The sequence below is a fragment of the Mustela erminea genome, chromosome 1 (genome assembly GCF_009829155.1).
Source record: "Mustela erminea isolate mMusErm1 chromosome 1, mMusErm1.Pri, whole genome shotgun sequence".
Lineage (NCBI taxonomy): Eukaryota > Metazoa > Chordata > Mammalia > Carnivora > Mustelidae > Mustela > Mustela erminea.
Window position 1 is genome coordinate 138477828 of NC_045614.1, and position 288358 is coordinate 138766185.

A 288358-nucleotide genomic window follows, 5' to 3' on the forward strand; every position below is an offset into this window, starting at 1 on the left:
AGAAAAAAAGGAATAAATGATAGAGTAACTAAAACAAACAAACAAACAAACAAAAAAACCAAACAGTAGAACAGACCAATAAAACCAGAAATTGGTTCTTTGAAAAAAATCAATAAAATTGATAAACCTCTAGCCAGACTTATAAAAAAAATAGAGAAAGGATTCAAATAAAATCACAAATGAGAGATGAGGAATAAGACAACACCACAGAAACAGATCCATAACAGAATATTATGAAAAACCATATGCCAACAAATTGGACAACCTAGAAGAAATGGATAAACTCCTAGAAACATTTAAACTACCAAAACTGAAATAAGGAAAAATAAATAAATTTGAACAGACTGAAAACCAGCACAAAAATTGAGTCAGTAATCAAAAAACTTCCAACAAAAAAAGTTTAGGACCAGATGGCTTCACAGGCAAATTCCACCAAACATTTAAAGAAGATTTAATACTTATTCTTCTCAAATTATTCAAAAAAAATAGAAAAGGAAGGAAAACTTCCAAATTCATTCCAAGAGGTCAGCACTGTTCTGATACCAAAACCAGATAAAGACACTTCTAAAAAGGAGAACTACAGGCCACTATCCCTGATGGAGACAGATGCAGAAATTCTCAATATTAGAAAACTGAATCAAAAATACATTTAAAAAAATCATTTGCCATGATCAAGTAGGATTTATTCCCAGTATGCAAGGGTAGTTTGGTATTCACAAATCAATCAACATGATACAATACACCAATAAGAGGAAAGTTAAGAACCATATGATCACTTTAATAGATGTAGAAAAAATATTTGCCAAATCACAACATTCATTTGATAAAAACCCCAACAAGTTGGGTTTATAGGAAACATACTTTAACATAATAAAGGCCATATGTGAAAAATACACAGCTAACATCATCCTTAAAAGGGAAAAGCTGAAAGTCCTTCCTCTAAGGTCAGGAACAAGATAAGGACGTCCACTCTCTACACTTTTATTCAACATAGTACTGGAAGTCCTAGCCTCAGAAATCAGACAACAAAAAGGAATAAAAGGCAGCTAAATCAGTAAGGAAGAAGTAAAACTTTCAATATTTGCAGATGACATGATACTCTATATGGAAAATCCAAAAGACTCCATCAAAAAAGTGCTAGAACTGAAAAACGAATTCAGTAAAAGTCACAGGATACAAAATCAATGTGCAGAAATCTGTTACATTTCTATATACTTATAATGTGGCAAAAGAAACAGAAATTAAGAAAACAATCCCATTTACAATTGAACCAAAATAACAAGGTACTAGGAATAAATTTAACTAAAGAGGTGAAAGACTTGTCCTCTGAAAACTATAAAACACCGATGAAAGAAACTGAAGATGACACAAAGAAATGGAAAGATATTTCATATTCACGGATTGGAAGAAGAAATATTGTTTAAAAAGCCATATTACCCAAAGGAATCTATAGATTAAATGCAATTCCTATTAAAATACCAACAGCATTTTTCACAGAACTAGAACAAACAATCCCAAAATTTGCATGGAATCACAAAAGTCCCTGAATAGCTAAAACAATCTGGAGAAAGAAAAGAAAAGCAGGAGGCATCATAATTCCAGACTTTGAGTTATATTATAAAGCTGTAGTAATCAAAACAGTATGGTACTGGCACAGAAACAGACACATAGGGCAATAGAACAGAATGGGAAACCCAGAAATAAATCCACAATGACATGGTCAATTGATCTTTGATGAGGCAGGAAAGAACATCCAATGGGGGAAAAGACAGCCTCTCAAATGGTCTCTCAAAGTGTCTCTCAACTCAAATGGTGTTGGAAAAACCAAACAGCAACATACAAAAGAATGAAACCGGACCACTTTCTTACACCATACACAAAAGTAAATTCACAATGGATCAGACCTAAGTGTGAGACAGGAAACCATAGAACACAGGCATTAACTTCTTAGACATCAGCTGTGGCAACTTCTTTCTAGATACCTATCCTGAGGCAAGGGAAACAAAAGCAAAAATAAACTATTGGGGCTATATCAAAATAAAAGGCTACTGCACAGCAAAGGAAGTAACAAAACTAAAAGGCAACCTACGGAATGGGAGAAGACATTTGTAAATTACATACCTGATAAAGAGTTAGTACCAAAATTATATAAAGAATTTGTTCAACTCAACACCCCCAAAACAAATAATCCAATTAAAAAATAGGCAAAAGACATGAACAGACATTTCTCCAAAGAAGACATCCAGATGGCCAAAAGACACATGAAAAGATGCTCAACATCACTCATCATCAGTGAAATACATATGAAAACTACTATGAGATATCACCTTACAACTGTCAGAATGGCTAAAATCAACAAGAAGAAATAACAGGTGTTATGCAGAGAAAGGGGATGCAGAGAAAGGGGAACCCTCCTGTACCACTGGTGGCAATGTAAACTGGTGCAGCCACTCTAGGAAATGCTATGGAGTTTCCTCAAAAAGTTAAAAGTAAAACTATCTTATGATCCAGTAATAGGACTACTGCGTATTTACCCAAAGAATATAAGAATGTTAATTCAAAGAGATACATACACACCCAAGTTTATAACAGCACTATTTGCAATAGCCAAGATTTGGAAGCAGCCCAAGTGTCCATCGACTGGTGAATAGATAAAACAGATGTGATTTTATATTCATATATATAAAAATATATATATATATATACATATATATACAGTGATTCTCAGAGAAAGACAAATACCTTATGATTTAACTCCTATGCAGAATTTAAGAAATTAGACAAACAAAGGGAAAAATAAGAGAACTGGAGACAAATCAAGAAACAGACTCTTAATTATAGAGAACAAACTGCTGGTTACCAGAAGGGAGGTGGATGGGGGATGGGTGAAATAGGTGATGAGGATTAAGGAGGGCTTTTGTGATGAGCACCAGGTATTGTATGGAAGTGCTGATTCACTATACTGTACACCTGAAACTAATATAACACTGTATGTTAACTAACTGAAATTAAAATAAAAACTAAAAAAATAAAAAGGTAATAAAAAGAGAAATATTAAAAATAAATAATAGTATATTAGTAACTAATAATGTATCAATCCACAAGAACTTTATAAAGTTATGTATATGTTTTGGTAGTAATTTAATAACATACTCCCATGTTATTAAATAAAAGGTTTATAATCACAAAATATCTTAATGTTTTATTTTTAATGTCCTATTTATAATATACTGATTATCTTTACAACATCCTTTGTAACTATTTAAATTTATGATGAAATATTTTAGAGATATTTTAAGAAATATTTTAGATATTTCTAAATATTTCTAAATATTTTAGAGATAAAAATATGCAAGAAGTATGTAGTTTTTTCAAAGCAAATTTTCAGGGTACATACCTAAAAACATTGACTTAAAATTCTGGGGGGAAGGATGCCTGGGTGGTTCAGTTGGTTAAGTGTCTGCCTTTGGCTCAGATCATGAACCCAGGGTCCTGGGATCAAGTCCCACATAGAGCTCCTTGCTCAGCAGGGAACCTTCTTCTCCCTCTGCCTGCCACTCCCCCGCTTGTGTGCTCTCTCTCTCTATCTCTATCTCTCTCTCTTTCTGACAAATAAATGAAATCTTTCAAAAAAACTTTTTGGAGGAATACATGGATTGGGTCCTTACTTCAAGACTGCTACTAAATAAAGTAGTGGATTCTTTTCTCCCTAACTTCACCTTTTCTCACTAATCTCCATTCTATATGGAGTACTGTGTATCCCTTGGAAAAATAAAAATGATTCTGGTTTTGAGAGCCTTGGAGATTCCAGCTAAAATCTCAACCATTTGAAAAGTCTGGTAATAGCAAATGGAAATTTGGCCTACCCTGGGTTTTAGGAAATTCTGCTTTGTATCAGTGAAAAGAAGTAGTCAGTTCAATCTTGGCAGTAACCTTAATTCACTAGAAATTTAAGGTTCCAGATAGAAAATTACAGCTGTAGAACTCATTCACTTTAAGAAGACACAATACAGAAGACATCTATTTAAATTAATGTGTTAGATCATGTCAAGCTTACTTAGGAGAAAGGTGGATATATCTGACAATGGTGCACACTGCAAAGCCAGATGTTCATACTTCTCAGAAAAAAAAACCATATTTCCAGTGTTAAATCTTACAGAAGGCTCTATTTTTAAATGTTTCAATATTTTCAATTATATGTCTGCCTAATTCTTATTTGAATTATTATTAATGTGAATTATTAATAATAACAAACATACAAGCTGAACATCAGCAGTAAGAATGTTAATAAAAGATATTTAAAAACTTTTTAATCGCAAATGAAGGCAATCCTTTCGTTATTCTCTGAACTGAAAGCTTAAAGAATGTACCCGCTCTATAGTATTAATGATATGAGTTCACTTAATACTCACAGGCAAGTGAGTGTAATGCCTTATTGTGTTAAGTACAGATTTTGAAATGTTAAATCCGAATCAAATTCTTATTAATACTGCTATTTCTACCTTTAAAATAAATTGCAGTTTAATACTGCAAGTTACAGTTCTATATTTAAGTGGTTAAGAACCCAACTTTTATAGCAACATGGATGGGACTGGAAGAGATTATGCTGAGTGAAATAAGTCAAACAGAGAGAGTCAATTATCATATGGTTTCACTTATTTGTGGAGCATAACAAATAGCATGGAGGACAAGAGGAGTTAGGAGAAGGGAGTTGGGGGAAATTGGAAGGGGAGGTGAACCATGAGAGACTATGGACTCTGAAAAACAATCTGAGGGGTTTGAATTGGTGGGTGAGTGGGAGGTTGGGGTACCAGGTGGTGGGTATTATAGAGGGCACGGATTGCATGGAGCACTGGGTGTGGTGAAAAAATAAGGAATACTGTTATGTCAAAAAAAAAATTAAAAATTAAAAAAATAAAGGATTAAAAAAAAAAGGAACTACTTTTGGGGGAATAATGGTATTCCAGTACCCCTTTCATGATTCTAATAAGTTATCTAAGTATTCTACATTTCACAATCCTCAAAAGACAACCAAAATTACCAGATTTGCTTTTGAAAATCAGATATCCAAATATGTACCATTATGAGATTAAAATTTAAGAATATTCAGTAAGTTGCCAATGATCAAAATGAAAGCATTTCTATTGGATTTTTTTTTTTTAATAACAAATCTTCAGTTCTTTGCAGGCTCAGAAACTTGGATCAAGACATAAGATTTTATGACTATTGATTGGATACTGACTTCCCTTAATTCACTAGTTTTTCTGGAGAGCTTTCCAGATTTACAATCACCTGGGAAAAAAAGAAAAAAGAATTTTGAGTGTACTTTTACCTGAGGTGTTGGATGGGTCAACAGCGGGATAGGTGGTCTCAGAGCACCATTGGTTTCAGTTAGGCATAAAGGAACTGAGTCTAGCAAGATTATTTCTATTCAATACTATGCATAGCTCTTAGAGGCAGAATATGCCAGGGCCAAGGGCACGACTGTGAACAGAGATTTTCATACTTTAATAAGAATCACCTACAGATCTCATTAAATTTCATTCGGTACCCTTGGGTGTGAGGCCCGATAGTCTGCATTTCTAACAAGCTCCCTGGAAACACTGATCCTGCTGGATCACTTTGAGTGGCAAAAATTCATAGCACTTATACTATTCTTCCAGTCTAGAAATGAGATGTTTGGCCAAGAGCTGGAGGCCATGACTTTCTCATCAAGTCAGCTGTTAAGCAGTTACAAGGATTTAAAAGATTATTTAAAAGATTATTATTTATTATTCTTATAAAGGTACCCATTTTCTCCTTCTGTAAAATTACAGGTCTGGTCCAGAAGATGTGTCAGGTCATTTCAGAATGATAACATTTAAGGATTTTAAGATAACACTTATTTTTATTTTGGCTGCTATGTCCTGTATTTTTCCTCATAAACAGTTAGCAAAAATCAGAAAAGGTTTTATTGCACTATATTACTCCCAAAGGCCACCACTGAGTTGTGCTTTGCATTCTTTGAGGCCAAGATGGTAGCTATTTTTTTAAATGTCAATTTCCACATTCTTCCTCCATAATTCTTTGAACACTATTCAGATTTGAATTTTCTTTTAACTTTAAGGAAGATTCTTATGAATATGGAGTCTGAATTAGTTACTGGTCACTCAAATGAAAATGTAGTAGCTATGATTTCACATTTTTCAGAGAAGTAATTTTTTTTAAAAGATTTTATTTATTTATTTGACAGACAGAGATCACAGGTAGGCAGAGGCAGGCAGAGAGAGAGAGAGAGAGAAAGAGGCAGGCTCCTTGCTGAGCAGAGAGCCCGATGCGGAACTTGATCTCAGGACCCTGAGATCAGGGCCTGAACTGAAGGCAGAGGCTTAAACCCACTGAGCCACCCAGGCACCCCAAGAAGTTGTAATATTCTTAAGCAGAGGATGATATTTTAATTGGAGCCAATCTCATACACTGCACCCCCTGCTAAGAGGCAATCACTAGTAACAGTTTCAAAATATATTTAACAGGGAACAAATTCTTTCTCTTCTCTGAATAGAATTGGAGTCAGCTCCTTCTTGTTTATTTCCATTATCAACATCTTTATTCAGAACTTTAGGTAACTCTTGTCTCAACTACCATACTAATCTAACAACTTGTGTTCCTTCTCCAATCTTTCCACTCCATAATTATTCCTATAAAGCCCTGCCAGATTTCAATGAGATGCACGTCTCTTCTAGACAAAATGCTGCAAAGGCCTTTATTTAACACATTCATGCTATGGGGTCAGGTTCCTACTACTTCCCTTCACCAAGTATTTTCTACACTTCTCATATCTGCACCTCTTTACACATATCCTCTATGTGGTATAACTTTTCCTATAAAATCCTACCAATTCTTTAAGACCTATGATAAATACCAATTCTTGCCAAAAATATTCCTTGATTCTTCCAGCAAGAAGTTGAATTCACGTAATACCTTGCTTTTGACTCTCTTCTCAATACTGCCCAGTGTTACAGTTTTTGTATATGCTTCTTCCCACTCTCCACTGTACAACTCTTAGGAATCTGTAGTCTGTCTTCATTATTGTACCTCTCAGAGTGCTTTTTCAATTCTCTATATCTGTTGAAGAAATGAGTGAATGTATAATATAGCTTCACTATTATTCTACAGATCAAGATGCTCAGAAACTGTACAAGTTTTAAAATTATTCCTTAGTATTTCTTTTGGATAAATTACTTAATCTCTGTGACACAGTATTCTCTTATATATTTTGGGGTGGGGTAAAAGAGGTATAGTAAGTTTTTTTACTCATTCAATGGATATAAAGCACTATGCTATATGAATGCTGGAGAAGAAGGAAATCTTCTGATTTTCTGGATCATGGTAAATATTGTCATTGGATTTGTGTGTTTCAGATTCAAGTACTGTGTTGTCAAGAAAGTTTTATGTGTGGGTGCCTGGGTGGCTCAGTGGGTTAAGCCGCTGCCTTCGGCTCAGGTCATGATCTCAGGGTCCTGGGATTGAGTCCCGCATCGGGCTCTCTGCTCAGCAGGGAGCCTGCTTCCCTCTCTCTCTCTCTGCCTGCCTCTCCATCTACTTGTGATTTCTCTCTGTCAAATAAATAAATAAAATCTTTAAAAAAAAAAAAGAAAGTTTTATGTGTGAATTAAGAATAAACCAAGATGACATAATTTATATTTAAGATTCTAAAGATGCAACCTAATTATATGGGCTTCACAATTTATCGCTATATAGGGTTAATATTTTCAAAGAGAAAAGTAGAATTTCTTCCTGAATATACCATAGACCACCTTAGGAATGGTGCCATTGTTGTCTCTCATGTCTTGGGGAACCATCAAAGGTGTCTTGGGCAAGGTATGGTGGACATACATTATTTTCTTAAAATATAAAAGTGAAAAAATTAAAAAAAAACTATACTTATTGTAGGATTTGTGAACTTGGGTACACATTAAATTCCTTTTTTGTGCTCCATTAAATACAATATGATGGTCAGGAATTTTCAGCTCCAGTGCATTAACCCTTTTGGGTTACTTAGGTTGCTCTATCAATGTAATATTATAATAATCATAAGAACATTAAAAGATGAAGCTTGAGAAAACTTGTTTCATAATCAAAGAAATTAGCTATAATTGATCTGTAATATTACAAAATGTTTTCAGACAGAACATCAAAAAATTTTTAGTTTTACATAATTTTCAACATTAATGCCTCTTCTAGTCAGTTTTATTGCCAGGAAATATAACTTTTAAGTAATTCTGACTAAGTATAAATATGGTAATTTAATTCAATAAAACTTTCATAAATTACTTGAGAAATCTATGTTAACTATAGAAGAATTCTCCCATCTTTGTCTACCAATAGTAGTTTAATAGGATATAATTCTGTAAGGAATGTTTTCTGTGACATTCTTTTCTTTTTGTACCTATCAATCCTTCCATTGAGGTCATGGAAAACATATATAGAGAGAGAAATGAAAACTAATAGACTTAAATTAATATGCATTACATAGATTTGAGAGCTTTAATTCACTATAATGTTCACTACTTCCTTAACATTCCTGATATTGTTTCATGGCAAGAGTTAGCTTATCAGTGAGAAAATCTAGGAGTCTGTGTCCTTAACACCTTCTTTACATACAGTAATGTGATTCTCTTTCCTTTGTCTTTCTTTAAAAGATACCAGCACATAACTTAGATGGCACCATGCAAGTGGTCTAGTTTGAAACAAATGTAAATATTGTCCCTCTGTTTATCCATGAACTTACCTTTCTAATATACTTGTGGACTATAACACAGCTTTATTGCACATCCTGATTCTATCCTCAGAAAGATTATTGACATAATTACTCATTATAATGCAAGAGTGTAACAGCAAACCAAGAAACCAGGTTTTGCACTTTACATCGCTTTAGAAATGCTTACGTGTGACTTTCTTTACAAATTTAAATCTGTTCACATTTTGGGAAAAATATGTCCCCATGGCTCCTGAAGAGAGCTGAAACTGCAAAAATTGGAAAAACGTGTATCATCTGATGACAAAGACTGCTGCCCCAAATATTCTTGTAGGTTTAATAAAGTTTTCATTAGTTTTGCCATCTACCTTATGTCACTGGTACTTGCAATAAACCTGCAAATACCAGACCAGAAACATCGAGGTTCCCAGAGTGTGGCATGAGTACTACCGTCATTATATGAGATTTTAGGGGGTACACGAATTAACATTTAGTATTTTAAAGTATTAGAAGAAATATACCTAGCAAATCAAACTTGTTACTCTATAGTTATTCTTTCTTGGGTCAAGTTTTCTTTTTTCATAACTTTAAGCTTAAGAAGTGAGTGCATTTAAGGAAAATATTAGGTAAATACTATGTAGGGCTTCTGTCTTGATGGAGGCTGGGGAATCTGATGAGTGGAAAAGCGAGGGGGAAAGTTGGGGTCAGTTAATAGCGGTCTGGTTTTAGCTCTGTCACTAATTAGCCATGCTGCTTTAGCCAAGTCAGACCTCTTTGGGCATCTATTCCTTATTTGGAAAGAGATGGTTGGGGGTCACTATTCTATGATGTTTTATTCTCTTTTCAAATGCCATTATAAAGAATTCTGGTCTCTGTAAAGCAACACTCAGCATTCTAAGTCTTAATACAAGATGTACTCACTTAAACTAGTCAGGGAAATCAGCAAACCTGATAGGGAATTTTTTTTTTTTTTTGAGGTTAAAACACTGTACTGGTAGATTAGACTAATCCTTTGAAAGATTAGACATAAATCTGAATTTACTTAGTAGCTTTACTTTTTTTTTCCAGATGGGAAGGATTCCAAGTGCCTTTGGCTTCTCTCATCAATATGATAGCCAAACAGAGGAGAGTTTTACTTGCCATATTTCATGTTACTATATCCTTATCCAGGAGTAAGAAGCCTGGATGTCCCTGATAGAATCAGATGAAGGATTTAAGTAAAGTCAGTCCTGAAAGAAAAATACGTTTCAGTTTCAAGGGGGGAAAAGACAGACAAACATTAGCTTAAGGTAAAGAGTTGTGTTTTAAGGATGTGAGGGCGATCTGGCTGCGACATCTGTCACCCCATTGATCGCCAGGGTTGATTCGGCTGATCTGGCTGGCTAGGCGGGTGTCCCCTTCCTCACCGCTCCATGTGCATCCCTCCCGAAGCTGTGCACTCGGTCGAAGAGGACGACCTTCCCCGACAGAGGAGAGGACTGTTCTTCGGTCAAGGGTATATAAGTAGCTGTGCTCCCCTGCTAGAACCTCCAAACAAGCTCTCAAGAGTTGTGTTTTAAGAAACAGGAGGGGCCTGAAGCTTTTTAACTTAAAATAGCTGATTTGGTTGCTCGTTTCAATTTTTCACTCTGAAAACAGAAAATATGTTAACTAGTCACCCATCTTGGGGAGTAATAAAATGTGAACCCCAAATTAGCACTATGTATCTCTATAGAACAGTCTTGAATTGGTTCTTTTCCCAATGGTTGAAGGATACGAGCATCAAATAAAAATCTGACTGTGATTACTAAAAAGCATTCAATGTAGAAAATCTCTACCAAGTAATATTTAAACCAGGCTTTTTTTTTTTTTTTTTTTTTTTAATTATCTCTATAGTGAAAAGTAAACCACCTTTTTCTTGAATTGGAGTTGCTGTCCCTTTTCCTAGAAGGTCCCAAGTTCACAGGCAAGACTGCCTTCTTGAAGGATACCTTACCTATCATTACTTCTGGCCTAAAAAGAAACTGAATTAACCAATTAGACTGCGAGGTAAAAAAAGTGGTTTCTATGATGATGATGAATTCTGTGAATATTTGAACACTTTGGAAATTATCAAATGTAGGACTAAAGTACTTCTGTTTTCTATTTGGAAATATGAATTACATATATTTCACCCATTTAGCTCAACAAACAAAGGAACAAACACTGACAGAACCAATACAATCTATTTTTTTGTGGAAATATATCTGCTTGTATTGGTGCAAAATATATATATATATATAGCAAAGATGCCATGAGTGAAAATTTTCACCTATGATCTCTAAAAGGGTATATTCATAGACCACGCCTAAAGATGCAATATAGAAATATGGACACTGGCCCTCTGGAATATCAACAACATCATTATCTGTGGCAACTTCAAAGGTCTCTTAGAAAATGTGGCTTCACAATTCCTAGTTTTCCCTAGTTATCTTATTAAAAACATCTATATACACGCATTCTTGATCCGCGATAATAATTTGACCTTTGTCATCCTCAGTCACCGTGCATCTCTGGCCCACTGGGGAAGACCAGGTGTGCGGGGGGGAGCTGCCCCTGACTGGACTGATCCCTGCTGACTCAGTCTCCTCCGCAGAATGGTGGCCAGCCTTTGTCTGGTCTCGTTTACTGAAGATGCTGGACCCCTGCGAGGAGGATGGGGTTGAGGGACAGTGGGCAAACCTGAGCTGCTCAGCCTCTTGGACTGAGGCGAGGTTGGGGAAGCGGCGGGTTTTGACATTCTGTGCAGGCTGGGTATTTTGATTCCTTTTCCAGAGTTCAGTCTTGTAAGGCTGCTTTCTCCCTGATTACTGACCACTGCAGCAGAGGAGGTTAGGCTGCCCTGGCTAAGGGAACACGGTGATAGAGGTGAACTTCCACTGAGTTTCCTGAACTCCAGGAGCTGTTCTCTGGCTTGACTCAACGCCTCTGTCAGTTCAAAGCGTTCTTCGCATTCCCTCCTCACTGTTTCCTGAAGAAAAGTGTTCTGAAACGAGAAAAGAGGGGGGGATGCATCCCTAGCTTTAAACTGTACATATGGAGAGTTATTGGCAATATAACTAGGAATTGAACCAGAAATCAGAAGTCTTGTCTTTGACTGTCTTTGTGGATACTCTGCCACATGGGACAGACAAGTCAAAAATGCAAATGATTTGTGAAGCAGGAAAGAACTTTAAGAGGACATCTGGTTTAACCCTTGCAGTTTGCAGAATAAGAAACAAGAGCCAGGACCACTCAGATGGGTAGTGGGGGGCTGGGGCTGGAACCCAGAACTTCTGATGGCTGCTTTACTGGGGTTTCAGCTTGTTGGCACGTGTGATGTGTAGTAGCTAATATCTGTAGGGGCAAGTAAGTTATTTTACAATGAAGGTAAATTGCAATACATAAGATAAAATTGCTTGAATTATAAGACTGAAAGAATTGAACATATCAGCCATGATATTTAAATAATAAAATCAGTTACTTTATACAAGGCTTTCTCAGTAGAACTTAAATATACTGATCATTTGCTATTTTGTAAAATGTATATCAAAATAGGGGTGCCTGGGTGGCTCAGTGGGTTAAGGCCTCTGCCTTCAGCTCAGATCATGATCCCAGGGTCCTGGGATTGAGCCCCATATGGGGCTCTCTGCTCAGCAGGGAGTCTGCTTCCTCCTCCTTCTCTGCCTGCCTCTCTGCCTACTTGTGATATCTCTCTGTCAAATAAATAAATAAATAAATAAATAAATAAATAAATAAAATCTTCTAAAAAAAAAGATATATATAACAATAAAGAACATCTTTTGCTTTAAATTCCATTCAGCAATCATTTATCAAGTCACTAGAAGCTGTAGTGGATACAATACTTGCTCTCAAGTAGTCTGCAGCCTCATGAGTTTGAGCAGAGCCTTTTTTTATGGCTCTTAACAGAATTTGGAGCCAAGGGCAAAAGCTATGGAGTTGAAGATAAGGAATAACTTTTCAATAACCAGAGCTATCCAGAGGATACTCTGAAAGGCTGACTCTCTCATGACTGGATATACTGGAGCAAATTCAAGTTTCAAATGTGTGACTAGACTAGAGATCACTAAGGCCTCTTCCAATTCTGTGGCTCTATGGTTTTAGTTAAAGAGCTACCCATCTTTCATCTATGGAATTCATCCAAATTACAAGGCCCATGGTAAGAATTAAGTCTTGGACCTTTCTAACCTCCTGACGTTCATGTCTGTCTGATGTCACAAAAGAGGTTGTACAGTAAACAAGGTAGCTTCACCGTAGCTACTTCAAGGTAGCTCACAATTAAAATGATTGTGCTATAGGAGTCTTTGACTAAGTGAATTTCCGTCAGGTTATTATGTTTGTAAAACTATCCAAGGCATTCCCAACTCTGACTCTCAGCAGGAAGTATCCTCCTAAGGCTTTACTGACTAATCTGCTGTCAGTGGAACTAAATAACAAAGTATCCAAGAAAGTAGTATCTTCCTGTATTTGAGTTTCTTGTGATTATGATCAGAATTCTATTCGATTCCAAATTTGGTAATCAGCATTGAAGAATATGGCACAATTCCAGATTAACAGTTGCTCCATAATTTTCTCTAAAATCAGCAACATGTCACGGTCAAACAAAGTCTCATCATTTACATATATTAGCAACACACATATGTGTCCATATAATCACATATTTTTAAAAATCATGAGGGTTAAGTATTTGGTTCCAGTTAGGTTGGGGTTGTTGTTCCAGTTATGTTCTTTTGTTGTTGTTATTGTTGTTGTTGTTTTCTTGTTGTTTTGGGTTTGTGTTTTTGTTTGTTTGTTTTTTGAGGAATTGGAGACCAGGGATGATGTTTGTGGCCTTCTCTTCTGGTTTTCATTAACTCTACTTGAAATTCTTGTTGAAAAGGTAAGGGAGGGAGGGCTAGAGAAGATTAATCAGTTGCTACATTAGGTGTCATCTCATTTCCTGCTCTCAACAACTATATTTGACAAGGAAAGACACAGAAGCCCCACTGCCTATGTGACTTGCTGAGAGTAACCCAGCTCTGAAGTGGCAGGGTCTTGCCTGCTTCCAGAGCCCTGCTCCCAGCTGCCCAGGCCTAAATGAATTGTCTAATTAGTTACATCAAGCAGGTACCATTTTGTTCTATGACATGGAAACAATTAAAAAAAAAAAAGACATTTGGTTTTGCCCAAGTTTTCTAAACATAATCTAAACTTTATTTTAAAAGGCACAACCATCAATGTATTATTTTCTCTTTACTAGTGAGTTAGCTGGCAAAATGTGTTGAAGTGATTAGATATAAGAGGTTTCCAATATCTTTGTATAAAAAATCCCCTGATTAAGAAAGCTGTAAGAAAGACTTAAGTTCATTTGAATATGTAAAAGAGTGAATAGAAGTTAACTAATGAGGTCAACAAATTGGTGACATGAATAATAGGTCCACCAATATGGAAGGATAACGTGATGGGTGATGTGGTGACAGGAGCTCTCATTAGAAGAAAAAGAAAATTCAATCCATTTACTAAAATTAAATTCACTGAAAGGAAGGGAGAAAGGAAGGGAGCAGTGTTCTATGGAAAACATCCATTAAGCAAGTCACTTAAAAGCTATTTTAGGCAAGTGACACTCTACTGAAGGGGGAAATGAAAAGGTGTGAACCCAAAGATGTCCCCATAGCAAGTCTAATGGGAGCAAAGTGCCTGCCAACTCCAGACTGAACTTTGGAAGGGCTGCTGACCATCTTGGTCTGGGGCCCACTGCTCTGGAACTCATCCTTCTTCAAGGCTATTAGCTTCCAGTACAAAGGACTATTTCTCTTTCTTCTATTATTTCCAAGCCAGAAGGACCTCTGAACTGAAAAAAGCCTGCAGTTAGAACTTCTATTTTTGTCTTTGCCACAAACGCTGTGAAATCTCATGTGAATCTCACAATATCTGCATATCCTCTGCTACCTCTTTTTTGGGGGGTGGGGGGTTGCTGAGAGAGAGGGATTCTTCAGAGAGAATCCTAAGCAGGCTCCAAAGCAGAGCCTGAAACAGGACTTGATCTCACAACTCTGGAGATCATGGCCTGAGCTGAAATCAAGAGTCAGACACTTGACCAGCTGAGCCACCCAGACTCCCCTGCTACCATCCTCTTTTAAAATTGAGGTTACAACTCAGTTTTGTACAACAGGCAATTCAGATGTTATAATTTATTCAACTATGTAGTAACAAAATGGAAATAGAACATATCAAGTTGAGAGGATTGCTATTTCAGGGGTGGACTGTGTATGACAGGGCATGACAAGAGCACACGTGGACGGGGCCAATAAGTAAGTCAGTAAGGCACATTACTGGAAAATTCCATCATGTGTGGAAAAGAATCATTCACTTGTGATTAGATTGCTTTCAGTGATTTAGGCAAGATGTCTCTTCGGGGCTGTGTTTTTGAAGGTGTATTGTTACAGGGTTTTAATGTGTGTTTTCATTGAACAACATAAGGAAAATGTGTAAGACGGAAGTGCAGTAAGACTGAAAATCCTGGGCAAACTTGAGAATAATCAATGAAGCCATAACATTATAAATGTTTCAGGTAAAATTATCTTTGGCCATATCTTAGCATGATAAAATGGTTTCAGTGGGTTGTTAACTAAACTGTAAGTCAAAATGAAAAGGGAGACACGAGCCAGGTGAAGAAGGGGCAGTGGGGTTTTCTAAGGCAAAGTAGACAGGGAGTGCAAACGCCTGGCAGTGCGACAGGGAGAGGCACATCTTGGGATGACACGTAGCTTAGTAGGACTTGGGTGCAGAGTGCAGAAGGGGGAAGAGAGACCAGGACTGAGGCAGAGAAAAGTGAGCAGAGTCAGATTGAAGATGACTTTAGGAACATGATAGTATGAGTTTTACCTTAATTCTGAGGGCCGTATGGAGTCATTGAAAGGTTCATTTCAAGCAGGGGGCTGGCATGGTCAAATCTGCATTAAGGAAAGATCCGTTTGCTAACGTGGGAAAATGGCCCCAAGTGGGGCAAGATGGGAGGCAGGGAGGATAGGCGGCCATTATTTTCACAGAGGAGGTTCCTAAAACTTGTATCCCTTGATTAGAGTGGCCTGGGCATGAAAGAACTATTGTTTCTGGGTCCTTAAGCTCTGTTGATGGTGCAGAGCGTTAAGTATAGATGGGTCTATAACATTTTCAGATGAAGGCCCTTTGACGGGGCTTAAAATATGGCTTAATCGCACTCTCACTGGGTAAGTAATTGTCAAAAAGAAAATATAAATTAGCTCGCCATCTGTTTGAAATTTCTAATATTAAAAAATGGCCAATTTTTAAATTTCCCCCCTTTCTTTGCAATGTAAGTGTGGTTTATTTTTATGTTTGTTTTCATTTTTATCCTTAGCGACAGCTGGATTGCTTTCAATTCCAAAAATAGTGGAAGAAGCAAGAGAAGGCTTTGCTGGCTAACTTGATTACTCTGAAGGTGAGAGTCCCATTTGTGATGGCAATCAACTGAATCTGGCGACTGGGGGAACATGCCAGGAAAGCAAGTCCTCAGTGAAGAATGAGCACAGATGGGTGTCTTTCTTTGTGCTTTATACCCAGTGAGGTCTGAACCAGTCACGGAATGATCAGATTATAGTTTTCATCTATCCAGACTAGATATGTCCCAGGGTGAGTGGATGGCTGAACAACTCGGGGCTGGGGAAAGGAGGGAACCCCGGGGGAAGCGGAGACAAAGGGAAACTGTGGGAAAGGTGTGGAAATCAGAACGATGAGTAGGAGCGAGGTTTCCATTTAAGGCTTCTGGTGAACTAATCTGGTCAGTCCAAAACATTTGCAGAAAAACAGTGAAAATGGTCCTTTGGTAAGACAGGAATGAGAATCTGAATATAGTTTCAGGAAAGAAGTAAGGTAGATGGATGTTAGGCCGGCTGTTCTAAAATTGCACTCCTATACTCACAAACATAATGGGCATTGTGAAATCACTACCACTAATACACCAAAACAGAAGTAGAAACAGGGAAATAATCCCTTGGACTAATATGCTTCAAGAGCAGATTTTCTGAAGGGGGAGAAAGAGCCCATGAAGGCACAGAGTTCAGGATTCATTGCTCTAGGTCAATAATTTACTAGGAATTTAATTGCTATTAGTTCAGTACAACAGAAACAATCTTTTTCTCATTCTGTCAATTTTCTGGCATCTATACTTTGCATCAGGACAAATGGTCTCCAGTGTGTAAAAGGCAGTTTTGTTTAGCTCTCCCTCTCAACTGCTGAAGCTTCTCAGTCTGACCACCACACTCCCATCTGTCCCATGCCCCACCAATAAGGTTCTCAGGCTGTCACCCATCCTCCCTGCCAAATAGCCCCTGACTCCTAAAAGCCTCCCCAGTTCTCCTCCTGCTCCCTGGGGAGCCAGAGGTTAGAGAAGAGATTCAGATGTTCTCATCGTATTTGGTCCCAAAGTTGGGAACTACTCATTGGCTGATATATTAACTAGTACTTTGTTTGCTCATAAATGGGATTACCAGAGAAATGTGTACCATTTTATCTATATCAATTGAATATGTAAATATAGAATACACACATCCCAAAACTAAGCAAATACCTCTCACAAAAAAAAAGCTATCTGTGTTTGCAAACAACATGTATTCCTCAAATTTAATCTTGAGTTTACGTAGATCCATTGTTGCCAGATTCATTAGTAAACTTTCCTAAATAAATGAGTCTTCCTTTTTAATAGATATTCTCTCAAAAATATTTTAAAAACCCCCCAAAATTTTAAAGTCATCCATGATCCCCAAATTTTTGAAAAATATAAGAAGTGAAACTCTGCCATCTCTTCCTACCCAGAAAGTAATCACTGTAGATAGTGTGGGGAAAATTCTTCCTTCACTTTTTCCTATTACCTCTCTGTGTCTGTAACCCCACAGAACAACCTCATGCAGTCTCCTTTTTTATTTTCTAAACAAAATCATATCCAAGATGCCAAGTGATGATTAGGTGAATGAACAAAACCAACAAAAATAGCTATTGTCAAGAAATCAAGTACATGCCTACAATCCATTAGCCAAAATTTTGACATCCACCCACCTCTGAGAAGAAAAATTTGTGTAACTCACAATATTAGGTAACAAAATCTAATTGGACTGACAATCCTTGTTTCACTCGGTGGGGCTATTCCTATGCTTCAGCGCAGAAATATTGATGTCGTTGCATGAGAGGGTCTGCCCTAGATCTCTGGGGGCGAAGGTAATTTACCAATTTTCTAAAATATGAAATAATTTGAATTTCAAAACCTATCTGAAACCAACATTTGTGTAAGGGACTGTGGCCCCATAGAAGTTGCGTGCTCCCTTCTTTAAATTCTTTTTCTCCTTAGAGTCCTTGCTGGTATTTTCCAGCTTTCCTCCTCATTAGATATTCCTTCTCTGACGCCACTGTTGGATGCTCCTCCTTGCAGTCTCTAATAGTTGGGAGTGCCTGTTCTCAACCCTCTATTATCTCAACTTCCTGGGATCTCATTCAGTACCAAGACTTAAGTATCAGCTACATGTGGTTGTCTCAAAATCAGTCTCTAGTCAGCCTTCCCATGAACATACTGCCCATTTAATACCTCCATCTGGATACCTAATAGACACATTAAGATTATTTTGTGCCAAATCAAATTCTTGATATTCCTGCCCAGTTGCATTCCTTTCCTAATGTTTCCCATCTCAGTAAATGGCACTTTCACTCACTTGGTTGCTGACATTCCAAACTTTGGCAGCCTCCTTGATTCCTTTTCTGCTTTCACATCATTCAATCAGCAATTTCTGTTGCCTCTACCTTGAAAGTATATCTTGAATCTGGCTACTTCTCACCCTTTTCATCACTATGACCATACATGCATTTCTAGACCTTTTCAAGAGCTTTGTGATTGGTGCTTCTGTTTTCATTTTTGCCTCTCTTTGACCTATTTTCTCCACAGCAGAGTTATCCTCTAGAAATAAATCAGATCATGTCACTGCCTTGTTCATAATCTCCAGGTGGCTTTCCATCACACTAAGAGAACAATCCAAAGTCCTTGCTGCAAGTCCATAGACTCCACATGAATTAGTCCCTCCAACCTTGCTTTCTACCACTGTCCTCCTTGCTCACTAAGCTTAAACAATGCTTGCTGACTTCCCTGTGGTTTCTCCAAATTCCCATGATGTTCTTGGCTGCAGGGCCTTTACACTTCATGTTTCCTTTGCCTGGAATGTTCCTGTCCTCACTTTAGGTCTGCTTGAATATTATCTCCTCAGACAGTCCTCTGACCACAGGACCTCTCTTTCAGAAAGTGTCCTTTTGCTCTATTTTTCTTCTTAGCATCTATTTTTTATTTTTATTTTTTAAAAATTTTATTATTTATTTTGAGAGAGAAAGAGAGACTGAGAGAGAGAGAAGGCATGTACTTGAGTTGGGAGAGGCACAGAGGGGGAAGGACAGTGAAAGGGAAAGAATCCCAAGCAGACTGAAGTGAACTTAGAGTCACAAGAGGGACTTGATTCCATGACCCTGAGATCATGACCTGAGCCGAAACAAGAGTAAGACGCTTAACTGCCCAAGCCCAGGTGCCCCAGCATCTATTTTTTAAAAACCTTGCTACATGTTCTAAAACACTGCCTTTTATCCTATTCTCTGCCACTTTTTCTATTAGGTCCTTTTTATAAGTTACTCTTTTCCATTGTTTTAAATTATTTTTTAAAATTAAAATAATATCTAACACATACTTAAAAATTAAAATAGTACTACAGTATAATGAAAAAAAGCACTCCTTCATATCATATCAGAAATAGCCTTCATATCATATCAGAAATAGCCTTTTTCAGCTTTTTAAGCAGTTTCCTGTGATATTTTATTTCCATATTTCTAAATAATAACATTATGGTTATCTCATGATTTTTCAGTTTTGAAGTCATTATCTACCAGCTTCATAGAATGGAAAATGAAGATTTAGCTTCCTATTCTAATTCCTAGTAGATATTTCATGGTCCCGCCCAAAGTTGTTTCTCTTTTCCTATGAGAAATTTCTATCTCAATTTTATTGGAAAATCTTCCCAACCTCCATCATGATTTTTAGTCAAATCTATATTTTACTTTATATGATTATAGTATATAAATATTATGTATACCTGAGCCATGCAGTGTACTACGTTTACATTTTCCTTCTTGTATGGCTTCCTTCCAAAGTTAATTATTGTACCACTGTTTATCTGCTTAGGGTTCTAGGTGTTGATTACTAATTTTTCATCAAACCCACTTATAGAAATGTAAATATTTTCAACATGTTCAAATTCTCCAGGTAATCCAGCAGCTTCTCTTTGTTTTTGGAAACATACTTCTAAAAGCCCTCTGTTCTTCTGATGAATCCAGCCTGGTTGTTCTCTAAGTCTGGTGCCCTGCTGTAATTCTTAGATTTCTCCCTATTATCGTCCTAGGGATTCTCTCCATTTCTCTCCTATACTGGAACTCTTACTTCCTGATTCCTGTATCTGCTCCTTTCTTATTTTGTTCCCTCATTGTGATGTCATATATCATCTGATAACTTCCCAAGAAAGGCTGCAAAGGGAAGTACCATTTTTGAGAACTCTAATATCTGAGAATATCCTTATTTGACACTTGCTTGATTGATTTGGCAGGCTATAGAATTCTAGGTTGAAAATAGCTTTTCTTCAGAATGTGGAAGCCACTGTCTTCTGGTTTCTACTGCTATTGTTAAGAATGCTGAGGCCATGTTGATTCTTGATCCTTTCTAAGTGACACCCTTCCCCCAACTCTCCGCAACTGCCAACCCCCAGCCCAGAAACTTTCTAAGTACTCATGTTTATCCTTAAGTGTTGCTATATCATGATGAAGTGCTTTATGTGGTTGCTTTACCATCCATTATAGAAATGTATATCCTTCAGTATGTGGAAATGATCTTGATTAGTTTCTGGATAACTTTCTTTTACTTTCTCTGTTCTCTCTTTCCAAATCTCTTCTAATTTTCTTTTCTTTTCTCCATTTCTGCTTCTTTCTTCTACTTTTTTTTTTGTCTTTTAGTTTTATTTTTTATTTTTATTAATAAATAATGTAGTATTTGCCCCAGGGGTACAGGTCTGTGAATCTTCAGGCTTACAAACTTCACAGCATTCACCATAGGACATACTCTCCCCAGTATCCATAACCCAGTCACCCTATCCCTACCTCCCCACTGCCAAGCAACCCTCAGTTTGTGAGTCTCTTATGGTTTGTCTCCCGATCCCATCTTATTTCATTTTTTCCCAATCCCATCTTATTTCATTTTTTCCTTTTCTACCACCCCACAACCTCCCGCCCTGCCTTTCAAATTCCTCATATCAGAGAGATCATATAATTGTCTTTCTCTGATTGACTTATTTCACTCAGCATAATACCCTTTAGTTCCAACCACATTATTGCAAATGGCAAGATTTCATTTCTTTTGATGGCTGCTTTATATATATATATATATAAAACATCCTCTTTATCCATTCTTCTGTTGATGGACACCTAGGTTCTTTCCATAGATTGGCTATTGTGGACATTGCTGCTATAAAAATTAGGATGCACGTGCCCCTTCGGATCACTATATTTGTATCTTTAGGGTAAATACCCAGTAGTGCAATTGCTGGCTTGTAGGGCAGCTCTATTTTCAACTTTATGAGGAACCTCCATGCTGTTTTCCAGAGTGGTTGCACCAGCTTGCATTCCTACCAACAGTGTTGGAGGGTTCCTCTTTCCCTGTATCCTCGCTTTCTTCTACTTTCTGGAAAATTTATTCATCTTTATCATCTAACCCAAGTATTGACTTTTTTACTTCAGCTCTTATATCTTTTTTTTTTTTTTAAAGATTTTATTTATTTATTTGACAGAGAAAGATTACAAGTAGGCAGAGAGGCAGGCAGAGATAGAGAGGAGGTAGCAGGCTCCCCGCTGAGCAGAGAGCCCGATGTGGGGCTCGATCCCAGGACCCTGAGATCATGACCTGAGCTGAAGGCAGCGGCTTAACCCACTGAGCCACCCAGGCGCCCTCAGCTTTTATATCTTAACAGTTACTCTTACTCTTTACTCATGGCCTCCTCCTCACATTCTAAGGATGCAATATTTTTTCTTTTCTCTTTGAGGATATTAATTATGCGCTTTTTTGAAGCTCACATTTGCTCCCTGCATTATTTTGTATCTTTTTCTTCTGAGTTTTTTTTTGCTTATCTGTTTGATCTTTGTTTCTGTCTCAGATTAGAGGTATTTCTAAAACTTTTGGTGGTCTTTTGGCTGTTCATGTTTTTAAAAATGAGTTTCCAAAATGTTATTGGAAGCTACATAAGAGTTTACGTGGGGGCTTATTGATTTGCTATACTTCTTAGTGGGTAGATAAGACATGACTATCGTCATTGCACTGGGAGAGCCCAATTATCAGGATCCATAGGTCTTGTCTTGTCTTTTGAGCCATCTCATTTCTCCAGAGAGGGCACTTTCAATTTCCTAGCTGTTGATATATAAACCCAGTTGTCTGTGTTCTGGGAAGTAAATGGGTAAGGTGGAAGAGGAGGTCTCATTCTTCTAAATAAAGACGTTCATTCCAGCCTTCTCCCACATTCTGCTGTTCTGTAACCTCAGGTCCAAAGCCTCTCACATTCAGTTTTTCTAGAATGTAAATCTTTGGTATCCTGCCAGAATGTTGAGTGAGGGTTGCTTAGGAGTTAGGGAGGACATATGAGGATCTATCTGTTCCTTTTACATTCACACAACCCCATTTTCAGATCTACTGTTCTCTCTTTCAGAAGGTTCTGGTATCTGCAGTTCTTGAGCCTTTCCAGGGCTGTGTCACATAATCCTTTTAGGGGTTCACCCCAATCCCTACAGGCATTAGGTTTCAACATCCTACAGTCTACTAATTACTTCTGAATTATTTTCCAAAATTTGGTCAATATCTCTTTCTTTCTTTCTTTTATTTTTTTTTTTAAAGATTTTGTTTATTTATTTATTTGACAGAAATCACAAGTAGGTAGAGAGGCAGGCAGAGAGAGAGGAGGAAGCAATCTCCCTGTTGAGCAGAGAGCCTGATGCGGGGTTTGATCCCAGGACCCTGGGATCATGACCTGAGCCGAAGGCAGAGGCCTTAACCCACTGAGCCACCCAGGCGCCCCAGTCAATATCTCTTTCATCTGATGTCAATTCCTTCCTCTCCTGTTCTCTTTTCCTTATGGATGTATTCACACTGTCATTTTAGTGCTGTTTTGAGATAAAGCATAGATAAACATATGTACTCAATTCTCCACGTTTAACCAAGAACATTCCTTTTTATCTTTGAATGTCTTTGAGTATCATTAGATGATTAGAGAAATTGATAGATTTAAAAACTTTTGGATTTACCACATTCTTCCTCTGGATTACAACAAGACCCCTGACAGTGGGGTGGGGCGGGGCCACACTGTCTTGACAGGACTCATATAAAGCTAGTAGGAAGGAAAACTGGCAGCAAGAAGCATGTGATCTATTTTAACCTGGTTTTAAATGATGATGTTCTGTTCTTTAACATATTAAATTTCTCTTCTGACTTCTTTCTTCCTTAAAAAAAAATTTCAGGGATGCCTGGGTGGCTCAGTTAGTTAAGCCTCTGCCTCCAGCTCAGGTTATGATTCCAGGGTCCTAGGATGGAGCCTTGGATCTGGCTCCCTGCTCAGAGGGGAGCCTACTTGTTCCTCTCCCTCTGCTGCTCCCCCTGCTTGTGTTCTCTCTGTTAAATAAATAAATAAAATCTTAAAAAAATTATTTCAATTTTTTTGTGTGTGTGTCATCTCCCTATGAAAAATTTTCATGGGCCCTCTTTTCTCATTCACATTTCCCATTCAGTTTTATGTTCCATTTTTTCCTCTTATTCACCTGCACCTCTCCTTGCTTCACCTTCTTGACCCCCGCTGTCTCTGTGGACACTCTCCAATAATTCATGCAGGGATGCCCATTTGCCCTTTAGAGGCTCTGGCTTTCCTCCTATCCTTGAGAACATTCTTCAAACAATTAAAAGCAAAGTCCACCCATTGTCTGACCCCTTGAAAGAGAATAGGGCTTTCCTGTCCTTAATTAGCTTCCTTATTAGACCATTAATTTATCTTCATTCTAATGAGAATTTGCTCTTCACTTAAATGTTTATTTCTCTAGAATCTGAGAAATTTCAAGTGTCTGGAATGTATGCTCAAAATAATAGTGTTTTTCACTTTACATACTACCACCTCTATTCTTTCTGGCTCATAAATCCTATCACTTTTATTGTCTCATTTCCTCTTTTTTATAAGAATATTCTGGACTTTGGCATGCTTAATCAGAGAACCAGCCTTAGTTATTTACTCTTACAGTTCAATGGTAATTATTTAACTTCTAATGGAAAATCTAATCTACCTTCCTTCCTCCCACCCTAGCTAAAGGAAGTCTGTTCCCAGGATTGTCCTTAGGTAACTTTACTTTTAGAATGATCCCTTTCTAGGGGTGCCTGGGTGGTTCAGTGGGTTAAAGCCTCTGCCTTCAGCTCAGGTCATGATCCCAGGGTCCTGGTATCAAGCCCCACATCGGGCTCTCTGCTCAGCAGGAAGCCTGCTTCCTCCTCTCTCTCTGCCTGCCTCTCTGCCTACTTGTGATCTTTCTCTGTCAAATAAATAAATAAAATCTTTAAAAAAAAAAAGAAGAAGAATGATCCCTTTCTATTCCCCAGTAATGATCAATGATTGTTTATGGGCCAAACCAGTGTCTTGTATATTTCCAAACTGTGCATTAAAAACACAAACAAACAAACTCCATCTCTAAGGGGCTTCCTTTTACAATTAATGACCAGGAAGGGCTTCACATCTAGCTCCCTTTGTCTGAAAAAGAAATTCACTCTTCACTTTTAATCTAGCTTCTCTTGCCAAAGTTACCTCTAGTGCCTCTGAGATTGGCAGCCTCTAGAATAGTCCCCAGTTATCCCCGCCCTCTTGCTTATTCACCCTCTTGTGCAATCCCTTTGCCTTGAATGCAGGCTGGACTTAACTGACTCATTTATAATGAACAGAATTTAGCAGAAGCACTGGGATGTCAGTTCTGAGATTAGGTTAAAGACTGTGGCACCCTCTCTTGCACTCTCAGTCTTGCCAGCTTGCTTGCTCTGAGGGAAGTCAGCTCCATGTGTAAGTTGTTCTATGGAGAAGGTTCTTATTGCGAGGAACTGAGGGAGTCCTCTGACCAATAGCCAACAAGGCGCTAAGGCTTTCAGCCCAACAGCCATAATAAAATGAATCCTGCTAACAACCACAAAGTGAGCATGAGAACAAATTCTCCTCTAGTTCAACCTTCAGACAAAATGTTACCCCTGATCCCTACTTTGTGAGAGGTTTTAAGCCAGAGGTACCCAGCTAAGCCACATTCAGATCCTGACCCACAGAAACTATGAGATAGTAAGTGTTTGTTATTTGAAACTACTGAATTTGAGAATAATTTATTGTGCAGCAAGAGATAACAAATACAGGTCCTTAAGGCCAATTTTTAAGACTTAGTCTATGTTTTTTATATGTTAAATCTTTGTTTAGGTCATTCTTTCCTCTGGATGTCAATTTTTTTTTTTTTTTTTTTAGAGGGAGTAGGGGAGAGGCAGAGGGAGAGAGAGGATCTTAAGCAAGCACATACATCACTACAGGGCCTGATGTGGGGCTCGATCTCATGACCCTGAGATCATGACCTGAGTCAAAATCAAGAGTCAGATGCTTAACCAACTGAGCCACCTAGGTGCCCCTGGATGTCAATTTAATTACTCATATAAGATTGTCTTTAAATTTTTTCTTTGAAAGCATGAAATGGCAGTTGTTAGTCTTGTTCATAATTGCAGAGATAGGGCCTAGCACAGTGCCTGGTGCCTACACGAGGCTCAGTATATACTTACTGGAGTCAACCCTTCTATTTCTTCTGCTTGTCCTAGTTTATAGGATACTCCTTACTTTCCATATTGCCAATTCTTTGGTGATTTAAGAGTTACAAAACCTGCTGGTCTAATTGCCTTGACCTTTCTTTCCCTAACCTGCCGTTCCTTCTCTAGAGCTTCACTGCTGCTGTCTCACTTGAAGCAAACCCACATTGCCTCTCTCCTTAGGGTTTCCTCAGTGGAACTGAGTCCATGTGTGCTCTCCCTTCCCCCTCCTGCCTGCCTGTGAAGCAGCTCTTTTTATCAGGGAGGCTGTGCTGCTGCGTGTCAGCAGAAGACTCTCAGCTGACCCCCTAAACATCTGGAGAGGTAAGTAGTATGCTTAGTGTTATTTTAAAAGGAAGGAAGGAAGGAGAAAAGAATGGAAGGAAGGAAGGAAGGAAGGAAGGAAGGAAGGAAATGAAATGAAATGAAATGAAATGAAATGAAACTTGGAGATGCTGAGTGCTAAGCCTGAGGGTCACTTTGAAATTTAGAAGCAGAATCACTAGAATTCAGGTTTCCTGAAATAGGAAACATTGTATCGTGGAAATTCAAATATGAATCTTGGTTCCTTCATGCTGTGTGACCCAAACTGCTTAGCAGTTCAGAAATAAGACTTTTTTAGGAAAAAAACTCAAATCGAAATAAGTCTATTCCAGTTTAAATAAAAACATTGCTGAAATAATCATGCATACATAAGAAAGAAGACCAATACATGTAAATTACCTTATAGTTTAGGTTGACAGAAAGATAAAGCCCAAAAAGAAATTATTTTTAAAATATATTGTCCTAGGGCTCCCAGGTGGCTCAGCCAGTTAAGTGTCTGACTTTGGCTCAGGTCATGATCTCAGGGTCCTGGGATAGAGCCCCGCATCGGGCTCTCTGCTCAGCTGGGAGACTGTGCATCTCTCTGCCCCTCCCTTCCTCCTACCCCTGCTCATGCTCTCTTTCTCTCCCAAATTAACAAATAAATATCTTAAAAAACAAAATAAAATATATTGTCCAAATTATTTTCTGAACTTAAGCAGCAGGTGCTCTAAAAGTTTCTTTAGCAAAGATTTAATGTCCAAACAAATAAGACATACATACACAAAGATTTCTAGTCTCCGAAGTTTTAGATGGTCATTTACAACAGAGTAGAACTGGGTGCCAGGAAACCATAGAGATTATGAAGTCCAGTGAATTCATTTTATAGAAAAGGAAATGAGGCGCAGAGAGGTTAAGTGACTGCCTAGATAAGAACACAACCAGGATGTAATTCCAAGTCCCTGACTCATAGTTCCCCAACTCTTTGAGTGACACCAAGCTGCCTTTCATGTTTCTGTCTGCTTGTCTAGTTTTGGGAAAGAATGTGTGCTCTTTCACTAATGGCAATGCCACTGTCCTCTGCTCCTTACCTGTTCCTGGGACTCGTTAAACTGCTGTATCAGTTGTGTTTGTGCCAGCATTACTCTTTCTAGCTCATCTGACTTCTGCTGCATTTCCTTCCTCAAGTCCTCCGAAACAGAATCATTACTAGCAATTTCCTTCTTCAAGCGGGATTCAAATTCTGCAACCACATTTTTCAGGTTTTTGATTTCTTTCTCCTTTGACTCAGAATCTTCAGTGTAGCGGACACAAGATTCACGGAGTTTTTCTTCAAGGGTGGCCACTTCCAGCCTTAGCTCTCTGGTAGCACCTGTGATTAAGTCTGATATCTGTAAGATAATATCGTCTATTAGGTTGTAGGCAATATCTCTAGGTAACCACAGAGTTCTTAAGGTTCTAAGAGGTTTATTCTAAGTAATCAGTGTACTTGTCTGATCAAATGAAAATAAATCCTATGACATTATGTAGGCCTCCAAGATTTTCTTTTTAAAAGTTAAGACTAAAATGTATTTTTATCACTTTAAATGGAATTGCATATTAATCACTTGGGCATCCTTGGAAATATAAATATCTGTGTCGGGATTGAGCTACCAAGGACAGCTCAAGTCTTGATCCAGGTCTGGATTCAGTATGGGGTGGCTTTGGGACCTAGAAATGCCTGATGTTTGGGGATGCATGTAGTGAGCACCACAGTTAAATTCTACTCATACCATAGCAATAAAGTTTTCATTTGATAGACTTTTTTCTTATAAAATAATGAATGGAGGTACCCCAGACACTACACCTTCTAGAGCAGCACTGCCCAGTAGAACTTTCTGTGATGATAGAGATACTCTGTGATGTCCAATATGGTAGCCACTAGCCACAGGTGCCTAATGACAGTACTGTGTAAATATATGTTTAGCAACTGATTCACATACACACAAAAGCCAGATTTGTATCTAGCCTCCATGGTATAAATATTCTCACCAGAGCCAATTCCAAGGTGACATCACCAGTTGCTGAGTTGGGAAGAGAGGCACTCAATAGGCTTTGGTTTGCCAGTACTAACTGGTGAACATTTAAAATGTGGCTAATGTGACTGAGGAACCAAATTTTAAATTTTGTTTAATTTTAATTAATTGAAATTATAGTTGCCACTCATGGCTAACATATTAGACTGTGCAATTCTAGAGACTACCAAAACAGTTTGAAAATATACTGTCTCTGTAGGTGGTACCTCTAGATAAAGAGATGAGGGAATGAGAGATAAAGAGATGAGAGAAGATGAACAGCTTTTCCTGAGAGTCATGGGAGCTTTAGAAGGGAAAAGGCTGCTTGTTTTCTTTCTCCTTAAAAAACAAAACAAAGAACAGAAAACAAACCAGGAAGAGCAAAGTTGCTTCTGATGAAATATATCATTATTTATGCTATGGATATCATCATATTATAAATATTAGTACAACCAGAAACCAATCCATGAAGAATCTGGAAAACATTCGGAGAACAAAGTTTCAAGGATTTTGTGAACTATTTATTACTTAAGCGTTATGTATCCATAATCTGTTTCAAATGTTAAATTTACATTAAGAGAAACTTCTGTAAGAAATCTATTCACACTTACTAACTTAAAAATTAAATTAATATTCCATTATATTCAATTAATCCAGGAAGGAAAAGGATCATTGCTAGGTCTGAGCAGTAGTTTCCATCATTAAGAGGAGAGTTGACACTGAACTAGATCAGGTTATCCTCAGGAGAGAAGACTCACAGAGCCACAAATGTGTTTTGATCTCTTCAAAAAGGGAGTCAGCTTTTAAAAATCAAGAGAATTTACTTACAAAATCTGGGTTTATGACTTCTTTTGAAAAACCATAACCCTTGGCAACCCCTGCCTTAAGAGGCCCCTTCTTGGAGAAAACTAGTCTAGAAGAGGTAGAAATTTGGGTGAGCTGAGACTTCAAGCTCCCAGCAAATGCACCATTGTCCCAATAGAACATTATTTACAAAACGCAAATTCAAAGATAAAATTATTAAGAATTTCAAGACAACATTTGCAGAGGATTAAACCCAAGTGGCATGAGGCCATTTATTTGAGTGTGGGGCCCTGAGATACTATACTTGTCATATACTCACATAGCTGGCCCTGCTTATCATTCACAGTGCTATTGAAAAGGCTGTACCGGGGTACCTGGGTATCTGCCTTCAGCTCAGGTCATGATCCTAGGGTCCTGGGATCGAGCCCTGTGTTGGGCTCCCTGCTCAGCGGAGAGTCTGCTTCTCCTCTGCTCCCTCTACTGCTCCCCCTGCTTTTGCTCTCTCCTCTCTCTCTGACAAATAAATAAATAAAATCTTTAAAAAAGAGAGAAAAAAAAGAGAGAAGGCAAGGCTGTACTGTTATCTCTTGTACACCTGTAGAGGCCATTAACTCTCATCTGATACTTAATTTACACAGACTGTTAGTGAGTTTACCCACTGGGTCTTGGTTAATACACACACATATACATACACACAAACATATGCATATACACAAAAACATGCATATATATGACACTGAGGTCTTATTATAACATGGCAACCTAAACAAAACCTTAGATTATGGTTAGGGGGCTTCTGGATGGTTCAGTTGGCAGAGCATGGGACTTGATCTTGGGGTTGTGAGCTCGTGCCCCATGTTGGGTGTAGAAATTACTTAAAAATGAAATCTTCAAAAAAATTATGTTTAGGACATACTGTTTCAGAAATTATGAAGGAGGATTATGTTCTTAAAATATTTCCCTTCATTCAAAAATATCTAGAATTGGAAATATTCGTAATTGAAAAAGATAGGCTTTAGTTGTTAGCTTTAGTTGTAAATAAAATGTTAATTATCATTATCATTATCATTATCATTTGATGTTGGATATTTGAGGTATTGGAATATCTAACCATGCTAATTATTAGTTATGTAATTTATGCTCTTTTATTTTTATTTATTTATTTTAAAGATTTTACTTATTTGAAAGGGAGATGGAGCATGAAGTGGGGTGAGACGCAGACAGTGAGGGAGAAGCAGACTCTCCACTGAGAGCTGAGCCAAACCTGGGACTGGATCCCAGGACCCTAAAATCATGACCTGAGCCAAAGTCAGATGCTTAACTGACTAAGCCACCCTAATGTCCCTAATTTATGCTGTTTTAAAAGTAAAGTAAAAGTAAAAGTAAAATACACTTAGGTGTCTCTGTAGGTTAAGCATCAGACTTCTGGCTCAGGTCATGATCCCAGGGTCCTGCGATCCAGCCCGTAGTGCACTGTGCTCCCTGCTCAGCGCGGAGTCTGCTTCTCCTCCTCCCACCCCCATTTGTGATCTTTCTCTCTCTCTCAAATAAATAAAATCTTTTTTAAAAGTTTTGTAGAAAAAATTCCATTAGTAGTTGTATTATATGCTTATAGGATTTATCTCAGCTATTCCTTCTGTAGACTATCCAAACCATTCCACCTATGTAGTTAAAACCAAGGCACAATGAACCTCAGGAATGCTCCTTGAGTTAAAAATACTGTACAATGTTCTTAGAAGGAAATAACCAACATCTATAGTTTCAAACCCATTAAATAACAATGAACATCATGATCACGGACCTTTGTTTGTAGTTCCTCTTGTTCTTTCTTATACTTTTGGATTATTTCTTGATGTTTTTCCTTTTCAATATCAAGTTCCAGTTTAGCTTCTTCCTTAAAAAGCAGAGCTTGCTCCTCAAATTCAACTACGTGTCGGGCTCTTTCCTTGGCCAGCTCAGCTTCAATCTAGAAAACAGCATTTAACCCACATATAAAGGCATTTGACCTTAAGATGAGTAAATCAAGCTTATTTTCAGACTCTAATTTAAAAAAAATTCTAATATTAATTTTTTAATGAATCTAATTTTTAAATTCTAATATTCAAAAATAATCTGACTCAGAACTTAGGCCAGAAAAATTGACTTTAGGTCAAATATTTCAAGATCCTCTAAGACCTTCTAAGACCTGTAAAATGAGTAGAGAAGTTAGGACCATATATTATGACAGTTTTCAGAAATATTAAAAGCTTAGTCTTCTGTATATTTGTATTATAAACTCAGTCCCTCCCAGAAACCCTATAAGAAAAAAAAATAAAAAAGATTTGGAGGACTTAGACTACATTCCACTGAAAGCTCAGTGGGGATACAAAGTACAAATGTTGATTTTTGAATGGTCTTCTCTTGATGGTGATCCCAGAAAGTTTGAGAGTCACAAATTATCATTTTAACATGATAGAGGCCAAAAGGATGATTAAGGAAAACACAGTCAAGTTGGGGATGCCTTGTATTCATGTTGTACTTATACAGAACCGCAGCACTGGAAGGGGTATTAAAAATCCTCTGGTTCCATTTCTCAAGCTTCTGTGAATTGTGGAAAGAAAAGCAGGGGCTTTGGATTCAAACGAAGTTGAGTTTAAATCCTGGCTCTGCCACATTCTAACTATATAATCTTAAATTGTGACTGTAACCTCTCCTGGTAGAGTTACAACTCGTTCCTTTGGGAGTTCTTATGAGGATAAAGGGGACAAAACATCTGTATAAAGCTCTAGCATGAGCAGGGATTCAATAGTCAGTGGAGATGACTTCTGTGCTCTGACTCTTCAGTCTCTCCTACAGATAGACTGACTGCATCAAACGATTGTCTGCCCTGTGCCTCAACACCACTAGAAACCATAACTCACTCCTTCCCAGCAAGCATTTCCATCTTCAGACAGTGCTAAGCATTAGGCAGTTTTTCCTTTAGCTGAGCCAACATCTCTCTCCCTGTGGTTTTTAACCATTGCTTTCGGCTCTGCCTAGCGAGAGAGAACAAATCTCTGAGTACTGGAGTCATTCAGGCCTGGTCGTTCATCTAGTGAGATTAGAGCATCTCAGTGACAGGCTGATTCTAGATTTACATTGCGCCATGATTATAAATTCCTAGAGGGAGTAAATGCCAGATAACTGGCAAGAATAATTGTCAAACTTGACTTACTGTGATTCATACCACTACAAGAGGAAGAAAGAGGTCAACGTGAATTTCTCAGGGAAACACTGAAGCCAGGGTACCAGGAAACAGAAAATTTGCTAAGAAAGTTTACATAAAGTCCTTCAAATTAAATAAAATACAGATAAAAGACTAGCCCCATTGTGGGGTCAGTCACATTTATTGTACCGTTATAGGACTAAGCATTTCCTCCAAGGCAAAACAATTATGTTTGTACTCAATGCAAGGAGTTATTTTGGCTCTTTCAAAATAAGTTTCTGGATTGTTTGAAAAAAAGGATGCTAAGGATCATTTAGAAACATGATAGCATTGCTCAAATGTGTTTTTCTCAGACTCCTAAATGCAAGGAAAGCCTCAGGGACACTCAGGAAAAAAACAAAAAAACAAAAAACAGATGTTCTTCTAAATTCCAGGTACTTACATCTACCCAGCTTCTGCTAGCCATGGAGACAGGTGTCTCAAATAAACGGTCTGAACCAGAAACCTAGATACAATCCCTCCCCACCTGTTCCTTCCCCAGTCAAGACACAGTGACCACATTCCATCTAGTTATTCAGGTCAGCAACTGGGGCATCATTTTTATCCTTTACCCTTAATCCAACACTAAGTTCTATTCACTTTGTCTCCAAAAGATGCCTTGAGTCCATTCATTTCTTTTCATTTCCATTCCTAACACTCTAGTTCTGGCCACCATCATCTCTCCACTGGCCTCCTTACTTCCATTCCTTCTCTCCAATTCATTATCCACCCAGCAGGGTGTTCTTTACAAAATGCAAATTGGATTATATTACTCCCTCTTAGTGGTTTCTCAGGGTGTTAGTATAAAATAAAAATTCCTATACATGATCTGCTCTTGGGTCACCACCTGCCCATGTGACACCTTTGTGTGAACTGACGAAGCGTCCCTTCCTTAGACAAACATAGCCTCATGCTGAGCACGGCACCTGGTGGGCAGAGCACTGGCTGGATTCCAGCTCCCTTTTCTCTCTTGGCCCTATGACTGTGTTGGGCAAGCACACTGTCTATGGCAGCCCTGGACTTCTCCCACCTGACTTGCACTTTCCCCATTTAATTCCAACACAGTGCTCCAACCACACTGGAATAGATAAGAACATATGAAAGTAGGATATCAAATGCAAAACATTTAAAAAACTTGCAAAGTGTAACTTAAGCAGTTAATAGCCTACAAGATACCTTGACACTATTAAAAAACACAACTAATTAAAACATTTTTTGAGAAGCTGAAGAAAAATGTGAGCTGAGGTACTAAAATATCAAGCATTCCAAAAAAAAATTCCTTGTGTGGCTAATTGGTAGAGCCAAATAGTTGTTTTAGGACAAAAAGACATCTTTCAGAATATGGACCAATTGCTTGAATTAAGAGAATAAGAATATATGCAGACTAGACGGGACAGGACGAACTATAAATTAGATGATGGAAAGACTTTAGAAGGACTCTTTAAAATGTTTTTTTTAGTTTATTATGAGGAGGAGGCTGTGTAGGAAATCAGAATCCCTAGAAGAAGATGAAACCTGAACCTTAGAAGAAGATGAAACCTGAAAGTATTCAGGGAAAAAAAGGAAGTAGCTGATAGACCGAACGAGTCAAGTAGCAAATCAGGTAGCAAGTCCTTCTTGCCCCTAAATTATTCCTTGGAACCAACTACTATAGGTAAAGGGCGGGGTGGGGGTGGGGAGAAATAGGAAGATGTGGAAGCCTGGGTGGCTCAGTTGATTAAGTGTCTGCCTTTGACTCAGGTCATGATCCCAGGGTCCTTGGATCTAGTCCAGTGTGGGGCTCCTTGCTCAGCAGGGAGTCTGCTTCTCCTTCTGCCAGCTGTTCCCCTTACTTGGGAGCAAATGTGCTCTTTCTCTCTCTCTGATAAATAGGTAAATAAAATCTTTTAAAAATTAGGAATAAAAGGAATAGAAGGAAGGTGGGAAATAAAAAGCATGTAGATAGAAAAGAGAAGAGTGATTTACTATTACTGAGTTGATTTTTAATTTGGACCACCAGAGAAAGAGAAGCAAAGTAACAAGTTTCAGGTGGGATTTCTAAACATTTAAGGAAGTTGCAATGCATGCAAAGGGCCATCTGAATGTGTTGACACTGTAGCATAGAAAGATGATACTACTGGTTCCTTCATAATGTGAACAGTTTGAACAAAATGATGAGCAAACAAACATAATGATTTTTTTTAATATTTTTTAGAAATCTTTTTATTTATTTATTTATTAGAGATTATTTATTTGACAGAGAGCACAAGTAGGCAGAAAGAGACGGGGAAGCCAGGCTCCCTGCTGAGCAGAGAGCCCGATGCTGGACTTGATCCCGGGATCTGGGACTATGACCTGAGCCGGAGGCAGAGGCTTAACCCACTGAGCCACCCAGGTGCCCCCATAATGATTTTTTTAAGCCAGTGTATTGTCATTGAGATGAATTCATGCCAATTATTGTGTTTATATTTCTTATATGTTGATATAAGCTCTTTAAAATATTCCTACATTCCTGGGTGGCTCAGTTGATAAAGAGTCTCAGGTCATGGTCCTGGGGTCCTGGTATGGAGCTGGGCTCCCTGCTCAGCAGGGGGTCTGCTTCACCCTCTCCCTCTGCCCCTCCCCCTGCTCCTGCTCTCTCTCTCACTGGCTCGCTCTCTCAAAGAAATAAATAAAACCTTGAAAAAAAAATACCTTAGACTAAAAAAAAACTTAGGTGGGAGAACTTATGTCTATGCAAAATAAATGAATGTGGTGATGGTGCTTATATAAAATATAAACCACTTCATATAGTAACTGATAGCAATTTTAATAATCATGGGGAAATTCTGATTTCTAAAACCAAAGCATGAATAGTATATGATCTTAGGAGTTAAACAAAGTAAAATAAATTGTTATCTCTGTACACATTTCATTTTTTGGTTTTTATTTATTTATTGATTGATTGATTTTGCTTTTTATTTACCTATATCGCCCAATACCTCAAACCCCTCCTTGGTGAAGACTTCCTGATGACTCTAGAACACTCTGAGTATGTTGTTTTTAATTCCCTTTGTATTTGTGTTGAAATGCATAATTAGTATTTTATAACACCTGTGTCTAACACTGATGTGCAAAATTCTTTCTTTGAATTATTTTCCAAGTCAGATATTTGTGATTGATTCTGCGATAATTTTCTGTCTATGGAGCCAAACACCATGTTGTAATATAATCACTCATTACTGACAATCCCTATAAGCAAGGGAGTTTCAGGAAGTAGTAATTAGGTCATTTGTTTATATTTGATGTATGTATATAATATTAAAAAATATATCTCCTAAAAAGAAATTAGTTTACTGTTTTCTAAAAGTTAAAAAAATGCTGGTTGAACACTAATTCTTCAGGCTATTTATGAATTAACTGATGAATAAATATATTGCAAAAGTAGATGATTATTCAAATACACAGACTTTGCAGTAAAAAATAAAATGCTAAGGAATCAGAATATATATTGAAGTCCTGCCAAGAACTGTGTAAACTTAGGATGAAAGGAGAGAATATTCACTTGCTACCAATACAGGCTGGGATGGCATGGTACAGAACACATTTTATATGTTAATCCATTTAATTCTTACAACATATAATAATAATAATATAATTATTATTATTCACACTGGATTATGAAATAGGTTCAGAGAGGTTAAGTACCTTCACCAAGATCACAGAGGTATTATGAGATGGAGGGGGTGTGCACACTTAGAGTTTCTGGTAGATCCCATGGCTCAGCATGTTTCATTTTTCCATGTAGCCTGACTCTCCACACATCTACATAGCATAGTCATTAAGGGCATAGACTTGGTATTTATCTAGTTTCAAAATATTTGGGGATCTTTCCAGATAACCTTTTGTTAATAAATAGTTTCAATTTCACTGTGGTCAGAAAAAATATTTTATATGTCTTGAATACTTTTAAATTTGTTGAGAGTTATTTATGCTCTAGAATATGATCTATTTTAGTAAATGTCCCATGTGTACTTGAGAAGAATGTTTATTCTGCTGTTAAATGGAGAATTTTATAAATATCAATTAGGTCATGTTAGTTAATAGTGTTGGTCAATGCATTTCTTAAAAATAAGTTGTTTTAAAAAACTATTATATTATTTTCCATAGAATATGTCTCTACTAATTTTCCAGGTATTTTTCTATCAGTTATTATTGAAAAAGGCCTATTACTGACATCTTTTACTCTAATTATAGATTTGTCTATTTCTTCTTGCTGTTCTATCGATTTTTGCTTTATTTTAAAACCCTGTTATTAGGTGAATAAACATTTAGGGTTATTATGTCTTCTTGGTGGACTAATCCCTTAAACATTATGAAATTATGTTCATTATCCTTGCTAATATTCTAAATATTCTCTTATCTTTGAAATCTACTTTTCTTTTTAAAAAAGTATTTATTCATTTATTTGAGAGAGAGAGAGAGAGAGAGAGAGAGCACATGCTGGGGGGAGGGTCAGAGGGAAAGAGAGACTGAGAATCCTTCAGCAGACTGTGCTGAGCAGAGCCTGACTTGATCCCAGGACCCTGAGATCATGACCTGAGCAGAAATCAAGAGTCAGCTACCCAACCAACTAAGCCACCAAGGCACTCCAAAATTTACTTTTCTAATAGTAACTAGTTCCTCTTTCTTTTGTTTGTGTTAGCATATACTTGGTCTTATACATCCTTTATTTTTAATCTATTTGTTAAAATATTTATTTTAAAGTGTATTTTTTTTTTTTTTTTTTGGTAGGGAACATATAGTAGAATCTTGCATTTTTAACCAACATGACAATCTCTGTCATTTAATGGGGATATTTAGGCCAGGGCCTGACAAACTGTGGCCACAGACAAAATGCAGCCACACCCATTCATTTGCTTATTATTGTCTATGGCTGCCTTTAAACCACAATGGACAGAGTTGAATGCTTGCAACAAAGACTCAATGTCCCCACAAAGCAAAAATATTTACTTTGCGGTCCTCTACAGAAAAAGTATGCTGACCCCTGGTTTAGGATTTACATTTAATTTATTGATATGATTAGCTTTAAATCTATCTTGCTATATGTTTTCTATTTGGCCCATCTCATCTTTTTGCTCTTCCTCTTTTTGTCTTCTTCTGAATTTTGTTTAATTCAATTTTATTTCCTTTGCTGGTTTGATAGCTATGATTCTTTTTCTATTTTTGTGGTTGCTTTAGAATTTATAGACTACATCTTTAACTTAATGCAGTCTGTGTTAGATCACCCAGGTGACAGATTCAACATTCCAAAAGAAAAGTCTGGTGAACTTGAAGACACACAGTTGAAACAATCCAAATGAAACAAAAATAGAAGACTTAAACAAGAACATCAGTGAGCTATGAGATAAATGCAAGCAGACTAATATATGCATAATTGGAATTCCCAAAGGACAGGAGAGAGAAGAAAGGACAGAAAAAATATTTAAAGAAATAATAGCAGAATAAAATTCAGAGTTAATGAAAACTATAAAGCAAACATTCAAGAAGCTCAGCAAAACCTCAAACACAGCAAGGAATATTCTAATCTAATTGCTCAAAAATAGTGATAGAAAGAAAATCTTAAAAGCAACCAAAACATAATAGACATTATATAGAGAGGAACAAAGATAAGGATGACAGCAGATTTTTCATCAAAGACAGGATAAGGTCTAAGGATAAATATTTTTTCTGTCCTTTCTTCTCTTTCCTGTCCTTTGGGAATTCCAATTATGCATATATTAGTCCACTTGCATTTGTCTCATAGCTCACTGATGTTCTTGTTTAAGTCTTCTATTTTTGTTTCATTTGGATTGTTTCAACTGTGTGTCTTCAAGTTCACCAGACTTTTCTTTTGGAATGTTGAATCTGTCATTAATCCTATCCAGTGTACTTTTTATCTTAGATATTGTGCTTTTCATCTCTAGGAGTTTACTTTAGATCTTTTTAATGTCTTTTATATCTCTACTTAACAAGGTCACTTTTTCCTCTAGTTTATGGGCAAATGGAATATGGTTATTGCAAGTGTTTTAATGTCCTTGTCTGCTAATTCTAATATCTGTGCCTTTCTGAATCAGTTTTTATTCAGTGATTTTTCTCTCATTATGAGCCATATTTTCCCTTTCCTTTTGGATGGCAATGTTTTATTGAATGCAAGGCATTGTAAATTTTACCTTGTTAGATGCTGGGTATTTTTGTATTCCTATGAGTATTACTGAACTCTGTTCTGGGATGCATTTGAATCGGCTTGATTTTTATAGATCTCCCTTTTAACATTTATTAGGCAGAATCAGCTCAGCATTTAGTCTAGGGCTAATTTTTTCCTACTACTGATGCAAGGCCCTTCTGACAAGTTTACCCAGTGTACTGTGAATTATAGGTCTTCCAGTCTGGCCTTGTGTAAGCATTTGGTACTCCTCCCTAGTCTTTTCAGAAAGGTCTTTCTCTGCCTTTGGGAGTTTCCCCACACATATGCACTGACCACACATATACTTAATATGTATATTAATACTTAACTCTTTGTAGCTCTTCTGTGTGCAGTTAGCTCTCCCCAGAGTACACCATCTTGTGAATTGTAGCTATCTTGATCTCTCTGGTTTCCTTAACTCAAAGAACCTGAGAGACCTCCTAGATTCACACTTCCTGCACTGTGGCCTTAAATTTATTTCAAGGAACTACGTTTGGGCAATCACGGAGCTCACCTCATTTGTTCCTATCTGTAAGAATAATTGTCCTTTGTGGTCTGATACTGAGTATCTTGAAACCATTGTTTTCGATCTTTTCTCCAGTGGTTTAGTTAGTAAGGAGGGAGAGTAAATCTGGCTCTTATTAGTCCATCTAGGCCAAATGAGTAAGTTTGGGGTTTTGTAGTTAGTTCTTCTTTTTTTTTTTCTAGGTTTGTATCAGTTGTTATTTCCTGGCTAAATAACGTTGGCAACTTACCTAACTCCTCTGAGCCTTATTTTTTCCCATGTGCAAATGGCAATAATAATTTTATAATAATTAAAATTACATTTATGGAAAGCATTAAGCATAAAGCCTGGCATATAATAAACACTCTAATAATGGAGACTATTCTTATTATCTTGATTAAGGGTTTAAATCAGATGATATTTGCAGGCTATTCTAGATCTATAATTCTGTGATTTTATTAGTTCAATTTTGAAAATTACATCATAATTTTATAAATTAAAAGGTGCTCTCATTATTCTTTTTGGCCATTCAATTATACATAAGTGAAAATTGATTATTTTATGACAGGTTCATCCCTGTCAAATTCTGTTATTTTACAAGTTATCCTTTTAAATTCCATTAATAGTATACTTAAACATATTAGGAATTATTCAGCCATTTGGCTCTTCTATTTTGAAGAAGAATTTGAGATTTTGTTTGTTTCTCTTTGGTTCTGGATTTGACTTTTTGAGGTAAACTCCCCCACCCACCCCCCCGCCATTTTCACTATTAATCCAATTCCTCAGGCAGCAAGTAAGGTTCTGTTTGTTTGAACTATTGGTTTTTAAAAGCTCTATGTGCTACTTAAAATGAAGTCGATAATAGTACAATTCTAAAATGTTCCTAAATGGGATGATATCTTAATAATAATCTAACAAAATATTTTGTTAGAATTTGTTTATTATACTACAAAATAATAGTCAACACACGACTACCACTTAATGTTATCAGTCTGGTTATAGGAAATTTTTTTAATTATAAAAATTTTAACTGAAAAGTAACAACACTGTGTATTTGGGACCAATTTTAAATGTTCAGTATGCACATTAATTCATTATTTTCCACATCAAAGGAATACTTGAAATAAATATAAATCTATGACAATTAGTAAATATGCAATTTATTTTAAAATGTGCCATCCTTGTTGCATAGCAACTATTGATTCTATTATGTGCTTTTTACATACTCTAAAATAATTAAGTACAGGCACAAATTGCTATCTACCTTTTTTGAATGTTAAAAGCATTTAAGCTATGAAGTTTATTCTAATATGTGTATTATATATTTGTAAAGGGAACATTTCATTCCTACATAAAGGCAGAGTGACCCAAGAAAGAGATAACAATGTCATATTAGTGATTTTCCTTTCTCATGAGAGGACTTTAAGGGAACTTTTTATTCATAGTCTCAAGAATGAGCACAGCCAAGACATAATTATCATTCCTTGGCTTTACTGGTCTGGATCTTGATTTACTGCTAAGCTAAATGATAAGATTTATTAACAAGAAGTTATATCCTCTCAACAAAATGAAATGCCCATTTATATCATAGAAAATTATACATGCCAAAATACATTTATGATATAATTAATTTATTAGAATGATATCACGGTCTTAGCAAGAACTTAGAAAATTTTACACAGGTTTATTTTCATCATCAGATTAATAGCATGAAGCAAGACTACAATGCTTCTATATGATCAAATGCTACATTAACTTGGTCCACTTGCTATGTTAGCACCTCACAGACAGGATACAGTAAGCAGCAGCAATAGGGAAGATTCTAAATGCAAAGCCTTCTCTAGTAGATTGTATCTCAAAGTCCTTCACGGGGTGTGACCATGAAGATAAGATAATACCAGTCTAAGAGAAGCTCAGATATTTGAAGGAAGGGAAGAATCTGTGAATCTCTATTCACATTAATTCCATCATTGAAATTTTTGCATCAAAAATGAGGTATTTACAGTATCTCTTCATACATACTTCCAAATTGCTCTCCAAAGTGTTGCTGTAACTTCCAGCCCTTTAAAGACTGAGTGTGAAAGATTATCTCCCAAGACCTTACCACAATGCCAAAACTACTCTGTTAACTGGACCGATTTTTTTAAAATTTCATTGTTTTAATTTGCACTTTTTTGGATTGCTGGTTAGGTTAGTCATTTTTTTTGTATTTTCAAACATGGATTGGTAAGGATGGAGGAAGTAAATAAGAATAGGCTAGTCAATTGAATACCCCAACGCTAATAAAAATGAGAAAGAATTAAAGAAATGTAGGCTTTAGAGAAGAAGGAAAAGAAAAAGTCCATACTTCAAAATAAAACAAAATAAGAATGAGCCATTTAGAGCAACTTTAGTCTATACTCTCAACTTTTGATTGTTGCCTCTATGGAATTGTTATTATAGTGTTCATTTCTCTTTTAGCCTGAGTGTGCTATCCCTGAGGGACAAGGAAAGTGGAATTGATTTATAGAAGACCAATAATGTCTGAGTATGGTCAAATGAGTAAAGAATGGAAATGAAAGTGAAAAATTTAGAACTGACCTGAGCCAGCAGCAATATCTAAAGTGTTTCAATTGGGTGGGTGGTAGGGTGGAAGAGTCCAGGTAGAGATATTAGCTTGATGTGGTCACTCATGTTGCTTGAGGTTACAAGTTATGGGGACTAGTCATCATAGAGAAGAATCTGATAATAAGCAAACAGGTTGTCAGGACTTTAGTCAAGCAATCTGATTGCTTTAGTCAAGCAATCTGAATTTCAGTAGCCAGCTCTACCTCTAGATGCAAATTTTCAATGTTATCAGAAAACCAAGGATGAAGACTAGTGCTAGGGCAGGCATTAGCTGGGTAAGAGAAAGAGTTGGAAAGGCTTCAGGGCATTCTTCAGGATAAGATCCTGGGATCATCAAGGAGTACCAGAAGTTTATGACAGGGAGATGATGGTGGTAGCCTTAATGACTAGACCTGTATAAGGCCTGAGAAGGTAGGGACCAATAATTTTTAGAATATTATTTGTATCCCTTAAAATTATACAAGTATTACATATTTATCATTGAAGCTTTGAAAAATTTAGGAAAATCCAAAGACAGAAATTAATGCATTTTTCAGCATGGGGAGAGAAAATATTTTCTTTGTAAATAGTGAGCTAAATACTTATTCATTTTGCTTTGCCAAAAGTTCATAACTGAGTAATTTTGTCATTTTCCATTCTCTTTAGTATCTTCATAAAAGCAGAGAAATTTTGAGAATAAATTAATATTCCCCTGCTTCTAAGGATGGAGTCAAATGCAGATTCTGTCCCTTTACAGGAAAAAATTAAATACTTAAAAATAAAAAGCACACTTTTACATGAGTACTAAGGGCTATCCTGATTTTACAAGGTTTTAAATTCTGTTCTTACCTTTTCATTTCCCATTATGTTGTCTAATATTTTGGAAAAGACATACACTATAAGCATGTTTAGTCTAAGAAATTCCAGAAGGAATCAAAATGTGCATAGAAGCTAAGATATCTGGGATAGCGCTCTAGCAACAGAATTTTTTTTTTTAAAGATTGCATTTATTTATTTGATATAGAGAGAGTAAGCAAAGGGAGAGCAGCAGGCAGAGGGAGAGGGAGAAGGAGACTCCCCACTGAGCAGGGAGCCTGATGTGGGGCTTGATCCCAGGACCCTGAGATCATGACCTGAGCTGAAGGCAGACAATTAACTGAACCACCCAGGTGCTCCAAACAGACGGAATTTTTAAAAAGCAAAATAGACACATGCAGATGAAAGCGACATTATCATTACCTTCTCTCTCCAGTTATCATCATTCAGCAGCTTCTGTCTAAGGGTTTCCTGCAGCTGTTCAATGCTTTTCTGATGTGAAATCAGCATTAGTTCCCTGAAAAACATAAACCCAACAAATGAGTCAAGACCCTGACACTCTTCCTAAATTGCAGTTCCTTGCTCAGAGAATAGTATTTCACAACTTAATCTGTTTCTTCTCTTTAGCAATATATATACTGCCACTAGATACTACTTTACCGTTAACAGCAATTTACAAACACTACATACAAGGTAAGTATTTTCCCAGCCTTAATTTTTGTTTAATAAGTTATGTTAGTACTTTTGCATGAAATAGTAACAACATATGTAGAGTCACAAATATCATAAAACATTGCACATTACGGTTCCAAAGTTTAATGTCTAAATTCTAACACTAGACAATATTTTATTTCCTAAAGAAAAGGAAAATATGTTGGGATATGCCATAAAATCAACACATTTGTGGTTCTCTCTAGATTTATTTTTCTTTTACTTGTCTCCAATACTGATAGGAACAAACCAAATTAAGTAGAAATTCATGTCTGAGGTATGGTATAGTTCAAACATATTGGAAAATTGAAAAGAAAACACAAAGAACATTTTAATATTTTAATCCACATAAATGGATCTTGAAGTTTAGTTTGTAATCCTCTGGGTGGGGTAAGTGCAGAAGATTCATAAGAGCATTTCACAGAGGCACTGAAATTAAGCTTTTGAATATCACAAGTAGTGGCAAAAGCACACTTGTTAATAGGACTCTCCCTCTTCCATAACCACCACATCCCTCCTTAGTTTCGATGTAGGTGATTCTTCTCCACTGCTTATTCCTAATTCTCATCTCTTTGTTTTCTATCACCACCCTATTCCTTGTAGCTCTGACTCCTTTCTCAAAATTGTGACTTTCAGTTGTAACTGTCTGTTGGACATCTCCACCTTAATGAACCATTAATACCAGATCCATTAAAAAACAAGTTTACTATCATCTGCAATCTTGCTTTTCCTTTTGACTTCTAAAAATCTTTAAGAGTCAAATCTTTGGCTTGAAATCCCTGAGTTTTCTCTCTTTCTTCTCCTTGTTCTACCACATCCATTCAATACCAAATTCTGTATTTTGCTTCCTGAGTGGACCCCAATCTATTCCTTCTCTTCCTTTCCCACTACCAACAGCCTTGTTAAGGCTCTTGACTTTTTCTCCCACCTATATTATTATTATGGACTCTCAATCTCTCTCTTAATTTCTCTTCTACTCTCACTCTTTTAATATTATTAAACTTTTTTCTAATAAAATAATAAAAATTAAATAATAAATATTTTATAAATAAAATAATATATTATAAATATAAATAATAAATATAAATAAATTATTATAAATAATAATATATTATAAATAAAATAATAAAAATAATGCTGACATTTCTAGGCTAGAAAATTTTAAGGACACAAGCATAAGAAGACATGTTGGACTTGGTAACCAGGATTATGAATATCTTTTGAGGGAAACTGATTTAAAAAATTTAAAACTCCCCAGACTTCTCTTTCCAGAAGTGTGTTGGACTAGGTACTTTGACAACTTTCGTACTGAAAATTAGTAAACATTTTTTTAACTTATAAAATACTCTTAAAATTCATCAGTGAGCTGGACAAAAAGTGGGAAGGATGCAGAGAACAAAACCCAAATGAAAGAACAGAAGGATATGAGTGGAAAACTATTGAAATTTAAATAAGGTCTATAGTTTAGTTAATTGTATTATACCAATGTTAATTTCTTAGTTTTTACAGATGTATCATTGTTATTAAAAGTGGGCCAAAGAGAAACATACACTCTCTCTATACCGTCTTTGTAACTTTTCTGTAATTATTTCAAACTAAATCTTTAAAAAAGTGAAGTAAAAGGAAGAACCCTAACAATAGGTGGAGCATTGAAACCAATTCTCAACTTGAAGGTACCTTCCAAAATTGATGAACTTGAGCTTTAAATTTTATGAAGGGCTCAGGAGAGAAAAGGTCTAAGTGGAAACTCACCTGCATGAAGCTGCATCTCAAAGAGCTGCACGTGCAGTATATGTGTGAAATTCACACCTAGTATGTGTAAAATTCAAATAACATCTCTCAAGGTACAAAAGAAAATTACTGGTTTTGAATTGTGGTGCTAGATACAGGGAAAAATATAAATTTCTCACAGGAATCTGTAAACACAAACTAACCATAATTCAGATTTTTATCGTGAATTCATACAACAGTTCAAAAGTGGTTCAAAAAGCTTCATGTTGAAAATATATCTTAAAGTAGTAATAGGTTAGCTTTATCTCCAGATGTCTGGTAGAAAAAAATACCAATATTTTAGGGAGCAACCTATCTTCATCCTGGGACTCAAAGCTTTTCTACAGATAAAAAGTCAAGACCTATGAGATCCTGATTTTTTTAAAAAATCACAAAACTAGAAAAGAAAAAAAAAAAGCCAGTAAGAGAGAGAATAAGCAGACACAAATGAAAACTTAATTAAACTCATACTTTCTAAAGTGTTGAATTTTAAGATATAGAATATAAAATCAGGATGTTCAATGAAATAAAAGTTATTTAAATAACTAATGAAATATGAAAAGGAATCAAATCAAACTTGCAAAAATTAAAAATATAATAATCAAAATGAAAAACAGTGGGTGGTCCTGTAGCAAATTATTCACAGCTAAAAAATGAAGCAATAAACTAAAAGGGAGATTTAAAGAAACTATACAGACTGAAGTACAGGAAGTGAAAAATATGGAAAATATAAAAGTGAAGTTGATATATGGAGGACAGAGGGAAAAGATCTAATATATATCTATGCACTATTTCCGAAGGAGAGGAGAGAAAAGAAAGAGGAAACAATATTTGAGGGGACTATTCTGGATTGATGAAAAACACTAACTCACAAATCTAGGAAGCCAAATGGATTCCAAGCAAGATAAATAAAAATAAATCTCCCATCTGGGCATCTGATAGTGAACATGAGGAACATCAAAGTTAAAGAGATCTTGAAAGAAGCTGGAGAGAAAAAATCCAATATCTTCAAAGGAACCCAAACATATTGAAAGCTTATTCTCCAACACAAAGAAGTCAGAAAGCAAAATATTATGTTCAAAATTTTATGTGAAAATAACCACCAACTAAAGTTGGGTACCCAGCAAAACTTTCTTTCAAAATGAGACTGAAATAAAATATGCGCGGATAAACAAAATCAGAGTGTTTACTACCAGCTAAAAGACCTTTACTAAAGAACCTTTTAAAGACTATGATTTATAGGAGGGGTAAGATTTAGAAGGAAGGTCAAGCATGCAAGAAGAAATGTGAGCAAAGAAACTGGCAAACACAAATGCAGGGAAGACTTCTTGAGCATGTGATCAAGAGAGTTGTACAAGGCGCAAGCTCAGAAGGGGATCCTGTACTTCAGAATTAATGCATTATGGTCACCAACAAGAAATTCTTAATAATTTTATCTTTAAATTTGTGTTTTATGTGAGGTCTGATGGGAAAATTGAGCATGTACCAAGGGTTTGGCTTAGAGCCTTGGTTCACATACAGTCCTACCTCCTATCACCTCCCTGCCTTTCTAGGATGGTTCTCTAGCCCCTGTTTCTCAGCCTTGCCCACCATCTGCTTTGGGTGTGGGCTCAGGTGTAGGTACCTGCATGGGGAGGGTGAGGGTTGGGCATGTGTACTCCCCCTGCTCTGAATCATGGGGAAGAATACTGGGTGCTTGTGAAAGCCTGTATCCACTCCACGATTTCCCCATGTCCAAGGGAACACAACATTCAATAGTAATCAAGAAAATACCAGGGGCACAGGGGTGGCTCAGTTGGTTAGGCAACTGCCTTCGTTTCAGGTCATGACCCTGGAGTCCTGGGATTGAGCCCCACATCAGGCTCCCTGCTCAGTAGGGAGTCTGCTTCTACCTATGACCTTCTCCCCTCTCATGCTCTCTCTCACACTCTCTCAAGTAAATAAATAAAAATCTTTAAAAAAAAAAAAAAGAAAAGAAAAGAAAATACCATGTCAGGTTGAAGGAGGTACTGTGAAGGCAGAGAAACAAAGAGGTCCACATTTTCAGTTTGTATTGGGCCCTGAAAATTATGCAATCAGACCTGATTATAAACAGGTAATTATAAACAAATTATAAACAAATATCTGTATAAAATATAGTTTTGAGCTCAAGTATTCTTTGGTCCTGGAATGATTCAAGGAGACTGTGAGATATTAATCTTAGACTTCACTAAGTATGCATAGTAAAAATTTCTAAAGTAACCACTAAAAAAATACAAATAGAATATACCATTAGAGGAAAAAGCACAAAGAAAATAAACAAAACTCCAACAATTCCATTCCACCCCAAACCCAAAAGTTAGAAACAGTGCAGAAAAAAAGGAAAAAATATAATGCTTAAGGTAGCAATCACAATGATGGTAAATAAATTAAACTCATAAGTTAAAATAGAGAAATAGTCTTGGCAAAAGAAAAGACACTAAGCATAAAGAACGTGTATGTTCTTTATAAGATGCATTCCTAAAACATAAGGGCATGGAAAGATTTCCTTTTTGTTTTTTTGGAAAAGATGTAACATTATGTAAAAGATGTAAAGGATGTAAAAGGTGAAATATTAAAGAAAGAGAAGCATGCAACTATATTAATATTAGACAAAGTAAACTTAAAGACAAAAATCATTATTTTGGACTTACAGTGACAACAGGTTAATTCACCATAAGTAGTCTAAATTTGTATGCACCTGTTAAAATTGCCTCCAAATATATAAAGCAAAACTTCATAGAACTGTAAGGAGAAACTGTAAAATCCATACTACAGTTAGATTTCAACACAGTTCCCTCAATTATGTAAGTCAGTCTCTGGGATCACCACATAAGGCCATGGAAATGTATACTGCACAACTCCAGCCTAATGTGAGAGGTCCTCCTGTAATGTGCAATGCAGCAACCCAAGGTCAAACAGACAAATAATTCAGAATATAGGGGATTTTAGCAATGCAGATAAGACTGATTTAAAGTTCCTATATAGAACCCTGTGCCAGATTAGTAGGAAAACACACAATCATTTTCCAGTTCACATGAAATGGACATCCTAGGCCAGAAAGTAAATTTTAAACAACTGTTGTCTGATTAACTTGTATAGTCCAATATGGTAGCCACTAACCGTATGTAGTTTCTAAGCCCTTAAAATGTAACTGGCTCAAATTAGGATGTGCCTAAATTTAAAATGCATACCAGATTTGAAAATTTAGTATCTCCCAAAAATCCAAAATATTTATTATAATTTTTAAAGATGATTACATATTTAAATGATAATTTGTATACATGGAGTTAAGTGAAATATGTTATACATTTTACCTGTTTATTTTTCTCTTTTGATGTGGCAATTGAAAAATTTTAAATTACATAATGGCTCACATTATACTATTGAACAGCACTGTTAGAGTCTATATTCTCAGAAAACAAACATCTGTAACAAAAGACACATAAAATATCTCCATGTATTTGGAAATTTAAAACATGTATTTCTGTAAGTCATGGGTCAAGTAAAAAAAAAAAATCACAATTGATATTTTAAAATACTTAGAATTGAACAATAGTGAAATTGCTACATATCAAACCTTACAGAATATACTTAAAGCAGAATGGATAAACGAATTGTGGTATAGTTTAGAATATAATACAGATAAAGAAATGAATGCTTTTCAGCTACATGCACCATGACGGACAAATCCCAGAACCATAATCTTGAGCACAAAGAAAAAAAAATTGGGTAAACCTTACAGTATGATTTTATTTCTATGAAGATATATGCAAACTCTAACTTTTTTAAGGACTGTAAACAAGTCGGTAAAATTATAAAGTGAAGCAAAGAAACATCAGGTGTTCTCTACAGGTTTTTATAGATGCTCTTTATCCATCTGAAGAAGTTCTCTTCTATTCCTAGTTTGCTGAGAACCACAAAATGCAAGCTGGTGGTTTCCTCCGCAGAATGAGGCACTGTGGTGGAAATATGGAGAAACACCAAAGGGACTTCAAAGCTAACAGTAGGGTTCTATTTTCTAAACTGAGGGGTTGACATAGATGTTCATCGTAGTGTACTTCTTCGTACTTTACACCTATGTGCACTTCCTCTTTATCTATTCAGTATTTATTTTAAAATAGTGATTAAAGCCTGAGCACATGCATGTGGAGGAAAAGGAATCAAAAGGAAAGACTAAGGTGAAGGGCCAGGCAGGTGATCAGTAGAGTAGAGTTGACTGTCAGCTATGCACACTAGGGACAAGGTAGTGTCATTGGGCCCTGGAAGCACAGAGGTGAATTAGGAAGGCAGGATCCCTGTCCAAATGAGAGAGTGCACCAGTTCTCAAAATCCAATGCTCAAAATCCAGTAATGTAAAAGAAAAACTTATCTTGCTGAGTGTGAGGTGCATCCAGCAGGTTCTGATGCTTGCTTAGCAGTCTTCCGGCTAAGGAAAAGGAGGTGAAGCAGAAGAAACAAAGGGGAGCAAGGACAGCACAAGTGGGATTGCACTAGAAACCTCATTTCTGGCTTTTCTCCAAATATTCAGCCATTCCTGTCGGCCTTGCAGACTCGTCTTCCTGTACTTGTCATTTAAATGTTTGGGCTACTCAGCACTTTTTCCTTTCTCCTGTTTCTCTAGATGATCTTATCCACTCCTATGCTTCAAATGCAAACTAGATGCTGACAACTCCCAAACTTTATCTCTGGCTCAGATCTCGTCTCCGTGTTCTCTGAGTATCTGACTCATGAATCCAACTCACCATCTGACTGCTCTACTTTTATATTTCAGAGACATCCCAAACTTAACATATCTGTAATCTCAGAGCTTAAAGTACTAGAGTTTATATTGTTTGCTTATGTTATGTGTCACCTGTTGGTTTGCTCCCCATGTTTTGTTCCAGGGTGTAGCTCAAGGAGCAACTCTTACCCAGGAATGCTACTTTAGTGGCAGATGGAAAAGGGAGAGAGCGCCGAATCCTAACCACTAGATCACCAGGGAGCGTCTGGCAGATGGAAAAGAAAAATCTCCAAAACACTGGGTCTGTTAAAGCTTCTACTCAGAATTGGTGCACTCTCTCACATTTCAGTGGCAAGAACAAGTCCAGTGGCCAAGTCTGATCACAGTCAGGCATGAATAGAACAGTTCTCTCACTGGGAGGTGTGCACCTGGCACCGAGTGGAGCCCATCAAAATTCTGAAATTCCCCTGGAAGCCACTTTGAGGATCTCTATCCTGGAGGCAGGGGATATTCCTTGCTTACATTGAGGTTCATTTTTGTTGCTGGGCAGTATTTCATTGTATGTCTATACCACAATTTGATCAACTCACCTGTTGGCAGACATACAGGTTGTTTCACAGGTTTGGGCTCTTACAAATGAAGCTACTATCAATACCTCTGTACAAGTTTTTATATAGATAATCCCTTTAATTCCTCCTGAGTAAAACACTGGGGTAGCAAGTAAGTATAATGCTTAACTTTTTAAGAAACTTCCAAACTGTTTCCCGAAGAGGTTGTACTATTTTATATTCCAATGAGCTGGGTATGAAAATTCATTTCTCCACATCCTTGTCAACTTTATGCTCAGACTTTTAAATTCTAGACATTGAAGGTGTGTAGTAGTATCTCACCATGGCTTTAATTTGCATTTCCCTAATGACTAATGATGTTAAGTGTCCTTTTGTGTACTTATTGACCACCTGTATGTCTTCATTGGTGAAGTTGGAGAAGTGTCTGTTCAAATATGACAGAGTTTCTGAAGTTCTTTACATATTCTGGAAACAAGTCCTTTATGAGACATATATTTTGCAAATATATTATTCCAGTATACAGTTTGTATTTTCATTCTCTAAACTGTCCTTTAAGAAACAGAAGTCTTAATTTTAATGAAGTTCAATTTATCAACGTTATTTTTTTTCTTTTGTGGAGTGTTCTTTTGGTGTAGAATCCAAGAAATCTTTGCCCAACTCAAGCTCATAAATGTTGTTCTTCCATGTCTTCTTTAAGAAATTTATGATTTTAGGTTTTATATTTAGATCTTTATTTTGAATTTATATAAATATATTTCATAGTATGAATCAAAGTTCATTTTTCACATACGTATATACAATTATTCCAATACCAATGGTTTCAAAATACTATCTTTTCTCCAATGAATTGTTTTAGTACACATGTAGAAAATCAATAAACCATATACATGTGTCTATTTCTGGATTCTCTATTCTGTTCCACTGATCAACTTGTCTTTCTTGAGACCAGTACCCCACTATTAAATATGTAGCTTTACAAGTCTTGAAGTCAGGTAGTGACTATATAGGTTTCTTCCCAAAGTTGCTTTGCTTATTCTAGGCCCTTTGCATTTCCATGTGAATTTTAGAATTAGCTTGTTAATTTCTACAAAAAGTTCTGTTGGAATTTTTGTGATTGCCCTGAATCTTTTCTTTTCTTTTTTTATGATACAGAGAGAGAGAGAGAGAGAGAGAGAGAGAGAGAGGAGGGGCAGAGGAAGAGGGAGGGGCTCATCTCATGACCCGGAGATCATAACGTGAGAGTAAATCAAGAGTCTGATCCTTAACTGACCAAGCCACCTAAGTGTCCCAACCCACTTATCATTATGAAATGAATTTCTTTATTCCTAGTAATATTCTTTGGTCTAAAATCTATTTTACATGATATCTATAGTATTTCAGCTTTCTTTTGATTAGCATCAACTTGGTGGTTTTTTTTCATTGTTTTACTTTTAAATTATTTGTGTCATTACATTTAAAATAAATTTCCTACAGGCAGTTTATAGCTGAATCTTACTTTTTCTTATACAGTCTTATACAAAGATTCTTATATAATCTTCATCTTTTAATTGGAACGTTTAGACAACTTATATTTAATTCAGTTGTTGATATGGCTAGCCTTAAATCTATCCTCTTGCTATGTGTCTCCTATGTGCCTCATCTGTTGTGTGCTTTCCCTCTTTTTTCTGCCTTCTTTTGGATTTTGCATATGTCTTAAGATTCAACTTTATCCGCTTTTTTGGCTGTTTAGCTATAAATTTTTTGTCTAGTTTTATTTTAGTATTTGCTATAGGAGTAATAAGGGCCATCTTTAACTTAACACAGTTGCAGTAGACTGAATAATTTCCTTCAAAGATATCCATGTCCTAATCTACAGAGTCTGTATGTTACTTTATATGCTAAAAGAGACTTTGCAGATGTGATTAAGAGTCTTGACATGAGGAGATTATCTTGGATTATTTGGTTGTGCCCTAAATGTAATTACCAAGGCCTTTATAAGAAAGAGGAGAACGCATTAATGTAGAGGAAGGTGATGATGTGACAAAGGAAGCAAAGACTGGATTCATGTGGCTAGGATGCAAAGACTGCCAGAATGCCAGCAGCCTCTTAAAGCTGGAAGAAGCAAGGAATGGGCTTGCCCCTGGAACTTCCAGAAAGAACGTGCCCTAGGGACACCTTGATTTTAGTCCCTTAATACTCCTATGCACTTCTGACTTGCAAAACTGTAAGATAAAAAATTTGTGATGTTTTAAGCTGTTAGATTGGCGGCAATTTGTTATAGCAGCAATAGAAAACTAATGCCATGGTCTACTTTCAAGTGCTATTATACAACTTTAGGTATGAGATTAGAATCTTATAATAGTAAACTTAATCAAATAAGGAACAGCAGTTGATGGAAACTGAAGTAGCACTTGACCGGGTTTTTAAAATACCAGTATACAGAATGGATGTGGCTGGCTATGCACTTGTTAGAAGTAGCAGACAGCACAGTCTTGGCAATTTGGTCCATTTTATTTCTTAAGCCCGGTTTCTTATTTGAAAAGAGGCCTTACTGATTAGAAAATTCCAACAGGTATTTTCAGATGGGTGCCTGTCAGTACACTAGAAGTTACCTTTTTTTTGTGAAATGAGTGGTAGAGTATTTAGATGCTCAAATTTCAGTCTCTCTGAAGACAAATATAATTTAGATACAACCATAGTGGAATCCACTCCATATACATTCCTCTGATGGACTGTGTACAAAACGCCACTGCTGTTACATGTTTCCTTTTAGAATAAAAACTGAAAGTCTAGATTATAGATGCTAAAATAGAGTAGACCAAGGTTTAAACAATGTTAAGGAAATGATAATTATTTACTGGATTTTCAGAGTTATAAAGTTCCCTATGACATTTCCACAAAGTCTAAGGTGTTTTGAATGAACTCTTTAAAAAATCATGGACTTAAAGTTTGCAGTGGTAAGTCTGCTTGATTTACCTATGGCTCTAGAAAAGAGAAGGGCTTTCAGATCGCTTTGATTCCTTTTGAGCCTCTGACCCAGACTCTGAGACTCTTGTGAGATTCTTTAGTAGGACAAAGCAGAAAGAATAATCATATGTGATTGTACAAATACTTACTGCCCTTAATTAGCATGAAATGGGCACTGAGTAATGTAAACAGAGATGATTATATGTGTGAAAAAGATAATCCCAATTCTAAAAACAAAAATCACACTTTCACACTATACCCATTGTTCAGGAATACAAAACCATTTAAGTTACTGATGATGAAAAACAAGCTTGTGTTCAAAGAAACTAAAAGGGATCAGTTTTGACTCTTGTGAGCCTTTCTGCTAGAAATCTAGAGGAATGATAAGAAATAAAACATTGTTAGATGCATATTCCATATTTTTCCATGTTGTAAAAAGTTGAAAATGTATAGCCATTTTTGAATATTATAGAGACATCTAATTTCCTCTTCTGAACCCATTCTGGAGGTAAAAATGCCTTAGATTTATAGGAAACAATACAGATTTAGGTCCTAAATTTGGATATTACTAAGAATCTGACAAAGGATCCCACCTCTGATTTTTGACAAGTCAGGACTCTCTGGACTTGAGAGAAACACAGGGAAATTTCTAACTTTAAAACATGCAATCAGTGGTTTCATAGGGATTAAATTAATTCTCATCCATACATCTATCTATCCAGCAAATATCCATTACGTGTCAGGCATTGTTTTAGTCTATAGGGATCGCTTCTTTCTCGCCATTTTTTTGGTGATACACCTAAGGCAATTGACTAAATTTTAGAAGAAACAAGATTCCAAAGTAGTAAATGACCATCTAAAGTAAGAGAATTCATCAGCAATTCTGGCTCACGCTCATATCAGCCTTGAGCTCTCTGCAGTGGTATGCTGTCTTTGCTTTTTATATTTGAGAGGGAGGTGTGGCTATCTGCAGCACTCTACCCTGCAGTTTCATGAAATATTGCTTAAAAATAACGTTTCTGGAGTTGGCACAATAGGCAAATTAGGATCTCTCTCAATTAGGAGTATTTATTTTTAAAATTTTAACTTTTAAATTCTTAGACCCGAAAAAAAATGAGAATCTAATTCCTTACATACATGCAAAAATCTAGATTCCCTTAATTGTAGTTAAAAACATAACTGCAAACAAATGTCAAACCATAATGCCAAATGACAGCTTTAAATTCTATTTCACAAGTTGTTCTTTTAGAGATGTCTTCACATTGTCAATCAAAGAGATAATTTTGATTTTGCCACAACTCCTGCCTTAGTTAAAAGCAGTTAACTCTCTGGTATCATAAGAAGTTTGGCAAGCCTCTTTTTCTGAGAGCTGCTGACAGATAGGAAATCAGAGAAAGAGGTGAGTTTTGGGGGGGGAATAATAATGTTCTTTATTTTAGAATGATGTTACTTGGAACATTTTGTTTCATAATACTTTCAACTAATAGGATAGCATCCAAATTGATTCACTCCATGGTCTAATCTTTACAACTTGAAGAGTAAAGCAAAAAATATTGGATTGAATAGACATTTAATAAATAGCTACATCACCAATGTAGGGTGTAAACATTAATGAGATATGATGCTTTAAGGGGTTAGCAACCTAAGAAAAGATGAAAGAGAGGGAATACATTTTTTTAGCACTTACATCCTACCAGGCACAATATTAGATACTTCAGTCTTCTTGAGAAGATAGCTATTATTAGTATACCCATTTTACAGATAAGGAAAATGATCCTTAAAGTGGCTGAGTTGTCCAAATTTGATACTGGTCAAGTTGAGAGTTAAACCTATTTGCCTAACTCTACAGTCCGTTTTTTTATACTTAAGCCACAGTACCAGGAGGTAACAGACTCTTTCTACACTGCTTCTGAATCTTTTCAGATTCAAAGCAACTTTTTAGAAGATTTTATTTATTTATTTGTCATAGAGAGAGAGAAAGAGAGAGAAAGCACAAGCAGCGGAGGCAGCAGGCAGAGGGAGAAGCAGGTTCCCCACCAAGCAGGGAGCTTGATTCAGGACTCTATCTCACAACCCCAGGATCATGACCTGAGCCAAAGGCCGACACCCAGCTGACTGAGCCACCCAGGCAGGCATCTACATTTCTCATTTTTTTAACCTTCATGAAAATATGACAAGCCTCATTAAAGGAACTGAAGAGTAAGCTTCTCTTGGTCTAGAATGTGTTGTGAAATATTATTCTATTTTCATTCTGAAGATATAGCTCCATTTCTGATTTTACCAAGACACCAGAGAGTAGAAGACAAAAGTCACCATCTTATATTTATTGAGTGAATGGAAGAATCCTGAAAGAGTAGAGAGGTGGAGTAAGAAAGCAAGAGGGTGGGGAGAGGAGACAGAAAGAGAACACTCAGGGTTCTGCTGATTTTCTCAGGGATGGGAGTCCCCTGAAGGCTCAGTGTTAACAGCAGGGTTGAGAAAGAAGTCACACAGAGAGGAGCTGACAAAACAGCCTTTCAAGACAGATGCTGAGGGAACTACGTGAACTGTAGTGGAGGGAACATGGGTAATGAGATTAGACACAGCAGAGCTTGATTACAATCTTTGCCAATTATGTGACCCTGAGTGAGAGACTTAGCTTTGCTTACCTCTTTCCTTATGTAGAAAATGTGGGAAAATGACCTGCTTCACAGGTGGAAGTTCCCAGATCTGCTAACCATGCCTTTGGGCAAATTTGGAAATAACTTCCCCTCTGGGTTGGTAAGACAGAAGGCGTGGTAAGGGGAGAAGGGAATGGCATAATTATGCAAGAACGCTAAGCTTCTTCCCCTGTGGCATGTGGCGAGGACAGCAGAGTCTTGACTGGTTTGTAGATCCCTTACCCCTTCCACTGAGTGCCACATAAGGATGCTTCTCACTCAGGACAGGATCCCAGAAGCCTTTAGAGGGCTCCCCACAATTGTGATACCTGTGGAGTGTGTGTGAGAGACTCTGAGAGGGAGAAAGAGGGAGGTGAGGCTGGGGGAAAGGGAGATGGGAGAGAGAGCATGAGGAAGCACACGTTTAATTATGGGGTCATGTCACATATAGATGCTCCTGAGAAAAAACTGCTAGATTTTGTACATATTCCTCTGGGGTGAGGGTTTGTAGCTTTTGACTAAATAGGAACAAACAAACAAAAACCAAAGACCAAGAGTGAGAGGAGAGGATCTGGGAATTGGAAAGAAGTTAAGGTTACATGTGTGGGGCAGGGAGAGTAAAACCCTTCATTACAGTCTAAAAGATACCCTTCTGAAGGGATAGGGAGCACTTAAGTAAACTTCATTTAAAACAGATAAAGAGGGGCTCCCCAGGTGGCTCAGTTGGTTAGCCCTGCATTGGGCTCCTCACTCATGGGGTGGTGGGTTGGGGGGGGGTCTGCTTCTCAAACCTCCCTCTGCCTCTTCCCAACTTGTGCGCCTTCTTGTGCTCTCGCACTCCTGCATGCTCACTCTCTCTCAAAAACGTAAGTAAATAAATCTTAAAAAAAAAAAAAAATAGAGTTAGGCAGATAAAGAGATACAGACGTATATTATTTATTTCACAGAAGAAATCACACCTAAGCAACTTGCACCTAACTTCGGTTACAACTAAGCTTTTCTTCCAACAAATGCTCTTCACTAATCCCATCCTGCTATTGGCAAGTCAGTCAAATAAGTATTTTCCTATCGTTCTTGGAATTTACCAAGATGGTGCTAATACAGCTCTTGGGAATGCAGAGAGTACGAGAGCTGTCACAGACAGCTGTGGGTTTCGGCACTCTGGTTGTAGCCCACATGTTAGTGCATAAATTTCTCTTAAGTGTTATGTGTGGGCAGTTTCCAAGCTTAAACACATATGTCCTTATAAAACGTTATTTGTAAGTTAGTTATAGGGAATTCCAAACACATTTTACCATAGAAATAATTTTCTACAAAATGGAATTAGGCCTGCAGGCCAGCCAACAGAACCCTGTTTAATCCACTGTAGGCCTGAAGCACTGTCACAAATGCACAGTCTGAGCAGAGTTCTAGCCCTTCCTGATGAGACCTCCCAGTCCAGAAGCATGAGAGCAGAAAGCTCTTTGTATAGAATTGAGAAAACTGCTCCCTTTTCTCTGACGCCATCCACTGTGCCTTCTTCCTGTTCCACCCAGGAGATGTCTCTCTCCAGCCTCAGGGTGTCTGTGACCAAGCTGGCCAGACCTCGACCCCCGGCATCCGTGATCTCTAAGGACCTACGTTCCCTCCTTCCAGGGGAGCCTTGTCTCCTTAAAGAGCTTCCTGAGTGTGGGGAAGAAAGCAATGCATAATAGAGTAGATTTGTCCTAATACTTCAACTACTTCCTAGTTACCATTTCCCTTCCTGCCCCCAATTCAGTTCTACCCCTTTTTCCCTTGGGGTCAGTTTTGGCTTTTGACGTCTTCCTTTTCTCCTCTTCTGAATCTACACTGCATCTGAACTGCACCTTTCTCATACTGGTCCCATGGGAGCTTTGGCAGGGGTTCTATACCAGGAGAGCTGAGGGAAGAGCGATGTGCACATGAGTCTGCCCAAGCTTACAGAAGCACATGCCATCACCCAGAGAAACTTGGGTTTTGGCCTTTGGAGAGCACATCTGGCAGCCTGGTGGGTTGCAAGTCTTTCCATTATGGTGTTTTGGGATACTGGTGTGTGGCAGAATTCCAGGCACCACCCTGTGCTACTGAACAAGCATCTCTGTGAATGTTAACAGTATCTCTATCACTTCTTCTTTGGAGGGACTTTTCACATCTCCATCTGCTTTAGGGACATCTCTATTTAGAGGTCCCTTTGGCACTTCAAAGCAAAGCTTTACAGGGAACCTTGCTTAGTTGAGAGACAGTTTACTGTTAAAGGGAAGAAAGTGGAGAAAGGAAAGCCAAGAGCATGCATGAAGCTAAGGAATGTCCGCAGTCAGGAGAGATGGAAAAGAACCAAACAGAGACAGGACGGGGGCAGGTGAACAGATTGCCCCCACAGTGAAAGGAAGACTTGTATTATTTACATGTATAATGCCTAATTCATGTTTATAATATTTTGAAGTTTTCATTGATTTTGCTACTCCCTAGATGGGGAAGTTTTAGTATCACAGAACTATCCATTTTCTTAGTATTTTTAAAAATTTTCTTTAAAGTTAAAATTATAGTCTTTAGTTTCAAATGAGATTTTCATATATCTTTTTTTTTTTAATTTTTTTTTTGTTTTTTTTATTTCCAGCATAACAGTATTCATTATTTTTGCACCACACCCCGTGCTCCATGCAATCCGTGCCCTCTATAATACCCACCACCTGGTACCCCAACCTCCCACCCCCCGTCCCTTCAAAACCCTCAGATTGTTTTTCAGAGTCCATAGTCTCTCATGGTTCACCTCCCCTTCCAATTTCCCCCAACTCCCTTCTCCACTCTAAGTCCCCATGTCCTCCATGCTATTTGTTATGCTCCACAAATAAGTGAAACCATATGATAATTGACTCTCTCTGCTTGACTTATTTCACTCAGCATAATCTCTTCCAGTCCCGTCCATGTTGCTACAAAAGTTGGGTATTCATCCTTTCTGATGGAGGCATAATACTCTATCCCCAGGGGTACAGGTCTGTGAATCACCAGGTTTACACACTTCACAGCACTCACCAAAGCACATACCCTCCCCAATGTCCATTATCCCACCCCCTTCTCCCAAACCCCCTCCCCCCAGCAACCCTCAGTTTGTTTTGTGAGATTAAAAGTCACTTATGGTTTGTCTCCCTCCCAATCCCATCTTGTTTCATTGATTCTTCTCCTACCCACTTAAGCCCCCATGTTGCATCACCACTTCCTCATATCAGGGAGATCATATGATAGTTGTCTTTCTCTGCTTGACTTATTTCGCTAAGCATGATACGCTCTAGTTCCATCCATGTTGTCGCAAATGGCAAGATTTCATTTCTTTTGATGGCTGCATAGTATTCCATTGTGTATATATACCACATCTTCTTGATCCATTCATCTGTTGATGGACATCTAGGTTCTTTCCATAGTTTGGCTATTGTGGACATTGCTGCTATAAACATTCGGGTGCATGTGCCCCTTTGGATCACTACGTTTGTATCCTTAGGGTAACATTCCTAGAAACATATAAACTACCACAACTGAACCAGGAAGAAATAGAAAGCCTGAACAGACCCATAACCAGTAAGGAGATTGAAACAGTCATTAAAAATCTCCAAACAAACAAAAGCCCAGGGCCAGACGGCTTCCCGGGGGAATTCTACCAAACATTTAAAGAAGAACTAATTCCTATTCTCCTGAAACTGTTCCAAAAAATAGAAATGGAAGGAAAACTTCCAAACTCATTTTATGAGGCCAGCATCACCTTGATCCTAAAACCAGACAAGGATCCCACCAAAAAAGAGAGCTATAGACCGATATCCTTGATGAACACAGATGCGAAAATACTCAACAAAATACTAGCCAATAGGATTCAACAGTACATTAAAAAGATTATTCACCATGACCAAGTGGGATTTATTCCAGGGCTGCAAGGTTGGTTCAACATCCGAAAATCAGTCAATGTGATACAACACATCAATAAAAGAAAGAACAAGAACCATATGATACTCTCAATAGATGCTGAAAAAGCATTTGACAAAGTACAGCATCCCTTCCTGATCAAAACTCTTCAAAGTGTAGGGATAGAGGGCACATACCTCAATATCATCAAAGCCATCTATGAAAAACCCACCGCAAATATCATTCTCAATGGAGAAAAACTGAAAGCTTTTCCGCTAAGGTCAGGAACACGGCAGGGATGTCCATTATCACCACTGCTATTCAACATAGTACTAGAGGTCCTAGCCTCAGCAATCAGACAACAAAAGGAAATTAAAGGCATCCAAATCGGCAAAGAAGAAGTCAAATTATCACTCTTCGCAGATGATATGATACTATATGTGGAAAACCCAAAAGACTCCACTCCAAAACTGCTAGAACTTATACAGGAATTCAGTAAAGTGTCAGGATATAAAATCAATGCACAGAAATCAGTTGCATTTCTCTACACCAACAGCAAGACAGAAGAAAGAGAAATTAAGGAGTCAATCCCATTTACAATTGCACCCAAAACCATAAGATACCTAGGAATAAACCTAACCAAAGAGACACAGAATCTATACTCAGAAAACTATAAAGTACTCATGAAAGAAATTGAGGAAGACACAAAGAAATGGAAAAATGTTCCATGCTCCTGGATTGGAAGAATAAATATTGTGAAAATGTCTATGCTACCTAAAGCAATCTACACATTTAATGCAATTCCTATCAAAGTACCATCCATCTTTTTCAAAGAAATGGAACAAATAATGCTAAAATTTATATGGAACCAGAAAAGACCTCGAATAGCCAAAGGGATATTGAAAAAGAAAGCCAACGTTGGTGGCATCATATATCTTTGATAAACATAAAAATATACTGCCTATTGTATATTGATGGTTTAAAAAAATTTTTTTTATCTTGTTCTATTTTAGGCATACCAGATTGCTTAAAAAGAGGATTCTTTGATTGGCTTGTCAACAAAAATTTCAAGGTAGGTTTGGACAGAAGTGTCAAAAACTTCCAAAGGGTCATTATTCTTCAAGATGTCTTTTTTTTTTTTTTAAGATTTTATTTATTTATTTCACAGACAGAGATCACAAGCAGGCAGAGAAAGAAGGGGAAGCAGGCTCCTTGCCAAGCAGAAAGTCCGATGCAGGGCTTGATCCCAGGACCCTGGGATCATGACCTGAGCTGAAGGCAGAGGCTTTAACCCATTGAGCCACCCAGGAGCCCCCAAGATATCTTTTTAACTTGGCTTTCTTTTTTTTCTTTTTTTATTTTTAAGATTTTTAAAGATTTATTTATTTGAGACAGAGAGTATATGGCGAGGGGGCAGAGGAAGAAGGAGAGAAGACTACTCCTTGCGAAGCGCGGAGCCTGATGCAATGTGAGGCTCCATCCCAGGACCCCAAGATCATGACCCTGAGGTAATGACCTGAGTTAAATCAAGAGTTGAATGCTTAACCACCTAAGCCATCCAGGCACCCCTAACTTGGTTTTCATATATCCCTTTTGGTTCAAAATGGAGTGAACTCTGGCTATTTTGCCACTATCCAGTTGGTCCAGACATTTAAATAACCTAGCACAAACTGGCAAGAGGTGGGAGCTGAAGATTTTTATTTTTCTCCTATTAGGCTTAACCACATATGAAGTCCTTTCATTAGTATCAAAACAGTAAATGACCTGAGTTGTTCCCACTATCGCCACACCTTCTCCACTCAGCATCAGAATGATCTTGCCACAGTGTCGCTCCTCTGCTAAAATCCCTTCAATGGTTTCTTTTCATTGCACTGTATGTAATACCCAACTCTCAAAGACCTGGGAGACCCTGCATGCTTTGGTCCTTGCTTCTCTCACTCACACTTGTTAGGCCTATAGTCATGCTGCCATTTCTGAGAACTCACCAAGCTTGCTCTTCAGGTGTAAAGCTCTTCCTGACTTTTGGCCTGGTTACTTTGACTTATCTTCCTTTATATATCATCTTGGAAGTCACTTTTATGACTGCTCTTTCCAAATCAGGTCCCCTTTCTATCAGTCTCTGCTACTATACCCTTCTACTTATTTTATATCCATTATCACAATCTATAATTATTATAATTACTACTCACTTTTTTAAACTGTGTCTCATTAGAATGTAAGCTTCCTGAGGACAGGGATGTTTCAGATTCACTATCATATCCCCAGGGTGCATAGTACCTGGCATATAGTGAATGTTCAACAAATGATTGTTGACTGATTAAATTACCCAAAGCAAGTCATTCATTCCCTCAACAAATATTTGTTGAGTGAATACATGCTAGACTTTGAGGATACAACAGAGGACAAGACAGACAAAATTTGAAGGTGGCCTAGGACAAAGAAAAAGGACAATAGGTTATGTCTAGGAATAATCCTATGATTATTGTATGATACATAAGCACATTTTTATTTGTTATGTGGCAGACTGTAAACTTAGTGTCACCAAATGACTAGGTAATATCATGCCTACTTTTGGATAGACTAAAGTGTAAAGAGCAAAGAAGAAAACAGGGCAAGTATATGAAAGAAAAAAACAGGGAGGAAGAGAAGGTGGTAGCTCAATGATGTCTCTATTTTCTGAAAACTTAAAGAATTATCTTTCTCGTTCAATACTTACAATGAGGGTAAGATGAGAACCATACTAAAATGTGGCAAAACACAATCATCTAGGTGAGTGTGTATTTCAAAGCAATCCTCAAATGAAGTTCTATATTTATTCTAATGATGCCATCAATCCTCAAAACACTCATAAGACTGCCTTTTTTCAAATTGCAGCAAGAGATAATTTACTAACCATAGAGAAAAAATACAATTCATTTTTTAACCCACATGGTATTTCCCAGATTGACTTCCTACCATATTCACTGGACTTGCTTTCTGAGATGGTTTTTAAAATCAAATTCATTCCTAAAGGGCAAAGATTCATCATACAGAGAAAATTCTAAAACATATGCTCTTCAGTCAATCCTCAGAAAAGAGTTCCAGAAATGTTTGAGCAAAGACAGGATTTTTTCAATGACCACTGTAAAGAAGATGGCATTCATTCTGATAAACAAGTAAATATAATTAATCTGACATCATTTGAAATGGGGTATTATAGGTAATATAGGAATATAAGAAAATTACTCAGATAACCAAAGTTATAAGCAGAAGATTTTTAAAAAATTATTTATTTCATGGTGTCCTAGGACATATGATTCTGTACTTTTTATGTAGAGTATAAAACTGATTTTTATTTTTCTCACTCAGGGTCATCATGATGGCCACCAGTTATTAACCCATGTTAATAAATACAGGAACATTCTAAGTTACTGATGTGTGTTGGGTTGTCTCTATTGCATATTGGGTCAAACTGCAATGCTTTTCATGTTTTTGTTTGGATTTGGGGGGTTTTTTTCTTCCTATTCTGGACCAATCTTTCAGTTGCCATTTCTTCTTGTTATTAGTAAGCTTGGACCTTGCAAATATCCTGCTTATGAAATTGCTGTTTCTAATATGTTATGGGCTGAGTGACTATGTAATTGTGAAAGGGCAGAGGTGGTGAAGAGTCCTATAACTATAAGGTGTACCATCTTTGCAAGACACAGGTTGTTGGCATGGCTGAGTCAGGAAGAAATGGTGAGTGGCAATTAGCATTACAGTTGTTCATCTTATCCCAGGATGGACCAGAAATAAGACTTGTTCCCCTATGAAGTGGACAGAACTCCTTCTAGCTTGGAGTTAGAGACAGATGTAACCCAGGGCAAAAAGTGGATAAGAATGTTCTAAGACAACTTAATTCTATGTAGACTTTTCCTTTGGGAGCAAATAGCTGCCTTTGTAAAGAATGAAAAAAAAGTTTATAAATCTTCTAAGTTAGAAAATGGTCTAATACTTATAAAATGAAATTAACAAAATAAAAAATAAACTAAAAAAAATTCTAGAAAAATGAAAAACAAATAGCCAATTTTGGATTCTGTACACAGAGTGTGACAAAACTTGACAAAAAACCTGACCAAAAAAACCATGACAAAAATTCTCGCCCTTATGGGACTTGTGAAGTTCTTCTGGAATATAACAGTTATATCAATAAATATAAATGGGATAATATCTCCCTTAAAGACTCCCAGATTTGACAAAAACTAATAAAATAAAAGCCCGACATGTGTAGTATATATCAGATATGCATTTAAAACTAAAGAACTTGAAAAGAATGAATAAAGACATACCAGGCAATTGAAAAAAAAAAAAAAGAAAGAAAGCAGGGTTGAGATATTAAGTATAAATAAGGTTAATTTAAAGACAAATTAACTGAGCAACAATATCTAGGGAGGTTAAATGAACATGCTTTTTAGTTTCCCGTTACTACCTGAATGTCAGAGGTATCTGTAGAGAGCCCTCAAGAAGAGGTTGTTGATAAGTAACAGAGAAGAAAAGTAGGAGCTAATGAAAGGAAAAAGTGATACAAAAAGATGTTTTTCTGTTGGAAAATGATAGAATCCACCAATTATTGGCCTAGGTGAAATTCAGTAGTATAAGATCACACATGGTCTTTTTGATACTTTTCAATAAAAATCTAACACCAAATGTAATGTGGATTCCATCTCTACTTTCACTATATGACTTTGAGCATCTCATTTAACCCATTTGGATTTCAGTTTAATCATCATCAAATGAAGTGGTGGGATGTGATGACCTTTCCCGTGAAATAAGTCCTAAATGCCGTAATTTCACTGTCATTAATATACATAAGACCTTGATATTTCAAATATATATGGAACACTGAGTTAAATAAGATATTTTTGGAAGAAATTGTTGTGGACTATACCTTTCATTTTTCAGTGTTACAACTTCTTCCTTTGTCTGAGTCAGAAGAGTTTTGGTTATCTGTAGTTCATTTTCTGCAAGGTTAATTCTTTTTTTCATGTCTTCTTCTTGTCTTTCTTTTGCAGTCAGTTCTTCCTGTAAAGTTTTATATGTTTGTTGACAAGCCATTAAAGAATCCTCTTTCTCTTTAAGCAATCTGGTATGCCTAAAATGGAATAGGATTTAAAAAAAAGCTCACCAATACACATTAGACACTACATTTTTATGTTTATCAAAGATATGTGAAAATCTCATTTGAAATCAAAGACTGTAATTTTAACTTAAAAGAAAAATTTTTTAAATACTAAGAAAATAGATAGTTCTGTGATATTAAAACTTTCCCATCTAGGGAGAAGCAAAATAAATGAACAACTTCAAGATATTACAAACATGAGTTAGGTATATGTGTAAATAAGATAGTAAGAAAAGTTAAATATATCTCAAATAAAATGTTATTTAAAGTATGGTTTCAAATTCAATGACTAAAAATATTAATTTAAAAATTTGCAATGTATACCGTGATTCAGAAATAATGGATTCAAACTTCAGTTTTCTAAGTTCTCTTTGACAGTCAGCAGCTTCATTAGATTTATTCCTAAAATAATATAAAAGGTTTAAATATTTTATTTCAAAATAGTTCAAGTATAAATGTTTTCCTTTTTAAAAAACATGTTTTTCCTTTATTACTTTTCTTTTCTTTATATTCTATTTGTGATTATGTATGCGTACTTCCTTGAGATTAGATATATAAAGTCAAGGGGTTTTGCTCTGCCAAAAAAATCACCCAATCTGTTAGTCCAACAATGTGTTTTTCTATATCATTATTTTATTCATCTTTAGGAGAAATTTCTTAGCATCTTTATATTATTATTTCTTTAAAGAAATAAACATTCAGGTCACTTCTATGATGGCTAAGTAGGCCCCTGTCAGACTCATCTGCATACAAATAAAAAGTCTAAACTTTGAAGAACATTAAAAAAAGAAAAACCCCTTCACAGCAAATATATGTTTATAAAAAATAAAAAATTAAAAAAAAAAAAAAGAAAAACCCCTATTCGAAGGCATTGGAAAGTGAACAAAAACAAGAAGATTCTGGAGGGAAGCTGACACTTGGAATGAGGTAATAGCATGGGGTCAGGGTTTGTGTGTGTGTGTGTATGTGTGTGTGTGTGTGTGTTAATGATTTCAAACATGACAGTCCAGTCTGCATCATTTAGGGGAACTAACATTCTAATAGAAAACATAGTCTGGGGCACCTGGGTGGCTCAGTTGGTTGGGCGACTGCCTTTAGCTCAGGTCATGATCCCAGGGTGCTGGGATCAAGTCCCGCATCAAGCTCCCTGCTCAGTGGCGAGCCTGCTTCTCCCTCTCCCCTCTGCCTGCCTTTCTGCCTACTTGCGTCTCTGTCAAATAAATAAAATAAAATAAAATAAAATAAAGAAAAGAAAAGAAAACATAGTCTGGCCTAAAGAATTAGTGCACAGTGTTTGGGTCAACCACAGTGCTGAAAAGTGAAGAGTGACTCAAAATAGGAGAGTCAAACACAGGAAGTCCCAATACTGCATACAGAGGCTACACACACATCTGGCTGGGCTTTGAACTCTTCATGCACAGGGCATATTCCAATTAGGATAAAGATAAAACAATTAAACAGAGATTTGAGCTGTTGCGATAAAGACAGAGTTTACAGTCTGAGGCCAACCAAACTAACAAACTGCTTAAAGCAGCAACACCCTCACCCCCACCAACAACAGTATTTGGAGTATTTAGAGAAATATAATAGAATCCAGAATTTCTATAATATAACATTTACAATGCCCAGAATATAATAAAAATTACTCAACACAAGCAAGAACAGAAAAGCATGACCTATTCTTAACAGAAAAGACAGTTAATAGGGACTGCCTCTGAGATGACCCAGATACTGAAATTTGCAGACAAGGATTTTTCAGAGCAGTTATAAATCTGCTTAAAGACATTAAAAAAAAATCCACTCTAATTAGTGAAAAGATGATAAATCTCAGCAGAAAAATAAACCATTAAAATGAACCAAATGGAAATTCTAAAACTGAAATAAACATATGTCTTGATTTTATGTAATTGGGTTTTGTAACAAAACTCAAAAAGTTAATATATTAAGAAAAAGTGATATTCCAGTTTAAGTTTATATAGGCTATTTATTAATAAGTCATTATCTGAAAGTACCTTAAAATAGCTTATAAACCTTACAATGAACCATATGTTAGATTGCCAATGAATTTGCCCTATTTGTAAAATGACTTTAATTTCTAATAAGTAATCACTTATTTGCATAATGAATATGTATAACATTCATTTATTTTTTAAATGATTTTATTATAAAATATGATAAAATTGTAAGCGATAGGAAAATCGCATAAAACAATTATATAATGAATTATCATAAGGAGAAAACTCTTATAACTACCATCCAGGTAAAAACATAAAACCTGACCAGCTACCCTAGAAGCTTCATGTCCCTGGTCCCAATCACAGCCAACCCCCATCCTCCCTAAAATAACCATTTTCATGAATTTCATAGTAATCACTTTGATTTTCCTTAGCATTTTATTACTCAAGTTTTATCTTTGAACACTACATTTTAGCTTAACTTTTTCTTCTAAAAAAAATGTCTTCTTAAAACATGTTATTTTCATTATCCGCTTTTTGTAAAATCGATGAAGGTATCATGTTGACACACAATGAAGTACATATATACTTTGATATGTCTGACATATATACAAACCCATGAAACCATCAACAGAATCAAGCAGCAGACGAGCCTACTCAAAGCCTAGATCTTGGTCTCTAACACCATTCCTATTCAAAGGAACCAAGAGTACTCAGAAATGGCTGATTCTAAGACTAAGGCAGAGTAAGTACATCTGAGATATCTTGTTATGTCAGAAGGTGAAGAAGTACTTATACAAGATGAGGAAACCACATTCCAGTTCACAAAAGTCAGCTTGAAGGGCCTCCTACTGGCTAAGCCTAGATAATTTATGTATCAAAGCAATTCAATACAGCAATCAATTGTAAACCATTGAAAAAATAAGAGTTCATAGGTTCACACCAACAATAAATAAATAAATAATGGGGAGAAGTGGAGGCTCTTGCTTAAAGTAGGATGCTGAGGACTAATAAATGGGGAGGGAGGGCTGGTGGCAGAAAAATCATCATTTAGCAACCACTGTGTAAAGTTTAGATAAGATAAAAATCATTACTGGATGCTATATCGAGAGATAAATTTTGATGAGGAGGATAGCATTTACAGTGTATTTAAAGTGTCTCTTATAGACTGTTTACTAGTTGAAAAGGAACAACAACAACAAACCCAGGAATAAGAGAGTGAAAAAATTGAGCAATACCTTCACCAGGTGATCAAAATTAACATCACCTAGTAGAGTGGTCCTATACTAGAGGAGAAAATGCTATAAAGGTCAACTAACAAAATTAGAATATGGATGGCAGATTAAAGGGCTTTATATAATTTTATGACATAGATTACTGTGCTTTTGTTATGTTATGTTATGTTAGTCACCATACAGGACATCATTAGTTTTTGATGTATTGTCCTATGATTCATTGTTTGCGTGTAACACCCAGGGCTCCATGCAGTGCTTCCATATTAAAGTATCACCATCCTGAGGAAAGGCAGGCTAAAGTACTTAGAGGTAAAGGGTCATGTTGTATGTAACTTACCCTCAAACGATTCAGGAAAGAAAAGTGTGTGTGTGTGTGTGTGTGTGTATGTACATGTGCGGAGAGAGAGAGAGAGAGAGAGAGAGAGAGAGAGAAAGGATGGGGCCAGAGAAAGGATGAGGAAGAAAGCAATGGGTTAAAATGTTAATCTGGGTAAAGGTTATTTGGGTGTTCTTTGTACTATTATTATGTTTACAACTTTTTTAAAGTTTTAAGTTATTTCTGAATAAAATATTAGAAAAGAAGGAATAAGGAAGAGTTTCACATACCATTAGAAAACTGGGCAAAGATTATGTTCAGGTGAGTCACAAATGAAAGAATTCAGAGTCAAATATGCAGGAGTACAGTGTTTCATCAATCAAACTAGTTTGTTTGTTTGTTTGTTTAGTTATTATACCATTAGCTAGGAAGCGAAGAAATGGGTATTTACAAACAATGCTGAGATTATAAATCAGTATAATCTTATTGGAAGGCAATAAGTCATTATGTATTAAAAGCATTAAAATTATTTAAGTTTGATTCTAGCAAAAACTATCCAAATTCTACAAAAACAAAAGCTTAGTAAGTAGTTATGATTCATCTACACATGAAATATCGTATAGCCATTTAATAGTTATCTAGAAATGTATCATGTAATGACATGAAAAATGTCATTTTTTAGAACATGTCATATATTTATCACTAACTGAAAATGATACATTATCTCTCTAAGTGAAAATATGCTAAAAAATAGACATTACTTAGAAAAAGAAGACTTTAAGAAAAAGTTCTTAGAAGAAGGACTAGAAGGCTTTATCAAAATACAACTATGATATTCTTTTTTACATATTCCTGTATTTTCCAAGTTTTATTTATTTGCTTTGAAATAAAAAAAAAAAAATCTTTTTTAACCTAAAAAATGCTTTCAGAGGCACCTAAATGGCTTAGTTGTTTAAGCGTCCGACTCTTGATTTTGGCTGGGGTCATAATCTCAGGGTTGTGAGATTGAGCCCTGTGTCAGGCTCAGCATTCAGCATGCCTAAGATTCTCTCTCCCTCTCCCTCTGCCCCTCACCCCCACCCCACTTGAATGCTTTTTTTTCTCTCTCTCTCTCTAAAAAAAAAAAGGGCTTTGAGCCCAAGGTGATATATTGAATTGTTGAATCACTGTATCATATATGTGAAACTAATGTAACACTGCAAATTAACAAAAATAAAAAGTTTGAAAAATCCTCTGAGGTACAGCATACCCACCATGACATTCACTCCATATTCAGACTCACATACAACTTTTCTAATCTAGAGGCAGGGACAGTAGAACTTCTTTTAGTGGTTATTTTGCTAACTATATGGACAATTAATCTAGAGAGCCTACTATCCCAAGGATTCCCCTCACCATGGTCTGCTCCCACCCCCATGCCTATTAAGCCACTCTTTCTATGGTTTACTCTTCATGACACAATGGCTATCTTCATCTTCATTAGGATGGGGAGAGGGGGAACTGGAGGGAATAGAAAGAAATCCTGTATCTCTTTCAACACTGCATTCCTTCCTTACTCTCAGCAAATAATGTCAATCTTTTCAAGGGCTTGGAATAAGCCTTCAGGAAGGCCCCTGCTAATCAACATAAAGGAAATAAGGTGAAATAATTCGATGTTTTTCTTGATTTGAAAGGCAAGTTTTGGGGTGCTTCATTCCATTAAGTGTCTGCTTTGGCTCAAGTCATGACCCCAGAGTCCCAGGATTGAGCCCCACATTGGGCTCCCTGCTCAGTAGGGAGTCTGCTTCTCCCTCTGCCCCTTCCCCTGCTTGTGCTCACTCTCTCTCAAATAAGTAAGTAAGTAAGTAAATAAATAAATAAATAAATAGAATCTTTTTTAAAAGGCAAGTTTCTATACCATTCCACTGCTTCATATGAAATAACTATTTTCTTTTCCTTTTTTTTTTTTTTTTGAAATAACTATTTTCTAACTGTCTCCTTGATACTTCCACCTGGCTGTCCAAAAGGCATTCTAAATTGAATACCATCAAAAGCACAGTTTTTTATTTCTCTCCCCCCATATCTATCTCTTCTACAATTTTCGCACTTTAATCAAGGACACTAACCCAATAATGACAAGGTAGCCCTTATTTCCTTCTTAAAATTGAAAAAATGGAGTCTAGAGAGATTAGTGCCGCACGCAAGGTGACATACTAATAAACAGCAGAGCGGGAAGCAGTCTGGATCCAGAATCCAGGCTCATAGTCACTCTACTCTAGCGCCTCTCAACTGTTTACCATGATGCTGAAAAGTCCCCAAATCTCATCCTTTAATCTTTCCTTTCTAGTCCTCTTGCTCCTCAGTCACATCCACTCCACCAATAAATCCTGTCAGATTGAACTGACACATATTTCTCTCCATCTCCCCATACAGCCTTACACTCAACCAGTCACTTCTCACTTGCATGAGCTCATGCCCTCCCACCTGGCCTCCCCATTGCTCTTGTACTCTCACTCCTATTCACTCTCCAGGTAGCTGCCATGCTGACACATTAAAACAAATCAGATGAGTTTGCTTTCATGTCAAACATCCTCTAATAGTTTCCCATTGCCCTCCATTATAAATCCAAAATCCTTACTAGGCTCTGAACTGGTGTGTTAATTTCTTATTGTTGCTATAACAAATTACCACCATCTTAGTGGTTTACGACAACACAAACTTATCTTACAGTTATAAGGTAAGAAGTCCTAAAATCAAGGTATCTCAAGGGCTGTGTTCCTTCTGGTGGGTCCAGGAGAATATCTGTTTCCTTGCCTTTTCTAGCTTCTAGAGACCACAGGCATTCCTTGGCTTGTGCCCCCTTCTTCCAACCTCAGATCACAATATTCCAAACATTGCTTCCACCTTCACAACTACTTTTGTGACTCTGACCCTCTTTCCTCTTATAAGTATCTCTGCAATTATACTTGTAAGTATTTCCTCTTATAATTATCTCTGCAATTACATCAGGCCTGCCCGGATAATCGAGGATAATCTCCCTCTCTCAAAATAGTTAATCGCATGTGCAAAGTTCCTTTTCTCATATAGAATAATATACTCACAGATTCCAGGGATTAAGCCATGAAAATGTTTGGGTACCATTTTTCTGTCTATCACAACTGGCTTTCCTCATGTCCTGTCCTTGGTCAGCAAGTTCAATGGACCTTCCTAATGTCATAACTTTTCAAAGCATCATAAATGATCTACCATGTTAGCAAGCATTATTGGTTGCCTTCTAGACATGCACTATAGCTTTCTTCCTGGCCATCAGAGCTCCATTATCATTATGTTGCTTGGTCTATACTAGTTGTGTTAGTCTTGTTCCCCTTGCCAGTGATTCATTTAGAAGAGTGTATGTAAAAGGTTCCAGCTAACAAGATGTAAAGAAAGGGACTTTGGGACATTTTTTCCTCATTTCTAAGGAGACACCAGAAAAACAGACCCTTCCTGTCTCTGGGCAATCCCATCTGGATGTGGTACCATCTCGTAATCTCAAGGGACTTAGTAGTTCTTTCATAACTCAGTTCTCTAAAAATGGATACTTTGCCTATTTTCTAATTTTTGGAAGTTTTTATATAGGGCAGGAAGCACCAGTTTTATAAACTGAAACAAAAGCATTAGTATTTGTATAGTGCAATTGTATAGTGATATCCTCCAGCTAATTTGTTTGATGGACTTTAGTGATGTATTTCTTACTCCAACTCCAACCTATTCTGATTTTTGTCATTTCTCAAAATTTATATTATAAATTATGTCAAAAACAATTAATAATGGGGCACCTGGGTGGCTCAGTTGGTTAAGTGTCTGCCTTCAGTTTGGGTCATGATCTCAGGGTCCTAGGATTGCACCCCACATCGAGCCCCACATCAGGCTCTGGAGCCTACTCCTCCCTCTCCCTCTGCCTGCTGCTCCCCCTACTTGTGCTCTTTTTCCCTCGCTCTGGCTATCTTTTTCTCTGTGTCAAATAAATAAATAAAATCTTTAAAATATATATATATATATATACATATGAGTAATGAAAAATATCACAAAGTATGTTAATTAATATTAAATGGTAATGTGCCTTCTATATATAGAAAATTCTGTGCCAATTTATCAAGTAAATCAATTCATGTCACAACCACTTAGCTTTATTCCTTTTCCTCAGTATGCTTATTTCTGTAGTTAGCATCTCTCCTAACTGCCAGGACTCCACTCCATATGCTAAAGTCTTGGTGGGTCCACAAATTCCCTTTGAGTTGAGTCAGGTACCAGCCCTACTCCTCTATTCCTGGAATGTGCTTTTGTCACTTATTGAGATCTAAGAAACCAAAGTCACACGGTAGCCATGACTTGATTAGGTTGCCCTCCACAAGAGACATCCATATGGCCAAAACCTCCCTAATGTTACTAGAGGGTGGGGAACAATGGGGTTCTTTGGGGAGGGAGGTAATAGCATTTGCTTCTGTCATGCTTGTTCTCTTCCTGGGTCCAGTGAATCATCCAAGGACCTTCTGTCCACTCATTCCTTCAACCTCCGCCACTATACACTGATGGTTGAATTATTGTATTTATTGTACTATTAACCACAGTGCTATAAAGCTAGAATATTTGATTTCTTTTGTTTTTCAAAGACAAATTATTTTGCTACAAATAACTCAAGAATACATTAATTTAGTAAGGCATTTTTGGAATTTGTTCTTCCTTGTGCTGCTAAGAATTTTATTAAACACATTGTTCTTAGGAGTAGTCCATAGTCAACACAACATCTCGTTGCTAAGCATTCTAAATATTTATGTCTGATGAGGTTCATGCTTCCAAAATACAGGAACTGAAAACCAGAGCTACCAGATAACATACCACAAAGTAAAAAAAATTTTTTTTCAAAGATTACATAAATTCTATTTTAGTATTGTAATTATAGATGTATGATATTTATACCATAAAGTAATTTTTTAAAAGATTTTATCTATTTATTTGACACAGAGAGAGATCACAAGTAGGCAGAGAGGCAGGCAGAGAGAGAGAGAGAAAGGAGGAAGCAGGCTCCCTGCTGAGCAGAGAGCCCGATGCAGAGTTTGATCCCAGGACCCTGAGATCATGACCTGAGTTGAAGGCAGAGGCTTTAACCCACTGAGCCACCCAGTGGGTGGCTCAGTGGGTTAAATGTCTGGCAAATTCTAATTAAAACATTCCAGCTAATTTGTTTGATACCATAAAGTAATTTTTGAAGCTTCTGAAGTAAATCCATTTCTAAAAGCAATAGTGCTCTGGGTATTTTACAAGGGCATTTTCTTGTCATCTGTTTTCCAATTTTTCTTTCTCACTTATATAAAGTGTAAGTACTCCAGAATTTCAAAGATACTCAGATACTTCTTCAAAGATACTCTTTTTTTTTAACTTGAAATTGGTAATTGAATGGATAATAAAGAGACACGTCAAGAGAAAAAAAATACGGGAGCCTGCTTCCTCCTCTCTCTCTGCCTGCCTCAGCCTACCTGTGATCTCTATCTGTCAAATAGATAAATAAAATCTTTAAAAAAATAAGAGAGAGAGAGAGAAAAAGAATCAGAATATTTCACATTGAGTTACATTTGAACAATCAGGGAAAGCTTTAATACATGACTAGGTTAAGTTTCTTATTGAGTGAAATTCTTATTTCACGTATTTAAAAATATTTACCTGTCCTTTAATATACAAGACAAGCCAGAAAAGTGCCTGAGAAAAGCAGACCACACTCACAATGAAATCACTGCCAAAAGAGTCACAGAGAACAGATGGTAAGGGTGGGGGAGGTCTTTCTAAAATCTACAGATTGTTCAATGTTTACCATCTTACATGAGCTTTTCTTTATAGTTGTCAATCTTGGTCACTGCCTTCTGAAGGTTTAGCCCAAGGGCCTCTACTTGACCTTGTAAATCTGAAATGACACAATGTATTCATCTGATTAGTACATTCAAAATGTCCAGATAGTTTCAGAATGTAAACCATATTCTTTGAGAACTGCCACTCAGTTCCTGCAGCATGCTACAGCTGTTTACTCTGGTTTGCCAAGATATGCAGCCCATCTCTCCAGAAGCCCCTCAGAATTAATGGTTTTTGACAGATCTAATTTATTGGCCTCTTTCTGCCCCCAACATCTTGCTAATTTAGCCTATAGTGAATAAGCTAAATTTTATTAATGTTTTTAAAGTAAATTTATGTTGCTGACACACACATGTATTTTGATCATGTGGCTCACCTCTGATATATCTGACTGCCTGAGCTGGCCCTTGTGGCCTGGAACTGAGAAGGATCACTGAGGCCTCCCTGTAGAACTGAAATAGACAAACCATGTGAGAGGCTCCCAGTAAAGAATCTGTTAACTCTGGGTAGCATCTAAGAGGCATTTTAATGACTTTCGAAGCTAAGAAAATACAAGCAGGAAATTGGCTTCCATGGACTGGGGAATTCAAGCAGTGTTTGAAAAAGATTATTCAAGCAGCCGTGTCTAATGCGTGTGGATGCAGAACTAAAACTAAAGCAGAAAGAACAAATAGCTTGAATGAAGTAGGTCCTGCCATTAGCCTGTGTGTGGGAACTATGATCCGAATCCCCACTGCAATGACAGCCCTTGTTGGCACTCTAGTTGAGAGAAAGGTAGAAAACAAATTTAGATGGACTAACTGGTTTCTATGGAGAAAATAATTTAACACACTGGAACTATAAAAATCTATTTACACCTGCTCAGATATGTTTTAATAACATAGTTTTAATAGTAAACTTTAAAATCTTTTTTTTTAAAGATTTTATTTATTTATTCGACAGAGAGAGATCACAAGTAGGCAGAAAGGCAGGCAGAGAGAGAGAGAGAGAGGAGGAAGCAGGCTCCCTGCTGAGCAGAGAGCCCGACGCAGGACTCGATCCCAGGACCCTGAGATCATGACCTGAGCCAAAGGCAGCGGCTTAACCCACTGAGCCACCCAGGTGCCCTTAAACTTTAAAATCTTTATGTATCCATACACATATACAACATTTCTATATATATCGTCAATCTACCTTCTTTGCTTTGTTTTATGAAGAAAAGCCAGTGCCTTTAAATTAGGAACCAAAACAAAAATCAGAAAACAAAATTACTCTAAATGAATGTTTTAATTAGAATTTGCCAGACATTTAGTATAAATCTTCGTGTTTACCCAGGACTTACACATACATTCTTAATTTTATCCCTCAAACCTCTATCTAGGTGCAAATAGCCCATTTTTCAGATAAGGGGAAAAAAAGGAGATACTTTCTGATTCTCTTGCCTGTTATCTTACGATATGCTTTTTATCCCCTCTCTTTCTTTTTGTCTTTAAGATTTTTATTTATTTATTTGACAGACAGAGACCACAAGTAGGCAGAGACGCAGGCAGACAGAGAGGAGGAAGCAGGCTCCCCGCTGAGCAGGGAACCCGACGCAGGGCTTGATCCCAGGACCCTGAGAACATGACCTGAGCCGAAGGCAGAGGCTTTAACCCAGTGAGCCACCCAGGTGCTCCAAGGTATGCTTTTTATTTTTATTTATTTATACGGTTTTTGAAAAAAGGGGAGGGGCAGAAAGAGAGAGAATCTTAAGCAGGCTCCCTGCATAGCACGGAGCCCAAAGCAGGACTCAATCTCATGACCCTGAGATCATGACATTAGCAGAAATGAAGAGCCGGCTGCTTAACCCACTGAGGCACCCACGTACCGCTTGCCTAATATCTCACAATGAATTAATGCATTAGCCAACAGTTAAACTGACAGAATGTTTTTAAGTCAACTGAGGGGATCAATTTGAAAGAATGGCCCCTCAAAGTAAACGCCAATAAGGACTTAACTCATAGATAATATTTTGGGGTACCTTTTCCCCAGTTATCAAGTGATATCATTATATGTGGGAAAAGATCATATACATATAGATAATTTATTTTTGAATGTGTCCTTCTGAAATAAAGCAATCTCTTATGAACACTGCTCGATGGATTGTTTAGTCATTAAGTTCATATGGACTTGCAAAGGGGTTCTCTTCACACAGGCATAGCCAAAAGATTTCAGCCCATCCTCTGAAGAATAAGGAAGGAAGGTGGTTAGTGTTTGTTGATGGTGTACTCTGCGGCACTGTGCAAAATGCTTTTTCCTATATCATTTCATTTATAGTCACAACTACCATAAAAAACAAATACATATTTTTACTAATACAGACTCTAAGAAGCAGAGTAATTAACTAACTTATCAAAGGTGACATAACTAGTAAGAAGTGCTCCCATGATTAAAACTCAGATTAGACTCATCCTGAAGTCCTTATCTTTCTAACTCTCCTACATGGCTCTCAAATTACAAAAGCTACAAGGGGATATGATATTTGTCCGTGAAAGTATGGTTAGTGTAGCTACAGATCTGTTGAACATATCTAAGAATTGTTAAAAAGGCATACTTAAGATGGATGAAAAGTATTTTACATAAAATATGTAGTATATTAGCAAAATGTCTAACTCCAAGAGGGTTTAGATTTAATTTTTAAAAGCTTTAAAAATTAATATAATAAATGAAAGATATTAAGACAAACATGATATCATTGTGACCAATTTTATAAGACTGACTTCAGAGAGAACAGTTATGGCTTTTTATTAATGTCCCTCGGTGCTTTCGTCAAAACATAATGTTAAACTAGATGAAGCATGGGTCTGAGCCCATGTAACAAATTTCATGTTATCACTTCCAAATATAGCTATTGTTAAGAGGAAGATTTGATTATCTTGAAAACAAATTCCAAATAATTGGTACTTGATATGTGAATTTTATACAGTTAATTCTCAATCACCCCAAAATTATAATAGTAGATAATAAAAATGGTAGCTAAATAAATCCCTATTTTTATAGCATTTATAGCATTTTAAATCCCTATTTTATATCATTGAAAAGAGAGAGAGCGCAGGAGAGAGCATAAGAGAGCACAGGGGTGAGGGGCAGAGGGAGAAGGAAAGAGAGAACCTCAAACCGACTCACCATTGAGCAAGGAATCTGAAGTGGAACTTAATGCAGGGCTTGATCTCACCACCCTAAGGTCATGACCTGAGCTGAAATCAAGAGTCGGAGGCTTGACCAACTGAGCCACCCAGGTGCCCTGCTTTGGAAAGTATTCTTAAGCTCACATTTGAATATAAATGTGCATCACAGTTCCAGAATTTACTAGGTTTAAAGGAAAATAAACTACACAATCATGACCCACTCAAGAAAGAAAAAGCTACTGTACTTTCCAGTATTATTCTCTCTGCATACCCACTCAAATCTCCCTTTCTCCCTGGCTCAAGATAAGCATAGATAGCTTAGTCTAATTCACAGTGTCCAGTAAATAAAGAAGTCACTTCCTTCAGAAAATTTACTATGTATTTACAGCAACTCTGAGTCAAAATAGGGAAAGGGAATAAATGTTTTTACTCCACAACACAGAAACCACTGAAGGCTGCCATGTGAAGTAAACAGAAACAGAAAATACAAGTTATATCAACAAAGAAATCACTTTATATAAACAGAAGATACCACAGAGAATTGAGGGAAAAAAAGATTCATTATAAATAATCTATAACGTAAACTGACCAGCAGTGTATAATTTAAGAGTTAATATATTTTCATGTTCTCCAAAAAGAAGCACTAAGAATTATTTTAAAAATACACAGAACTTATTATTACTGTTCTGAATGAGGAGTAAGCATGCTACTGGTTTATTATTGGTTCTAGTAGACTAGCAGGGTCATTTTGTTTTTAGAAGCAGAGTGCCTAGTTTCTGTCCTCAATAAAGGAACACAGTTAGGATAAGCACCAGAGAGATTAAGCCACCTGCACAAGACAGCTCCTTCAGTTCCTGAGGCAAGGAGTTCTTAAATAAGTGTATTGTTCTGTGCAGTCCTTCTGCATAGTTAAATAAATTCAACTTCAATTTTCTGTCATTCAGCATGACATTGGATTATGAGGCAAAAGGCCCTAACTGCCTACAAAAAGAAAGGAAGCATTGGCTTTAAACACCATGCAGATGTAAGGCGGAACCCATGGAAACAATCCAAAATTTACAACAGCAAATTCTACTATGATGTGACTGCGTTCTTTGCAGATATTAAATAAGAAGCAAATGATTTTAAATGAACAAGACAAAAAAGAGCTCTTAGCCTCTCTTCATATGAAGCCAGCTGCTTGCTGGATAGCATTACACAGGCATCAGCTTTGGGGTAATTAGTCTTTTAAGAGAATGCTGTTATTCCAAAAGGTTTCTAGAAACTACAAATACAAAAGGTATTCATAGTTAGCTATTTTATAGAAGGATATAAAACATTACAGACACTTGGAGAATATATTTAGCATAACATTTGAGAAAACAATAAATAGAACCTTTATAGTGGAAAGATATTTCAAGTTTAAAGCTTTCTGGATAAACACCAAAAAAAAAAAAAAAAAAAAAATCTGGTTCAAAGTAGAGGAAACTGATTGCAGGTTCAAGAAGCAGAATGAAAGAATAAGCAAGCAAAATTGGCCCCCAGAGATCCCAATCAGGGGAATTTTTTTAAATGAGAAATTGAAGGCTCTGTGTTTTTTTTAATGGTAGAGATAACTGAGGAAGAGGAAAAACAGAAGTTCGCTATTCCCAATACCTTCCTATGACAGGGTAACATAAGGTACATGTAGTACAGGGATCTCTAAGGCCAGACCACCTTATTTTCAAACATGGGCTCTGCTTCTATGAGCTGTGTGACTTTAGGTACATTAGTTTTTTATCTATAAAGTGGTGCCTACGGCATAGGACTAAGAATTAAGAGATTTAAAATATGTAAAGAGAAGAGTGGCAAGCGCATAGTGAGCACTCCCTGCTAGGTCCCATCGGTGGCAGTAGTGAGGCCAGAACCTGGCTCCCACCCTCACTTCCTCTCTGAATCTCAGCATTTTTCACCTTGAGGACCTTATTCTTGCGTTGGGCCAGATGTCACCAGCCGTTATGCTTGTATGGGGAAAGGTGAAAATGAAGGGTTTAACTGCGTATTTTTCTTTAACAATATACAGAGTAACAACAGCCATGTTAAAACTTGTTAAATATGGGTGATGGGTTCACCCACATTTGTTATATTATTCTCTGTATTTTTCTGTGTTTGGCATATTTTATGAAAATATTGTTTGGGGAGGGGTCTTGCTTGCACAGTCATCGATGACAGTATGCTCTGTACTAAGGAGTCTAATCAACTCAGTTCTCTGTGGTCAAAATACAAAAGAAAACAAGGGTTAGAGAACTTGATGTGAAGTGAGGGACAAGGTTGAAAAGTTAAAGACAACGTATTCACTTCTGTGATTAGCTAGCTAGAGGGCTATATGGTAATCGGGAAGTTTGTTAGCTTAATTTTTAAGACACTGGGACATATTATTTGGATTTGGGAATGATCCATTTTAGAGGGAACCATTCTAGGGCATTCGTGAATTTGCTTATGTGTGGAAAAAGAGTACTTTTTGCAAGTGTTTTTAAAAACTACCCAAGTGTTGTTAGGCTATGCATCTCATTTTAATTCTTACTTGTCTTCTACCCATGTAACCATATATAAAAGTGATTCATTTCTTTCAGACTGTCATATAATATCTAATGTGTGTACATGTCATTTTACTGATCTAGGCCTATAGTGATGGAACCTGGTTGCTTGCAACTTGTGTCACTGTAAATAATCCTGTGATAAAAGTTTTTACCCCTCTTCTTGAGTACTTATGGGGGAGTTTTTCTGCAGCATGTCCCCAGAACAAACTTATGAGGCCATAGGCATACATACACTTAATTAATGCCAAATGGTTCCCAGGATGGAGGCACCAGTGTACATTTCCACCTCACTAAATGAAGGCCCCTGCTTTCCTAATACTTAATAGAAAGAATTATTTACTTTTTTTTTTTTTTTTTTTGGCCAATCCACAGGGTGCAAAATAGTGTCTCATTGTTGGTTTAATCTGCAGTTCTCTGCTCACTATTGAAACTGATCATCTCATTTTACACTTCTTAGTCATTCCTGTCTCTCTTTTCATGATTTGCCTTTTTTCCTCCAGTCTCTTTTCTATCTACTCCAATAGAGCTTTCTTCTTCACTCCTCCACAGAAAACAGCTCTTTTTAAAAAATTTTTTTTAAAGATTTTATTTAAATTCTAGTTAGTTAATATATAGTGTATTATTAGTTTCATGCATAGAATTTAGTGATTCATCAGTTGCATATAATACCTAGTGTTCATTACATCATTAATGTCCATCACTCAGTTACTCCATCCCCCCACCAACCTCTCCTCCAGCAACCCTCAGTTTCTTTCCTATGGTTAAGAATCTTCTAAGCTTTGCCTCCCTCTTTGTTTTTTTTTTTTTAATTTTTTTAATCCCTCTTTGTTTTTAATCTTACTTTATGTTCCTTCCCTTCCCCTATGTTCATCTGAAATAGCTCTTTTTAAAGTTATGAACGACATACTATCCTGGCAATTCCAAAATTCAATTCTCTGTTCTTATATAATTCAACCTTTTAACAGCATTTGACACAACTGTTTACTTCCTCTTTGAAACACTCCTCTTGTCTCCATTAAACTATACTCTCTAGTTTCTTCCCACCTCATTGGCTAATTGTTTCTCAGTTTCTGCTGAGGATCCTTATTCATAGAACACTCCAGGGTTCAGTTTGTTAGCCCTTTTCTCTATGTGCATTTTCTCACTAGTGGATCTCATCTAGTCTCATGGCTTTGAATAACATATATAAAGGTGTCTTTCATCATCATCATTATCACAACTAAGGACTGAGTACTTACACTACCAGGCATGACATTCTATGTGCATTACACTAATTTAATCTTAACAATACAAAGTCATTAGAATGTAAATTCTAATTTACATTAGCAGAAACCTTATCTGTTATATTCATAGTATTTGAGACATGGAAGGTATTCAAAAAATAATTGTTGAATGAATAAATGAAATGTTGTAGATAGAAGAAATAAGAATGCCTACAATTAAATGCTTAAATTTATGTATCTAGGGTTTAAAAGGCATGGAAGAGAAAGAGTTGTGCAGTTTTCATTGATAATATCTAATATGTATCTTGGCATTAAAATGCAAACTTTCTTATAAATAGGTAATTTTACTTCACTAGACACTCATTGAGTATCTACTCTGTTATAGGTAGGGTCCGTGCAAACTGGATTCATCCATAAATACCAATAGGATATATTACCCTGTCATTAGAGAAATTATAATGAAGTACCTCCTTTTGCCTTCAAGATGATGAATAATGTCTTAGATAACAAATCAATAACCCCTTTAATCCTAACTGTTTTATTTCTCCAATATTTTAAATGACTTTATTTAGTTAGGTGGTTAATTATATGGCTGAAATTGCGGGATTTTTGATCAGATATAACTGATGTGAATGAACATACTCAGTATGTTGCTTTTAGAGGGTATTTATATGTATACATTATTACACCATCGTTTAATGAGCTTAGACTTTTACAAAAGTAAGATCTCACTGAAAATTTTTTAAATGAGCATTAACAGGGGAAACCTTGGCAGATGTAAGAATATATACCAATAATAGAAGAAAGTTCTATAATGAGTATTCAACTGTATCAATTGCAAATTAACATATTTTAACTTTAGCAAACATTTTACAAAGCTCAGATGGTGATACAGCCACTTAGAAAATTCATTTCATTTTAGGGTTTATGTTTCAGAGGTTTGATTCACATCTATTTTGCAACAAGTATACTTGATGTACATTAACATTTTCCACATAATGCCAGAAAGGACTGAAATAACATTTGGAGATTTTAATACATCAGATGCTAGAACAGGTGTGGATATACAGCTAAAAAGTTGTAATTCAGTCCAGATGTAGTTATATTAAACCCAGAAAATTATTTCGCTAGGAGTGTATGGGTATGAGAGAATAGGATTATGCATTAAATCATGCTAAGGAGATAATCAGATATTTAAAATTTGGAAGTGAATTACCTTCTAATAATAAGAATTGAAAATTTACTTCAGAATGCAAAAAAATAAAGTGCTTCTAAACCTTCATTGTAGTGTATTCTAAACATTAAACCAATCCAATATAATATTAAAATAACTCTAACTTATGGGGCACTTATGAAATATTACAAATTATGGATGGATAAGATAAGAGGAGCTTAATTATAATGTCTTTACCCTGATTAAAACTACTCTCTCCCTCAACTGGCAAACAAAGATAATACATCAGTTATCTCATAGGAATAATCCTGATGGATTTAGAAACTACTGAATACTTTAGAATAGTACTCTGTTTTCTGAAAAATTTGTACATATAATTCACAATCATACATCCATATTTTAATGAGTTTTTTTTCAAGACTAGAAAATACTAGTAATCAATATGGACAGGGACCTACTATGAACACAACAGTATTAGCTAAAAATATTTATGGGATAAAAAGGAAAATACTTAGGTTTAATAATAAAGTAAATGAATACATGGAAGATAGAGAAGTCTGGATCTAAAAATATTTAAGACATTTTCAAATAGTGTCATATAACCATATAAACATCCGTTTCTTTAATGAATCAGTGTATTTCACAATCAGAATGCTTACAGAGATTTCTATATGCAGGACAGTTTTATGCAAGACTATGAAAGGGATGAAGTACATGGTCAGCCACACAGGGCTCTGATTCTTGCTACCCTCCTTTCCCTTGCTGTGCTGGGATGGCAGGAAAATAGGCAAAGGGCAAGAATTTCTTCAAAAGATTGCTTTCATACTTTGTGCTAATTGCATTAAACAAATTCTACCACCCAATTACATAATTTAAAAGCATCAAACAAAAAAACAAAGACAGTTTATAATTTGAAGACAAAAGAGATGATAGGGCAACACTCAGATACGTGAAAAGATTTACTATAAGGATATGTATCACAATATTTTAATAGAAAAAAGAGTGAAAACAACCATCCAAAACTAGGATACAATTAAATAAGTTATGATTCACCCTAAATCAAAATACCAAGAATACTTTGACATGGAAAATTTTCAGAAGAGAGGAAATGGGAGACTGGAGATTATAAAACTATTATTCTATTCTTATAAAAAATATATTCAAGACAGAGGGTCTAGGAGGATATGCATCAAATGTTTAGAACTCCCTCTGAATGTTGAGATTTCCCAATCATGGTTTATTTGGGTAACCGAAAACAAAAGAATCATATTAAAGTAGCCTAAAACATACCCATACCCATCTCATCACCCATTACATAACCCATCAGGAGTTCCCATAACCTATCATTAGGTGTCTACTGTCCTCTTCTGCCTACCCCATATGGAAGCTTGTGCTTATCACCAGTACTGGAAATGGTCTGGTACAATAGCTCTCCTGAAGTATAAATTAATGATAGCAAGATATATGTTTTAATGCTCCCATGTGGTGGAATTTGAGTTAAGAGCCCAAGTTCTGGCAGCACAGTTCTAGAGTCAGGTTCCAATTGTGCTGTAACTGTGTGGCTTTGGACAAATGACTTTATTCCTCAAAACCTTGGTAATCTCATCAGTAAACTAGAGATAATAAAAGTGATTAATCTAGAAGGGCAGGAGGGTAATGATAAATGAGTACACTGTGACTATATTGTGCATGGCACGTGGTTAGTAATTCATGAATATTAGCTATTTAGACTGTTGTAGGAAAGCTACCTGAATGCATAGGAATGACTTTTGTTTTTTAATGATGTAAGGATAGTATTAGTGATTAGCAAGGAGGAGAGGGATGCTGGTAAGAGCTGAGACACTGGACACAGGGCATGTGGGGTGGTCATTTATTTCTCATTCTGACAGAGTAGCTATTACTCATGCTATTGGCCCAGAAAGTAGATAATCTGTAAATGTCTATGAGCAGTAGTTGTGTGCCTGGGTGAGTCCATGAGTGAAAGAGTGACTAGTATTGTTAAAGCTAACCAAGGCTGACTAGAATATAAATTAGTGGAGGCAAATGGACCTTTGGGCAAACAGGAATTAAAATTCATAGTTTTCCTTTATTATTAAAAGAGTACTTTTTAAATTCTAATACTTTAGCTCAAGTATAATAATTTGGTTGACTATTATACCAGGAAAACCAACTTAAAATGTAGTTAAATATTCTATATTTGTGTAATTCTTTAGGGGTTACTACATTTTATTTTTTTAATTCTCTTAATGCTCTAAGATAGGTTCGAGCTCTAAGATAGGTCATATTTCCATTCCTAAGATAGGTCATATTTCCTTTTTACTGGTGCAGTAATTGAGTCAAAGAAATTAACAGCTTATCCAAAGTCCCGTAAAAGGACTGTTTTTACAGAGCCAGAAAGCAGAAGTATTTGACTGCTGGAACACTATTTTTTTTAACTGAGCCACATTGCTCATTATGACTATTTTTTGCCTTAATAGAGAAGCTGCTAATTAAGGAATAAAACATTTCCACATGTTACAACAGATATGCTAAGTCAAAGAAGTCAGATATGAAAGATTACATATTATATGGTTCTATTTACATGAAATGTCCATACCAGGTAAATCTATGGAAACAGAAAGTAAATTAATAATTGATGGGGGAAGGGAAGCAAGGTATAGGTAGGGATTGTCAAAGACCATGATGTTTGTTTTTGGGAGGATAGAAAGACTCTAGATTTTGATGGTGGTCACATACATCTATAGGTATCCTGAAAACTATTTACCTGTACACCTAAAATGGGTGAATTTTATGGTATTTAAATTATTTCTTGATAAGGCTATTTTTAAAAAATGCAATGAAGATGTTAAAATATATGCAAAATAACTTTATTAAAATATTTGTGTTATTTATTACACCAAAAAGCTTATTGAAAAATAATGTAAGTTTTCTCAGTTGGAATAAATTAGGAATTGGTCAAATAAATTTTAGGAAAGACGATAATGCTGAAATGATTTATCTGAACTCCATCTTCCAATATTTGTGACTACTGACAAAAAGTAAAGGACATTTTATCCTGCCAGGTGAAAGGAAAATCATTTAAGGGACTGATTTGTGGGTCACAATGACCTCTGAGAAGAGTATTATCAATTTAAATAAATTGTGCACTTTGGAGGTTATATTTGTATAAGCTAAACATAAAATTACAAAACTTATGTAAATAAATCTTTAAAAAAGAGCCAAGAATTTAGTCTTCAAAATTTTATATGTTTACTTTCCTGTAAAAAAGATTAAATTTTGACATTAAGAATTAGGCTGCTATAGGGCGCCTGAGTGGCTCAGTCTGTTAAGCATCTGCCTTCAGCCCAGGTCATGATCTCAGGGACCTGAAATCAAGGCCCACATCAGGCTTCCTGATCAGCCAGGAGCCTGCTTCTCCCTCTCCTCCCCACTCACGCTCACTGGTCATGATTGTGCTCTCTGTCACTATCTTTGTCTCTTCTGTCAAATAAGTAAATAAGTAATCTTTTAAAAAAAAGAATTAAGCTGCTATTAATAGCTTATTATTTACTTTTAAACCACTATTAAACTATATGGGCCAGGGTTATCACTTGAATTTCAATTTTTGAATGTCTATATTTTAAAAGATAAAGGGAAATGTGGAAAAAACAAGGCTAAAATTTTTAATGTAGAAAAATGATCATGAAAATTCTAAACCTGAATCAAAGTTGAAATTGTTTAATGGTGATTTAAAAGAAAAAATAAAAATGTAAAAATAAGAACATTTATTTAACTTTGGAAACAAGCAAATGGCATCAGAATTAGAACCAAATTACAGCACAATATTGCCCAGAGGGGCCTCCAAGGCCTTAGTCCAACCCACCCATTGCCTAGATGTGGACACAAACTCATCAGGGAGAAATGGCATGTCAGAGTCACATGACTAATGTCTAGTCATCAACTTCTGATTCTTGGCCCAATGTGCTTTCATTTAATACAAGATTAGTGGGAAATGTTAATAGGGGGTAGGTGGAGAGACATAACAAAGAGATAGTTATATATTTTTAAATGGAGAAAGTAAGTTTATCTAAAGGTGAATTCTAAAAGTAAGAGAACTGGGAATACAAAATATTAGAATGATTTTTAAATTTTTTTTTTAAGGGAACACAATAATGACATAATAGTGAGCATAAATCTACACTTGATCTTAGCCAAAAGGCCGAGAAGCGATAGTGAGCATAAATCTAAAATTGCAAGTATAATATTTCTCCAAACTCCTTTTACTAAGTCCTCATTACCATGATATCAACCAGACAAGGACACTATAAGAAAAGAAACTTACAGGCCAAAATCCCTGATGAACACAGATGCAAAAATCCTAATGAAATACTAGCAAACCAAATTCAACCATACATTAAAAAGGATCATAAACCCTAATCGAGTGGGATTTAGGCCAAGGATGCAAGGATGGTTCAATGTCCACAAATAAATCTATATGATACACCATGTTAACAAAATGAAGGATAAAAATAATATGATCATCTAAACAGATACAGAAACAGCATTTGATAAAATTCAACATCTACTTATAGTAAAAATTCTCAATAAAATAGGTACGAACGAAAAGTACTTCAACATAGTAAAACCATATGTGATAAGCCCACATCTAATACCACACTCGATGATGAAACACTGAAAGCTTTTTCTCTAAGATACAGGAATAAGACAAGGATGCCTACTCTTGCTACTTTACCCAAAACAGTATTAGAAATCCTAACCAGAGAAATTAAGGAAGAAAAAGAAATAGGCATCAAAATTAAAAAGGAAGTAAATGGTCATTATATGCAGATGACATAATATTATATATATGGGAAACCCTAAAAACTAAACCAAAAATTTTAAGAACAAATAGATGTTGCAGGATACAAGGTCAATAAGCAATAATCTGTTGTGTTTCTCCCTAATAGCAAACTATGAGAAAGAGAAATTAGGAAGACAATTTCATTTGCATTTGCATCAAAAAGAATAAAATATCTAGGAATAAATTTAACCAAGGAGGAAAAAGGCCTGAACACTGAAAACTATCAGACATTAATGGAAGAAACTGAAGGAGACACAAACAAATGAAAAGATATTCTGTGTTCATGGATTAGAGGAATTAATATTGTTAAAATGCCCATATTACCCCCCAAAAATTATCAGTGCAATCCCTGTTAAAATTCCATCAACATTTTTCACAGAAATAGAACAAATCAGCCTAAAATTTGTATAGAACCACGAAAGATTCTGAAGAGCTAAAGCAATCTTGAGAAAGAATAGCAAAGCTGAAAGCATCATGCTGTCTAACTTCAAACTTTCTTACAAAGCTATGATAATCAAAACTTTTGTATTGGCATAAAGACAAATATATAGATCAATGGAACAGAACTCAGAGCACAGAAACCCAAACATTTATGGTCAATTAGTTTACAACAAAAGAGCCAAGAATAGACGGTAAGGAAAAGACACTCTTTTCAATAAATGGTGCTGGGTAAACTGGACGGCTACATGCAAAAGAATGAAACTGGACTACTATCATATACCATATACAAAATTTAACTCAAAATGTATTAAACACTTGAATGTAAGACCTGCAGCCATAACATTCCTAGAAAACATGGGTGGTAACCTCCTTGATACTGGTTTTGGCAATGATGCTTTAGATTTTACATCCAAAGCAAAGGCAATAAAAGCAAAAAATCGACAATTAGGACTACATCAAACTAAAAAGCTTCCAAATAGCAAAGGAAACCACCAGCAAAATTTAAAGGCAATGTACCAAATTGGAGAAAACATTTGCAAATCATGTATCTGATAAGAGATTAATATCTAAAACACATAAAGAACTCATACAACTCAACAGTCATAAAGCAAACAATCAGATTAAAAAGTGGGCAGAGGATCTGAATAGCCATTTTTCTAAAGAAGATATACAGATGGTCAACAGGCACATGATGAGGTGCTCAACATCACTAACCACTGTGGAAATACAAATCAAACCACACTGACCTATCACTTCACACCTGTTAAGATGCTTATTATCAAAAAGACAAGAGGTAACAAGTGTTGGTAAGACTGTGGAGAAAAGGGAACCCTTGTGTATTATCAATGAGAATGAAAAGTGGTGGTATAGCTACTATGGAAAACAGCATGGACATCCTGAAACATTTAAGAATAGAACTATGATGTGGTACAGCAATTCCACTTTTGGGTATTTATCCGAAGAAATTAAAACACTAACTTAAAAAAATATATGCACCCCAATGTTCATTGCAGCATTATTTATAATAGCTAAGATATGGAAACAACCTATGTACCCATTCCTGGATGAGTGGATAAAGAAAATGCGGTACATATACAATGTGGTATTAGTCATTAAAAAAAAATGAAATCTTGCCAGGGATGGACCTTGGGGGCATTATGCTAAATGAAGTAAGTCAGATAGAGAAAGACAAATACTGTATGATCTCACTTACGTGTGGAATCTAAAATATATTCAAATATATGAATATGTTTAGTCAGTCAAAAAAGTACATTGACCTTGAACAACATGGGGTCTAGAAGCACTGACCCCCTGTTCAACTGAAAATCTGTGTATAACTTTTGACTTCCCCCAAACTTAACTGCTAATAGTCTGTTGCTGAACAGAAGCCTTACTAAAAACATAAACAGGCAATTAACACATATCTCATATGTTACATGCATTATATACTATTCTTACAGTGAAACAAGAAAAAAAATTGAGAAAATCATAAGGAAGAGAAAATACATTTACAGTACTGCACTTGTATTTACTGATACCATAAGTTTACATTATTTGTTTGCAAAATGGTCATCTGTCAGTACCCACTTCAATATTTTCTTATATGCTATAAGAGACCATAGATGTCGTATGTGTTACTAACACTAGACATCAAAAATGAAAAGATAATATATGGTCTGTGTTTGTATGTGTAACTTTGATAAATTTTATCTTTTATAATGGATTTGTGTACATTTTATGGTAGTAAATGATAAAACAGACTATTGTCTACGTATGTATATCTATATCTATTATGCATCATGGCATACCTAACTTTTGTATTTTTTGCAATATCTCTAGCCTATACAGTTTGTCATGAGTTTTTTCATATTCGCCCAAATATCCAAAAATATTTCCAATTATATTGGCTGAAAAATAATATGCATATAAGTGGACCTGTGCAATTCAAACCTGTTGTTCAAAGGTCAACTGTATAACATGTTAGCTCATTTAATGAGAGAAAGAATCTAAGAGAGAATAAGAAACTATTAAGAGCATGGATAATAACAAGCTGATTGAAGGACAAGGGAGAATATATAGTATAGGGTCTGAATGAATGCTCTGAAGGAAATAATGGAAGGCAGAAGGTGGAGCAGAGAATTAGGCAAGGAATACAGGAGGGAAGTTGTTCAACTAGTACTAGAAAGGAAGCCGTATTGTGACGCTTATCATTTAAAGCTAGTTCTGCAGCAATGGAGGCCCAGTAAAATGATTCATAGAAAGGATCATAAACCATGCAAATGCTTAGAACTGGATTTAGGATTATAAATAATAAGACATTTACAGCAATCACCAAAATTGAATTTAAATGCTATCTGTTGTTTCCTTGAGAAATTATTACATTTCTTAAAAATAAGACACAGAAAGAGTTATGAGATGAATGATATGTTAGTCTGCCTTTATTTTAATTTGACCAAAGAAAATTTAAAATGCTATGCCCATTATGTTAATTCAGTCATTTATCTGGGGAGAAGGTATCTACTGTGATATGCTGGTTTTGCCTCTTTGCAAATGGTTGACATGATTTCTGGAAAGACATTAATAAGTTGGAAAAGCTATAGATGATGATTATGAAGAAAGGAGAAAATCTTAAGGACATTAGTTGGTTAGTAAGAGAAAAATTAAGCATGCATTTAAAAGAAAGCAGAATAAAAAGTAAGAGTGTTAAAGTTCATGAAAATTATGAAAGTAAATGCCATGTGATGGCAGAAAAAGCACAACTAAAAATAATTTGAATGACAACAAAATTGGAGCTAAAGAAATTTGTAGTCTATTCTTAATATAGAAGAGAAAAATATCTGTCAAGAATGGCTAAAGTTAAAGAGTGCCAGCACATGCATCCAGTGTGGAGTTAGGAAGTCAGAAATCCTGTGAAGACCCATGAAGAGCTGAAGAATACCTGTACACCAGAAGTCAAAGCAACGATGAGGCCAGTTGGCCACATATGGTCAATGTCCAGTAAACACTTGTTGAAAAAATAAAGTTAAACTCAGAGGCATGGTCAGCCCAGGGACAAGAGATGAGGTATGGGAAGAGGCTAATGACTAGGTTCATGGACAGTGGACAGAAATAAAATCAGATGATCCCAAATAGAAAATAGTGAGAGGAGGAGAGCAAGAGGGCAGGTTTGGGTCCCTGGAGGTGAGGACACCTGAGAAAAACCCCAAGAAAGTTTACCAGATTTGTGATACAACACTGCTAAGACTTGAGACAGAAACTTGACTGTCTCTCCTGCACTTGTAGTTTTCTTAAACCATTGTAACCATATTGGAAAAATGAATTAGGAAAAAAGGATACATTGGTACAATCAGTTCACTAGAAGGTGTTTGTGGATAAAGCAAGAGGTACATTTATGAACATTTTTATAAATGTTCTGACAATTTCTAACATGGGCATAAGATTGTGTGGCGGGAGGGTGATAAAAACAAACAAATGAATAAACAAAACAAAATCCCCCAAACCCAGTGCCCTTCATAGGTAGTTTCATAGGAAGTTCTATTTGTCATCACTAGTTGAGATCATTAGAGTCATCTTTAGCTTTAATGATCCTGTCCACTCTGACCTGCCAATTTTAAATAGTTTTAACCAAGAGAGATGTAACAGCCTTTTAACATGCTTTCTCTCTCTGTTAACATAGTTCAGGTGTTACCCATGGAGTGAACCTATTCAGCAGCACCAGAAATGGAATCCTAATTTAGTCTTGAAATTATGCGCCACTTTGCTCTGCAATTACACTATCCTTTAGATGAGTTTATATTGCAGCCATAACTAAACAACCTATACATACAGTACTGAACAGATCAGTCTCTAGCTGCACTTTTGATTTGAATATAGCTGTACTTAAATGAAGGTGAGGTCTTAATGAGTACAGAAACCATAACTAATTAGTACTACAATGTTTTGGTGAGGTTTTTTAATGTAGGAAGTGGAATTTGAGCTAAATCTTAAAAGATGTGTACAGTTCTTTTCTCGTCTTTGAAGAAAGGTAATTAAAATAACAGAGTAATGTAAAAGAGGGGAAGAATCATTTATATTTTTATCACTCTAAAACTTATAAAAATAATATTTTCATGATGCTTTCTGGTTTCCATTCATGAATATATGTATTTTGACATAATTGTAAGGTACATATAATTTTGTCAGTTCTTTAACTATGTAATATTACAATTATAGTATTGCTCATGTTGATACCCCATGTTCATATTGTCATTTTATAAGTCTGGATAATGTTTTAGGTGATGGTATATGATAATTTATTACCCATTTCATTAATGTTGCAGATAAAGTATTTCTAATCACTCACTATTAAAAACATGATCTTTACATATAAATGATTTTTTGTCTTCCATTTCCCAAGCATAGATTCTCAATAAGATTATTACTTGATCACAAAAATTTCTGTGGGTTATAAAAATACATAATTTTTGTCATCAAATGAAAGGAAACTTTATCATTGAAGTCTCTGTACTAATTTTTTAAAAAGATAATTTTTTGTTTATTTAATTATTAGTGATCAAGCATTTTGTGCTTATTATATTTCCTCTGTTTGTTTCTGTTTTTTCAGTCATTTGCCTGCTTGAGGTCTTGGGAGTTTTCACACATAGTTAAATAAATTCTTTATATGATACAGATTGTAACTCTTTGCATAACATATATGATACACACATTTTATTGTCTATCTTCTATCTTTAGGTGATTTGACAGGATACAAAGTCAATGTACAGAAATCAGTTGCTTTCTTATACACTAACAATGAAAATACAGAAAGGGAAATTAGAGAATCGATTCCACTTACCACCAAGAACCATAAGATACCTGGGAATAAACCTAACCAAAGAGGTAAAGGATCTGTACACGAGGAACTACATAACACTCATGAAAGAAATCGAAGAAGACACAAAAAGATGGAAGACCATTCCATGCTCTTGGATCAGAAGAATAAACATTGTTAAAATGTCTATACTGCCTAGAGCAATCTATACTTTTAACGCCATTCCAATCAAAATTCCACCGATATTTTTCAAAGAGCTGGAGCAAATAATCCTAAAATTTGTATGGAATCAGAAGAGACCCCGAATTGCTAAGGAAATGTTGAAAAAGTAAAACAAAACTGGGGACATCATGTTACCTGATTTCAAGCTTTACTACAAAGCTGTGATCACCAAGACAGCATGGTACTGTCAGACACATAGACCAGTGGAACAGAGTTGAGAGCCCAGATATGGACCCTCAACTCTATGGTCAAATAATCTTCGACAAAGCAGAAAAAAATATACGGTGGGAAAAAAGACAGTCTCTTCAATAAATGGTGCTGGGAAAATTGGACAGCTATATGTAGAAGAATGAAACTCGACCATTCTCTTACACCGTACATGAAGATAAACTCAAAATGGATAAAAGACCTCAACATGAGACAGGAATCCATCAGAATCCTAGAGGAGAACATAGGCAGTAACCTCTTCGATATCAGCCACAACAACTTCTTTCAAGATATGTCTCCAAAGGCAAAGGAAACAAAAGCGAAAATGATCTTTTGGGACCTCATAAAGATCAAAAGCTTCTGCACAGCAAAGGCAACAGTCAACAAAACAAAGAGGTTTGGCAGTTTTAAAGTTAAAGATTTAATATTTTTAAAAGGCAAAATCTGTCTATCTTACCCTTTGTAATTTTTTAAAATGTTGTTTTATCACTCCATGATTTGGATAAGTTCTGTAACCTTTTTTTGGTACTAGTTTATCCTGTTATTTTTTTCTTACTGAATTTGAGGTTGATTTATGAGTATTTGATTTATTTTGTTTTAGTTATCCCTATGCCACTTATCACATAATTTAGCTTTTCCCCATTTGTTAATAATGATTCTTACCTTAAAATCTGATTCACCTTCTGAATTTGGTATTGTGTTCTAAAAGTATACATTGCTATTTTTTAAAACTGAAACACATTCCTATAATAACATACCTAAATATGCTAGGGCTAGGTGGCCAAACATGGTTCTTACTTTTCAGACTATTTTTAAAATATATTTTTCCCAAGAGCTGACCCAAGAACAATTGACACCAAGCAACAGAAGCTTTAAGAATTCATTCCAAGATCAACCAGTATTCAGAACCAGAGGAGGAAGTAAGGGGATCAGGTAATATATATACATTACAGTTTCCTAAAAGAATATAAGATATCACATTCTCTAATGTTTTACTGTTCTTCTAAGAAATTATAATATTCAAGAAACTGCTTACTTTCTAAGCCAGATTAAAAGGATGAAATAAAAGAGAAGCAAAAATGAAAATCTTTGTTTTGAAGGAAAATTGTGTTTTTTTTGTTTTGTTTTGTTTTTATAAGGGAGAGAAAGGTGGGGCAGTGTGGGGAACAAGGGCTGGGGCAGAGGGAAAGGAAGAGAGTCTCAAGCAGACTCCACACTAAGTGCAGACCCCTGCAGGGCTCAATCTCACAATCCTGAAATCACAACCTGAGCCAAAACCAAGAGTCAGATGCTAAACCAATTGTGCTACCCAGGTGCCCCAAAACCTTGCATTTTGAAGAAAGTTATTGTAAGTGTGAAATGCACATTTTAGCAAATGTATCTTAAATTTGTCCTCTTCAAGTCTAAAATAAGTAGCATGGCATTCAGAGTTTATTTAACTTTTTCTGTTTATTTAACTTTATTTAATTTTATAAATAAGTAATTCACTTAGGTGATTCAAAATATTTTTACAAATATCATACAGTTGAAATAGTTACACTGACATTCATAATATAAATAGGCCTATAATATTCCTTTAATATTTCTTTGTCTGATTTTGGTAGCAGTGTTGCCTTGGCCTTTAGACTTATTTGGGAAAGAGTCCCCAGTTATCAGCTGTTTAGAAAAGCCTGTATAAAATTAAGAACTTTTGTTCCTTGAAAGTTGGTAGAATTTACTTGAAAAAAAAATTTGGGGGGCGCCTGGGTGGCTCAGTGGGTTAAGCCACTGCCTTCGGCTCAGGTCATGATCTCAGGGTCCTGGGATCGAGTCCCGCATCGGGCTCTCTGCTCAGCAGGGAGCCTGCTTCCTTCTCTCTCTCTCTCTCTGCCTGCCTCTCAGTGTACTTGTAATTTCTCTCTGTCAAATAAATAAATAAAATCTTTAAAAAAAAAAAAAATTTGGTCTTTTCTCTGTGAGAAGACATTGATCCAATCTTTAGTAGTTATAGGACCATTTAATTGCTTTGAGTAAGTCTGGGTAAGATATTTTTCTAAAAGTATGTTTATTTAAGATTTCAAAGCTGTTAACAGCATCCACTTTTATTTTATTTTTTTACTCTTTATCTGTAGACATTGCCTCTCTTTCATTGCTTGTATTTTTCATTTGTGTTTTCTTTCATCTTCTGACCAAACTTGTCAAAGGTCTACTTTGTTAGTTTAAAAAAAAAAAAAAAATCAATGCTTTATTTTGCTTATCTTCTTTATCATCTTCTTGTTTTCTATTTCACTGATTGCCACTCTTATTTTTATTATTATTTTTTCTTCTATGTAGTTTGAGTTTGTTCTTTTGTTTTTATATCCCTATTTAAAGCTATACATCTCCCTCAAAACACCTCTTTGGCTGTGCCCCACAAATTTTGATAATATAGTTTTTTAATGTCATTCTTTAGTTATTTTACATTAATTTCAATTTCTACTTAAACTCCAAAGTTATTCTGCAGTATATTTTCATAAAACTGTGAATAAGACAAGGATGTCTGCATTATCCTTCTATTCAAGATTATATATAAAGTCCCAGCCAGTACATATGTGTCATGACCCAAGGATTATGAGTGATCCAACTGAGGCCCAATGGAAAAAAAGAGAAAAAAACAAGAAAAAGAAAAATCTAACAAAAGCTTTCAGGAAAAAGAATGAGTAGTTACCTTTAAATGAAAAAGGATTAGAGCTACAGTAGACTTCTCATTTGCAGCACTGAAAGCTAGAAGTCAGAGCATCTATAGTCTAAAAGAAAAGAACCCAATAATCTTACACTTAACTGAGATAAACTTATATCCATCAAGCTGAGAATTATTTTGTATTTCTAAGGAACATTTATAACACTTGATCATGTACACAACATAAAGGCAAGCTTAACAAATTCAAAAAGTTATTATAAACCTCATTATTTACTCAGAATACCCCCAAGTTAAATAAATAAGAAAGTAACTCCTTCCCCAAATAATTAACTACTCAGAAATTAAGAAATATACTCCTAGATAACCGTTTCAACAAAGAAAAAAATTAGAAATTATACAGTATTTAGACAGCACTGAAAAGGAGAATAATTCATATTAAAAATATGACATAGAGAAAATTTTACTTAAAGGAAAACTTATTCCCTTATATGATTTTATTATTAAATAAAAAAAAAGATGAGAAATAAAAGAACTAGGTACTCCCTTCAGAAGACTGCAAAATAAAAACATACAAACAAAAAGAAACTAGGAATAGGAAATTAACAAATAAAGAAGTAAAAAGTAATGTTATGGAAAATAAAAGTAATGAAAAACATAAAAAAATACAAAGGCTAATTCTTTGAAAAGACTAAAAAATAAAGGTTTTGCAAGATTGATAAATAATAAAAGATAAAACAAAAATAGACAAGATTAAAAATCAGAAACTAGGCCTAACCACAAATAGAGGAAATATTTAAGAGTAAGAGTATTTATGGGGCACTTGGGTGGCTCAGTTGTTGAGTGTCTGCCTTTGGCTCAAGTCATGATCCCGGAGTCCTGGGATCCAGCCCCACATCAGGCTCCCTGCTTGGCAGGAAGCCTGCTTCTCCCTCTCCTACTGTCCTGGTTGTGTTCCCTCTCTTGCTGCACCTCTCTCTGTCAAATAAATAAAATCTTTAAAAAATAAATACAGGGACACCTGGGTGGCTCAGTGGGTTAAGCTGCTGTCTTCAGCTCGGGTCATGATCCCAGGGTCCTGGGATCAAGTCCCACATCAGGCTCCTTGCTCAGCAGGGAGCCTACCTCTCTCTCTCTCTGCCGGCCTCTCTGCCTGCTTGTGTGCTTTCTCTCTCTCTCTTTCTGACAAATAAATAAATAAAATCTTTTTAAAAATAAATAAATAAATAAATAAAATAAAATAAAGTAAAACAAGAGTATTTATGATAGTCACTTAATTTTAGGCAAAACTCTGATAAAATTAGTGTTTCCTAATAAAGAAAAATTTATAAACCAATCTCGCTTATCAATATATACATACCAAATTTATAAATAAAATATAACCATGCAGGAAATGATATATTTAAAAACTAAATGACATACAGCTTATTCCATGAGACCAAAGATGCTTCAATATCAGGAAATTCAATAATACTAATCCATTTTACCAGTTGGTTAAAGGGGAAGACATACTATTAAAATGACAGATGCTGAAAGGTGTTTAACAAAATCCAAAAGCATTTCCTATAAAATATCTAAGTAAAATTGAAACAGAAGTAAAATAGTTAATTAGAAATAAATATTTGCCAAAAACATCAAATATAATCCCAAGTGGCAAAACACCAATAATTTCAATTAAGATCAGGAAGAAGATGTAGATGCTCAATGTCATCATCATTAATACAGTTTCAGTTCTTATGAATTTAAAAAGATATGAGCAAGACAAGAAAATAACAGAGATAAACACTGGAAAAACAGATGAACTCTTTTTCAGGGGTATTGGAGCAGGTAGTATAATTGTAAAACTAGAAAATTGAAGAGATACTAGTAAAAAACTACTAGCATTAATATGAGGACTTTATAAAGTTGGTGGATATAAGACAAATACATAATAATCAATAGTCTTTTTTTTATTCTGACAACAAGTACCAAGACTTCCAATCTTCTTCCATTCTCTTAATTAAAACTGCTCTTGTTCCTAAAGCCCTGAAAACTGATGCTGGACAACTTGAGGATGGTTTCAAAGAAACTGCCACAGAACTCATGTATACACAATCTTTGTGCCTGTTGCACTATGGACCATTCAAAAGGATCACCAGAGTTATTAAATTACAAACCAGAAAAACTCATCTGATTCCCACTGCTTGATCCCAATCTGTCTGAGGATGCTTCAAACCTGACATCTGAAAATCTTCTCACTGGCAGTACTGGAAACTCAGACACGGTTTGTAATTTGCTCCATCCACTAACCTATATTTTTCTTTTGTTCCCATGAAAGTGCTTCTTATTAATTATCTGATTGCTTGCTAAACAGAACAGTCTATATGATGGCTAACACCACCTGCTCCACAATTAAAGCCTTAAGTGACTCTCAAAATAGCATTACATTATTAAACATTGAAATAACTCATTCATAAAGCACTTCTCCAAAATAAAATGGCATTAGATATTATAACTGCTGCACAGGATGAACATGTGCCATCATAAAAACAGAATGCTATGTATATATTCCAGATTATCATAAAAATGTAACAGAATTGCTAAAAGATATAAATATTCAAACTGGCATTTTAAACAATCCCTCCCTCTCCTTTAATAATTGGTTAAATTCCTGGCCTGGAGGAGGATTTTAGTCAACTATCAAAGATCTCTTTATTGGGCTTCTTTTTCTCATAATACTTTTAATCATTTTTTTTTTCCAATGTTTCTCCACACAGTGCCAAGGCTCCTTCAGTGCCATAACTTCAAGCTGACAGATGATCCTTTCTACTCAAGAAGATTCATATAGGCTGTCTACCTTGGATTCAGCTGTCTCTGCCTTTCATAACTCCTATATCCCCAACTGACTAATGCTGACTCCTAGGTAGGGACATCTCTACGCCCGTATTCATCAGGAAAAAGTTACAGATGATAAAATCTTTCACCCTCAGCAACCTGAAAAATTTAAGGGTCAAAATTGTTCACAAGATAAATGATGAGGAGAACAAAGGCAAGAGAAAAGCACTAAAATATTCTCCTTAAACTGGCAGCCCTCTGATAAATCCCTGAGACTGCAGAGTGTGACATTCCTCAAGGAAGTCATGGCTGCCTTACCGTTGATGTTTCACTGAAGACTAAAGCAACCTTATCTTAATAATAGCAAGCCCTCCAACATCCTGGAGACCTTGCTTTTAACATGCACAAATTCCTTACAGACTATCCCTAACTCCTACTAACTAAAGGGTATAGAACCTGTTACTCCTCACAATCCCTATACAGCTCTTTCTACCCATGGTCCTGTCCCTGCGCTATAATAAAAACACCTTCCTATGCCAAAAAACAAACAAACAAACAAACATTAAGAGGCTGAAATAGAAAAAATATCCCATTTATAGTAGATGCAAAACCATGATAGTGATAAATTTAACAAGCATGACAAAGAAACATTCAAATAAAACTATGAAATCATTTGAAAACAAATTTAAAGAAATGAAAGGACATATTATATTCTTGAATGAGAAGATTTGATAATATTAAAAAGGCTATCACTAAAATGTCAATTCTCCAAAATTTACTATATAAATATAATGTAATTCCAGCTAGAATCCCCGATGGGATTAGAATTAAATGAATTGCCTTAATGTTTATGTGGAAGAATAACTGCTTGTGAATCTGTAATAAATGTATAAAGACTGGAGGAGAAAGAGTTTACTAGATAACTATTTAGAGTCTTTAGGTTAGAAGTAAATAAAGGATCTTAAAAAGTTCAAATCAAAGAATAACTCCAAACATATATTTAAAAAGTAAGAATGGTGGAGGGAGAAAAGACTTACCAGCTATGAGAATATGCTATTAAGTCACTACATTCGAATGAATATGTATTACTGGTATTTTAAATAAATTAGTGGAATAGAACAGAGAACACAGTAATCAATGTTATTAGCATATATAAAATTTTAACATACGACAGATGATAGTACTATTCAGTGGAAAGGATGGATTATTTAATATATAATACTGATACAACTGGTTATCCACTTGGAAAGAATAAAATTAGACCCCCACATCTCACACCATATGAAAAACACATCTTACGTGTATTAATGACTTAAATGTAGGAAAACTCAGGAGACTATCTGTACAATTTAAGAACGGGAGGCATATAACTTAAGTCTCATCACTCTAAATAGCAGAATGGGAAGGGAAGATAGTAAACACGGATCACAGACACAATTATTGACATAGTTACTAGTAATTAGGCATATTTGCAACAGAAACTAATTAAGGCAAGATTTTATTATGGCTAGTTGCTAACAACAGCAAAAAACAATTATCTTTTACCTAGTACTTCTTTTTGCAAGTCATGGCATCTGGTTTGCAAGTTTACTTCCTGTTGTTTGGATGTCTGAATCTGCTGAGACCTCAATGTGGCTGCATCTGACAATAATTTCAGATTTTTCATTTCCTCTTCAAGGCATGTCTTTTTTCTCTGGGACACTGTCAAACTTTTCTTTAGTATCTCTATTTCTGTAAGGAAGATTCAAAGTTTACAAATAGACAAAATTGAATCACAAATCATTTCTCCATAGAATGATTATTTCCTTTTAGAAAATTAATAGTTGAAAGTCAAGATGACTTTTCTGTCGGCATAGTGACACCTAACCAAAAAATTTAAATTTAGTAGTTATTCTGAAAAAAGAAATAAAAAGGATTATATTGCTAAATGATGCATGAAAACTTTTAGTAGTTCAGCCTTTAAATTGTAATAAATGGCAATCCATCTTGCTTCTCAAATACATAAATGAATAACACAATATCTGCATCATGTTCCAAGTTTTATTGAAATTGTTTTCTTGGCAACATGATTGAGAAAAGTAAATTTAAAATGTGCTAGCATGAGCTAGTTGGGTGGCATTTCTAGGAGAGGTAACTAGGGTACATTCTATACAAATTATGAAGAAAGGCAGTAGCGATGGAGAGGAATAAAAATATGCAGTGTGTAAAACTAATAAATTTATGGACAGAAAGTATTAGTTAATATATCTTAATGATTTTAATAATACTCTGTGCCTTCAAAATGAGACCAGAATTTCATTATAGCAATCACTTGTCATTATTCTATCTACCTAGATTAAACTTAATAAAAATATGCCTTCATAGCATTATGTAGATTTAAATGTACTAGTTTTATACAATTTTGTGAGAAATGCATGGAGCATACTATCCTTCAGAATAATTATCAAGCTCTCCTTTAATCAGTCTCCTCAGCACTACTGTCTTAAACCAGTATTAAAATATTTAAAGAACCACACAATAATGATAAAATACTATAAAATTTGTACAACCACAATTAATTTGAATTGATGAGGATATGGTCTACATGAAAATCTGAACAGTCTGCTTCTTCAGATAATTCACTTGGCATCCCCTTCCTTGGTTAGCTTATTCTGGGCCATGTGATGGGTTTAGCAAGTGACTGGGTATCAGATGAGTTTGACTTGGTCTTGAAACCACCATGGCAGAAATGGCAGCCACAGGAGCAATTGAAAACCAGAATCAGAGATCCATCAAACAGACATGGCAGCAGAGGCAATATGGCTGACAAGTGGTTATAGGAGAAGTAAAGTGGTAGGCAAGACAGAGTACAGAGAAGAGAACATGCCTTAAAGGATGGTGATGAATAGGATTAGGAATGTGGTCCAAGGAGAGAAAAGCAAAATATCTCTTGTGGGTGAAGAGTATGTCTAAAAGAAAACATGATCTTTAAGACAGATTTAGGGCATGAGCACAAGGGGTCTAGCATCTTCTTCACTTTTAACTATTGCTCAAAATGGAAAAGCTGGTGGAGTGACTGGGTTGCTCAGTTGGTTAAGCATTCATCTTTGGCTCAAGTCATGATCCTCGAGTCCCGGGATCAAGCCCCACGTTGGGCTCCCTGCTCAGTGGGGAGTCTGCTTCTCCCTCTGCCCCTTACTCCACTAATGTTCTCTCTCTCAAATAAATAAAATCTTGAAAAAAATGGAAAACCTGGAGAAATAACCTGACAGAGATCAAATAAGTAAGGTTCTACTATATTCTAATGAATGATTATTTATATGGGAATCTTTTTCCTAAGAAAAACTGTATGCTTCTAAATACTTATGGATATGCACCCATTTGTATAAGGAAAACTGCTAACCCACTAGTGCATAAGATTTTAAAAGAAGAGAGTTTTAAAAATATGGAGGTTGCAGTTTTTCTTCACACCTAAAAAGTCTTGGGTACTTCTGTATCCATAAAGGTGGCTCCTTATGCTGAATAAATTATATAATATCCTAATCATATCTATGTTTAAGTCAGAATGACACGGCAGAGGAGCCTGCACATGCTGTCACCTATTTTTCATTTGCCAGAATGATACTGCTTAGGTTAGCAGGCTGACTCTGTAAGTGTACACTATTCTCTGTCTCTAAAATAACTACTCATGTCAACATGACTTTCTATCTGACATTAAAAGAATAAGAATCTGCGATACAAATTTATTTGTGAAATATATTCTAACACATGGAAAAGTACAGCAAGATTTCCAAACTAACAGGAGCTGTTTCTAACATGAAATTAGGAGAGTAAACTCAATGAAGGTGAATTAACTCATCCTTGGCAAATTACACATCCCTTGTTTGGCAATCCTGCTGTCAAATATTCAATCCTACCTTCATCATTCTATAACTTCATAACTGTCAGCCATGTGTCCCAGTTTGGAGTTCAGAAGTTATGACCTTTACCAGGTTAACCTTTTCTGGTCATTGTACCCATCTTGTATTTCCCCTGTCTCGGCACCCCCATGAAGAAGGTTCTCCTAATCTCATTCACTTGGACTGCCACTGCTTATATGCTACCAGGGCCTAGAAATCTTGTCTGATGCAATCTGGAAGTGACCTAAATCTTCCTGGAACTTGCACCAATTTACACCATTTTATACTGCACTGATCATATGTTTACATATGACCTACTATTTGACTATAAATTATTTTAGGCCAGAGATAATACCTTGCTTACTTTTTTTATTACACCCATAATTTCTACCATGATGTCCTAGAAATAATAGCAGCTCACTACATACTTACCAAATGAGTAAATTCATTTCTGAAAAAAACTTCTAGATTTTGATATACTGGTTGAATATCCTGAATATTTTTTTACCCTTCATTTCATAGGCAAGCATTCTGAGCCCCAGATTATTTAATGTCAGACTAGATAAAAACACATAAACACATAAAAACACAGGCAATAAAAACACATAAGCAATTGTGTGTGTTTAATAGGCTATGCAAACAGGCCTATTCTATCCCCAATTTCTTCAATTTTATGAAAAATGTGGACTATATTTCTAAGACTAATTCAGAACTTGAATTTTAAAAGTTCAAGAGCTAGCCAGTCAAAAGTTACTTTGAGAATGGAAGCAAATTGATTATACACTTAAAATATTCTACATTTAGTGTGGTGATTCTACAATAAAGGATTTTTTCCTGAAATTTCTCTTATTAAAATAGATGTGCTTTGGTTTAAGAAAACCTAATCCATGAAGATTTGAACTTGAAAATCTTGATTACATAAAGAGAAAGCAACTCATTAGAGGGGTAAGTAATATTTCACTCATATCTGCTATTCAATAATAAACATACTTTGTCAGCAAGAAAATATTAAGCAATGCCTTTTCTAGGAATACTGTTTTGACTTTGATTTAAACCTAAATTTTAATGTGTAAATCTTTCAAAGTATCTTGAATAAAATTGTGCAATGTGTATGTGGTTCATGATATTTATTAATTTGTTAGGGCTGCTGTAACAAAGGACCATAGACTGGTGGCTTAAGCAACAGAGATTAATGTTTTTCACAGTTCTAGAGGCTAAGAAGTCTGAGATAAGGTATCAGCTGTGTTGGTATCTTCTGAGGACCACAAAGGACAGAGCTGTTCCAGGCCTCTCTTCTTGGATTGTAAATGACTCTTCCTTCTGTGGGTGTCTGTTTCCAAATTTCTTCTTTTTTATAAAGAACACCAATCACAATAGATTAGAGCCCACCCACTTACATTTATTTCTTTAAAGACCCTAACTCCAAATACAGTTATATTCTGAGGGATTGTGACTTCAATATATGAATTTGGGGAAGTGACAAAATCCAGCCAATAACACTATATTTTAGAATATTTATTGACATGTATATTGTGATTATAAATATGCCAAAAATAAATGAGCATGTGATGATGTACTAAAGATAAACTGGGAAAATGAAAGCAACTGTGTTAGGACAAAGGAATTAGGATTATGAATTAGGAGGTTATTTTACTTTTATAAAAATGTTTCATTTTTTTATGTCAACTTTTCAACTGAAGAACTATGCCATGCATAATCAAATCACCCCATGAGGACATATCCATGTAGATCACAAATAAAAGCTGGTATTTTTTTAAAAAGTATTTATCATTTAAAATGCTTGTAATATCGTCAAAGTATAAAGCTAATACAGGTTTTTAGATTTAGAATAAATATTATATAATGTTAGCTAATGAAAGTACAATTACTAGTATTAGTCTTATACAATCAATTTACCTTGATAAGATTTTTCTGTTGTTCTATTAGCCATGTGGACTTAAAATTATTTTAGGTCATTATGTTTTTAAGAAACCTCTATGATTTCAGACATTCTAATAGATGTGTTTTTCATTTCATTATAATTTGCATTTCCCTAAATGGTTAATGATTTTAAACAATTTTTCACGTGCTTTTTTCCACCTATATATACTTTTTTGATCAAATTTTTCCTGACATATTTTGCCCATTTCCTAATTAGTCTGTTTATTTAAAATGTAGAGTTTTGAGAGTTTTTCATGTATTCCAGATTAAAGTCCTTTGGCTGATCCACGAATATCTTCTCCTAATCTGTAACTTGCCTTTTCATCCTCTTAACAGGGTCTTTTACAGAGCAAAATTTAATTTTGTTGAGGTTCTATTTATCAAGTTTTCCTTTTATGTATCGTGCTTTTAGTTCAAGTCTGAGAATCTTAGGTCCCAAAGATTTTCTAGCTGTCCTTCCTCCAACTGAATGGCTTACTTACCTTCATCAAAAATCAGTTTAGCATACTTACATGGGTCTAAATTTATATATAAATACATTTAATATATTAATTATATACTAATAAATATGTTTATCAGATAAAGGGCTAGTATCCAAAACCTATAAAGAACTTATCAAACTCAACACCCAAAGAACAAAAAATACAGTCAAGAAATGAGCAGAAGACATGAACAGATATTTCTCCAAACAAGACATCCAAATGGCCAACAGACACATGAAAAAATGCTCAACATCACTCAGCATTAAGGAAATACAAATCAAAACCACAATGAGATACCACCTCACTCCAGTCAGAATAGCTAAAATTAACAAGTCAGGAAATGATAAGTGTTGTCAAGGATATGGAGAAACGGGAACCCTCCCTATACACTGTTGATGGGAATACAAGCTGGTACAGCTACTCTAGAAAACAGTATGGAGGTTCTACAAAAAGTTGGAAATAGATCTACCCTAAGACCCAGCAATTGCACTACTGGGTATTTACCCCAAAGACACAAATGTAGGGACCCGAAGGGGCACCTGCACCCCATTGTTTTTAGAAGCAATGTCCACAATAGCCAAACTATGGAAAGAGCCAAGATGTCCATCGACAGATGAATGCATAAAATAGATGTGATATATATATATATATATATATATATATATATACACACACACACACACACACACATACATACATACATACATACATACAATGGAATCCTACTCCGCCATCAGAAAAATGAAATCTTGGGGCATCTGGGTGGTTCAGTGGATTAAAGCCTCTGCCTTCGGCTCAGGTCATGATCCCAGGGTCCTGGGATGGAGGCCCACATCGGGCTCTCTGCTCAGTGGGGATACTGCTTCCTCCTCTCTCTCTGCCTGCTTCTCTGCCTACTTGTGATCTCCATCTGTCAAATAAATAAATAAATAAAATCCTTAAAAAAAAAAGAGAAAAATGAAATCTTGCCATTTCCAATGATGTGGATGGAACTAGAAAGTATTATGCTAAATGAAATAAGTCAATCAGAGAAAGACGAGTATCATATGATCTCACTGATATGCAGAATTTAAGAAACAAAACAGAGGATCACAGGGGAAGAGAAGAGAAAATGAAACAAGACAAACCAGAGGGGAAGACAAACCATAAGAGACTCTTAATCATAGGAAACAGCCCGAAGAATACTGGAGGGAGGCAGATGGAGGCATGGGGTAAATGGGTGATGGACATTAAAGAAGGCATGTGATGTAATGAGCACTAGGTATTACATAAGACTGATGAATCACTGACCTCTACCTCTGAAACCAATAATACATTATATATTAATTAATTGAATTTAAATTTTAAAAAAAATTAAATAAATAAATAAATGGAATACCACACCATAAAAAATCAGTGCAGCATATTCATGTGGGTCTAAATTTATATATATAAATATATTTAATGTATTAGTTATATATGAACAAATTTATTTAAACTATAAGAACATTAATTTTCTTCCCTTGTTTTAAGGCTACAAGGCTGCCACCAGGAACACTTCTTTAGGATAAATGTGTGGACATACGTTTTTACTTGCGGGGAGGTGGGGCATAAATACCAAAGAGAAGAATTTCAAGGCTATAATATTTTATACTTGAACCAATCTGCATAAGAGTTTCAGTTGCTTTCCTTCCTCACCAGCATTTATTGTTTTAAAACTTTTTCATTTTAGCCAATTTAGGGGGAAGGTACTCTTGACATTTACATTTTGAACAGTAACACTGAGTGCTTTTTCATGTCCTTATTGGTCATTTGTACATGTTTCCTTATGAAGTGTCTGTTCAAATCTTTTGGCCATTTTTGATTGGATTTTTTTGTCCTATTATTACTGATTTGTTGGTGTTCTTTATGTAGGCTGGACAGCAGTTTTTTGTCACATATTTTTAAAAAATATTTCTTCTGTCTGTGGCTGACCTATTCGTTTTCTTAATGGCATCTTTTGATGAATAAGTTTTTAATTTTGATAAAGTTTAACACATCAATTTTTGGTCTTTTTCTTACTTCTTTGCCCTACCCAAGAAACCTTCGCTTACTACCAATTCATGAAGACATTTTGCTCTATTTCTTTGATATTTTTAGCATTTATATTTAGTTCTATGATTTAGCTTGAATTAATCTCATGTACAATGTAATGTAGGTCTTGAGGTATATTTTCCCATATAGGTATTCAGTTGTTCTATTACGATTTGTTGAAAGACTTTCTTTCTCCCACTGGATTATTTTAGCACATCTGTCAAAAGTGAAATAATCATACAAATAGGATCATTTACCTGGCTATTTTATTCCACTGATCTATTGATGATCCAGATGCCATAATACATAATAAATCTTAGAGACAGGTGACATTAATTCTCCACTGTTTGGAGACCTTTAGAAAAGTTACTTTTTAGTTTATTTATTATCTTTTTAGCTTTATCTTTTTGTATTTATTGGTTAGTCATTGCTTTATGAGTTATATATCCTTTTTAGTCTACATATAATATATATTGCATCATATCACATAAAATACAAAAGAAGTGCAACCATTTGCATCTATTTACTCCTTCCCTCTATCCTTTATGTTCTAGCTGTCATAAGTTAAATCATACTTTATAAAACCCACATATAATAATTCCTACTTTAAATAAGAATATACAATTTTTTTAATTAGAAGGAAAAAAGACTTTAATAATACTTACCCATATTTATCACTTATACTACATTTAATCCATTACAAGGGCCCTGGGGTTCTGTTCACTTCTTTTCAATGTTTATCTCTCTTCTTCAAAATCAATAATTTCTACTGATCTATCTTAAATTCACTGGTTATTTTTTCTATAATCACAATATGCTATAGAAGTCTATCTAGTAAACTTTTATTTCAGATATTATATTTTCCCATTCTTGAATATCTAATTTTTAATAGTTTCCTGCTGAGATATTCTATCTTTTCATTCATACTAGCTTATTTACCTTTATATCACTGAATATAATTAATAGGTAATTTGAAATCTTGATTAGTTATTTCTATCATCTGGATCAACTCAGGGTAGGTCTCTGCTTACTATCTAATCTCTTGAGTATGGGCCATGTTTTCTTGCTTCTTCCCAGATAAAAAAAATTGGGGGTTATATCCTGAACATTGAGGATGTTATGTTATGGAGACCCTGAATTCTGTTATTTTCCTCTAAAGGGTAGTTATTTTGACATTGTTTTATTTTAATACACAGTTAACTTGGCTGAACTCTATCTGTAAAATATATCTCCCCTTGGACAAACAGCAGTGAAAATATCAATTATCTTGGTCTTTGATGGGCTGTTTTAAGTCTTCCCTGTGCACATGTATTTCAGGAATAGGCCAAAGATTAGAAAGAGCTTATATGCAAACTCTGAGCTCTCCCTCTCTGATCATCTCTTTTCTGGAAAATTCTTGCTCAGAGGCTGCCTTAATCTGTGTTCTCCAATCTTCAAGCCAAAAGACTATAGATTTCTATCAGAGTTTTAGCTTTCTGGCATGGAACACACTGTACCTGCCCTCAATCTAATAGCCTTAAACAAAAAAACAAAAAATAAAAACAAAACCCTAAGGAATTCACCCAGTTCCATTTTCTTCTTTTAACAAAAAAGAAAAAAAAATTCATAGCCTTTTAGAAAAATGCCTCAGCTTTAGGTTCATAGAAAACTTAAGCAGAAAGTACAGAGCATTTCCATATAACCTCTGTCTCCACACATGAATAGCCTCTCCTATCATCAAAATCCTGCACCACAGTGTGACATTTCTTACAATCAATGAACCTATAACTCACATATCACGATTCCCCCCAAATCCTTAGTTTATGTTAGGATTCACTCTTGGTGTTTACATTCTATGGGTTTTGACAAATGTATAATGACATGTATCCACCATTATAGTATCATACAAAGTATTTTCATTGCTCTAAGAATCTCCCATGCTCAACATATTCACCCTTCCCTCACACCCTGGCAAAAACAGATTCTTTACTATATCTATAGTTTTACCCTTTTGAGAATGTCATTTATTTGGAATCATATATTATGTAGCCTTTTCAGATGGCTTCTTTCACTTAGTAATATGACTTCTTTCAATATTTGACATTCCCTCTGTTATGTGCTTGACTTTGGTCACTCTCCAGTGTTTTTAAGTAGCTATTCTATCCAGAATTTATCAGTTATTTGAGGGAATGCTGATCCAACATTACATACTAAATCAAGAACAGAAGAAAAAGTTTTAAAATACAAATTGGCACATCTAAGGGTAATAAACAGACTTCTGGTCACAGCTCAAGATAGATGTATCTGGTTTATTTTAGATCAGCCTATAATTATTGAATTTTAGGATTCAAAGAAGTCATAATGACCAGCTAGTTTACCAACCCCAACAAATTCAAAAGTTGATCATAAGTCCCATCACATAAAATGAAGTATAAGTATTATCTCGTTACTTATGTACCATATAGCAAAGAAAAAAAAAGATGACTACATTCTAAATATACACAACAAACCTGTAAAGGCTGTTTCACTTATGGATTTAATTTGTAGAAAAACTTCTCCTTTCAGTGAAGTCCAGTTTTGAAAATTATCATATACTTCATTTTTAATACTGGTTAGCTCCCTTTTAGTAAAAGTAAGTAATGAAAGAGTCTTATTCCAGAAATATTTGTACTCCACCAATCTTTGACTGTAAAACAGTTTAAAAAAATTAGGCATTTTTAAAAGAGCAAGGATAACAACAAATATTTCTTTGAAAAAAATGGTTTTCTTTGAAAAATGGTTTGAGAATGACCATATAACCTACTGTCTAAATGGAGACAATTTTGAACATAAAAGGAGGTGTTATTTGTATTCTTCGAGATGACAGATATAAACTGGGAATATCCCGGGAAAATATGGTCACCCCAACTCATTTTCATTATTTTAACTATAAAGACAGCTAACTTTTCCATACACATTAATTCAATTAATGTTTTAAATTCATTAACAGTAAATACTTAGTGAAGAAAATTAGGTCAAAGTGACATAACCACAGAGACAAAATGAGAATCTCAGATGCATAGACAGTATTCTTGCTATATACCATGGTTCTCCATGCTGTATAAAACCTGGGGTAACAATATTGAATACCTTTTAAAGTGATTGATACAGTGCTTATGCTTCATGAAATGTCACAGTTCAAAGTAATCGCAGATTTTTTGCAATCTCAGTGATTTTATTACTTCAGATGTCCTGGCTATAATTTACCTAATAGTCAAAAAAGATTCAGGCATAAATCTGGGAGTTATTAGCAAAAAAAGTGGTGACTGAAGCCACAGAATTGTAATTATTTGGTTAATAATTATCTTCCTGGGGGCACCTGGGTGGCTCAGTTGTTAGTCATCTGCCTTCGGCTCACGTCATGATCCCCGGGATCCTGGGATCAAGCCCTATATCAGGCTCCCTGCTCAGAGGGAAGCCTGCTTCTCCCTCTCCTGCTTCCCCTGCTTGTGTTTCCTCTCTCACTGTCTCTCTCTGTCAAATAAATGGATAAAATCTTTTAAAAAATAAAGATAATAATCATCTTCCTGGATGGACTGAATCTATGATGCAGAGACTAAATCTGTCTTATTTACCACAAGTTTCCCAAACACCTAGCACAGTATTACCACACAGTATATGCTCAACAAATATTGATGAATGAATAAATGAGTAAAAATAATAGATCACCCAGGTGGAGGAATGAAGAAACGAGAAGGGCTGAGGATAAAACACTGGACAACACTAACGTTTATGGGACTAAAACAGAAAAGAATGCCTCAAAAAAGACTAGGGAGTAAAAGAGAAGAAAAACCAAAAGAATAATATCTGAAATCCAGGAAATACAAAAATTTAAACAACAAAGTAGTGGTCAGTGTTTAAACCTTCAGATAAATGCTGAACAGAGTCCACTGTATCTGGTATTAAGGAAGCCTCTGGTGATCTCAGAGAGAGGCATTAGGTAGGAAAGACAGGGCAAAAAAGTGGAAGTGACAAAACAGGTGATACCAGCAGTCAAGTACCTTGACTTAAGTGGCAAGAAGAGAAGGAGGAAAATGCAGAGTAGAATGGTTTGTTAAGATAGGAGATACCTAAGCGTGCACACAACTGAGTAACAATACATGTACAGTCAGAGGCTAAAAACACAGACAAGAGATACAGTGAATTTCTTGTGAAGTCCTAGAAAAGACAGAGATAGGGTAGAGGCTGAAAGAGTAGCCTTTGTCAGGAAAAAGGGTGGTGTCATTCTATTGGTAACTAAGGTCCATCTGAGTGATCAGAAGTCACAGGGGATGCCTCACTCAGCATGCAGAGCTGGAAGCTAAGAGATGCTAAAACTGGTAAGACAGGGAGAGAAGAGCTATGAACTAAGTCAAGGTCAAGGGGCTAATGGTTTGGTGTAAGGCAGGTACTGAAAATAAGCCATGTGGATGGGGGTCAGGGCTTACAAGGATATTTAACAGGAAAAAAAGACTGGATGTATATGCAGGTGCTTTTGTAAGAAGACAGGCAGAAAACGGAAAATTCAAGCTTTTAGCCATAAGAAGATCCATGTTCTGTGGAGCCTAAATCTTATACGACTAGTGGTGAGTGGAAGGAGAGCTTTCTTGAAAAACAGAATACAAGAATGATATCTACATGAGTCACCTGAGTGGCTCAGCTGGGTTGAGCTAAATGACTGATTTGATTTAGGCTTAGATCATGATCTCAGGGTTGTGAGATTGAGCCCCACCTCTGGTCCCACACTAGGTGTGGAGCCTACAAGATTCTCTCCCCCTGTCCCTCTGCACCCCTACTCTCTCTCTCTCAAAAAAAAAAAAAAAAAAAAAAAAAAGATGTCTATAAATTGGTTTAAAACTGTGCAATTATCCATAGAATGAGAAAAATCATTACACATAAAAATTTTAATGTTGATGAATTCCACTAATATCACAAAATATAGGAAAATAATATAACTTCCTAATAAGTAACAGCTCTATAATACCTTTTATTTTTTAAAGATTTTATTTATTTATTTTTAGAGAGTGAGCCTGGGTACCATGCACGAGTGGGGGTAGTGGGAGGGGGAGAAGGAAAGAATCTAGAGCAGACTCTGTGCTGGGTACAGAGCCCAACTTAACCAGCTTAACCTATTTGAGCCACCCAGGCATCCTATTTGCAATTTTAGTATTCATGCTCTTGTTCATATGAGAACCATTTTATATAATACTTTATGTGGAGAAAATATAAAAATTATGTACCTTTTCATCTACCATAGCCATTAGTTTTTTATAATTCATAATTTTGAAATTCTTTCAGCTTTATAGTTCACTATTGATAACACTATGTAAATATTATACATTGTCCAATTTGGAAAAAACTTATCAAATTTCTTTATATGATTATAAGATTAGGAACATTTCAAGTGTTTTAGAAAATAACTAGGCGGGGCGCCTGGGTAGCTCAGTGGGTTAAGGCCCTGTCTTCAGCTCAGGTCATGATCTCGGGGTCCTGGGATCGAGCCCCGCATCGGGCTCTCTGTTCAGCAGGGAGCCTGCTTCCCACCTCCTCTGCCTGCCTCTCTGCCTACTTGTGATCTTTCTCTGTCAAATAAATAAATAAAATCTGAAAAAAAAAAATAAAGAAAGAAAGAAAGAGGAAGGAAGGAAGGAAGAAAATGACTAGGCTTAAATTGACTTTGAAATGAGGAAGCTCATAAACTAATCTATCTTAGATGCCCTTGACTTGGTATGATTTTTATGTTGTATTCAGAAATAGTAGCTTTTGTAAATCAGCAAGACACTTAAATCTTTCTTCAATGTATTTGAATAATTAACTTCATTTCAGTAAATGGATTATGAAATAATCCATTGAAATGGATTATGAAATAATCCATTCAATATTTAATTGAAAATATTTCTTTCTCTTAATGAATTCACCTGTAATATAATCTGAAAAAAGTTATAATATTTTGTCAAAATAATTTCTATGCTTAAATTAATCTTCATTGTTTTTATTCCATTAATTTTTTTAAAATTCACATACACCCAAATTTTTCATTTGCGATATCTTGCTTGTATTATTAAAACATTTTAAAATGTCTTTCCAAATGGCAACTTTAATAGTGTATTCCCAACTCAATTTTCCCTTACTCAGATTCACAAAATGCTTGTGACTACTCCACTGGCACACCAACATCAGAAGTTTAAGAAAGGGGAAATCAGACTGGAAAAAGAAAGAATTTTAACCAATTACAATTAGGTCATCTTACTATTGCTAGGGGCCCTCTGAGAACCTTAAAAGGAGCTGCCGAGTGAAGAGGTCTGAAATTTGAGCATCATTTAATTCACAGTAAAGGATGTGTTTATAACATTGATTTCCTTTGTGAAATATGAAGGAAGATACATAGCTGCAGAGAGATGAGTAGTCTAAGCAGAAGAGTGAGGAGTTAGAATAGTATTGGAGGAACTAAAGGCCTGGTGGTTTTGTAAGTATGAAGACTGAAAGTTGTAAGGGTAATGACAACTAAATGAGCAGGGGTAAAAGGAGTTGGAATATTGGAAACTCCTCTAGACAGAAACATCCTCCACATAGAAAATCTGAAAGAATACACACGAACACACACACACACACACACACACACACACACACACACACACCCCAAACAGGTTGATGAACAAACAGGTTCATCAATGTCACAGGACAGAGGATATATGATCCATATGCAAAAATCAGTGTTATGACTATATACTAATGGTAGTCAATCACAAAAATAAAATTAAGAAAATGTCCAACTCATAATAACATCAACAATAATAAAATACTTAGAAATAATTTATAAACGGAGTGCAAGACTTATACAGGCATAACTTGGAGACATTGCAGGTTTGGTTCCAGACCATCACAATAAAGCAAACTTCACAATAAAGTGAATCAAATGAATTGTTTGGTTTTCTAGTGCATATAAAAGTTACATTTAGGGGCGCCTGGGTGATTCAGTTGTTTTAAGCACCTGCCTTCGGCTCAGGTCATGATTCCAGGATCCTGGTATAGAGCCCCACATTGGGCTCCCTGCTTGCAGGAAACCTGCTTCTCACTTTCTTCCCTGGTTGTGCTTTCTCTCACCATTTCTCTCTCAAATAAAGTCTTTTTAAAAATTAGTTAAAAGGGGCGCCTGGGTTGCTCAGTCATTAAGCATCTGTCTTCAGGTCAGGTCTTGATCCCAGGGTCCTCGGATTGAGCCCCGCATCCAGCTCCTTTCTCAGCAGGAAGCCTGCTACTCCCTCTCCCTCTCCCCCTGCTTCTGTTCCCTGTCTCACTGTGTCTCTCTCTGTCAAATAAATGCATAAAATCTTTTAAAAATTATGTTTACACTATAGTCTATTAAGTGTGCAGAAGTATCATGTCTTTAAAAACAATGTATATATCTTAATTAAAAGTACTTTACTGCTAAAAAATGCTATCATATGCATTTTCAGTGAGTCACAATCTTTTTGCTGGTGCAGGGTGCTGCCTCCATGTTGATGGCCTGCTAACAGATCAGGGTGATGGCTGCTGAAGGTTTGGGATGATTGCAGCAGTATCTTTTTTTTTTTTAATGGTGCAAAAAGGTGATTTTTGTGTTCTTTTTTGAAAAAAAGGGTGATTTATTAAAGCATGGGGACAGGACCAGTAGGCAAAAAGAGCTGCTGCCGTGGGGTTTTGAGGATGACTGATTATACATTTGGGAGTTGGAGGAGGTAAGTAAAAAGGAAGTTTTCCAAAAGGACTTTAATATGCTAAAGAGGACATAAAATAAGACAGCAATGAAGTCTGCCATGCCAATTGACCCTTCTTTTCACAAATGATTTCTCTGTAGCACGCAATGCTGTTGATAGCATTTTACCCATAGCAGAACTTCTTTCAAAATTTGAGTCAATCCCCTCAAATCATGCCCATCATTTTAGCAACTAATTTTATATAATATTCTAAATCTTTTTTGTCATTTCAACAATCTTCCAAGCATCTTCACCAAGAGTAGTTTCCAACCCAAGAAGCCAGTTTCTTTGCTCATCCATATGAAGCAACTCATCTACTAAAGTTTTATCTTGAGATTATAGCGATTCAGTCTTATATTTAGGTTCCACTTCTAACTCTAGTTCTCTTGCTTTGTCCAGCACTCCAGTTACTTCTTTCTGAAGTCCTGAACTTCTCAAAGTCATCCATGAAGTTTGGAATCAACTTCTTGTAAACGCCTGTTCATGTTTATATTTTGACCTCTTCCCGTGAATCGCAAATGTTCTTAATGGCATCTTAATCTTTCCCCTGAAAATTTTCAGTTTATTTTTCCCAAACCCATCAAAGCAATCACAATCTATGGCAGCCAGAGCCTTACAAAATGTATTTCTTAAGTAATAAGACTTAAAAGTCAAAATTACTCCTTGATCCATGGGCTCCAGAATGGATGGCATGAAAACATTAATCTAATTGTACACGTCCATTAGCGCTCTTAGATGACTGGGTGCATTGTCAATGAGCAGTCATATTTTGAAAGGAATATTTTTTTCTGAGCCGTAAGTATCAACAATAGGCTTAAAATATTTAGTAAACCATATTATATACATATTTGTATATAATACATATTTGTATATATACATATTATATACATATTACATACAATATGTATATACATATTGTATATACATATTGTATATAATATATAATACATATTTGTATATATACATATTATATACATATTGTATATAAAATATGTATATAATATATAATATGTATATACATATTGTATACAATATGTATATAATGCAAATACAAATAATTTGCATATAATACAAATATGTATTATATACAAATTGCATATAATACAAATATGTATATAATATGTATATATACAAATATGTATATATATGTATATAATTTCATCCAGGCTTTGTTGTTCCATTTCTAGAGTACAAGCAGAATAGATTAAACATTAAGCATACTTCTTAAGGGCTCTTGAATTTTCAAAATTATAAATGAGCATTGGCTTCAACTTAAAATCACCAGCTGCATTAGCCCCTTACAAGAGAGTCAGCTTTTTTTTTTTTTTTTTTTTGAAGCTTTAAAAGCAGGCCTTGACTTCTCTCTAGCTAAAAAAGTCCTAGGTGACATCTTTTCCCAATAGAAGGCTGTTTTTTCTGTATTGAAAATCTGTTGTTTAGCGTAGCCACCTTCATTATTTTTCTTAGCTAGATCTTCTGCAAATTTGCTGTAGAGCTTGGACATCAGCACTTGCGGCTTCATCTTGCTCTTTTATATTATAGAGATAGCTTCTTTTCTTAAACATCATGAACCAACGTCTGCTAGCTTCAAACTTTTCTTCTACAACTTCATGCCTTTACCAGCCTTCACAGATAGTACTGAAGAGTTGGGGCCCTGCTCTGGATGGGCCTTTGGCTTAAGGAACGGTTGGGACTGATTTGATATTCTATCCAGACCACTAAAACTTTCTCCATATCAGCATTAAGACTGTTTTGCTTCCTTATCACTCATGTGTTCACTGGAGTAACACTTTTAATTTCCATCAAGAGCTTTTTTTTTTTTGCATCCACAACTTGGATAACTGTTTGGCACAAGAGGCCTAGCTTTTGGCATATCTTGGCTGTTTGTTTGTTTCCTGATTTCAAGTTTTTATTTAAATTCTAGTTAGTTAACATACATGGTAAAATTGGTTTCAGTTGTAGAATTTAGTGATTCATCACTTCCATATAAAATCTTTAAAAACAAAAAGGAAAGTGTCTCTTATGGTTTGCTTCTGCCCCCACCGCCACCTTTTTTTTCCCTTTCCCCTATGTTTATCTGTTTTGTTTCTTAAATTCCACACGTGATTGAGACCATATGGTATTTGTCTATCTGTGACTGACTTATTTCACTTAGCATAATACACTCTAGCTCCACCCACATCATTGCAAATGGCAAGATTTCATTTTTTTTTTAAGATTGTATTTATATGCTTGACAGACAGAGATCACAAGTAGGCAGAAAGGCAGGCAGAGAGAGAGAGAGAGGAAGAGGAGGAAGCAGGCTCTCCATTGAGCAGAAAGCCCGATGTGGGGCTCAATCCCAGGACCCTGGGAACATGACCTGAGCCAAAGGCAGAGGCATCAACCCACTGAGCCACCCAGGCACCCAAGATTTCAATCTTTCTGATGGCTGAGTAATATTCCATTACACACACGCACATGCGCACACACACACACACATATGCACACCTTCTTTATTCATTCATCAGTGGACAGACATTTGGACTCTTTCCATAACTTGGCTATTGTTGGGCATATCATGGTTTTTGACATGCCTTCCTCACTAAGCTTAACCATTTCTAGCTTTCCATTTAAAGTGAGAAATATGGAATTTGCATAGAGCCATAAAAAGACCCCAAATAGACAAATCAATATTAAGGGAGAAAAACAAAGCTGGAGACACCACAAACACAGGTTTCAAGATACATTACAAAGCTGCAATAATTAGAACAGTATGGTATTGGCACAAAAATAGATACATAAATAACTGCAATAGAACAGAAAGCCCAGAAATTAACCCACAATTATTTGGCCAATTAATCCATGACAAAGAAGGCAAGAATATGCAACAGGGCCGGGGGAGACATCCAGGGAAAACTGGAGAGTTACATGCAGAAGAATGAAACTAGACCACTTTCTAACACCACACAAAAAACAAACTCAAAATGGAGTAAAGACCTAATATGAAACCTGAAACCACAAAAATCCTAGAAGAGAGCACAGGCAGTAATGTGTCTGACATAGGCAAAAATGGGACTATTGGGACTACATCAAAATAAAAAGCTCTGCACAGTGAAAGAAACCATAAATAAAAGAAAAAGACAACCTACTGAATGAAAGAAGATTTTGCAAATGCTACATCTGGTAAGGGATTAATACCCAAAATATATAAAGAACTTATACAATTCAAAACCAAAAACCAAGAACAAAAACAAAAAAACGAACTCATTAAAAATGGACAATGGACCTGAACAGACATCATTCTAAAGAAGACCTTCATGGCCAACGAACACATGAAGAAATGCTCAGCATTACTGGTTATCAGGGAAATGCAAATACAAACCACAAAGAGATATCATCTGTCAGAATGGCTAGTATCAAAAAGACATGAAATAACAAATAGCAAGATGTGGAAAAAAAGGAACCCTTATCCCCTATTGGTAGGAATGTAAACTGGTACAGCCACTGTAGAGAATAGTATGGAGGTTCCTCAAAAAACTAAAAATAGAAACATCTTGTGATCCAATATTTCCACTACTGTATATTTACCTAAAGAAAAAGAAAATTATAAATGAGCCTTGACATGTGCTAATTCAAAAGATATATGTACACTTACATTTACTGTAGCATTATTTACAATAACCAAGATATGGAAGCAACCCAAATGTCTATTGACAGATGAATAAATAAGGAAGATAAAGTACCTCTAAACAATGGAATGTTATGCAGTCATATAAAAGGTTGAGATCATGCCATTTGCAACAACCTGGAGGGACCTGGATGGACCTGGAGGGCATTATGCCAAGTGAAGTACATCAAACTAAGAAAGTCAAATACCATATGATTTCACTTGCATGTGGAATCTAAAAAATAATAATAATAATAATAATAAAATAAACAAACCAAAAGTAGAATCAGACCATGTTGTCTGATTCCATATATCCAAAAATGTCCAGAAAAATGCAAATCTATAGAAACGGAAAGGAGATTAGTGATTGTTAGGATGGGTGGTGAGAACAGAGATTGAGTGCAAATGGCATGAGAATCTTGGGAATGACTCAAATGTTCCAATACTGGATGTGGTAAAGGTTGCACAACTTCGTAGGTCTTACAATGTAAAAATCATTACATTGTGCTCTTAACATGAATGAATTTTGTAGTAAGTAATTGTATATCAACAAAACTGTTTAAAATAAGATGTGATATGATAAACTATGAGATTGAGGCTACAAAACAATAAAGCCAGATGACAGTCTAGATGGACAAATTACAAAAGTAAGGGGGCATTTGGGTGACACAGTCACTTAAGTGTCCAACCCTTGCTTTTGGCTCAGGTCATGATCTCAGGGATGTGAGATCAAGCCCTGCACTGGTCTCCATGCTGGGTAGGAAGCCTGCTTAAGATTCTCTCTCTACTCTACCCCTATCCCGACTCTTAAAAAAAAAAAAAGAAAGAAAAGAAAAGAAAAAAAAAAGTAAGTACTTTATATTTCAAACATCTATGAAAGATTCACAATAGGAATCCTCTAAAAATAAACACTTCCTAAAATATTTCAAATATGGATTGATTTGGAATACTGGATATATACAGATTTATGTAAAGTAAAGCATAATTATATTCCATACTACTTTTTAGTATCCATTTTACAGACCTTCTAAACTTAATTTCCACTCTCAAGGGCACTCTATTCTGAATAGCAGATGTGCTGAGCCAGTTGAGGCAGACCACACCTGATCACCTCCTTGCATGAGGAAGGTTGGAAATGATGTCAGGAAAAACAGAGCATGAAGAACATTTTTCTGGAGGCTAGGTGATTAAGGCCCAATTGCAATTAAGTAAATGACAGAATAATTTTAAAAGAGCAATGCGACTCAAGGACATAGTTCAATGTTCTATTGTAAGTTTCTTTTGGGAAGCCTGTGTGACTCATTTGGTTAAGTATCTGCCCTTGATTCAAGTCATTGAGATACAGTCCCACATCTGGCTCCTGGCTCAGCAGGGAGTACTGCTTCTCCCCCACCCTGTCACTCCCCGTACTTGTGCTCTCTCTCTTTGTTACCTCTCTAGCAAATAACTAAATACAATCTTTAAGAGAGAGAGAGAGTGAGAGACAGAGAGAGGAAGTACCTTTTGGGCTCCACAAATAAAATGATTATATCTGAGTACCTAAGTCTCATGCTTCTTTTCTTTGCCATGTTTAGAGAGATGATAAGCTCCTTTTCTTCTGTATTCTAGTAGATATTTTTAAGATACACAACTTTAAAATTAGCTTTTAGTAATGCAACAAAATCACTGACCTTATAAATTTTGATTTTATTTTCACCGGACTGCCTGTTTCTATGCAATGTACCTACTAGTAAGGAATAAAACCAGTAATCATTTCTATTTGTATATCATAAACTTTTATTTGTACTAAGTGTTTAGTTAAACGGTTACTTCCAAAATTGATTTTTAGTAAATGCTATGTTTTTATGTAAGTCAGACCCCAGACTCCTAATTTGTAATCTTTTAGCTAAAAATAAACAAAGTCACATATCTATTGAAAATTTTTAAAGAAAATAAGCAGTTAAAAGTATAACTCAAAATGATAAAAATTAAAACACAATAAAAGTAACAAATACACCTATTTTTTCAAGAGTTAAAAGTGCTACAAAATCAAAAAAAAATCAAAAAAATAAAATGCTACAAAATCACATGTAAAATCTTAATATTTTGAAGCAGCATTAATTATCTAATCTAGTTCTGGCCTAACCTTTAAAATTCAGTCCATCTTACCACCCACTATGGCATTAATGGATAAAATAAATGGGACTTCCTTAGCAGATCTGAGCCAGAGATATTAGAAGAGCTAAGTTTGAATACTGGTTGGCCTAACTAAAATGAAGAACTGGAATCACCTGCTGGTTCAATACCAGATTTCTAGGACAGGGCAGAAAAAATTTCTGATGACAAAAACGATCATCTGTTTTATGAGTAGAATCATTGTTTCAAAAAGTATTTGCTGAGCGTCATTACGTGCAAGGCATTTATGAAAGGTAGTTGAGGCAGGGGATCACCAGATAGTATATTAAAAAATTATTAGCCCAGGTAATTTTTTTAATGGAACAATGTTTCCAGCAACAACTAGTAGATTGGAAAAGAAAAGAAAGGGAACTAACATTCAAAATATTCACTCAACATATTTTTAGTAACCCAGAAACTGTCTATTTATAAAGTTCACTTATTTCCCTTTTCTAAGAGCTGTTACTCAATTTTGAAAAGAATCATTGTTTCTGATATTCTCAATATATTCAATTCCAATTTTTTTTTAAAGATTTTATTTATTTATTTGACAGACAGAGATCACAAGTAGGCAGAGAGGCAGGCAGAGAGAGAGGAGGAAGCAGGCTCCCTGTAGAGCAGAGAGCCGGATGTGGGGCTCGATCCCAGGACCCTCGGATCATGACCTGAGCCGAAGGCACAGGCTTAACCCACTGAGCCACCCAGGCGCCCCCAATTCCAATTTTTTAAAAGAAAATGAACTTCCTAATTTATTTAGAACATGGGGTTTAGATATTATAAGCCCTCCAAAGATTATATGAAAACAGAATGAACAACATTTATGTTAGAGATTTTGAAATTTAGGAGATCTAAATTACTATCATTTAGAAAGTTACCCTATTCTAGGGGTGCCTGGGTGGCTCAATTGGTTAAGCATCAAACATTTGCTTTCGGTTCAGGTCCTGATCTTTGGGTGCTGAGATGAGCCCCTAGCTGGGCTCCACACTCAGCAAGGAGTCCATTTGAAGATTCCTTCTGCTCCTTCCCCACTCAGACAAGCATGCACACGTTTCCTCTCTCAAATAAATAAATGGTTTTTTCTAAAGTTATCCTATTCTTCTATTACTTTTTGTATCACTAGACTATCAGGCAGGGAATTGAATACACCAAGAAATACTGGTCAAGAGAAAGAGAAAAATGAATTAGTTATTGTGCTTTCAATCTAAATGTTACTGCACAATGAAAGCAATGTGTTGGCCTGCTAAAACTCTTCTGTTGAGATAATAGCCAAAAAAACCCCAGGTGAAGTTGTTTCCTTTTTTTCAACCACGCAGAATACAGAAACTGTATTACTAAAATCTGTTTGAATGTTTATCAAGTTAGTATTAAAAGTACCTTTTCAATCCTTATCATTTTTGATTCTTTACAGATAATCTTACCTGAATACTTGTGATTGTCTCTGCTTAATTTTTAATTCATGTTGCAAATGATTAAATTCTTTCTGTAATCTCTGAAATTCATTTTGCTGACTTTTTAACTGCATGCTCACATCTTGAATTCTAAAAATATAAACAAACAACACCCATTATAAGCATAAATATTCCTTCCTGAGAATTTTATTAAATTTAAATATACTTTTAATAAAAATAAATGTTAAAAAGCTATACACATATTTATATATGCTAAATGAATGTACAGAAAAAGTATGGAGAGAACATATCAAACACCATTAACCCTGGAGAGGAGAGTGGAACTGATGGGCAGAGGAAAGGCAAAGAACACTGAAGGAAGGCATAATTTTTACTCTGTATCTTCTGTATTGTTCAAATTTTTCAATGAATATGTATTTTCACTTCAATTACTAATTAAAATATAACTAAACAAATATTAATTTAATTTTTATTAAAAGTAATACATGTATACAATTTCAAATGTCAAATATTACTAAAAAATCTAAAGAAAAAACAGTAATCATTTGTCTTGACCTCAATTCCCACTGCCCAAAACAACTTTCAACTTTTTTCCCTGATTTCTCTAGCATTTCTTTCTATATTATTAAATAACATGCTTATATTCTTATTCCTTAATATTTCAGTATTACCTAGTAAATTACAAATCAGCTAGGATCTGATACTGCTGATAACTGAGACATAAATATAATACCTTAAATATACAAGAGTACATTATATTGCATAAAACAAATATATTGTTAGCCAATCCAATGCTGATAATAATAGCTTTATAGAGTCATCAGAGCCCCAGGATCCTTCCAACTCTCTGATCTACCGTCTTTGGTGTGTGTTATTTTCATTGACCGCGGCAGAAACCCCAACAACTCCTTTCCCATTCCAGACCAGCAGCAAGATGAGAATAATAGCTCACTCTGTTTTAAGGAGATTTTTTGGAAGTATCACCAATTACTTCTGCTGAACTTAGATATTAGACACCTGACCATACCTATTTCAAGTAGAGCAGATATATCCACAGTTCTTTTACTAAGGAAGAAGGAACAATGATGTTAGGGTAGGTAGCTAGCAGTTTCTATCACAATCCTAGTAGGAACTGATCCTTCTACACATACCAATACTCTTATATACACATACAAACACATCGTCTTCCTTGTCTCACCCTCCCAGTTTACTTAAATCAAATTTTTAATTTAGTATTTACATTATTCTTCACTAGTGAGCCCTATGTTATGATATGATCACATTTCTTTTCTTGCACAACTTTTTATTATCCCTGGATTAAAAAAACCATTTCCTTTTCTTCTTAGTTTTCTGTGTACCTATTACTGATATATCTTCTAAATCTGACAGAGGTGTAATTCTCTCTCAACACCTTCAGACACAGCAGAAAACTCTTCCATATCATTTCTTTTCTAGGAAACATCCTTCCCAGAGCTCTCTATTCTCCTCCAATCTGGGTATTCTCTCAATTGACTGTAACAATTGTCATCCTGGGACTTCCTTTTCTTGTCATTTCAGGAACTGTCCTCAGTTCTTTCATGTCAAATCTTCTGTATCCTGGCTCTAAAACCTTCCTCCTCTGGGATGTACTCCTTTTGGTGGAATAAATCCTCCAGAAGCATTTTGTGCACGAGAGGTAAATTTGAGAATGTGAATATCTGAAAATGTTTTTACTATATATCAGACTGGACAGTTTAGCTGAATATAGAATCATAGATGAGAAAAATATTCTTCATGCGAAAATTAGGGCACTGTCCTCTGTTTCCTTACTTCTGGTGCTGTTTTCCAAAGTCTGATGCCATTTTAATTCCTACTTCTTTGCATGATACATGGTAGGTTCTCCCTACTCTGCCCCTGCCCTGATTCTGAAGCTTTGAAATTTTTCTCTTTTCACTTAGTATTCTTAAATTTCATCAAAATATATTATCATGTCAGTATTCTGTCCTCTGTGCTGGACACTTCATGATTTGTTTTGGAAACTGATGTTTAGTTCCAGGAACTTTATCCTAGGGAGAATGATTCCTTCCCCTTCATTTTCTGTTTCCTTTCTGGAACATCTTTCTATTTGGATGTGGAACCATCTGGAGAGATCTAATTTTCTTAAATTTTCTTGCCATCTTACTATTTTGACATTTTGTTTTAGTTCCGTGATCTTCCATTCTGTCTATAAAATTTTTAATTTCTGCTATCATATTCTAATTATCAGGAATTCTTTCTTATTCTCCAAAAGGTCCCTTTTTTTATTACCTCTTGTTCTTATTTTATGGATACAATTTCTTCTCTTACTCTTTGATGATAATTTTGATATCAGTTACACTGTGTTTTAAAATTTTCTTCAGCTTACTGCATTACTTCTGTTTTCTCTGCGTTTTTAAATTTTTTCCTTGCTTTGTTTTTTGTCTTTCACATTTGAAGCCTCCCTTACAGTCTGGAGATCCTTTGTTGTCTATTTATATTTAGAAATGAAGACAATTGGTCCAGTTCCTACCAGTTAATAATGATGAAGGGAGAAAAGGGGGGAAAGTGGCTTTTCTAGATAAAAGAGAAGCAACAAGGGTGCCTGGGTAACTCAGTCCTTAAGCATCTGCCTCATCTGGCTCAGGTCATGATCCCAGGATTCTGGGACTGAGCCCTGCATCAAGCTCCCTGCTCAGCAGGAAGCATGCTTCTCCCTCTCCCACTCCCCTTGCTTGTGTTCCCTCTCTCACTGTGCCTCTGTCAAATAAATAAATAAAATCTTTAAAAAAGAGAGAGAGAAGCAACAAAAGTGAAATGCAGACCTTCTACAGAACTAGATTCAAACAAATAAACTAGTTTTTAAAAAATTTTAAGGAAATTGATTATGAACTGAAAATTAGAAAATACAGCAAAACTCTTGCTAATTTGGGGATAATGATACTGTTGTTATATAAGAAAATGGCACATCACACTGAAGTAAATAGAAATGAAAATAGCATGCCATCTTGGGTTTTCCTTAAATTACTTTAGCAACAGAAAAAAGGGACAGATGAAACACAAATGACAAAAATTGTGGTAATTTTTGAATCTGTACTAATGGACATTTATTATACTATTTTCTCTTTAAAAACCTAACAAATGAGGCACTGAAATGTCTTAAGTTTCTGTGGTGTGCATTGGAATTATTAAACGATGGGTTTCAATTGCAGGAGACAATGTGAGGAATTAGCTGTTTTGATAGTACCTCTGCCATCTGCCAGAGTCAGGACAAGGTAATTAAAAGCCTTTGGGGAGGAAGAGTTGGAGAGAGGTTCTGCAAACCTAAATGCACTTTTAAAATATTTTTAATAAATTTTCCTATTTTTCAGCCTCATTTTGTACGCTAACAAATATTTCTTTTGGCATACTAAGAGAAAAAAATCAGCCACATGTTGTTTTCAGGAGTCACATATAAAAAATAATAATAATTAACAGAAATGTAGAAAATAAAAGTTAGAAAAATATATACCAGACCAGATGCTTTAAAAATGATAAAAGATATACATTAATATTAATAACTAGCAACACAGTAAGTAGAACCCTTTAGTTTTGATAAAAATCCTAATCTACCAAGAAAAATAATAATCATGAACTTTTACATACCCCAAACATGGCTCTACAACATAAAGAAATATCTGTTAAAAACTCAGTGAGAACAAATTATTAATCATAATGGAAGGTATTAACACATTTCTCACAGAAATTGAATGGTTACAATGATATGAAAAATAGAAAAGATATTGAGGATTTGAATAACACAATTAACAAATGATGTATTGATTTAATTGGAGGTTATATCTAATAATCATTCTTTCAAACACATGGTAAAATCACAAAAAGTGACCATGTAACAAGCCACAATTAAAATTTTAGTATGTTCTTAAAAAAATTATATATGCACACTAATTGCTTACAGTAAAATTACACAAAACATTTACAGCAAAAAGCCAATTAAAAATCTATATACATTGAAACTTAAAACATACCTCTAATAAACACTGGGCCAAAGACAAAATAATAATAATAACTATGTGGAAATAAATAATGGAAACATGATATACCAAAGTATGCAGAGAAAAATGTATAGTCTTAAATGCATTTATTTTTAAAAAATGAATGGGTATTCTGAATGTCATGATCCAAGAGAAATGTATAAATGACAAAAAAAATCAATCCTCAGAGCAAGGTACCCCAGTAGAAATAAGCACACCCAATTTTCACATCTTGGTTTCTAAATACCATTTTCCAATAAAAGAAACCAAGGCATCTTAAAGAATTGGTTGATTCCAGAACCTGTTGGGGCAAAAAAGATCTAAGGCAAGCCTAGAACATTTTGTGGTGCCAGAAAGTAAGGAAGAGCTCAAGAAAGATAGGATACAGGTACCACCTGTATAGCACGAATTTAGAAACAAAATAAATAACTATAGTATTTGAGTATAACCTACAAAATAAATGATTCCATACTGATACTAATAAGTAACTGAACAGATAAATAAATGTAAGAGAAGGAAAAGCCTGTCCCTCACAAAGAAATTCTAATTAATAAATATAGAAGGAATAAGGGAAGTATTTACTCCAAGATATCTGTTAATTGCAAAGGGAAAAATAATAATTCTACAGTGGAGGAACCTGGCAAATACCATCTTATCCAAGTGATGAAGGTTAACATCATCTGTAAGAAGACATATTGACAGCATATACATTCTATATGATATACACATTGCTTCTGTGGTATTCTTGCCAAAAATCAATAACCTCAATATAATTATGAGTAAATATCAGACAAATTCAAATTAAGGGACATTCTACAAAATAACTGAAAAGCACTCTTTGAAAAGCCTTGGGTCACGAAGAGCAAAGATTAAGGAACCGTCAGAGACCAAAGATGCCTGAAACAGTATGAGCTCTAAATGCAATGTGTGATTCCAGATCCAATCCCAGACTGGAGAAAGAGATGGTAGTGGCAAAACAGATACAATCAAATGAAGCCAGTAGGTAAGTTAATAGTATTGTATCAATATTAATTTCCTAGTTTTTATAGTTGTACCATAGTTATGTAAGGTATTAACATTAGGGGAAGCTGGGCACATGGAAACTCTTTGTACTATTTTTTCAATCTTCCACAAATCAAAATTATTTCAAAATAAAAAGTAAAAAAACAACACACATGCATATGCAATGAATAATTTGTACATGTCAAACATATCTGTAGTACAAATTGTGTAAAAAGGTGGGTGTATTTTAAATTTTGGAGGTTATACAATATTTTTAATAGCAAAATAAAAAAAAACAAATCTCATGGTCAGTACTAGAGGAATACTAACTAACCTATATGTAATATATATGTAATACTATATAAAAAAAGAAAAAAGAATAAAGTAGATCTCTATGTCCTGGCATGGAAAAAATACCAATACTAATTATGGAGGAAAAAGAAAAGCTGTAATTCGGAGATCAATGTAGTGGGAATGTAAATTAATACAACTATTTCGAATACATAGTTAGACCCATAAACCCGGCCATATGTATAAGGCCATAATCCAAAATTTCCACACCTAATACATACCCAACAGAAATGTGCTCATCCATTCACCAAAGACATGCCCTTGAATGCTCACGGCGCCAGTGATTATAATAGCCCTGAATCAAAAACAGCCCACATACCCATCCACAGCAGACCAGATGAATCTACTGTGGTATATTCATACCATAGGAAACTGAACAGCAACAGGAATGATCTGCAGCTACCCAGTACAACATAGATGCATCTCACAAACATAATGTGAGTGAAGGAAAGTAGACAAAAGAATGTATACTATATAATTCCATTTACATAAGTTTTAAAGAAAGGCAAAATTAATCTATGGTGTTATAAATCAAGACACTAAATTCCTTTGGGTGGGTAACAGTAAAAGAGGTAAAGAAAGCTTCTGTTTCATGATCTGGGTACTGATTATGTGGGAAATTCACTTTGTGAAATTTAATTTAGCTGTACAGGTGTATTTATGCATTTGTCTCTATATTGTACTTCAATAAAAACTTAGAAAGATAAAATAGAATTTAAATAAACATCTAGATAGCTTATTATGTGTATATAAGCCTGCCAAGATTGATAAATGTAGAAAAATCCAGAAATATTAGAGGAAAATTAAAGTTAATATACTGTTGGATTAAATGACATTTGTATTAAAACATTCCTTAATTAAAGCCCACTCCAACTATTTAGATTTACCCAGAAAAGAATTCTAAGCTTGCATTTTTACAAAGTATTTTCCTTTCTAGAATTAAAAAAAAATACACATTACAGCACTTTCCAAGTTTACTTCTTTTAATATGTTCCCCAAATGAATGTTACATATAAATAGCATCTCGGGCCCTCTAACAATACTCCCTAAGAAGTTAGGCCACATTACTTCACTCTGTCCTGGCTATGTAAATTAGCCTCAATTCTTTCAAAATTAAACTGATATGGTTTAAACTGTCATGCCTGGAAAAGCACTAATGTTTGCTTTTACTGCATATATCAACTTTATGAAATAAACAATTCACATAATATTGTAACAAAGTATGTACTGTGCAAGCACACATTTTTCCTCTAACAGCCATAATTCTGCCTTAAAGTTGAATACTATGTTGATGTGAGGACATGTTGCTGTCTAGTGAGAGGGTGTTCCAAACAGTAGGGACTAACAGCATGTTCTAGTGTAGAGAGCCCGGTGCTGGAACTTAGAGACCTGTATTATAAACCTCTTGCCAATGCGCCCACGAGAACACCACATTTATCCTTATCTATTTCCCAGCTTTTCCCTTAGCTAACTTGACTAAAATGAGTTTTGTGAGAATCACGGAGTTGTTAAACAAACTTGGGAAAGGTATTAAAGTTTCTATTTCCATTTGGATCATCTATTAAAATCACTCATAATGAAAATATTCTAAAGGAAAATACTTTAAAAACACCCTTTTAACTACCCTCCACTCTGTAATCAAACACTTTGGAAAACACAACAAGAAAGCTAATCACATCATTGGGGATTTTACCACCTGTAACCTACATTCTTTTATGTCAAGCTCCTGGATCTAAGGATTCCTTTATTTTTAGTCATTCTCTCAAACTGGTTTTGCAGCAATCTAAGATGACAGGTGGAAGCTCGGGGTCTAAAGAAACGAGGTGGGGGGATTTTCAGGATTATATCCCACCAAGATCTGACAGGCAAAGCATCCAGTTATCAAAGGGAAAATTAGAACTACAACAAAGAAATTAACCAAAATATGGTACTTCAAGAGTTTTTGGGAAATAAGTTTTAAAGAAATGCATCTGAGAAATGGACATGCAACTAACTGCCAATTACAAAAAGTGGCTTTTGTAACTGCTCCTCTGGAATTAACCACTGCCTAAATGCATCCAGAAAATTAAATTCCTTTTCAAGAAAGTAGGGAATGTGGGATGGGGAGCCCAAGTATATGGGTAGATAATCATTTAGGGCTCAATTAAACCAGAAAGAATTCTCATTTTACTCAGAAAAGTCACTAAGCACTTTGTGAAACTCTTAAGACAGAAACCAAACTTCTTTACCTATTATCAGGAGAATGGGAACTTCAAAAATGTCACTTGGAGAAAGCCCAGGACCAAAAATGTCACTAACATCCAAGCGCATAGGACAGTAGCAATATTTAAAACAAAATTATTTATGGGGCATCTGGTTGGCTCAGTTGGCTTAGCGTCTGATTCTTGATACTGGCTCAGGCCACAATCTCAGGGTCGTTGAGACCGAGCCTTGAATTGGGCTATGTGCTTGGCACAGAGTCCACTGGAGATTCTTTCCTTCTTCCTCTCCTCCCCCACCACTTTTGAGCTCACTTGTGTTCTCTAATAAATAAAATCTTTTTAAAAATAAATAAAAGAAAATTATTTATGAATACAACACATAATTTCCTTTTAAGTAATATCCTATTGCTTTCCTTTATAGAATTACTATGATACCTATTTACATCTTCTTACAAGAGTTCTGGCTTAGTTACTAAAATATATCCTTTTTTGAGGTAATTTTATCCCAGTCATTATTGTATACATTATCAATGTATTTTCAGTATATTGATAACAAATGTATTCCTTAATAGTTTGGCTCCTTCTAAAGGGTGATTTCCCTATTGAGGTAAGGATCAGGAATATTTACCTTTGCTAAAAGGTAGAGGTTTCAAAAGTCTAACTATAATAAGCTGTTGTCTTGACTTTGAAATCACAAATTCATATTCATTCCTTCCCCTCTCCTCTTCCCCTGTCTCTGTCTCTCTCCACCCTCTTCCAGTGATGTGAGAGAATGGTACCTTGCATTGGACTGCATCAACAATGCTTTTTAAATTAACTTCATTTAATTAATCTCATTTGAAAAAAGTAAAAATAACCACATTTGAGCTTTATTCAGTCTTTGATTTCTTCCTTGGTCTCTTTACTTATTTTTTATTTTTTTAAATTGATAAATACCATAACCTCCCAAAACTAAAGCAGAAAGAAAGAGAAAATTTGAACAGACTATAGCAATGAAATGGAATCAGTAATTAATAATTCCCCTGGCCTCTTTAATATATAGTCTATTAAGCAGATCTTCCTTTGACTAAGTATGATACTCTTAAGCTTTACTAGTACATAAGTTAAAAATCTTAACCCTGACTTAACAAACAAATACATAATATTGTATTGTAGGGTTGATATAGATTTTCACAAAATGGGGGAGAAATGTTTTACTATATTTTCCTTGAAGGTAAGGGGCATAGAAGACAATATGGACAAAAATGGAAATTTCCATCATTTTAAAATGCTCTTAATAAAATCACACTGTTCATGCAAAACACATTTAAATATCACCACCATCATTTTAAGGTACTCTAAATAATTACATTATTTATTCTTTATTGTACGAACTTACAATTCTTACTTCCCTAATGGTTCTGTCCTAATTTTGGTAACAGCAGGCATTGATAAATATTCTTCTTTTGATTAACTCTAAAGGATGAAATGCATATAAAATCCCTGGATATTCTCTTTCTCATGAAATGGTTAGCTACTGTTTTATCCACCCAATATGATTTCTTTTCTATGGAATTATTGATACTTTTTGCAAGGAATTATTTTTTTCCACTCCACTATGAAAGCTCCAACTATTCATATGATTGCCACAGAGGTTTCCATGTTCTAGGGCCCAACTCCACTGGCTAGATAGATGAAACACCTCCCCCAGAATGGGTCAGTCGGATCTCTTTTCTACGATGTGTTTTTCCCCTTGCACGAGAGAAAACAGTAGGCAGTCCCTCTCAGGTGGCAGAAAATATAAGAACTAAAACTTAGGCATTGTGGGCAACTGCTTTTCCTTCTGAAAGGAGAAAAGTAAATCTGCAATGGTAGAGAATAAAGCCAGTATGCAAAGAAAAGCAGAGATGAAAGACAAGAAAATCTTAGGGGTAGTCATGATCTTTGTTCAGGTTATTCCTGAGGCCTAGTTTCATAGGCCCTTCCAAGGTGATCCATTAAACGCTTTTTGCCCAAGCTGGTTCAAGCTAGATTTTAGTCACTTACAATTAAGAGGTTTTTTTGTTTTTATTTATTTATTTATTTGACAGACAGAGATCACAAGTAGGCAGAGAGGCAGGCAGGGAGGTGGGGGGGTGGGGGGGGAGCAGGCTCCCTGCTGAGCAGAGAACCTGAGGCGGGGCACGATCCCAGGACCCTGAGATCATGACCAGAGCGAAGGCAGAGGCTTAACCCACTGAGCCACCCAGGCACCTCCAATTAAGAGTTTTAACTAATAGTGTATGGCTCAGGATCTATTATATAGCAAACTTACAATTAACTTCTAAAGTTAGATTGAAGATTGAATGCTTTCTACTAAACCTTAAAAATGGAAAACATTTAGCGAAATAAGCTCATGACAATAAACAGGCAACTTGGAAGAAAGCAATATTCTGAGTAAGACACTGAAAAAAATGTACACCACTAAAATTCAGAGAAATGGAACTTGAAATATTCATAATTGTTAATTATAATTATATATTTATACACAATATATATAACATGCGTTTGAATTTCTCATTGTAGAGTTTCTGTCCCTTACAGCAGAACTCACTTTAACCAATACACTTTGTGCTGTCTAGGACTTGGGAAGTCTCCATGGGCCCTTCAGAGTTACCAAGGGGAAGTGAGTGCAGGTCCTCTTGCTGTTAGATGTTCAGATTAATTTGAGGACTCTATCACACACTCTCCTATTCTGGGACACTAACCAGTGCCTAATCTCTCTCTCTTCCACTTTTTTCTCACTTCCTCAATTCACAGGATCTTCACCTCTCCTAGTAGAGGGAAAAAATTATTCCCTTACATTCATCCAAATCTACAATTTTTGCCATAAACTGCTTGCCCTCAGTTCCTTGGGGCTTTGACTTTTCCTTTTAGTGAAGTATAATTAACATGTTATATTAGTTTCAGTATACAACATATTGATTGAACAATCCTATATATAATTCAGAGCTCATCACTATAAACATATACACCATCTGTCACCACACATTTTTACAATATTATTGACTATATTCCCTATGCTGTACTTTTCATTTTTTTTTTTATAACTCTAAGTTTGTCACTGTTAATCCTCTTTATCAATTTCACCCATCACCCCACCCACTTCCCCTCTGGCAACCACTTTTGTTCTCTGTATTTAAGTCTGTTTTTTGTTTGTTTCTATGTTCATTTGTTTTGTTTTTTAGATTCCAATTATAAGTAAAATCATACAGCATTTGTTCTTCTCTACTTGATTTATTTCTCTTAGCATAATACCCTCTAGATCCATCCCTGTTGTCATAAATGACAAAATCTTAGATCTTTCTTTTTAGGGCTGCATAGTAGTCCAACACACACACACACACACACACACACACACACACACACACACACACACATTCCCCACATCTCCTTTATCCATTTATCTATTCAGTGGAGCCCTAGAGGTTGCTTCCATATCTTGGCTATTGTAAATAACATTTAAAAAATATTTTAATCTAATAAAATAACAAAGATTTTTTAAAAATGAGTATCTAATCCAATATTGGTAAATTACAATGAAACAACATTCTCTTACATCATTTGTGGGAGTGTAAATTTTTAATGGTCTGTTTTTGTAATGCATTTAGAAACTATAGATTAAGAAGCTTAACATATTCATATTCTTTGACTCAGGAATTCCACTGCTGGGATCTAAATTGAGGAAACAGATCTAACTACAGAAAACTTTTTTGTTTTCTTTGTCCTTGAAGAAAGCCAATCTCCTTAGTAATTTGCAGTAGCAAAAATTTGAGAGCAATACAAATGTTCATTTTAATTAAAAAATATTAATTGATTTACTAAGGCAATTTTAGTTATTAAAAATAATTTTATAGTAGGTGTGCAATAATACAGAAAAATACTTACCATTATGGTGTTAGATTTTTAAATATCAGGATATCAAATTACATAACTTTTTTAAAAATATAAACAATGAAAATTATTATAAATATAAGCTAGATATCATTCTGTATGTTTACATGGAATATGATTTGCATTCCAAAGACTGCTATTAGTGAAAAGTCGATCTCTATGAAAGTGCTAACACCTTAAATAAAGGGACAGGAGCCACTGTTCTCCAAATATAGGCATACATAGCTACCCTGTATAAGGAGCTGCTACTCAGATGACCTTGCTTCTATATTTTAAATCTTGGTGGTTCTGACATATATAAAAAAATTTTTTTTTTTTAGATTTTATTTATTTATTTGACAGAGATCACAGGTAGACAGAGAAGCAGGCAGAGAGAGAGGAGGAAGCAGGCCCGCCTGCTGAGCAGAGAGCCCGATACAGGGCTCGATCCCAGGATCCCGGGATCATGACCCGAGCTGAAGGCAGAGGCTTCAACCCACCAAGCCACCCAGGCGCCCCATAATAATTTCTTAAAACTCAATTTTAGTGTAGTCTTTCATACTATTCAGGAGCTCCTCAGTGACATTTAGGTTTATGTCCTTTTAGCTAAAATACATGTATTTATTCTTTTCACCCTATAATAGTAAAATAGCTATATATAAGATTTTTTTAAATCTTTTATTAAAATTCTTATAAAAATAACTTTTGATTGTGAAATTCAGCTTCTAAATCTCCTTTTCTCATTAAAATATACCTTTTAAACTGTGATTTTTTTATGCTTTTAGGGTAATAAATTGAACACATTTTAAAAAAAGAGATTGACTCCAAAAGCCAGTATCAGTTACCTCGGGAAGTGACATTAAGGGCAATCTTTTTCATCTACTTTCTACTTTCCAAATATTCTATCATGTGCACAGTAAAAACAAGATAATTTAAAAATAGCAAATAATTTATAATGTTTAAAGCAATAAAAATGAGTGCCTTTGAAAGATAGTATGATAGCCCATTTCCTAATGTATAATCAGATTACATTAGTTGCTTTAAACATTAGTCTATACATATGTTCTTCTTTGAAAAGGTTCAAGAGTTATATGTGAGCTTCTAGAAATAATGCATAGAACTGTAAGATATTCAAAGAATCATTAAAATTTGAGGCTTCCTTTCTTCCCATTTTTAGGTTTGAAGCAATAATAAATCTGCATCAATCAAGGAAAAGAGAATATGTAACAGCTTCAGGTCACTATTTTTAACCTTCTGATAAAACTGTAATTACATTAAGGAGGAAAAACAAAAATAGAAATCATTTACTCAAAAATGTGTATGACATGCCCACTATGTACATGATAGCACACAGGCATTGCTGAAGATTGGGAAATAAAGGCATGGCACCAGTCTTCTAGTGATTCAGGGTTAGTTGTGGGAGAGGATAAACATGAAGAGTTACATTACAGCAGGATAAAGATGGTAAAGGAGGAAGGCAGATGAAAGGAGTCAGAGAGGCAAGGAACCAGCTGCTCTTTGTGTGTCCTTGAAAGTATGAAGAACTTTCTGATTAGAGAATTCTCCAACTGCACTACGAATGCTATTGAAAACAGGCAAGGAAAATGGGGAGAAGATAAGAGGAAAGAGGTTGCCCAGGCATAATGGAAGGAAGAAAACAAAATTTGTTAGAAAGACTTTTATTTTCTTCTCCAAATATTAAAAAAAAAAAAAAAAAGGAAAAAGCTGTGAGTAATTATGGTTACTTCCAATTGAAACATCATTCCATGATCTTCATTAATACAGTAGTGACATTTGAAAATGCCCAAAGAATCTTTTTGACAAGATATTACATGCACTTTATTTTACTATTCAAAGAGTTAGAAAAGGAAAAGAAATGTAGTAGTATTTGTTCAAAATTCAACTTATTGCCTGCCACACTCCAAGGAAATAAAATTATGAAGTATTCTTCAACCACAAATTTTTAAATGACTTAAGAATATAATAGCCAAATATTCTTATAGTCAACAAACCTACTTTATTTTTGGTCAGTTTTTCTGTTATCAGTGTTTCACTAAATATTTTCTAATTCAAATCCTGTAGCCTTAACACTGAAAGTTTTCTCATTACAATGCCATTAAGAAATGTAATATGACTTTTATAGATCATCAAATAATGGCATCGTGGTCTCCAACTAACTTAAAGCAGATGTTTATTAGGGTGACAAAAAACACCTCAATTATAGGGTTGGATAAGAATTGTTACACAATTTCTTTGTAGAGGGTTCAATGATAAACAGAACCCAGAGTTGAGCTGGTATGAAGACTTGCCTGGGTTCTGCTGTATGCAGTCTTACAGTTGCCCAATTCTGAAGTTACAAACCAGTCCCTGAACATGCTTTATTTGGCTTGGTTTCTCATGAGCACCACCATTTCAAATTTCAGAGACTTTACAAGAAGATCCAGATTCCCCACTTTTCTTTAAAAATCAAGTAATTCAGGGGCACCTGTGTGGCTCAGTTGTTAAGCATCTGCCTTCCCTTCAGGTCTATGATCCCAGGGTCCTGGGATGGAGCACTGCTTCGAGCCCTGCATCCAGCTCCTTGCTCAGCAGAAAGCCTGCTTCCTCCTCTCCCACTCCCTCTGGTTGTATTCCCTCTCTCACTGTCTCCCTGTCAAATACATATATACATATATATATACATACATACATATACAAATCAAGAAACAATGGGTCAACATTCTCCCCAAAAAACAATCTCCTGGGCCAGCTGCCTCCTTAATGAACATACATTTTCTGGTTTACTATATAATTCATCCCCAGCCTGTTTCACTCCCTTACTTGAGATACCTGCATTTAAGCTTGCCATTCTAAATTCTAATTCCAAAAGTTCACTAGCAAGATTTTAGATGTTTTTATAATTATTGTAAAGTGCATCTGAATGAGCCTTTGGCTATCTCAAATATTTTTTCTCTGAAAATTACATAAAGTTACATACATTACATACATTCACTTGAGGAATTCTTTAGATTAAACGAACTACATTTTTATTTTGCATAATGAAAAATATGTATTATACACAGAGAGATAAACAGAGAGAAAAGAAATAGAACAAACCACAGAGAAAAATCAGAATTTATACTGACAGTTACCAAGATACTAAAACTTTTTAAATTATTTTTATTTAAATTCAATTAATTAACATATGATTTACTATTAGATTCAGAGGTAGAAATCAGTGATTCATCAGTCTCATATAATACCCAGTGCTGATTACATCATGCGCCCTCCTCAATGTCCATAACCCGGCTACCCCATCCCTCCACTGTCCTCCCCTCCCCTTAACAACCCTGTTTCTTAAGAAACCATAAGAGTTTCTTATAGTTTGTCTCCCTTTGATTTCATCTTGTTTTATTCTTCCCTCCCTTCTCTTATGATCCTCTGTTTTGTTTCTTAAATTCCACATATCAGTAAAATCATATGACAATTGTTTTTCTCTGATTGACTTATTTTGCTTAGCTTATGATACCCTCTAGTTCCATCCACATTGTTGTAAATGGTAAGATTTCATTTTTTGATGGCTGAGTAGTATTCCTCTGTGTGTGTGTGTGTGTGTGTGTGTGTGTGTGTGTGGTGTATCCATTGTCTGTGGATGGACATCTCAGATCTTTCCATAGTTTGGCTACTATGGACATTGCTGCTAAAAACTTTGGGAAGCAAATGTCCCTTTGGATCACTACATTTGTATTTTTGGGATAAATACCCAGTAGTGCAATTGCAAGGCCATAGGGTAGCTCTATTTTCAACTTTTTATAGAACCTCCATACTGGTTTCCAGAGTGCCTGCCCCAGACTGCATTCCCACCAACAGTGTAAGAGGGTTCCTCTTTCTCTGCATCCTTGTCAACATCTGTCATTTCCTGACTTGTTACTTTTAGCCATTCCAACCAGTGGGAGAGGGATCTCATTGTGGTTTTGATTTGTATTTCCCTGATGCTGAGTGATGCTGAACATTTTTTCATGTGTCTCTTAGCCTTTCGTATGTCTTCTTTGGAGAAATGTCTATTCCTGTCTTCTGTCCATTTCTTGATTGGATTTTTTGTTTTTGGGGGTGTTGAGTTTGATAAGTTCTTTATAGATTTTGGATATAAGCCCTTTATCTGATAAGACATTTGCAAATATCTTTTCCCATTCTGTCAGTTGTCTTTTGCTTTTGTCTACTGTTTCCTTTGTTGTGCAGAAGGTTTTTATCTTGATGAAGTCACAATAGTCCATTTTTGCCTTTGTTTCCCTTGCTTTTGGAGAGGTAAATTGCCAGGAGCTACCATGGTGGAGGTCATAGAAGTTGCTGCCTGTGTTCTCCTCTAGGATTCTGATGGATTCCTGTCTCACATTTAGGTCTTTCATTTATTTTGAGTCCAAGTTTTTATATCACATAAGGAAATGGTCCTGTCTCATTCTGCATATGGCTGTCCAATTTTCCCAACACCATTTGCTGAAAAGACTTTTTTCCACTGGATATGCTTTCCTGCTTTATTGAAGATTAGTTGACCACAGAGTTGAGGCTCCATTTCTGGGTTCTCTATTCTGTTCCCTTGATCTGTGTGTCTGTTTTTATGCCAGAACCATAGCATCTTAATGATTATAGCTTTGTAATATAGCTTTAAGTCTGGCATTGTGAGGCCTCCAGCTTTGGTTTTCTTTTTCAACGTTCCTTCAACTATTGAGGTCTTTTCTAGTTCCATAAAAATTTTAGGATTATTTGTTCCAGCTCTGTGAAAAAAGCTGAGTGGTATTTTGACAGGGATTGCATTGAATGTATAGAGTGCTCTAGGTAGCATAGACATTTTAACAATATTTGTTCTCCCAATCCATGAGCATGAAACATTTTTCCATTTCTTTGTGTCCTCCTCAATTTCTTTCATGAGTGTTCTATAGTTTTTCAAGTACAGATATTTTGCCTCTTTGGTTAGGTTTATTCCTAGGTATCTTACGGTTTTTGGTGTAATTGTAAATGGGATCGGCTCCTTAATTTCTCTTTCTTCTGTCTCATGGTTAGTGTATAGAAATGCAACTGACTTTATGCATTTTATATTCTGCCACGTTGCTGAATTCCTGCATGAGTTTTAGCAATTCTGGGGTTGGAGTTTTGGGTCTTCCACAGAGTATCATGTCATCTGTGAAGAGTAAGAGTTTGACTTCTTCTTTGCCAATTCAGAGGCCTTTTATTTCATTTTGTTGTCTGACTGCAGAGGCTATAACCTCTACTAGTATGTTAAACGAAGATACTAAAGATGAAGATACTAAATCTTGAGGGCAAGATTATGACTGTTTGCTCCAAAGTTGCAGTGGATCCTTAGTTGAAAAATTAGCTGATATCTACCCTACAGACAGCAAATTCTCTCTCATATGGCTGGCAAGAATAGCCCATACCATCTCCTTTCCCATTAAACAACAAAAACAGTAACAATAGCAACAAATGACCCAGCACCAACCACAAAAGGCCCAATGCAATACACATTACAGGTGTTTTCTCATTTAAACCTTTTGGGGAATCCTAGCTCCAGCTTCTCAATTTTCTTTTGGTTTGAATCAAGGGAATTTTACCTGATTTTTAGCAGTTTCTTTGTCACAACAAATATTTTATTAACCCTTATTTTAGTGTTGTCAAAGTTCTACAGTAAGCCCTCAGCACACTCCAAAAATAGTTTCATAGTAAACTAAAATTAGAAATAACAGATTTTTTTGTACTGTAAGACTTCTTAGGGATTTTACTATGCCAATATGTAAAGTGAATCACCAAGAGAAGATGGATATGGAGTATGTTCCAAACTTAAGATTTGGCCATATGATACTTTTTCGATGGCACTTCTTAGGAATCCCTTGGAACACACTTTGAGGAGCAATGTTGTATTTCTAGTATCAATTTTATAATCATTCTATATGATTAATTTTACTGAAAATGATGTTCATTTAAAAAGGGTATCAGAAAGTATTAGTAAAAGGCAGAAAGTTGAGCAAATAGCACTCACAACAAGAATAGAGGTCCCTCTTTTTCTAGTGAGTATTGCAGAAGCTCTCTCTGGCCAAATGAGCTCTTCCCTTTATGGGGACTCCTACCCAGGATGGAGTCTGGTCCATCAAAAACCTCCTTCTCATACACACTATTTTAGGGGTTGTCTCCAGCTCTGCCCTACAAACTTGCTTGATCATCAGGCTGGTTTCCAGGCCCTGTCCCTTTACTTCTGCCTATATAAGTTCATCCTTGGCCCATTGCTCTCAACTTGGAAGACTCCTTGGACAGGTCAATGTATCCCAAACTTCGCCCACCTGGAAGGGTGGGGCATGTTACCCACCCCCAACCAATTTTCTACTCCAGACCCAGAAAGTTTCTTTGACTATGGGAGAAGATTGATAGTACCATACCTAAAGATGCTATTCTTATCATTTTGGTGAAGTTGAATATTAATATTTTTCTTGTTAAAGATCCGTAAAACCAATACAAAAGACACATGAAGGGAGACAATGAGAACAGAGTTATCTTATACTCACAACTTGTCAAAACGTCAAACAAATCACAGGGTCTGACCTATCTGATCTTCGGATATTTGCCAAATAGCCTACACCACGGACTTTAAGAGCCATGATAAAAATTAGAACTAGGGAAGGTCTTTCCAATGCCATTGTTCCACCAGGGTCTTAAAGACAGAAACTACATTATTTCTTTTAGATTTCTACACTCTCCAGAAAATAGAACCTAATACCTCCCAGGACAGCAAAGGCATAATTAGAATTCCAGAGGCCTTCAATAGCAGAGATTCTCCTATAGATCCTGACCTGACAAGGCTCCAGTATCCTACAAAGGGCTCTACTGAGAAACAGAAACCAGCCAAGAAGGATCTCTTGCGAGTCTCTGGATGGCTCCCTCACTGCAAACAGGAAGCTATCATTAGTAGGCCTAAGTTGGCTTCAATGAAGCCAACTAACAAACTGGGCTATATCTTAGAAATAATTCTCTCCACTCAGGGTTTCATCTGTGTCATGCATTTACTCATTCATCAAAGAATTTCAGTTATGCAGAAGACTGGTTGGTTGATCAGCCCTAAAGTTTAAGTACTGTAACAGCAGGCACATACACAATTTTATGTGAGCTCAGGAGGTCAGTCAAGGAAGCTGAATGGTAAAGGATGAGTTAGGTCAGTGTGAAGCAGTGGAAGGCAAAACAAGCAAGGAATTCCGGAAGGGAATTAGCCAAAGCACAGAAGTTTTAGATAAGATGTTATAATCTGGTTAATTCTTAGTGGTTCATGTGGAGTGACAAGAATTGATGGCAAACTGAAGATCATGTGAACCACATTATGAAATTTGCACTTTTCCTCAGTGCTATAGGGCTCCTAGAAGATTTGAAGCAGGAGTCAGATAAGCATTTTAGAAAGATGACTCCAGAAATTACCTAAGAAATTGCCACCCAGGGACGCCTGGGTGGCTCAGTTGGTTAAGCAGCTGCCTTCGGCTCAGGTCATGATTCCAGCATCCTAGGATCGAGTCCCACATTGGGCTCCTTGCTCCGCAGGGAGCCTGCTTCTCCCTCTGCCTCTGCCTGCCATTCTGTCTGCCTGTGCTCACTCTCCCTCTCTCTCTCTCTGACAAATAAATAAATAAAATCTTTAAAAAACAAAACAAAAAACAAAACAAAACAAAAAAAAAAGAAATTGCCTCCCATAGAAATATTTATGTCATTGAACCTCCCTCTCCTCTCCAGTCTGTCCTCTCCAGAATCTTTTTTCTCCTATAAAACTCAATTTATACATGTTCCTATTGATTGATAATATCAGTCACACTTATTTTACCATGATCACAGCTACCGCCATATGATTTCCCTACTTAGATACTCAACTTGACCTCCAACCATCGTGCCTTTTCTCTTCTCCTCTTTCCCCTTCTCATCAGGACCAATTCTGACTTCAGACATAAATCCAACAACCCTGTCCACTTCTCCACACCCAGACATTCTTGTGCTGATTCCTTTATCCTCCTTTAATCAATAGGCTTTTATCTGCTTTGTTGTAATCTTGTCTTCTGTTGGATCAAAGACCAGATCCCTAATATTCTCTTTCCAGGCCAAGACCACAATCTTGCAATTCAGCTTTCTCTAATTATCAGTGATTGAGTGATTTAGACTTTCCGGATTTATAAACATGAATCCTGCTATCTGTTGGGGCAGGTTATTAGTACTTTGCCTTTAACTTTCTCTTATTAACTACTTATCCAGATACATCAACCTTAGAAACTCAAGGAGGGTGTGTATGGGAGTGTGATGTGGGCAGTGGTAATGGAAGACTATACCTTCACAGTGTTTAAAACTGAGGCTGTTTTCCTCAGCACCTGATATAGCCAAAGTGGGTTAAGTGTAATTCCAGGTCCCAGCCCCTTCTAGTACCAGTCCTCTTAAGAAACTGAGCCAAGCTCAGCTGAGCTCAGGAAGGTGACAAACACCACTTACTCTAACCGTTCTCTGAGATGACAATCCGGCCCCTCGGGTGACCTTCACTAACACCTAATCTAATGTGGCATGCCACAAAACAATCACCTTATGCTTCTCCATTACTAGCCCTTTAAGCCTTTCCTTCCCTCATTTAGATTAAAAATGTTCATGATCCCTTCATTCTTCTACTCTGTCTATAAGCTAGACAGTACTAGGCCTAACCTGTAGTACTAGTAATTTCTTAAGTATGGAATCCTGTAACCTCAAAAGGCAAATATGTATACTTTTTCTTACCCTTAAGTAATCTTGGATTGCACTTCTCCAAATTAAAATTCTTCTGGAGTGTAATAATGTAAACAAACAGAAAAATGCTTACTGGCTTCCAATACTACAGTCCTCTGCTAAAAAGAAGCATAGCTTTTAGAAAATAACTGCCTATACCCAGTTGCTGCCTATTCTCTTCCATCCTTCTGTCAAAGTAATGCTGGCAGAGTGTTACTTAGGAGAAGTCTCAAAATACTGACAGTTGACAGCACAGAGAGGCCTCAGAGTTGCCTGGTAAATATAATGCTAAATTGCAATTTTATTTCAAATACACTAACAGGGAATTTCTGATAGTTGGGGAAAAAAGGCTGGGCTGAAGTTTGTCTGCATTATTTATGATGGAAATATTAACATAATACCTTCCTTTAAAACTTCAGTATAGAAAAACCTAAATATGAACTGCTTATAAAAATTGTAATATTAGGCTTGGGGGATTACTAACACTAATCCATGAAGTGTTAAATCACACAGTACTTTGTTGTCTGGTTTTATTAGTTATATGTACTTGCATGAATTAAAATTGAGCACTTACAAAATATTCTACCATTTAGATACCTACTAATTTGGATTGCTCTGGGCAAACAACTGAATGCCGAGGTCACACATTATATATTGGGCCGATTTCGTTATAATTTCTCAGATTTCACTTCTCTTCATTGTGTCCTTTAAGTAAACATCACAATATTCCTAGGAGGTAGATCCCTTATCAGCCCCACTTGTTAGATAAGGAAATAGGCAGAGACATAAGAAAGCTACAATAGAGCACACAAGTGACTAAGCTGGGATTTGAACCCATGCAGCCTGACTCTTATCCTGCTACTAATATATAGAAGATGATACTTTGCTCTGATTTTGTACATTTGATTGTTGCTTTGCATATTATTTTAGAAGATGGGTTTTTATTGCATATTGTAATTTGAATTCTGCTTCAATTAAATTGATACTTAATAGCAATAGACAGGAATTGAAGAGTGGGAAATGGCATTACCAAAAAAGGAAAGAGAGCAATGGCTAAGAACCACAAATGTTATGCATATGAAGAAAAGTGAACCACCAAGCTAAATTTACATATATTTCCAAATATACGTCTTTTTAAAATCCCCTTGCAAAACCCAGGGGTTGACAGAGGGAAAGAGTTTAGTGGTAATTCTCACAGTCATTTGTTTTCATGGGCAAAAAAATGTTTTCAGAATCAACCCCAGTTAGTCTCTGTCCTTCAGCAGGGTAAGAATTTGGCATGCTACTCCTTTCTTCCTGAGAGAGAAATCTAAATGCTTGCCAAAGCACTTAATATTCTAGCTTCCACAGCAAATCGCTTTCATCTCCTTCTAGCCGCCTCCCAACTGACTTCAGACGTGGGTAAGAGAAAAGCACTGGAGGAAAGAGGCACAGGGGTGGTTGTTGTTCCTATTTTTTTTCCACTGCGAAAAACAAAACATGCTTATAATTATGTGAAACATACATTTTTCTTATCAAACCTAGAAAGCTCTCTAATTGTAGTCTTCCTTCCCATAAGAGCATAAAATACCAGGCCAATATAACAGTGTAAATGAGGTACTAAATGACTGGCTTCTAATTCGCTGACAATTTCTAGTTCTACCTCAATAGGCAACTTTTCTTCCCTTTAAAAGAGGATAGGAAATGAAGAAAATTATAACCTATTCTTGTAGATATAAAGATATAAGTGAATAAAATATCTAGCCAAAGAAAATAAGGTTAAAAAGAAGTCTATGATTTAGCATTTACAAGAAAATAAAACTTTCCTTTTTAGAAGATAGGAGCTATAAAACAGGTTATACTAAAGTTAATTTTTCAAAGGCATAAACATACTATGTTTTCAGCTCATACTCTAATTAGTTTTACATTAAGTTAAGCAGAGAAAAAAAAGACAGGCTTATGTTTGGATTGCTATTCTGATAAGAGAAAACTAACAACACTGGACAAAGTCTGACACAGAAGAACAACGGTGATAAATATTCCAAGAAAATGCCACTTTTAACAGGCACAATTTACAAAATAAAGCCAGGCTAAAACCAAAATGTTAGAGAAAGAGAAAAAAAAATTAAGCAAAAGAAAAACCGCAGAGCAACAGAGAATGTTTAATTAGTTATCTCTTTGCTTGGATTAGCAGCTGCCCAAATTTACAGAACATTCTTACTAAACATTTTCTCTTCTTTTTTCTTTAAAGATTTTTATTTATTTATTTGACAGAGAGTGCCCAAGAGAGGGAGCACTCACAAGCAGGGGGAGCAGGAGAAGGAAAAGCAGGCTCCCTGCTGAGCAAGGAGCTAGATGCTGTGGGGAAGGGGTTTCTTGGGGTTCTGGGATCATGACCTGAGCAGAAGGCAGACACTTAACCAACTGAGTTACCCAGGTGCCTCTGACTAGGCATTTTCAGTCTTCTAATTTTTGTTTCTCTCTCCACTCCTCTCCAAAATCTTCTGGCTTAATATTAGAAGGCCATTTACTTCATGTCACAAAATTATTTATTTTGCAAAAACAAAGTTATTAACAAAAGGGTAAGGCAAAGTTAAATTACAGAGCTATGAATGACTCAGTGAGAGTGTTGTGGATTTGGCCTTAGTTCTTTTACTTGGCAATACTGTACTTCCAGCCTAAGCTTGAGTCTGAGCTATCCTGCTGTTTAGATTGGTCATAAATACTACCGTGTTTCCCAACTGTACATTTGCTTTTTAACAGAAGTGTTGACCAACTGCTTTGTTTTAATTTTTTTTCTTCCCTATCCTAATCCTCTCCCCACTCCTAACTCTCCTACCTTCTTTGATCATCTCTTACACAGTCACATTAAACTAGTTTCATTAGACATAGTGAAGAGGTACATGACCTGAGACCATATTTTTGACAGAATTACATTGAAAAACAAAGACATTCTTTGAATTCCCTGATTATAGCATTATGTTTATTATCACAATTTTATTTGCATGTTAATGATAAAATTTGGAATACACTACTCTCTGGAGAGTGTCAAAATAACAACAGAATGATGTGCAACACATACAAATGAATATTCAAATGTCTTTCTCAAGGTATACATCTGGAAAAAAACAGAAAATGATGAGTCATTCATGAATGAATGAATGAGTAAACCTAAATGTTTGTCTATAGAATTTTCTCAAATGGGAGGGAGAGGGCAGAAGGATTATTCTGATCCCAGTATCTTAACACAATAATTATGACCCATTTTTAATTTTTTAAATTTCTAATAGATAAAAATAATTCTAAATTAGATCAATAATAGGATTAGAGGCACCTGGGTGGCTCAGTCAGTTAAGCGTCTGCCTTTGGCTCAGGTCACAATCTCAGAGTCCTGGGATGGAGCCAGGTATCAGGCTCCCTGCTCAGCCGGGAGCCAGCTCCTCCCTCTCCCTCTGCCCCTCCCATAGCTCCTGCTCTCTGGCTCTATCAAATAAATAAATAAATAAAATCTTTAAAAATAATAATAATAATGGAATTAAGACTCATATAGTTAAAGGAGTTGCTGTTTGATTGCTCTTCCCTGAGCAATTACCAGGGGCTTTCACTAATATACCAATAAAGCAGAATGTATAAATTAATCATTCAATTTCAATTCTCTGCTGAAATATTTTTCAGCAGAGAATTTAGAATCAAAACTACCATTCTTATGGGCATATAGAATTTCAAAAAAATCTATAAGATTTACAAATGCATTTCTAAGTATGAAGTCTTGTTTCCTGAAAAAACACCTATTATTTTACAAACAAAAAATTTGTGAAGAAAAATGTTCTCTGTGAAAATAAATTTTATTTTCTTCATCCTTATCTCATATGCAGTATGAGTCTCTTTAACACAAAGGATCCTGAAGGGGAAAAAAAAGCCCTAAAAAGATTTGCTCAGCTCATCTATATAATCTTTAACACAAAAAATGTATAATTATTACAAATTAAAAATTTTTCTCTTCTTCTGAGCCTTGATTAACTAAAAGCAAATACCTTTAAATATGCATTTTCCTTCTTCCCAGCATCCTTGCCATACCCCACCCCTAACATGGGTAAGGAAATTTTTGTAAATCATTTTACACTTTCCCTCTCTCTGTTTTTCTGCTCGCCTTTCCAAGCTCAGGCACAGTTGCACACAGTGCCTGCTGTCTGGCAGCAGATGAGAAACGCCCCTCCTCTTTTGAGGGCAGACAATGACAAAACCCAGGAGTAATCATATACGGGCAACAAAACTCAATATAAAAATTCATGTCCATTAAAAGAAAAAATAGAATATAAATTCTAGGAAATTATTATGATTCAATATTTTAAATTACATTTGAATGATATACTTTCCAATGTGTCATTGACATTCATCTGAAACCATGCAGAAGCAAAGAAAGACAATCTTTCACAGCTCTCTAAGCATTTATCTGGGTACAAATATTAGAGGATTCAGCTTGAGTGAGGTTGCCTGCTGAGAACAGAAACTGAAAGGCCAGGAGGCATATTAAAAGCCAATGTAAATGATGCAATTCATGGCGGAGAGCCATCTATAGGCCTACATGCATTTACTGTTAATAGGAAACAGAAGTGGCAGCAAGAGATATACTGTTCCATATCAATCCTTTCTTGGCATGGATATCATTTGTAATACAGAACAATACATTAGCTTGAGTGCATTTCAGGAGATGTGTAAACATTCTTAGGTTATGTAGAGTGGTAAAATCAAAATGAAATGTAATATGGAAATCTCAGCTTCACGATTCATTTCATACATTCCAATCACTCAGCAAATTAACAAACACCTATTGTCATGCACCCACCATTGTGCTAGGTCCTATGGGTATTACAAAGGAAAATAAAGACAGTTACTGTTCTCAATGATTCTGACATGCAAAAAAGTCAAGACTTAGAACAAGCACCAAATAAATAAATAAATATGAAAGAAGACATACTCAACTGCCAAACAGTTTGTTTAAAAATATAAGTGCTATAAGGTATCAAAAAGATCATTATGGGCTAGAGTAACTATAGGTTAACACCATAAAAAAGAAGGATTTGAAGAATCAAAATAATCTAACCACAAAAAAGGAAGTGAAATGGGTAGTTTATTTTGGCTAGGGAAAAAAACATGTGCACATACACTGAAATGGGAATGGCCTCAGATAGTTTTATAACTAACTCAAATCTATATCAAAATTACAGATTTTTTTACATATGTAAATGAGTTATTTTCTTAAAATTAGTCATAAGTCCTAGCACAGTTCTGGTTTAAGCTTATTATTCAAGAAGACTTATTGAGGGTAAGAAAACCTGAACTGGAACTAATAAACTGCTGGAGGCTCACTGTGGTTAACTCTAAGAGTTAAAAACTGCAGGGGGACCCCGGTCATAGCAAATATCAAAGAAAAATCCCCTTGTGATTCCAGCAGGAGGAGGGCCAAAGGAGTCCACCAGATCAATCTGTTATCTTAACAAGGCCTGCTCTCAGGGGAAACTAGTTAACCAGAGCCTAACCTGCATAAGTATTATTAGATCCTAACTGACCTGGCAAAGGGAAATATCCAGCTCCAATCTAGACTAGCCATCCTGTCTTACCTAAGGGCTGGGGGCAGGGGAAGGAGGAATGGGCAGGGACAGAACTGAGAACCTTGTGATGTTCACAGTCCAGAGGCTCACTACAAGACTGAGACTTAATCACAGGACTATAGATTGCTTCCCCTCCCCCTATACCTCATTACTATACCATATTACTACAGCAGCTCCTATTACACAGTAGATCATGTCTGGCTATCGGAAAAAATTACAAGGCACACCAAAAGGCAAAACACACAGTCTGAAGGGACAGAACTAGATATGCCACGAATGTTGAAATTATCAAACTGTGAATTTAAAACAACTATGATTGGGGTGCCTGGGTGGCTGGGGTGGTTAAGCTTCTGACTCTTGATTTTGTCTCAGGTCATGATCTCAGGGTCATGAGACTGGGCACTGTGTCAGGCTCTGCACTGGGCATGAAGCCTGCTTAAAATTCTCTCTCCCTTTCCCCCGCCCAAAAATTATAATAATAAAATAAAACTATGATTAAAATGCTAAGGGCATTAATGGATAAAGTAGAGAGCATGCAAGAACAGATGGGTAGTGTGGGGGAAAGATGGAAATCCTAAGAAAGAACCCTAAAGAAAGAATCCAAAAGAAATGCCAGAGATCAGAAATACTGTAACAGAATAAGGAATGCCTTTAATGGTCATGGTAGACAGCATGGCTGAGAAAGGATCTCTGAGCTAGAGGTTATATCAGTAGAATCTTTGAAATCTAAAAAATCAAAGAGAACAAAGACTTAAAAAAAAAACAAAACAGAATATACAAGTATTATGGGACAACCATAAAAGGTGTAACACATGCACACCGGGAATACCAGAAGAAGAGAGAAGGAACAGAAGAAATAATTGGAAACAATAATGACTGGGCATCTCCCAAATTAATGTCAGGCATCGAAGCACAGACCCAGGAACCTCAGAAAACACCAAATAGGATAAATTCCCCAAAAAACCATACATAGGCATATTATCTCCAAATTACAGAAAATCAAAGATGAAGAAAAAATTCAGAATGCAAACACCTTATCTATTCAAGAAAAAAGATAAGAATCCTTCTGACTTTTCCTCAAAAACCAAGCAAAAAAGAAGAGAGTAGAGTGATATATTCAAAGTGTTGAGGGGAGAAGAAAAACCACCAACCTAGAATTCTATATGTTGCAAAATTATCTTTCAGAAGTGAAGGAGAAATAAAGACTTCCTCGGACAAACAAAAACTGAGGGAATTTGCTGCCAGTATTCCTGCCTTATAAGAAATATTAAAGAAGCTCTTTAGAGATAAGGAAAACAAGTCAAAAACATGAATATATTTAAAGAAAGGAAGAGCATCAAAGAAGAAATAAGTGAAAATAAAAAAATTACTTTTCTTATTCTTAATCGATAATAGTAACAATATATTTATGTGTTCTTATGTCTGTATTTTATGTATATATGTGTATGCTTTTATATAAGTGAAATGAATGACAGCAATGATACAAGGAACAAGAGGAAGGAACTGGAATTATTTTGGTTATTATAAGGTACATCAATACTACCTGTAATGTGTCTAGTGTTATATGAAAGTGAACTTGGATTAGTTGTCAATTTCTATTATAAACTCCAGGGCAAGCACTAAAAAAGTAAAAAAGAAGTATAACTAACATGCTAATAAAGGACTGAAAGCATAATCATATAAAATGCCCAACCACAGAAGACAGAAAAAGAGAAAACAAAAATCAGAACAAAAAACAATGGCAATAAATAGAAAACAGTAAGAAATATAGTAGATATTAATCCAACTATACCAATAACCATTTTAAATGCCAAAGGTCTAAGTGCACCAAATGAAAGCCAGAGATTACCAGAATGAATCAAAAGAACAAACCAACTATATACTGCCTGCAAGAAATCCACTTTAAATATATATTTTATATATATTTATATATTTTAAATATATATATATAAATATAGTTTATATATATTTAATATATCTATTAAATATAAAGAAACATATAGACCAAAAGTAAATAAAGGAAAATCAACCATTTTGATTAGCTAATACTATTCAAAGGAAAGCAGGAGTAACCATATTAATTTCAGACAGAACACACTTCAAAGCAAGAAAAGTTACCAGGAATAAGGAAGGGAAGTATAATGATAAAGAAGTTAATTCTCCAAAAAGACATAAGAAATCTTAACATGTACGCACCTAACAACAGAGTATCAAACAAGCTATGACAAAAACTGATAGAACTGCAGTAAGAAATACATATATTCACTACTATAGCTGGAAACTTCAACACCCTTCTAAGAGGAGCTCCTGGGTATCTCAGTCAGTTAAACGTCTGGTTTTAACTCAGGTCATGATCCTGGGGTCCTGGGATCGAGCCCCATGTCAGGTTCCCTGCTTGGCAAGGAGTTTATTTGTCCCTCTCCCTGTGCCCCTCCACCAACTAGTGCTTGCTCACTCTCTGTTTCTCTCTTGAATAAATAATTTTTTTAAAAAATCTTTATAAGAAATAGATCCAATAGGAAGAAAATCAGAAAGGACATAGCTGAACTCCACAATACCAGTACAACTGATATCTCTAGACTACACCCAACAAGAGCAGAATATAGATCCTTCTAAAGCTCACATGGAACATTCACCAAGAAAAACAATCTCCAGGGTCATAAAACACATCTTAACAAATTTAAGAGAATAGAAATCATCTGCTCTCTCAGACCACAGTGGAATTAAACTAGAAATCAGTAACAGAAAGATATCTGGAAAATCCCCCAAAGTGTGCAGAATAAATCATTCTAAAAATATATGAGTCAGAGAAGAAATTTCAAAAGAAATTGAAAAATATTTTGAACTAAATGAAACCATATCTTATCAAAATTTGTAGGATGTGGAAAAAAAAAAAAAGACCAGTGTTTAGAAAAGAAATTGTAAGTATCAAAAGCACATTTAGAAAAGAATCAAGATTTTAAAAAATCAATAATCTAAGCTTCTAACTTAGAAAACTATAAAAAGAAGAGCAAATTAAATCCAAAGTAAGCAGAATAAAATAAATAATAAGAATTAGAGCAGAGGTGTGCCTGCGTGGCTCAGTCAATTAAATGTCTGCTTTTGGCTCAGCTCATGATCTCAGGGACCCAGGATCAAGCCCCACATCAGGCTCCCGGCTTGCAGGAAACCTGCTTCTTGCTCTTTTCCCACACTCACTCACTTTCTCTCACCATTTCTCTCTTTCTCTCTCTCAAATAAAATCTTTTTAAAAATTAGTTAAGGGGCGCCTGGGTGGCTCAGTGGTTTGGGCTGCTGCCTTCGGCTCGGGTCATGATCTCAGGGTCCTGGGATCGAGCCCCGCATCGGGCTCCCTGCTCCGCAGGAAGCCTGCTTCCCTCTCTCTCTCTGCCTGCCTCTCTGCCTACTTGTGATCTCTGTCTGTCAGATAAATAAATAAAATCTTTAAAAAAATAAAAATAAAAATAAAAATTAGTAAAAGGGGCGCTTGGGTGGCTCAGTCATTAAGTGCCTGTCCTCAGGTCTTCAGGTCGAGCCTTGATCCCAGGGTGCTGGAATTGAGACCTGCATCTGGCTCCCTGCTCCACGGGAAGCCTGCTTCTCCCTCTTCCTCTCCCCGTTTGTGTTCCTTCTCTCACTGTGTCTCTCTCTATCAAATAAATAAATAAAATCTTTAAAAAAAAAAAAAGACTGCATCAATAATTAATAACATCCCAAATAGAAAGCAAAGCCCATATGTATGAGTTCACTGGTGAATTCTAACATTTAAGGATAAATTCTCTACAATCTTTTTCTCTACAATCTCTTTCAGAGAGGAGAAGCAGAGGGAATACTTCCTAATTCATTTGATGAGGGAGGCATTACCCTAATTGTAAAACCAGACAAAGCCATTACAAGAAAACTCAGATTATTATCTTTCACAAACACAGATGCAAAAATTCTCAACAAAATATTACCATGACCAAGTGGGATGTACCCCATGTATTCCAGTCTGGTGCAACATTCAAAACTGAACTAATATAATCCATCATATTGACAGTATCAGAAAGAAAAATTACATGATCATATGACCAGATGCAAAAAATGCATTTGACAAAATCCAATATCCATTCATGAGCAAAAATCTCACAGTAAGCCAGCAATAAAGGTGAATTTTCTCAATTTAATACAACTTAATAAAGACTTTCTAAAAAAAAAAAAAAAAAGAAAAAGAAAAAGAAAAAAGAAAGCAAAGCAAAGAAAATATAACTAACAACATACTTAATGGGGAGACATGAAACCTTTCCTGCCAAGATCAGGTACAAGTTAAGGATATCCCCCTCTCATCACTCTTTTTCCACATTGCACAAGAAGTCTTTGCTAATGCAATGAGGCAAGAAAAGGAAATAAAAAGTGTATAGGCTGCGAAGGAAGACATAAAACTGTCTTTGTTCTCAGGTGACATGATTATCTATGTAGAAAATCTGAAAGAATCAAACAAAAACACTTCTGGAACTAATAAGCAGTTAAAGGAATGTTGCAGGATACAAGGTTAATATACAAAAGTAAATCACTTTCTTATATATATATATAGGATATAAAAGATAAATGCCAGAAACGAACATATGGAATTTTAAATTAAAAAGCACATCAGCATTTCCCTTAGCATCCCTCAAAATAAAAGTTATGTATAAATCTAAAAAATATGTACAAGATCTATTTGAGGAAAACTACAAAACTGATGAAAGAAAAAATTGAAAGAAATCATAGAACTAAATAAATTGAACGATATTCCATGTTCATTGATAGGAAGACTCAATACTGTCAAAATGTCAGTTCTGCCCAACTTGATCTACAGATTCAATTCAATGCTAGTCAAAACCCCACAACTTATTTAATGAATATTGACAAACTGATTCTGAAATTTATATGGAAAGGCAAAAGAGCCAGAATAGCCCACACAATATTGAAGGAAAAACAAAGTTGGAAGATTGGTAATACCTGACTTTACCATAAAACTACAGTAATAAAGACAGTGTGGTATTGGTGAAAAAATAGACAAAGAAATTAAAGGAACAGAATAGGGTGTCCAAAAATAGACCCATATAAGTATTGCTGGACAACTAGACATCTACTTTCAAAAGAAAAAAAAAATGAACCTACACAAACCTTACAACCTTTACAAAAATTAATTCAAAATGGATCACAGACCTAAATGCAAAGTGCTTAGCTAGATGAGCTTGGGTATGGTGATGCCTTTTTAGATACAGCACCAAAAACATGATCCACAAAAGAAACAACTGATAAGCTAAACTTTATCAATATTAAAAGCTTCTGCAAAAAGCAGAAGTATTTTTTGCTCTGCAAAACACAATTCTAAGAGAATCAGAAGAAAATCCAGACTGGGAAAAAATATTTGCAAAAGACACATCTGATTAAGTGACTGTTATTTAAAATATATGAAGAACTCTTAAAACTCAACAATAAGAAAAGAAGCAACCCAATTAAAATGTGGACCAAACACCTTAATAGACATCTCATCAAAGAAGATATACAAGTGGCAAATAAGCAAAGAAGATGTTCAGCTAGCATATGTCATCAAATAAACATAAATTAAAACAACAATGAAACACCACTTACTCCTGTATGAATGGCCAAAGTCAGATCACTGACAACACCAAATCCTGAGAAGGATGTAGAGCAACAGGAACTGTCACACATTGCTGGTGGAAATGCAAAAAAACACAGCCACTTTGGAAGACAGTTGAACAGTTTCTTACAAAACTAAATATACTCTCACCATCTGATCCAGCAATCATGTTCCTTTGTATTTACCCAAAGGAGCTGAAAATGTTTGTCTACACAAAGCTTGCACGTGGCTATTTTGAATAGCTTTATTCATAATTACCAAAACTTGAGGCAACCAAGATGTCCTTCATTAGGGAAATGGATAAACAAACAGAGGTATGAACAGAGAATGGGATATTATTCAGCACTAAAAAGAAATGAGCTATTGAGTCATGAAAAGACTTGGAAGAATCTTACATATGTATTACTAAGTTAAAAAAAAAAAAAAAAGCCAGTCTCATAAGGGTACATGTCATATGATTCCAACCATATGAAAAGGAAAAGGGAAAACTATGGAGACAATAGAAAGATCAATGGTTTGGGGGCAGAACAATGAATAGCTCTATCACAGAGGATTTTTAGGATGTGACTATTCTGTATGACACAAGAGATGGGTACACATCACTATACATTTTTCCAAACCTATAGAATACAACACTAAGAGGGAACCTTAAGGTAAACTATGAACTTTAGATGATCATGATATATTGATGTAGATGCATCCTTGTAAAATATGTACACTTCTAGTGAGTAATGTTGATAATGGAGCAGCTATGCATGTGTGGTGATAGGGAGGATAGAGGAAATATCAATAACTCCTTCTTAATTTTGTTATAAACTTAAAATTGCTTTTTTAGTCTTAAAAAGAATAATTCTTAATAACACCCCCTTTTACTCTCAATAAGTTCCCAATATGGACTACAAATTTTATGGTCATCGTACTTATAATGTGCTATCTCAGTAAAGAATTATGCTACTTGACATTGTTGAAGCTGTGATGCCTCCAAGTGGAGATGTCAAATGAAGAGTTAAATAGATTAATCTGAAGCTCAAAGGAGAAGTTAGAGATGGAAGTAGAGATTCACAGGCTTACCAAAAAAAGTGGGTAACTGAAGTCTTGGGATGGGATAAGAGAAACTGAAACGTAAGGAATGAAAATAGAAGAGAGCTATGGATGAAGCCTTGAAAGGCTCTAATATGTACAGAGCAAGAAAAGTGAAGAGTCCAGGAAAGGATAATGAGAAGCAACACTTAGGAGAAGCCACACATAATCCAAAATAATATGATATCATGGAAGCAAAAGAAGAGTATTTCAAATAGAACTGGTGAAATACTGTGTGTCAATGTTGCTAAGAAGTCAACTAGAGTATTTTTTAGATTTGGTAACATGAAGTAGCTGGTGACCTGAATTAGAACACCTCCTTTGAAATGATGCTGCGTGAAGCCAGATGACAGGAAGCCACACTGTGTGTGGAAATAACAAAATGGAAACAGTAAACTCAGATAATTTACTTAATGAGTCTGGCCTGAAAAGGAAGAAGGGGCTAAGCGATCAGACTGAGAGACCGTTTCATTTGTTTGTTTGGAGAGTCCTAAGGAATGCTGTTGGAAAGGAAGGAGTTTGTAGAGAAAGAGAAGGTAAAAATACTCCAGAAAGAGGAAATAATTAGTATCAGGTTCCTGGTAGCTAGGGTACCAGTATAGTGTGATAGTTGTAGCCATTCACAGTAGGGGTTTTTCAGGTTGATATGATAAAAGGATAATGGGATAAGGGACTTTTTAACATTCTGTCAAGGGAATAATTGACATCACAGTCCATGGAAGCTAAGCTGAATAGGAAAAATGTGTTAACAGAAAGGGACAGAGAAGGTAGAGACAGCAATAGATGTCAGGCCTCAATGAAAGTGACCAAGTTGGAAGGTGAAGAGGCTATAAACAAAGAATGGATGTCCGAATTAGTCATTTCAGATGTGGAATCACTTCGGCTAATGGAAAGACTTTTCCATTTTCATTACATCTTCAATTTATTTTTTAAAAAGGCATGTAATACATGAAGATTTCTTATTAAGTTCTTCACATTGCTTCCAGGGACAGCTTTCCTAGTAGTTCTGCAAATCCAACCAACCCATTTCTTGCTAATGCTACTGGATGGCTTTCTATACAGTGGGTTTCTTCAGTACAATAAGGTAAGACTCAAGCTCTGATGTGCCCTGTCCCTTCAAAACAACTCTCCAATGACAGTATCTTCATGCTATCTTTTGCCATGGCTGCATTTATTTGGTTTCTTCAGTGAATTCAAATAGGAATACTACAGAAAAGACAAAGTAGTTAATCAGCTGTGTGACACTGTTATTTAATCTTTTTGTTTGTTTAGCCATCTATGAAATGGATATAACAGGAGTTGTTGATGATACCTCACTCAGTGAGTTCATTCATTTTCTTCTAATATAAAACTGTTCCCATTCAGAAAAATGTAAATAATATATAAATAATCTGAGAAGAAACCAAACTGCATGTTTTTGAAGATGCATTAATTCAAATCTACAACAAATAAAAACCATCCTATTCCTAAGCTAAAAATAACAGGATCTGACTTGTTTATTCAGGCCTAGTAGTTAAGTGAAACAATAAGAAGGTAGATGGAGAGATGAAGATTAAGGGAAAGATAGGATGAGACTGTGTTCTTTTGAAAAGTTTTGCTGCCTCCTCAATGAACAGCAGCAGTAGAGGTGCATCTCCCTATCACCTATCAGGACTGGCTTCATGCTTCACAGATAATGCAGGTTCTCACTAGGGCCTAATGGCCCTCCTAGTTACTTCCTGTAGACTTCTTGTTGATATCTTCTGGCACTAAGTCAGCCTTGATTAAATAAACAAATAAACAATCTACATATAAAACCCACCTCTCCAACCCCTACTCCACTCCTGTTTCTAGAAAAAGGCTCTGTACAGAATTCCTCAAGTTCAGGTAGGATTTTCAGGAAAGCTGCACTGTTGACTCTAGGGGTTCACCTATTCTGTTTCTTGGTTTTTGTTCAACACCTCCTCCCTTTTTTCTGTCAAGATGTTAATTTTATTATGTCCTTTTACAACACTTCACATCCATTTGGAAATATGGGGGTATAATAAATAAAAGTAAAAATTCTAAAATTATGCTTTCTATAAAATCTCTACTCCATTGAGCAGAAATACAGGCTGTGGACATAATCAAAGCTGGTTAGGCATTTTCAATCACTAATTAAAATAGAATTCATTGTTTTGGTAGAGCTGAGATAGGGGTATTTCCTAGACCTTAGAACTTCCCTTATGATATTAGGTAATATTCAGATATCCAGGATAGGTAGGAATGTGATGATACCTATGGAGGGAAAAAATGTATGCTATTAAGCTTAATTTAAAAAAAGGAAAAAAAAAAGCGGGAGGGAAGGTGAAAAAAAAGGAAGATTAAGGAAGTAAGACGTAACTGAATTCCTGCCAGGCACAGAGTAATGTGTACATCATTCCTGTGAAGTAGCTGTTTCTTTGGCCATTTTCTAGATGAAGAAGCAAAAGTATGAAAAGATTACAAGCCAAGGTCATGGAACTAGGTAACAGCAGAGCCTCTACTGTTTATACCATATTATACATGGCGTCCCTTCATTCATTCTTATAACTCCCAATAGGATTTAGTCCTACAAAAATTGCATTTTTTAATGATAAATAACTAATTTTAAGCAGGAGAAATTCAAAGGGAAAAGATAAAAAGAAAGAATATTGAATGTCTGGGACGAAAATTCTATAGTGCTGACTAAAAACTTGGGGGAAAAAGAGACCTCCTTTAAAAAGACAAAGCAGTAAAATATATACCTTATTTTGGTAACTATGTTACTATAGCAACAACATAATGGTACACAGAAGAGTTTTCAAAGTTATACTGGTAATAAAAGATATACATGTATACATAGGTCTATCTATGTTGTTGAATAAATACCAGTCTCTATAACCTTGCCAGATTTAGTAACAAGGAAACCCATGTAAGCATTATTTATGCCAATAAGTAAAACACCTATCAAACTTTATTTGTTGTTTGCACATGTCCACAGAAAGAAGGAATAAAGGAAAATAGTATGATGTATACCTAAGGACTTTGGTCCAGAACATAGTCTAGTACTGGTGAACAACGAAAAGACAATAAAAAGATTAGCTAGTCTTAGACTATATGGTATGAATAAAATTTGTTTAGGTTTCCCAAGGTTTAAGTAATGAATAGTAAAGATATCAATATAATAAAATCATATGTATACACCTAGACTGGAAAAAAAACACGATATTAACTTCCAGGTTAAAATTATTTGTTAATGACCCTGTATCTATTGGAGCCATTTTTCAGTGGCCTGAAAAGGAATAAATGCTTTCCCCAGTGGAACTCTTCTGTATTTTTCCTGCCTTCCCCATGTTTAGCCCAACCACACTCCCATTCATACCAGCTCTTACTTTACTCTAACTAGTATTACTCTACCCTGAAGGCAACAAATCAGGATCTTAGAAGAGAGGTGAAGGCTTGAAAAGCCCCAGAGATCTGAAATGATTACCTAGGAAGTAACCCACCCCATGTATAGTATAGTTTTGTATCAGTTCTTTGTTCTATAAAATGTTAATTATTCAAAATCAGTTGTCACAAACATTCTTAATGTGTCTCTCTTAACACTACTTCTACAAACCCAGAGATTACTGCAAAAGTAGAACAAGCAGAACCTTGACATGTACAAAAGACCTTTTTAAAAAGGGAGTCCTTGATATATTTCTTTCCCTGGGTGATTATTTCTCTCCCACTCAAAGAAGTAAAGGAAGCATGCACATATTATTTTCTGGAGGAAGAGGTGATGGTCCAGTGAGGCAGGCTCTGCTAGTGTCTTCTTCCTTACAACAGAACCTGATACTTCAGCAAGCAGTGAGCCAACTCCCTGCAGTCAGTTCCCCAGAATCCCTGCAGTTGTAGGCAAGCTTTTGATCTTCTAATACAGGCATTTCCCCTGAGTGCTTCACCCCTCATATTCCTGCCTAGAAATGAACATGACATCTGGCAGTGTTGAAGCCATCTTGAGATCACGAGAAGACCAGCATGAGACTCAATTCACTGAGAAACACAAAGTGAGAGATGGAAAGGGACTGGGTTCCTGGTGACATTACCGAGCTCCCTATAAACCCTTTCTTCATGATTCGAGAAACAAATAAAGCCATGTCCCTTTAAGCCACTTGCTGCAAAATGCATTCCTAACTGATATAACTAGTCTATGTGGAAAGCAGATTTGGCAGGGGAGATAATTGACAAAATCTACTTTGTTTGCCCAGTGACACTTTATTCCAGCCAAGTACATTTATAAACTCGGAGACATAATAAACTCTCTGTATTAATTCTGACCCCAAACTGGGGACTCAGTCTGAGTCTCTAAACCCTTGGTACCTACCTATGCCCATTCCTTGGCTGACTGGTTTAGACTTGACTTCTATGGCACAGCTAATTTTTGAGAACAGCCAACCCTGATCAACAAAACTTTCAAGTCTAGTTCTTCACAGTCAGGCCTACTGTACAGCTGCTTAAATCTCTATGCCACAGTCTCAATTTGGCATTAGCAGAATAGAAGTCAAAGAAGAAATGTTTAGCAGACAAACTGAGATGCATTTACATAACTATTGACTTTTGTCAACTAGCTATTGACATTTGTGAAAATGTAACCAATTACTTTGAAAAGTTTTTAGTTATTCAGAGCAATATTTAATTTGGCTAAAATATCAACCCAAGGTCACAACCAAAATAGAGTAGCCCTGTTATTCTCAGGTCCTCCCTCTTACAACTAAAAACACTGATCATAACATAACCCAAGTATAGAAAGCCTCTGAAAGGTGAAAAGGAAGACAGATGGCCTAGGAATCTCAGGATTTGAGAAATGCCAAGGCATTGAGATCCTTATTTCCTTATTATCTCCATATATCCCAGACAATGTGCCAAAGTCTCCAAACCAGCACCACCAATAGCCACAGACAAAAAAGAAAAAATTCACAGTCGATCAGCAATAGGGTGACTAACCAACAAAAAACATTCTTGGCAATATCCACCCTCTTGGAGCTAGACATCAACTACAACTGTACCTCCTACCCCACAGTTTCAGTGGGACTGAGGCCAAGTAGAAAGTTGATCCTCTAATTCGCCTGAGTGGTACAGTGTCAGTGGGCTGATCAGGGAGGTGATCTTCCATCTCCCTCTTGCAGAAGTTAAGATATGCTCCAACTCCCCCACAGGGGAAGTATCAGCAGGGCCAATGGAAAGCTAAGCCTCCTCTCCCACGCTGCACTGTGTCTGTACAAAGTAATATAAAGCAGTAGTAGTGACCACTCCACTTTCCCTTCCACTCCTGGTGTCAGTGAGGCCTAGTGGGGAACTAAACCTCCATACCAAGGGACAGCAAAGAGACGAATGAAGCAGTTAAAAACAGTACTAGCAGCACTCTTATTTCTGTTCTCCAACCAGATCCTGTGTCAGAGGATCTCAGTTAGGAGCCTCCAGCCCTACTCAACGCCAATGAGGCAGAATAAGGTAGTATGAAAGCAAATAGTCAACAATCTGCTTCCTTTCCTCTGGTACCAGTCAGACCAGGAGGGAGCTGAGCCTCCACTCCAAGCTGGCATCAAAAAAGCAGAATAAAGTGGAAGGAAGCAGGGCTGGGTGGCACTCTACCTCTCCCATCCCTTGGTGTCAGTGGGGCACATAGAGGAGTCAAACTTCTACCCATTCACCTGCAACAAAGCAATGTGAGTCAGCTCTCTGACTCACAGTCTTTGGTGACAGTGAGTTCAGCAGCAGGGAGCCAATGTTTTAATCCAGAAGAGACACAAAACAGTGTAAGTTGGTGACCCACTTTAGCCAGAAAAGTGTGAATGGGGCCAAGGGGGATAAGTGAACTTCCACTCCACCAGTCTGATACAAGGCAGTATGAGTAAAATCCCACTTTAGCTGGAGTAGTGTCAGTGAGCCCAGCAGGAAGCTAAACAAACATACTCATCTGGCTTTCATGCTATACCTCAATAGGGGGAGTGCCTGCTTAAAAAAAAATAAATAAAAAAGATGAAATAAGATACAGAACCTCACAGTATAACCTCAAAACAACCAGGATTCAATGGAAAATCACTCATCATGCCAGAACCATGAAAATCATAACTTTAACAAAAAAAAGATAAACAACAGACCCAATACTGAGATAAATCAAATGTTGGAATTATGTGACAAAGATTATAAAGCAGACACCATAAAAATTACCTTAAAAGCAATTAAATATCTATTGAAACAAAAAATAAAATCTCAATAAAGAAATAGAAGTTACCAAAAAAAGAACCAAATAGAAATTATAGAACTGAAAAATGCAATAACTGAAAGAAAAAATTCACTAGACAGGCTCAAAAGCAGAGTGTAATGACAGAAGACAGAATCAATAAACTTCAGGATAAATCAACAGTATTCACCCAAACTGAGCAGAGAGAAAATGGAAAAAAAAAAAGACCACAATTAACAAAGCCTCAGAAACATGTGAGACAGTAACAAAAGAGCTAACATTCATATGATTAGAATCTAAGAAGGAAAAAAGAGAAAGTAGGACAAAATAATAGTCAAAGAAAAAATGGCTGCAAATCTCCTAAATATAACAAGAGATAAAAACCTATAGAATCAACAAACTTTAGGGAAGAACTTATTCTGTCCAAATATAAATAAGACAAATACACACACACACACACACACACACACATCAGAATATAATCCTAAAAATCTTCAAGAAACCAACATAAATGTAAGAGAAATGGGAAAAAGAGAACCAGAGGAACAAACTGAACACAAATAATTCAATGGCACACTTAAACTCTAACATACCAATAACTGCCTTAAACATAAATGGTCTAAATACATAAATTAAGGGGCACCTGGGTGGCTCAGTCTTTAAGTTGCTTTCAGCTCAGGTCACGATCGCAGGGTTCCTGGATGGAGCCCCAGGTCAGGCTCCCTGCCCAGCGAGGAGTCTGCTTCTCCCTCTCCCGCTGCCTTTCCCCTTGGCTCATGCTCTCTCCATCTCTCTCTCCTCAAATAAATAAATAAAATCTTTTTTAAAAATACATAAATTAAAAGACACTGGCCAAGAGCCACCTGGGTGACTCAGTTGGTTAAGTGATTGACTCAATTTCCACTCAGGGTATGATCGCAGGGTCATGAGATGGAGCCCCATGTCAGGTTCTGCATTTATCAAAGAGTCTGCTTGAGATTCTTTCTCTCCCTCTCCTTGAGCCCCTCCCCACTCTTTCTCTCACACTCTCTCAAATAAGTAAAAGAAAAAGAAAGACTGGCAGAGTAGATTTAAAAAAAAAACAAAACATGGTTCAACAATATGTTGTCTACAGCATGCTGTCAAAATTTGCTCATAGGTATATTGAGAGCAAAAGAATAGAAATAATAGGGGTGCCTGCCTGGGTGGCTCAGTGGGTTAAAGCCTCTGCCTTCGACTCAGGTCATGATCCCAGGGTCCTGGAATCAAGCCCCGCATCGGGCTCTCTGCTCAGTGGGGAGCCTGCTTCCCTTCCTTTCTTTCTGCCTGCCTCTCTGCCTACTTGTGATTTCTGTCTGTCAAATAACTAAATAAAATCTTTAGAATAGAAATAATACACCACGTAAACAGTTTTAACTTTTTATTTTTTTTTATTTTTTTTATTTTTTTTTATTATTTTTTTTTTTTTTAAAGTAGGCTCTACATCTAAAGTGGAGTCCAACACAGGATCTGAATATGGGGCCTGAACTCATGACCCTGAGATCAAGACCTTAGCTGAATTCAAGAGTTGGATGTCAGGGTGCCTGAGTGTCTCTGTGGGTTAAACCTCTGCCTTCAGCTCAGGTCATGATCCCAGGGCCCTGGGATCGAACCCCACATCGGGCCCTCTGCTCCATAAGAAGCCTGCTTCCTCCTCTCTCTGTCTCTCTCTCTGCCTGCCTCTTTGCCTACTTGTGATCCCTCTCTGTCAAATAAATTAAAAAATATATATATATATAAATACACATATATATATATATGTATATATATATATGTGTATTTTTTTTTTAAAGATTTGGATGCCTAACCAACTGAGCTATCCAGATCCTCCTGTAAACTGTTTTTTAAAAAACAGTAGTGGAGGGACGCCTGGGTGGCTCAGTTGGTTAAGCAGCTGCCTTCAGCTCAGGTCATGATCCCAGCGTCCTGGGATCGAGTCCCGCATCGGGCTCCTTGCTTGGTGGGGAGCCTGCTTCTCCCTCTGCCTCTGCCTGCCATTCTGTCTGCCTGTGCTCGCTCTCTCTCCCTCTCTCTCTGATAAATAAATAAAATCTTCAAAAAAAAAAAAAAAAGAGTGGATATATATGTACCAGAAAAAGTAGACTTCTGAGCAAAGAAAATTACTAGAGAGAAAGAAGGACATTACATAATGATAAAAGAATCAATCCACCAGGAACACATACCGATCCTAAAGGTGTTCACATCAAACAACAAAATCACAAAATATGTGAAACAAAAATTATCGACTCAAAGAAAAATAGAAACATCTACAACCAGAGCTGGGGATTTTTCAAATTCCACTTTTAGTAACTGATAGAATTAGACAGAAAATCAGCAAGGAAATGAAAGAACTCAACAAAACTATCAACCTAATTGCTATATAAAAAACTCCACCCAACAACAGCAGTACACATATTTTTCTCAAGTACCCATAAAACAGTCACCAAAGCAGCACATATACTGGGCCAGGAAACCAATTTCAACAAAAAAAATTTTTTTTAAGATTTTATTTATTTATTTGACAGACAGAGATCACAAGCAGGCAGAGAGGGAGGCAGAGAGAGAGGAAGCAGGCTCCCTGCTGAGCAGAGAGCCCGATGCAGGGCTCGATCCTAGGACCCTGAGATCACGACCTGAGCCGAAGGCAGCGGCTTAACCCACTGAGCCACCCAGGTGCCCCAATTTCAACAAATTTTTAAAAGTTGAAATTATATAGAGCATATTCTCTGACCATAATGGAATCAAGCTAGAAGTCAATAACAAAGACAACAAGAAAATCTACAAACACTTCGAAACTAAACACCACACTTTGAAATAACACATATGTCAAAGAAGTCTAAAAAGAAAATTTTAAAATTATACATACACACACAGAAAACTAAAATGGAGATGAAAGTATAGCATATCAGAACATGTACAACACAACTAATAAAGTGAAGAGAATCAAATTCATGAGTAAAACTTTCTATTGAAAACATTAATTAGAAAAGAGGGAAATGCTTCCACTAGAAAAGAGAGACGTTCTCAAATATATAATCTAAGAATCACTATATTGTACACCTGAAACTAACATTACACTGTATGTTAGCTAACTGGAATTTAAATGAAAACTTAAATAAAGTTCTAAGTTCTTACCTCAAGAAATTAGAAAAAGGAGAGTAAAATAAATCCAAAACAAGCAGAAGAAATACGATAGATAAAAGCAGAAATCAATTAAAAACAAAAACTGTAAAAAAAGAATAAAGAAAATTTATGAAACAAAAATCTGGCTCTTTAAAAACATCAACAAAATCTATAAGTCTATGCAAGAATTAAAAGGATAAAAAGAAGACAGAGATTAACAATATCAGGAATGAAAAAGGGAATATCACTACAATCCTCTAGCTATCAAAAGGATATTAAGGTATTACTATAAACAATAACCCCCAAAATTTGACAACTTAGGATAGAGTTGCTTGAAAACCATTAACTATGAAGCCTCAACAAAGATGAAATAAATAAGACTTGAGCAATCTTACAAAAGGCATGGAATTTGTGATTTAAAAGCTATCTAAAACAACAAAAGTCTCCAGGATTAGATGGTTTCACTGGAGAATTCTACTAGACATTTAAAGATGAACTAATCAATCTCTTCCAGAAAATAAAAGATAAGGAACCACTTCTCATTAACACAATACCTACACCAGTCAAAAACATAACAAAAAAAAAAGAAACTACACACCAATATCTCTCAATAATTTAAACAGAAAAACCCTCAACAAAATATTAGCAAATAAGACCTAGTAAACATACATAATACACTATGACCAAGTGGGATTTATTCTAGGGATACAAGTCTGGTTCAGTTTTTTTTTTAATTAATCAATGTATTCCACCATATATGCAGGATTAAGGAGAACAATTATACTACATCAAAGGACAAAGAAAAAACATTTAACAAAATCCATCATCCATTCATGATAAAGACTCAGCCAACTAAGATTAGAGGTGAACTTCTTCAACTTGATACAGAACATCTACCAAACAAAACAAAACAAACAAACAAAAACCAACCTTAGAGCTAATGTTACACTTAATGCAGTGTAAGAATGAATGCTTTCTCTCTAAGACTGGGAATAGGGCAAGAATGTACACTCTCACCACATTTAATCAACATATTACAGAAGTTCTGGTCACTACAGCAAAGCAAAAAAAAAAAAAAAGTATACATAGTAAAGAAAAAAGAAAATTGTCCATATTTGCAGAGACCATGATTGTCTGTATTTCTATATGCTAACAATGCCTTTCTGTATACTAACAATAAGCCTGTGGAACCAAAATTAAAAACACAATATCATTTACAAATGCTCCAGAAAAAAATAAAATACCTGAGTATAAATCAACAAAACATGTACAAGCTCTATATGCTGATAATAACAAAATGCTGATGAAAGAAATCAAAGAAGACCTAAATAAATGGAGAGATATACTGTGTTCATGAATTGGAAGACTCAACATAGTGAAGATGTCAATTCTCCCCAAATTGATACACAGGTTAATTTAATTCCTATCAAAATCTGACCAAGATGTTTTGTAGACACAAGCTTATTCTCAATTTTATATGGAAAATAAAGAAACTAGAACTAATATAATCTTTTTTTTAAGAATTTATTTATTTTAGGTGTCTGGGTGGCTCAGTTGACTGCCTTGGGCTCAGGTCATGATCCTTGAGTCCCAGGATTGAGTCCCTCATCAGGCTCCCAGCTCCACAGAGAATTGGCTTCTCCCTCTGACTTTCTCCCCTCTCATGCTCTCTCTCACTCTCTCTCTTTCTCAAATGGATAAATAAAATCTTTTTTTAAAAATTTATTTATCTTATTTTAGAGAGTGTGTGTGTGAGTTGGGGGCAGGGCAGAGAGAGCGGGAGAGAATCTCAAGCAGACTCAGCACTGAGTCCGGAGTCCAACATGGAGCTCAACCTCATGACCCTGAGGCTAAAACCAAGAGGTGGATGCTTAGCCAACCAAGCCACCTAGGTGCCCTAAAACAAATAAAATAGGAGGAATCACCCTACCTTTCATATAAAGGCCTGCCAAATTGCTATAGTAATCAAACTGTGTGGGACTGGTGGAAAAATAAACACATGGATAAATGGAACAGAATAGAGAACCCTAAAATAAACCAACACAAATGTGCCCAACTGATTTTTGACAAACGTGCAAAAGCAGTACAATGAAGGGAAGGTGGTCTTAAATAAATGGTGCTGGAGCAACTGAACATTTATAGGCAAGAAATGAACTTTGACCTAACTCCCACACCTTATAAAAAAAAAATCAAGACAAACAGAATCATGTTCTTAAGTATAAAACATCAAAACTTCTAGGAAAAACGAAACAGAACAAAAAAACATAGAGGAAAATCTTTGGGATTTATGGCCAGGCAAAGAGTTCTTAGACTTGACAAAAGCATGATTTATAGAAAGAAAAACTGCTACATTAAAAATCATCAAAGGTAAAAAGTTTTGTTCTGCAACAGACCTTGAGAATAGGATAAAAAGACTGGGAGATAGTATTTAGAAACCACATATCCTAAAAAGAACTGATATTGAGAGTACACAAAAAATTCTCAAAACTCAACACTAGAAAACTCAACATTTCAACTAGAAAATGGACAAAAGATATAAATAGGCACTTCTCCAAAGAGAATATACAGATAACAAATCAGCACAATATTAAGGACTGAAAAGGTCCCTCCAAAATTTGTACGTTGAAGCCCTAATTCCCAATGTGACTATATATGGAGACGGAGTCTTTACAGAGGTAATTAAAGTTAAATGACACCATGAGGATGGGGCCCTAATCTCATAACACTGGTAACCATGTAAGAAAATGAGGAGACACCAGAAATCTCTCTCTCCAAATGAACAGAGAAGAGGTCGTGTGGGTACACAGTGTGCAGGTAGCTATCTACAAGTCAGGAAAAGGGGCACCCGGTAGCTCAGTCCTTAGGCGTCTGCCTTCGGCTCAGGTCACGATCCCAGGATGCTGGGATTAAGCCCTACATCACTGGGCTCACTAATCCTCGGGAAGCCTGCTTCTCCCTCTCCCACTCCCCCTCCTTGTGTTCCCTCTCTCGCTGTGTCTCTGTCAAATAAATAAATAAAATCTTTTTTAAAAATAATAATAAATAAATAAAAGTCAGGATAAAAGGCCTTGTCAGAAATCAAGCACTTGATCTTGGATTTCTAGCCTCCAAAACTGTGAGAAAATAAACTTCTGTTGTCAAAGCCACACAGTCTCCTTGATTTCTCTTTCTTCTGTCTTGTTGTTGGTGTAGAGAAATGCTACTGATTTCTGTTCATTGATTTTATATCCTGACACTTTACTGAATTCCTGTACAAGTTCTAGCAGTTTTGGAGTTGAGTCTTTTGGGTTTTCCACATAAAGTATCATATCATCTGCGAAGAGTGATAGTTTAACTTCTTCTTTGCCGATTTGGATGCCTTTAAATCCTTTTGTTGTCTGATTGCTGAGGCTAGGACTTCTAGTACTATGTTGAATAGCAGTGGTGATAATAGACATCCCTGCCGTGTTCCTGACCTTAGCGGAAAAGCTTTCAGTTTTTCTCCATTGAGAATGATATTTGCGGTGTTTTTCAAAGATGGTTTTGATGATATTGAGGTATGTGCCCTCTATCCCTGCACTTTGAAGAGTTTTGATCAGGAAGGGATGCTGTACTTTGTCAAATGCTTTTTCAGCATCTATTGAGAGTATCATATAGTTCTTGTTCTTTCTTTTATTAATGTGTTGTATCACATTGATTGATTTGCGGATGTTGAACCAACCTTGAAGCCCTGGAATAAATCCCACTTGGTCGTGGTGAATAATCCTTTTAATGTAATGTTGAATCCTACTGGCTAGTATTTTAGTGAGAATTTTTGCATCTGTGTTCATCAAGGATATTGGTCTGTAGTTCTCTTTTTTGATGGGATCCTTGTCTGGTTTTGGGATCAAGGTGATGCTGGCCTCATAAAATGAGTTTGGAAGTTTTCCTTCCATTTCTATTTTTTGGAACAGTTTCAGGAGAATAGGAATCAAGGAGTCCATCCCATTTACAATTGCACCCAAAACTATAAGATACCTAGGAATAAACCTAACCAAAAAGGCTAAGAATCTATATTCAGAAAACTATAAAGTACTCATGAAAGAAATTGAGGAAGACACAAAGAAATGGAAAAATGTTCCGTGCTCCTGGATTGGAAGAATAAATATTGTGAAAATGTCTATGCTACCTAAAGCAATCTACATATTTAATGCAATTTCTATCAAAGTACCATTCATTTTCTTCAAAGAAATGGAACAAATAATCCTAAAATTCATATGGAACCAGAAAAGACCTCAAATAGCCAAAGGAATATTGAAAAAGAAAGCCAAAGTTGGTGGTATCAAAATTCCGGACTTCAAGCTCTATTACAAAGCTGTCATCATCAAGACAGCATGGTACTGGCACAAAAACAGACACACAGATCAATGGAACAGAATAGAGAGCCCAGAAATAGACCCTCAACTCCATGGTCAACTGATCTTTGACAAAGAAGGAAAGAACGTCCAATGGAAAAAGGACAGCTTCTTCAATAAATGGTGTTGGGAAAATTGGACAGCCACATGCAGAAAAATGAAATTGGACCATTTCCTTACACCACACACAAAAATATACTCAAAATAGATGAAGGACCTCAATTTGAGAAAGGAATCCATCAAAATCCTTGAGGAGAACATAGGCAGCAACCTCTTTGACCTCAGCCGCAGCAACATCTTCCTAGGAACATCACCAAAGGAAACAGAAGCAAGGGCAAAAATGAACTACTGGGATTTCATCAAGATCAAAAGCTTTTGCACAGCAAAGGAAACAGTTAACAAAACCAAAAGACAACTGACAGAATGGGAGAAGATATTTGTAAATGACATATCAGATAAAGGGCTAGTGTCCAAAACTTATAAAGAACTTAGCAAACTCAACACCCAAAGAACAAATAATCCAATCAAGAAGTGGGCAGAAGACATGAACAGACATTTCTGCAAAGAAGACATCCAGATGGCCAACAGACACATGAAAAAGTGCTCCATATCACTTGGCATCAGGGAAATATATATTAAAACCACAATGAGATATCACCTCACACCAGTCAGAATGGCTAAAATTAACAAGTCAGGAAATGACAGATGCTGGCGAGGATGTGGAGAAAGGGGAACCCTCCTACACTGTTGGTGGGAATGCAAGCTGGTGCAACCACTCTGGAAAACAGCATGGAGGTTCCTCAAAATGTTGAAAATAGAACTACCCTATGACCCAGGAATTGCACTACTGGGTATTTACCCTAAAGATACAAATGTAGTGATCCAAAGGGGCACGTGCACCCGAATGTTTATAGCAGCAATGTCTACAATAGCCAAACTATGGAAAGAACCTAGATGTCCATCAACAGACGAATTGATAAAGAAGGTGTGGTATATAAACACAATGGGATACTATGCAGCCATCAAAAGAAATGAAATCTTGCCATTTGCGACGACGTGGATGGAACTAAAGGGTATCATGCTTAGCGAAATAAGTCAAGTGGAGAAAGACAACTATCATATGATCTCCCTGATACAAGAAGTGGAGATGCAACATGGGGGGTTAAGGGGGTAGGAGAAGAATAAATGAAACAAGATGGGATTGGGAGGGATACAAACCATAAGTGACTCTTAATCTCACAAAACAAACTGAGGGTTGCTGGGGGGAGGGGGTTGAGGAGAAGGGGGGTGGGGTTATGGACATTGGGGAGGGTATGTGCTATGGTGAGTGCTGTGAAGTGTGTACACCTGGCGATTCACAGACCTGTACCCCTGGGGATAAAATATATTGTATGTTTATAAAAAATAAAAATTTAAAAACAAAAAGCCACACAGTATGTAGTATTTTATTATGGCAGCCCTGGCAAACTGATACACATATGATGTTTAAAGCACGAGCCATTAAGGAAATGCAAATTAAAACCATGATGAGGTCCCACTACACACCACTCAGAATAGCTAAAACAAAAAATAGTTGACATCATATGCTGGTGAATGTGGAAAAACTGGATGACTCATATACTCCTGGTGAAAATAAAATGGTACAACCACACTGGAACACTATTTGGAAGTTTCTTATAAAGCCAAACATGCAAAAAAATAAATACCAAATAAATAAATAATAAAACTAAAAATGCAATTATACTCTGAACTATAAGCCAGCAACTATACTCTGAACATTTATCTCAGAGAAACAAAACTCATGTTCACACAAAAATCTGTATATAAATATTTACTGCAGCTTCTTTTGTAACAAGGAAAAGCTGAAAATAACCAACATGTCCTTCAGTGAATGCTTGTTGTAAATAAACGATTAAACAAAATGTGGTACATCAATACAATGTAATACTACTCAGCAATAAAAAGGAAGGAACTAGTAATATACACAACTTGGATGCATCTCCAAAGAATTATGCTGAGTGAAAAGACTATCCCAAAACACTCATATTCTATGATTCCATCTATATGACTTTCTTGAAAGGCCAAAATTATAGAAATGGTGGCTGCCAAGGGTCATGAACAGAGAAGGGAAAGGGTAATTGTGGCTACAAAGAGCAACATGAGGAATCCTGTGGTAATGAAACTGTCCTGCATCTTGACTATATTGGTCAATATCTTCATTGTGATATTATACTATAGTTTTACAAGCTTTTACCAACTAGAGGAAACCGGGTAAATAGTACACAGGATCTCCATTATTTCTTATACTGCATGTGAATCTATCATTACCTCAAAATTAAAGTTTAATGTAATAAATTCATTCAATTCTAAATACAAATATTTCTGACCAATAGTCTGCCATTATGGTTCTTGAATTCTCTGAAATACTCAGCTGTGATCAGTATGCTACTCCATGATGACTAAAGGTAAAACATGCTAGTTGAAATTCTGATCAGTTGGTGAGAACCATAAGCTTAAACTAATAGTTTTGATAAACTTAAAATCAATAGAATACCCTAGTAGTGATAATAATGATATACTTAGCTATACAGTATCAATCTGTCTACAAACACAGAATCTCCTTGTGGCTATTCCTTTCCAGAGGAACTCTGAAGTAGACCTCCCAGAGGAGCTCCAAAAGATATTTCTGCCACAATGTCACATTGGCAGCTCAGTAATAGACGATGACAGACACCAAAGGAATTGATACAGAAGTAATAGCATTAATGTATTATAAGCAGAAAGTCAAGGTTAGAAAATGTTACTTGAAACCTATACTTTTTTTTAAGTATTAGACACTCATAATTTTCTGCTTATTTCCTTTGTCTGCTATGTCTTGTTCTTCCTCTTGGTGTGTCTATACTTTGATTGGTTTCATGAGACTTAATGAGTCCAGTTGTAAACATTTATAGAACATGAAAAGAATAGAAATTTTTAAAGTATTAAGTCACATTTTCAAATGCCAGCTTAAGATCTCTGGTTTCTAGTCAGGAATGTAAGGAGCTTAGAAGTCAATAGGCTACCCTAACAATAAGTAAAAAGATGAACAAAGTGAAAATGAACAGCTCTTGCTAGATTTGTCAGAGAAGTGAGGGCCTGAAGCAAACCACTGCCCCCCAAAACTGGAGACGAGGGTAGATACAAAGAAGTACAACTTTTCAGAGCAGAAACCCAGAGAAACCTCCATGGGAACCAATGTGAGGAAACAAAAACCTGAATTGTAACTTGCAAATGACTAGAAACTCATTGTGGACAAGTCTGAGAGATAAGAACTCTAGAAGAACACCATGTTTTTGTGCGTTTTACATCCAGAAGCCCTATCAGGTCCTCAAAGTAAAGATGAGAGAAAAATCCACGTGTGCCTCTTACAAACAGAAGGGAAAAGTAAATATGTTGAAAAATACCAGAGCTTTGTATTCTGTTTAACAAGGCCTACTCTCAGGAAAAACTATCTTATCAGAGTTTAACCTGCTGGGGTTTTATCAGAGCTCAACTAACCTGGCAAACGGAAATACCCAGATCCATTCTAGCCATCCTGACCCACATAAGGGTGAGAGTGAGGAGGGGTAAGGCTCTGACAACTAAGGAACATCTGTGAACTTCACAATGCAGAGGCATAGGCTTACAAGATTGAGGTCCAGTCACAGGACCATTGAACACCTCTCCTCATCTCCCACCCACCACACTGCCACTACATTACTAAAGATCTATTTAGAGCAATTCCTTTAACAAGTACATTGTATCCACCTTTCAAAAAATTGCAAGGCACTATTAAAAGGAAAAAAGAAAAAGGTGGATGAGACTGAACAAGCATCAGAACCAGAGGCAGATATGGCAAGAATGTCAGAATTATCACACTAGGAATTTTTTTTTAAGACTTTATTTATTTATTTGACAGAGAGAAAGAGAGCATGTACACAAGCAGGCAGAGCAGCAGGCAGAAGCAGGTTTCCAGCTAAGCAGAGAGCCCAATATGGGGCTCAATCCCAAGACCCTGAGATCATGACCTAAGCTGAAGGCAGACACTTAACTAACTGAGCCACCCAAGGTGCCCTGAGACTAGGAATTTTTTTTAAACTATAATTACTATGAAAAGAGTTTTAATGGAAAAAGTAGACAACACACAAGACACATGGATAAGTAAGCAGAGAGATGAAACTTCCACGAAAGAATCAAAAAGAAATGTTAGAGATCAAAAACATTGTAACAAAATGAACAATGCTTTCAATGGGCTTATTAGTAGACTAGACATCATTTAAGAAAAAAATCTCTGAGCTTGAACATATGACAATAGATCAGAAAAGCTTCTAAAACTGAAAAGCAAAGTTAAAAAAAAGAATATTCAAGAACTTTGGGACAACTATAAAAGGTATAACATATATATAACAAGAATAAAAGAAAAAGAAATAAAGGAAAAGAAGAATTGCTTGAAATGATGACTGAGAATTCTTTCGAAATTAATGTCAGATACAATACCACAGATCCAAGAACCCGAGAGTATACCAAGCAGGATAAATGCCACCCCCTAAAAAGGTATATCATCTCTAAACTATAGAAAATCATGACTAAAGAAAAAAGACTTGATAGAAGCCAGAGGATAAAAACACCTTACCTGTGGCACCTGGGTGGTTCAGTAGGTTAAGTGTCTGCCTTCAGCTCAGGTCATGATCCCAGGGTGCTGGGATGGAGCCCTGCAATGGGCTCCTTACTCAGTAGGGAGCCTGCTTCTCCCTCTTTCTCTGCCTATTTATCCCCCTGCTTGTGCTCTTTCTTTCTGTCAAATAAATAATTAAAAACAAACAAACAAACAAACAAACACCAGAAACGACAAAACGAAACAAAACAAAACAAAACAAAAAAAACAAAAAACCCACCTTACCTATACAGGAACAAAGATAAGTCTTCTATACAACTTCTCCTCAGAAATCACGCAAGCAAAAAAAAGAAAAAAAGAGTGGAATGAAATACTTGCAGTTTGAAAGAAAAAAAAATTAACATAAAACTCTGTACTCTGTAAAATTATCCTTCCAAGGTGAAAAAGAAATAAGACTTTCTCAGAGAAACAAAACTTGAGGGTATTTGCCTGCCAGTCAAGATGCTTTGCAAGAAATGTTAAAACACATTCTTCAGAAAAAAGTAAAAGAATACAGAACAGAAACTCAGGTCAACATAAAGCAAAAGCATCAGAGAGGGACTAAGTGAATGTAAATTTAAAACTTTTCCTTATTTTTAATCTAATTAGCAACAATTCATTCAAACTAATAATTGAGCAATAATGTATTTGATTATGTGTGCTTTTAAAAATATATATGGATATTTATGTATGCCTAATTAAAAGTGAATTGAGGGTTCCTGGGTGGCTCAGTTGGTTACGTGTCTGCCTTCAGCTCAGGTCATGATCACAGGGTCTTGGGATCCAGCCCTGCATCAGGTTCCCTGCTCAGCAGGGAGTCTGCTCCTCCCCTGCCTCTGCCTCCCTCTGCCTCTACCCCGGCTCGTGCTTACTCTCTCTCTTGTTCTTTCTCTCTCTCTTGCTCTCTCTCTCAAATAAATAAAATCTTTAAAAAAAAAAAAAAAGTAAAATGAATGATAGCAATGGTATAAGAAATAGGAGGAAGGAATCACAAATATTTCATTATTATAAGGTACTTACACTACCCATGAAGCAGTATAGTGTTATCTGAAAGCAGACTTGAAAAAAAAAAAAAAAATATATATATATATATATATATATATATATATAGAGAGAGAGAGAGAGAGAGAGTAAATTCCAGGACAACTAAAAAAAGTTTTAAAAAAACCCAGATATTCTAAGAGAAAATGGAATGATATAATATGTTCAAATCCATAAAAGGTAGAAAAGTGTGGAAGACAAAAATAAGAACAAAGAACAAGAGTAATAAAAATGGTAGATCTAGACCTAACTATATCAGTCATTACTTTGAATGTCAATGGTCGAAATCCATTCATTAAAAGACAGATTGTCAGAGCGTATCAAAAAACAAAACCCAAATATTCTTGTCTGCAAGAAATCCATTTTAAATATAAAGACCCAATAGATTAAAAATAAAGCAGTGGAGAAAGACATACCATGCTAGCACTAATCAAAAGAAAGTGAGAATGTACGTATTGGTTTCAGACAGAAAAGACTTCAGAGCAAAGTAGTTACTAGAGTTAAAAAGAGGTATAACATAATGATAAAGGGGTCAAAACCTCAAGAAAACATAATAATCCTTAACAAGAGAGTCTAACAACAGATTATCAAAATATGAGGCAAAGCTTATAGAATTACAAGAATAGATAAATCCATAATTATAGTTGAAGACTTTATAAAAAATGGACAGATCCAGCACATTAAAAATCAATAAGAACATAGTTGAACACAACAGCATCATCAACCAACTGATATAATTGACATTTATGGACTACCTCATCCAAAAACAGAATATACATTTTTTTCACACTCACATGGAACATTCACCAAGACAGACCATATTCTGGGCCATAAAACACATCTTAACAAATTTAAAAGAATAAAAATCATATGGTGTCTGTGCTCAGACCAAAAGGAAATTAAACTAGAAATCAAACAGAAGAGCTGGGAAATCCCAAAATACTTGGAGATGAAAAAATAACATATGGGTCACAGAAGAACTCAGAAGAGAAGCTTAAAAATACTTTAAGTGAAAATGAAAGTACAACTTACTGAAATTTGTAGTATGCAAATCTATATGATCACCTGTGTAGAAAATATGAAAGAATCAACCAAAAAACTCCCAGAACTAGTAAGCGATTATAGCAAGGTTGCCAGATACAAGGTGAACTTTCGAGAGTCAATTTCTTATATACTACAAACACATGGAATTTGAAATTAAAAACAGATTACCATTTACATTAGTACCCCCCCAATGAAATACTTGGGCACAACCCTAAGAAACTCTAACAAAATATGTACAAGATCTAAATAAGAAAATAAAATGTAGATAATCCAGCTTAGAAATGGGCAGAAGTCATAAATAGACATTTTTCCAAAGAAGAACAGATGGCCAACAAACACATGAAAAGATACTCAACATCACTCATCATCAGGGAAATATAAATCAAAACCATGATGAGATACCACCTTATACCTGTCACAATGGTTAAATTAACAACACAGGAAACAACAGATGTTGGGGAGGATGCCAAGAAAGGGGAACCCCCTTACGCTGTTGGTGAGAATGCAAACTGGTGCAGCCACTTTGGAAAATAGCATGGAAGTTCCTCAAAAAGTTAAAAATAGAACTACTCTACGACCCAGCAACAGCACTACTAGGTATTTACCCAAAGGATACAAAAAAAACCAAAAACCCCAGATTCAAAGGGGTACATGCACCCCAATGTTTATAGCAGCATTATCAATAATAGCCAAACTATGGAGAGAGCCCAAGTCCCATCAGCTGATGAATACAGAAAGATGATGAGGAATATATATATATCTATATCTATCTATCTATCTATATATCTATATGAAATCATTTGTGGAATTTAAGGAACAAAACATAAAGGAAGTGGGGGGAAAGAGAGAGAGAGAAACAAACCATAAGAGACTCTTAACAATAAAGAACAAACTGAGGGTCAATGGTGAGAGGTGGGTGAGGGATGGGCTAAATAGAAGATGGGTATTAAGGAGACCACTTGTTGTGATGAATATTGGGTGTTATATGTAAGTGATGAATCACTAAATTCTAAATATTACACTATATGTTAACTAGAATTTAAATAAAAATTTGAAAGAAAGAAAAAAGAAAACAAAGAATAACTAAATAAATTGAGAGATATTCCATGTTTTGGACAGGAAGACTCAATATATAAAGATATCAATTCTTCCCAACTTGATGTACAGATGTACAGATTTAATTCAATATCAATTAAAATTCCACAAGTTATTTTGTGAATTTATTTATATGAAAAAATGGATTCTGAAGTTTACATGGAGAGACAAAAAACCTAGAACAGACAATTCAATATTGAAGGAGAAAAAAAAATTTTGGACTGACACTACCTGGCTTCAAATTTACTATAAGCTACAATAATTAAAATAATGTAGTACTGGTAAAAGAACAAAGATATTAATGGGACAGAGAGTCCAGAAACAGATCTACATAAATATAGTCAACTGCTCTTTGACACAGGAGCAAAGGCAAACACAATGGAGAAAAGAGAGTCTCTTTAACATAGAGTGCTGAAAGTAACTAGAAGACATCCACATGCAGAAAAACAAACAAACAAACAAAAAACCAGACCTTACAACCTTCACAAAAATTAACTCAAATGTATCATAGGCCTAAATATAAAATACAAAACTAGAAAACTAGAAAATGACAGGAGAAAAGTTTGACTACCTTGGTTATAGTGATAACTTTTTTAGATACAACACCAAAGGCAAGTTTCATGAAATAAACAATAAGATGGACTTCATTAAATTTAAATATCTGCTCTACTAAAGAGAATGTCAAGAGAATTAGAAGACAAAGCCACAGACTTGGAGAAAATACTTGCAAAAAAGATATGCAGGGGCACCTGGGTGACTCAGTGGGTTAAGCCTCTGACTTTGGCTCAGGTCATGATCTCAGGGTCCTAGGATCAAGCCCCGCATCAGGCTCTCTGCTCAGCAAGGAGCCTGATTCCTGCTCTCTCTCTCTCTGCATGCCTCTCTGCCTACTTGTGATCTGTCAACAAATAAATAAAATTTTTTAAAAAGTTAACTAAAACATCAATGCTACAATATTTTTAAACATATGTTGGTTTTTCAACTTGGCTAAATCTAGGTTATTGTTAATCAGGTAAGTTTCTGTTGTTCATAACTAAGAGAACTTGACACAGAACCCTGATCAGAATTTGGCATGGAATAGTAAACAAACAAATAAATAATCAATGCAGAAAAAACACAATGAACGAAAAGATAAGCAACCATGAGAAAATATTAGCAACATATATAAACAAAGTAAGATATCCATGTTATATTAAAAACACCTATAGATAAAATTAAACAACCTAATAGAAATTTGGACAATAGATATGAACAAATAATTAATAGAGGAAGAAATATAAATGTCTAATAAACATGTAAAAAAATGTGCAACATCATTAGCAATAAAGAAACACAAATTAAACACCAAAGAAGTAACTTATTTGACTCAAGAAAAAAGCAAAAATTTGATGGGATGCCTGGGCGGCTCAGTCAGTGAAGCATTCAACTCTTGATTTTGGCTCAGGCCATGATCTCAGGGTCATGAGATCAAGCCCTGCATCAGGCTCCACAATAGGCATGGAGCCTGCATGGGATTCTCTCTCTTCCTCTACATCTGCCCCTCTCTCCCCTTAGAAAAAAAAGTAAAAATCTGAAAAACTCTAATATTAACAAGAAGTAGGAAAATGGCCACTTTATAAACAATTGGCCAAATAAAAATTAACACTATCTTCTCAAAGGACAATTTGGTATAACATTTTTTAGAATTTTAAATTGACTTTTCCTTTCTTTCAGCAACTTCATGTCTAGGAATTTATCCCACAGAAAATATACCTACACAAGAACATAAATATAGGTACCGTCTGTAATAAGTATTGGAAATAATCTAAATGTTGGAAAGAAAAAGTTAAGTAAATTATAGCATATTCTTAGTAGGAAAATGTAACAGATAAAAAGATAAATCTATATATATAAACACGGAACAATTTTCAATATATATAAATTAAGTGACAAACGTCACAGAATGATATATTTAATATATTGCTTATATTAAAAACTGGCCTATTAAAAGATAAAGGTTTTTAAATTATATTTCTTATATAATATATTAGCTATCTTAAAGAAATATATCTGTAATGAGGGTAAAGGCACAACAATGAACCTAGAAAGATATACACCAAGACATTAAAAGCAATTTTATCTCCAGTAAGAAGAAATCAGAATAAAAAGGGAACTCCTTGCCTTTTCTTCTATATACTTCTTTTATTTTGTGTATTTATATATGACTTATATAATGTAACATGTTATTAAAGAAAGTAAAATGTAAATACAGCAAGCAAAAGAATTTCTGCTCTGATAGGCAAAAACCCTCCAACTCTAAAATTTTAAACTGAATCTTCAAACTTTTTATTTTTCTACCCAAATATTACAAAATACTTTATTATTCAGATTTGATATTCAAGAAACTGTAACAAAATTTTCTTAGTAATAGTCTAAGAACTATCAGACTCAATGGAGATTTAATGTAATTATAAAAATTTATAATTAAAGTTCTTAATCCTAGGAGATCTAACAAAGTTCCTACTTTTACAAAGACATGATACTCATTACCTTTGTTAATTCAAGATTTACTAACATCAACTGTTGATATTTTAAATAGAGAAATATTCACTTATAAAAAAGGAAAAGCCATAAAATACCAGCAAAACCCTTTTACCGAAGTGTCTGTATAAAACCACTGAGGTGTCTTTAAGCAGACTAAATTGCTGATTAGATTCAACAGCATCAGGAACCCATTCTTCAATTTTATTCAGATTTCAGTGATTTAGAATCATGTACCAATATCAATGTTTTGGCATCCTTTTCAAAACATGAAAACCTTATTCTATAAATCTAAATGTCTGAGGCCATTTAAAAACAATATCAAGTATCAAAAACTACCAAAATTCACCTGGTTTTTGCTAGACAAATCTTCCTAATGATAAAATTAGGATATACATCTGGGGAAAATTAAAACTTAACCCATCTCACCATATAATTACTGAATTAACTGCTTTCTAATTATTTAAATACATGTCTTAAAGAAATGCTCAAACTATAGTAATTATATTTAATAATTATTAATAATAAAATGAACTCAAATATATTAAATTGTAACATAACTGATACAGAGAAATTTTAGAAAAACATTCAAAGTCTATTTCTTTCCTGTACTTTTCTTTCAAACTAAATAAATGACAGAAAAGAATAATAGACTCTAACCTTTCTGTTTTGGATTCATTGTCAATTTTGTACTGTTCAAAATCTTGACTAAGAGACTGTAGCTTTTCTTGAAGTCTCTTTTCACGGTCTACACTTCCTTGATAAAATTTCATCTCTTTTTCCATCGCCTTCACTTTTTCTTCCATAGCCTTAAACTCGTGAAGGATCAGATAGCTGACTCCACAGTACTTACAAACTTTTTCTTCAGGAGACATCTAGAAAACAGACAGACATACATACATTGAAAGGATATTTTTTAAATTCTCTAAAGCAAAGTTCCACTGAAGATATCATTGCAACTATGCCGGTCAGCTGAAGTAAATGTACACTGGATTATGCCATGGAGTAATAATTATGACATTGCCTACATCTGGGTAAAATTTTAAAAACTGGCATGATACCGACTCTGACACAAAATCTTGGAATTAGAAAAGGGTCTTTCAGAGTGATTATTTCTCCATAGTATCTCTAAGAAAGATTTACCCTTGGAATATTTTCCATAAAATAAAACTAAAAATGATGAAAACATCTTTAAAATTTTTGTTTTAAGATGAGTTTTCCATGAAGTGGAGAGAAATCACTGGCCTTTTACTGCCAGCTGCACTGTGAACCTGGAGATGCTTCTTGGCTTTTTTCAGATCTTATTTTTCCTCATTTATAAAATTCTGGCATTGGACCAAATGAACTCTTAAGTTCCTGTTCAGTTTTAACATTTTATGATTTTTACAGAATTTAACAGAATTTAAGCCAGAATTCTGTCATAAAACCACAAATAGCAAAAATATTTTGAACCCAACCTCTTCTCTCTGTTCTTTTCCCTTCACATAGGTACGGTAGATATCTGTGGTAGATTTTCTAGATAGGGAAATGGTGACCACTGAAGTTGAATAACCAGTTGATATATGGAGACCTAGGTTAAACCCAAGTCTATCTAAACCCAGCACCTACACCTGTAACCATTTATGTTATATTTATCTGCCATGTGACGGTCAGCTAAATCCTCTTCCTTCCATCAAATAAAATGTTCATACATCTCTAGTCAACACAAGAGCAGTGAAAAATGGAATTTTAAGCAAAGTCGAGAGAGAGGTACTTCTTTTTTCTGTCTCAAATATATAAATATTCTTCAAGTAGACTACTCTACTTGTCCAGCTATTCACAAAGAATGAGAGACAGCTTCATTAAATATTTGCTCCAAGGCACTAAAATGAAAGCAACACTTGAAGGGTTACTTTTAATGCAACCTCCCTTAAGATTGTAGAAACTTCTCCCTCTCCACTCTTTCTGCTTGTGTTCCCTCTCTTGCCGGGTCTCTGTCAAATAAATGAATAAAATATTTTTTTTTAATTGTTTTTTTTTTTTTTTTAAAGAGGGGGTTGCCTGGGTGGCTCAGTCATTAAGCGTCTGCCTTCAGCTCAGGTCATGATCCCAGAGTCCTGGGATCAAGTCCTGCACGTGGGTCTCTCTGCTCAGTGGAAAGTCTGCTTCTCCCTCTCCCACTCACCCTGCTTGTGTTCTCTCTCTCGCTGTGTCTCTCTGTGTCAAATAAATAAATAAAATCTTTTTAAAAATTTTCTTTTAAAGATTGTAGAAACTGCTCCCATAACTAGGAATGACACTACCTCATCTGCCTATCAGTACAATTACACATGAGTCAGATGAAACAAACTAGTAACAAATTCTTTCACAGTAGCATTTTGTTCATCTAAAGTTCAATAATAAAAATTTCAAATTAAAAAACATAATACTGTGGGATACAGATGAATGACTATATCAATCATCTAACTGCCAGCAATACCAAATTTACAGATTTGTAAAATAACAAGTTTGGAAGAAATCATAAAGATAACTTAGTTCAAGCTCTGGATGGGTTCCTAAAGTCTATCCCAATCTAGTAAGTCATTATCCTGACTCTATTTCAACATCCCAAATGATATAAGCAGCCTGTCTATCTTCTGATGGCTTTGTCTATCAGGAAATTCCTTCTCATGCTGACCCCAGATCTGCCTCCCTGGAACATTCACTGGCCCTAGACCTCCTAGAAACCATGTGGAATGACACAGAGCTCTTTCTAATACTTAAAAGCAGCTTTCAGGAACACTCCATATCTTCTATTCTCCAGGTCAACACTTCCACTTCCCTCAGCTGTTTCCCATATGACATGTTTTTTAATTTCTTCCTTATTCTAAATAATTTCCTCTGAACTTGTTCCAGTGTTCTATATATGTCTCAAAGTATGGTGCCCAGAATTTAATACTCCAGTGTGGTTGGTCTCACTAAAACAGAGTAAGAGAGGGCTCAAACCTCCCTCATTCTAATATCTCATAAGTAATATCAACGGAAGTATTTTCTACTGCAACCTTAGATCACAACTGTCTTCTGTATTTTCAGCAATTATATGTTAATATGATATACTACAACAGGGTTTTGTGTTAAATAAAGGCCCTATTTTTAAAAAGTACTTAGTACAAAATTATCTTTCATTGTATTAAATATACCAATCTATTCCTTCCCACCTATGTCTACTTTTTTAGAGAATCCACCTTCTACAGTAGTAGCTGCTCTATTTGGTAAAATGACTAAAACTCTGTCTACCCATCCTCCCTAGCCATGGCTGATTGGGGGATGGGGATTAGATATTAGACCAAGAAGAACCAAGTCCTAAGCTGGTATGAGCCAACCAGACTTCTAAGTGTTGAAGACCCAGGTATTTGGGACACCTTTAGGCAGTCATAATGGAGAAGGATCATATGCAAGGTACAGAGTTAGCCACATTACTAGAATGAGGGAGAAAAATGAGAAGACACACAGAGACAAGATAAGACAAAGATAATCTGGATCCAGAGTAAGAGAGGAGAAAAAGAACCAATGCCCTGAGAATTCCTCACCTCAGTTCCTCTTGAGACCTAGCTGCCCTACTTGCCTTTAGGGGTCCATGCCCAATCTTCCTGCATTACTCCCCTACCCCCTTAAAGTACCTATTTCTTATAACCAAAAAAACTTCATTCTATTATGTGAGTAATAGGTTTTCATATAGAAATGCAGAATAATAAATATAATTATAAATGTAAATAAATAACATATATACTTATACATAAATATCTTAGACACACATATATTTTGAAAATAGGTGTATCTTAGACTCAGCCTTTATTTACTGACTTTGGTATCCAGGAAATTTTAAACTATGTGTCTTTTTCAAAACTAATCCTTATAAGTTGCTTTATTCATACAATTCATTGATTAAAAATGTTGACTAATTAAAAATTTGACTATGACAAAATCGAGGAAAGAACTCCACAGCATGTCAGCACATTTGAAGAGCTGAAGGTACACTTTTCAGCTGGTTACTAAACTACCCAATTATCTTTATACTGATTCATATCATCCTCAGGAATATTATGACAAACTGTGTCAAATGTCTTCATAAGGCCCATATTTTCTATGGCTACCACAGTTCCTAGATCTAGTAAGTGAAAACAAAATGGGGGCGCCTGGGTGGCTCAGTGGGTTAAGCCGCTGCCTTCGGCTCAGGTCATGATCTCAGGGTCCTGGGATCGAATCCCACATCGGGCTCCCTGCTCAGCAGGGAGCCTGCTTCCTCCTCTCTCTCTCTCTGCCTGCCTGTCTGCCTACATGTGATCTCTCTCTTTCAAATAAATAAATAAAATCTTAAAAAAAAAAAAAGAAAACAAAACAAAATGGAATGGCAGAACCTACATGCCACTTCCCTTAATGAACATAAAATTGGCTCAAGAGTTATTGTTTTCTCTAGTATATCCTCACAAATCACCTTTTATTTTTTAAAAGAGTGAGAGCTCGCATACCTGTGCATGAGCTGGAGGAGGGGCAGAAGGAGAGGGAGAAGCAGACTCCCCACTCAGCAGAGAGCCTGATGCCAGGCTGGATCCCAGGGCCCTCAAACCATGACCTGAGCTGAACACAGACACTTACCTAACTGAGCTACCCAGGTACCCCCCCCATCACTGTCTAATAAATATATTCTAGTATATTGTCTGGGATTGAAATTGAGTTCACTGGTTGTGATTTATGGTTATTTTACACATGGGATGGCATGTGTACGTTATCCTCTTACTCTCTCCATGTTCTCAAAGATCACCAAGAGTAGTTCCACAATCCCATGTAAAGGCACTAACAGTTCCTGTAAATATAATTTATCTAGGTCAAGAGACCTGAACTAATTCAGAGCAGATGGGTATTTTCTTATAATTCCTTTGCTCATTGTGAGTTTTGGTTCCTTCTCATCAATTTGAAAATTATATTTCTTACTTGGAGGCACTTTCATTCTTAACCTTATGCCCATTAATCATGGTTCTTGCCTAGATTCTGGCAAAATGCCGTATCCTCATCCCAAAGAAGACTCTTGCTGGCTGGAGCTTATTTGCAGCCTGATGTACAAAACAGAAAGAGTATACATTTCACAGTTACAAAAGCTATTAGGATGCTATTCTACCACAGCCATTAAGGTGGGGTGGAGGGAGCTGAAATATATGAAGTAATACATTTTATAGAACAGGTCTTCTAGAAGTTCAACAAAGAGAGCCCAAACATGACATTAAGATCTAGGAAACAAGACAATCAAATTATAAAATAATAAGTCCATAAGAAGAGTCTCCAGATTTGGCCTAGGACAATCTGAATCACTGATCGATCTATGTTAAATAAGTATATTGAACAAAAGTTTTCAGTGTTATTAACTTGTAAATAATTTTCCATAAGTAAAACTACAATAGAAAGAAATGTAATAACCCTTTCAAATTCTTTGTTTGTATGGGCTAATTACTTAGGACATTTTTGTCAAACTTGAGAAATTATTGAATACTATAATTGTGTTCCCAAATGAAGTAAGTAAAAGTTATGTTTTTTGTGAAACATAATTTGTGCTTCATTCTTATAACTTGTGTTATATCATGTCCCATTTGGTAAGTAAAATAATGACATGCTGTCATTCTTGACAAAAGAGCTATCATTAGCAGGATGTTTTGCTTTCTACAAGATGCACTTTGGCGGAGGCATCAACAAATACAGGACATTAAACAAACATACAGCTCTTTAAAAATAAATTATAAAATAAACTGTTCATGTGCAGTGTTTGTACTTTAAAAATTTTGTTATTTAACATAAAAATGATGTAAAATTTTTTAAAGGTTTATTTAGGCTTTGGATCCTTTTCCAAGTTCTTGTTTGTGCTTTACCTAGAAAAGGCACTTGAGTAACCTACTGCTGCCCATCTGAGGCATTCTCTGCTCCAAAACTGTTCCTTCTTCCACCCCTCCCAGGCTTTTCATACTTGAATAAGGAAGAAAAAAATAGGTAAATTATGTCACAAAGGTAAGAGTGACAGCAATATAAAATGTTAATCTTTCTAAGAGGCTTTCCATTCAAAAAGATGCAGAGTGTCTAGCTAGTGAATTTCATTAGGATTGGGAGAAACACTTTAAGACAGGACAGTGTACCTCTTGAATCATTAAGTATACAGGACACCTGACCATTTCATAATACCATCAGGACCCTTCTTTATCAATAAGTCAAACTGCTATACCACCAATTTAAAGATCAACTGGCAAAAAATATCTACAAAAACCCCTATGCCAACATTATAGGTAACAGTGAAAAATTATGTGTTTTTTCCTCTAATATCAGTAGCAAGGCAAATATATTCATTCTCTCCACTCTTATTCAACATAATGCTGGAAGTTCTAGCCAGGGCAAGAAGACAAGAAGAAGTAAATGGTATACATACAAGAAAGAAAGAAAAGAAAAGGGAAAGGAAAAGAAAAAGAAAAGAAAACTATCCCTATTTGAGAGGACATGACTGTCTACATAGAAAATCCCAAGAATCTACAATAAAACTAGAACAAATAGGTTTAAGCAAGATCAATAATTGAAGAATAACATACAAAAACTAATTATATTTGTACAAACTGCCAGTGAACACATGGACAGGGAAATTAAAAATACAACACCGATTGCTCAAAAAAATGAAATACTTAGGCGTAAATCTAACAAAACATATACAGTACTTATATGCTAAAAACTATAAAATGCTGATGAAAAAAACCAAAGAAGATCCAAATATATAGAAAAACATACTGAAGACTCAAAATATTAAAAATAGCAATTGCCGGGGCGCCTGGGTGGCTCAGCGAGTTAAAGCCTCTGCCTTCGGCTCAGGTCATGATCCCAGGATCCTGGGATCAAGCCCCACATCAGGTTCTCTGCTTGGCAGGGAGCCTGCTTTCCCCTCTCTCTCTGCCGGCCTCTCTGCCTACTTGTGATCTCTGTCTGTCAAATAAATAAATAAATAAATCTTTTTTAAAAAAGCAATTGTCCCCAAATTTATATATATAGGCTTAATGTAATTCTTTCAGCAAAATTTCAGCAAAATGTTTTTAAAGATATAGATGAGATTGTTCTCAAATTTATATGGAAAGGCAAAGGAATCAGAAGAGCTAAAACAATCTTGAAAAACATGAAGTGGAAAGAATCATTTTACCTGATTTCAAGACATACTATAGCAATCAAGACTGTGTGGTATTAACAGAGCGATAGATCAATGGAACAGAATAGCAAACCCAGAAATAGATCTGCATAAATATGCCAAACTGATTTTTTGCAATGGTCCGAAAGCAACTCAGTGAACGAAAGACAGCTTTTTCAACAAATGGTGATGGAACAATTGGATGCTCATAGGTTAAAAGGAAGGAGGTAAGGAAGAAAAGAGGGAGGAAAGGAAGGGAGGGAAGGAAGGGAGGGAGGAAGGGAGGAAGGAACGATTGAACGGACTTATACTAAACTCATACTGGATACAAAAATTAACTCAAAATGATTATGGGCCTAAATGTAAAACATAAAAATATAATCTTAGAAGAAAAAAAAACCTAGGAGAAAATCTTCAGAATTTTCTAGGCAAAGAATTCTTATACTTGATACCAAAAGCATAATCCATAAATGGAAAAACTGGTAAGCTGGATTTTATCAAAATCTGAAACTTTTATTCTGCAAAGGACCCTGTGAAGGGGATAAAAAAACAAGCTACAGACTAGGGAAAAAATATTTACAAATCACGTATCTGAAAAAGGACTATTATCTAGATTACACAAGAACTCTCAAAACTCAACAGTTTAAAAAAAATCCAATTAAAAAATACATGGTCAAACGACATGAAGAGAGACTTCACTTAAGAAGATATATACAGATGCCAAATAAGCACATGGAAGGACATTCATCATTAGCCATTACAAAATGCAAGTTAAAACTACAATGAGGTATCACTATATACCTATCCAAAAAGCTAGCACAAACACTAATGACATCAAATTCTGGTAAAGATGCAGAAAAGGTGGCTCACTCATACATTGCTGGTGAGAATGCAAAATGGGACAGACCTCTGGAAAAGTTTGACAGTGTCTTAAAAAACTAAACATGCAATGCAACTACTGTACAATTCAACTACTGCAGAAATTGCACTCTTGGGCATTTATCCCAGGAAAATGAAAACATATGTTCACATAAAAACATGCACATGAATATTTACAGCTTTATACATAATAGTCAAAAACTGGAAAAAACCCAGACGTCCTTCCACAGGTTAAACTGCAGTGCCTTCATCCCCGGAATACTTCTCAGCAGCAGAAAGGAATAAACGAATGATACATGCAACAACCTGAATAAAGTTCTAGAGAATTACACTGAGGGGAAAAAGGAATCCCAAAAGGTTACATATTGCTTGACTCCATTTAGATAACATAATTCTTGGAAATCAATGGTTCCCAGGGTTCATGAATTAGGTGTGGGAGATGGGGTAGTGGAGGTGTGTGAAGAGGTAGGCTGAGGTGAGTTTGGCTATTAAAGGGCAACATGAGGACCCCTTGCTGTGATAGAACTGTTCTACACCCTGACTGTATCAATGTCAATATCCTGGTCATGAGACTGCAGTTTTGCCAAATATTACCATTAGGGGAAACTGGGGAAAAAAGGGGGGCTGAGGAAGAAGAAGCTGTCATCTCTTGGTATTATTTCTTGCAATTACATGTGAATCTACAACGATCTCAAAATAAGTTTACTTTTAAAATAATAAGAGTAAAAATAAATCAGGGAGTGAAATAGAGAGATTAACCCTTAAAGAAATTTTATTGAGCAATTTTAAGAAATGTTGGCTTCACACATAAATTATACATGACACACTCAGTTTATATAAATATACTTCCAAAGTGTATTTCCTCCAATACCTATTTTTCCCCTGGGATACCTCACCTTAGACTCTATGACTCTTTGCAGCCAGCCAACAAAAGTATTTTGGACTTAAAAAACAAAAACAAAAACAAAACAGTATTTTGGACTACAGATTGACAGATGCAGAGTTTTCAAGATTCACAGTACTATTTAAAAAAAAAAAAAAACTGTTTTTCCTAACGAACTATCTTGGATCACAATATTAACTGAATAGTCTCTCCAAAAACTACAATGCTTCCTATTTCTTTTGTCATTAACTTTTAAAACTACGACTGCTTAAAATCACAACACACATACACTCACATACAAATATCACTTTTCCAGGACACTAGTGCTAACATTTCTATGACTATATTCTCTTTCTTTCTCTACTTTAACTCAACACCAAATCTGACCCTAGCCACAGTGGCCCAAAATGACCTTGAAAATTACGTTTTATTTTTTCTGGCAATGACAATCTGTGCTTGGAAATATAAAACTGTTATTCTGAATAAATTTCAAAGTTCCAAAGTACTAAAATTACTTTACTGAAACAGGACAAAATGAGCTGTTACTCTAGAGAAAGGGATTGTTATCCCAGAAAGAACAGTGTGCTCTCCAGCCCTTGCAGCACCACTTCTGTTTTGTAAAATAAACAACTCTGATCTCTTTATTTTACTTTGTGTTCTGTGGTAATAAATATCTTCTGAAGCTAAAATCCTATTACAAGTGTTCATTTTGTCACTGTTTTCAAAAAACAAGATATCAATTCTACTTTTGCAAAAGAACTAATTTTTCCATTAGCTTGTTGGAGTTATTTTGACTTCTGCCTATGTCCCCTAATGAAATCAGCAAAAGGAAAGTCGTTCATTGCTTCTTTTTCTAAAAACAAAAGCCCACCTGTCCGTCACATCAGTTGACATTCAGAAAGGGAATAAATAAAGAATTATTACTTTGCTGATTTAGAAGCATAGTTTTAGCTTTAAATTGTGGCAATTCTAAACTCAGACCAAGTGCATTCTTCCAGAACACTGGATGAAAATTCAAGCAAAGCTGTTGGATACTGGAGGTTGGACACAGGCAGGGGTTAAGTCAGTCTAGAGAGAGTAGATTTAGAGATATAGTCTAAGAACATTCAGAAGAGAACCATAGTCTAGCAGCAAAGTGGACAAGTGTGGTCCTGCCATCCAGCCTATGGGCCTGTTTTACATTTTCTTCCACTGAGAGATACGGATGTCTGAGGTGTGTTTTATGCTCCATCAGAAACTATGATAAAAGGCAGAAAGAGTTAGGAATGGGAGTCAAAAAGATTATTTTATTCTTTCTTCTTTAAGATTTCCTAAGAAGATGAGATCAGGGGAAGCTAATTTAACAATTGTAGGCTTCTAATCAGGAAATGGGTTCTCTAACAAGAATGCTTGTCATCAGCGTTCTTCACACCTGTCCCCACCACCTTTACTTTTTCTTGCAACTTTTTCAATTACTACCAATTTTGCTATTAATAGTACAATATAGTGCATTTTCACATTCTTTATCATGTATCTTTCCAAGGGATTTATTGACCATCGATTTCCTGATCATATAGCAAAAGTATAGAAAGAAAGAGATAGGAAAATTTCACCTTTTCTTTCCTAATTTCTACACTAACCTTCCTTGCCTACACACAAGGTGGGGGGGGAGGAAACACAGCAGGGGCTTCTCTAGAAAGAAGAGCCAGCATAAAAACTAACACAAAAAGTTAACAGAAGAACAATTAAATAAATAAATAAACCTTTGAAAAACCTGTCACCACATACTGACCAACACACCTCACATACTTGTTTATCTAATAAAGAAATGAGCACAATTTCAAAGCCATGGTGGAAAAAATGACTTGTTTTCTTCATATTAATAATGAGATGGTTCTAGGATTGTTGAACACTAAAATGTATACCTAAAACTAATATAACACTTGTATGTTAACTGTACTGAAATTAAAATAAAAATTTAATATAAAAAACTGAAAAAAATAATGAAATGGTTCTAATCTGAAGTATTCCTATTACCATTATAAGCTATTTATCTATTTAACATGGTTCCGTACAGAATGATGTATGCAAGCTGACTAAATAGACCACCTGATCAGTGAGCAATTTAACAAGTTACATTATGGACAATCTAGAGGAATCAAAGGTTGGTAAGAAGTTGTGGAAAACAAATAACTGATTTATTCTTAGGTTGTGCTTAATAGGCTGTGGCTACATGAACACATTTTCACTGCTTTATAATCAAGTATCCAGAACAATGTCTAGCACATAATAGGCACTTGATAAAAATTTGTGGCATAAATGTATCTAACTTAGATCTGAAAAAGTACAGAGCTGCACTTTACATTCTAAACATTCAGCAGGAAAAGGGCTATAATCAGCATAATTGTCCAAGGCCTTAGGCAGCTGAGTTTCTCTTGATGTCCCTTCTCTGCACTGTACGGACAGCTGCCTGCCATTCCTGCCAGAAGAATATAACTGCAGATTTATGAAAGGTTCGGTTTTTATCATTTTTAAACAATTTACTTATATAGTAACTTAAACACGAGAAAAATGCATTCTGCAACTCTTACAACAATAGTCAAAATAAATACATACTCTTATTCAAAACATTTATATTGTTAAACGTCCTCTAACTTGGCCAGCTTTTTCTCACCAGCAAGCTCTGTTACCCTGGCCTAGGATATCCTGTTCCCATCTGTCTATAGAAATACTCTGCCTTCAGGGGGTCTATTCCAGGTCTATCCCCCACATATAGCTTCTTATGTGGACCATCCCAATACCAGGGATTCCTCCCCCTTGCCTGCCACCTCTCCATTCTCAAAGAATATACTACTTTATATGATATTTAAATCATAAACTATCTTTTAGAGTAATTTTTTCATGTCATTATATATCCTCTTCTTTGGGATCTGCAGTGTGGGTATTGTTTCTTTCAGACTATTTTGGTCTGTTTCTCTTAATCTCTACCATACCAGCCTAGCACAATGGAAGGAACTCAGTTGAGTGAGAGAGGAAGAATACACCATGTCTTTAAAGATATAAAATCACCATTTTTCAGATATATATAGCATAGCTAAGCTCTCTGTGTGCTTATTATCTCTTACATGTAACTTAAAAGGTGAAGAAAATGAAATGCAATGGTTTAAAAGGTCTTTTTCTGGGTCTTTTCCCTTCCAGCTCCTGCTAGGTTGCATTTTACATAAATCTGAAGGACACGCAGTAACATTAAGCATCAAGTTAAATCAATGGAATGATTAATGCTAACAGGCAGCCCAAAGCAATGTGCACAAAGGATAAAAGCATATCTGAGAGATGACTGCAATTTTTAATTAAAAAGTAATGGATTGGTGGTTAATTAAGAGTTGACTGTAGATTTACTAAAAAACCTCAATGATTAATGATAGTTAATGTTTGAGGTTTCAATACACAATTTGTCAATCAGTTTCAAAGAGGTATTTTAAAAATTAAACTGTTAACAATGTATGCATTGCCAAAGTAAATATAGGGTAAATGCTTCTGCCTGAGGACAGATAAGAACTCACAGGGAGGAAAGGAGGATAGAAACTGTAAAGAAAAATTGATGTTCATCAGATTCAATGAGCAGATATATATGAAAGGTTTTAAAACAGTGTCTGGTACATGATAAGTGGCAAAAAATAAGATGAAACTGAAATAGACCTTTATATGGAGAGAGACACCAACATTTAGCATCACAACATTTAGCGTTTGTAACAAAAAGTTACAAAGTAACTGTAGTTTCTATAATAGCTTACACTAATTACCCATTTTGCAAATACAGAATAAGGTTCACTTAAAATTTTAAACAGGGCCATGTATTTCCATTTTTTATAAGCTTTCTTCTCCTGAAAAGCTACAAGAAAAGTACCTTAGTATTTAGACATTCCCGAGGCCCTCTTTTCACAAAAGCTCCACAAATACCTGGTCAAATACTATGCTGGAATTAAAGATGTCTCCTTCACAGGTTAACCATTCTTTGCACTAAACTGAACTCTAGTTTGGCCATTATGGTTATTCTCCTTAACCACTCCATCAGTTCATTGCAGATGCTCTGACGAAAATAAGTGTAAAACCTCTAAAATCATTCTCCCAGGTTTTACAACTAACTACCTTAAAATGTTCTTAATATTATGCTGTAATAACCCAATATCATACCTTTTGGATTTCTTCAGGTAATGCATGCATGGGGATGTGACGATCCATAATTTCCAAAATGTGAGTTCTCAAGTAAAATAATCTAAAAACATTGATAACAATAATCAGAATTGAAACAATGTGAATAAAATTCAAATTAAAAGATATAAGTTCTTAGGAGTACTCAGAGATGAATGGTGATAACTTTCAACAGTTATTCTGTCAACTCAATGTTAAAAGGTACAAACAACTGGGCTTTTCTCAGTTATTAGGCCACTAGAATGAAAAAGATAACAGACAACTTAGAAAACTTCTTTTTCTTTAGAACTTTATAGTCTAATTGTAATTTCTGTGGTGGTTTACTACTAACAATTTGTTTTGCAAATACAGAATAAATGTCACTTAAAATTTTAAACAGGCCCATTTATTTCTGTTTCCTTATAAAAGGGGGGTTCAAAAACTTAACAGAAAAATATCTAAATATAGTAGTTTAGTTCAGCAGATAGGAAAAACAATTGTGACACGAATGCTGGTTTAAAGGATGAAGTATGAAAAAGACAGTTATCAAATTAAATATCATCCGCAGACATGGAAGATCAGTGCATCAAAGCATGAGAAGTGTTCATTTTAAGATGAACATTTACATAATTTTGTTCAGATATTTTACTTTAATAGATTTTCATTTTCTTTTTTAAAACATTTTATTTATTTATTTGACAGACAGAGATCACAAGTAGGCAGAGAGGCAGGCAGAGAGGCAGGCAGAGAGGCAGGCAGAGAGCAGGAGTGGGAAGCAGGCTCCCCGTCGACCAGAGAGCCCCAAGCTCCCAGGACCCTGAGACCTTGGCCTGAGCCGAAGGCAGAGGGTTAACCCGCTGAGACACCCAGGTGCCCCAGATTTTCATTTTCTAATAAAAGAACTCAACATAAAATTCTTTTTTTTTTAAAGATTTATTTATTTATTTGACAGAGAGAGATTACAAGTAGGCAGAGAGGCAGGCAGAGAGAGAGAGGAGGAAGCAGGCTCCCTGCTGAGCAGAGAGCCCGATGCAGGACTCGATCCCAGGACCCTGAGATCACGACCTGAGCCGAAGGCAGGGGCTTAACCCACTGAGCCACCCAGGCACCCTCAACATAAAATTCTATCACTACTTTGTTATAACTGCACAAGGTGACTGAAGGAAGTACTTTCGGGTTTTTTTTTTTTTTTTAATCTTTCCCAACTATGGAGAGAGAATACACAGTCCAGTTTCGTAAGAAATGTTTATATATACATCTGAGGAGTGACGAGTAGAAAGAGGGCAGCGGAGTATGAACAGGCACAATTCCATAGCAAGGAAGAAAGTCTGAGGGCCAGGAGTGGTAGAGAAGGAACAACCTAGGAGTTCAGAAAAGAAACCTGTCTTATCTTTCGGGTGGGAATTGGAAACTATGGAAGGCTTCCTGAAGCCATCTGCTTTTGATCAGAGCATGATTTTGACACAAAGATAGACTGGAGGCAGAGTACTCTATCAGAGACAGCAACCTCAGCCACTACAGAGTGTTAGGGAAATTGTAGTTGACAAAAATTTCTGTAGTAGCAGTATTTTTTTTTAATCATGCAACCATTGTTGGAAAGAAAATTCCTCATCCCCTGTGTTAACACAAAGCCTGCTGTTTTAATGAGATGCTTTTTAAAAACAAATAACTAATGGACTCTCTTCCCATAGAAAGATAATGTGTGTGTGTGGTAAAGTTAACTGGAGTTAACTATGAGGGTAAAGTTAACTGACATAGCTAACATAGGCCCACATAGCCAAGTACATAATAATCTGATGTTCAGCAGACTGTCTCTGATGTGGCAAGAGCTCATTATTCACAGAAGGCTCATTATTCTCTCTTCTGTCATTTTACAATGGACTCACCATCAGTAAAATAAGATGGCATCACCTTAATTAAACTCTGGTAGGAGTAGAATTTTTCCTAAAATTACCAACGAAATCTCCTTTTTAAATTCCACCCATAAAATTATTTGAAAGTATGGATCTAGTGACAGTATAAACAAGGGACCAGTGGAACAGTTTTTGTTTAGTATCCTCTTCATCTCTACAACTATTCCAATTTTGTAGCCTTATTATAGCAAGTGGGGAAATTTGGCAGGTTCTGATTACTGAAGAATTAAATACTGCCAACCCGAAAAATCTCTCCACAATGCAGAAAGAAAACAGTCTTATTACTGAATAAGCATTTAACTAGATTGTGACGCACATCAGAGCCAATCTGCTAATGAGACTACAAAGACAGAAAGTAACTCCACTTTTTTTTATATAACTGTGTAGATACAATCCATTACATACATCTTCTCAAGAGAAACGGTAACTCATTCTCAATACAGTCTGTTATACAATTTCATAGTTTGTTTTCAATTGACCTAGTAACTGAAGAAGCTATCTGCGCTAGTTAATTGCGACTGTTCTAAGGAATACAAATCTCTAGGACAGAGCCCTTGGTACTAATGTAAGGAGCCTAGGCGAAATTTCCAAGGTGACAGATAGCTTCCTTGATGTTTACATTTTAAAGAAATTTTTCTCAAGTCCTCAAGAAAAATTGAGTCTTTTTAAAAATCGCATAGGTATTAAAGGAACGGTGGAAACATTCACAAATACAAAGTTTCTCAAGAAAGGGAAGGGGAAAGTCTCTTTCCCCTTTGGCAACACGGCAATTTTTTAAATTATTACTTCACTCGCACATTATTTTGCATGTTTTATGAAGTCAGTTTCTTTTATTCTTTCACATTACATACATGAAGGCTGCCCTTGAGCAAGAGGTGCGGTGAAACTGGCAGCAACCACTAAGTATTTGTGAACCTGCTCTTTAACAGGATCACAAGGAAGATGTCGAAAACACAGGAACGTCCTGGATTGTTCACTTCCGATTCCCTTCCTCACAGCAGTGTCACGTTGGGCCATTAAGTCACGTTCAGCTTTCGGGCCCTTCCGTAAACACACCCTTCCCCTGGTGTGAATCACCCGCAAACGAGCAGGTCACGGTCAGGTGAAACGAAGTTCACGTTCTAAGACATTCCTGAAGCGGCGGGATTTTCCAAATAGAAACCAACTGCAAGGCCAGCTAAGACTGCTGGATTTTGAAACCCGTCCCCTTCTAACCCCGTACCCTCGGGACCTGCTGTGGCAAGAGGAAGGAGGAGGGTGCAGGGCGGAGGACGAGCTGCGCTCTCGTTAGAGGACGCCGGGGCCAAGCGAGCTCGCGGAAGCTGTGCAGGGGCCGCAAAGGGGTGCGGGGGCGACGCTCGGGGCCACATTCCCTTGCCCCGGCGCCGCGGCTCAGCCTTCCGGCTCTCTCCCCCGGTGTCAGCACGCCTCCGCTCCGGAACTGCGTCCCGAGGACTGGGTAGGCCGGGGGGCACTCAAGGAAGTCATTCATTGTCTCACCTAGACCTCCACTCGGAGTGCGAACGGCTTTCGCGGTCTCCCCGGAGACCAAAGCTACGCGTCGGCTCGACGTCAGGGCGCAGTGACGTCACGGCCCACGCCGTTCGCCAACGCAGAGCGGGGCTCCCTTGCCACGCCTCGGGCCCCACGCGCCCGGCGGAAGCCGGAAAGCTCTCGACGGGGTTTGCGGGGAGTGAGGGGGCGGGGGGCGGGGAGGGGGGGGCTTGTCTGATACCGAGTGTTTTGTGAGGGAAGGAAGGGGCGCGAAGACGAACGTGGGGGAGGCCAGGCTGGAGTCCTAGTAGAAGCTGCTGAGAAGAGAAATGTCCCTAGGTTCAAGTGGGTTGGAGAGAGACTCAGCCTGCAGTGGTGGCCTAGGTCCCTGTACCTCTGATCCCTGGCTCTAGAGCCCGCAAAGCGGGCACAGCAGTGGGCCATTATAATACTGAGCGCCAAGAAGAGAAAAGCCTGTTGAAGAGGTCATGAGTATAAAGGGAAGCTCTGGTCATTGGCATTGCCACGAGGGCAATTGGGAAGGCGTTAGAATTTTCATAGCCCAAACTACTCGGGATGTAGTAAGGCTCATTCAGAAGGTACCCTGAGACTGCCCTCGTACACAAGTTATTTACAGGAGGCTGCGTAGCTTTACACGTGACTCTTCCTTCATAAAGCAAGTGTTTATTAATGACCTACTACTAAGAGACAAGCACTGCATACCGGAATGGGGTGATTCTGTGACTAACCCAGGTAGGGGCAGCTACTGGTGTGATTTTCAAGTGACTCTTAAATAGTCCCAATCTCACCTTTCCCAGGTATATGAGGTCGAAAATGTAGCTCTTACAAGAAAAATCGGATGTGGCTCACTAGCATGGAAAGAGACTTGTTACTTTCGGATGAAGTAAGGTTTAAGAAAGAGAAAACTAGTTAAAACCTATAGATTTAGAGGTGACCAAACCATGCAGAGCAGTGCTGAAACGGTAGTCAAACTGCTGGTGAGAGCTGTTTATTAATGAAAATGACAGCATGTAGTAGTGAACACTCCTAAAAGCCTTGTTCCCCAAAGTCTTAGAGGTAGATATACCCTGTACACTTAACCTGGCGGATATTTTTGCCCCAACGCCTACCAACGACTTTGAGATTCCACCCCCTCAAAGAGCGTTTTTCTCCATTTGGAAAAGGTAAGCAACAAGAGGACTGAAGAGGTTAAGGGGAGTAGAGGACAGCCAACAAAGTGATCAGGTAGGACATGCTTATGAGAAGTGCAAAGGACTTTCAAAAGCTGTTTATGTTCAGCATGTTTCTTTGAGGGACAATGAAGGTAGGATTGTTCTCAGTAATGGGGTTTAGACATGAGGCATAAAAAAAGGAGTTCATCTAGGTCCACTGAGTGCTTTATCTGGAACAGAAACTGTACACCTAAAGCAAGGTGACTTTTCTGAGGCAATAGTATTTATTGAGTACTTCGTGTATATGATAAGGAAAGGAAAGGAAACACCTTAAGGGTGGAAGAAGATAGAGCTGAAAGGCTGTAATTTGTTCTGTGATTTAATTTCATCTGTCCTTAGTCATCTCTACATAGCCTTGAGACCAGTTTTCCTCCCACCATAAGCATCCGCACCACAAACGTCCCTTAGACCTACACTGTCCAATTAGATAGCCACGTCTGACTAATCAAAATGAAATTTAAAAATTCCTTTATTGCACTAGCCACAGTACGAGTGTTCAGTAGTCATATATTGCCACAGCATCAGGCTACCCATATTTAGAACATTGTCATCATCAGAGAAAGTTCTGAACAGGGAGCAGTAGGCCCAGTAAGAATTTCAAGGATAAAGAGAGTTAATAAATTGTGAAGAATAGCGTTTGTTAAAAAATAGCAGTGAAAGGCGTTATCCCTGAAGACCACAGCACAGATGAAGAGTTATGAAATTTGTTACTTTTTAAAAAAAGAAATCCAGTAAGCCTGCCCACAGGGTCTTGTGTGTTTATTCTTGGTTCTCTGTTGATCTCAATCTCTCCTTCTCTCCCTCTGAATTTCTTTCCTTTTTTCGGTTTGTCCACTACTTTTCTTCACCCCATTATTGGCTATACTGGAATTGAAGTAGAATTTAAAATGTTCCTATCATTAAACATACTGAAAGTTTTGTGTTATTCTGTTCTTAAATTTTAAATCATCTAAGTTTCACTTTTTACTGTGACTTTATAAAGTAATCCATTGATAATTAAGTTCCTTTTCAACTTCTATAAGACCCTTTATTATTTGTTTTCCCCTGTGGGTCAATGACCCCTGAGAGAAAAAAATATAGTCCCTGGTTTTGGAAGAAGAGTCTAAAGAGCCTAAAGTTTAGTCTAAAGTGACTAAAAGCTTTCCACAATGTCTGTAGACCTTTGTGTTGTAGTAGTAATATTTATGAGAACACTGTCTGTGCTTTTGTTTCTATCATGAATTTACCTAAGATATTGATCCATCAAGGCACTGTCATTCATCCCATTCGTTTTGGTAATAGTATAACCCCCTTCCCTCCCTCCATAAAAAGCATATGGAAGAATAGGTACTTCGTTGGAAAGTCTGATGAAAATATCAGGAAGTCTCCCCAAGATTGCTAATTTCAAAGTGAGTTCAGAACTGTACCAAAAGGAGCATGGCAAAATTATAGTTAGCCCAGCTTTATTTTTATCTTGTGAACCAGAACACACATACTAATACCTCCAAAGTTTGAATGAAACAGTTGCAATACAGGCCTCCCAGGTGGGAAGCAACCATGGATTTCACTGCTAATTCTGGGATCTATCCAATGCAATTGCAGAATTTTTAAAAAACTAACATTTATTGGGCTCTTTCTGTTTGCCAGTCACTTCATACACAATGTCTCATTTATTGAGAATCCTTCCAAACATAACTCAGTCATATCCTTCTTATTGTTTACTTTTACCCAAATGATGGAAATGGCCAAGGGCAAGGTCAAGGGCAAGGTCCAACATGTGACCACTGAAGTGTACTTGGAGTGAAAAGTATAAGCAGAAGCACCTGGGTCTCATGTACTGTGTTAGTTGACTCTGTTGGGCAGTCAGTACCCAGGAGGCATCAGTAACACATGTAAATACTCAAAAAGTATTGAATTCTGGAAACTTGACTTTGTCTTAGACTTACTTTTTTTCATAACTTTTCTGATACAGCTTCCAGTTTTCAAAAAAGAGGCCAGCTACAAGTGACTACTTGCTTTGTTGTACTTACCCCAAAACACTTTATTCTCACCAAGATGTGTATTAGATTTTTCTTTTCCCTAATACTGTTTTTGTAAGTGCTAATCAACATTTAAAGTTGTAGATTCCTTTGTAAAGCTGCTTTGTATATTTTGAATTCCAAATAACCGGTCTAGAGGTAGCTTTGGCCACAAAATATTATTTGTGGGGTTTTGCTTTGTATATTTTTTAATCCATCCAATGTATATATTTTAATCCATCCTATGTGCAGTATAAACTTGAGTACCTAATAAAATGAAAGTCACAATGTTTAAATAGCATCTCTCTCTAGGAGTTCAAATGTGTTGTGATCTATGCAGTAATAAATTCTATATTGAATTCTTTTTAGCCCTGAGAATAGAATTATTGAACAAATTTCCAATGAGACATCAAGCCTTTAAGTGATATACATCTACTCTCAAATATTAAAAGTAAGTCAGGCACTATAGCAAAAACTTCAGTGATTTTAAGTATATTCTCTTGTGGCCATTCACTACTGACAAAAGCTTTACCCAAAAATGTACTATGTGCCAAGTATACTTTAATATTTGTTACATGATGGGTGTCTGGGTGGCTCAGTTGGTATGCGTCTGCGTTCGGCTCAGGTGTTGATCCCAGGGTCCTAGGATGGAGCTCCACAGCCCCATGTCAGGCTCCTTGCTTAGCAGGAAGCCTGCTTCTCTCTCTCCCACTCCCCCCACTTGTGTTCCCTCTTTCGCTGTGTCTCTGTCAAATAAATAAAATATTCTAAAAAATATTTTTTACATAAGTATATTTATTTTTATTGAAATATAATTGACTTTTCACATTTTATTAGTTCCAGGTACATAATATAATGAGTCAATATTTGTATATATTGTGAAATAATCACCACAATAAGTCTAGTTAACATCCATTACCACACATAATTACAAACTGTTTTTCTTGTGATAAGAGCTTTTAAGATCTATCTTCTTAGCAATTTTTCAAATATAAAATACAGTATTATTAATTATCATCAATATGCTGTCCAATACATCCCCAGGATACATTTACTTCTATGAACATATTTAAAAACAAAAAGAACAAAGCTCTCATGTAACTGACTAAAACTTTTGTAATGAATTTGATGCTCAAATATATGCTCCTGCTAGTTCTTTAAACTCTTAGCATCAAATATATAGCCTATAATAAATGTTAATGAATTCAAAGACTGATAATTGAGAACTGCCTTATATATTTAAAAACAGCTTTTGTAGAATTTGCTTGTTTAATGAAATTATAGCTTATTTCTGAGATTTCCATAGCATTCTAATGAAGCATATAAGAGTCTAACGTGTGTTTTCATAAGTGATTGGCAGAAGTTATTTCATTCTACCTTTGTAGAGATGAAGTTCATGTTTCTGTACCTATAATTTTAGGTAACTGGAATTTATAGGCATCAAATTATAACAACTTTCCTGTCATTTTGTTATATTTCTATTAATAGAATGATTTAATTCCACTAAACAAGGAGTTGTGGATCATCTTAAAGATATTTTCTTACAAATTATTGATAAAAAATATCAAATAGGACTACCAGATCTATTAAATAGATGAAAAAATTAAAATACTTATAGTAGCCCTGGTTTGCAAGGGTGTAGAGCAATAGCAGTCTTAAACATTGCTTTTAGGGTAAAAAAATAATACATATATTGTGAACACCTTGAAATGTTCAAAACTATTGTAGTGGACATCTGAGCCCCATTCTTCCTTTTGTTCAGGAATCTAGACCTCCTCCCCCTACCCTCCCTCTACCCTCAACCCAACTGAATCAGCCCAACTCCAGGAATCAGCACAGATTAGGTCAACTCTGCTAGCCCCTTTCCCTTTACCAGTGATTTAAATCAGAAATGGGCCTGTTGGGTCACCCGGGTGCCTCAGTCCGTTGGGCCTCAGCCTCTTGGTTTTAGCTCAGGTTTGATCTCAGGGGTCATGGGATAGGGCCCCAGGTCAGGCTCCTGGCTCCATAGGGAGTCAGCTTGAGACTCTCTGCCCCTCCCCTGGCTTGTGCTTTCTGTCTTGCTGTCTGTCTCTCTCAAATAAATCTTAGAAAGAGAGAGAAGGGAGGAAGGAAGGAAAGATTAGATAGATAGATAGATAGATAGACAGACAAACAAATGGGCCTATGACCCAATTCTCATCAAACAGTCTCCAAGAGAAGGCTACCAGAAGCTTCTGGGAAAGTTCTTTCTTATTAGTACATATATTTAGTGTTCATCACAGTCTTGTTTAATGCTTAAAAGTTGGAAAAATCAAAATGTGAAATAAACTGATATACCAAATATCAAGGTTGTGCATCTTTTTTTTTTTTTTAAAGATTTTATTTATTTATTTGACAGAGAGAGATCACAAGTAGGCATAGAGGCAGGCAGAGAGAGAGAGAGAGAGGAGGAAGCTGGCTCCCTGCCAAGCAGAGAGCACGACGCGGGACTCGATCCCAGGACCCCGAGATCATGACCTGAGCCGAAGGCAGTGGCTTAACCCACTGAGCCACCCAGGCGTCCCAAGGTTGTGCATCTTTTAAAGAAATGATGGTATCGTTGCTTGGTAACTAATGTCCCCAATGGATTGTTCTGTGGAAAAAAAAAAAACAAGTTAAAAACAATATTATAAACCCAAAAAATAAGTTTTCCAAATAGTATTCTAAATATACATTCTGTTATTTGTGTCTATAGATGTATATTTTCTCAGGATACCAGAGTACCTCACAGAGTCAGCAGAAGAGCTGAATAACCAAGCTTCAAGAAAGCAGGAAAACAGGCCTTCTTTGAGAACTTCAGATATGGATTCTTGAACTATAATAATCATGGTGCGTCTCAGCCCTTTGAGTTTACCACTTAATGCAAGTTGGCTCTGTTCTTTTACAGTCTATGTGCATGGAAGGGCAGCAGTGGCTGACAGTCCAGATTTGTCAGCAAGAGGCAAAGAGGAGGACGCTGCTCCCAACCTCCAGTTAGAATGCCAGGAAATAACTGTTTGGCACTTTGACCAAATTGCTGAAGCTAGGAGATAGCAGGTACATGCCTCCTGACCAGTTGTGAGGATCAGGTAGGCAAGGCCACACATGATGAACTTCCCTTTCTAATTATATGGCTAGAACAGTAAAGGGGCAGTTCTGCCCCAGAGGAAACAGACTGCTGGGCAGACAAAATAAACATCCCCAAATACACTTAAGTAAGGATCAGTTGACTGGGAAAACATTTTAAAAGTGAACAGTGACCTTGCTCACCCTTTAAACGTGATAAGTTGGGAGGTAAATATGCGTATTTTGAAGAAGTTTCCTAGTTTACGGCAGGTATCTTAACCCAGGAAAATCCTCCTCTTCAATAATATATTACTTGTAAACAAAAATCAATGCGTGTGTCACCAGGCACCATAGGTCTAAGAGAAAGAATAAGAGGGAAATAAATAAGAGCTTAGATCCACCATATAAAAATTTATAAATAAATAGCAGATAAGCTGAAAGCTTTTAGTCCACCGGAGTGGTTTTGTGTGTTAAACTATTTTGGTGTTAATATTTTTGCTCTGCCTTCCAAACTTCATTTATCTAGATATCTACAAACATATGAGTTATGTAAATAGATATCTGAGCGAAAAACACTTTTTCTCATGATATTGACAAGGAGCTTGGATGTCTGTAGTCTTCTTTTTAAATGCGCTTGGGACTCTTGAGTAGACACATAAAAGAAGTCTCTCTACATTCAGTATTCCAGGGAAATAGGTACTTCTGATTTTGAATCGAAACACTGGAAGGAACGCTTCGAGGAGGAATAACAACATGCACGGAATCCAGACTCTGTTATTCATCTTTGTGCAGAGTGGACAAAACGCCCTCCCGAAACCGCCGTCCTTGTTCTGTTCCTGTCTATGTAAGCCTGTCACACGCTTCACACCTGTGCGCCCTGCCTCGTAAAGTTGTTGTTTCCTTTGTTTGGTAAACTTTCCCAGCATGATTACTTATTGATTAAGCAGCTCCGGTTCCCAGTTCGTCTAATCCATCCTGTGTGAGCGGGTTTTATTACCGAATGCTACCCACGTTCTGATAACAAGGAGACGCCGTGCCCTCCGCGGTGAACTCACTCCCTTTCCCAGAAACATAGCGTGACTCCCCTCCCGGCTGGGGCTGTAAAAGTGGAAACCGGGCGCCGCCCTCCAGCACCTGCGCCTCCCGCCCCGCGGCGGCGGCGGCCGGCCAGGCTGGAGAGGGCCGCCACCGGCACGAAGTGCGTGCGGCCGCCGGCCGGCAGGTCACGCAACCCCGGCGGCGGCGGCCCCGCCCCCGCCGCCTGCTCGCGGCGCTTCCGTGCTCGTTCGGGGTTTCCTGGCGGGCACGGAGCCCGCTTCGCGTGCCGACCCGGCCGAGTAATCCGGCGCGGAATCTCGGATTCCGCCGGGCTCCTGACACACCGCGCCCTCCGCCGACTTTAGCCGAGAGGGTGATGCCCTCCACTTAACGTCAAAAGTTTCCACCTTCGCGGCTGTAAAGCAAACACCACGGGCGGCGGAGGGAGGGAAAAGGGGAACGCCGCCGACAAATCGGTCTCGCCCCGCGGACCCCTCTCGGTTTCCTTAGTAGGCGCGGCGCCTCCCCGGCGCCTTCCAAACCCGGCCTCTCGGTCGTGGGGGTCTGAGGCCGCCGCCTGGGGGCCTCGCGCCCTGCCCGTCCTGCGCAGGAGGGACAGGGAGGACCCGCCCCCGGGAGGGAGACCCGGGAAGGGGCCCCCACGGCGCCCGGGCTGCCGGGAAGCCGGCGCGGTCGGACGCCCGGGGCGCGCGGGAGGCGGGCTGCGTTGCCGGGCGACTGACCCCGGCGACCTGGCGTCTACTCCCGAACTCGGAGGGGGTGGCGGCTGTGCGTCAGGGGGCGGTGAGGGGCAGGGCCCGCTGAGGCCAAAGAGGGCGAAGGCCAGCCCTTGGGAGGTGAGGTTGTTTGTTGACGTCCCGGGACCGTTTTTGTTGTTGTTGTTGTTGTTTTGTTGTTTGGTTTGGTTTGGTTTGGTTTTTTGTTTGTTAAGGCAGGATGGCCCGTGGCGTTGTCGCCAGGGGTAGGGACTTGCTGCATCGCGGCCTCAAAGCGGTCTGAAGGGCGCGTCCGTCCGCCCGAAGGCTCAGGGGTGAGTGCGCCGGCTGTCCCGGAGCCTCTCACGCTACGCCGCGTGCAAGCGAGGAAGCGCGTGTCGTGACGACAGGCGATGAGATCAGTTTGAATTACCACAGCGCCGGGGCTGGGGAGTGCAGCCTGTCACGCAGCCGCCGCCGGGCCCCGGCGCCGGCTCTGCCCTGGTGGCCGTGGCTGCGGCCGCCCCGCGCGCCGGCTCCGGCAGAGGGAGCTGGGGGCTGAATCAGCCCCGTCCTGGCGGTCGCCAGGGGAGCGTCAGAACTATTTCCAGAGGCCGCAAGGGGCTGGGGAGCCCGAGAGGAAAACCGGACAAAATGCAACTTGCACAGTTAGGGGACTGGATTCTTTGAGCAGCCCGGCTGGCACATGGAAAATTACTTCTGTGAATCAGTGTCTTACACTGTGCCCAGTAGGTAACTGGCTAAAAACCACTGTAACGCGGAACGCAAGGGTCATTAAAATGTGCCTTTAATTTGTTTATAGTACTTCGTTTAACAGGCGGTGCACACGGCTTGCACATGCATGCATGAAATTTAATTTATACAGTCAAGTCTGGAGGCATGGTTTGGCAAGAGGAACAATTGCGAATTCAGTTAGGGTACAAACAGTAAGATTACTTAAAAGGACAAATGAACTGAAAAAAAAAAATTCAGACCATGACACAAGGAAGCCATTACATTCAGCTTTTCATGGTCTTGAACATCTTGTACCAACTCAACTATAATACACGGCGGAAACTTCTAATTAGACACAGAAAACGCAAGTATTTAGCTGTACCAGGCAAACATTTTCTTTTTAAAAGCCCTTATGTTATAGACACGTGATTTACAGCCATAACATGGAGAAATGTATCTTTAATTTTTGTTGTATTTCAGTCACTTCCTTAGTGAGTCAGTGATAGGTATGTCACTATGAAACAAAGGATTAATCACAATTGCAGAAAAATCTCTGCTTTGAATTTTAAATATTATGAGTGGAGGGGTTTTGTTTTCTGTTTTTAGAATTGTAATGTTTATACAGTGTGAGTTCAGTAATGAAGTAGGGGCTTGACCCTAAGTGCTTAGTAAATGCATCAAATAAGTATTTTCAATGAAGAAATGAATGAATATGTGAGCAGTACTCTCTGACAGTTGGAGCTGAGAACTATAAAGTGTCATGAGTGAGTAATGGCAGCCCTACCACTGTCCCATGACTCATGTGTGATACTGGTACGATGGAAATAATGCCTACAGCATACCCACCTCACCAGAGGTGTGGGGAGGAATATTCCATACTCACAAAAGGTGCTTTGAGATCTTTGGAGGAAGGTGATAAATTCAATTATTACAAATAATATACTGCTGTTATGGCAGCCTGTATATAAAATTACAAAAAGTATAAAATAATGTGTAAATGCAGCTGTGCTACCTTTTTTTTTTTTTTTTTTTTTTTTTTGGTGTTTAGCCCATCGAGTACTAAAATACAGTGGGAGGCTGCATCCTTATGTAAATATTTGACTTATAGACATTTCACTGTTAGTTGACAAATACGATGTACAAACCCGAAGTTCTAAATAATTAGTATTGAGTAGCATTTGTGGTGACGATTTTTTATATAAAAGCTGAGACCTCTGGCCTATGAAGTATCTAGGAGAAAACTAATTTTTGATAACCCTTCCTAATTTGATTTGTGGAATCCTGAAGACAAAGAGATCCTCTTGATTTACTTTCCTGTTGCTCAGTGACCAAAAGTCCTGGATTCGAGATTTACTCAACACATTAAGGGACCTACTGTGTGTTGAGCGTTGTTCTAGGTGTTAGAGATACACAGCAGTGAACAGAACTGTGGATTGTGTAATATTTAAATAATTTTGGTCTCTCTAACTACAAATAACCTTAGATATGGTAATACATGACATATATTTTTGTGTAAATGTAAAACTTGTTCCTGGTCTCAGCTTTTAGAAGCAATCTCTAAGAGAGGGAAAGGAAAAGCCAAAACCAAACAACACTGCTATTTTCCATCATTCTCCATATCGAGGTTGCCCTCCTCTTTCTTAATATCCTCTACCATCATTTTAAGGCAACACATGCCCTTTTTGCCAGGACACCCTACATTGTACAGTCTATTGACTGTATCATGCAGAGGAGGTGGGTAGGCACTGAATTCCAGCATCTACCTTCACCTGCTAAGACATGTGTTTTGCACCTACCTGAGGAAGGGGTATCTTTTTCTAATTTGAACACAGCACTGTAGCACCACCATGGCTCTCTTTGTTCTTCAGAGTTCTCAGGCAACTGACTGCCATCTGCCCTTGACATGTATTTTCATGTTATATTGAATAACACTGCTCTGAGTAGCAAGACAGGGAACACTGGGGGATGGGGTGAAGTCAAGGCTGTAGAAGTGAACCAGCAACCCCGATCACCTTCCATGATTTCAAATAATATCTAGATAAATGAAAACTAGCTGAGGCGTGATGCTGTGTAAAATGTTCTGCAGCAAAGAGGAAGCAGTGACAGAGCAACAAAACTGCCTTTTCGGTTTTAGCAAACTGGAAGAACTGTCAACTCACAACAGGTTGCCTTAGTATTGCATTGCAACTGCAGAACATGATATAGTCAGACCACATGGCTCAACCTTTTGGCCGAGCTCATTTGTAGGATTTGATATCAGGTGATTTGATATAGGATATATGTCCTGCTGAACCCCAGGGATGGCCTTGGGTATTAAAGTGTTTTCCTTTTCCCGTTGCTAACTTCGCTGTGGTCTGTTGACATTACATCATGTTGCAAACAATGAGTGGTAGAGTCTGCAGTGTCAGGATGTAGTGACCTGATTAGTCCAAACTCCTGCAGGGGAGCCGTGCGGATAGATGAGCCCCAACAAGACCTGAAGAACCATGTCGTTTTGAAATCCCAGGTGGATGGGCCACACCCTGAATACACCTTAAATCTCTTGTTGCTTTGAAGGTATAGTCATTGCTCAATAACTCCCAGGATGGAGTTAATTAGTTCTTTATATGACTTGATTATAACAAAGTGAGGGTTTAAATGTAACTTATTAAAATTGTGCAAATGTGGGCATAATATAAATATATTTTAAAACTTGGAGTTAATATCATATAAGAGCAGGGAAATGATCCAACTGCCTTAACACCTTCTAAAATGTCATCTCTTTCTAATAGTAGTCAAGCAGTTAGATTCATGGCTTAACATATAAGCCTAAAGCAAATGAAACATATGAAGAAATATGATTACTTTGCACTATACAATTTATCATTTTACTTATCAAGTAAAGATTCCTATGGTATTTATTAAATTGATTAATGATTATTTACAAAAGCCTTTGGAGAGTATTGCTTTCAATTTTATTGAAATTGAGAGCATCACTTTTCAGTTTTCAAGGTGGGGAAACGAAGAGATTAGTTAAAATACTCCATGAATCCAATACCTAGCAAAGATAAGAATCAAAGCAATTGTGGAACTTTATACACAGAACGCTCCTAGTAAAAATAGTTTACTACTATAACTGATATTAATGTAATTCCCTATCTGAGGCAATAAATGTTGCATGAATTATATTGTTTGTTTTCTGTTTGAGGACAAATACTGCTACATGTTGCTAGTACCATGCAGTCAATCATGATGATTGAATGAGTCAGTTAATGAATGAGTATGAGAGAAAACCGTAAAACTAACTTCGAAGCACCCCATTCTAATCCCTAGGCCCTCCCAGTTTCTCTCTTGCTCATTGCCTTCCCAGATTATTGATGTCTTACATGAGCAATCAGGAAAAAGGAAGCAATCCAGATGGGAGGCTAGCTATGGTCAGATGCCTCTGAAATGAAAAAAGTATTTGCAGATGTTTCAACAAGTGGAGGGGTAGGGCTGAGTCTAGGCCACAGGAAACAACTTCCACACCTTGGGGCTACTACAATAAAGGTATCATCACTCAGCAGCACAGGGTTCTGTTGGAAACTTGAAAAGGCACTCAGGATTGGAATGTTGCATGAATCCAGACTTGCCTCAGGAATGCCACAAGTGATCAGAACTAAGTATAGAAATTAATGTGATTTGTAAAAATAGCAATAAGGATCATAGTTATCTGGGAATCAAATCCTTTCATCACTTTAGACAGAGCTAATGAAACTAGAAGAACCCATCATTGATTTTGAGAGTCTCCCTCTAAATTAGTTGGCCTTTGGCTTTTGGAGAGCAAAGTTCAAATTCCAGTTCCTGCCTGACAGGAAGATCAGTCAGACACAAAGTAGATAGATAGTCTTTTAGACTCCAATCTGAAATAGCTGTGCGTCAAGAAGATTGGAGTCGAAGAAACTTTGTTTTCAGAGTTGCTGAATTCATTCACCTACTGTGTGATATTTTCCGTTGTGCCTTTTGAGGCCATTTACTAGATTTATGATATTTGCCTTTGTTAGCTAATCCATTCAAATGTTTATAAGAAATTTTAGACTTTTTAATGAAAAAGTGCTAAGTTCTTTTATGTTCTGTGCATGCCCTCTTCCAGAGCACATTAGTTCTCTAGCTGAACAGTGGATGATGGAGCACATGGTCATAACTACCAGCTGCTTAATAGGATACTAATAAAATAGAAAGGCATTTTAAAAAGTGCTTTGAGGGGTGACTAGGTGGCTCAGTAGGTCAAGCAAGCTGCTGCCTTGGCTCAGATCATCATCTTGAGGACAGAACCTGCAGGGAGCCTGCTTCTCCCTCTCCTCCCTGCTGGTACTCTCTCGCTATCTCTGTCTCTGTCTCTCTCTCTCCCAAATAAATAAAATCTTTATAAAATAAAAAATAAAAAGTCCGCGGAACTAGGCTCAGCCGTTTACTGTTTTTGTGCCCTGGTCGTATTACTACATGAGCCTATTTTCTCATCTCTAAATATGTAACAACTGGAGAATGGTTTTGTTTTGGGCTCAGTGAACAAGGAAGAGATTTTCTAAAACAATAATCTGAATGCTTGGCAACATTGGATTTGTTCCATAAAATCCTAAACTTTTCAGTTGAGAAGAACTTATAGTAGCATAGCTGAGGACTTGACTAATAGAGATAAAGTTTTTAAAAAATTACAAGGAATAGAATAAAATGCTGACAATATTACTAAAAGTAACCGGGATATATAGGAGATAGAGAAAAATTAATTAACCCTAACATTATTAGAGAATTATACATATGTTGCTATTCTTAATGAATTGCCTTTTGTAAATAATGGAATTCAAAATACGAAGACTAAATGAGAATGCTGGCAGCAAATCCTTTTGTTTTTGTTGTTGTTTTTAAACCTAAAAAAACCACAGAGGTGTGTCAGATATTCTGAGATTCTCTATTATAGAATTAGATCATTAGCACAAGGAAGAGATTTAAATGTCAAGATCACATTCCTCATTTTATGGATGAGGAAGCAAATTCAGAGAGGAAAATTAATTCATTTAAAAACAGTATTACTGTTGTTACCATCTTCATCACTACAGGTACTATGCAAGGCACCGGTGTCTGTTCTGGGAATCCAGCAGTGAATAAGACAGATGTGGTCTCTTGCCCTGAATCACTCAGTTAATGGAGGAGCTAGAAACAGAAATGAGTCTGTGGATTTCTAATTAAAAGAGCTTCCATTAATCAAGTACTGACTCCAGACCAGGCCCTAAGTGTTTCACCTACATTAAGTGACATAATCTTCGCTAATTTACAGTAGGATGGAGTGTGTCTTCCCACTCCTGTTGTCTCCTTCCCTGTGAAGGGAGCTCCATTAACATATGAGTCCTGGCTTTTCTCCCTGCCTTATTTACTCTGCCCAAGGGGAGATAAAGTGACATCTGAGTTTGGAAAGAGTGACTGTGCCTAAGTAACTCAGTCCCTTCCCTTCTCTTTTCTTAGGACAATGGTGCCTGAAGGGAAGCTTTGTCTTTTGCACTTCTGGGCCCAAAGATGAACAGGGCAGAAGGAGGCCTCTTCAGGTCTTGTGAGTGGGGAAACAAATTTCATAGCGGGGTTTTACATTAGGAAGCCCACTTTCCCATAAATAGTAGCTTTCTCATCAATAAAATTTCTGTGTGTATGTATGTAAGAAAGAAACATGGATAAAATTAAAAGAGCAAATAGGCAAGTGTGTCCTATCATATTCAAATCACCCCAAACCAGCCAAGTTCTACCCAGTGTGCATGTCGATGCTCCACATTCTGACCCCACCTGCCCCAGCACTGAGGAAATAATATCTGAAAATAATCTCAGCATACCCTTCTTAGATCATATGCCCAAGCAGCGAAGCAGCTTTGCACTGCAGCCTGGACCTTTCGCAAATGGCACCAAAAATTAACCATCACAGCTTCTACACAGATTTCGCCCAAGTTTCCACGTTTCTAAAACTGTGTTTGCTGCTGGGCTTTCTAGGAGACAAAGTGGTGAAATGAAAAGACCTTGGGATTTATAGAAATAGAAGCCCCAATTTGACTCCAACTGAATAAGTCTGTCTAACTTGGAACCTCTGTTTTTCCTCTAAAGAACAACATAGATTGCCTTAATAAGCTTGCACGGTCATTTGAGACCCAAAGAGGAAAATGTATGTACCAGTGCTTTGTAAATGATAAAGGACTATAAAAATGTTAGTTGTTTTATAGGTTTAAAGATACAAGCTCTAGATAGTAGTTCTCATGTTTACTATGCATTTTAAGCTTGCCTTAATGCCAAGATGTTTGTATGGCTAGGTGGTTGATAGTGGCCTAGGTGATAATTATTTAAAGACTAAGAGGGGCGCCTGGGTGGCTCAGTGGGTTAAAGCCTCTGCCTTTGGCTCAGGTCATGATCTCAGAGTCCTGGGATTGAGCCCCGCATTGGGCTCTCTGCTCAGCGGGGAGCCTGCTTCCTCCTCTCTCTCTGCCTGCCTCTCTGCCTACTTGTAATCTCTGTCTGTCAAGTGAATAAATAAAATCTTAAAAAAAAAAAAAAAGACTAAGAACAACTCCACCAACTAAGCTCATTTCTCTCCCAACCAACATTATTTACTTAGTATAATTAAAAAATAAAAACCTCTCTTCTATTGCTGTCTACATTTTTGCCATTCATCTTTGGTGTTAGGTGGTACCTCTCAGTGACATTCCTGTAAATTCTGAGCAAGTTATAAAATACTTTTCCCTTAAGAAGAAGCAGCAGCAAATTTGAGAAGTAGGGGCCAAGTTGGGGAGGTTGATAGAGAGGCTAAAAACAAGTGAAAGGCATGGAAGGGTCGGGGCTGTCAGTTTCAACCAAAAGTTCTGATTTAAAAAAAACAAAAAACAAACAAAAAAAAAACAACAACTGAGGAAGGAAAGGAGAAGGTAGCCAGGAGCAAGGGAACATTGTTTCAAAGTGGCATCCTTTCCATAAATTGTCTTAAGGCTTGCCCCCCACCCCCTGCCCGATCAATCTACCCTATCTCAACCTGAGAGTCAGAAAAAAATGGACTCCATCCCTGTCTCTCTGACCATCCAACTGTATGACCTTGGGTATGTAACTTTGCCTCCCTTGGTCTCATTTTCATTATCTGTAAATGAAAACTTTGGATAAATATTCTCTAAAGTCACTTCCACAAAAAAATATTCTGTAATTCTAGCAAAGAGCCTGTGAATTCCCTCCTCTTTCGACATTTAAGTCTTACCTTCCTCCAGGGGAAGAATTTATCTTAGAAATGTGCAAAGAAGTAGGTGTGTGTCTGTGTGTATGTCTCTGTCTATATGACTATGTGTTAGCATGTGTGTGTAGACACCAATGGTAAAGTTAGAACATCATAGGCCAGAGAGAAGCATTTCTGGAAAATTAGAACAGAAATTAGTCAATTGTACACTATCTTATTTGAACCACTTCTGTTATAAACAAAGAAACTCCCCAAGAAATTGTTCCAATTTTGGTTGTATTCAGACACATTCACAGTTCAGTTAAAAAAAACTGTTGAGCCTTACATATCACACTTGAAATATTAAAGAATACATACTGGCATTTAAAGTAAGCACCAGCCTAAAAGCATACAGACTTCTTGATAATTGCTCTGTAAGTCACCAAGAGAATAAATGAATAAAATGTCTATAATAGTGGTTAAATTCTCAAAATGATACAGTTTTCTCCTGAGTGTACAGAAGAGATTCTCCATGTTTTTCTGTATGGGGATAATTTTGCTCACTGCATGAGTAAGATGAAGCAAAAAGAATAACAGAAAGAGGTCAACTATATGACCTCAGGCATTAGAAACAGAACAATTTAGGGAGAGGGATTCATTGATTCAGTATTAATCATTTCTGAAAATCTGGTGGAATCAAAGACATTCCCATGTCTTTCATGTACTTTAATAAGCTATTAATAACTTTGGCATCTATTAAATAAAATTCTATTCTACAAAGAGATAGGAATACTATTGCCCTGCTTCTTGTTTATATAGATGACCTATCTAATTACTTTCTCTATTAAACATGACTACTGCTTCCAGAACTGAAAGCTATAAGCATTAGACAAGGCTAGAGATGGGAGACCAGAGAAAATCAAGAAGTTTGGGGAGGGAAGAGAGTATACGGAAAAGACTGCAGTCTTTGAACAGAGATATGGGCTTAAATCCTAGTTCCACTAAATCTAAGATTTATTTGGTTTTTCTCATCCATAAAATAGGGCTGATACCTGCCTTACAGTTGTAAAAATTCCTGATATTGCATGTGAAGTACCCAACAGCCACTCAATACACAGTAGGCATTATCATTATTCCCCTGTTAATAATGTGCCCATGGGGCATATAGCTGTTCTTCCTGATTTAAATTTGAAATCATGCTCCTTCCAGGTCTTAACACCTATGAAATTATGCTGTTTCAGAAAAGTTATGGAATATTCCTAAGACTACCTGGGAAGATAATGATGGTTTTTTAGAATATAGTCTAATTTCTGACATAAAGAAAAGAAAAAGAAGAGAGGGGGAAGGAAGAGGAACAAAAGGAGTGGGATTAAAGAAAAATGAGAAGTCAAAAGAAGAAAATGAGCAGAAACAAAAAGAAAAAGGAGACCTAGGTCTTTGTACCTGCATTTAGCCACATTCAAGAGTTACTTAAGCAGTGCCTGGATAGTTCAGTCAGTCAAACATCCTCCTCTTGATTTCAGCTCAGGTCATGATCTCGGGGTGATGGGATCTAGCCCCACAATTGCTCTGAGCTCAGCTGGGAGTCTGATTGAGATTCTCTCTCTTTCTAAAATAAATAAATCTTTTAAAAAAAAAAAAAAAGTCACTTAATCCCCCCCCCCCCCCCCGATGGTTTTCATGAAAATCCCAAGGCTTTTCTTGCTTGACTCATCCAACTGTAATAGTTCTTTGAGCTGAAATACCTTTTTTTGGACTTTTTCCAGACCAGCAGATTTCTACTCTTCTTCTAGGCTCTCACTGAATCTCACTGGAGGACCAACATACCTAAAGCATATACTATATGCTCAGTATTTTGCTAGGTGCTTTACTTGAGCTGCCTCATTTACGATGGGCGTAGTCCTGAAAGGGGGATATTATCAATCCTTTATAGAAGGAGGCAACTAGGAACTAAGTCAATTAGCCAGAAAAAGAGTCAAGCCTGGAATGGATCCCAGGACTGAAGGATCCAAAAGCATTCATTTTATTCTTTGCATCACAGTGCATATAATACTGACCGTCTCTATCAGAATGGATGAGGGGTGGAGTGGCAGAAGGAGAGGGAGAGAGAATATTTTTTTTAAAAGATATTTATTTATTTAAGAAAGAGAGAGCAAGCATACACCTGCATGGGGAGGGGGAGAGGCAGAGGAAGAAAGAATGCCAAGCAGACCCCAGCTTCTTGGGGAGGCTGACAGGGGCTCTATCCCATGACCCTTAGTTCATCACCCCACCACTTAACCAGCTGAACTACCCACGTGCCCCTGTTTTGTTTTGTTTTGTTTTTTAAGGTTTTATTTTTTTAGGTAATCTCTACACCCAACATGGGGCTTGAATTTATAACCCTGAGATCCAGAGTCTCATGCTTTACCGACTGAGCCAGCCAGGCATTCCTCACTCCATTTTGTTTTAATTTGTTACTTTTTTTCTCTCATCTGCCAATTCTATTCTGTTAAACATTTGTTGAGCATCATCTATGGGTGAAATACTGGATTATATTCAGGCTTTTAGTAGGCTATAATTTTTTTAAATTTTGTTTTGTTCTTATTTATTATTTCCTTGTTTTTTAAATTGTGGTAAAAAACACATAACAAAATTTACCATCTTAACAATTTTTAAGTGCACAGTTCAGTAATGTTAAGTATATTCACATTTTATGCAACTGTAAATCATTTTGTTAATGTCTGTAATTCCTATAGTGCTTAATGCATGTTTGCTGAATAATCAGGACTTTGCCACCCAATCTTAAAACTGCCAGTCCCCAAATCCCAATGCTCCTGAGTGCACCATGCCTGAAGGGATCCTAGGCAGCCCTGTGGGCAAAGACAGAGTTAATATTTCTACGGTCCTACTTAAGAGCTGTCATGTATCCTAGATCTTGAATTTTATTTACTAATTTTCAAAATAGCTCATAAACTCGCATGGTTCCAAATTGAACAAGTATAAAAGAGCGTACAGCGAAAATGCTCCCATTCACTCCCCAGCCATCCAACTTCTCTCCCTGGAGATGACATACAGAAGTTACAGATGAGTTCCCTGTTGATCAACATTGAGTGATTTGAGGGGGTCCAGTCTTTTGCTGGTAAAACACTGCTGCAGCAAACAGCCTCGACATAGAGCATTTTGCAAGTGTGCAATCATATCTGTCTGATACATTTCTAGACTTGGGATTACTGGGTCAAGGGTGTGTACATTTGTGGTTTGAGCAGGCATTGCTGGGGATTTTTATATTACCGCCCTCCCTCTCCACTCCCTAGCAGTGGAGAACTGTAGTGCAATGACAGCTGTTACTTACTGATAATGGCAGAGTGAATTCAACATGTGAACAGTGTGGAGGCAGAAAAAATAGAACCATTACCGGCTGGCTTCTTTTGGTCAGGATTTCCAATTCATGATGGAATCTGCTTGACCAGGATCGTCCTGTCTCGCCAAGCCTCCTCGAGGTCTCCTGGAGTCACTAGCCCAGGGTTATTTACCGGCCTTGAGTCACATGCTCAACTGAAGCAGCCTCTTTCTGCAGGCAAACACTGGGATTAGGATATCTGTAGGGTGACCAGACTCTCCATTTTCCTAGGATGGCCCCAGGTTATGTCTGTCGTCTAGCATAATTACCAACCGAACTTACTTCCTTTCATGCTCAGAAGTGTCCCAGTTTGACCTATAACTTACTAACATTGCCTAAGTTAGGGCATTGCTGTTCCTACTGGGTTTAAAGAGCCATTGGATCTGTAAAGGTGCCTGAGGAGAGACTCTCAGAGGGAAAGGAAGAGGCTAAGCAGGTGACAACCTGTTGCCACTGTCTAGTGTGACTAAGAGGAGATTAAGCTTATAGCAATGAACACATTTCTATCTAATAGGAGTTAGAGGTTTCTCAAAACTTTTAAGTCAGTTGCACTTGTCCCCTCTCTGATGACATGTTGAGTACTGTCAGGCATTTCCTCCACCAGAAGAGATCACTGAGAATCTCTTGAGGCAGTAATCGCTTGACCTCGGCAGATACAGCATCTAAATTTACCACTTATTTGACAGTGCAGATGGGGCCAGGCCTTGAACTAATGGACCACTTGTGGCTTTTACCAAGAGCTTCCCTGAATGCTCATTTATTTGCTCCACGAGAGTCAGAGCATGGAGCCTGGTCTAGGTGAGAGAATGGGCAAGAATGACATTCTGAGTTCAGTTCAAAGATGCTGCACTTTGATTTATTTCCAAAGCAGCATCCAAGCAGTGCGAAGGATAGACATGAGGTAAGGCAGATGCAGCTGCCCGTTGCCTCCTTTATTCTTCAGAGAGACACATAAATTTGGTGGTCTTGGCAGCCTGAAGAGCGTGAGATGTCTGGGAGGTCAGGGGAGCCCAGAAGTAGGGGCTCACTATCTTTCAACCTCCCACCACATCAGCAACCAGAAACAATTTATGCTACCATATAAGGCCAAAATGTGGTTCTCTGGCGGGCTACTTCCTTCAGGCTAGTGTCCAGATTCCAGACCTTGAAATGGTTGCTGTGCCCAGCCTGGGGCAGTCTCTCCTTATCTACACCTGGGCGGTGGGGTGTAGGAGTTTTCTACTTACTTTGCAGGCAGGCTTGGCCTTGGTCTACCACAAACATATTTGAGCCTTTAAGTTCTCAAACAAACTCTTGGCCTTCTCCTGAATTAACACAGGCTAAAGGACGTCTGTGTTGATTGTGATCCTCTAACCCCATGGGCCAGGCTTTCCATTTGGTTAATCACGTTGCCTCATCTCTTGCTGATTACTCTTGATTGCAAAAGCCCAGCTCTTCAATTGCTGCGGGATTCTCTTTGTCCTTCAGAACTGTTCCTTCTGCGAAAACAATTCATCCCTTGCACACATGCAACTCTCATCTTTTTCTCCTCATTTACAATGTGTATTCCCTCCACTGTTGTTTCCACCCTAGCCATATGTGTCTTCTTACTAGCTCTTCCAACAGTCTCACAGCCTCTGTACTCTCTGGACACAAAGAGGTGGAGAGTGTTCCCAAAGCGCACTCCCCACCCAAATCTGTGCCCAATCACAGCAAACATGGCCAGTGACAAAAACCGGCCACCAGCAACTGGTAATACCACTAATCTATGCCAAACAGGACAGATGAACATTTCCCCTGGAGCCCAGTTTTGTTCAAATCTATGGAAGCGTGTTGTTGTAAAGTTCTTAAAGAAAGTAACTTATTTTCCTCCCTGTTTCACTTCCTTTTTTCCCCTTTTCTCAACCTCTCAATCAAAGATGGTTTAAGATGGCTTGTAGAGTCCAAAGAAGCTGATGAAGGCTTGAATGACAGGAAGAAAGTGGGTGGCCTATCAAAACAGGAAGACTGCAAAAGTAAAAAGAGAAGAAGAGTGGAGCATATCACTGCTAACTTGGATCTTCTAGATGCCCATTAAGTTCACGTTTGATTTGTATCAGTTTGCAAAAGCAAACACAAGCCCAGCTCCTCTCTACCAGCCCCTTCCAACAAGGGAGGATGATTTTGTAGGAGAGGCTGTGCTAAGAGATTACCCTCCCCACACACCAATATTATGTTTGGCTTTCTGACTTGCTTCTACTAATGAAATGTGAGTAGAGAGGGCATGTGACATTTCTAGCAGAAGCTTTAAAAACCATTGCATAGTTCTGCCATGGCGCTTCCCTCTGTTATAAAATGACCAATGTGTCATGGGTGGGGATTGCTCCTTCAGTCCAAATCCCAAAATAAAGATGACCTGGAACAAAAGCTGATCTCTTATTGACATGAGTGAGAAAATAAACCAGGAAACAACCTTTGTTGCTGTAACCACCAAAATAGAAGGTTCATCTGTTATTGCAGCATAATGTGGCTTGACCTGGCTGATAAAGCCATTAATTCCAGAAAGCTGAGAGAGAGAGCAGCAGTATAAATGTTTGGGGGGGGGGGGGAAATCAAGGGTATTATGGCACAATGACACAGGAGACTTAGGAACCATTGAAACATCAGGAGGACCTCCTGATTCTTATAAGAGGAGTCAGTATCAGGGAAAACCTACACAAGGACTCCTTCAGAAAATAGGAGGGGAGAAAAGGGACACAATTCAGAATGAATTGAAGAACCAAAGTACCTTATTCTTAGCTACCTGTAGTGTAGAAATGAAATAGACGTTGAGGGCTAAGACTAAGAGAAAAGCCAATATTTTCCTTTCCTCCAGCCCAAGTTTGACTGCTTGCAGTATGATCTTGGAGTACGATTAAAAGCCCCAGATGGAATTCCTAAGGTGCCCCACACATGTCTCTATGTGGAAGGTACTGTTTTAGAGAGCACGTGGAAGTTATGGTCATTTCAGGTCCTGCCTACTGCCTGGGACAATTCCTATGGTTATAATCCATCTAGGGAGGCTGCAGGGGTCCCAGCTAGGAAAACCAGGCCCTGGACTGGCATGAAGCTCAGAGAGAAGAGCTTTTAGGGCCATTTCCTACCTTTCTATATTCTTTGTCTTATCTGTGCTTTGGGTTCAATCGATGTTGAAAGCAAGGATTCTAATCTTCTCTCTGGTGCTGAGAGAAGTTGTATTTAGAGGTAGGTTTTCCCCACAGGATGAGAATGCTTTTTCCTCGTTCACACTGCCACAGAGCTGGTTAACTTCTGTCTGTAGCAGGTCCAGAATAGGAGGTCAGAGTCACACATACTGCCTAGGTCTCTGGGAGGCAGCAGGGCAGTGGGTTCCTTTAAAGTGTCATCCTTGGAGCATCAGCATCACCTGGAAACTTGTTAGAATGCAAATTCTTGGGCCTCATCCAACACCTACCAAATTTAAAATTCTGGGAGCGGGGCCCAGCAATCTGCTTCAACAAGCCCTCCAGGGGATTCTGATACACACTTAAATTTGAGAATCACTGCATTGGACACTTAAATTTGAGAATCACTGCATTGGGGGGCATCTGTGAACAACATGCGTCTTTCTCAAGACCTGTCTTAATAGACCCAGGCTAAGACAGGATCAACTCCAAACCCTCCTCTGAGCTTATTGAATGAGGATCCACTCCACTTGCCAGCAGGGCCTTCCTATCTTCCTAGCACACCTCAAAGTGGAGAAGGGATGAGAAGGGTTCAGGTCTTCCCATGGCGCCATATCAAGCACCTTCGCCAGCACCTCTTAGACCAATCCAGCTCAAGCCGAGGCCAGAATTGGAAGCCACAGATAAATGTCTCTGTTCCTATAAGGTCCACATAAGACAAAAGAGGCTGAGGATGAAATCCACTCTGTGAGTTGGTATCATCTCCATTTTACACACAGGAAACCTGACAAGAGATTTAAATAACTTGTCACAATCATAAAATTAGCAAGTGATGGAGCTGGGATTTAAATCCAAACAGTCTAAATCTGAATCTTCTGGGAAATTGTTTGCAACATTCCTGGGCACACACTTTGAGAGTCCTGCTCAGAAATAATTGATTTGATCGATTGGAAGCCCATGCCCAAACGGTCCCCTTATGTCAGCCTGCTGTCACCAGTCATTTGCTTTCCAAACTGAGGCAGTTGACCCAAACATTAGTAAGTGAAGGTATAATTCAAATTCCAAGATAGACATATTGTTATTTCTCTTAAACGATTTGCCCTTTAAACTCTTCTCCAAATGTAGGGGCAAGAGCTGCAAATTGAGCTCTAAGCTCTAGACACCTCTGCTGGAGTAGCTCGTGGGCATCCCACATTGCGCATGCGCTGGTAGAGCTCTTCATTCCAGCCCACAGCCTGCCCCTCCCCTGGCCTTCCCTAGCTCAGCAAACACAACACAGTGGTCCAGCCAAAATCTTAAGCGCCATTTCTTCTTCCTTCCTTCCCTCTTTCTCCCGTATCCATCTACTTGACTTCAACAGTAAGTCCTGGTATTTCCCAAACTGTATTCCGAATCTGTGCCCTTCTTCCCACCTCTACTGCTACCATCTAGGCCAAGTCGCCATCTCCTTTCATGGACTGCTAGATTCGCCTTCCAACCAGACTTCCTGTGTTTACCATCTCACCTCCTTAGATCCACTCTGCACATATATTCGGAATGACCTTTTGAGAATACACCAGCTATCCTTCATCTGATTATTCAACTTATGTGGTTGTTCTCAGTTATAAATGGTCACATTTGCAGTTACTGTATTTGTTCTTTTAAGTTTATTTCTGAATCCTAAGTAGAAAATAAATTGGCCCAGGGAAAGCAAAAAACAAATATTAGTCAATAAATTAATAAATGCACACATACATGCATACAATACACTGGCTATATCCCTCTCCTGTTTAAGTCCTCGAGTGTTTCCCCATTACATTTAGAGTAAGAGCCAAATTCCTTTCTTGGGCCCACAGAGGCCTCGGAGGCTCCAGACCCTGACTAGTCCCTGGCCTCCCTTCCTCCCCTCACCCTGGCTCATGTCTCTGCACCGTGTCTGGCCTTCCTTTCGTTCTTCAACAGGAGAGGCTGCTCATTGCTGCAATAGGGTAGAAATGCTATTCCCTCCACCCCCAGCTTCTTTCTTGGGATCTTGAACTGACAATCCAAGATATCATCTGTCAGTCCTCCGAACAAATACATTTCCTAAGAAAACTTTTCCCTAATCATTCTTTTTTTTTTTTTCAAGATTTATTTATTTGAGGAGGAAGGGGTAGAGGGAGAGAGAATCTCAAGCAGACTCCACACTGAGCATGGAGCCCAATGTGAGACTCAAATCTCACAACACTGAGATCACAACCTGAGCTGAAACCAAGAGTTGTATGGTCAACTGACTATGCCACCCAGGCATCCCCCCAAGCCGCTTTTTTTAAACGAATGCCCACCCCACCTAATCTTCCTAGTGAAGGGATCAGAACATGCATTCCCAAAGTTGCTACTTTGGCATACTGATTATTTTGAGCTGAAGGCAATTGAAAAACAGCAGATACAGGAAGGGCTCTCTGCCCTTCCCCCACTCTAAAAAAAGCAGGGCATAAATTTCCTATGAGAAAGATGCCCTGCTGGTACCAGAAAGAATAGAAAATTTTTATCACTGGAGCTGGGGAGTTGATGCCAAGATGAGCCCACAAACCAACAAATCTTATTAAAGTAATCCTTAGCTTCCATTTGTTTCCCTTATATATTTCCTAGTCACTTTCCCACAATTTACCACCCCCAGAGGCCCAAACCTCTTCCCTTTATCCAGTTACTTCTTCACAATTTCTCACCATTTGTTGAAATAGCATAAAAGCCCCCAAGTCTGTTTTCACCTCTTTTCTGTGATGTCCCCTATGCCAAGTAAGAATACTAACATCAAATAAAATGTGTATGCTTTTGTCCTGCTTAATGTCACTTGTCAGCTGAATTTGCAACCCTAGCTACAGAAATAAGAGTTAGAGGAAAAACTTTCCTTCCCTACAGTTGCACTTCCTTATCGAAATGTATTTTGCATACTTACTGTTTTGTTTGATGTCCTCTGCACTAAAATGTAAGCTCAGTGAAGGTAAAAGGAGCACTTGTCCTATTCATACAATATGTCCAGGCCCGGCACATAGCTGGTGCTCAATAAACATCTGTTAAGCTACTAAATCTGCAGAGAGGTGATGTAGTTTAAGCCCCAAGGAGAACGAGGTATCTGAGAGAGAATGTTAACAGAAGAGCCTCACTAACTGCCCACCATTGACAGCATTTTTCATTTCAGGTCCCACACACAGGCCAAGCCACCACCTTGACTGAATACTTATTAAACACGATTAAAGGTAACAGGTCTCCTAGTTTCAAGAGAAAGGAAGAAAAGTGTGAAGATTTGAAGAAAGGGAAAATGAACTACCAGGAAGGGGACTTGTGAATAGCACACAGCAAGAAGTCTAAATGTAGAGCAGATATCAAATCCTAAACGCCTGGTTTTCAAAAAGCAGTCTTAACACAGAAGCCTGGAGAGAGAAAATGGGTAGGGGTGTGGGGTTCAGAGAGAGAAAGCAAGAGAGACGGAGACGCAGGGAAAAACTGGGGCAGAGAGTCATTAGATCATAAGCCCTCTTCTGCTCAGCCGTGGATTCAAACTAACTCTTCGCACCAAACAACATGCATACATCTATTCACTGAGGAGAAGGGTAGTCAACAGAGTATTTTATCATATACAAAGAGAAAGAAAACAAGTGTGACGTGGAGGCCTTTGCCAAGGTGACAGCAGTAACAGCCTTCTAACAATAGTGGGTTTGCCCAGTGACACAGGCACATAGCCTCTGACGGCCATGATGACCTCTTCAGGTTTCATGTGCTACGTGACCTTTCCCATGAAAAGTCTGCTGTGGGGGGTCTGGTGTGTGCCGTGCAACAGTGATGGTCTCCCCCTGCAATCAAGAGTTTATTAGCCAAGAAGTACCGATAAAGCGTCAGTGTAGGGAAATGACAAAACAGAAAGCCAAATGATTTTTTAAAACATAAACTTCTTAAAAAGGAAGAGGTATTTTACACACACACACACGCGCGCGCGCGCGCATTTGTTTATAGACCAAGAGAGCTTCATAAAGTGGCTTATAAATTTAGATTGTTTTAAATAATAATATGATTTTGGGCCATTTCTACTTTAAGGTAATATTATGGAAAATGCTTTTTGGGCGATTCTTTTTCTAAAAATTGGTGTTTAAAGAAAAAATAACATGAGGGAAATTATAAATGTAAAGTAATACAAAAATACATTCGATGGGAAGTACTCTGCTTGTCAAAATAGGCCTGTGATAGACAGAAAATGAATTTGAAGAGATTTTTTAAATTGCATCAGATTTTTGTCTCTAATCCATTTGCACATCACTTGGTATCACTGATGTCAGTTTATTATCATTGTGGTGACCAAGGTACACGAAGGTCAAGTAACCCTGGATTCTGATTCTGGCTCTAGCCTGCCCTTGCTGGCTGAGTCATTAAATCTTCAAGCCAAGCTTTTGTCACCTATAAAATGGGGCCACAGGATTGCTGTAAAGATAAAATGAGATACTGTATGTAAAATATCTGGTACAAAATAATATACAGTGCATGGTCCTAGTAATTATTATGAATTACAATAATTCAATAAATATTTATCATGTGCCCTTGGTGTGGGAGGCATTGTTTTAGGCATGAGGAGTGGGATCAGGGCTGCCTGTATGATTGTACAGGTTATGCACAAAACAAATCTGCAGGCCACCATTTGCATCATCATCCAAAGGAACAATGCAACCTGAAGACAGTAGGATACAACCTGGGAGTCATACTTTGTTGCCCCAGTAGTGGAAAGTAAAATGGGGAAAGCTTACATTCCAGTGAAAGGAATAACATTTATTATTATGACTTGGCACTTTATAAAAACATTATCATTCTATATAAGTAGTGAACCAGTAAGTATTAGTCAAACATTTACCAGACATCCAAAGCTATTCTTTTTTTTTTTTTTTAAGATTTTATTTATTTATTTGACAGACAGAGATCACAAGTAGGCAGAGACAGGCAGAGAGAGAGGAAGGGAAGCAGGCTCCCTGCTGAGCAGAGAGCCCGAAGCGGAGCTCGATCCCAGGACCCTGGGATCATGATCTGAGCCAAAGGCAGAGGCTTTAACTCACTGAGACGCCAGACGCCCCCAAAGCTATTCTAGACAGAGTAGGCAATGCAGAAGTAAAGGACTGCTTTGCCTGATTTCTATAATTAAGCAACTTAAAATCCAGTTGGAGTCAAGTACACAAAATATACATAAGTGCTAATCTGCATGACATAATAAGTACAGGCAGCCCTCACTTTGCATGCAGTGTGGGAACATAAAAATGACCTATGTAAGCTGAAGCTATGCAAAGTAATCTTAATAATCAGTAGGGAAAATTACGATTATTCCAAGATCTTTAAAAACTTTTGTGAAAACATTAAAAACTCTCTGAAGGTCAGTTATCCATGTATTGGGAAATGAAAAAAAAAAAAAAAGTAAAAACTGACATTCAGTAAACTAGAATTTAAAACAATAAAAATGAATGAAAATGGGACACCTGGGTGGCTCAGTGGGTTAAGCCTCTGCCTTAGGCTCAGGTCATGATCTCAGGGTCCTGGGATTGAGCTCCACACTGGCTCTCTGTTCAGCAGGGAGCCTGCTTCCCCCTCTCTCTCTCTCTGCCTGCCTCTCTGCCTACTTGTGATCTCTGTCTGTCAAATAAATAAATGAAACCTTTAAAAAAAAATGAATGAAATTGTCTCACTTCCTTGTGAAAAAGCATCAAGAAGAGTTTGAACAGTACTTGCTTTCCTCTCATCATATAACTTTTTACACATCTTCCCACTGCCTGGGCAAAATTGTCACATTCCTTCCTAAATCTGGGTCAGTTTCCAACACTTTATCCTTTGCACATTCAGTGTCACGAAATACCTCCAAGACTTTATTTAATGTGAAGTATTTTCCTGAATTCACTTCCCCTGGAACATCGTCATCCTTTTCATCATGGTGGGTTTCCCCACTGACATCAGGAAGTTGGCTTTGCTGAGGGCCTGGCTGCCCATCTGGAGGGGCACTGACCAGCAGTGTCCTCAAGAATTCCATTACATTGCACTCAGATTCTACTTCCCACGTGTCTCTTATCATTTCTCTGCTACACTTCCCTCTTGGTTGGTCAATACACTCCTTTGATGAACTCTTCCTGTAAAATGTCACAGAGGTTTATCCCTGGGCAACAAGGAGACAATAGCACACTTTGCTATCTTTGGGTGAACTGAATAACAGATGCGAGGGGACCCTACAGACTTTCAAGGAAGTGATTGGTCATGGATCGTGATTCACATCTGTTATTTACATAGTCATCTGTGTGCTGAAGGGCTAGGAGCAACGTTTATACTTTGGGCAAATACAGGAAAGATCTCACAGAGCATGGTAACTACAATTTGAACTGTGTTATTGGCACACTTGCATTACTTAACTACAATGTAGTAACTGATATCCATGTGTATCAGAGCCATGCAGAGGACTACCTATCCTGCATTACTATCTTTGTTAGTTTTTAGCATATATATCAATGGAAAATGCATCCTCATGATAGAAAGCTATCACATCTATTTTAAGTGAATTGGATTAAACATGGAAGGTTAATAAGAGTAACACATCAAATGAAGCGTTAAACATTTATCTTAATGTAACATAAATAAAGCTGATAAGCATCTACTAAATCACAAAGATTAGTATACCTAGTATACAGTAGCATGATGCTAGAGACCAAAGTCCAATGCTTCAGGTGTTTTCTGACACTTTAATCCATCTTTTTCCCCTTCTCCTTTTGCCTTTTTCCTTTTCTATTGAAATTCAGATACAGTTAAATGTAATATATTTTATTACAAATAGCAACACAGAATTTGACTTCTATGAAAGTATTTCTCTATTTCCCTCCTCCTTTTTTACCCTTCTATCTATCCTTCTGTCTCTATATGCAGAGAAAGCGTCCAGACATTGTTTTCAACTCTTAGTAGTGATAGTATTATTATGAACTGGTGGAAAGTGTGACTTTTTTTCATGTTCATATTTGTACTGTGTGCATTATTTGAATTTTCATGATAAGCATTGATGTACATGTTAATGTTTACAAAAGCAAGGGATTTTCCTCAAAATCAAAACAATGAAAAATTTTGGATGTCCTTTTAAAATAATTGAAAGAAACCCTTTCGATTTTTCCTAAATGGCCTAGCTTTCTCAGAATTTCCTTGAGGAAGGTTTAGTTTGGCATTTTGAATAGCAAAGTTGATCCCTGATCTTTTCATCTACACACAACTTGATTCTTCTTTTTAAAAAGGAATTAACACTGGCAGAAGGTCTCCCACAAAACAATCAAATGCTTATTCTCTAACCCCCATCTGGTGCTCAGCTAAAATAGTCATTCCTCTACTATTGGAGGTATTACCAAATTCTTTTTTGTTGTTGTTGATTAAATTGTAAGCTTCATGAGAGCAGAGACCATGTCTTCATTCTTGTGTACAGGTACTAATAAATATTTGGGACTATGAAAAGTTTTTTACAATTTTTGTTGAAAGATAAAATTAAGGCTTTGCTACATAAAGAGGAAAGGGTTGGTTTAAAAGACTGCCTGAAATTTTGCTCTGCTTTGTTTTGAGACTCAGAGGTTGCAAGTTCAAGATCATCAGACTTTCTAGACTACATAGAGAGGTTGCAGATTCTAGGAAAACACTCAGGTTTATATTCAAATATTAAGTAATCATAAATAGTAAGTAAAAATTAAAAGCCTTCCAAGCTTATTTGTTCCCTTTCCTTGAAAAAGATGGATGGTACTTTGATAGGAATTGCATTAAATGTGTAGATTGCTTTAGGTAACATAGACATTTTCACAATATTTATTCTTCCAATCCAGGAGCATGGAACATTTTTCCATTTCTTTGTGTCTTCCTCAATTTCTTTCATGAGTACTTTATAGTTTTCTGAGTATAGATTCTTTGCCTCTTTGGGTAGGTTTATTCCTAGGTATCTTATGGTTTTGGGAGAAAGGGGAACCCTCCTACACTGTTGGTGGGAATGCAAGCTGGTGCAACCACTCTGGAAAACAACTTGGAGATTCCTCAAAATGTTGAAAATAGAACTACCCTATGACCCAGCAATTGCACCTGGGTATTTACCCTAAAAATACAAACGTAGTGATCTGAAGGGGCACATGCACCCAAATGTTTATAGCAGCAATGTCTACAATAGCCAAACTATGGAAAGAACCTAGATGTCCATCAACAGATGAATGGGTAAAGAAGAGGTGACATATATACACAATGGAATACTATGCAGCCATCAAAAGAAATGAAATCTTGCCATTTGCGACGACATGGATGGAACTAGAGGGTATCATGCTTAGCGAAATCAGTCAATCAGAGAAAGACAGCTATCATATGATCTCCCTGATACAAGGAAGTGGAGATGCAACATGGGGGGTTAAGGGGGTAGGAGAAGAATAAATGAAACAAGATGGGATTGGGAGGGAGACAAACCATAAGTGACTCTTAATCTCACAAAAACAACTGAGGGTTGCTGGGGGGAGGGGTTTTGGGAGAAGGGGGGGTGGGGTTATGGACATTGGGGAGGGTATGTGCTATGATGAGTGCTGTAAGTATGTACACCTGGCGATTCACAGACCTGTACCCCTGGGGATAAAAATATATTATATGTTTATTTAAAAAAATTAAAAATTAATTTAAAAAAAAAGCCTTCCAAGCGGGGGCACCTGGGTGGCTCATTTGGTTAGGCAACTGCCTTCAGCTTGGGTCATGGACTCCTGGAATCAAGTCCTGCATCATGATCCCTGTTCAGTGGGGAGTCTGCTTTTCCCTCTGACCCTCTCCCCTCTCAAACTCTCTTTCACTCTCTCCCTTGCAAATAAATTAATAAAATCTTTTTTTAAAAAAAGCCTTCCAAATAAGTCAAATTTTATGTTTCTTTAAATTTTGCTTCAAAAAACAACTTTCTTATAGTAAAATATATCAATATTTATTACATTGATATAGAATAACTTCCTGCTTCTAACAAGTATTTTTTCTAAACTTGAGTTGACCAAGGGTCTATGTTTTTTTCCCCCTGATTAACAGATCAATTTAAAAAGCAGAACAGAGCAGGGGTACCGAGGTGACTCAGTCAGATAAGCAGCTGGCTCTTGATTTTGGCTCAGGTCATGATCTCAAGGTCTTGAGATGGAGCCAGTTCCCCCCACTCCACCCCTGGACTCCATGCTCAGTGGGAGTCTGCTTGAGATTCTCCCCCTCTACCTCTACCCCTCCCCCTGCTTATGTGTGTGTGTTCGTGTGTGTGTGTGTGTGTGTGTGTGTATGCTCTCTCTCTAACATAAATAAATACATCTTTAAAAAATAAAATAAAATAACAAAACAGAGCAAACACCAAGTTACCCTGTACTTTAAACCTTGCTGTGGATATAATCAGGATTTAGTGTTTTGACCTGATTCTCTTCTTGACATTTCTTTCTAGGAAAGTTCTCTCTGTTCTCCTCAATCTCCACTGATACAAAGAGTAGTTCCAAACCTCTCTCCTGCCCACAACTCTCACCTCCAAGGCCTCTCTAATTTTGTATTTCTAATTTCTTATAATATATATCTTATGATCCAGTAAGAGTTACTATCTTGATAAATTCCCTCCTATCTTAATTATCAAGACTGCTTCCAAAATGGCTTCCAACTCTGAAACTTAAGAGATCCTCACAACAATTTTCCTCTCCTGTTTGTTTTGACTTACAACAGTTCATTCTGTTTAGTTTCCATGATACTCATTTTCCTCCCCTCATTTCTGTCATTCTTGACTGAATCCTAATCCTCCCTTATACCTGGACTTGTACAATAGCCTTTATCCAGAGCTCCTGATCTCAACCCATCTATACTCAGCAGACAGAATAGACTCTCATACACCATCTTTGTCACTGTCTTTCTGCCCACTGAAATCTACAGCATTCCCACAAAATTAGCTGTATTTCATCAGCTTCCATTCAAGAACTTCCATTATCTACCTCCTTTTCTCATGAAATTATGCCACTTTCTTATCAGAAGTGGTCTCTATATAATCAAATTATGCTGCTTCCCTGTGGAATACCTCATTTCACTCCAGACTCCTTACCAAAGGCTAATACGTGTCTGCCAATCTTTCCAACCATGTTTCTTATCATCCTTGCTACAGCTTACATTTCTTTCTATTATTTCACACCCAAGGCCCACAGCACTAGCTTTCTTCTCTGTCTTGAAAGTTCTTAGCCCAGACCATTGCATGATGGCTTCTTCTCATCATTTGGGATTCAGTGCAAATGCTTTCTCCTCAGAGAGGTCTTCCTGACTATCCTGTCTAATGTGCATTCACAGATGTACCTGTCACATCTTTCTTTTAGCTGTATTTTATTCATAGTACTTTATATTTTTTTCCACTTGTTTTTTACCATGGTACTGGGGAAAAAAAGAGTTTATAAGAAACCAGATTGGCTCTCTTGTCCACTGCTTTATCTACAGGGCCTAGAAAACTTCCTGGCACACAGAGCCCAGGAAATATTTGCTGAGTGAATTACAGGGACATAATTCTTACTCCCTGTTTAAGCCAAGCCATTCTCTACACTGTCTTACATATCCATTTGTGAATTATTGGTTATATGCTTTCTTCATTCTATTCTCCTCTATCTAATTCCCCTTACTGTTATCTTTTATCAATTCATATTAGTAATTTCCTTCAAAATCTAGCTCAAATGCCACTTTTAAAACCTTGAATTCTTTCTACTATGAGCACTCTTTTACTTCTTCTCCCCTAAGATTTATCTCATCATTTTCATGGTTATCTATCTTGTGCTTTAAAAAAAAAACCAAAAAACAAACAAAAAAACTTCACCATACTGCTTTATAACTAACATTTTTTTTTTTCTTTCTGAGTCATCTAATTGTTTTCTTGTTGACAGAGGTGTAGTTAAGTGACAAAAGCTTTGGACTCAGAATCCTGGAGAATAATTCCAGACTGCAGAGGGGCCATTTCCCACATCTGCACATTATGGAACCGTTAGTCTAGACCATAGGTTGCAAAATGCCAGCCCTCGGGTTGAATAAGGCCCACAGATGTGTTTCATTTGGCCTTAGTGAAACTCAAATTAGTTAGCATGTTTAAAATTGGGAAATTTTTGGAAAGCTTGAAATTCTACCTCCTCTGGGGGGAAAAAAAATCAATAGAATAGGCAACAAGAGACCTACATTTCTTTCTTTCCTTTTTTTATTTTTTAATATTTTATTAAATCTTAAAGATTTAATAAAGAGAAATAAAGAAAGAGAAATAAAGAGAGAAAGAGCATGAGAGAGAGCACAAGCAAGGGAGGCCCAAAGGGAGAGGAAGAAGCAGGCTCTTCACTGAGCAGGAAGCCTGATGGGGGACTAGATCCCAGGACCCCAGGACCATGACCTGAGCCAAAGGCAGCCACTCAAAAGACTGAGCCACCCAGGTGGCCCAAGACCTACATTTGTGCATGGTGACAAATCCACTGAGAAAGGATGCCTGGGTGGTTCAGTGGCTAAAGCGTCTGTCTTCAGCTCAGATCATGAGCCCAGGTTCCTAGGATCGAGTCCCATATGGGGCTCCCTGCTCAGCAAGGAGTCTACTTATCTCTCTCCCTCTGCCCCCCCCCCACTCATGCTCTCTCTCTCTCTCAAATAGGTAAAAATATTTTTTTAAAAATCCACTGAGAAAGAAAGCAATTGTCTTTATCTTTAAGATTTATTTATATATTTGAGAGAGAGAACATGAGTGCGTGTAAGTGGGGTGAGGGACAGAGGGAGAGAATCTTCAACTTCTGGCTGAGTGTATAGCCCAATGCTGGGCTCCATCTCACAACCCATGAGATCACCACCTGAGCTGAAACCAAGATTTAGACACTCAACCAACTGAGTCACCCAGGCGCCCCAACAATTGTCTTTAACATGGGGTGGGGACCCTCTGATGTGCCATGGTGAAGTAGCCTGCACACTTCACTTGTTTATGTTAGTTCTCTGTTAGAATTTGAATATATAACCCAAGACTATATCCTTTCTGGAACCCTTCTAACTCTACATATTCATGATTCTGGATAAATGTGTCTTCTCTCTCTAGCCAGATTTAATTTCTGGAAGGGTGGTGTCTGGTTCTTTTCTTCTGCCTTTGCAGGTAACAGTGCTAGGCATTGTTTAAAAGTCATTTGTTGAACATTAATTTGGTTACACACAAATATGTGGCAAAACCAGATTCCACCCAATTAAAAATGTACTGTTCAGTTGGTTTTTATAAGGAAAGACTCCCATGAAATTGGAATTCAAATAGTGACAGAGTTTCTGTGATATAGAAAATTTAACTCTGGACAGATAACAATCAGATGAAGTTTCGTTTGGGCAGCAGAAAAGAGATGTAGTTCCTCAGTCTCTTTCCTCTGTGCGTAACTCCCACTAATGGTTCATGGTAGTTATGCAGGCATATCAAGAGCAGAATGTACTCTGGAGATGGAAAAATATTATTATTTGTACTCCTAAGTAATGATCATATGTTCAACAGCTGGAACTTGTGGAGACCCTTATTTATTACAATACCAATAACTACATTTGCTATGTTCCCACAAAACCAAAGACCATTTGGCATGGTTCAAGACTACCATATTTAATAAATCCCATTATTCTTTTTGCAACATTTTATTAACTTTTAAGGGGAATGCATCACGCTGAAATATTTTCCACGGGTTAACACCAATAGCTAAGCTTCCATACCCAGGTTGTGCCCTGCCTGGTATAGCAAAATGAATGGAAGTCCCAGGTCTATAACCCAGGGCAGATCCGGTAAACTATTGTCAAAGAGTACAGTCTGAACACTTTCTTCTTCATTTGTCCATCTTCTACCCTAAAGAGTACTCATAAATGACATAAATATTTCATGTGAGGAAAGATCACATTCCTCAAAAACTGTCTACTTTAACAGAGGACACAGCTGATATTATCCCAGTATTAATATCTATATTAATACTAGAATAAATATTTGTATGAAGTTTGGATTACTGTAATACTTGAAAAACATTTCAAAATTTACATTTGTTTGGAACATTATATTCTAAAGAATTAAAGGGAAAATACATTAACCTGATTAAAATAATTTAACATTTACTTTAGACAGCTATAATCTCTAAGTTTCTTATAATGCATGCAGTAACTGAGCTGAAAGTGTACTTTTGTACTCTCTGTGAGAAAAACTGTCTTCCTTAGTAAATGAAGAGTATAAATAATATTTGAAAGGAAGCATTTACTTACCAAAGAAAATAATTTGTTTTCAATACTCGAGATTGCTTTCATTTTCTTAAAAAAAATATTTTATTTATGTATTTGTCAGAGAGAGAGGGAGCATACAAGCAGCCAGAGGCAGAGAGAGAAACAGGCTCCTTGATGCGGGACTCAATCCCTGGACCCTGGGACCGTGACCAGAGCCAAAGGCAGTGGCTCAACCAACTGAGCCACCCAGGCAACCCGAGATTTCTTTTATTTATAAAACACTCTATTCAAGGGGGCACCTGGGTGGCTCAGTGGGTTAAGCCTCTGCCTTCCGCTCAGGTCATGATCCCAGGGTCCTGGGATAGAGCTCCACATCAGGCTCTCTGCTCAGCAGGAAGCCTGCTTCCTCCCTCTCTCTCTGCCTGCTTCTCTGCCTACTTGTGATTTCTGTCTGTCAAAAAAATAAATAAAATCTTTAAAAAAAAAAAACACTCTATTCAAAGTGTAGGCAAGATCAGAACTTCTTAGATATATTAATCATTTTTATCTGTTTACTGAATCTGGGCCTGAACTGCCAGTACTTACTAGTCATTTTTTTCTGGTTACTGTATGTACTTGAAAGTAATAAAGCCCACATATCCTTTGAAATGGCCCAGTTTTCCAGATTAGTGAATTTTCTCTATGTATTTGTATCTTAGGTTTGAATGATTTTCATCTTTCATTGGGGTCTAAACCATTGTAAATAACACAGTTTACATATTAAAGAAATCTAGTTGTGCACAACAGTGAGAAATAAATTAGAGGTCTCTGTGAAAGCTGTGTGATCTTAACCTTGCTAAACCTCAGTTTCCTCATTTATAAAATGGGGGTGAAAATAATATCTATTTCCTGGGGACGAAGGGGAGATTAATAGAGATAAGGCAAGCATTCTCTTAGTAAACAAATTCTACATTATTGTCTTTCCTACTGTGTGTGTCAAAGATCCCCTATGTAATGAATTATGTATTTTCTAATTTACACGGCATTACCCCCATTTTGCAGAGAAAACCACAGAGGCTCAGGCAATTAAGAATCTTGCTCTAGACCACACATGTTGAGGAGCAAACCTCCTAACTGTTTCTGCTCATAAAATGCGCAGAGCACTCTTCTTTTACAAAAGTAATCTTAGAAATTAATCTTCGAAAGTGGAGTCAACAATCACCCATGAGTAGTGACTGCAGTTCTGAGACTGGTTTTCATACACACTTTGTAGGATCGGCATCACTATTTTGAGGCTGCACCCTGTGCAGGAACATGAGTCATCGCCTACCCATGCACTCCTCCACACTCTAAGGCTCTCCTTTATGAATTAAGTCCTAGGAATTCCTGTCTCATTACTCCCCAAGGGTGCTCAGTCACAGCCATCTCTGACTTGTATTTTCACCCACCTAGTTAATTGCTTTCTTCGACGCTTCTATTAGGTCAGTCGATGTCTATGTCTACCTCAGCAAATAACTTGACATCATTATAGAGGAGCGAGAAATTGTTGGGATTGGAGAAGGGTTTACAAATGCTGCACTTTCCAGTTTATACCATCCCATGACCCAGTAACTGTGGGAGGACAGGGCTCTGAGTTCAGGGGAAAATCCCTATAAAACATTGTTTCCCTGGGTCCTTTCTCCTTTCCTAGACAACCTGAGGGTTAATGGAAGGCGCATATTGCTGGCGGTTGTAATAGCAGTGGGGATAACATGGTAGTGGAAAGAGTTTATCCAACCACGTGGGCACCTCACCCAGGAGGAATTTAATTCTATTCTGACAATCTGAACTTATTTGGTCAGTGTTTTAGAGTTTATTAGTTGCTACTGAAGTTCCCAAATAAAAGTATCTCCATCTTCCAGTGGCATATGCCTTCACGTATACTGCTGAATTTTTTTTTCCTTTAAAATTTAAAACAGCCTCTACCATTTGCCTAAAGAAAATACGTTTAACTGAAGACCCAGGGATAGAAGGAAACCATGCTATACAGATTCAGGTAAATCCTCAATTCTTGGCAATCTAGGCGTGGCGCCCGTGCTAACTAAACTGTGAGCTCCCAAATTAGCAGTATCTTATGGAGAATGACAGTCATACACTTGTCATTTTGAATAACTAAAAAATTTAGAAGAAATGTAATTTTGTAAGATCCTTTACATCAATGAGATATTTCTAGCCATGTTTGCAGATCACAACACCACTCTGCCAAGCAGCAGAAGGTGTTTTAAGTGTGTTCAATCTCAGGATGCGGAGGAGGCAGGCCAGAGAGGAAGGCAGGACAACACCCTGGGGAAAAGTTTTGGTATGGCCTCAGGAAGCGCAGAAGGGACCGCAGGAAGCCGGGACTGGGTGCAGAGTTTCCTGGGCTCTTTTATGGCTTTGTCTGTTCTTGCTGCCTATGACCTTAGGCACTGGGCAGCCTCCTTCCTGTATCTGTCAAAGGGAGGAATGCAAATCCAGGACCTCTGCTCTGCTTTTCTCCCCCAGGGGGCCAGAAACTGCCTAAGCCTCACGCTATAAAACCCAGATCCTTTGCTCTAGGTGTGGTTAAAAGAACAAAATTATTATAATTACTGGGCGTAACTTTAGTCACTCTGCATCACATCTTCCACTGAACGTGTGCCCTAGGTTTGCATGTCGGTTACCAAGAAAAGAAGGTGACTGCGGGTATGGGAGAAGTGCTGCTGAAATGCTGACTTTTCCACTATTTCTAGAGCCTTTCTTAATAATCACCTGCAAAGCTGCAATTGTGGCAATGTGAGCTGGCGGCCTAACCCACCGTCACTGGGTCTTGGATTATCAAGGTGTCTCCCCACATGCCCAAGCCTGCCGTACTCTCTTCTCACTCTCCTCCAGGTTTTACCATGTCGCCCCCTTTCACACACCAGAGTCTCCATGTGCATCACCCCACAGAACCGCAAGGAGCCAGCATGGGCCCTGAGCAGAAGCAATAAAGCCAGTCCGAAAGAAGTGTGAAATTACACACTCAATTTCCAAGACCCAGGGTGGAAAAAAGAATGTAAAATATCTCATTAACAACTTCCAATATGTCTTGCAGGTCGAGAATGAGACTATTTGGAACATACTGAGATAAAGAAAATATATGATTAAAATGAATTTTACCTACTTTTTCAAAAAAATTCTTTTCTAATGTGGCTATTAGGAAGACTAAAATTAAAATGTGTGACTTGCATTTGTAGCTCACGTTGTATTTCTGTTCTTTAGTGGTCTAGTTTCCAGTCCTTTGCGTTACTGTGCTCTACTTAAGAAAAAGCATATCTTGGGGCACCTGAGTAGCTCAGTTGTTAAGTGTCTGCCTTCAGCTCAGGTCATGATCCCAGGGTCTGGGGATCAAGCTCCACAGAGGGCTCTCTGTTCAGGGGGAAGTCTGCTTCTACCTCTCCCACTGCCCCTGCCTATGCTCTCTCTCTCTATGTCTCTCTCTGTGTCAAAATAAATAAATAAATAAAATCTTAAAATAAAATAAAAAAAATTTTTTTAAATCTCCTTGGGCAATACCATTGAAAAATTTTTAATATTTTTATAGAACTACCAACTAGTTTCCAATGAAATCTCAACTAAATTACGTATTTTTAACTTTTTTTTAAAAAGGCATTTATGTTCCCCAAACAAATCCAGCTGTACTGGAAGTTCAAATCCATTGATGTTAAGACAGATATTAGGATAAGCTAGAGTGATACAGAGGCATGTAATAAAATCAGTGGTATTGATCCTCTTCTGTGTCATGGACCCATATTGTTCATTGAACCAGTATTTATTATTTTTCTACTATATTCCAGACTGTGCCAGCCTCTAGAAATACAGTTAATAACTCTGATGAAAGTTTTAGACCCTCTCCCCAGGGGAGAAAAGAAAGTATACATGAACATATTTACATACCTGCATCCTGTTCTAGGCTCTTGTGACTCTTCCGAAGCCTATCACGCATCCTAAATTAATAATTTCTAAGTTTGAAAAAAAGAGCATGGACGGGCCAGATATGCGTTCAATTGTTGCCTCCAACAGCTTCTGGGGTGGCTTTGGGCTATATTTATCTTCTCTAAGTTCAGTTTCTTCATCCATAAGATAGGGAGATATGGACAAATTGTGGGGTGTTATGAAGATTAGCTCTGAGACATATAAAGGCCTTTCTTGCACATTCCTTCTTAAGCACCTTAGTAGGTGTTACAGGTCGTAACTATTATTTCTTTTCTTGAGTTATGTAGGGAAGTGGCTCAGAAGAGAAGAGAATGGATTCTTGAGCCTGAATCTTCTTTTCTATGTCAAGTTCTTAATTCATGTAGTAGCCCTAGAGGTTAGTTGTTGAAAAAAAATAAAAGAGTTTGGTTCTCCAACCACGCCATGACCTTTTAGAGAAGATGTCCAAAATTGGTGTGCGAGTGGTCTGGGGTAATGCGATCTACAGAAATGAGAACATGTCTGCTCACACCTTGAGAGATGCTATGTGGTATGTGCATGTTTTTCTGTGGTTTGAAAACAAATTTCTGTCTGCAAACCTACAGATGGGTTTCTGTTTTGGGGGGTTATTTTTTGTTTGTTTGCTCATTCATTTAGAAACCCATGCTGGTATGTATATTCTCCTCACAGGCGACCTGCAGACAACCTCCAGCCGGCACCAGCAAACTTTGGGATGCAAGTAACCCTGAATGAGTAAGAACTTGAGCTAAGAAGCAGAGCGCCATGCCATTTCTACACAACTTCTCCTTCCAATGTCACACTCTGGAACAATCCATTCTCCAAATCACCAAGTTAAAGGTAGAGCGATTCACCAACTACCAGCAGGTGAGGGGAAGCCAGCTTTGTCATGATTTTACAGACTCTTTTTCTACTCACGAAAACCAGTTATGTATGGTATTTATGTACATCTGTGTTCCTGGGCATTTTCCAAATGCCTTTTGGAGAACATTAAACAGGAAATTGATGCCACAGGGCAAATATTCATTCTTCCCATCCTCTCTCACAAAAACAAGTACAGATTTGCTGTGGCTAGACTGACTTCCTGCAGGGTGCTGCAGCTTATTCGATTTTACACTAGGAGGGGAAAAAAAAAAAAAAAACATTCTCTGTTTCAATTTAGAGCATGTTGAAAATGGCCAAAATGCATCAACGGAAAGCTTCCCTCATGAGAACTCTGAAGGCTGGAAGTCAGTGCTTTATAAACTCATAAAATTCAAAGGTTAATGATTGTTTTTCATGCCTATTGATGAAAGTAAATCCATATTATACTGGACACATCATATTTGGTTAAACAGCGTGTTCTCTAGTTCTCAAATGAAAACAAAACAAAACAAAACAAAAAACGTTCAGTATATGGCCACTGAAGCTTTTCATAGAAGGACGGCCTCTTTTTCTAACCTGTTACAGGGGTCTTTGGTTAGTGTCCTCCTCAACATCTGTTTTTCCCAGTTCACTTTCTTATCAGCCCAGAAACTATTTTGGGATCTGTGACACTCTGGAAGAACTTAAGCTACTTCAGCCCCAGGAACAGAGGATGTGACTTAGGTTAAGCTATTCAACGGGTTATCTCTCCTAGCCACAGAGATTTCGGGCAGAGGCCTATGAACTAAGTTTATCCAATCAAAGTGAATCTTGAGGCTTTTGCTGGGAAAACATTAGTCACTTTTTCCTGATGGACAAGACCACTGAAACAGTTGGCAGTCACCTTAGGGTCATAATGGGGACTAACCCATTTGCCTAAAAAAGGCAAAGACCACAGAAGGCAGGATAGAGAAGGTGGAAAAACAAAACTGTTATGTTTTACTGCTGGATCAAGCTTTGCCTGAAGATCTATCTCTGGACCATTTAGTAACATAAACCATTAAGTTCCCTATACTGCTTAAACTAGTTTGATTCAAGTTTTTTTGTAGTTTGTAACCAAAGCTTAATAACTGTCATACTTACCTGTTAGAAGACATTTACAAAAGAAAAATAAGGGGACAAGGTGATAATCTAATGGGCTACTATTATGGTCAATTTCAGAACTAATTACAGAAAAGCAAGATCAATAAGGAATAAGGAAGTGATTGCTACTGAGAAAAGGATGAGAAAAAAATGTTTCCAAGGGATGAGTAACTACCGCAGCAGTGTGGGGCTGGAGAAAAGCCAATCCACATACTTCTTCTAAGGCCCAGCCTGAGTGGGGACTGGGGTGGGGACTTAGCAGCAGGAAGGGTCTACCCTCAGCTAAAGCCATTCTTAAATTATTCCCTCTCCTTCAACTACTACTGGTGAACTACTTAGCAATAGATGCAGTCTGCAATTTTTAGTCATTTGACTTCGATCCTCTCTGTTGATCCTTGCCACCTCCGTCTGAAGAATTATATGTTATTATTATTATTATTATATCCCATTTTATAGATTGGGAAACTGAGGCCCAGAAACTGCAAGTTATATGCACCATAAACAAGCTGTAGAGAATAGACTCAGAGCTCAGATCTTCTAATTCAAAAGCCTATAATCTTTGTCCTACAACATACATCCTTGAAGACTGTCTTTGTAATATATGTGGTCATTGGGTTCATCTAAAGTGAGGCCTGGAGGTATTTGACATCTGGCTTCATACCTACTGTTTCTCTTACCAAGACTAGCCAGAATTTATTTTGTCCACACAGTCACCATACTTTCCTTCAGCAGTGCTCCATGCTCTGAAAATGTCCCGTTTCTACTTCCTGTGACCATCAAAACTCCCATTTCTTTAGCCCCTGAAGACAACAGACTACAAGGAGGGGTGTTTCTGAATGAATGCACACTGAGGTGGGAAATACTGATACCAGCTTTGTGTGTTAATCCTCTTTCTGAACAGAAGTACTTTGTAAGTGGGCCATTGCAGACAGAGTGACTTCCACTGGAGAAGTTACTCTCGCAGCATCAAGTTCAGGCAATGTGGGCAAACCGGAGGGAAAATTACTTTGGGTGGGGGATCCTTCCTGGTCATCTTGCTGCATAAACCACTTCTTGCTTCACCTACTCGCAAGGCTTCACTATGCTTCAGCCCACATGTTTTCGGAGAGCTTTGGATACACCTTGAACCTTGTCCAGAACTACTCTCTCACCAGTCTACAAGGACGCAGTCACTCCCAAAGTCATTCTGTACATCTCAACAGGGCATTCAACCAACCCTGCCAAGCGCTTACTGTATGACGGCCCTAGGCAGCATTTGGAAACTTTGACAAAGACACCATGTTGTTTAGGCTCCTTCAAATGGCCAGGTACACAGGATTACCCGGGATTCTTCAGGAGATAGAAATTATTGGAAAGACAGTGGGGGAATTTTGGGAACTATGAGAAGTAGCTTTTAGCTGGCCGGTTTCTCACAGAGAATTAGAATATGGTACAGCATGCCACAAGAGCTTCTGATGCCCTAAGGATACAAGAGCTCTGGTCAGGAGGTCATCTGGTCATTGCCTCGGGCTTGTTTATTTATTCCCGCTCCAGTGAGCCCACTATTACTGTGACTCAGCTACTATTTCCATTCATTTTCCTTCTGATAAACTGTTCCTCCACTTCATGCCTTCTATGACCTCATTGCTTCTGATTCCAAGGCTCTAAGAGAGAGAGTCTGTTTGAGTCTGTTGGGAAGTGTCTAGTCCTAAGCATCTGTTTAGGGTTCAGCTCTCAAACCAGGCATCCCATGAGTTCCCTGTGGACCAGACACCAACCTCTGGCTAAAGCGGTCATGAAGTCCTAACTACGGCAACCCTTGGCAGATCCCTGGGACTCTGAAGAATCCATCTGGGAAATTTCCTTCTCTGCTCATTTTAGCAATAATCCTTTCCCAACAAAATCAGAAAGTGAGGCTAGACTAGCCAGAGCAGAATGACAGGTCACTGTATATTTAGTGGTAATTTGGAAGAAAAGAACAGAATATTAGTGTTAGGGTCCGAAGTACTGAAAGCAACATGGGAAAAATAAGGTAGCAAAATTGACGAGGTTACTAAAACACATGAACTCATTTAATCAAGACCTAAAAGTAGTGTTACATGTCCCAAATGCACCTTAAAGACAAGATAATGGGGACCCACAAGTAGAGTTCACAGAAACATGGAATATAAGAGCTGGAGAATACACAGCAGGCCACCACCCAACCCTCTTATTTCATAATTGGGAAAAGCCCATAAAAGTTAATTGACTAGTTAATTAACCCATATAATTAGTGGTGGAGCCCCAACTCCTGAGTCATGACTAATAAACCACTAGTCTGTATTTGTGAGCTAGGAATGGACTTTTCTTCCTAAAGATGGTATAGATCACACTTAATGCTCAAAGGACTCCACTCATTGTCCTACTGAATAAGGACAAGGGCAAATAGCAAAGTTGGGGCATGGTGTTTTAAGGTATTCACACAAAGTAGAGTCTGTGTTTTCTACAGGAGTACAGGATATAAAGAGATGTAACAGAAAAAAACAAAAAGTAGGACTTTGGAATTTGAGATTCCAGTGTCATTCTCCTGTAACCAGCCAGCTGTGTGCACAGGATCTATGATCAACTCTCTGAGCCTCAGGCTCTTTATCTAGGGAAAAATCAGACCACAGGACCCCACAGGTCCCCTGTACCCTGACTTGTCCCATTCTGATCATTCTAGGAATGATCTACGTTTTGAGCTTAAGCCCAGAGGACCAGGAGTACCAAGCCAGCTAATTCCCAATCAACTAAATTGAGAATTTCATAGGTTGTTCTCAAAACTATCTAAAGGCAGATGAACTAAGGAACGAATGTGGCCTTTCATAGAATCTTGGCTTAGCTTTGTTGTCATCTCTGAAAGTACCCAGAAAGGCATTTAAAATCATAACATTTCACACAGAGTTAAAAAAAAAACAACTATCTCTAGAGTACACCATATATGGAGACATATTTAAACATGTAAGCATTTTTTTCTTTCTAGTGAACTCAAAATGGAAGAGACATGACAAGTATCCAGGACACTGACTGGCATTTTAATACATTCTCTTAACAATAAATTTTGACGGATGAAAACTAAAAATGGACCATGTAGAGAGAAGGATCTCCCAGTTGGAAGTCTTTCTCTGAGAAAGCTATTAAGTCTGTAGGCCACTTGCAAGGTCACTGCAGATAGTTAAACCCAAGCAACTCTAAGATGTGCCAATCATATCCAGTCTCAACGGGTCATGGCCTGGGAATGGTCTTCTGCACAGGCTACAAAATGGTCAATGGTGGCCCTGACCATGGGAGTATTAATGATATCCTTCAGAACCCATGGTGTTAAATGATACTTCACTAGCTATCCCTGGCACTGGCTCCTCTCATGATGTTTCAGAACAAGCAACTATTCAAAAGAACAGGCATGTGGCAAGCATGTGGAAATTATTGCAATTGGATGAAGAAAACATTTTCATTTACATAACCAAGTTTCAATCACGGGAACATCCAGTAGCAAGAAACTGCCTGGATTTTAATCTCAGCTTTGGCATTGACTACGAGCTCTATAAGCCTTAGGAATGCTATTTAATCTCTCTGTGTATCATCTTCCTTCTATATAAAATGGGGATAATAATAGTACATATGTCATAAAGTTTTTATAAGAATGGGATCGAATGGTTTCCTATTAAAAGACCTTAGAACAGTGCCTGGCACACAGAAAGCACTATGTATGGATTTGTTAAATAAGTAAGTAATATATACAAGTATGTATTTATCATCATTTATGACTGTTCCAGTATATTCTAATTTTTGGACAGAATGTTATGTTAACCATGGCACATTTTCAGTTATATATCCAACTAAAACTTAAGATAATAGTTAAAACTGAGCTAAAAGACAATCGTTTAAACCTGTCCTTCTCCAAAATAGATTAGACATGAAACATATGAGTTAAAGAACTGTGTTCTTAATTTAGGTAGTATTTTGGATTTTAAAACAAGTGTGTGAGTTCAGTATGGGGGGCAGAAATTAGAACATCAGACAAGGTGAAAGAGCATATCCAGATGAACACCTTCCTATAGGTTTCATTTCTTCTTCCAAAAATCATAGCTATATACTGGTTTCAGAAGCTGACTGCAGCCCATTTCATTATAAGACCGTATGAACCCAAAGAAGTTAATTTTCTCTTCAAATCTGGATTTATTACACAAATAGCGTAACAACAATAATAGAAGGAAGGAAATACCATTAACACTTACACCCTGATAAATCAGTTGTTTTCATTTTTCTCTGTTCCTTTCTATACCAAGTCCATTTGCCTACCTTTTTTTTTTTTTTTTTCAACCTAGTGGTTGAAAGAAGAAAAAAAAAAAAGTTAAGTGCTCTGTAAGCCCCAGTCGTCTGTCCTGTTCCCTATCATACCACACACTCCCTCTGGGAGAAGGTTTTCTCCATTCAGTAAATACTTATTGAATATCTCCCACATGCCAAGGATTGTCCCAAGTACTACAGATGTAAGGATGAACAAGACAGACAAGGCCTCAGGCCTCAAAGAACTTAATTCTAGTCAGGAATAAACATGTAAACCAATATATAAATAAGATAATTCCTGACTTTTTAGGGTCGGAGAAGGCTCCTATGAGGATATGTAGGCAGATAGAAGAAAGATGAGGTGGTAAGAGCCGTGCACTGAGCTGAAGGCCTCAGCTACAACAGATGCAGAAGCTCTGACATGGGAAAGAGCTTTGTGTATTTGAGGAAGCTAAAGGAGGCCAATGGGAATGAAATCAGCCAGCAGGGACCTAAGGGAAAGGCAGGAGTCAGCTTTGTAGTGCCTTGTAGGCCACGGTGAGGAGTTTGGATTTTATTTTAAGTGCAACAGGAAGACTTTGGAAGATTCTCACCAAAGGCAGCATGTGTTTTGCCCTATTAGGTTACTCTCATTGCTAGGCAAAGAGCGAATTACAGTGAGACAAGAAGAGAAAGAAAGAGACCCATTAGTGGGCTCTTGTAGTAGTGAAAACAAAAAAGGATGGTGACTTAGACTGGGATGATAGAGTAAAGTAGATGGTTTCAAAATGTATTCCGGAAGTAGCACTTACACATTTGCTGATGGATTAGATACAGAGGATGAGGGCAAGAGGAACCTAGAATGATTGGGATCCTTGTTTTTTGGGGTGAAGCAACTGGGTGGATGATGGAGGTATTGACTTTGACTGGGATAGGATCAGATTTAGGAGTCCTTTTTCATGTACATTTAGTTTACAATATCTATTTGGAGTTTAATTGGAAATGTCAGTTATGCAATTGGATCCGTGAGTCTGAAGCTCGGGTCAGTTCTATATCAGCACATAGTAAAATCTAAAGCCATCGGACCGGAAGACAAGTAAGAAGGGAGAATTGACCAGCAGGTCCCATGACACTCCAGCTTTCAGATGTTGGCCAATGCAAAAAGCCAGCCATAAAAATTGAGAAGAGTTCATTAATTTGGGAAGGAAATCAGGACAGTGTAATGTTTCCGAAGCCCAGAGCATAAGTTGATTCAAAAAAAGGAGAGAGTTCTTATTTGTGTTGAATACTGTTACCGGGTCAAGTAAAGTGAGGATGAAGACAAATCCACTCCATGTGGTAATATGACGAGTTTCTGTGATTTTGGCAAATCACTGCAGCGGAGTGCTCGAGACTTGAAGTCAGAATGGACATTGACATTGAAGTCAGAATGGAGTGGGTTGAGACTGAATGGATTTAACGCAATTCAGTAAAAATCCTAATAGACTATTTCTTAAAAATTGACAAACTGATTTTAAAAAGCATGTAGAAAATCAAAGGTCCAAGAACAGCCAAATTACTCTCACAGACCAATGAGTTTCTTCATTTCAAATATCAGGACTTCTTAAAAATCCAAAGTGGTTATAGAACATCGAAATATGGACATGTATATCTGTGCATGGCAGATTATTCAGTAAATGGGATCATTGATTATCCATGTAAAAAGCATAAAATTCAACCCCTCTGCCATACCATTCTGAAATACCAATTTATAGGTGGATTGAGAGTGTAAAATAAATGACCCAATTTTAAAACTTTTAAGAGAAAATTTTATCACCTCCAAGTAGAGAAGAATCTCTTGAAAACAAGACATAAAGTTTTAACCATTAAAGCAAAGTCTGATCAATTAAGAACATCTGTTTCTCAAAAGACATTATTAAGAAAGTAAAAACTCATATCACAAACTAAGATAGGGATATTTGCAAGAACTAGAACTAACAAAGGATTCGAATCCAGAATATCTACAGATCTCTTACCCATCAATATTAAAAGGCAAGGGACTTGATAGCAAAGGCAAAACAAAAAAAGAAAAAAAAAGGAATTTCACACAACAGAATTCCCTAATGACAAATAGACACATAAAAAGATAGTTGACCTTTTTAATCCTTAAGAAAATGGAAATTAGGGGCGTCTCCGTGGCTCAGTTGTGGAGTATCTCATCTGCCTTGAGCTCAGGTCATGATCCCCTGGTCCTAGGATGGAGCCCCGCATCTGGCTCCCTGCTCTGCGAGAAGCCTGCTTCTCCCTCTGCTACTCGCCCCCAACCCCGCCGGCCGCTTGTGTTCCCTTTCCAGCTCTCTCTCTCTTTCTCTGTCAAATAAATAAATAAATAAAATCTTTTAAAAAATGAAAGAAAAGAAAATGGAAATTAAGATGATAATAGGATAATATTTTGCATTCGCTAGAGTGACAAAATTAAGAAGTCAGATAATACTAGGTGGTGGAAAGGATGTAGTCAACACAAACCTTAAAAATACTGCTGAGAATTCTAACTGGTATAACTAACTGGGAAAACTTTGCATTACCTTGTAAAATTGAACAGTCACATAGCTTATAGCTCCACCCCTAATGAAACAGATGCCATGTTCACAGTGTTGGGAAGAGTCAGAACAAGAAACAGCACATCCGTTGACCAGGAAATGGATTACCAAATCAGAGAATATTCTCACAATTCACTATATTCAAATGAAAGTGAATGAACTGCAGCTACATGAAATAATATGGAAAACTCGAGTTCCACACCTGGAGTATACCATTTTGTAAAGCTTGAAAACAAAACCATTCATTCTACTGTTTGGGGATATACTTTCCCAGGTGCATCCTAAGGGACCATTGTGGCCCCAGGCTAACACCAGGCTTCTCCGCCCAGCAGGCTGAACAGGCTGTAGTTGGAGAATTGAGGAACAGACTTTTTGTTCTGGGACTTGGAGTTAAATGTCTCGGGAAGTTCACACACACACACACACACACACTCCCCGCCCTGCCCAGGTCTTTCCCAGACGTGGGGGGTGAGGAATGAACACAGCAGGAACGCTGGAATCTGACACTGTGGTTGGTGGCTCCCCTCTGCTGCTGAGGGCTTTTCTTTTGTCCTGTGGAACAGCAACATGCCTTCCCTTCCGTCCTATCCTGTATATCCCTACTCGATGGCTCCTTAAAATAAAGTCTGGTTTCTTGGCTCTGATAAAGCTTTTGCAGTGTTGAGTTAATTTTTTTCCATTTCAAAAAGCCGTACTTTTGCAAATCAAAAGGGCTTGTCCTCAGGCTATCTTGTTTCCCTAGGGACTTAAAAAAAAAAAACTATTTTGAAATTCAAAAATGGAGGCAATGACCTATTTGTTCTGGGCTATAACAAATACTCCCCTTCCCTGGGACAAAAAACCCCCCTCAGATTCAAGGTTATTCTTGGGGTAAACACACACACACACACACACACACACACACACACACACCCCTTAAAGGGAAAAATACAGCAGGAGCTATTTTATTATCTGGCTTTGCTCTTTAGCCCCGGAGTCCCTGCCCTTTCAGCCACGTGGTTCCTTTCAATCCCTCCAGTTGCACTGCTCAAGACGTTCCCAATGTGTCTGGCGTTCCAGCTGCACGGGTATCAGCACTTGAACTCCCAAGAGCGCCAAGCCCTGTGATGGCATCACGCACGCCTTAGCACCCGGAATTTCTTTCCGCCTGCAGTGTCCTCTCTGTAAGCCGGCTTCCTCACTTGATTGGATCTACACTCTGAACCCGGAGACAGGAGATGAGGCTATTCTCTGGCCGCTCTCAACCCACTTTCCTCTTCCCTCTTTTGTGAGGTTGCCTTAGGACGCCAACCACCTTTTTCTTTTGTCAGCAGAATTCCTTTTGGTTTTGTCAATAGGGGGTGCTAAAGGGAGCCCAGAAGGCAGGAGGAAGTCGAAGGGACCTGTGCTTTCTGATTTGCTCGCTTTTCCTGTAACGTCACCCAGCAATGACCTTTGGTCCCGACAATAGCCCTCGTTCCCCGTTCCCATTTTCTTTTGGAGTACCCAGAGCCAGCTTTGCCCCACCCTCCTTGGAAACACCAGCACCAGCAGGCCCAGGAGGGATCCCCTCTGTGTATCATCTCTCTCCAAGCTTCTGAATTCTGATAACCCCAATGTCTTCTTTGTTTGCTCAGACTAGAAGGTGGTTTTGCTTCCTTAAGTTACTATCTCTATGAAACCTCAGTGTTCCCTTTTTGTATTTTCAGTTCTCTCTAAGATCTGGTTAACTAAATCCCTGTATTACATTGTCTCTATTGAAATTCTTAATGTGTTTTTGTTTGTTTTCCTGACTGATTTATCCTCTGTTAAGTGGTGGGTAGCAGATTATGTCACCTCAAAATATGCCACTTCAACGTCCCTAAGGATTATTTTGAGCTGAAGGCAATTGATTAAGAAACAGATGAGAACAAAGCTCTCCAACCTCCCCATATTTGCCTAAAAGCAAGATGAAAATTTGCTAAGGTGTCATCCCCCTGGCTTCAACACTCCCCCCCCCCCGCGCCCCCCTCTCTACCAGGAAGGACTGAAGTTAACTACCCCAGGGAATCTGTGTAACAAACTTTACTACCTAGCCCTTATCATCCATTAGTTCCCCATATATTTACCTTCCCACAGTTTGCCACCCCAGAAACTCAGTCCTTTTCCATTGTCTTGTCACTTTATTAAAAATGTATTGTGTGTTTGTTAAAACTCCATGAAGTCCAAGTTCTAACTTACACTGCCTTTGAGTTACTCATCACCGAACACTCCCGTGTACATAGGCGATGCATGCACTAACCACCTTTTTTCTCTTAATCTAATTTACAGAACATCAGCCAACAAACCTAAGATGGACAGAAGGAAGACAGTTCTTCCTTCCTTAGATAGGACTCTATCTAAGAGCTAGGACTCTGTCTCCTATAGAACCTTGTAGATGGCTCCTTTGAAGTGCTGATTACCACAGTATTAACAGTGCTTTTCTTTGATGACGCACCGCTAAGGTTGTTAGCCTCTCAGAGGTGGGATCATTTTTTATTCATCTTTATAGTCCCAGTGTCTACCACAATGAATACATGCTTAATAAGTGATCCTTGAATTAACAAATAAATATTCAAGTGAATGAATGAATGCATGACTATAGTAGTCATATATTTTATCCTCCGAAGACTTACAATAACACCTCTTTATCCACACAATAAATCTCAAAGGCCCCTTAATCTGGCCCACATCTTCCTTTCTGGCTCCACTCCCTCCCACCCTTCTCTTCCTGGCCATACTGAATGGCTTATAACTCCCAGAACATACCTCTAGCACTCTGCATTCATAGTCCAATTTCTTCTTGAAATGCTTGTCCATGCCTGATGCCTCTACTACAGTGTCAGCTATTTGAGGAACTCCTTTATTTCCACTGCCCAGTAGACTACAGTAAACACTTAGTGCATAATTATTAAATAAACATGTCCATATTGCTGTAGTTTCCATAATGATCAACTTGGATTCTTATGCAATACTTTATTTAGGTTATATGCCATGATTTACTTAATCATTACCTTATTACTGGATACTAAGATAGTTTTCAACATTCATTATTACAATTAATGCAGTAGAGTACTTTCTTGTGCAAAGAGCTTTTCTGTTATAGAGGTTTTTTTTTTTCCTTTTTCTTAGAGAGTATGACTTATTTAAAAAAAAAAAAAAAAGGAGTTCCCATTTTTCTTAGTTGGCATCAGTGATGGTGGCCCTAAGTTCTAGGGGATGCTTTTGAGATCACCATGTCTCCAGAAGGTCAATGAAATAATTTGGCTCACAATAATTTTAAATATTTTCCCAAAGATTTGCAAATGAAGATGTCAATGTCCGAGTATTCCAGACCCAGTATACCTGCATGTCTGAAACTTCATTGTCTCCAGCTTCTCTTTGAGTACACAGAGGCAGGAAGCAAACAGGCGCCATTTGACTTTGGGGATGGGGTGGTTGGGGTTTGAGGAACAGGGTAATATATAATTAGCTTGTTGGTAGAAATTAAAATCAACTGAAACCACCATCACTGAATCATATGAAGTTTTGTTTTGTTTTGTTTTGTTTTCACTCTCTTCATCTGAAAATGTCCCAGAAATAAAGAAATCCCTTGGTATACAAAACAGAAACACTCATGAAAAATCTAAGTACAAGTCCCCTCTATTGAACTGTTTTCCAAAATGGCTTTCAGTTTGTAATTGCAGATGTGTCTCCAACTAGGACATGAAGTCCAACCAGATCCTTACCTGCACTGCCCCAGGCCACTATCGTTTCAAATAGGTTGAGAATTTCCAACTTACAAGAGAGAGGTTGACAGAGAAGAGATTAAGGGGAAAGTGTTGTGACCCTGGAAGTGACTTGACTTCTGGCTGTGGGATGGAAGCCCTCTGGACCCGTGTCCCCATTTATAAAGTGGGTAGTAGATCCTCAAAGTTTCTTCTAACTTTGAATTTCTAGGACTTTCTGTGTTTTAATCCTGATAACGTGCAGAGACCTCAGCTAAGCCTGAATTAGTTTTTGGCTTTCCTGAATCTCAAGAACAAACAGCGGAGCTTAATTCCCTTGCAGGTGTAACTCATCTCACATCACCCATCCAGATTTTAAAAAAAAGAAAACGCCCAAAGAATCTAACTGCTGTGACTCCTCAGGAAATCTTTCTCTACTTCATTCATTATGATTTGCATGTTCTCCTTCCTCCAAATCTATGTGGAATCTGACTTGAACTCATTTTGCACTCTTTGTTAACATAGAATCCTGAAATAAATCTCTTACAAACTGCAAAAGACAACTTTACTCAATTTAGCTGATCCACAGACCTAATCAGGAGAAATCTAACGGAAACGAATGGCTCCTCCTTAAATTTATCCAGTCTGTTTCTCATTTTATATTGTTGTTTTTTAACCTGAAGTTAACAAAGATCCCCTTCAATTTGGAGAAGTTGCTCTCGGTCATACCACATGCCCCGGGCTTGGTTTGCAGATAATAAAACAGCCACTTACCTCCTTTGCTCCTTCAGGTTTACCCAGATTGATCAGAAGAAAAGCCCTTATACAACTCTGTGTTTCTTTTCTTTTCTTTTTTTTTTTTTTTTCCCCAGCCAGCCTGTTCCTCCAATTTCCTCTCCCAAAGAACATGCAGCTGTTTACAAAATGCCTCTATTTGGAAGTCCTCCTTAGGAGGCAAAAGGAAACCTCACTCTTCTATCCTGTTTTGGCTATTTTACATCTTTGTTTTTAGATAACAAGTGGTAACAAGCGAGGGATAAGAATAAATAAGATATTCCTGTTTGTTAGGGGGAATACAAGAGCAAAATCAATGCCTCCCCCACTACCCAGAGGGATGAGTCCTCACCTTGGGCCTCTGCTTAGAAAAGGTGTCCTTCAAAAGGCAACCAACCCTCTTGACTGCCGGCTCATTGGCTACGAGCCAGGACAGCCACAGTCCAGTTCAGCTAACCTGGAGGCACTGTTTTCAAGGTGAGATGGAGGTCACTTGTTAGGGCAGCCCGTCTTTGGCCAACTCAGCTTTTAGAAGCAATACTAGGCATTCAGAGTGATGAGACTCAAGCAGAAATGTACAGTAAGACCAGCTGGTCACAATTAGGAAAGCAGATTTCCCCCCATATTCTTCTTCTTTGAATGAATTTAAGGGATTGGTGTTTTGCAAAGTTCAATTGATGTGACAAATAAATGATCCAGTAAGTCGTGACATAATGCAATGTATATTTTAAATACAAGCTAGAATTCTTTATTTACTTATAATGCTGTAAAATGAATACAATGTTCCTTTATCATCATTATAGCCTCAGTTAGGAAAGGGCAGCATTTCACTCCTTGGTGGTCATATTCAAGCCAGAGTGCCTTCAAGAGTCCATACACTTTCATCAAATACCAACTATCTGCCCATCTGATTCTGAGTTAGAACCTTCATTCAGGCTCCATTTGTTACTTTATTTTTTAATGCAAACATGAAAGCAAAAATATTATTATTTAAGTCCTGTCCTAGGTCAGTGAGCCATTATTCTGTAGGCTGACCGAAGAGAAAACAGCCCGCACACCTTCTACTGTTTCAGTCAGAGGAAGTCTTATGTCTAGAGATACGGCTCCACACAAGAAGCACTCCCTGCTCCTGGGAGAAGCAGGGGGAAGCAGATAGTAAACAGGTAAGTAATTGAAAAGTAATTTTAGATAATTACAATTGCTATTAAAAAGAACTAAAACAGAACACATGATAATGGCTGGCAAAGTAAAGGAGAGCTACTTCAAGGTGGTCATAGAAGAACCATTCCGGAGGAAACCTGTTAAGCCAGACCTGAATAACGAGGGAGGCCCAGCCATGGCAAGTCCGGGGGAAGAATGCGAGGAGCATCCCGGGAAACCCAAGGGGAATGCTGGGCATGTTCAAAGAATAGGAAGAAGGGTAACGTGGCAGCTGGGGTGTAAGTCAAAAGAGGTACAGGAGATGAAGTCATACAGGTAGGCAGAGGCTGGAGAATGCAAGTCCTATAGATCATGATAAGGTAAAACCAGAAAACATCTCAAGATTTCTAGCAATACATAATGTAATTGATGTTTTAAAGTTATTATTCCGGCTGCTCGACAGGAAACAGATGAAAGCAGGAAGACCACCTTAGAGTAGTTGAGGCAAAAGATTGGCGGCTTAATACCATCAGGCACACGAAACACGGTAGATGGATTCGAGATGTTTTAGAGGCAGAACCTCCAGATCTGCCCAAGAATTCGACGTGGGGACCAGGGAAAGGTCGGCAACCTGGAAAATTCTAGGTTTGAACAACAGGGGGGGGGGTGCTGTCATGACGGGGAGAATTGCCTTTAGGGTGGAGGGGAGGACGAAGTTTGAGACAAGGTAGGAAGTGCGGCTCTTTGCAGCTCTGTGGAATGGGAGATTTCTACTGGAGATCTGACCCGAGGCGTGGAAGCCGGGGAAATTAAAGTAGGAGCGATCAGCATGTAGAAGATTCATAAAGCCGGGGGAGGAGGGACAAGTAAGGAGTCCAGGACCAAGCAACACTGCACTCTAACATTAGAGTGTCTTGGAAACAGATACAGTATCTAACACGCAGTAAAAGGAGGTCCAACCCAGAGCATGAAATACACTGGAGAAAGAGTCAAAGGTGACATAGACTGAATGCTGCAGCATTCTCATATGCCAACTTTCCGTGGTGAAAATAAAGATGAAAAGCATTTCATCTGAGTTAGCAAATATTACGGAAAAGGAAAGAAGATCTTTATTCCATGAGGGTATTTATAACAGGTGACTGTCTCCGCATCACTGGCACCCTGGTAAGCAGTTCTTCGGGAACTGGGATTTGTCTTAGCAGTGTGTATGTGTATGGGGGTGGGGTGCGGCGCGGGTCGGGGGGCAGGGGGCTCTGTATCCTGGGATGAGTTTGGGGGAATAGACAGCACACCTGTGTTTATTCAAGATTTGGAGAGTCATGTTTGGTAATACTGAGTCATTTCCCCTTAGCTTCTAGAATTTAAAGATGGGGTGGAGATCTTCCGTCTGTGTGTAAAGTCTCCAGATTTGTTCCATAGCGGGGATGGTCCAATCTGGTCAGTTCCTAGTCACCAAGCCTTTTGGAGTCCCTGGGGGTTGTTCTTGCGTTGGCGTGATAAGTGAGCCATGCCAACACCAGCCAGGACAGAGTCCTGTGGCCCCGGAGGTGACCGTGGGCTCTGGAGTCTAGCCCATCTCTCTTCAAATCCCAGCTCTGCCTCTTGCTGTTTGTGCCTGAGATGAGTCTCCCTCAGGGGACTGCTCTCAGTCCCAGTTTCCTCATCTGTAAAATGATGACGACACATCCCAAGCCTGTTGTGACATTTAATGAGATACCATATGCGGAGTGACTAACCTAGTCCCTCCATGAATAGTCAGGAGGTGCTCAATAAACCTCGGCCTTCCCTCTTTCTTTTTTATCCCAGAGCTTGTGGTCACACACTCTGACCCACAGAAACCCTGGGTAATCCTGGTTCTGGCTCCATTTGCTACATTACTTTTTGAATGTAAGAATTAAAACAAAAATGTTAAACATTTAGGTCATTTCCTGAGTCAGTGATCCTTTTTGGGAGCTGGCAGGCAGAAAATTACCTTGGCAACTTCGGCTGCTATTTCAATACCAGAAAGATTCTCAGTCAAGGAGCAGCTTGCTTTCTCAGTCTGGTTAATTTCCTCAACATTGCTATGGTGCTAAAAACTCCTATTTATTGTAGACTCTGAGTCTGGTATCTAAACTCTCGGTAAGAACAGAGAAACTTCCAATCAACAGCTTACCAGATTTCCCTGTTACACGTGGTACAGTCATTTGCCACAAAACCACTGCCTTTTTTTCATGTCCCATTTCATTTATTAATTCAACCAGTCTATACTGAGACCATGCTAAGTGCCTGAAACGGAGTAGATACTGCAGTGATCATGACAAGGGAGAGGGTCCCGGCTCCCGCACTCACTCCTGCACGGGCCAAGGTTAACCAGCCGGTTCCACTGGCAGAGAAACGGCTTTCCTTCCCCACCGCATTCCCAGGAGGTTTTTTACTTAGACAAAAATGCAACTTGTTTAAGATTCCTAGAATTATTTAGAAATATGAACTAAAGGTTATTGTCATCTTTCCCCAGACGGCTTTCTCTTTAATTGAAGAAAAGGATCTGCTTCCTTTGTGTTTGCGTCTTTAATTATAGAAATAACACGGGCTTGCTTTAAAATGTGTTAATCTAACCTAAAATGGGAAGACTCTCCTCCTTGATAGTGGAGAAGCTATTAAGCTTTGGAATTTGGTGTCTACATTTCCAGACTCTTTTCTAAGCAGATACAAATACATGTGTATGTAAACTCAGCTGCATGCACCATGAACACACAACGTCCTGCTCGTTTTCACAAAGATAATACATTCACTTACTCTTCCTTCACTTGTTTGTTTGTTTGTTTTTTCTTCAGGTAGCAATATGTCACAAATATGATATTATTTTAGTATATTAAACCATTCTTCTATTGATAGCACTGTAGTTTGTATCTAACTTATTGCTATAAAGGCAGTTATTAAGTAAATGTTCTTGTACATATGTATTTTCACATTTGTGTGTACTTATCTGTAGAATAGAATCCTGGAAGTAGAATTGCTAGGTCAAAAGGGTTGTGCATCTTAAACTCTGATAATGTGAAACTGCCTTTGAGAAAGATGACACCCGAGGCACCTGGGTTGCTCGGTCTTTAAGCCTCTGCCTCTGGCTCAGGTCATGATCCCAGGGTCCTGGGGCCCAGCCCCACATCCATCTCCCTGCTCAGTGGGGAAACTGCTTCTCCTTCTGCCTGCCACTCCCTTTGCTTGTGTTCCCCCTCTCATGCGTGCTCTCTCTCTCTGTGTCAAAGAAATAAAATATTAAGAAAAAAAGGAAGGAAGGAAGGAAGGAAGGAAGGAGGGAAGGAAGGAAGGAAGGAGGGAAGGAAGGAAGAAAGGGAGAAACAAAGAACACACCCATGGAGTTCCTGGGGTGGCTCATTCGGTTAGATGGTCAACTCTCAGAAAGGATCAGGTCATTATCCAAGGTCATGAGCTTGAGCCCTGCCTTAGGCTCTGCCCTGAGAATGGAGCCTGCCTGGGATCCTCTCGCTCCCTCTTCTTCTATGCCTCACCCCACTCATGTGTGTGCTCTCTCTCTCTCCCTAAAAAAAAAAAAAAAAGAAGAAGAAGAAGAAAAAAAAAAAAGAAAGATGAAACCCAATTTAGATTCCCATCAGGACCATATGAGAATGCTTGCTTCCTTCCTGTCTCTCCGCTACTGAATATTATCATTCCTAAATTTGCCAATCGGATAGACAAAAAAAAAAAAAAAATGGGATTACATTTTAGTTTGCAGACTGCTGGTTTTCACCCTGACATGTAAAAAGCTTAGAAGTTGCACTTCCCATCCTCACAACCAGGAAAAACTGGACAAACTGAAAGCCAGTGACTTTTCTTAGATCCATCAGGGAATTAAAGTTGCAAATCAAACTACTCTCTGAAGTCTGGAGAAACAAGAGCTTCCAGAAAGACACAATGGAACAAACCACACCTGAGTGGTAAGGGTGCGGCCACTCAACTTCACTAGTAATTGTGATAAATTGCTGGAGGCTGAATGTAGACTAGTGTGATAGCGAGAAACACTATGGGGTCTCATTCATAAGGGGGTCCCAGAGTCTGAGGTCTTTCTTCCTTAGGAACCCCAAGTTCTCATGGTGAGGATCTGAGGAAAATCCTCTGTTGGCCCTGGCAGAGAAATAGGAAGAGTAGCAATAGTATAACCTTCATGGAAACTTCTCCAAACCAAGGTCTACTGTCCTGGGACACTAGGAGAGCTTGCCCAACCTGGAGGCAGGGATTTCCACCCTACTCCAGCACCTAGCCTTTCTGTCTCCCCTATAACAAACCCATAAAACATAGTTAACCAGACAGGAGGAAGGGGATGTAAAGGAGGGGAATCCTACACTCAGGGAGGAGAGACAGAAACACTTGTGAAAGCACACTTCCAAGACACGGGCCCACCAAAACACTGAGACTTCATCAGAATGATAGAACAATTCCCTCCCCCATACTTTACCACCATACCAGTGAGCCTCCAGAGGATTAAAGCTGAAAGAATTGCAAGACCCAGACTCTGAGTACGAAGGGAAGCTCCAAAGCCAAGAAAGGACACAAAAATCAAGACAGTTGAGGAGTCTGAAGCCTCTGGAACTCCGAACTACAACGAACATTAAACATAGCCCTACTCCAAGCCAGATTAACAGAAATCCTCATTTTTAAGGCCTATTACTAATACAACAGATCAGGCTTCAGCAAAAAAAATTGCAAGGCATATTAAAAGACAAGAAAAAAACATGGTCTGATGAGACAAAGCAAACATCACAATCAATGTAGATATGACACAGATGATGGAATTATCAGACAAGGAATTCAAAATAGTTATGATCAAAATGTTAAACGTTCTAATGGTAAAATAAACAGCATGTAAGACCAAACAGGTCATGTAGGCAAAGAGGTGGAAATAGTATGAATCAAACCCTAAAAATGAAAAATTGTAATGGAGATGGAGCGTCTTCAGCGGACTCATTTACTGGGCACAGTGAGGAAACAACTGGTGAATTTGAAGGTAGCTCAATAGAAACCTCCCAAATTGAAACTCAAAGAGAAAAAAAGAATTTTTTAAAACAGCATTTGATAACTACTGGACAAGACCAAAAGGGCTAATGTGTGTGTGGATTAGAATACTGCAAGGAACAGAGAGGAGGGCAGAAGAAATATTTGAAAAATCAGGCCTAAGAATTTCACAAAATGAATTATAGAAGGCAGACCCACCCCCTGCCCCCCAACAGATCCAGGAGGCTCAGAGAATACCAAGCAAGATCTAGACAACAAAACAAAACAAAACAAAACAACCCCAAACCTAGGCGTTTTACTTTACATCTCTTTCATTACTAGTGAAGCTTGGAATTTTGGCACTTTGTATTTTTTCTCTAAATTATCTGTTCATACTTGTTAACTGTTTTTCTTACCATTTTACAGGAACATTTCACATATATTGTAGTCCTTTATTATATACATGGCAGGTATTTTTTCCCATAACTATGTCTGTGGAGTCTTTAACTGAAATATTAAAAATGTTTGTAACAGATTTTGTTAATCTTTTTCCTTCTTGATTTTCAGTGTTTCTTTTTTTTTTGTAAAGATTTTATTTATTTATTTGACAGAGATCTCAAGTAAGTGCAGAGGCAGGCAGAGAGAGAGAGAGAGAGGAGGAAGCAGGCTCCCCACTGAGCAGAGAGCCTGATGCGGGGTTCAATCCTAGGACCCTGGGATCGTGACCTGAGCAGAAGGCAGAGGCTTTAATCCACTGAGCCACCCAGGCACCCCTGATTTTCAGTTTTTATATGCCATTTAGAAATATCCTTCAACTCCCCGAAATTACAGAAACATTCTTTATTTTAATTCAAATGCTTTTTATATTCAATTCAATGAATATGGAATTCATTATTGTGTGAGGTAAAGTATGCTTTACTTTTTTCGAATTGAATAGCAACATTCTACTACCAATTAGCAAATAATGTACTTTTCCTTCCATTAAAATGCCACCTTTGTTATCAAACTAGACATATACATATTGAAAAAGCTATTATTCATCTACCAATTTACGGCAAACTACTTTTAGACTTTTAAGTTCATTTTAGTGAACTATTTATTTTTGTGTTAAAACCACTTTATATTTACTACAATTTTCTATTTATGTCTGAATGTTCTCTTTGGTGAAGTAAATTAACTTTTCTTGTTCTCTTTTCAACTCAGCTATTCCTACCATTTGCCCTTATAGGTTTTCTTTAGAATGGACATGTTAAGTTTCATTTTTAAAAGTACAAATGGGGTCTTTGTTAGCATTTATTACATTTAGATATTAGTTTAGGAAAAAATCAACAGCTTTATCATCTTGAGTCTGTCCATCCGATAACATGGGCATTTCTGTCATTATTCAGGTGCTCTCTCGGGTTAAAATTTATAGTTTGTTGTTGTTGTTGTTTTTGAGAGAGAGTGAGAGAGAGTGCACACAGGAGGGCAAGTGGGGTAGAGGGGCTAAGGGAGAGGTAGAGAGAGAATCTGAAGGAGGCTCCATGCCCAGCACAGTGCCCGATGCAGGGCTCAGTCTCACAATAGTAGGGTCATGATCTGAGCTGAAACCAAGAGCCTGATACTTAACTGACTGAGCCACCCAGGCTCCCCTATAGTTTTCTTAATATAGGTCCTGTCTAGTTCTTGTTGGGTTTATTCTCTTCTACGGCTGATCATCTATACAGTGTTTGAATGTTAAAATAAGTTGCACTTATTTCTGTAACATTTTCTGATTGGTCATTGGTATTCAATTATAGAAAGTGTTTTCTTTTTTGTATGTTATCTAATACATGGCCACTTTAGTAAATTTTTACTCATTATTTCTAATTTTTCTCCATTAATTATCTTGGATTCCCTTAGTAGATTTTTATAACCACAAATAATGATGATTTTTCTATTTTCTTTTTATCATCTACGTCTAATATCTTTTCCTTGACTTATGACATCGGATCTATGCATTCTTAAATAGTAATGATAATTATGATACCTTTGTGTTTTTTTATTTGAATTTAATGGATTGCTTCTAATGTTTTATCATTATGGATAATATGTACTATAGTTTCTGATATCAAGTAAGAAAGTTTTCCTTCTAATCTTAACTTGTTAACACTTTTCAAAAGATAGTCACTCATTTTTAATATGCTTTTACAACATCTATTAAGATGATCATCTAGATATTCTCTTTTATCTTATAACTGTTGAATAGATTTCCTATTATTTATTAAGCCATTCTAGCATTCTTAGGTAAACACTAATTATCGTATTTTATTCTTCCAGTATATTTTGACTTGCTAAAATCTCTCCTGTATCTATAATTAATTCTCCCCTTTTCCTTCTTAATATTGGTTATTTATATATTATTTTTTGTCCAGAGGTTTATCTTGCATTTTAGTTTCCAAGGAATCAGCTTTGTATTCTATTCAATTTTCATGTCAGCTTCATTTTTGCTTGTTTTTCCTACTTTCATTTATTTATTTATTTAACTTTTTATTTTATTTTATTGTTTTTCTGCTTCAGAAAGAAAAAATGCTTTCTCATCTTCTTTTGCTTTTCCAAGATGCTTATTATTTTTCTTTTTCTTAGCTCCTTGAAATAAATACTTACTTTCAATTTTTCTTTTTTCTTTTTTTTTTTTAATGATTTTATTTATTTATTTGAGAGAGAGAGAGAGAGCAAGCACGAGAGGAGAGAGATCAGCGGGAGACACAGACTCCCGGGAGTCTGATGTGGGACTTGATCCCAGGACTCCAGGATCATGACCTGAGCCGAAGGCAGTCGCTTAACTAACTGAGTCACCCAGGCGCCCCTCAATTTTTCTTTTTAAAGTGCCTGGGTCCAGGGGCACCTGGGTGGCTCAATCAATTAAGTGCGTGCCTTCAGTTCAGATCATGATTCCAGGGTCCTGGAATGGAGACCCACAGTGGGCTCCCTGCTCAGCAGGAAGCCTGCTTCTCCCTCTCCCACTCCCCGTGCTTTTGTTCCCTCTCTTTCTGTCTCTCTCTGTAAAATAAATAAATAAAATCTTAAAAAAAAAAAAGTAAAAAAACCCACCTAGGTCTGCCTCCAAGAGTTTTTAGTTTTTAAGAAATAATTATTTTTCATAATAGTCTTTTTTTTTGTTGTCTAATGAATTTAATATCTTTTGGATCTCTCAGAAAATCTTAACTAAACTTGCCTTAAAATTGTTATCTATTTCTCAAAAAAATTCTGTTTCTTTGGTGCTTCCTTCCCCAACTAATGGCACCCATTGGAAGGCAGATTCTGATTACAAGGGTGATGGCTGGGACCAAGTGAAGTTTCATTTAAGGAGTCAAAGTAAATTGGCATCTGGTTGCAGAACCTCATTTCACTGATCTTAATTAACTCTGGGTTATCTAGAGCCTTCATCTCTTCTCTGGTCCCAGGGATCACTCTGAGAAATTTCTACATGGAAGCTCCCACTTCCATCTAGAAAACTCTACTGCTGGCTCGATCCTGGTGACAAACACCACACAACCCCACTGAGATTGAGATTCAGATGCAGCCCATTTGTAACATTTAAATAATTACCTATCCCTGCTGGAGGTCCATTCTTTTTCTGAGCCTCTGTTACGTTTTTTTTTTTTTTTTTTTTTTTTTTTTAGCATAACAGTATTCATTGTTTTTTGCACCACACCCAGTGCTTCATGCAATCCGTGCCCTTTCTAATACCCATCACCTGGTTCCCCCAACCTCCCACCCCCCCACCACTTGAAACCCCTCAGATTGTTTTTTTGGAGTCCATAGTCTCTGCTACGTTTGAACCTGGGCTTTTACTGGAGTTCTGCTGAAAAACTCACCTTTAAAAAAATGTCTTCTTTTCATCTCCTGAGCTTTCATTTTTTTCTGTTTTGGGAGGTTATCTGCCAGTTTTACCTCCATACTTTTCAAAAATTTTCATTGCTCTGACTGAGCCTCGTAATGACATCCTTTTTGTTTTCTTAGTTCTGTTGTCAGTTAGTCTTACTTTTTATATTTTTTTGTATCATTTCAATGAGATTTTGGGTAGATTACTTAGTTAGCCATCTTGAAAGCCTTTCCATCTTTTTCTGTGTTCCCAAGCAGATCCAATTAGGTAAGAATTATCTGTATCTTGAAGGCTTGCTAGAACCTGCCAATAAGCCACCTGGGTCTGGCCTACCTCTTCACTCACAATTTTAACTACTTCTTGTGCTGCTTCCTGCACTCATAAAAGTTAGTCTGTCTTCCGGCCTTGGGATTCACCTTTGGGTACCTCTCAAAAGGGCCCATTTTGGTTTCACAGATGCTACCCTTATTCTCCATTTTAGCAAATCCAACTATGGCTTCCTACGTTTCTGGAAGCAAGGACTCCGTGAACTCTTTTTCCAACTTAAGTTGTCCCCTCTTGGTTCCACTGTGCATTTTGAACCAATTAAAACAAAATAGGAAGGTCTTATGTTTTCAGTGATCATATTTCCCAAACCAAAAATTGGTACTTGAAAATTGAGAACTGTGTGTCATTTTCAAGAAAAGTATATTGAATATTTGCAATTAATATTATAAGTTAGATTACAAGACCTACAAACTGCACATTCAGTCAATGGTGGACTTAGAAAGGAGGGTGATTAGTCCACATATAACTCTGATGTGTTATTGTGTGTGTTTAAATATCGGATAGTAAGCCTCTCATTCCCTGGGTTGGAGCAGCCTGGAAGATTTTCTGCAAGGAAAGAGTTAATGGATTAATTCAGCTCAAAGATGAGTAATCTTTTAAGGACATGAGGCTTTAAGAGTAAGAGATACAGAAAAAATAAGGAATAATATAGGAATAAAACCACCTCTGGTATATAGTACAGATTTTTTTTTTTAACTAGAAGATTTACTTTATGCTGCAAATTCCTACATGTCCTCATTAAATGACTATATATTTATCACATGGAAAACAATACAACTGTTAAGAGAATGGTGACAGCTTAGTCTTATGTGGGGATGAGTTATATTTAAAAAAAAAAAAAAAAAAAAGGAGTCAAAAAAATCCAGAAGGGTTGAACCTTCACAAGGTTTAACTTTCACACTTGAGCAGTTTGTATAATTGCTAAAATTGCCACCAGGCCTTCATGCAAATCTTCTGATCTTTCTAGATGAGAATTTCCAGCAATTGCTTGCCACGTGCTGCTACATGACTTACCTAGCCTAGTTTAGATAAAACATCTAGCCAGCCCAGAATTCAAAAAGGACTGTGAAACCTTTAACATCACTCCCCAAGTCCACAGAGTTTGGGGACTCTTTGAAGCTGGTGGTGCAATGGAGCAAAACTTTCTGCTCCAGGAGCAGCATCTTCCAAACTAAATTGATTAAGCCTCACCCCATGCACTCGCTTTCTGTGCTGCTAAAGTGAGATCCTGTCCTTCTCCCACCATATTTCGGAAGATACTGCTCAGTGTGATCTTCCCAAATAACACCCAATAGAGTTACATCCTCTATAGCAATTTTAATGACTGAGCATTAAGAGCTAGAGTCTAAAATGTGCCCAGGAGCTCCTGAAGTCTGCTCTGTGTGCCTGCTTTGGGAACACGGCAGGGATTTGAAGTCTTAAGTAGCTAGGCACACCATGCATCTGGAATGAGAAGCAGGCCCTAAAATGTTCACAGCGTGTTACAGCTGAATGTTTTCTCTCTTCTCCAGAAGATAAACTAGAGTAGTTTTGATTTGTTTTTTTGTTTGGGTTTGGTTTTTTCTGAATTTAAAAAATCCATAACGACCACACGATGGGTAGGGAAGACATGTTGAATAAGCAATTCCACAAATATATCTTAAGCAAGAGCCATTTTCCCACAGGCCACTAACCTTTTGCAAAGCTTTACTCTGCCTGGAGATGAGCCTGTGAAAATCCTTAAAGTGGAGTGATGTGGATAGAGGCAGGGGGCAATAAACCTTATATCAGTTCTTAATTTAGACCCAGAAACTGTGCCTGCACCAGTCCAGAAAAGCAGAAAATTCTTACTCTCTCCTTTTTTTTAATCTCCCAAGTTCTCTTTTTTTCAACAAACCAGGAAGAGCCATAACTTATCCAAAATGAATCATAGGAAATACAGTCCTCAACATTTATTTTTAAATAACCCATATAGTCATATTAGGAGGAGTCATAAATAGCATATATAAATCTAAAGATCCAGGCATTAAAAAAATATATATATATATGTGTAGCCTTCCCTGCTTAATTCCAAGGAAACCTTGAGAACTATTTATTTTTGAAGATCAGCATTATTTGGGTGGCAACCTTTAACCAGGAAAGGTTTTCCTTTCCTGGTTAAAGACAGTGACTCATCTTGCTCTGACTAAGGCAAACCCAAAGCAGGCTTGCTGATTCTCCAAGAGGTAGAGTCAGGGACACTTGTTAGCAAACACTTTTCCTTTTCAGAAGCTGTTTAGTTTGGAGCATGGTTTCTATCCAGTGCCTACTAAAGAAACTGCAGTATCTTTCCTGAAATTTTCCTTTGCAAGAAGCTGTATCCAAGAACACATCTGATCCCAGGTAATGGGTTCTCATTTCTGTGAAGGCTGCTGTCCTCCTGTATTTGCATTTTCACTGATTTCCACAGCCATGCTTGCCCTTCCACGAGGAGAACAGGAGCTGAGGCTCTGATGTGACCCCTGGTAGCGAGAGCAGGTCCACACAGTTGTGGCGCAGAGCTCCGCAGCTCCAAAACACATGTGAGCACACAGAACTCTCCTCATTTTTCAGTCTCAGGATCAGTGGGTTTATGGGGATGATGCTGACATAAAATATGAAATGAAACATCTGAGTCTAACAGCTGCGCAGAATTTGGACTCATGTAAACTGGTCTGACATCACACGTTCTGCATGTGAGTTCCATGAGTATTCTCCATATGGTGCTAATACAATAACATGCCTACAAAGTCCCTGTGGTTTATGGCGTGATGAGCTCCAGAGCGGAGGAAATGAAGCCAGGAAGCCTACGCTATTTGCTGAATGGAGTTGGCTTTGGGTAATGTCTCATTCTCCCTGTGCTACTCAAGTTCACTAGGGATAAGAAGCCATGCTGGGCAGAAAACCAGCAATAAGCCTGATGTTGGGGATTTGGGTCCCTTCTCTGGAAGGGTAGGAGAGAATGTTTGGGTTTTTGTTTTTGTTTTTGTTTTGCCTTGTTTCATTAAAAAAAAAAAATGGGTTTAGGATTTTAAAGGAATTGTTGAAGCCAGCTTACTCCATCTTGATAGTCCAGAAAAGGCAGGTAGAAAGAAACTGTACATAATGGCTCAATACAAAACCCTGGCAAGATACAGCAACCCTTTGCTGCTGGAAAGCTGGAGTTCTGCCCAAGGCAGTGGTAGCATTGATCAGATCGGTGAAAGCCCACACTGACCCATAGCCAGAAACAAAAATCTTCATGTGCTCTCTTCTGCTAAAGATAGTCATTCTGTGTCACCCTGATGGGCTATACACAGAACCTAGAAAAAATTCTGTACTTATTTTATTTATTATTATTTTTTAAGACAAAGTCACTTGCTTATCTGTCAGCTAAATAACCCATAGAGGAAGACTTCGGGAAAATATTTAGCAACAGCTCGGCTTTCCCTGTTTGCTCAGCCCCATGCCCATTTTCTTCCCTCACCATCCGTTGATAGAATCAGAGGATGTGCACTCTAAGTATAGCATTATAAACAAAGCTGTCTGATTTTCAAGGTCAGCAAAGTTATGGAGTACAGCACCTGTTTGCACGAGAGAAGAGTAAATGGGGATCAGAAGTTGGGCTCCCTCATATTTTAGAGCAGTTGGTTCTGTGTGATAGTGCCCCCAGCTCTGTTAGATGCTACAAATATCCAGGCAGAAAGAGATCTACCAAAGGATTTCAATGGTCCAAGAAAGGGAAGAGAGAACAAAGAAAGTAAGGGTAGGAGAAATTTCAGATCGGGAGAGTAATGAACAGTTTTCAAGGGCTATAAAGCATGTCAAAATACAAAAATATCAGTCCTACTGAGCTACTTTTTCCCTCCAGTGAAACATAACTTAAATTTTATTAAAAGAGGGGCAGCTGGGTGGCTCAGTGGGTTAAAGCCTCTGCCTTCTGCTCAGGTCATGATCTCGGGGTCCTGGGATCAAGCCCCGCATCGGGCTCTCTGCTCAGCAGGGACACTGCTTCCTCCTCTCTCTCTCTGCCTGCCTCTCTGCCTACTTGTGATCTCTGGCTTTCAAATAAATAAAATCTTTAAAAAAAAATTTTATTAAAAGAAACTGCCAGCAGAACAGAATTACCTTAAAAAATAACCACTTGATAAACAATCTAACTAAAATTTATTCACTCTGTAAAATTGGAAACACCTGTGATTTTAATTGATGCATAAGCCAAATATAAGTTAAAAGGTAAGTTCAATGATGGAATCATTCCATAGTGCATTGTAAAGCTAGTTTAAAAATTCTCCTCTCAGAGTGTCTGGCTGGCTCAGTTGGTGGAGCACGCAACTCTTGATCTCGGAGTCATGAGTTCGAGCTCCATGTTGGGTGTAGACATTACTTAAAAATAAAATCCTTTAAAAAAAAATCCTCCTTTATTTTGACCATCTATGCCATCACCTACTCTTCTCCATCACAATGGGCAATATAGAGATGATTGTCAAAGAAAGCAAATCGGTTTATGAGGAATTCTAGTCTAATCTACCTGAGCCCAAGGTGGTAGCTTAGATGTGCCCCCCTGCTGCTGAGCCCAGAGCCTTTTTCGAGTTCCATCCAGGTTCTAGAACCTTCTTAATTGCCTCATCTGGAACGAAGCAAACTTTCCATCGTTAATGAACTGTTGTGGCCGCAACTGCTTCTGTCAGGCACGCTACAGCAGTGCTGCGTGCTGTTAGGTTACCACATACTAATTATCTTTCAGGTTTTCTGCACATTCTTTTCCAAACAAGGAAGTCCTGCCAACTTGTCAACAGGGCCCTCCTTTCTAAAAATGAAGTGACCTTCTTTTCGCCTGAGAATGCCCACAGTGACTTTCTCAGAGTCCTAGGAAGCGAGGCAAGATTGTACCATTCGCTGCCTTTTTAATTTAAAAGAGAAAAAAAATCTCCGTAAATGAATATGTAGCTTCGTTGGGGATTATAGTGCTTCAAACTTGTCTGATTTGAACCAGAGAACAAGAAATGTCACCATTCTCAGCTGGGAGGGAAGAAAACACCATGCAGGTGGATGGTGTGGAATTTAAGTAGACTTGAGAAAGAACTAATCCACGTTTGGAATTCTCCACTGGAGATTTGTTTTGACAGTTCTCTAGTAATTTCCTGTTTGGTTTGCCCACTTGATGTTAATGCTCGAAGCAGCATGCAATTGCTGAAAAAGCCTGAGTTTGAGATCAAGGGTCCTCGTTCTGTCACTTTTAGCTAGGCTAATCACTTCCTTCTCTAACTTCAGGTTCTGTATCTGATAATGGGGGTAAAGATACCTGACCCAGTGAGTTACTATAAGAAGTAAAATGATAATGAATACAGAAGTACCTTATATGGCTGCCTACTACTTACTAGCCCCATGATTTTATGCAAATCAATTAAGCTCTATACCTCAGTTTCTTTATCTGTAAAATGGGGATGGTAATACTACTCCCTCCACCTTTGGGTTACAGTGAGGATTACATAAATTAATACATGTAAATGCTTAGAATAGCACTTAGCATACGGTATGCTACTACATATTTAGCTGTAAATGTTTTCTGTTATTTTTATACATCAGATGGCATATATACCTTATTTATTTTTCAGGTCCTCTCCATTTCATATTAATTTAAATACCCCAGAACCCATATTTAAACTTCAACTATTAGTGAGTATTTTGGGCAAAGCACTGAAGTGCTGTATATAAATATAAACTAAGGGGATGATTAGCTATTTTGCAAAAAGGAATAGCAAGACAGTGCTTCAATTTAAGAATTCACTTGGACAAAATGCAAACGTTATGTAATACATCCCTCAAAAAGTGTTTTAAGTATCTTTTATTCTAATGTTAATCCATGATCATTGTAGAAAATTTTTAAAAATACTGATAAATGGTAACAATGATATTAATAACAGCAATAACAACATAAAATTGAAATTACTTACCCATATTGCCACCACCAAGAGATAGCTGTGTCTCAAATTTTGGTGTGTGTGTGTGTGTGTGTGTGTGTGTGTGTGTGTTGGGGCACACTAAATTGGAATCATACTGCTTTTTAAAATTTAATGCATCATAAACGTCATTCCACATTACCAAATATTTTTCTCTCCCTTATTTTTTTTGAAAATTTTTTTAAAGATCTTATTTATTTATTTGACAGACAGAGATCACAAGTAGGCAGAGAGGCAGGCAGAGAGAGAGGGAGGAAGCAGGCTCCCTGCTGAGCAGAGAGCCCAATGCGGGGCTCCATCCTAGGACCCTGAGATCATGACCTGAGCTGAAGGCAGAGGCTCTAACGCACTAAGCCACCCAGGCGCCCCTTTTTTCAAAATTTTTATTCTGAAATAATTTTGGCCTTAAAGAAGAGCTGCAAAAACGAGTACAGAGATACTTGGATAGTATGCAAATATATTGAGTTTCTACTTAAACATTTGCCTTCTCTTTTTAGCATACATTGGTGGATCATGCCTACAATTATTACTGTGGTGTTGTATTAGGGATTTTCATGCCCTCTACACTTATTAATTAGTATTCTTCTCAAAGGAAAAGCTATCCTTTCTCTCCCATTTATTTACTCAATCATTTATTTTTATCTATGTGGACTCATGGACATTTATTTTGTCCTTTTTGTTATAACCTAATATTGTACTATTGCTTTTTATTTTGTCGCTCAAATTTTTCCAGCTTTGATTATCAGCAGTGCCTTCAGATTCTTGTGCATTATATATATATATATATATATTTTTTTTTTTAAAGCATTTCCTTACATTCAGAGATCATGTAAAACGCTTATGTTTAGGTTTATGTTTATTTCCACTGTTCCGTCCCTGGAATAAAACAATTCTGCAAGGATCTGTGATTCTGTTTATTTGGAGGATGTATTTAGAAACCAATAGCATTGGGAGTTAGGCTTTCCCCTTGTCACTGTCTCTATCCTCTTCAGTGGCTGGAGCTAGGACGTGTGTCCATGTGTGTCTGTGTGTCTGTGTCTGTGTGTGTAGATAACTAACTCATACATACATACTTATCTATACTTCTGTACCAATTTATCTGTATATACTTAATTTTTTTTAACTTAACCTTTAAAACATGTGTCGGTATGGGTATCCCTGAGGCTAACTGAGCATTATGGGAGTCATTCTAGGCTTCTCTGTCTTCCTGGGTGTCATTTCTTCCTACAACAGTGACAAACCCGGCTGTCACCACCTACAGTGGATTTAGTTTCTGGTTTAATCCATGTATACAAAATAAGTAGGTCAGAAAACAGCTGAAGTGCAGTGTTCATATTTGCCGCTTAAGCTTTATATCAAATCAAAACGATGTTTTCCCAAGTTACTTAGGTCAGCTCCTTTCTTCCCCATCCCTTCGGTGTGCTTATGGGATTAATTTGTAGTAAGTTCAATGTATCTGTCACAATCTGTATTCCATCCTTTCTCCCACATCCTGGTAGGGTTTTTCTCTTTTTTTTCCACACATAATGAAAAAATTCACTTTTTGTGGTGTACAGTTCTATCAATTTTGAAAAATGCTTAGAGCGGTATGGGGAGCCACAGCCCTGTACCCAACAACTGCCTCACCCCAAAATTCCCCTGCTACTCCTTTAGGGACGACCCAGTCCCCAGCTCCTGACCTGTCAACTGCTCTTCTGCTTTCCTCTTTATTATTTTGCCTTTTTCACGGTGTCGTGTGACTAGAAGCAAACAATTGCGGGTCAGGCTTCTTTCACTTTGCAAAACGCGGGTAAGACTCACGCGTGGTATTTTGTGAGTCAGTCATCCGTTCTCTTTTACTGCTGGTCGCCGTCGATTATGGGGTTGTGCCACAGTTTGTGGTACATCTAGGTTGTTTCCAGTGTTTACAGTGGCTGTGAACTTACTTGTAGCTTTCCGGTTGAACATGCTTGCCCCCCACCCCAATATCTCAGAGCGGGATTCCTGGATCCTATGGTAGGTACGCATTTAACTTTACACAAACTGGACAAACTGTTGCCCAAAGTAGCTGTACCATTTTGCATGTTTCACCATTTTGCGTCTGCACCGGCATGTGTGAGAGTTCCGGTTGGTCCACAGACCCACAGGCACCTGGCATTGCCAGGTTTTGTCATTTCCAGTATTCAAATCGGCATAGGTGGTCTCTTACTGTGGTTTTAGTTTATATTTCCCTAATGGTGAATGATGCTGAGCATTTTTTCTTATGCCTCTTTTGTGTCTGAATATGTTTTCTGGTAAATATCTGTTCAGATCTTTTGCCTGCTTTTAAGAATTGGGTTTTCTGAGTGTTGAATTTTAGTTCTTTGTATATTCAGGATACAAGTCCTTTGTCAGTTGTGATTTAAAAATATTTTCTCCCCATTTGTGGCTTGTCTTTTCATTCCTGTAATTAAAAATAACAAGATTTACAAAGAAAAAAATGTTTTTTAAAGATTTTATTTAGTTATTTGACAGACAGAGATCACAAGTAGACAGAGAGGCAGACAGAGAGAGAGGAGGAAGCAGGCTCCGCGCTGAGCAGGGAGCCCGATGTGGGGCTCGATCCCAGGACCCTGGGATCATGACCTGAGCTGAAAGCAGAGGCTTTAACCCACTGAGCCACCCAGGCGCCCCCCAAAAAAATGTTTTTTAAAGTAAGCTCTTCGCCCACTGTGGGCCTTGAACTTACAACACTGAGATCAAAAGTCTCATGCTCTACTGACTGAGCCAATCGCCCCCCCCCATTTTTAATTTTAATACAGTCCAATTTATCACTTTTTTTCTTTCATGGATTGTGATTTTGTTGTCATATCTAAAAGCTCTGCCTAACTCAGGTTTTCTCAATGGTGGCACTACTGACATTTTGGACTTGAAAATTCTTTGTTGGGGATGAGGGCTGTCCTGTGCACTGTAGGACGTTTAGCAGCACCCCTGGCCTCTACCCACTAAATGCCTATTGCTTCCCCCTCCCCTACTTCTACCCCTATTCATGACAATCAAAATGTTCCAGATGTTCCCTGGGGTATCAAGATGACTTTGTTCTGAATCCCTGGTCTAACCCAAGGTCATGCATGTCATTTTCTTCTATGTTTTCTTTGAGAAGTTTTATGATTTTGTGTTTAACATTTTAGGTCTATGATCCATTTTGAGTTAATTTTCATATGAGATGTGAAATACAGCCTGAGGTTCGATATCTATAGATAAACCTGCTGAAAATTTGATTGGAATGTCAATGAATCTATAAAATAAACTGGGGGGACTTCACATTGTAATAATACTGAATCTTCTAATCCATTAGCATAGTCTATTTCTTCATTTATTTTGGGTCTTCTTAGGTTTGTTTTTTTTTTTCCTTTAGTGTTTTGTTCTTTGCAGTTTCCCAAATCTTTATCCTTCCTTTCTTTTTAAATTTGTTTTTTAGAATAATATCTAAGTCAGGTGTTTTTGGTGCTCTTGTAAGTAGAACTGTTATTTTACCTTTGCATTTCAATTGTTCTGTGCTGGTATATAGAAATATCCTTGATTTGTATGCATTGACTTTGTATCCTGAGACTTTATTAGACTTATTAGTACTAGGAGCTTCTGTCTAGATTTCTTTAGGAATGTCTACATAGACAATTTTGTCATCTGTGAAGAGAGATGACCTGTCTTTTATTTCCATGTCTTGTCTTATTATAATGGCTAGGGTTTGCAGTATTATGTTAAGTAAGAATAATGAAAGAGGATAGATATTTTTGCTTTCTCCCCCATCGTAGGGGGAAAGCATTCAGTCTTTTCCTGTTAAGGAAAATTAATAATCAGTAATTATGAGATTATAATTATAATATTATCATATATAATATATATTATAGATAATAATATAATTTAAAAATTATAAATATTTTATTATATAAAAATAATTATAATTACGAGTAATTATGAGAAACCTATAGCTAACATCATAGCTATAGGTTAGCTATAGGTTTCTCATAGATTTCTTTTGTGAGATTAAGGAAGTTTTTGTTACTAGCTTACTGAGAGAGAGTTTTAATCATGAATGAGGGTAGAATTTTGTTAAATGCTTATTCTGCATCTATTTTCTTCTTTAGCCTGTTAATCTAGTGACTTACCTGAATTGATTTTCAGATGTTGAACCAGTCTTACACTCCTGAGACCAATGCCACTTGACCATGATTATCTTTTTCATATGCTGCATTAAATTTGCTAGTATTTTGGTAAGGAGTTCAAAGAGATTTTCATCTATGTTAATGAGGGATATTGTTCTATAGTTTTCTTCTTTCATGATAACCATGTCTGGCTTTGGTATTAGGGAACACCAATATCATAAAATGAGTTGGGAAGGTTTCCTCTTCTTCTATTTTCTGAAGAACATTGTGCTGAATTCATAAAGTTTGGTGGAATTCAATGGTAAAAACTTTTGGGGACTAGAGACTTCTTTATAGCAAGTTTTTTAAAATACAAATTAAATTTCTTTAATAGATATAGGACTATCAGTTTACTTCTTCTTGAGTGAGCTTTAGTAATTTGTTTCTTTCAAGGAATCCTTTTCAGCAGTCAAATTTCTGGGCACAGAGTTGTTAATAATATACCCTTCTAATCTTGTTAGTATTTGTGGGGTCTGTAATGATATCCCTTCATTTGTCCCCAACATTGGTAATGTCTATCTTTTCTCTTTTTGGTCTTGGTAAATCTGGCTAGAGGCTTATCAATTTTATCAGTCTTGTCAAAGAAGCAGCTTTTGGTTTTATTACTATTTCTCTATTGTTTTCTGTTCTAATTTCATTGATTTCTGCTTTAACTGTTACTATTTTCTTTCCTTAGCTTATGGGTAACTTAAGCATACTTTGCGCTTCTTTTTCTAGTTTCTAAAGGCAGAAGCTTAGATAATCGATTTAGAACCCTTTTTCTCTTCTAAGCATTTAATGCCTACATTTCTCTCTAAGCACTCCTTTCAGTGAACAGCACACATTTTGACATGTTGTATTTTTAATTTCTTCAGTCAAAAATTTTTTTAATTCCTCTGAGACTTTCTCTTTGGTCCATAGATTATTGGGGGGGGTGCTTAATTTCTGATATATGGGGATTTTCTAAATATTTTTCTGTTATTGATTTCTAGTTTAATTACATTGTGGCCTGAGAACATACTTTGAATGATTTATAGTCTTTTGTTTTATTTCACAGAATATAGTACATATTGGTGAACTTCCCATGGGCACTTGAAAAAAAAAAAGTATGTCCCACTACTGTTGGGTGGAGTGTTTTACTTATCAATTTGGTCTAGTTGTTGATAGCATCATTCAGAGCTTCTATTTCCATAATAATTATGTCTGCTTCTTCTATTAATTACTGAGAGATAATTGTATATTCCTCCTGTTAGTTGTGTATCTTCTGCCTCATGTCTGTTGAAGCTCTGCTGTTAGTTGCATTCATAATTGGTTGGTTATATTTTCTTAGAAAACTAAACCCTTTATCATTATGTATTATACCTCTTTATCCGTAAAATAATATCTCTTGTTTTAAAGTTCACTTTGATAGCATAGCTACTCCAGCTTTTTTTAAATTAGTATTTGCATGGCGTATTATTCTTTATCCTTTTACTTCTAACCAATCCGTCTCTATAATTAAAGTGAGTTCACTTGTTCCATCTGTCCTTTGTTTCCTTTTTTCTTTTTTTCCTGTGATTTCTTGTGCTCATTGAGAATTTCTTTATTATTCCATTTTATATTTCCTATTGACTTATTATTCATTCCTCTTTTAAAAATATTCTCAGTAGTTTCTCTAGGGTTTACAATACACATCTTTAATTAATCGACGTCTGCCTTCAAATATTTTACTTATTCCTATGTTTTATGAGGACCTAGCAACAGTGTATTCCCAATTCCTCCCTTCCCTCTTTCTGCTATTGTTTTCGTATCTTTCACTTTTACATGTGCTATAAATACAGAATACGTGGCACTATCATTGTTTTTCACAGTGGAAAGTTATCCTTTAGAAAAATCATAAATAAGAAAAGAAATGAATTTTATTTTTCCTTTATTTATTTACTTACAAGGTCTTCATTTCTCTGTATAGATCCAAGTTACAGTCTGATATATTCTTTCTGCATGAAGAACTTCTTTTAACATTTCTTTTTTCTTTTAAGATTTTATTTATTTATTTGACAGAAAGAGACACAGTGAGAGAGGGAAAACAAGCAGTGGGTGTGGGAGAGAGAGAAACAGGCTTCCTGACAAGCAGGGAGCCTGATGTGGGGCCCAGGGCTCAGGGTTCCATCCCAGGACCCTGGGATCATGACCTGAGCTGAAGGCAGACACTTAATGACTGCGCCACCCACACACCCCTCTTTTAACATTTCTTATAGAGTGGGTCATCTGGTAAGAAAATCCCTCAGTCTTGATTAGTCTGAACCAGTCTTTTACTTCTTTTTCCTTCTGAAAGAGATTTTTGCTGGGTGTAGGATTCTGGGTTGGCAGGTTTTTGTTTGTTTTTCTTTCAGCACTTTAAAGATGTTACTTCATGTCTTCTGGCTTACATTATTTCTGAGAAGACTGTTGCAACTCTTCTCTTTGTTCCATAGTATGCAATTTCTTTTTTCTCTGGCTGCCCTAGTGTTTTCTCTTTGTCATTGGTTTGCAGCTGGTTTGGAATATGATGATGTTCTTAGGAGTGTGGTGTGTGTGAGATCATCCCTACTTTGTGTTCTCTGAGCTTGTCGGGTCTAACATTAAATTTAGATAAGTCTTGGTCATTATTTCTTCCACTATTTGTGTCCCTCTCTTTGTCCTCTACTTCTAAGATTTTAATTATGCATATGTTAGAATGTTTAAGAATGTCCTGAGATTCTTGGCTGTTATATTCTGTTTTTCCCCCTCACTCATTTTTCCATTGTTTCCATTTTGGTCATTTATAATGACCTACCTTTGAGTTCACTGTTTCTGCCTCTTTTGTCTGAGTCTATTGATGAAATTCTCCAAGACATTCTTTATTCTTGTGGCTTTCATTTCCAGAATTGTGATTTAATTCCTTTTTTTTAGCTGTTGTCTCTCCATTGATATTAACCATCTGATTTTACATATTGTCCACCTTTTTTTATTAGGGCCATTAACATATTAATCATATGTACTTAGAATTTCCTGTCATTTCCAACATCTGTATCATATCTATATCTGGTTCTGATGATGATTCTCTCTTGGAATCTATTTTCTCTGTCTTTTTATATGCCGTGTAATCTTCTGTTGAAAGCCAGTCATCTTGTATAGGCTAATAGAGACTGGAGTAAATAGTTTTTGGCCTTAATACAGACACAACTATCCTCCTGCTAGACCATTAATGTGGTGGCATAAATTAATCTAGGTTTGGGTTACTATGTTTATCCTCAAGGCTTGAAATTCTTACAGGGATACCTTGTGTTTTGGGTGGATGGAAGTGAATTTACCAGAGCACTAGCTGTTTGATTCTGAATTTTAGGTCTTCTTGCATTGTACCTAAGAGAGTATCTTTATGTTCTCGTGTTTCTCTCCCCTCCTTCTCTCGTTTGTATTCTGTTATTTGTTATTCAAATCTTGTTGGCTTGACAGTGGGAGAGAGGTAGTGTGGGAGTTTATTCTCCATGTTTTGAATAAGCCTGTTTTAGGCATGTACCTTATCTCTGGATTAGGGAAGGGTTTTGTCTCTCAGTTCTCTTGTCCCTACCCCCAATGTATTGTAGACCCAGTGTATAATAATTCTGTCCCTCCCTGATTTTTTCCCTTTTGGTGCAGTGAGTTTTCACCTGTGCCCTAGGGCAGTCATGCTTGGTGTGCCTTCCCTTTACCGAGTAAGGCTTTCCCACCCCCAGGGGTGTCTGGGTAGCTCAGTGGGTTAAGCCTCTGCCTTCAGCTCCGGTCATGATCCCAGGATCCTGGAATGGAGCCCCGCATTGGACTCGCAACTCTGTGGAAAGCCTGCTTCTCCCTTTCCCTCTGCTTGCTGCTCTGTCTGCTTGTGCTCTTTCTATATCTCTCTGTCAAATAAGTAAATAAAAAAAATTTTTTTTAAAGATTTTATTTATTCATTTGACAGAGAGAGAGATCACAAGTAGGCAGAGAGGCAGGCAGAGAGAGAGGAGGAAGCAGGCTCCCTGCTGAGCAGAGAGCCCCACGCAAGGCTCCATCCCAGGACCCTGAGATCATGACCAGAGCTGAAGGTAGAGGCTTAACCCACCGAACCACCCAGGCACCCAGTAAATAAAATCTTTTAAAAAAAAGGAGGGGGAGAGGGCTTTTCCCCCTCTACTGGAGATAGGAGAAATAGATCCAACTGGAGTTTCCTACTCCTCCCACAAAACTGCTCTCTCCTAGGTCCGCAACATGATGGGCCACCTAAGGCCATCTTTCCAGTCTTTTCCGTGAATACTTGTTGGGGTTGTGGAAAGAGCCTGAATGACGTGCAGACTCCCCAAACTCTGTGGTCCCCAGGGATTTCATACTTGCCTGTCATCCATATTCAGTCTTCAACAATTTAACGGCTATTTTAGTTCAACTCTTCTTATTGGTGTCCAGTGGTATCCACACCTGGTGAGTACTTCGCGTTCTTTTTTTCTCTGCAGACATTACCTCTTCTTAAGTTTGGGACCTGTTGCTTGCTCCGTGACCTCAGCTGTCTGTTAGTCTGTACAAAATTTGACGTTAATCCAGCTACTTTCCTTGTAAGGATGAGAGGGACATTCCTTCTAGCCCTCTACATCACAAAGCAAAGCCCTTCCCTTTTATTTTAATGGTCAAACTGTATTATGGTAAATGAATGTGTGATATATCTTATTTAACCAATTTCAAACCCATATTATTTTACTGTTAGGCAATTTTCCATTTTTTCTGTTACAAACAAGGTTGCATGATTCTTATAGGTAAATCTACCTTTGATTATCTCCTTTCTCAGTTTACAACCTCATTAAAGAGAACAGGCAGGCTTACCAGGACCAGTTAAGAAAGAGCACAGGTAGGATATAATGAATGTCCCAAATAGCATTCTCAGGTGCAATCACAAGGAGGAATCATAACGGAATAATAAGGGTACCTCACATCCGTGTGCAGAATAGCAATACCTCCGCCCCTAGTAAAACTTTTGGTCTTAACAATAATTCCCCATTTTCCATATTAGGAAAATGAGAACTAGAGGACTTCTACCCATTAACTCAGAGCCACACGGCTTTTAAGTGAGGGAGCTAGGACTTGACTCTCAGGGCAAGTCTTCATAAAGGAGAAGGTGGGCCTGAGCTGAACCTTGAAGGATGGATAGCTTGATGTCAGGCAAAGACAGAAGATGTTTTCTGGAGAGGCAGCGCGTCTCTTGAGACACCCATATAGAGTAGTGTATGTATGTCTATGCAACCCACAGACGCACATGTTGACACTGAAAAAGGCTTGGATGAATGACTTCTGTCACAGATGTGCTTCTCATGCTCATTTTAGAATAAAGGATATCCATATCAGATTATCTAGGTGATTAGCACAATGGGTCTGATTTGAAAGTAGGAAGCCTGGGCTCCGCTCTTGCCTGGAGCTCACTGATTTAGCCCACGGGCTCCGCCCAGCCCAGGAACCCAGCCAACCTCTCCTTCACCCAACCGAGAAGTGTTCAGTGTTTGGGTGGGAAGGAAGATGTGTTCCAGCTGTCCTAAACAACAAAGACAAGCAGAAGATGGGGTCGTTTTCCTTTTCTTCAATGAAGTAAACCTGACCTTCTGGTAGGAGAGTCTGTCTTGCATCAGAAATGGTTTAACCAAATCACAACAGGAAACTGCTCTGGTTCCGGCACCCAGCTTGCTCCAGGTCCTAACAGGCATCCGGGGCACCCCATCCCTACTTCCTGAAGCTCTGGGTCTCGCAGGTAGCTGACCCAAGGACTCCTGGCAAAGAAAGGGTGCTGGACTTTGCCTTTGGGATTTCTGTTCTCTCGAAGGGCCTGAAGAAAAGTGGCTATTCGCCAAAGGAGGAAGAGCCACTAATCCAATCATCAGGAACCCCGTCTCTAAATGTAGTTAATTTCTATTTAATTGGCCAGTAACTACATTTTAAATAAACAACAGTTGGTAATCAAAAACAGGAGGATAAAGGATGAGCAATTGTGTAAACAGGGTAGAATTACTAGACCAAAACAAAGTTGGGGGAAAGTGAGAGACAGGCTGCCCCAGAGAAAACACGCTCGCTTGGGAGAAGAGGGATTGCCGGCAAGCAGCTGGGCCTCGTGGAGCTCATAAAGATTTCTATCAGCTCTTCCCTGTGTTTGCTAGCCATCAATAAAACTAATCACCAACTGGCCTTTAATTACAAAGTATTTATTCCTTTGTTAAATAAAAATTAAAAGCACATGTAAAGAGTGATTTTAAAACTGTCAAACAGAGTACAACTTTGGCACAGCCTGCTACAGGCTCAGCGACAGAGCCGCAGCAGGGACAGCTGGACAGTCTTCCAGAAACCCTTGGGCTCCCAGGGCACTTGCTGAGCCCTGGAGCTACTGGCCTAGGGCCTTGAGGCAACTGGGGGTGCTCGCCTGGGGTAAGAATGTGGAATCCACTGGGCTGGGGCGAGGCTCGTTGTACTGCCAACCCATCCCGTCTTTGTAATCCCTGCCTTTCTGCACCACCCAGGATGTGCCAATGTGTCTTGTAAAGACTCATCCCTTGGCCTGGGCGGCCTTCCTCGCTGGTAGAGTGTGGCGCGGTGGGGGGTGCTGGGCGGTGTGGTGGGGCGGGGCTGGTGGGGAGGAGATGAGGAAGGGGAAAGGGAAGCCTAGAGAAGAGATCCCCCAGGCTGTAAGCAAGCTTCAAAATGGGCTTTCCTTTTAGGCAGACATTTTCTAATTAAACTTTAAACCTGAACCCTTGTGCTATCCCCTCCAAAACTCAGGCTATGTGTCTCCCTCCTGGTTCCCAGGAAATTATGTCTTCTTTATCCTTCATTAGAAACTGGAAGGAATCTCCTTTGAAGATAAAATTCAGCTCGCTGCCGCTGAATTTTTCTATGATTCATTTGGACCCCGTGCATATTCATCAGAGGAACAAAAAAGCCCTGTGAGAATCAGTTAAGAAGAAGGAAGGGCCAGGAGCCTTAGGATAAGTAGCACTTCTCATCAGACCTGCTGCCGGGGGATGTTAAAGTGCTTTTTAAAATGAGGACTAATAAGGCCACTCAGCATTTACTGCTTTCTAAGAGCCTTGGCTAAATTAATTATAGCACACAATAACCCTGTAAGGTAAAAAAAAAAAAAAAAAAAAATCCTAGTATTTTGAAAGCAACTCCTGGTCCACAAAGAGGGAGGTAACGTCCCCCAGAACCAAGATTAAAACTCCACTCCCTTCCTGTCATCAAAGGCCAGCTTGTTTGTCTCTGGGTAGGGCCTTGGGAGAGCCGGGCACTCTGGGGGGAAGTGGCCTCAGCCGCAGGAATGGGGGCCGATTGCTGCACAACTGGGGAGATGGGAATGCAGGCTAGGCGTGGGGGCTGTTGAAGTTTTGTTTACTAATTACATATTCTGGGCGTAAGTGGTCAGGCACAGCAGGGCCTCCTGCTCAGGGACGCAGACCCCAGGCAAGGCCTACCCAGGAGGGGCCGGCTTTACCCTGGGCCACCCACACACTGGCACGGGCTGCGCACACGGAGGCCAGCTCCCATTCTGTATTAGCTACGGCCGGGATTCCGAGTCACATCTGCAGGGCCAGAATGAAAGCCTGTAATTCCCACAGAAGCCCGTTCTCGGAGTCTGAGCCGCAGATAACTGTTTGTTTTCTATTTCTTTTCAAGGTGATTACACATCATTTGGTCGTGGAGAAAGCCATGGCTATCAGGAAAGGAAGAGGCTGGGTGAAATATTTGAAAACTCTGCAGGGGAGGCCTGTGAGTCACTGGGGAGAGGCCTCGGCTCCCTCCGCCCCCATCTGAGGACCTGTCTGAGAAGAACCCAACGGGATCCCAGGCTTCCTAGAAGGCAGTTTAATTCTGAAAATAAAGGAGCACTTCACCTCCCGTGTGCTGGGTGGGGAATTGTAAAACAAGACACAGTCAAAGCAGTCGTGACCCCCAAACCGATGTCAGCCTCAAGCTAGGCGGGTGCCCCCAGGAGCCTGCAGGTGGGGGCCAGACATCAGTGGCCGCTACACAGTCTCCCCCAGGAAGGCTTGTTCCATTCCGCTGAAGATGGCCCAATGTTTTATTGACTACAAACTGGGGGATTGAGCTGGTTGGTAAACAAGTTTGGAGTCCTATTTTTTTTCTTGCTGTGTTTATGTTTTATACATGGAATAGTTTTAAATATTTTTTAATTCAAAACACTCCTGAAATTCTGCAACTTGAGGGAACAACTACAAAAGTTTCATAGCAACATTTGGACACTTTAAAGACTTTATTTCAGGGACTTTAAGGGTGATAAATGGAAGAAGGGACAACTTTCATTAACTATAACATTTTAGCAGCCGAATCCCGAGATCAAAACCAGGAGCAGGCATTCCAAATTCATATTGGGAAGTGTCTACAAAAACATTCTTCTGTCAGCTTTGAAATGTGGAGACTTCATCTTTTCATCTTATCAAGGAAAAATATGCTCAAATTCCCGAATAGGTATTCAGTTAGTAAAACTGAGGGGGAGGTTGGGGGATGCATTCTCATTGGGCGCACACTCTGCAGACTTATCTGGTCAAAGATCCCCGTGGTCCAGGCTGTGGGTGGAAGGGGTGCCCTCAGCCGCAGGGGGCCGCAGCTTCTCAGGGATCGGCTTTCACAGATGCAGACAGGAGAACAAAGGGCAGGCTTCATCTGCCTGCACCCCACAGGCCCCTGGCCAAGGAGGGGGGGCTCCATTCCAATGCCCATCACATGGCCTCTATGGCATAAAGGCCTTTTAATAATTCTGATTTTGAATATCAAATTGAAATGAAAAGTGCACTTAGGAAGGAGAGGCTCCGTCCACGCTGAAAAGCGTGTTCTATGCAAACAGGTTGGGCAGGCACTGGGCTCTTGCCTGCCTGTGGTTCTCTCAGTTTGGCGGCACGTTGCATCAGTGCTCTCAAACGCACTGATGCCTGGCTCCACACCTCCCCCCGCCCCAAGAGAGTATGAATAATGGACCTAGTGCGTGGCCTGGGCATCCGGACTTTTACCAGCTCTCCAGGTGATTCTTTTTTTTTTTTTTTTAAGATTTTATTTATTTCACAGGGAGAGAGAGATCACAAGTAGGCAGAGAGGCGGGGGGGCAGGGGTGTGCAGCAGGCTCTCTGCTGAGCAGAGAACGATTCGGGGCTCGATCCCAGGACCCTGGGATCATGATCTGAGCTGAAGGCAGAGGCTTAAACCACTGAGCCACCCAAGTGCCCACTCTCCAGGTGATTCTAAAGTGCAAACTTGAGAACAGCTGCCGAGGGATTTAACGCGGCATTCAGGGTCTCTCATAATGGAGTCCCGGCCAAACCTTTTGACCTTTTCCTTCCTTCATCCCCATCTCAGCCTGTACATGAGGCAGAGACCTTTTCATTGTGCCCTGAATGTACTTGGCTCGTGCGTATTTCCATACTTTCAGGCACACATATTGTCTCACTTTGGGCACCCAAAAAAGCCCCGCTCAAATGTCCTCCTCTGTGCAACGTCCCTAATTGTCACCCCACCTTCACCACCTTTCCCTTCAGTCACAGGACACTTTGTGCCTCGCTTTCTTAGAGCATTTCCCGTATAACGTTAAAGACATTGGCTTATAGGCCCGCTTCCTCTCCCTCGCCAACAAATAGGGCCTGAGGTTTCAGCAATCAGCACAGGGCTCAGCAGGGCATAGGTTTCTGTGAGTGCTCACTGAATGAGTAAATTAATGGAGGAGTGGAAGCACGCGTGCCGGTCTTGCACATAGTTGATATCCTATCACATCGAACCCAATGCTCAAACCAGGGTCACCCGGGAGACTGAGTCAGTAATGTGGGGGTGGCAGATCTACATCTTTATCAAAGTGGGCTTCCTCGACCAGTAGTGGCTACATTATGTGAGAACTTGTTACAAATGCAGAATTTGCATTTTAATAAGATCCCTGGGTACTTCATATGCATAGTACAGTCTGAACTGTAATTTTAAACAAGCTCCCGGCTGATTCCCATGTAACCAGTTGTCTGAGTGGCAACTGAGACCCACTGCTCTAGACTTCCATTTACTGTGTCTCGTAGACCTTGTGTGATTGCCTAATGGCTCCCTCTGTTACCCCTTTTCCCTACACAACAAGGCCTTGATTTTGTTCAGGATCAGCACTTCACCCACCAAGCCTATACCTCGAGGAAGCTTGACCCCCACCTCCAGCCTGAGATCTAGGCCTGATTGGTCAAAGGGACATCCCATTCCATCCCGCCCCCAGCAGGGGTTCGTTCAGGAATGGACATGTGGCCAAATTCAGGTTAATGTTGGGGGGCAGTCTAGAAAAAGTTTTCTCTTTTCGAAGAGAAAGCCACAAGGGAGAGAAACAAATCTCTCCTTTTCGAGATATTGTTCTGCCTTGATGTTGTGCCTTGGAACTACAGCTGCCATCTGCTACCTGACCGATGAAGAAAGCCAACACTGAGGGATCAGAGCGGAGATGGGAAGGACCTGGGTCTTGGGACATCGTTGAGCTCTTCTTTCTCTGGACTTCTTGTTACGGAAGTTTGTTTGTTTGTTTCTTAGTTTGTTTATTACTGTTTAAGCGATTTCTGTTCTTTGCAACCGAAAGTTGTCATCGATATACTGAACATCTTACTATATTCAGTCAACCAATATTTGAGTGCCTACTGTGAGGCTAAGTCCATTATGTGCTAAGTACATTACAAGTATTATCCTAATCCTCAAACAATCTGTAAGTCAAGTGTCGATATTCCTATTTTACAGATGAGGAAATGGAAACTTGAAGCAACCCAATGCCCAGTTAAGCCAAATATCTAGTAAGTGGTAAAGTCAGAATTTGAACCTGGGTTTGACTCGAAAGCATATGTTCTATCCACTCTATCACACTTTCTAGTTTAAATGGCTTTATTACATGAAATTTCAGTGTATCATCAGTTCTCAACTTTTTAGACTCAGGACCCCTTTACATTCTTAAAAATGATAGAGGATCATAAGTGTTTTTATGTATTTAGGTGATATCTATTGCTATTTAACACATTAAAAATTAAAACTGAAAAATTTAAGGTGTTTAATTAATTTAAAAATAACATTGATTAGCCCATTTCATGCTAACATAAAATATTTTCATGAAAAATAACTATATTTTCCCAAACAAAACAAAGTAGTGAGAAGAATGACATTGCTTTACATTTTTGCAAATGTCTTTAACATCTGGCTTAATAGAAGACAGCTGGATTCTCTCTGCTTCTGCATTCAATCTGTTGTGATATGTTGTTTTGGTTGAAGTACACAAAGAAAATCTAACTTCACACAGATCTATCATTGGAAAAGAGGGGGCTATCTTATAAGCCTTTTCGGAAAATTGTGCATATTCTTTGACGCTATACCAAAACTGCACAAGTGGTAATTTCTTAAAAGTTAGTTGCAATGTGGAACCTGAACCCAAATGAATAAAAGTTTCATCTCGGTTACATTAGAATCCATGGGTCTGCTTATACTTTGAAGTGACTTTACTCATGCATAATTTAGTCACATCAGGTATTGGTCATTTAGAAAATGTTGATTCACTGATTTATGCAAACCCTCCCAATGCTGAGATATTACTCATACAGTATCATAAATTGCATTTGTCAATATCACCATCGGTGTCATCAGTGAAGTCTTTACTGGCAAAGCTGTGAAGCTCAGGATAGTTGATATAAATTTTCCAAAGTTTTAATTTTTATTTAAAGCCTTCATTTCTACAGCTGACAACAAATACTGTCAGTTATTTTCTTTGAAGTGGTGGGCTCACTTGCCAACTTTTGAGAAAATGTCTGCCAAATATCCAAGCCAAAATAACTGTCATGTGTCTCTTGGCCCTTCTTTCAGGTAAAAGCAATGCTCCACAAATGCGGCCAGTTTAGTTGGTAACTCAAACAATGTCACGAGTGCTTTCTCTCAGGACAAACATGGTACTTAGGAATACAGCAGATTTTTTCAACGTGTCTCTCATTTCGGGACATAGATCGTTAAAAAGACCGGTACCTAGAGGTCGAGACTTAATAAAATGAGTATTTTCTATGGTCCCTCAAGGACATTCTTTTATTTATTTATAAAAATATTTATTTATGTATTTGACAGACAGAGATCACAAGTAGGCAGAGAGAGAGGGAGGAGGAAGCAGGCTCCCCGCTGAGCAGAGAGCCCGATGCGGGGCTCAATCCCAGGACCCTGGGATCATGACCTGAGCCGAAGGCAGAGGCTTTAACCCACTGAGCCACCCAGGTGCCCCCCTCAAGGACATTCTTAAAGGAAATGAGCAGGGGTGTCTTTGGACTGCAGGGATGAGGCAGCGAAGAATGCAGTGCCTACTGAGATGGTTTGGTGCCATTGGCTTGATTTGCACTAAGACACTGGTGTTCCCTCCCCATCCTCCACCATCACTTCTTGGTCATCAATGCAAATGCCAGTAAGATGAAAAGAGCCAAAGAGCATCATAATATTATCATGAAAATGGCTTTGACTCCTGGGCCACCTGCAATAGGGCTGGGCTTCCCAAGGCTCTGCAGCCCACCCTCAGAGAACTGCTACTCTAGGTGGTCTGATGACCAATGACGCCTCCTAGGAGAAACCACAGAGACGAAATGATTGTTGCCAGGTCCTGGAAGGCACGGAGTTCTGTGTCACACCATGGTTTGGCCTCTTCTCTGAGTCAATGTGACTTTTGCCTCAGGTACTGCTGTCACAGGCAGGGCTTTACAGAGGAGCCTTCGAGTGTCCTGGAGCTGGGGTGCTTGTGAAGCCTGGGGCCAGGGGACACAGGAAATTGGCTCCCCCAGTCCACATGCTGCCAGTTACAGACACACACAGTGCAGATCCACAACTACCCTGTTGCCCTATGTAACCCGTTAGGCAATTTAACTTGTACTTGGCTTAGACTTGCACTATTTAAAGTGATCTGATTTCTACTTGTAATTCTTAAAATACTCCACATGAAGTTTTCGAAGCCTTTTCCCTGGTATAAAATTTCTCAGATGCTGAAGAACTATTAAATAACGAAGGTTTTGTGTCCTTCTGGGGAGGCATCAAGACCCCTTCTCTCCAGCAGCCTCCTTCCTCTGTAGCTTGCCAGAACAGGCGCGTTGGCACCACGAAGCACAACTGTGGGGGCGTCTCACTGAGCCAGTCCCTGTTTCCAGGAAAGAAAACCCATGTCCTTGAGCCAGAACAAAATCTCTAAGAGTTGGGGTTTTTCTTTCTCCTGCTAGAGAGGGAAGAATGACAATGGTTTGCTTGAATCCCTACAGTGGGAAAAGCCATCCAGAAATTCCAGCCTGCCAGACCGCTCCATGCCAGAGATGCTGTTCCTCCACTCATGAATACACAGAGGAATTCTCCCTGGCACCATCTGAAGGGTTAAAAAAGGATCCTGCTCCTGATTAGCCGTAATGCTGGGGCTAACTAAAACTGGGGAAAAGGCCAGTCATGCTGCTGGCCTGCTGTAGTGGCTGAACACATTTCTTAAAGCGCAGAAGCAAGACCTCCCAAAAGACTGACCTGAATTTATCTCGCGAATGGTAGTTTCTGTCTTGTTGCTGCACTGCTGTGGAAAAAAAAAAAAAGTCATGATCAGAACATGGCAGGGAAGGAAGTTCCCAGATCCTCAGAGGAATGGCTCTGAGTGTTAGCAAGTTTTTCCTAATATGTGACCTAAGTTGTTCTTTCCTTCAGGACCACACACGCTATTTTTTTTTCCCCCTTTCTTTTTTCTTTCCTAAACACAAAACACAACTGCATCGTACATTCCTCCCCTCACTTCTGTGTTGGGAGCACAAGAGTTGTAATGGTCTTCTGGGTCTGGGTCTCTAAACCTTCCCATTGAATTTCTCTAACGTCATGCTCCAGGACTAGCAAGGGAGGGAGGAGGAAGCAGGAGCTATAAACCTACATGTTCAGGGCACTAAGTTCCCAGATCTGGATCGGATTAGTCTGATCTGTGTGCCACTCCTGGCCTCTATATGCTTTCAGGTTTGCACACAAACAGGGCTCCCTGTGACCTGTCTTGGACCTCCCCCTCCCCCACTGTCCCTTCCCTTTTTACCTTGAGCTTTTGCTTGGTACTTTAGCTCTTACTATTATGGTGGCAGAATGCTTTCCCTCCCCCGCCCCACCCCAAGCACAGTTGTGTTACATTATTTCTGTGCTGTATTAGGAGGAATAATGGAGTAATAATTTGAGGGAATGTATATTCTAGTTCTGTCACTAAATAGTCATCGATGTGGGGAAAGTCACACATCTGTACAGGGCTTCCCCTGATAGAGGATTGGGAGAGGGTTACCCTTGCAGTGGTTCATAAGCCTGGAGACTAGAAATACATTTTTCTGCAAGTCCCCTTCCCTACTTCCGGCACTTCCTTCTATGGTCCTTTGACAACAGCAGTGTCTCCCCGTGCAGAGACCAGCTTTGTGGACCGCTGGTCTTGACGGGTTCTAGATTCTTCTCAATCCTGAAATGTGTCTTCTCCCTGTCTCTCCAGATGCAAGGGGAGGGTGCTGCTAGCTTGCATTTACCTTGTCGAAGCCTCTGTGCCTTCCAGGTGGTCCACATGGTTTTAGACCACCCCCTATCCCTCCAGGCTAGAGTCTGGACCTTCCACAGCCTAAAAGAGAAGGGCAGTTTGGTGATTTTTAAGGTATCTCATTTATTTAAAAGAGTGAAATGTGGACTCTGAGAAGTCAGGTGGTGGTGAGCACTCCCAGCTTGGGTCAAAGGACAGCAGGTAGACAAGTCATCCACATTCCTCAGGTGCCATGTCCCAGTAGCCACACAAAGAAGCTTCTGGAAAGAAAAGATTCCTACCAGTTTCTGAGGGAGCAGATGGCCTGCAAGGCTGCCCAGGGCTGCCCCCCACACAGGCACCAGGACCCACTTAGCTTCCTACTCCTGTAGGAAGCATGACAAAGCCCCCACCCACACTGCTGGATTGAATGTTTGAGAACTTGGAGCAGTTGGGAGCACAAACATTTAATCTCTGGAGGTTGTTTAGTGTTGCTGTGACCAAAGCCAAAAATGCAGTTTCCTAAATCCCCCGTTCCTTTTGTAGGGCACACACTCCAGATTAAAGAAAAAGAAAAGAAGTACGAAAAATAAACAGGGAGAGAGCCAGTGCGCTATGCACCTCTTAGACAAGAGGGAAAATCTGAGTGGCTTTATGGAAAACAAAGACAACCAAACAGGAAAAGAATTCAAGAACACACAAAGGGTTAATCAGACACGGGGGGGGGGGGGGGGGGGGGGACGGGGGGACTCCACATAAAAGAAAACCCATTCATATGGAAGATAAACATTGAGAAGGGGATTCTCTCTGGTAAGTAACTTAAAATGTTTACTCCAGCAGACTACTAAGGTCTCCCATTGAAAACAGAAGCATTGAGAAATACGATTTGCCAGCAGGATAAATGCTGAAACAAAACATAAAAAGTCAAGACAAAATTCTGACCACATTTTACTTCAATATTTCCTTAAGTCACCATAAAAAAAAAATCAAGATACTTCCAGTTAATGTACTTATTAATCTAAGCCTTTCCAAGAGAACTTAAAATGATAACATTGATCAAAGAGTTGGCATCAAGAACCAAAGGAAAACATCTCAGCTAGTCGGAAAGTCAACAGTGGGATAACTGCTTAAATATTTGAGAGAGCATGATGACCAGAAATCTTAGGGTACTCAATGACTATTTAACCTTGGAGAAATTTTCTGAAATTCCCATGCCTCGGTGTGCTCATACATAAAATGGGACATTACTGTTTCATGGCTTTGTTGTGAAAATGACCCATTTTCTCTGTTGAGAAAATGAACCATCTAAAATGCCACCAGAATTCTAACTCAAATATAACCTTGAGGGCAGTGAGTGAAAACTTCTCATCTTTAAGAACCCAGAGAATATTTTTTTAAGAAATAAGAAAGTCTTCCTGAAGTTAGCCAGACAGCAAGGGAAAAAAATTCAGTTGAGAGGAAAAAAAAATGGCTGACCCAGCTTTCAGCTCTATATCCTCTTTCTAGTAAAGACACAAGGCAGCCATGTTTTATATCTTTTACCAAGAATTCATTTGGAATGTTTTCCGTTTACATTATAAATAAGTTCCAGAATCCAGGGAGTCTAAAGAAACCACGTTTCCCTGATGGGATCTGTTGCTTATAGAAATCGTTCCTGTTACCTATTGCCGCAGGAACGCTTGGCCTATTTAAAGGTCGCAGGTGTGTGAGAACAGATGGTATTGAGAACAGGGACATATTCAGCCTGCGAAAAGACTGCCAACAGTCAGCTTGAGGGTGATGCTTTAAGAGCAGTGGTGTTTTTTCCTTTCTCTTACTCATGTGTGCATGGCGAGCAGGGTCTCTGTCAGAGCCGTGTCCTGGAGATTTAATTTGTATTTTGTTTTTTCCTTTTCTGTTCTCTAGGAGACCTGTGCCAGATACTTCAAAATATAGGCTGGCTCAGAAAACCACCTTGGAATCAATGCAGTGAGCCTCCCTGAGAATGGTAGGTATGGAGTGAGTTGTTCCTACTATTGGGGCTTTAAAAAGGAAAGAGAGAATGGAGAAGGAACGAGATGGAAAAAACAGAAGAGGAGTTGTTTCCTCCTGGACAGGGTGGGGACAGGCTTCCCTAATCTGGGACAGGATGGTGGTTGAGGTCAAAGGGAGGCAGGATGAGGTTGTCCCAGGTCCTGAACCATCAGTCCCGGGCCTCCGTTGGGATCTGAGCGCAAGAACCTGAGCATACAAGTTGGGAAAAACATCACAGCTTATTGTTCCACTGGATAACGTGTGCGGGTCCCTGGCCGACTGAGTGTGATACCGACGATCACCCACACCCACAAACCCTTGTGAACTCACCAGCTCTGACCGGCGCCCATGGCCACGGTCCCAGCAGAATGACCTGCTCCCAGCCCTGCCCCCAGCCGCCACCCTTTAGGGTTTGCTTCTGTGTGGAGGAAATTCAACCCCCACTGGTTCCTCAGCCTACCCTGTGTCCAGAAGTGGCATTCCGATCCCAAAGGATTAGATCGCTCAAGGCTGGAACGTCCCCCACTGCCCACCTAGTCCACAGAAACTAGCAAAGAGCGCAGCATTCTGGCCGGGGCCAGTGTGCTGGGAGCCCTCTGCCTGGCCTTGCGGGGGCACAGCAGCCACTGCTCACCACGCGGACACCGGAACAGGGGGGACAACTGAAAAGCCAGGGAGCTACTGCCCACAGTGCTGGGCGTCAGCCCGGACCCACTGGGGCCAGCGCTGTCTACAGTCCTTCTGCCAGCAGTTCACCCAGGCCCCGGAGCAGGCCCGCGCAGCTCCACACTTCCCACTCGAGACAACCTAAAACAGACAAAACCCGGGAAGGGGACGGTAGAATAAGAGTTTTCCTGTTACCCTGGAACTGGCATTTAGAGACCCAACTGAAAAAGAAGAGGTGCTAAATGCGGAACATTCAAGAGAGTTTTTAGAAACCAAAAGCCAGATCTGCTTCCTGCCCTGCCCGGCACTTCCCTGGGCTTTCTACGAGGCAACGTCTTAGGTCCACAATGACCGACAGCCACCACCATCACCTCCCTGCTCCATAAAAGGGGGCAGAGAGAGAGGAAGCAGAAGGAGTCATCTAGGCCAGCCACCTCGGGTGGGGATCACAGGAAGAAGTGGCCCTCTCCCTGTGCCTCACCGTCCATTCCTATCCCAAGGCGAAGAAGTGGGGGAGGGGCCACCGGGAGGGTGGCATCTCAAGCGCCAGGTAGACATCTGCTTAGGCTGTGGGATTGCAGATCTCCCCCTCGCCTACCTGAGCGGGAGATGGTGGCAGGGTTGGGGGGCCGTACCGGGGAAGATAGCTGGTCTTGAGCTGTCTTGCCAGGATTTTCCCAGAGGGGTGCCCCCTGGCAAAGGAAACCAATAGCAAGAACTGTGAGGGAGCCCAAGAGGCCTCACCAAGCTAGCTCGCCCACATGAGGGAACAGTGTGTCCCTTCTTCCCTGTCCCTTCCTACCCCAGCAGCCTGGAGGGTCTTAAAACTCAGCAAGAGAAGGAGCCTGACAGAGAATTCTGAATTCAGTCTGTGAATGAGGTTTTTAACTGGACCGCAAGTGACAAGAGAATAATGGAATCTGCCTGAGATGTGCTAAGGGAGCAGCTTTTCATTTATCATTTGCTGGTTTGTTTTGTTTGGCTAGGAACAAATCAAATTTGCAGGTAGTGATTAGAAAAATGAAAACCGTTTCATGTTCGACCCTGCTGAGTTGAGACTGTTCAGTGAACGACTATGGAATCATAAGCAGTGAGAGGCCTATGGAAGCTTGGACTAGAGAAGATTCCAGATCCTCAACCACCCTAAGATGCCAGATCTCCTTGTAGCAGAGTATCCATTGGAAAGAGGACCACGCCTGTCGCCAGGATTCCGTTGAGTGTGGGCACCTCTGGAAGGAAGATGGTGGGATTAGTCAATCCTAGGCTCCTGTCTGAGTATAAGGGAAGGATGGGAGGAGGGGCTGAAAGTCAAACTTCCATTCAAATTGGGTACGATACTGGAGCTAAAGCCTTGCTCTACAGTCACCTTTATCTCAGGGCAACCTCTAGGCTCAAGATGAAAAGTTTTTTGCTTGGCAACCATTGCTTCCAAAGCTGTGCTGTCCAATACAGAAGTCACGAGTCATCTGGGATGCTTTAAATCTAATTAAAACTTCAATTCTTATATTACACGAGTCACATTTCAAGTGCTAAGTAATCCTAGGCTTCTGTGGCTTCTGTGTTGAAGTGAAGATATAGCCTTGTAGCAGAAAATTCTATTAGGTTGCTCTGCTTCAGAGAAAAAGCTGTTTGTTCCAATGATGGCAGAGAAAATGGCCAAGCTAGACTTCCAGGCTATCACCTGGTATGGTCAAAATGACAAATTCCAAACTTCATGGGCAAAGTAAAGGTTGAAGTGACATCACAGAGAGAGGACAGGAAGCAGTCCTAGGACTACAAAAGACATGGTGAGCCCCGAGCTCATACATGCCCCTGATGCCTGAGTTCTGCATTAGGAATTTGAGGGAGGCCTTTGTTCCCAGGGACAGCCTGGCATAGACACTGGTCCCCAGGGAGATGATGGTGGCACTCAAAGGGCAGTGAGAGCACCTGGTGGCAGGTGCCAATTACTTCCAATTACTTATACCAATTACTTCCCTTCTGGGAACTCTCATAAACGGTGTGAGATTTGAAGGACAAGAGCCTGGAAATTATGCGTTATAGTATTTTGTTTTCTTCTCTGGGAGAGGAGTAGTGTGAGGCCTGGAATTTACCTGATGCTATGTGACTAATTCCTCCAAAACTTACAGGCTTCAGACAACAATAGCTATTTATTATCCCTTACAGTTTCTCACAGTGGGTTAGGAATTTGGGCCGAAATTGATAGGGTGTCTCTAGCTTAGGGTCTCTCGTGGGATTGCAGTTCAGATACCAGTGGGGGTCTGGGGAGTGGGGGTGATCATTCAAAGGCGTATCTGGGGCTGGGGCCCACTTCCAAGGTATTTCACTCACACACCTGGCTCACTGGTGTCGGCCATTCGTGGGAGGCCTGAGTGCTCTCAACGTGGACTTCACATGGGCTTCCTGAGTGTCCTCACAACATGGTAGCTGGCTTGGGCCCGAATGAGAGATTCAAGGCTTTGAAGTCACACAGACTTGTACTTCTGCTGTATTCTGTAGTCACATAGACCAGCCCCAATTTGGTGTGGGAGGGAGTTCTACTCGGTGAATACCAGGAAATACTAGGAGGCAAAGTTTATTGGGGCCATCATGGAGGCTGGCCGCCACATAGTCACACAGAACCATGGGCTACATATTATCAGAATGTGTGACTGGAAATGTCAGTGGCAACTGACCAAAATCTACTTTAAATTGTCTCAAGAAAAAGCAAATCAAAGAGAATTTGTCTACTAGCACAGATAACCCAAAGGTCTTGATGTTGCTGGGTGGAGGCGCTTCAGTGGCGTCCCCAGGGTCTATAACAACAACAACAAAAGAGGGGGAATGGTGTTGGGCTGGCAAAGTCAACCACAGTTCAGTACAAAACACATCCCTGACTGACTGCTTCCATAAACAGAAAATTATATCTCAGTACGCTCACCCGCTTCTCAAGACTGACAAGGCCAAACTTCCAATCCAGAAACACGTCGTTGTTTTCCATCACCCTTCTTATAGAACCAGACGTAGACATTCCTCTGGGAGATTTATTTCGCAGAGCCAAGGTTAGAGAGCTCTCGCGGTTGGGTAAACCTCTGATATCTCTGAATCTGGACGGGGCTTCCAGGAGCCACAGCTTTGATTAACATCAATCCCGGTACTTCACTTGCAGTGTCCTCTAGTGTGTCTCTTTGCCCGCAGGTGGGAAAAGAGTAGCGGCCCAGCAAGACCTTACAGATGCGTGATTAAAATTGCTTTATTAGGGGCGCCTGGGTGGCTCAGTGGGTTAAAGCCTCTGCCTTCAGCTCAGGTCATATCCCAGGGTCCTGGGATCGAGCCCCACATCAGGCTCTCTGCTCGGCAGGGAGCCTGCTTCCTCCTCTCTCTCTGCCTGCCTCTCTGCTTGCTTGTGATCTCTGTCTGC

The 288358-nt window shown here is 37.6% G+C and overlaps 1 protein-coding gene and 2 long non-coding RNA genes across 5 annotated transcripts; 2 read left to right on the top strand and 1 right to left on the bottom strand.

Annotated features, from left to right (window-relative positions):
• Nucleotides 1-10069: 10069 nt before the first annotated feature.
• On the top strand, nt 10070-16164 carry LOC116591217. Its single transcript, XR_004285874.1, has 3 exons — nt 10070-10232; nt 11423-11427; nt 16152-16164. It is a non-coding gene; the product is annotated as an uncharacterized LOC116591217 (long non-coding RNA).
• Nucleotides 10827-194513, bottom strand: LEKR1 (leucine, glutamate and lysine rich 1). 2 transcript variants are annotated; one of them, XM_032343951.1, is made up of 13 exons: nt 194420-194513; nt 191010-191091; nt 178573-178787; nt 121313-121432; nt 108848-109023; nt 99551-99736; nt 73888-73969; nt 64871-64948; nt 64316-64519; nt 42566-42659; nt 30630-30794; nt 27062-27361; nt 10827-11741 (listed from the first exon to the last, which is right to left on the bottom strand). In XM_032343951.1, the coding sequence occupies exons 2-13, from the start codon at nt 191055-191057 to the stop codon at nt 11256-11258; spliced, it is 2154 nt and encodes a 717-aa protein (XP_032199842.1). In that variant the 5' UTR covers nt 191058-191091; nt 194420-194513; the 3' UTR covers nt 10827-11255. The 2 variants fall into 2 exon arrangements, with proteins under 2 accessions (XP_032199842.1, XP_032199851.1); XM_032343960.1 differs by lacking the exon at nt 194420-194513 and adding an exon at nt 194142-194227.
• A 71-nt stretch (nt 194514-194584) lies between these two features.
• On the top strand, nt 194585-198325 carry LOC116591208. Of its 2 annotated transcripts, none has more exons than XR_004285869.1 (3): nt 194585-195597; nt 197597-197681; nt 198289-198325. It is a non-coding gene; the product is annotated as an uncharacterized LOC116591208 (long non-coding RNA). The 2 variants fall into 2 exon arrangements; XR_004285870.1 differs by having other exon boundaries at nt 194585-195166.
• The last annotated feature ends 90033 nt before the right edge of the window (nt 198326-288358 follow it).

Bases quoted from the DNA above. Each gene is read 5' to 3' on its own strand.
- LEKR1 (XM_032343951.1), bottom strand. From the start codon at position 191,057: ATGGATCGTCACATCCCCATGCATGCATTACCTGAAGAAATCCAAAAG. The intron at 121,433-178,572 runs GTTAGAGTCTAT...TTATATTTTTAG, and splicing joins AATGAATCCAAAACAGAAAG to AATTCAAGATGTGAGCATGC. The intron at 30,795-42,565 runs GTAATGATAATG...GCTGTTTTCTAG, and splicing joins ATGATAACTGGAGAGAGAAG to ATTGAAGCTGAGCTGGCCAA.